This window comes from Amblyomma americanum, chromosome 1 (genome assembly GCF_052857255.1).
Source record: "Amblyomma americanum isolate KBUSLIRL-KWMA chromosome 1, ASM5285725v1, whole genome shotgun sequence".
Lineage (NCBI taxonomy): Eukaryota > Metazoa > Arthropoda > Arachnida > Ixodida > Ixodidae > Amblyomma > Amblyomma americanum.
Window position 1 is genome coordinate 227,096,427 of NC_135497.1, and position 288,358 is coordinate 227,384,784.

General features: G+C 46.5%; 9 protein-coding genes and 1 pseudogene across 15 annotated transcripts in view; 5 read left to right on the plus strand and 5 right to left on the minus strand.

Annotated features, from left to right (window-relative positions):
• The first annotated feature begins 8,815 nt into the window (after nucleotides 1-8,815).
• Nucleotides 8,816-15,158, plus strand: LOC144114705 (uncharacterized). The gene is made up of 2 exons (XM_077648605.1): nucleotides 8,816-9,289; nucleotides 13,224-15,158. Exons 1-2 carry the CDS (start codon nucleotides 9,129-9,131, stop codon nucleotides 13,558-13,560), a joined length of 498 nt encoding a protein of 165 aa, XP_077504731.1. The 5' UTR covers nucleotides 8,816-9,128; the 3' UTR covers nucleotides 13,561-15,158.
• Nucleotides 15,159-24,891: 9,733 nt separating this feature from the next.
• Nucleotides 24,892-60,755, minus strand: LOC144114702 (palmitoyltransferase ZDHHC6-like). The gene is made up of 8 exons (XM_077648602.1): nucleotides 60,178-60,755; nucleotides 59,206-59,297; nucleotides 48,345-48,501; nucleotides 45,736-45,867; nucleotides 40,767-40,970; nucleotides 33,309-33,496; nucleotides 28,293-28,342; nucleotides 24,892-25,201 (listed from the first exon to the last, which is right to left on the minus strand). Exons 1-8 carry the CDS (start codon nucleotides 60,439-60,441, stop codon nucleotides 25,083-25,085), a joined length of 1,206 nt encoding a protein of 401 aa, XP_077504728.1. The 5' UTR covers nucleotides 60,442-60,755; the 3' UTR covers nucleotides 24,892-25,082.
• Nucleotides 60,756-60,813: 58 nt separating this feature from the next.
• LOC144114704 (sentrin-specific protease 8-like) lies at nucleotides 60,814-67,072 on the plus strand. Its single transcript, XM_077648604.1, has 2 exons — nucleotides 60,814-60,982; nucleotides 61,465-67,072. Exon 2 carries the CDS (start codon nucleotides 61,514-61,516, stop codon nucleotides 62,165-62,167), a length of 654 nt encoding a protein of 217 aa, XP_077504730.1. The 5' UTR covers nucleotides 60,814-60,982; nucleotides 61,465-61,513; the 3' UTR covers nucleotides 62,168-67,072.
• A 1,869-nt stretch (nucleotides 67,073-68,941) lies between these two features.
• On the plus strand, nucleotides 68,942-92,448 carry LOC144114703 (cyclin-dependent kinase 1-like). The gene is made up of 7 exons (XM_077648603.1): nucleotides 68,942-69,135; nucleotides 69,412-69,465; nucleotides 72,425-72,581; nucleotides 76,676-76,802; nucleotides 76,996-77,330; nucleotides 81,270-81,411; nucleotides 88,995-92,448. The coding sequence occupies exons 2-7, from the start codon at nucleotides 69,429-69,431 to the stop codon at nucleotides 89,064-89,066; spliced, it is 870 nt and encodes a 289-aa protein (XP_077504729.1). The 5' UTR covers nucleotides 68,942-69,135; nucleotides 69,412-69,428; the 3' UTR covers nucleotides 89,067-92,448.
• Nucleotides 91,792-136,540, minus strand: LOC144114701 (carboxypeptidase E-like). Of its 2 annotated transcripts, none has more exons than XM_077648600.1 (9): nucleotides 136,083-136,540; nucleotides 105,705-105,898; nucleotides 105,066-105,215; nucleotides 103,838-104,001; nucleotides 101,825-101,949; nucleotides 99,007-99,146; nucleotides 97,075-97,201; nucleotides 96,197-96,363; nucleotides 91,792-92,597 (listed from the first exon to the last, which is right to left on the minus strand). In XM_077648600.1, exons 1-9 carry the CDS (start codon nucleotides 136,405-136,407, stop codon nucleotides 92,502-92,504), a joined length of 1,488 nt encoding a protein of 495 aa, XP_077504726.1. In that variant the 5' UTR covers nucleotides 136,408-136,540; the 3' UTR covers nucleotides 91,792-92,501. The 2 variants fall into 2 exon arrangements, with proteins under 2 accessions (XP_077504726.1, XP_077504727.1); XM_077648601.1 differs by lacking the exon at nucleotides 136,083-136,540 and adding an exon at nucleotides 108,128-108,263.
• A 29,775-nt stretch (nucleotides 136,541-166,315) lies between these two features.
• LOC144095470 (uncharacterized) lies at nucleotides 166,316-179,688 on the minus strand. Of its 3 annotated transcripts, none has more exons than XM_077629205.1 (10): nucleotides 179,590-179,688; nucleotides 176,978-177,168; nucleotides 175,011-175,066; nucleotides 172,366-172,517; nucleotides 171,683-171,910; nucleotides 170,316-170,540; nucleotides 169,657-169,981; nucleotides 168,643-168,676; nucleotides 168,020-168,132; nucleotides 166,316-166,441 (listed from the first exon to the last, which is right to left on the minus strand). In XM_077629205.1, the coding sequence occupies exons 2-10, from the start codon at nucleotides 177,125-177,127 to the stop codon at nucleotides 166,381-166,383; spliced, it is 1,344 nt and encodes a 447-aa protein (XP_077485331.1). In that variant the 5' UTR covers nucleotides 177,128-177,168; nucleotides 179,590-179,688; the 3' UTR covers nucleotides 166,316-166,380. The 3 variants fall into 3 exon arrangements, with proteins under 3 accessions (XP_077485331.1, XP_077485334.1, XP_077485327.1); XM_077629208.1 differs by having other exon boundaries at nucleotides 172,366-172,487; nucleotides 176,978-177,208; XM_077629201.1 differs by having other exon boundaries at nucleotides 176,978-177,208.
• A 38,351-nt stretch (nucleotides 179,689-218,039) lies between these two features.
• Nucleotides 218,040-265,516, minus strand: Tsp26A (Tetraspanin 26A). 2 transcript variants are annotated; one of them, XM_077648609.1, is made up of 9 exons: nucleotides 265,322-265,516; nucleotides 258,896-259,090; nucleotides 251,456-251,530; nucleotides 243,506-243,604; nucleotides 237,642-237,770; nucleotides 236,876-236,926; nucleotides 225,662-225,778; nucleotides 224,334-224,453; nucleotides 218,040-222,072 (listed from the first exon to the last, which is right to left on the minus strand). In XM_077648609.1, exons 1-9 carry the CDS (start codon nucleotides 265,499-265,501, stop codon nucleotides 222,004-222,006), a joined length of 1,035 nt encoding a protein of 344 aa, XP_077504735.1. In that variant the 5' UTR covers nucleotides 265,502-265,516; the 3' UTR covers nucleotides 218,040-222,003. The 2 variants fall into 2 exon arrangements, with proteins under 2 accessions (XP_077504735.1, XP_077504736.1); XM_077648610.1 differs by lacking the exon at nucleotides 224,334-224,453 and having other exon boundaries at nucleotides 265,322-265,512.
• Nucleotides 261,107-261,866, plus strand: LOC144116419 (uncharacterized; annotated as a pseudogene).
• On the plus strand, nucleotides 265,499-270,022 carry LOC144114710 (nudC domain-containing protein 2-like). 2 transcript variants are annotated; one of them, XM_077648612.1, is made up of 3 exons: nucleotides 265,499-265,576; nucleotides 265,683-265,738; nucleotides 269,034-270,022. In XM_077648612.1, exon 3 carries the CDS (start codon nucleotides 269,063-269,065, stop codon nucleotides 269,624-269,626), a length of 564 nt encoding a protein of 187 aa, XP_077504738.1. In that variant the 5' UTR covers nucleotides 265,499-265,576; nucleotides 265,683-265,738; nucleotides 269,034-269,062; the 3' UTR covers nucleotides 269,627-270,022. The 2 variants fall into 2 exon arrangements, with proteins under 2 accessions (XP_077504738.1, XP_077504737.1); XM_077648611.1 differs by lacking the exon at nucleotides 265,499-265,576 and having other exon boundaries at nucleotides 265,738-265,875; nucleotides 269,034-269,766.
• A 2,685-nt stretch (nucleotides 270,023-272,707) lies between these two features.
• Nucleotides 272,708-288,358, minus strand: part of LOC144114707 (Ig-like and fibronectin type-III domain-containing protein 2) — a 181,472-nt gene continuing 165,821 nt past the window's right edge. For both annotated transcript variants that reach the window (XM_077648606.1, XM_077648607.1), the window contains 9 exons: nucleotides 288,314-288,358; nucleotides 285,383-285,728; nucleotides 283,577-283,909; nucleotides 282,706-282,834; nucleotides 280,771-280,917; nucleotides 280,042-280,193; nucleotides 278,956-279,085; nucleotides 277,838-278,031; nucleotides 272,708-275,128 (listed from right to left, as the gene is read on the minus strand). The exon at nucleotides 288,314-288,358 is cut by the window's right edge and continues 173 nt beyond it. In XM_077648606.1, coding sequence (XP_077504732.1) covers nucleotides 275,000-275,128; nucleotides 277,838-278,031; nucleotides 278,956-279,085; nucleotides 280,042-280,193; nucleotides 280,771-280,917; nucleotides 282,706-282,834; nucleotides 283,577-283,909; nucleotides 285,383-285,728; nucleotides 288,314-288,358 — 1,605 coding nt within the window. In that variant the 3' untranslated portion in view covers nucleotides 272,708-274,999. The remainder of the gene's footprint in view (nucleotides 275,129-277,837; nucleotides 278,032-278,955; nucleotides 279,086-280,041; nucleotides 280,194-280,770; nucleotides 280,918-282,705; nucleotides 282,835-283,576; nucleotides 283,910-285,382; nucleotides 285,729-288,313) is intronic.

Sequence of the window (288,358 nt, forward strand, 5' to 3'; positions counted from 1 at the left end):
AGAGTCGAACAAAATAGCGTCAGGCGCGAGACAGTCAATAAGAACACACTAGGATCCCAAAAAACCCGTTAATATAAGGAAAGAAACACAAGGGTAATAACAATGCTACACAATTGAAGAAATGCTATACAAAAGATTAGGGCTAGAAACAGAGCGAGCGACGAGACAAAGAAAAAGAGCGATTGAGTGGGGAAACGATGGCTTAGCTGTGTCGTTCGTGGCAAGGTCCGGTCGCAGGCTGCGGATGCTCGTTGCGGGCCTGACAGGGTGTCGCGGAAACGGGTGATCTTGGGCCACGCGTATTCGGGGCCGCCGTCATCGCGCTCTACGTGTCACAAGGCTCGCTTGTCTGGCTGCAGCCTCACGCACGTCCGCACGCACCGATTTCTGCAAACCAACTGCTCGGCTCGCGTTTTTCCCGCCGCCGCGTCATCATGGCAAAAAAAAAAAAAAACTCTTCAGGCGTTGCTCACAAACGAGACGCAGATATCGAAAGGAAAAAAAAACACAAAGAGAAATGGTGAAGGAACGCGAGAGAAAGCCCCGACGCGAAGGGTGCCGTGGCACTCAACCCAAACTGCCCCCCCCCCCCCCCCTGCCTCCCCCGTTCTTCGAAGCGGCTGTCGCCGCCGAGCCGCATGCGTGATTACTTCCGACCGCGTGACGCTGCACAAATGCTCGCGACAAGGGGACAATACGGGGAGGGGGCGGAATGGCCTTGAGTGACCTTTCGCTCACACCGTCGACGCGGGAGGTCGAAATCGTCGCTGCCGCGCCCCGGCGTGCTGCAGAAGAACAGACGCGCTTCAGCTACCTCGGCCGCAAAAGTGAACGGAACTTAGGGCAGACGTCACAAAATTCGTGCCTGCCCTCATAGCCTCAGTCGCTTTGGGACGTTAGGACCCATAAACCAAACCAACCCAGAAATGAAACACCTGACTCATAGGATAGGCATCAAAACTGCACAGGCGCCACAGTGGCCGCCATATCTGAGACAACGGCGAAAGTCTGCGCATTTTTCTGGTCCGCTTACCGCCACCTGCTCCGACTCGCACCGTGAAAGCTGTACCTGGTGCTGCATTACGTAATAAACTTTATATTATTTTTTTTCACTTCGGAGCTTATTTTTGAGAGGGGTGCAAGACTTCGATCTTACTTTATTTATTTAATGCTCATTTACATAATAAATTTTATATTATTGTTATTTTTTATTTTCTAATGTTCAAAGGCGCATGCAAACTGTCACGCTGTGGTGACGACACTCCAACAGACAGGAAGACAACGAAAAGGCTTCCAAAAGAAACTGCTTAAGGCGGTGACTCGCGCCCACTAAGAACTGAATGACTCGGCTGCGGCGATAGCCACAAGCGTGCTCAGCGATCATCGGACTGAATGCCTGCAGTTCTTGGCCGCGCTCAATATAAAGCTGGTAAGGAACCTTCGAGATAAAAGAACTAAAAAGCAGCTACAACAGTCTAGAAAAAATGTGGAAGCATTTGCACGTGGCCACGATCAATGGAGATAAGTCTGGTCGCATCTGGCATTACAAAACAAAATGATCAAGCCGTGTGGCGGTGGTTTTGAATGCGAACGATCAAACGGTGCAGAGATTCACGGCAATGTAAAACGAACTGAAATGGGCAGCTTTATAGATGCGCGCACGAGGAGTGATCAATTGATTAAAAAGTTTATGCATAGTTTGTTTAAATTCTGGTAATCACGGTCCTGTACACGGGTCAAACAGTCGACTTCTGTTGGGGACATGACTGGTTTAGGTTACGCATATACGAAATGCTTCACAACTGGCTACGAAGCGAAGTAACTCAGCCCCACTGTGCTTTGCATTGAAAGAGTCCTAGAACTGAAGTGTTTCAATATTGTCAGAAATCTGACCCAAGTGCAAGCAATTGCAGACTGTGGATGGGGGGGGGGGGGCTGGTCTTCCTGGAAAATGTTGGGAAACGACCCCCCCCCCCCCCCCCCCGTTCTGAGGTCACCGCTATGACGTCATGTGAAACCCGTCTATACATGCGCCAAACCTGTAAGTTTATAACAATATAACAACGACTTGTGCAAGCTATGGTTACAAGGCATACCAGCTTGGAAAAGTGTCGATGTGTGTTTTTCTTTGACAGACCTGAAGTGGTTTCCAAAAGGAGTGACCAATTCGTCTACCAAACACATCGATGGGGGCAAATTTCGTGCATGAAATGTGCTGCTTTTGTGTTCTATCACATCTTTCGAAATAATAATAATAAAAACCTGAGTTGGGGAGAGGGTCACTGGCTTCTTCCGCAGGGACAAGCGCTAGCGCAATGGGGACGTATTCGTTCCCGGGACTCCCACTAGCCCAGTCGTTATCTGACTTCAGTTGCGTGCACATTCCACCCGAAATGCGGAGCCATTTAGGGAAGACTAAGTGCCCAGCGCGTCCACCACCGCCAAACTCGCTGTCTATACACAGTCGAGCCTCGTTTTAACGAAACGGTTTACAACGAAGCAATGGATAAAACAAAGTAATGATGATTCCCCTTCGAATCTTGGTCAACACGCGCTATAACAAAGCTACGGCTGTAACGAAGTAATCACCGGGCCCATTCAGCTTTGTTATAACGAGGTTCGACTGTACTGGGTTGGCATATTCTATGCAAACCTAGTATTTTTTTTTACTGTACTCTTCGTTACACGCTACATGACAGGTACAACCTTTGTCACAAGTTTAGAAGTCTGGCGGTTTGCTTCTGAGCCGCACGTTGCGACTCGTAATGCATTCCCAGCATTCAAAATCTCCCGAAGGTGAGAGGGTCTCGGGACCTGCCCCCCTCCACTGGTTAGGACTTCCACAGATGCTACAGAAGCCGCATTGCACAGCTTAGAAGCAAACTCCCTGGGCTCTAAACTTTCGACAAAGGCTTTCGACGTCATCGCGCCGGCCGGTCATCCAACCATAGTCAAGATGCTATGCTTACGAAGAGCACAGCCCTGGTCGAAATGTTGATGAAAACGCCTCGCCCGCATATTTTTCACTTTAGTTTTCAGAGTGTTTAGCTGGAGACAGTCCGCCGCCTCCGCTCTTTGATCTGAAACTGGAGGTAAGGTAGCCCAAGTTGGCTTTGTTACAAGCACTGGAGCGATGCAGAGAAAGACACTTGGCAGAGAGAAAAACCGGTGGGCAAACCAGAGCGAGTCATATAGGGCTCTAAGACAACGTGGGTGAAGTTGAAAGTAACAAAATTAAAAAGAATAAGAACAGGCACGGAGGAAAGTTGCCAACTTGAAGCTGTGTGAACAGGACGTCAGGAACTTGTGCTTTTTGCTCGAACTATCCTAAAACATTGTAATCAAGCACGCTCAAAAAACACACACAAAAAAAAGTTCCGGAGTCCCTGCCTGTAGGTCACGCACAATCTACGCACAGGTACGGAAGCCTTGAACAGAGAGTGCAAATGAAGGTCCTCCTTCGAAACACGGCCTGCCGTTTTCTTTTTCCTTCAGCAGCATGCTTGTCGTTGTTCTTCGAGTCCTTAATGCTCTGCCGGACGCTGGCAGCCTAAACTTTGCGCACTGAAACATCTCGCCGCGGAAACATAACAGAGCGACAAAAACAGAAATTAAGGACTTCTCGCCCTCGCCCGGGACAAAGAAGTGGTAGGGACAGCTGTGCAGTAAGTTCGCAGCAGCCCGGCCCATGACTAAAAAAGAAAATGAAAGGAGGGGGCACTGATGGGGAAAAATAAAGGGCGTTGGTCAAATGTATAGGAGGAATCCCCCAAGGTGGAGTAAATTTGTAATAAGGGAGTAATTACTCATTAGCATCCACCCAAGCGCAGTCATACGGCTACAAAGGAAAGCTATACAGCTTTCTCAGAAGCTTGGCGTTAGGGTGGATGCCAATGATCAACTACTGCCTTATTAAAAACGAAGGGTGCGTAAATCGACGTAACTGCGATGCACACACCTCGACCTGCGCGCGCTGTTGGCGATCGAAGAGGAACGGAATTCCGCGCCTCAGCCGCGCGTCCTTTCGCAGGCGTGCAGAGCGAAAGGTGTATCGAGTGTGCATGCACACCCGATCGGATGCACGATGAGGTCGGTGCACGTGGGACGAGGCCTGGCCAGCTTCCTCTCCCGCTCCACTCCGAGCCTCGTTCGAGAGACCCCCTCGGCGAAACACCTGCTCGCGGCGTTTCATGCGCGCGTGCGTGCCAGTCGTGACCGGCCGACACCCTGTCCCCACCCGCTGGCCACCGCTTACCTTGCCCGGCTGTTGGCGTGTGCTCCGAGGCGGCCAGCGCCACGTCCTCCAGGAAGAGACGACGTCGAGGACGCACCACACTTCGCTATAGCTACGCATTGCTTGCACGCGCAAAATCTCATTCAAGTCCGAGGACCACACTCGCGCCTCACCACACGCGTGCGAACGCTCCGTGCAGGTGTGCGCGCTCCATACGCGGTGCTAAGTGGACGGCCGCACTTTCTCGCGTTGGCTGCCACGTACGAGGCAGATGCGTGCGGACCGAAGGGCCGTAAGTGTTCGCCATCGACTTCTGGCAACTTTTCAAGTCAACTGATTGCTGTGCTGGTTTCCATACACTTCTGCCGTCAAGTCAAGCGTCAAGTGACGCCGCTATACGAAACCAGTCGATACAAATTCGGTCGCTAATTGTCAAAATATCGCACGAAAGGTTTTTTTTTTAATGGTCGTACCTGATTAAGCGCCATGCCAGCACGGGACAACTGAACTGTGCTCGTCTGCCTACAGCGCCAGCTGCATTGTGCGTACTCATTCTCCACGGTAGCACGCACAGGCCACTGCACCGGTGGTGGATATCGGAAAACGATGAGCTCCTGGGAAACGTCCTCTTGATTGCAATGCTTTAATTTCCATCGCTTGAAGGGACCGAACACTGGCCAAAACGTGTCATGAGATTATGGCGGAAATTAAAAGATCACGCCTCAAACTGTAAGAATTCAGCACTGCACTATCAAAGAAACGAGGATTTATAATTTTAATTTGGCATTGAAAATCGCATAAAAAGCCATTTTGCGGTGAAACCCGCCATTATCACTGTAGGCCACCACGTCACCACATCTCGGTAAAACATCGCTTGTTTTAAGCGTGCACGTTGTTATTTCTTTCAGGAGGTTCGTCATGTTTCGCCGACACTGATATTCTGCCGCAAAACCTCGAAAACCGTCTTCATAACCCAAAAAACCTATTTTTAAAAATAAGCGGCCGGCTTCCCTGAAACACCCGGTATATTGCAATTGGCAACGCCTGCCATCAAGGTGGCTTATGGGTGTTTAACGTCCCAAAGCGACTCAGGCTATAAAGGGACGCCGCAGTGAAGAGCTCCGGAAATTTCCCCTACCTGGGGTTCTTTAGCGTGCACTGAAATCGCATAGTAAAATGGTCTCTAGAATTTCGCCTCCATTGAAATTCGACCGCCTTGGTCGGGATCGAACCCGCGTCTTTCGGGTCAGCAGCCGAGCGCCATAACCACAAAGCCACCGCGGCGGCCACATGCCATCAAGAAGTTTTTTTTTTTCTATCACAAGTGGGAGGTCCAATTGTCCGGACAGTAGTGGTGCCAAAAAGTCGCTCATCGCAGCCGGAATGACAGATTGTGAAGTTGTCGGACAGGCGGACCAGCGGTCGTAATTTCGGATCCATTTCCTTTCCTTCCCTTCTACTCACACCCCTGAATGCTCCCTCTGTGGGGCCCCGAAAGCCACATTCGACCATGTCATGTTCATCTGCCGACAACCGTAACCACGTGGCCCAAACGGGCCCTCGCGTACACTCGGACGGGTGGGAGGTCGCGGTCTCTAGCTCCGACCCGGCCTCGCAATTGAGGCTGGTGCAGTGGGCGGAGACCACCGCCAGACACGAGATGCAGGCCACCACCCACGACCAGGAGTCGGCCCACCTCTGAAATTTTGAACTATAAGGGCGCCGCCAATAATAGAGTTTTTCACCCCCACTTTTTCATTTCGTGTGATGCCCTGCGGTTGGTGGCTACTCTCAGCGACGCAGGTCCTGGATGAAGACGTCACGTTGGTCACACCCAGAAATTCTGTGCAAAAGCATTTTTCAGCAGGAAATCGTTTATGAACGCAATTTTTTCATATGATGTAAAATTTCACTCTAACGTCCGCAGGTCACCCGACGGCAGTCTTGTATTTTTTTTTCCTATTCTCGTTTTTGCTATCGTCAAAGTGTTCCCCTTGGTTTTCTATGGCAGTTTTAAGTGTTCGATGCGATCGCTGGAAACACTTTAAAAGAAAGAATTTGCTTCATATCAGAATAATGAACCTTTAATTTCAATTTTCCATAACAGTGTCTTACAATTTTCGCATTTTCAAAACTTTTTGCCCGAGAAAGCTGAGCATGGTCGCAGAAACGTGTCCATGACTCACTTCCATAAACGCGTCCCGCGCCCATGCCGCACGGGCGACCGGCGCTGACTCCAACGAATGATGGAGCATGACGAAGTGTTTGATACACCTGACGAGCTTTATCGGCGCTGGAACAGTTTCGGCAAGGAAGCTGGTGGCTCAGTGGTTATGGCGCTCGGCTGCTGACCCGAAAGACGCCGGTTCGATCCCGGCCGCGGCGGTCGCATTTCGACGGAGGCGAAATGCTAGAGGCCCGTGTATTGTGTGAGGTCAGTGCACGTTAAAGAACCCCAAGTGGTGGAAATTTCCGGAGCCTTTCACTACGGCGTCCCTCAAGGCTAAGTGGCTTTGCGATGTTAAACCAAACGTTAAACCCACATAAGCCATTAACCACCTCCCATCCCCTCCCCCCATTCCCGCTGGACGCTAAGAGTGATGCCACAAGATAGCCAACATAATTGGCGTCCAGTATTCCGGCGCCTGGAGCCGAATCGCGCCTGCGTCGCCATGTGTGTTTGTTTTCAACCAGTTTCCTGGTCAGTAGACGAATTTTCGCTCACTCCCTAGAGGGCCACATCTCGTGAAAAAGGCGGATTGGTCAGCGGAGTAGCACAGGATGCCGCGGACCATATGGTTCATTAGTTGTTACGAACTGATGTTTTTTTTTTAAGTTGCATCCTTTAAAGGAGATTTGTATTTTAAAAACTTCGAACGCAGTCATGGGGCCTAGTGGCCTGGGTGTCCACTTCGACTGCGGGAGGCGGTTGGTTCGAAACTCACCACCGGATCCCCACTGGTAAAAATGCGTACAAGCATCCCCAGGCCCGGCTTCCTTGTAGGGTGTACGCTCGAAGCGGTGGCCTTGTGGCAGAGCATCTGCTAGGGGACATCTGCCTCGCGAGGTACTAGGTCCTATCCCCAGTGCCGCGGGTACTTACTGCTTTTATAATGGGTACAAAATTTCCCCCAGCCTTGTGCTCTGCTTTTCTGGGGTAAAATATGCTTGGGAAAAGATAATTGGACCACAATCGTTGCATTGACGGGTCACTGATTCGTTCCGCCGTCAAACTGTACAACTCAAATCCGCCTTGTGCGGTAGAGCCACTTGTGCCCCCCCCCCCCCCCCCCTTTTTTTTTTTCCTGTTGACGCAATGACAAACTATTATCTGCTGAACTCTAGAGCAAACTCATTTAAACTTCATTGACCCTCTCAACTGAATCACGAACCTGATTGCGTTCGAAACTGGTTTTGCCCCGGTTTGCGGAGCCTCTTCCAAGAGCGCACCCCTGAGGAAGCCGCGCGGGCGGCCGGGCGCCGGGCCGTAGGACGCTTGTACCTGTTTTTGCCGGTGGGTGGCCGGCAGTGGGTTTCGAACCAACAACCTAGCTCATGAAAGCATGAAACTTCATCATGAGATTATCTAGCCAGAATTTTGTAAGGTTCTTATCTTTTTATGGTGTCTTCGGCTGACGGCAATAGCGGAGTTTTCCACGCACTCGTGCGGTGCCGTACGTTCGGCTGGGACGAGCACGACACGAGCTGACACGAGTGCGCGCCACCGCGCCACCGTGGAGACCGACGGCGGAGCCAATGAAGCGCGGTGCAATCCCGTCGTGCAGCGCGCGCTAGCAGACGACGCTGTTGGCGCAGACAATTTCACTGCACAGTGGCCGATAGAAAGCATCGAAGAAGAGGAAAAAACTGAAGAAGCATCACAAGTGGGCATATTTTAAAGAAATGTTGAATATTGTTGCGTCTGCAATGCATTTATTCGCGCTGCAATCACGCAGCCACCGGCCGGTGAGCTCTGTGCCTTCACCGTATGAAAAAAATTAAAGGTTTGACAATATTTTTAGTGCGGCGAAAGGCAAATGCGGTTCATCTGGCAAGCCTGCACTTTATGACATCGTACTTTTTGTCAACGTAAGCATAGGGTAAACGATATATCAATACAGTGACAGTGCGGGGAGCTGAGATTGGGTTGAGAATCGTCGGCAGATATTTTCGGAAGTTACTCTACCTGCTCTAAAGCGAATGCATCGAAACAGGCAAGCATAACGCCGAGGTGTTGTGTCTGACAAACCTGCACAAGCACAATCACAGTATTTCATGAGCATGGTCGTCGTTCCCGCATTGCCCACCGTCGCTATGAACGCCGATCCTGCACGCTGTTATTGAAGAGGTTGTTGCTAACTGTACAAATTGCTGACTGCAGTCGTTGGCGTTAGCAGCTCGTAAGAATGGCCTCTGAAAATACGAGGGTCTCGGAGGCCACGGTGAATAGAGGGCGGAAAGAGCAACGGCACTCGGCGAATGTTTCGCACGTTCGGCTGAGGTGCAAGTGGACGTGCCACTCGTGTAGTATTTGACGTCACTTCTTAAGCACCGGCACGGAGGCAGTGCGGCTCAGCCGAAGACACCATTAGCTTCTATAGCTAAGGGAGTATCTTTAATCACGTACTACTTCCACCTACGATTCCATCAATTCTATCCTTCTATTCAAAGTGTGGCAAGTTGGCAGCAGTGACCACCCCGCCACGAGGAAAAGTTAGTACCTTATCTGTCTACCCGAGAGACGAAAAGTCGCAGGCGTGCCACTTGGGCCCTTGGGCGTGCTGTGCCGTGCCGGACCTGGCTGGGGTGCAACTGTGGTATCTGCAGCTGTTGGTTTCACGTTGCCCGAAGTTTGGCCTTGCCTCATCAGAAACTGACGTGAAATCAGATCGGGATGGCGTCGCCAGACGAAAACACTCCGTCCTTCAGACAATGGTTAGCACGGCTGCCCCCGTTCACGGCAGACAACGTCTACAAAGTCTACCTGCCGATCGCCGGAGCAGTCAGTTACTGCACGTTTTCGGTCACCGTTTTCATACCGGAGCTGTTATCGAGGTACGTTGCAAATGTGCCCCGGCTAATCTCCTCATTGTGGTCCTATTCTTGCCACATCCAGGTGTGCTACCTGAAGTAACTGGCACTGCGGCGAGAAAATTGTATCGCGACAGTTTCTGCTTGTGACCTAGGAGGATATTTAGCGGTCATCGCTAAATGCAGACAACGTTGGTGACGTTAGACGACACACATCTCTGCCATACCAGCCTTTGTTGATGGTACTTGAAAGGTGGGGAGTTAACGCTTGCTTGACTGTAAAAACACGCTTAGTGGCCAGCTGTCGGAAAGGTTAGCAGATGTGTGTATCGATTGGCTACAGTGGCAAAGCAGCCTCGTCGTAGCTGGTCGCGGTGGTTACAACCAAAGCGCCGTGTGGTCTGATGCTGCAGCGAAGACTTTGCACAGTGTAGCTGTTGCCTTTAGCGTAGTTAGGATGCAAATAAAAGAAATCATTCGTCGAACATACAGCCCCAGAAATCGTCGGCACATGATCGAGTCTGGTGTAAATGTTTGTCCTGAGTCGATCATATACGCCCACACGAAAGTCAAACACACACATCAATAACTGGCATTCGGGCCCTTGTTGGACATGCGCACTTACATTTTTCGTTGTGCTTTTAGAAGCAAGACGGGACTTGTGCGTTGCGCCCAGCTGCCTTCTTTCACAGGTGTTAAAACTGTCTTGAAGAGCGCAGCTGTGAAATTGTTTCTACTTACATACTATAGGGCGCAGTTGTGACCCTGCGACTGAGCTGCGGCAGCTTCCTATTTCTGCAGTCTCTCGCTCTGGTGGATTTTCTTGCCTTGCTTGATGCTGTGCTGTGGCCAGGTGTGAGAATTGAATATGTTGAAATTATCATGGCATCTGTTATCTCTGTGATATTTGCATTACTTTGCTTCTAAGCTCACGTATGAGTGCTTTTAGACCTGAAAATCAGCCTCAGGCAGGCTTTCAAATCGGCATAGAAGGCAGCGTCATCAACTGGGGCTTTTTTGTTCACACTATGAACTGTTAACTTTCTTGAGCGTCTCTAGCAAATCGGAGCGGATCGGAGCACCTTCCGGGCCACCTGCCTACTTTCAACTTCCATTCACATCGACCCCCCAGAAGCCTCCATTAACCAGAAGCCCATGACGAAATCAGATTCAAAGACACAATGGGAAGGCGATCATTGTAAAAGCGAAATGCACACCACCCAATACTCCTAATGCAGATTTTTCACATCACATCGTATGATCACCTTTGCATTTTTTTGTTTACACTATGTGAAATGGGCTTTGCAGTGGACTCTTTGCAGAACTCCAGAAATCAGCTTCTCTGCATAGCAAAAACCCCTTCACCATGGCAGCCAAACCGGTTTTGGTGGCAGAAATAGGGTGCAGTGCTGGAAACATTATTGTTAGAGTAATGCTGCACACCACACTCCTCTCGTGCATGCTTCTGCCCTTTGTTGCTGTTGTGATAGCGGAATTAAGTTCCCATAAATTGCTTGGCAGATGCAGTTCTCCCTCCCCACTGCAGTCACAAAGGAAGGGTGAAAGGCAGTTGTGTCAAGAGTTGTACTGCTCCTCAGTGCATGCACAGCATAAGGCGTGGAACAGAAGTCCTTAGCACAGCACTCAACTTCTCCCCCTAGAACGGTCTGTGTTGCCATGGTAAAGGGGATTTTGCTGTGCAGGAAAGGTGACTTATGGAGTTTTGCAAAGGGTCTCTTGCTGACATATTCAATGTAAGGCTCCCCCGCTTACCCCTTAATTCCACCACCACGAGATGCTGGGTTTAAATTTATGCAGCAGTAGGGCACTGAGGTGGCCTTCCACTAGTTTTGTGAATGCAGTCCTCTTTTCTGCCATTGTTCTGCACAGTTGTAATCTTTTTTTTTTAATCAGTGTGCTTTGGATGTGTTTTCACACGTCCATGCTCATGGATTTGCAGCCCTATTCTGTCAAACACATTTATGCCCAGTTAACTATTTTCCCTATCATCCACCTATTTCCTTATTATCCAGCTGTTTCCACAATGAAAACCCAGCTATAGTGTTCTTTAGCAAAACGTTCCACCGTGTGAGAAAAGAAAAAAGTTACAGCATCAGGCAGCACTTTCCGGATGCACTGTAAAACTTCACTGCGTCCATATTTATTTCTTGGTTTTTGGAAGACGATCCTTTTTTATAAGCACAAAGTGGCCCTACCACTCTGTCCAGCAGGGATTGTAAATGCACCCGCCATCACTGACTTTGTTAAAATATGCCTAGATGCTTAGAACAAAAGACTGAAAAGTCGCATGTGCAATCCTAGATGCCGTGTCACAAGGGGTTAACTGTCCCTGAATGTCTGCTAAGTTTGTCATGAAATCTTTTATGGTCAAATTTTCATGAAATGTAGGCGCAATGTGCCTAGCTTTATTAAAGGGGTGGTTTTCTTTAGTGTCTCACGATCACGTGCAGTGACAATCTTCTGAGAGAATTTGATAGTTCATCCGTTCATCATTGGAAACGCAAGTATTGATGCGACAACACTGGGGTCCTGACGTGATGATGCCATATTTTTAATTTATTTCTGTTCCTGAAGGTGACTTTACAGAGTGCCACAATGGTCTTTAATGTGTTTTATGCTGTAATGAAAACAGGCGGTGGTACTTATTGTGGAGTGGCTACATGATACAGATCACTCATACACTGCAACATGAACAACTAATTGGTTTTGCATACACCAGTACACAGTGCACCAGTTTTTTTTCTGTCACTGGCTGCCCCTGTAATCCATCCTGTCAACAAAATCAATTTGCGAGTGTTTTTTTATTCACCTATCAAAATATCAGTCACACATGCACTTTTTGTGCTAGAACCAAAATGTTCGTAGTAACCTTGCATTTGGGCAAAATGCAGGATTGCTGCCCTCATTACAATGTTGATGGTGCGTGGACAGTGCACTGCTACTGTGGCATCAGGTCTTGTGAGTTTATAAAGGGATAGTCTATTGCTGGAGAGGCAGGTCTAAAATTATTGGCATATGATTGTAGATCTTTCCCTATGATGATGATGGCAAGGGCAGAACTCGGCTTTAACAGGAATTTACATTTTAAGTTTGCAAAGAAAGTTGGGCCAGAGTCAGAGGTGTTGCGCCGTACTGTGTTAAAACTTTGCGGATCTCCGTGTAGTCAAGCAACGTTGCCTGAAGTTGATACACTGCTCTGTATGAGTAGGGCTGAGCTCGATACACAGTGTTATTTTTGCTGGAAGAAACTTCAGATGCCTTAATTTTTGCACTTGCAACTAGTCACTGTTTTTTTTTTCACAGTTTAACCATGCTTTCTCATCATCTTTTCCGATATTTCGAAAAGGCAGAATGTCATCATGCTAACGCTACTGGCAAAAGCGGTTGTTGGTTTCTGTGGTAGATATCACTAGTCTTAGTTTATTCATAGTAGTTTTAAAACCTCCTTAGTGGTCTCAACTGCAGTTTTAATAAAACCTATGCATCTCAGTTAAAATCATGCTCAGTATTGTCGCTGTATGCTGTCTAGGAGGCACAGAAGTTGTGTACCCGACAGCTGTGTTTGGAGACAGCAACTACCACGAGAAATTGAGACTATTATGTGGAAAAATTTGGTTTTAAATTGTTCTGCTGTGTTTATGAGCACCACAGCTATCTCTATTTGTTTATTTTGGCAAGGAGTTTTCGATTGCCGCTAAAAAATATAGTCAACAAAAGTCAGTAGGCTGTTCCTTTAACTACACTAGTAGTTTGTTATGGGGCATCTCTTGCAATCTGTCCATGCTGTGTCACTCGATGCATCAACATGTGCATGCATAAATTAGCCATGCTTTATTCTTATTTGCGCAGTATATGTGGGCAAAAAACGCGGCTCTTAAAAATGTTGCGTTGTATATGTGCTCTTTATATCAGTGCCCAAATTTGCTTTATTGTGCAGGCTGTACCCGGACCAGAGTGTGACGGTGGCCAACTGCCTTCTCTTCAACTCGCACCTGGGCACAGGGCTGTATGTCTACTTTCGGCCACACATGGCACGGGCACCACCGTACCACCGCATCATGTACAGTGCCTACCAAGCGGTGCTCTTCAATTTTGGCTCTGTTCTCCTCTGGGCTGTCACCAAGTCACTCCTGCCAAACTCTAACCTTGTGCGCTCGTTGTTTGCTGCATCTACCTCGGCCTGCTTCCTCGCCATCGGCATGGAGTACCTAGAATTTCTTGACACTCCTGGGGAGGAGGATTTCTCAGCGTCGGCCACCTCACCGCGCTGCTAGGAGAATGTTTTGCCATCTTTCTGTTGTAAACCGTGCACCTTTGTCAGCTCAAGCTTTGTTTTTCCTGTCCTGGTGCCTGTCAATGCTGGCAATAGTGGGCTCCAATACTGGTAGGATGTGTTGCCCTAGTGAGGCATACGTGCGGGGTCCATTTCCCAAAACTTCTTTCCCTTGTGCTTGAGACTCCCCGTTGTCTTCAGTGTGTACATGTTGCAAGTATGAGGACCCATGTAGGGCTTTATGACGGCATTTGAATACCTTGTCATGGTTGCACCAGTGTCTCACCCTATACCGCTGTGAGGGCGGTTACTACTGCTTTTGGAAAAGGCAGCACAAATCACTGGTGACAAGGCGTAACTTAGTCATTTTTTATAAATTGCTGATAGTAATGTGCAGGTGTTTTGTTTGCTTTATTGCATAGTGTGATTAACTGTAAAGAGTACATCGCCAATTTTCTATGCCTCAGCATGTGGTTTTTATTTGTGACACGAAGTGTAGGTTGGAAGACATGCTCACGTTTATCTTCTGATGGCACACATCTGCAGAAGTAAAGGTCAGCAAGAGCTTTATAGCACTCTTGTTGGAGGCAAAGTGGAGCTTCTCTGGTTTACTTTTGTGCAGTGATTAAACAGGCCTTGTCCCCTAGCCTTACATGAGTTCGGTGAAGTGTTTTTTGCCGGCAAATTTTGTGGACATCGAACAATGCAATTGTACTTAATGTGATAAGGCTCACACACTGATGTAAGATTTTGGTCAGAGCCAGCCTGCTCTGAGCACAAGGCAGATCCAGGTCTTGCATTTTATGGCACGCTGAATATAGTATTGCCTTCCTTACTGTATTAATTTTTTTCTCCCCATTTCTTACGATTTTTCACAATGCTTTGTCGTGGTGGTGCTGCTCTTGGCTCTCAGCATAACTGTATTTCTTCCCATGTTTTGATCACTGCCAGCGTTGATGGGCACTACTGACTTCAAAGTGTAAAGTGCAAGCATATGCTTGTTTGATATCAGCTCACAGTTTGATGCACTGAGTTTGTAGAAATGTTGAACATATTGCCTGTTTACTGCACAAGTATTGCAAGCTGTTTTATGTATCTAAGCTGGTTGAGGTGTGATGTATTGACACACATCTGCCTGATCTCTTGCAATTACTATCCTTTTATTAGGCTCAAAAAATTGCTACCAGCAGTTAAAGATGCAATAATGCAGGTATGTGTTCAAACATGTGAGCAAAACTAATTTGTCACTTCCCAACAAACCAGAGCACAGTAGATCTTGAAAGGAATAACTTCATAATTGTATTTCTTGTGCATACGAACACTGCAATGACCGAAACTAAATCGAGTTGGCCTTCAGGTGTTAATTAAAGTAGCTTTTAAAAAAATGGTGTAGACTACAAGCAGGGATTGAAAAAGAAATTGTAGTAGTTTTGTATGTTTTGAAAAATATCAGTTTAGTAGCGTGATTTAGTAGCGTAGTTTAGTAGTGTGATTTATCTCAATGTACTTCTGTCAGCCTTGCAAATGATATTTCTAGTGGCTTCTGGTTTTGAGTACAAGATACTGTGTGGTGGCATAAATAAAGAGTTCTACTAGGGAGTACTGGCAACCTCTTGCTCGATTCAGTCAGCAGGCATACGTAGTATGGGCAGTATTGCCTTTTGCTACCCGTGCATGCTTGGGCCACCCCCAAAGAATGATAAATAAAATTAAGTAGAGCATTTCATGCGAGACTGCAAGCTCTTGACAATTACTGCATGCCAATATGGCCCATGTTTTTTTTTTTTACCATCTAATAGAAATCTACAGTTTAACACGTGTAAGCATGTGCCTGCAATCTTGTGCAGTGTGTTCACATGCTTTCACTAATCTTTTCTGCATGTGACCTTAGTCTAATCTAGCAGTATGATTTGGCTGTATTGCTGGCATGCCAAAGATAGTGGGCCAACGTTAAAAGGAAGACATTTAAGTGCAGCTAGTGTTCTGAGAAACGTTACATGCATGTATTTTAAGCATGCATGAATATGTATGTATGCTCACATACACGTCCGTAAGTTCCAGCATTTCTGGCACCACTAAGTGCCTATTTGTGTGGAGGGTGCTTGATCTATAATATCGCGGTGCTAATGAAGTGCATTTATTTTCATACTCAACACTGTGAGGCCCGACTGTACAATATGCGCAGTATGACTAATTTTTTTCCCAGTATGCAAAAGAATAAATTCTCACGATATTGTGCAAATCACATCTCCAAAAACATTCCTTATAACATAGTTACAGTATCCGCCGCAATGTACAGAGGTATCCTGCTAGACAGCTGGCTGCCAAAGGCCCATCGAGACGACGAACGAAATGTCATATTCCGGGTCAAATGAAGATTGATTCCTCTCATACTGCTCAATTAAAAATGAATTCCACTGTTTGATATTCATGTGCAGTGTACCAGAGTTAGTTTTATTGCTTTAAGTTACCAACAGAGCAGCTTTTGCTGCAAGACTGATGTGATTTTTAATACTTTTAATCACTTTTAATATTTTTGCAAGTAAGAAACCACAAATGGCAAAATTTTAGGATTTTCACTTATCATTGTTGGGCATCACAGAATCAATGCTAAGACATGCAAGTTTGCATGTATTACGGTTTCCAACAAGTTCACACATTTTACTTGAAATATCAAGTCTGCTGGATATGGATTACATGGGGGGGCGTAGAATCACAAATTAACCTTGGAACTTACTAAGCACGCCTGTAAGGCTAAGTAAAAGGTGTGCACACGGCGCAATTTACAACATAAACCTGCACCAGGAGATGAGACGTAGTAGAATGCGTTCATCCCATCTACTTCTGTCTCTCACCTCCAGGCACAGGTTGGTTTTAAATTCTTCATTTAGGCCTCTGGGAAAAATATACTAGCAAGTGCTAAAGGGAGGAGTTTTTTAACAGTGTGGTCGTTTCTATCGGTCAGGCAGTTTTAAAATGCCATTAAGAAAAAGCAAGCTGCACTCTGGCCATTTATGTACACTTGGGTGCGACAAGCTTGTTTTGCTTGGATGTGACAAGCTTATTTTTCACTACATTCAAGTGGGCAGTTCATTCACAGGCAAAAAACTAGCAACAAGTTTCAAATTTCTCCCACTGCTCAAAGAGTGCAGGCATTGCTACTAATCAGCTTCGAGCACTGCACATTTCCCTAGGTGTGCACAGCTTTAGTAAACCCAAGTTAAGATTTGTAGCCCAAAGAGCATATAACCAGTCTTGGAGATGCAATATAAAGAAAAATACATAATGCACATGCTGCCCCAAATGCTCCACAGCAACCACAAACTGACCAGCAAAGCACTGGCATGTAGTCATGCCAGTGCTTTCATGCCAGTTTTCCAGCACTTATGCACTGCTTGTGAAGTGCTTAGTAAGGAATTCAATGACAAAACCAATTTGCCCAACAATAAGCTTTTTTTATTGACAATGGTACCACAGCACTGGCAAATTTTTGTTTTTAGCATAGATGATCTCACGTGAAAGTGAATAACTGAAATGTGCTCAAACTAAAGCTCGTTGTGTACATATGATACAGGCACAAAATATGAGCAAGTGGATATGATCAACAGAAATGACAGCTCACCAGCCTGCACAGATGTGCAGAAATTATCAACTGCACTGTGTATGCACGCAAACAAAAGAAGACAATGTCATCACTCTCATGTTCCCAAAATTACAGCCAAAGGGCTTGGTGGAACTAGTATACAAACTGGGCAACAGCCGGTCATAAAGTACCCTGCCAAAAAATATCCACCTCTCTTTTTCCATAAGTCTTGTTCAGCAAAAATACATCTGAGTATTGTGGCATCTTAAGATTACACACTTCAGTGTTCACAGGTAATTGCGGATGCATGCACATAAGACGAGCAAATGCCTCAAGGCTTGTAAAGGCAGCTAAACACCATGCAGCATAAGCACCACATTCATTGCACTGAACATCACAGTGGGACCAATGAACATCTTGAGAACAATTCTGTGAAGTTTTTTTTATAGTCAGAGGCCATGTCATTTTTATCATGTAGCATTGTTTTATTTTCACACATCATGCACTGGCAGTGTTATCAAAATGAAAAATGCAGCAGCTGTGGCATAAGGCTTTATTTTAGCCCTTATTCGGGGCTGTGAGACATCACAGGCCATGTTTCAAGTCACGCCCCTTCTGTTCTACTACACATGCTGCTAGAAACCAACTTGCCATGATGGTTCCTGGGATGCTGTATGAATATGTAAATGTAATGAATGCAAGTTGAAGAATCCTCACAGCCTGATGCAAACCATAATCCCAGGCAAACTATGTACAACCCTGCTGTAGTGCAGTACGGTTAGCATGCCAAAACGCAAGAATTCTTAACATATTTGCTCAAACAGCAGCTTTAGGAAAGGACCAACTTATCTTTTCAGCAAAACATTCTTTTACAAGCAATTTCTACAGAGAGCAGTTATCTCAAGAAATGTAGGTTTACACATTGGAAAAGTGCATAACCACTTGTACATGCAGTGCAAACTATACATGCAGAAAATTTTGGAAGAGATACACATTTTCGCCAAGCTTAACATCCAGCGAGAAACCAGAACTACCTATCTGTCATGTCTTTACATTCTGTGCAGCGTCTGCGCATCTAAAGTTCCACCTAACGAACATTCTGCTTCAGAACCTGATTCTGTCATCCATAGCTGCACCTTTATACTATCTGAACACTGCATCAGGGGCTCATATTTTCAGATGCACGCATTTTAAATACAGTCTGGAAACTGAGCACGACCCGAGCTGCCGGCAGGGTTTTCCTGCCATGCTCCTGCCGAGCTACTTGTGCTACATGGTTGTAGGAACAGGTTTCTTTGTTATTTAACCCTTCAGAGCTCAAATTACAAAATAATCAAGAAAAAATTTACTACATTATGCATATAACATGCCCACACAAAAAATTATGTGATGAATTAGGTAGCGTGCCTGTAATTCTAGAAGTCAGTAAGCTGTGAATTCACCATACAAGTTTCAAAGGCCAGGTTGAGAGCCATAGTCAATGAAAACTGTCCAACCAGTTGGTGTGGTTCCGCACACAGAGGTACAAAAATCTATTTGACTATTGCAGTTCAGTAACTTGCGCCGCGTTACAGTGGCAAACGTTGCATTTTTACAGTACTCTTCTCGTCTACGTACTCTTCAACAACTTTGCAATGCCAAATCTCAGCCAGTCATTGGCTTTCATCACTGCACTTCTCATCTTCACTGCCACTGCCCATATTTAATAACTGAACCCCTTATGAGGCACACATGAAGTCTGGGCAACCGTTGTTCTCGCACTATTTTTAGCAAAATATGCACACTCAGACAACTTGCGTAACTCAGAAGAAATGCAAAAATTCAACACAATCAGTTTAGTATCCCCTGCGGGTGCAGCATCCAAATTTATGGATGCAACCTGAACACTGTCAAATTCTTGTATACCAGGCACAATGTCCTCTAGTGGATGCAATAAAACTTGTCGAGACCTGAAGAGTCTTGTATAGAAACACATCAAGCATAGCATGTGAAATGAACGGAAAAAAATGTTTCTAAAATGGACGCCTTCGTGCTTCGTCAGCTTGTTTTGCAATCATATATGCTTTAAGGTACCTAAAATGTCCCAATATGACACGAGTCAGTCAAAGACGTATAACTGAGACACTGAAAGTATAGTTTTGAGTCAATGTTGAGATATAAGGACATGGCAGAATTTGCACAATGATTGAAACAGGTGGGAATTTTTCCTGTGCATTCTTCGCCCTAAACAAAACCTAAAGATTGGAAAAATTTTCCTAAATCAGATAATAATTGCAGCCTGAAGGAGATATAATTTTTCTACCAGACACTAAGCAGACCACATAGACATTCTTGCAACTTTATGAATAACCAGAAACCAATAAGCTATTCACCAAAACATGTTTCAAGTGCCTGGTAACCTAACACAATTTTCACAGAAGTAGCAAGTGAAAGTATGCTCCAAATCTCGTCATTTTTCTTGACAAAAATTTTCGAAAGACAAGGAATGACAAGTCACTGTGTACCAGCTGGCAGTTTCATATGCATGCTACTTTCTGCTTCATGCAACTGTGTCTCAGTGCAACTGAAAGCAAAAGGAAGGGTATTAGCCTGGGCTAGTCGGTACACTTCGCAGGAAAAGGTACAGTGCAAAAAGACGGGACTAAAGGAGTGGACAGAGGAGCGGAACGGAAAGCTCTGCTTTCTCAAATTATGTTGACACTGAAATCTGCACCAAAGCTCCATATGCAAATGTGGGTGCAGTACATATTTAGTATGTAGTGAATTTTCAACAATGGGCTTTTTTAAAAGGGTTAGGGTTCAAAGAGGCAACACCATCAGACTAGTACCACAGCAAGGCCTGGAGACTGGTTCGGCAATCCACGAAGTGGTCTGAAAATTTGACAAATGTTGTACTGTGTCCCATCACTCTAAGAAGCCAAGGCCAGCAATGTCTCCTGTGAACTTGGAAAAAGCATAACCAGCTAGTGAACGAATGAGTACACCATCCCTGAAGCAACAAATAAACTTAATTTACAGCTCAAGAATCAGTCACCAGCTATGCACCCTTCCTACTGTAAAGCTTTCTGCATTTAATGCACTAAACGTCCAATAATGTCAGTTTCATGCTCAGCTTTCTCTTCTAAGTAACTACCTGTGAGCTATACACCTGTGTAAAATATACAGAGCTTTAGTGGAATTTTAGCAAGTTAAAACCCATAGCAGTGGTGTTTCATCCATGTATTTTAGAGAAATGGCTGTGCATGGTACTTAAAAACATGAATACACTTCTGTGGTAATACTTATTCTTGTGCATTGCACAAAGACTGCAGTATAGCACCAGCTATACTAAATATTCACAAAAAAGAAAATAATGCTAAAACTGCAGGACAGAAGCAGACAGAAAAGAATGTGTGAATATTGTCGTGTTTTGACACGCATTTCGTCTTGTCCACTTCTTGTTGCTACCTTGGGTTTTTCCTCTTTGGCTTGTAAACATGTTGCCTAACACATGTAACCAACTAGTTTGACTTTCTCCTTCAGGGCATACAACTTGTATGGCACATGAACTCGATCCAGCATTGAGACATCAGTGAACCTCACAAATACAAAAGACATTTTTAAGAGTAAGACACTACTGAAAGATAACGTGCCAGGAAAAGTCACCATAAATGCCAACACCCTGTCTCTGAGTATTAAACAGCATCTCCACGAGGCAACACAAAAGTAATAGACAGACAGGCCAGTGCTGCTGAAGTATGCATACAAAATGTGCCTGCACATGCATTTCGTTTGTTTCTTCAAAGGAACTATGAAAAGAAAGTGCTCATCTCTGCAAAAGTGCTTGCAGTCTGACTGAAACAAAACTAGAAGCAATCACCACCACCACTTTTCAGCCATGATACAACCATCAGCTCTGCTGTTTTTCAGTAACTGCTTTTGTTCACAAACAGACACCAGAAAATACCAGCTGTAAACATACCACTGTCAGCACACTTTACTTTTTCACAAATAATCCTGCCTAAATAATTTTCTATCAAATAAATTCAGTTTTCAATTGCAAAAAGCTGCAAGGAAATGATTTACAAAGGTAAGCAAAAACAAAGCCATCATTTTGCATAAAATTTCCCAGGGTGACACAATTTAAAGAGCAAAAAAATGGCTTCCCAATAAATATTACGGGACTGGCCGCAGTATAAGTGTTCACTAAAAGGCACAAAAAATCTTAAACAAGCACACACGCATTCTTTCACAAAACATATGCATCACAGACAGCTTTGTCACAGACTTTCTTCAGTTCTTAAACTGCTATTGATCTCGGCAATGTGGTCCGACACAAGCAATGATACAGCATTTAAAATCTGAAGTATGATGACCTAACATCAACCTCACTGGATCCACACAGAAAATCAAACACACAGATTCATACTTAAACCAAAATTACCGTGCCTAATATCAAACAAATACATTTATGTTAGTCATTTACACAGTGGGATTGTCATTCACTCATGTCAATCATATCACATGGTATTTACTGCTACCTATCATTCCAAACTAGAGTTTTATTTAACAAATAAAATGTGCACCTAAAAATGTAACTTACTTTTTGAAACCCATGATAAAATTTTTCAGAGTGCGATTTTACGACAGCACAGACACCATACACTGATAGCCTAAATTTAAATTCTGTCTTTATTTAGCACGCAAGGCAAATATCTCCTTACAACCTTGACTCCACAAGGCAAAGCTAAGACACCTGAACTGCAATTTAACCAATACAAGTAAAGTGTCTGAAGAAAAAAAAGAAAAAGAAAAAGGCAAAGCTAAAATACAACTTCGTACATGAGCACAATATTGCAGTTGCAAACCCTCTGATATACAAGTATGTTTCTGATTTTTTGATGTCAGGCATATAAAGAAAGCATAGTACTAGCAACTTTATTTCAGCCCCATGAAAGTGATTACACTAAGCCAGCACCGAAATTTCAATTCGGTATATGCAGTGCCTCAACCTCCCATTATCAATGTCACCAAGAAGTGCTGCTACATGAGGCGAAGAGAAGGTGCTCGAATTTACTATAATGTGTTAATAATAGTGCTAATAACAAGGAAAATAGTGAAATAAACCCATATTCACAAGATGCACAGCAGCTGTGCTTACAATCACTATATATCTATGTATTAAACTGCAAAAATCTATGCTCTTCAGCCAACTGAGGTAATAACCCAGACTCAATTACCAGAAAACAGCCTCTTGACAAAGTGGTCACTACAAAACTATTAATAAATAATATCTTGAATAAGAAATGAACAGACGCTCTCACGTCATACAGGTTACAAAAAGACAAGTGCTTGATTGAAGAAAAAACAACTGATAGTTATATTTCATGCCTATTTCCTAACACCAATAACAATAAAAGAACATTCCACACAGCGGCATGATAATTAAGTACTCTGTAGTACAATGTAATGTCCTCAACACAGCAATCTAATTAAAATAACCACTTCTCATTCAAAAAGGCAAAGAAGTGGTAGTGATAAATCATAGTACATATGCGCATTGGCAGCAGATGCCAATATAGGTCACAACCCAAACATATTTCAAAGCTGACTGTATTGCTTCACAAAGCTGCTCATTCTATGAAAACGAATTTAGCACAGGACTTGAGACAAATACAGTGTGCAAAAATATAAAGCATATCAGCCATCATGAGATACTAATCCCTCCTACATTGCTCAGATTTGGAGAATCAACTTCTGGTTAAAACTGTTAGTAAGCTATACCTACACATAATGTCATGCTAGAAAATTTGGTTTATGGTTTAGCGACAAGCAGTGCAGGCCACCTCCAAGATTTAACACTAAACCCTGATGGCAATGTTTTCAGCACACTTTTCTTAGCTCACCTTTACACAGGCAAATGCACAAAGTTACAGTACTTTCATACTGCCTACCTAGATTCCAGTCACAAAGCTTTCTTTAAAGCCCAAGGTGCTATAACTGACACCCTTGACTTTGAGCAATGGCTGAAGGAGTTGCACTTCCTGCTGTGCCATTCACAAGCAACTGCCAAAGGCACATCAATACAGACATCTGTCAACGTCCTGCAGTAGTGGAAGTTCACAGAAATTTCATCACTGACTGACACACAACATACAAAGTTGCAAACTTGGCCTCCCAAAGCACCACGTCTCTCTCTAAAAACCATGGTGCCTAATATGGCTAACAATTCTGCAGTTGTGTCCACATTGCCCCTTGATGTTCTTCCCCTTTTAGAAGATGCTTGCACCAACTATGCTGTGCCTGTGCAGCAACTTGTGCAACCTGAACTGAGATGACACTGCACCTTTTACCCAAAGGCCTGTTCTGAAGCATTCTGCTCACACCCTGATCCGAGTTTTCGCAGCCCAATGACCACAGACGATGTGATTTTTTGTGGTATGAAGGTTGTGGAAGAGCAATAATTGGAAGTATGAGACCAAAAAAAAAAAAAAATGACATCAGCTAAGCTGTTGCTTAATGCAAACAATTCAGCGAAAAGCTGTCCCCACACCAGCGGTCTTGTTGCTGTTCGACTTTACGAGCAAGGTGTTCACCAGCATACGTTCATCAAGCGGAGTCTCCATCAAAGGTCCGGGCAGGGCTAAGAGAAAAGCGTAGTCATTCGCCCTTGCATCTCACAACCACATCCTTTTGGGCGTCTTTGAAGCCAGCCGGTAGTGGCGTCGGCGAGTCTACTGCAAACGCGCCAGTAGCAGCCGCAGAGCAATGAAGGGTGTTTTCTCCTGCTTGCCGAGACTGACTTTTGCTGTAGAATTCGCCCTTCAGGGGAGACACGAAAACATGCGAGCTTCCCACAGAGAGGGGGTGGGTGGGCGAAATATGCTCAAAATGCAGACACAAAGTCACTCTTTTAAATGATTTAATTCATTCTCCATTTAGTACTAAATGCTTCGATGACATAGACTGCTGTTTTACATAACTTGGTTTATTACAAGAGACAAGAAACAATCTAACTGTCCGTTAGGAGGGAAACACAAGCTCGAAAACACATGCTCTTCGTTGGGGCCTCCTGCATATTCTGCCATTTCCCATTGCACCTCCAAACAGGAGCTCTCTGCTTGCTTCGACCTTTCACCCCCCCCCCCCCCACACACGCACGCGCGCACACACACGCACACGAACGCACACGCGCACACGCACACACGCACACACACACACACACACACACACACACACACACACACACACACCTCCGGGCTCCCAGAGTCCCATCGCCCGAGAAGGGAGCCACCGCTGCCGCTAGCCATAAAAAAACGGGAGGTGACTGGGTTAGGCCTCGCTAAGCAGGCTTCAACATATAGCATACAAAAGAACATAAAGGCTAAACATGCCAAGAAACCAAACTTTCATCAGACATGCCACCTACACCGATGCCATGACTGCTGCTAATTTATGACGACAGGCTGTCCCCCCTCATTCCCACTTGGCTGTTCAGCACCTGGGAGGCACGCAGGGGCAGGGCCAGCTGCGTCTATGATGGGACTGAACTTCCAGCCTGGGTGAGATCTTTACAACAGCTTTTCACTGTAAAAGTTGATTTCTAGAAAGGCACCACCGATTTACTCTCAAAATGCCAGCACAAAAAGACATACTGACTCACTTGGCCATCCAGCCACCTGACAAAACAAGGCGATGCTTCGAGACATGACAATATCAACTCCTTTAACCACAGAGATTTCAATAACAGAACAACGAGAGACAACTCAATAGGCTCCTTCAGTAAAAACAGGTGACAAATATTTCTCTTTTAAAACAATCTTTACAACTAATATGGGCAGCAGCTGAGTCTGTGAGAAGGCTTCAGGAAGAACTGCTCATGGAAAGGAGCAATTTGACCAGTGTAGCATCTAACAGCTGGGCTTGGCAGAAAAATGAAAGCTGCCGTGCTGTGTTGCACTTCACTTGTACTTCTTGTGGTCTGCGTAGCTTGACGATGCCTCAGTGCAGCTGCGGCTGCCCTTGCTGCCAGCCACCTCAACTGCACACTGACGTGGGAACCAGCCCTTCAGCCTGCACGCTGAAACAAGTGCTGCTGGTGAGGAGCGACAAAGGCAAAGACACAATGCAAGACCAGTGCACGAAATCGAGATCATACAAAATCAGTCCTGTGCAGGACCAGCTACAGTAGAATCTCGATGATACGATTATGGTGTATCCGAATTTCGGGATTATACAAATTTCGAAAGTGTCTTGGATGGTCTACATTGTACAAAATGCGTTAAGATTTGGGTTTATACGAACAATTTTGCAAGCCGGCGCCGATGATACGAACGCGCGACCAGCCACCCGTGCACGCTGCCGCCGCTGGCCTTCTCTACCCCCGCCTCCCTTTCACCGGTCTCGACAGGCACGAGCTACAACGCGTTGCCTGTAGCAATCCGACGAGTCAAGGTGAGTCGCGTGCCTAACAGGGCTACATCACCAACTTTCTGGCAGCTCATTGGCCTACCGAAAAAGCTGCCTCACAGCTGCTGGGAGCTGGCCGGGAGGCCGCTGCCGCTGGCTGCGCCCATCCATTTCCCTCGTTCGTCGCTGCTCTGTGCGTTTCGCCGAGTGCAACATGGTCTGCCCAAACGTAACAAAGACGCAAGCTGTGCAAGCGTTCGCTGTTGACATGTTGCAGAAGCGGGAGGCACTTTCTTCTAAGGAGAAGCTTGATATACTCAAGAAGGTCGATGAAAACCTACCAAAGAAACGTGTCGACTTGGCAAAAGAGTTATGGCTGGCACTGTCGACACACTGCACCATTGTTGGGCAGCGAGATGTTATCTTGAAGAACGCTCAGAACTTCGGTGTCAACATCAAGCAGGTGATGACGGCGATGCATGTTAAGCTAGAAGAGGTCCTGCTGACATGGCTTCGGGAAGTCCCAGCGGCTGGCATCAACATGGATGGCAAGGTACTGCGAGAAAAATTCTCTTGGAATCGAAGGTTTCCAGGTTTCTGAAGGATGGCTGCACCGATTTAAAGACAGGCACGGACTTGTGTCGTCTCTGGTGAAGGACCGAAAGTGGACGAGTCAGCTGTCGGCTACTGGCTGAACATGCTGCCAGCTCTGATTTCGGAGTATACGCCGCGCGACATATTTAATGCCGACGAGGCGGGCCTCTTCTTCAACATGCAACCGGAGAGGAGTTTGTGTGTGAAAGGCCAGGCCTGCCAGGGCGGCCAGAAAAGCAAGGAAAGAGTGACAGTGCTTTTTTGCTACAATGCTGATGGCTTGGAGAAGCTACAGCTTACAGTCATCGGGAAGACCAAGCAGCAGAGGTGTTTCCAATCGGCAGGGCGTTTGCCTGTTTTGTACAGAGGGAACCGAAAGGCCTGGATGATTGCAGATTCATTTCAGGAGTTCCTCACAAACCTGGACCGTAAAATGGAATAAAAAATCGAAGGATTTTACTTTTTGCCTACCAGTGTTCTGCCCACCTAAAGCAAATGACTTTCAACAACATCATAGTTTCCTGCCAGCGAACACTACCAGCCATCTGCAGCCACTAGACACTGGAATGATTAGCAACGTTAAGCATCACTTCAAAGGACGTTCAGTGAGGCATCTTTTGTCGAAAATTGAGCACAAAGACGTGCATTTGAGGATATGTCTGAAAGACGCAGTACACTTCTTAGCCATGTTTTGGGACAATGTGACTGCAGGCACAATCTCGAATTGTTTTCGAAAATGTGGATTCAACATGGGACCTGATCTGGCTCCGACAGGAGATAATCAAGAGGCCGGTGAGGATTTCACGATTGAAGGCTGGGACAGTCTCGCAAATAAAGTTTTCGGCTCATGACTTCTTAACCATGGATGACGACGCTGCTACATGCGGGTTAAGAACCAACCATGGAAGAGTTAATCAATGAAGCAGACAGAGATGAACTTGAGGAGCCTGACAGTGATAGTGAAGATGCCGATGCGTCAGACCAACCGCCATCAGTGGCAGAAACCTTTCACGCTCTTGACGCCCTGTGCCGCACCGTCGGTGCCGGCAATGTGAGCGACGGAACTGCTGCACGGTTTTACGCGTTTCAGACAGGGCTGGTCAGCGACATCGAGGGCAGGAAAGTGCAGAAGTGCATTACAGACTTTTTTGGATGGAAGTAGTTAAGCATAATAAAGTTTTTGTGCACTTTCGTGTTGAAGTTGGCTTGTTTTGGATCATACGAATTTAGGATGATATGAATATTTTGCGAGCTTCCGAGGAATATGTATCATCGAGATTTTACTGTAGTATGACAAGACCACACAGTCTCAGGCAGCCATTGTATCAACTATCAGCACAGCACCTCTGGTGCAGCAGAAGCCTTGCACAACATAAGAATTTAAACAGCTGATATCAAACCACCAGGCTTTTTGCATACAAATGTCACACTAAGAGTATGTTTTATAATGCGCTTTTGTAGCTAATGCATCTCCACTCCACTGTGAACAGAGTAAAGACGACTAAACTAAAGTGCTTGATTCTTAAAGTTCAAAAATAAGCACAGCAGCAAAACAGTGTGGCCACAGAATGCAGGTGACTAGACGGCAAGGTAATATACCAACCACCAATTTAGAAAACCAACCAATAAAATTCTTTGGGCCATTTCTGCTGTGCGGATGTGCCCCTTCGTTACCAGAGTGAACAAGGAGATTGTCTATGTTGACAGGATACAGGAGCAGACTCTGGTTTGTAGTCTTGTTGAATAGCACTCACTATTTTTCAGAGACAATGGACACTTTTCATAATTTGTTAGGTTGGCTTTCCCGCATTGCATGCTGCCCTAACGATGGCATCACTGGCCATCTGTAAAACGAGGATGAGGTCCTAAACTTGCATGTTACCACTTCACAGGTGCGCTTATTCCGCTAAATAAAATGCACGAACAATGTCCATTGATATTCTGTTTTAAAAATTTGCCGCTCGACCATTAATAGGGCATGTAGCATTGAGGTGAAACTGACTTCATTAAAAAAAAAAAGGGTCCACTGTAACTACCTGACCTAGGCACTGCGCTCGCTTATTTCAAAAGTCCAAACCTAGTCAAGAGGACTTTCGTGGCACCACAGCAAGTCATGCATGTCTGCACCCAACCAGTAGTGGCGTTTAGTTTCCTGACATTGTACTTACTTGCTTTTGTAGAAAACTTTGCATTTTCTAACTCTCCATAAAGCCAGTGCCTGTAAAGAAAAAAATAGTAATTTCACAGATTTCCACGAGAAATAAGACTTTGGCATACATCCTAAACTTTGTTACAAAAACGTCACTAGGTTTTCAAGCATAATCGGGGCTTAGATACAAAATGGATGAAGTAGTTTTATGAACCAAAGCTACAAACAGTCTATGGGGGGGAGGTGTCACACTTAAGGGCTTTAGATTAATCTTGACCACCATACCAATATTAACAGAGAGCTCAGCACACACATTCCTGCATTTTAGCTGCAATGAAATGCAGCTGCCAAGGCTGGGAACTGAACCTGCAAATTTCCTAGCCTGTCCAGCCTGCCCTGCATCAGAATGCCATACGCTAAGCAATTATGGTGAAAACAGTGGCTAAGGTGCACCCAAGTTAAACCTTATTACCAAAAAGCAATTGGTCTGTTTTCTGCAGATGACTGTATACACAGCAATTATGGTGCCTGAGCCAAAAAAAAAAAGCATTATAGTTGATTTTTGTCCAAATAATGATCGCACACACTATAAAAATTTTCAAATAATGCATGGGCTTAGCCAGAACAAAAACAGCAAAAATTGTCTGCCATGTCCTTTATGTTGGGTACAAAAATTTAAAAACTTCATGCATAACCCTAGCATTTGACAAGGCCACCTAGTCATGTGCCTGAAATTACATGCAAACACATTAACAAGGTTTATGTTTCTTGTACATTTCAAGAACTTGGCCAGATGAACTTGGCCATTGATAACAGTGAAATAGGTTTGGACATTCCAAACAAAAACATGTGAAACATAGGCTGCATGGTGAATTAAGCCAAATAGTTTTGCTGTAGGCAAACAAAAGACTGCATGTGCAGTGACAGCAATCGTCTTGTCAGATACTAGAAACACCGCTCGTGATGCTATTAAAACCTGCAATGGTTCTGAGTGGCAGTGTGAAAATAGCGAAATCTTTTAATATGAACTGAATACGAACATATAAGAAAAAATGCCTTTGACTAATGAATAATATCTGCTAGCATGAAAAATTTTTTCAAAAGAACATAAATAGGTAAGTGTTGCTGCTATTTTTTAAAATAGTGTATGGTTTTCACAACTGCAATAAACAAACCTAGACTGACTCAGCACCATACAGAAAAACTCATGGCATGCACAGAAATGTGTACTGCTTGATCAGACAGCACAACAAACAACTTGCAACCTGTTCTGCGTCATGCAAGATGAGTAACAAAATGAAATCCATGAATAATCCATGACTGGCATTATTCGAAGGTCATGCTATTAAATTCCGACAACCTCTTTCCCCCATTTAATTGAAAAAAAAAAAAAACCCGAAAAATCGAAAATGCAATGGACTTGTGAGGAGGCTCAATCGCACAAACAGCAAAAAGCCTGTGGCGAGCATGCAGTTTTGGCATGCTGGAGGTACAACGCGTTCATAAGCGAGGGGACCGCACATTAGCATCAAGACGGCGAGACTGCGTCTGAAATGTAAAAGAAATGGCTAGCGATGCACCAGGTGGTGTCTGAAATCGGCAGCTGGGTTCCGACAGCTGTCGAATGCATGGCCCATAGCCGCCGCCGCGGGCCGGGCTATTTTTTGCCTAACAACGAGGGCCTTACCATCGCCATCATGCCTGCCAATACGCATGATACGAGGTGCGCTAACTCAAGTTACAATGCACCATGCAGTAAGTGACTTTAAACCTCCTCATCCCTCCCCGCCCAGAATTTGGTGTCCAGGTGAAGTGGAGTTTTGTGCACCTTGCCTACGAGATGGAGATAAAGCACAAAGCTAGGAGCGAGACAGTGATAACAACACTTAACAGTAGGAGGAAAAAAGCAGGTGTGAGCAGGAGCAATTCACACCTGGGGGTGCTTGTGTTTCTATCTATCAAAGTATGAAAAATATTTAACGACTAAAGCTAGTAGGAATGCAGCTGTCATGGAAAATTTCACACTGTGGAATTACAGTAGGTACAAAGTGGTGAGAGAGATTTGGAGAGTGGTGATGGTTCTTAGTCTGACTTTAGGCAATACGCTCCTGTGCATGAGATCAGAGGTTCAAGCAAGGCTAGAAATTTAGCAATGTGGGGTAGGTAGGCTTGCTTTGGGAGCACAAGGAAGTACTACACCAAATCACGGAGTACAAGGCGAGATGGGATGGCTACCATTCGAGGACAGGGAAGCTAGCAACAAGATAGAATTTGAAGAGCGATTGAGAAAGGGGGAAACACAGTAGGCTAGGAAAGTTTTCAGTAACTTGTAAATAAGAAATGTTGACATAAAACGGAGAAGGAGAAGTAGAAAATTGTCAAGCAAATATTTGGACAGCAGTGGGAGTGGGGGCGGGGGGGGAATTATCCGTTAAGAGTGTCGCAACAGAGGGACCTGTGGAAAACAGGGATGCAGATGAGATCAGTAGTGGAAACATACAGAATATTCAATGAGGAAATTGCCAAAGAAAATATCTACCATTTTCGAGGGGAAGCTCTTTGTTGCTCGAAGTAAGGACAGGAGTATTGCCGACTAAGATGTACCAAGTCAAGTACCAAGAGGTAGACACGTACTGCAGTGCGTGCGGGGGGGGGGGGGGGGGGGGGGGAACAGCTGAACACTTGATAATTTTCTGTGAAGGGCTTCACCCTACAGCTCAAAGCAACAGGGCTGATTCATTCACAGCATTAATTTTTAAAGACAATGGAGGAAAAATAGACTTTAAACGTGTAGAAATAACTAAGTGGAGGCTATCTAATTGGTGGCTGAAATCAAGGCAAGAGTGAAACTTCATCAGCACTCTGAAGGAGGTCGTGGAATGACTCCTGCTAAAGGTAAAGAGGAGTGTTCTCCGTCTCCAGTTTAAGTAGAAAATATATTACAAGTCATGGCTAGCTGGTGCGAGAGCCACCTGATTTAGAGGATCATGCATATATCCCATCCATTCATTCGTTCATCCAACATCAATCGTGAGGCATGGCTAATGTTCTTGCACTGAAGACCCTCTGCCACTTGCACTCTAAGGAACTTGCTTGCTTGTAGAAGTGTACTTCTTTGCTCCTGAGAACAATTATGCATCTGAGCACTTGGCCTGTCCCTGTTTAGCGTGCTGCCAGCTCTTTTTATGAGATATTGCCCCATTTGTCACATTCGCATATTTAGTACAGCGTATGCAAATGGAGACGCAACAATAAGCTAAGCCTAGTGGTGCCACCTGCTTATCGCTCATACATTTTGTTATAGGTGAGATGAGATGAAGCGAAAGTTCGGTGCCCCATTTATAGACAGTAAACATACTGAAAACGGCAGTAACAATGATGAGTCCAGTCCGAAGCGAGGCGCCCCGTTTCGACAGCCAGCAAAGATGCAACGCAAGCGAGAAGCATATAATGCAGCGAAGAAATGCCAGCAAGAGGATGAAGCATGCCACCAAGCAGAAGCGCCTAGAACTTTACCAACAAGTTCAGGCATTCCGATGCAGCAAAATTTGAAAACCACCAGAAGCAAAAGTGTCATTTTGAAAATGTTTCATCATAAAAGCATCCAGGAAAAATCACAACTGCTTAAGCACGTTGCTTGCTTCAGAATGTCTGATCGTCCGCCCAATGTTTTTTTTTTACAATCACCTGTCCTGCCAATCACATCTCGACCAGGATGTCAAAGTGCAATTTTTTCGGTATCGATTCGGGTTCATGCTTTTCGGGTTCAGTTGCAGAGCAACATAATGTTTGGTTAGAAACGAATCAAATGGGTACAGGGCCAAAAGAATTTTAACCATAGATGTATTTTCAAGCACAACTTTTTGCAGGGCTAGTTGGCCCATTCTGACATTAGTGTAAATCAGCGCGCATGGGCACCTTCATTCACGCTGCTTTACTCATGTTTTTTTTAGTCAACCTTGCTATTCTGTTTATTGTTTACTTTTCTGTGCGACACTGTCATACAAAATAAAAAAAAATGAAAAACCATCCAGCTTCAGCAGTTTCGGAGAATGTCGCGCAAGTAATAGGTCACCCCTGAGACTTGTGTCAGTTGGGAATTTTTCCTACGCAGAGTACATGAGTGGGCACCGTCAGGATCGCCGCATGTGCCCTTTACCTTATTACACACTACTGAGAGAGGAAGCTGTCCTGTATCGGCAGCTACAGACAGCATCTTTCCGCCACCCCAAAACCGACTTGCCAGTAACCTCACCAGTACATATCCAAAATGTATCTTTTGTGCAGACCCCCCTTACCCTCGACCACATGTATGAGAATGTGCAAGCACCCCCTCAACCGCCCGTCCCCCACCCAACAAGAGCCTCGTGGGAACACTGGCTCTCCTTAATGACCAACAGCTTACCAAACACAGATTCCTTAAATCACCTCTTCGACATTGCCTTTGTAATTCTGTTTATATATCTTGACCCTTTATAGCTCAGTACGTTAAAAAACAGCAAATCGTGGCTTCTCGTTAGTACATTGTAGTACATGGTGAAATTCAGATTTTGGCCTATGCCGATGACGTCGGCCTCTTTTGTTCTGACTTTTTTAAGAGAGCATGTTAAAAAAAAAAAAAAAACAGGCCTGTGTGGGTCGGGAACACTATGTGTCTGCCTGGGCGCAAATCTACCACATGTTCGTTGCGACACTGTTGCAAGTGCTGCATTCTGCGAGGAAAAAGGTACATGAGCTGCATAAAATTTTTGTTACTTTTCTGAGGTGCGCACATGAGTGCGTGCGCCGCATGTCCCAGGCATGTCCAATAGGACGTGCTATGGATGCCCCAGTGGCACTGTGCACATGTTGTAGAATTTTTCCTAGGCTTTCATGAATTTTCCACTGTGCACTTCAAATATCTGAGGGATATCTTGGGGACATATGCTTTCGGTCGCAAGAATGAAGTCTCAATTCATTAAAAAGTGCACAGAAAGAAAGCCCAAAGAAAGAACAAAGAGAACAGTGGCACTGCACGTCAAGATCACAAGCTTACTTTTTCCAGCGTGTGACAAGGACACGGTCACCAGGGCTGACAGCAATGCGAGGCTCATCGGTGAGTGGTGTTGTCATGCAGACAGTGCAGCCATGTGAGATCGGGAAAAAGGAGCCCCGGTATGGTTGCACCACAGTGTAGAGGCGCGTCCGCAGTCGCTTGTCGTGCTTTTGAAGAATTTGCTCCACCTGCATAGGCGCAAAAAGAAAAAGAACAAAAGACATTTATACATTAATGCCCTTACACTGAGTCTCACAGTACCGTACGAGTTGTGGGCGGTGGCAGGAAGTATGCCAGTTATTTACTGACTTTCAAAACTCTAAACCTATAGACTACAAAAATTCATGCAATGCTGGTCGGAGCCAGCAAACAAACACTGTCTTTATCTGGAATAAGGTGCTGAAAGCCACAAAAGGCATTTTAGATTAGTGACAGACACACTTCAGAGCAGGACATAACTGTAAATATGACACAAATTTGCAGCACCAAAACGTTCACGCCATGAGCTGTTCACTGTCTACCCTTACATGCATGGACTTTTATAGGGCATAAAAACTATGCTAGTATTAGCCAGCACTCAGTCACTGTTCAAAACGCTTCAACTCAGCATGTCAGCATAAATGAGGGCGTGCATAACCTCAGGCACAGAGCTAAACTGGAGCACCAACTCGGCTGAAAACACCACACTGCTACTTCTGCCACAAGGGCAGTTTCACAAATTGCAGCTGGAGTACTGCATAGTAACTGCATGGAAAAAGTTTTTTTGCTAATATGTCTCCAGTGCTAACTACACACTTGTACCCAGATGCTGACATGTTGACTCGTTATCTCGCCCCAGTAGCATGGCAAGTAGGATGACAGGTGGCAACACTCGTCAGTGCTGCTAATCAGCAGGAGCAAAAGAGGAGACAGCAAGAGTGAAAGGCCACACAGAAGACTGACGCCAGCAAAGGCAGAGAACATGGTGGCATGCTGTCCATGTAGCAGGTGCTCAGCATTGCTCTAATGCTAAGGGAACACAGCAAATGAGTTGATGCTCCTGTCTATTTCACTCTGTGACTGAAGACATAAACAGATGGCCAGCTCAAATGGTTTGTACCCAATTTCACACCACAGTAGCCTCCTGTTTACTGCTTGATTATATTTCCGGTGTAATGACAGAACTGTAGAATTTTTAATGCAATACTGAAGGGCTTTTCAAGAATTTCAAGGGCATCAGAAAACAAAATAAAAAGTACACTGAAAGAAAATGTGTTCATGGCAGGACAATGAGCTCCTTTTTAACACAATTTTCTTGTTCTACAATAGCCACAGCTGCTCCACTTTCTTTCATTATCCAGCACAATCATGATGAAAAGCACGTCATCCGTTTGCTCTGTGTTTAAAAAAAAATTATCAACTCGAGCAGTGACTTCACGGTATTTTGGAGTTTTAACTTCTCCTGCATTTCCTTTAACTCAACACTCAGCCTAACCTAACCCCAGTGGCTCATTCTGATGTATTTTGTCCAATGCCAAAGAAAAAAACCTGCTCACTTTATCACTTCAAAATGCATTCTGCAAGTCATTCAATTCAAATCGGCCCACAAAGCAGCCAAGTGATGAAGACCCTACAGTGCAAAATATTTCAGAGTTTCCACCTTCCTTTGGGAAAAACAAGTCACATTGACAGCAAAGCAGGCTGGGACCTCAACTTGCCACCCACCATTTTATCAACTTCAGCATCTCACGCCTGCCAACACACCACACTTGGCAGAAAGCAAGAATGATGACATGAGCTGGCTAGCCCAGCAAATATTGCAAAGCAACAGGACCACATTTACGAAGGCAATGACACATTAGAAAACCAAACTATGGGATACAACCTGAGCCCCGCAACAATTAAGACGTATAGGTACCTTTAACCCACAGAGCAAGTGCATTTAAGGAACAAGTTTTTCTTGGCAAAGAGATATGATGCATGCACTTGCTACCAGTAACATGCTAACATAATGCTAATGATAACACTCTAAACACAGCCATTGTCATGTGGTCTCTTAAACTATCCTAATGTTTCCATGCCCCTATACTCAAGAGTTATGAATCACCATGTGGTATTTGCCTATGACCAGTAAATAACTTCTAATTTAATTTTTTCTTTCATACCATTTTGGTTTCAACAGCTGAAAGATGGTTGTCACATCAAAGCTCAGTAAGAGTCATGTGGAAAAAAAACAAACATTATTACTGTTGTTTAAAACATTTCCATTCTGGCTCTCGAGACAGGCTGGCTTAAGCACTGTAGTAAATTAAAAATTATATTCCAGTTTTTTTCATGCAAGTCATATGACACTGGAACCCAAAACAGTATAAGAGAAAAAAAGTTCAATCATAATTATTTATCAATTGTTGGAAAATAACGTGACAATAATTATGTACATGATAAGTACTTAGGCATCATTACAAACAAGAAAACATACAACCAAAATTTGGCATCAGTACTCCTGTGAGGGTCTTTGAAAAGCTTTCATAGAAATTCCCAGTATTCAAGGGGCTCCAAAACCCTGTTATGAACTAGATACAGATGCCAAGTCACAACTGGTTCACTGCACTATGAGTTGTGCCAAAATGATCTCAGCGATGTGGATAAGTGATGTTACCTGCCAGCCTATACCTAAATACAGTGGACTCAAATTAATTTGAAAATTGCCAGTTTATTCGAACTGACATGTTGGTCCTGTCAACATCATAAGCATTAAAAACGACTCCTTCATGAGAACTCCACGTAACTAGAACAAAGTTTTGGGCCCTTTAATTCGAATTATCAAAAGCTGGCTGCAAATGCACATAATGAACACTTTTTGGAAAGATACACAGCACAAAGGAGGACAAAGGATGAAGAAAAGCACACAACATGAGTGCTGTCTCACAAGTAAATTTTTATTCTGAAAGGAACAATATATGAGAACTGGGAATAGGCACTTGACCAAACAAGACAAAGAGGAAAAATAAAAAAACAAGATAACCAGAAAACACAACAATCAAGTCTTTGGTTGTGTCCTCAAGCAATCTTGATTGTTGTGATTTCTGGTTGTTGTCGTGCTTTTTTTTGCTTGATTGCAGCATGCGCCTATTACACAATACGCTGGATTCTGAGTTCTTATACATTGTTCACTTCAGAATAAAAATTTAGTTGCAAGACAGTGCTAGTGCTGCGTGCTTTTCTTTGTACTTTGCCCTCCTCTGTGCTGTGTGTATCCTTACAGAAAAATTAATGTAAGCCAACCAACCCACTTTTAACCCTAATACATAATGAGCTGCATTCACAACTTTCCCCTTCCCGTGCAGTCTTTAATAAAATGCAAGCTCAGACAGAGCTTAAATGTTGTGTGAGATTGCTTCGTTGTGACACGACCTAAAAATGCTGAATGCTGTAGCTACATCTAAGTTCATTAATGCGACACATAAGCTAACAGCAATAAAATCAACTGGAGGTAGTGCCATGAATTGAAAACCAACATAAAAAAGGGACAGAGAAAGATAAAAAATTGACATACACAGCGCTGAACTAACAATTGTCAAGAGAGTGCATAACAATTAAGAATAAGTAATTACAAGCATGAAAATTTGAAAAAGGAAAATAAAAAGACAGTTATCACAAAGATAAGCCCCCCTGTTTTTGTGCAGTAACACAGAAGGTCCGCTAACAAGCTTTCTTCTTGGTGCATGATGAAAGCTTCAAAGATCATCACTTCCGCTTTTGCCCCTGGGTGCCTACTAGAAATATGCAGAGTATCAATGATTCAAACTTCAAGCGACCAGAGATTTTGTTTAAATTATCAGACGTGCATCTTAATATGATCCGAAACTAAATGCGCTTTGTTTTATAAATATCATAATCTGAATCTATTTATTTATATACATATATTGCAGATGTAGCTAAAAGCTTTAGTACAACATAAAATATTAGTGAAAGGTGGTGATATGTTTACCCAAGGGTGATTGAAAAAATTTATAAATAATGCGCTGGTTTCCCAATAGAGTAAAACTACATTAAGACCTCAAGGCACTGGAAACAAAAAGGTCTGAATTATCCAAAGGTCAAATACTAGTCGAATGCAATGTCGAATACTAGTCGAATGTAGTCGAATACTAGTCGAATGCAATACTAGTCGAATGCAAAAAAAAAGATTCAAAACAATTTTGCAACCCTCAGCAAATTTAATTGGTGAAAAAATAGGCAACGGTCGTCTGCTTTTAAGAGAAAATCGCGCAGCAATGATGATTTTTCGCAATTCCATCAAGGCATACTCTAAGCCCACTGGTAGGATTGCCAAAGCAGAACTGCTCCAAAATAGTAAGGCCCTCCGCAGTCTCCTTCACAGATGCAACGCAGTAGCGGTGCAGCCTCCTTGCAAGTGATGGTGCCCATGTAAGGAGGCTTCACCACACAACGAGCAACTCGTGATAAGTGCACATTGTCAACACACAGGACCACGCACGCGGATGGAAGCAAGAGGAGCGCAAATTTGCGCCAGAATGGCGTGACGCCTTCTAAAAGGGGGAGAGAAAAAAAAAACAGTGACACGCCAATTAGCACGTGAACCAGCGTGCAGCTGGGCGCTGCAATCGTTGCAGGCTGACAGCGAAGTTCAGCATACGAAACTACAAGGCAATGGGGTGACTTTGATAAACAGGGCCCCCCTTTGGACTGTGAGTTAGCCAGACGGTTAGAGAGGCCGAATTTTCAGATCACGCAGCTCCAGAAACCCAATGTGCCTGACCTCGGTCGCCACTGTTTTGCACGCCGGAAGCGTAGGAGCAAGACAAAAAGTTTGAATTAACCGAATTTAAGCGGCTCTAAAATACATTGAAAATAAAGCCAACTCACCAAAATTGCGAAATTTGTTTGAGTTAACCAAAAGTACAAATTATCAGAATGTGAGTTATCACAAGTTACTGTAATGCATTGATAAAAATGTGCATCGCACATGCATCTCATAGAGTTGGCATGCTTTATTAATTTGTCATTGACAGCTCTGCCCAGCTGCTTTACAAAGCAGTATACACAGGACGAAGAAATTTTTTACACTTCTTTCCTGCATGCTCTTTTTCATTGATTTTCATGTTATCATCATGGCATAGCCCAGCCAAATTATTTGGGAGTGCAAAACAAGCCTACGCCAGCCTTCTGGATAATCCTTTCAAGAGTGTGCGAGATCTTATGCACACAGGGAATAACAATGGTGACATTCTCAGCAGCTTGCAAACACTGAACAGCTGCATGCGACTGAATAGCACACTTGCACATTGCAACAACACTATTGTGAGAACCATTACGTGTAAACGAATCCCACCCCTGGCCTCGCCCCAGGGCCCAAAAGAAGACTATCTTAATAGCAGCTGCTAGTTTCATGCTTTAACTTGCTTCATGTAACACTCTAAAATTAAAGTGCACACTGCTTTTAGTGACACCAACTTTTGTAGACTGTTTACTACAGTTACAGACAACTGCATGGTTCCATGCCGAAATGTTAATTCTTGGAGAAGCACTAAAGAGAATATTGTCACGTGGTGGCGACAGCAGTCGGCCAGCAAGAAGACAGCTTAACGTTCCAAATAAACTGTTTATTAGTTAAACCTGTGCCCTCGAATGAACTAACTCAAGAGCAGCGACAGAAGCAAGTGCACTGCCAAGTCGTTGCAAATCAGACTGGCTACCAATCTTGGCCACGCTGAATTTAATGGGTGACAACGAACCTTTGAGATAAGGTGTCTACAACAGCCACGATAACATCGAACATCATGGAAAGTTGCGCGAGGTTACCATCATTCCAGAGGAATCAGGTTGCCTCTGGCGTGACAAAAAAAAAATAGCAAGGTGCGTGCCGGCAGCTTTGAGCAAAGAACATGAAAAACAAGCATTACAAAGGTTCACAGCAATATCATACATTGTCCATTTGCTTCCATAAAAAGGAGTTTGGGAGTGTCTAGACCACACACATTTTGCATCACACACATTTTGCATCACACACATTCAGAGATTTTTTAATGAGAAAAGCACATTCAATGAAGCCATTCGTATTTTCTGTGCTCTTAGATTCACTGCTGACATCATCTATGGCACCAATAATAAAAAAAAAGCCTAATAGGTAAGTGTATAGGGCAGCATTAATATCACAGAACCTACCTGTTTGTCGTGCCTTCAACAAGTGTGTTTAGCTAACAGCATGTGCTGCTAAGCAAACATACCCAAGCAAAAACAAAAATTCGGCAGAGACTGCTTACATGTAAGAATGCGAAAGTATTAAAGTGCTGAGTCATGCTACACTGCAGAAGTAAAGTGCTGAGCCATGCATCATGCCTTCACTACTTGTAAAGTGTTGAGTCATGCTACATTGCAGAATTATTATGAGTCATGACTATGACTACACATAATAACTATGCATACTTCATGCAAACACTCCATACACCTTACATTATATCACTTGTAAAGTGCCAAGTAATGACATGTTGCAGACTGACTAACACTACAGTCATCACTTCACAGGTCATAGTATGTTACGTGCGTGTGACATCTACACCGACGTACAGCATCATACGAATTTCATGCCATGGACGGCGGTGGACAGCTTTTGTGGTAATGAGACATATATTGCTTTCGCATTTCATTGTTACGTCATGTGATCAGTGCATGCTAGTAGTGCCAGCATCACCAGGGGCTATCACTATTTTTGCGCACCATAGGTGAACAGAAGCTCTGGAGCCTGGCTGCATGTCCTCATAGTGTATATAGTCAGATACAACTTAAGTCTGCAGTGAAGCTCCGCCCACAGTTAGGACCGGCACACAGAATTCCTCCATGACAAAAAAGTAGTCTATTGTTAAAACTTCTCTTGTAACCTAAACAAGAAGCTATTCACGAGAAAGTTTATAAGGTCTAGAATTTTGATACCTGACTATTGGCTTTTAACGGAGCGGAAATGCTGCTTATGGCAGTGTTACATGAAATCATTTGGCTTGCTTCCAGCCAGTCTGAATTAAAAAAAAAACAGATGGCGGTAAACACAAGCCCCATGGAACAAGCTGAATATATTTGCTGTCAGTTTCAACATAAATTCACTACATGAATAGCATTGCCTGAGCTCTAGTTGCTCAATACTGGGCATAAGTAGTGGCATGCAAGAGTGACCATAGTGACAATTAGTACCAGGTTTCACCTATGCATTGTTTGTGACCGAAACTGTGCTGTATGTGAAAAAAAAAAATATTTACACTAACGCTCACTTTGGGCAGGGTTCATAAAAACGGCAACAGAGTATCCAAAGAAACACAATTCATGTTTCATGCAGTCTACAGTACCGCTCTATAACAAGAGGGCACTTCAGATTACTTTCTGGAAAATTTTTCAGAGTGTAAAAGCGTGAAAGGGACAACGATAAGCACAGATACAAATATGGCAGAAAAGATTATGACTCACAGTGAGTGTGTACTGGTTGCATCCGGGCACCACAGGCCAGGTAATGCCATCGCCAAGTGGGGTGAAGAACACCTGCTTGAGATTCTCGGCCACACCCAGGTTGTAGGGATAGATAAAGTCCTCCTCATTCTCACGTTCCCGCATCTGAGCCTTGGCCACGATCCAGTTCTCAATGGTTGTCTCATTGCGCACAATTATCTTGAGCTGCACAGATGAAACGCAATTAAGGCCATATCTCCCAAAGTTATGACAGTGAATGGTACAAACTGTATGCAGAAAGTGTGACTAATCACATCCCCACAAAGTGTTGTGCCATGCACATCTCTCATTTTGAGTACATTCTTTATTGCTTTCCTTACAGCACCTATCCAAACTGTTCACATTGAAAGATGGCGTGAAATAGCCCATTCTACGCGATCCAGGTTGCTTCTGGGTAAGTAATCCCATCCAGTATATTGAAAAAGAACTGTATTTCAGTTTCAGATTAATTTTTTTTTGTGAGCCGTATGAGGGAGTATGCTCAAACTTCCTGTGACATCTGCCACTGCAGAGCGATCACGATGATGTCCTTGTCTCGCATCGACCCTGATCAGTTATGGCAGTGTTCTCGCGATTCTGTAGTATCGACACGACTTTGCAAATGGAAGTGACAACTGTGTGTGAAAAGATGACCGTTCATCTTATTTTGATTCAGATAGAGATGACTGCTCCGCCCAGCCTCAACTATCAAAAGGCCACCCTCTGTAGCTTTTGTCTTCGCTGTTGCTGAGGAAATTACCTGCTTTCCGAGCCTTTCTGAAGGTAGCAGGCATGTTCTGAACAATTTCCGTGCCACCAACAGTGTAGCGGCTAGTTTCTTCCAAGATGGCCTGGGGTCATTTTTGCGACTGTACTGCCAAAAGTGTTTCACGCGAGCGGTTATTATTATTATTTTACTAATTGAAAAGTTTAGTGTGAAGTTGGTTTATGATTTATGAGGTTTAATGTCCCAAGGAGTTTAAGGCTATGAGGGATGCCACAGTAAAAAATTGAAACTGAAAATTGGTTTTTGAGGAAAGGAAATGGCACAGTAACTGTCTCATCTCCATGGGCACTCCAGCCACACCTTAAGGGAAGGGAGGAAGTGAAAGAAGAAAGAGAGAAAGAGGTGCCATAGTGGAGGGCCCTGGAATAATTTCGACCACCTCGGGATCTTTAATGTGCACAGACATCATACAGCACATGGGCGCCTTTGTGTTTCGCCTCCATCGAAACATGGCCGCTGCAGCCAGGTTCGAACCCAGGAACTCCGCCACAGTGGAGGGCTCCAGATAATTTCAACTACCTGGAGTTCTTTAACGCACACTGACATCACACAGCACACAGGCCTCTAAAATTTTGCCTCCATTGAAATGCGACCGCTGCGGCTGGGATTGAACCCGCGTCTTTCGGGTCAGCAGCTGAGCACCACAACTAACTGCCAAGCCATTGCGGTGACATTTTAGTGTGAAGAGTTCTGTAACTTTGAATACACATTTCTGGCATACTAACATATAAAACGTACATTCTATATTTCTTATACTATTTTCTGGCTGAATATATTATCTGTGACTTTCAGTGTGAGTGCAGTGCAGTAGAACTCCGCTATAGTAAACTTGGATACAGTGAAAACTCAGACATAGTAAAGTGAAACCTCAGTCCCATTTCACCTTATGTCTTTACTACATCAGTTGTTGGTGATGGCATGGCCGATGATGCTGCCTGGCAATTAATTGGCTCCTTGCTAAACAGTGTTTGTTTATAAAATAAATATTTAAAAATATCTTCAACTTTGCTCCGATTGCCCCTTTATGTGATGATTATTTATTTTCAGTTACCACATTTTATTACATGTTTTCAATTTCATTGAATAACCGCATCTGCACAAATATACTATGAATGTAAAGAGAGTTTGATTTTATGTGAATATCAAAGATTTGCGTGAACACAGAGTCATCTTCCACAGCCTCAGTGTTAAGAGGCAATAGTTAAGAAATGCGCGACACAGTCACGTGCGGCAAAACCTCCCATGCAGAGTCGCCGCTGTCGCACGCTTCGCATTTCCCTGTGCTGCAAATGTTTGCCCTTTTCTTCCCTTCCGTACTCTTCACTGCACTTTTACTATCTCTTCTTTCTCAGCAAGCTATGCGGCCTTTTTTCTACGTCCATGGCCAACTTTACCTTTATTCCACTGTGTGCGCCGCACGCTCTACCTCATGGCCTCAAGGATTTTTGAAAAGTTGGCTTCTTCTCGCAGCTCATGAGCTTGGTGATAAGGCCATTTCAAAGGGCACCATTGTATTATCTTTGGTATCCGCCGCAATGTCATAATTCTGCGGAAAGTACGTCACCACGGCCAGATTCCCTTCACTATAACCAGACTTTTATTAAAGATGTCTTTACTACACATAAACAAAAAAAATTGGTGGCGGTTTAGCAATGCTATGTGCGAAAGCACTGTTCTTTTAGGTTTACACCCCCGCCATGTACCTGAAAGCATAACAGGTGTCCACTGACCCAGGGAGCCAGTTATGTGCCTTTCCTTTCCTCAAAATCAACAGCCTAAACCTTCTGCTGGTCTTAAGAAAGGGGAAGGCACATAGCTGCCTCCTATAAGTGGGTGCCACTGCCTACTCGCAGCGCGACTGAAGTGGCCACTGCTGGCGTTCTTCACTGGTTTCTGCAGCGCGTCTCACACGCTTTCGTTCTCTGTTGTTGGCGGTGCTGATGTTCTTCCTCGGTTTCACTTGATCGGGCTTCATGAAAATTGGCTCCTGAAACCCGGGGAGTGCGGCCAGAAGTGTTTACGCACTAAGCTCAGCTAAGCGTGGTTTAGAGAAATTGTCCCGACGACGCAGATGGCTCTGGCTGGCCTGCTCTGTTCACAGCGAGAACTGCAACGCAAATGCCGCGAAAGCGGCACCGGCTCCTTTTTCTAGTAAACGGCGAGTCATGTGGTTCACGTGGTTAGTCACGTGGCCACAGCTGTCAAGGCAGCGGTCAGCACAGTGGCGACGAGTGACGTGTGGTATGTCACATGGCTGCCACACCTCCACTGCTCCTCCACTTCAAGGTCAATTTGTGGCACCGATGACCTTGGATAGACTAGGCCAGTAAAGCTTTCGCTTTAAAAACAACGTACAGTCGATTATGGAAGGCGAAATAGAACTGAAGTTTCAATTCACTATATGTTCGAGTTTACTATAGAGGGGTTCTACTAAACTAAGAAAACAAGCACTGGAAAGTCCAACACCATGAATATTTGATGCCACTACTTAAAAACCATAGTACTTTTTAAAACAAACACTTTAGCTCTCATGAGAAACAAAAGATCAGGAAAGCATTTTTTTTTTTTCACAAAGCCCCATTTTCTTTCGCTGTTTCAGAAAAGAATAAGTACCAGAAGCTTGGTAAAATATTCCAATGCTCATGCACAAAAGATCACAATACAAGCTGTTTGCTCTATCTAGACAGAAAATGTCAGCAAAAAGAAGGTTCTGATGATGATGATGATGATAGATTTTTATGGTGCAAGAGCATCTTCGGCCAAAGAGCGCCATGGCACAAGGTATTTTCCATTTCTCAAGGTTGGGTTGAAGACCCATTTTCCAAGCATTTCACCCCTTACTAGCCGAGCACCAGGCCAGGGGAAAGCTTGTACCCATTGTATCACCGGTGGGTACCTGTCGGCACTGGGGATCGAACCCCGCACTTCCCGCATGCGAGAAAAAGAAGGTCCTCTTAACAGTACTGAATGGCCACAACGCTCACTTTTTGCAGTATCAGCAGACATTTATAAGTGTTATTTGTCCTACTTGTACAACTCGCTGTGGCCAGGACACTGGCTGGACATACAGAGGAAGGAAGTGCCACTGTGAAAAAACGGCATAAGCTACAAAATCACAGTTCCTGTTTACAATATTAATACAAAATAATTTGAGCTAGAGGGCACTTTTACAACAGGTAGCTCACAGCAGTAAATTTTGTTCAGAAAATGAATGCAGCCTATAAACTAGGCTTACTCTGCAAAGGGCCCTTACCCTTAATGCAGAAAAATAGCAAAAAAACTTGAGCATGCATAAATCCCACCAAAAGTTTATTAAGCACAGTTCCAAAATCAAAGCTTGATATGCATGGCTCCAAAATAAGGTGCTCTCGGTAAGTGCCAGGTCAAATGTCCTGATAAACACTCTCATTTATGAGAGCATTTGATAACACTAAAGGATGGTACAGGCTGCCACTTGGCCACATACTGCAAGAAATCGATACCAGCATTGTTTTTTCTTTCCTCTTCCTTCTGTTAATCTTTCCTTCTTTCTGGTGTTTTCTCGATGCTAATGCAGCGCATTTTTTAAGAAGCTTGCATTAGCAGCTTCGAAAGCATTCAGTTCTTAGTGTGCATGCATGTTTGTCTTCCCTCCATGTCCAGTTTTCGTGTTGTTACCAAGTTCACAGCATCATGCGCCAACTGGCCCAAATTGTCACACTTTTCCCATACTAGTATGTCCTCATGCCTCTGTCTTGCGCAGTGCAGCAGCATGTCGCACTTTTTACTCCCTCTTTAGATGATGAGCATATTTTCTGCAGCTGCCCACAGTGAGCTCCAATCACACAGCTGCCAGTTCTTTCCCACCAACTCTCCGACTACCAGTTGTGCCAAGCAATGCTGGATATGCCAGCTGGTCTGATGTTCTGGTGCACTCGTTCAATTGGTGACATACACATGTGGACCCTTGACAGTATGGCATCAACAAGTCTTTTCTTACAAACCAAAAAGCACAGTGACTAATCCAAATGTATGGCTATCACTATGAAATCCCATAAAGCATTTCTTGTGTCTAACAATCTAAACCCATGCAAGTTGTTAGCTCTTGGCGGAGCGTATGCAATGCAAGGGAAGACCTTCAGATTTAAACACCCTTCTACCAATACATCAGTACACTGTAATCACCTGTATAAAAAAGAGGCTCCCAACAGCGATGATGACACCGATGGCCAAGCCCAGGCTCAGTACAGTGGCCAGGAAAGGGATGAAGCCTAAGTAGACTAGATTGTCCTCCTGACCTTGGCGCATGTAGTATTTCTGCAAACAGGGATGCAAAGTAAGAAGCACTTTCATGCAAGGTGGAGCTGCTGGAGGTTTAGTAACAATGAATGATCAGTAATAAACCACAAAGCAAGATAATATGGATCTCTTTTTAACTTCTTTTTTTCTGCTTTATCGACTGTATTTGCACTAATTCCCTCTATGTGCACTAATATGCACGAACAGAGATGTTGGCTGCTTTACAAAAACAAAAATTTATTATCACAATACCAACACAAGCTCACACTGTTCCCAGCAACCACAGCCAAAGTCTATATGTGAAGGTAACATCATCTTCAGCGTGCGTCATTAATGCTATCCCAGAGGCAACAATTTAGAAATGTGGGCGACACAACCAAGCATGGCAAAGGCTCCCATGCATTAACGCATCCAGCCTCTGTGCAGTGGCAGCCGCCACCGTCACCACTGTGCTGTCACCGTTTCTTGTTTTGTCCTGCCTCCCTACTTCACACAGCATTTTCACTGCTTGACCATTTCAACAGTCTGCGCCACCTTATAAGGGTGGAACTTTCTTTTTAACATTTATAGTCACTTCCTGTTTTTCCCATGTGCACTGTGCGCTTTGCCTCTGAAGTCCCGAAATTGTCAAAAAGTTTGCTTAACACAGCTCACAACCCTGGTGGCTGATGTTGTCTTTCTATATTGAAGAGGTGTAGGAAAAAAAGAATAAATAAAAATTTGCGCTCCATTTGCACCTTGTTTCTGAATATGAAGAGAGAAGAGTTCTGAAGCAGCTGATTTGAGAAAAATAACAAAAGAACTCATGTTCTATTCGTGCAAAAATTCCTAACTGGAGTCACATTACATCTGTTGTTAGTGGCTATTTATTAATAAAATAACAATAAAGGAAAAGATGATGTTAGCGGCAGCATCTGCAATCCGGAACCTGAGCACCTGAGCTGCGACTAGCGGGAATACAAGGACAGGGAGAGGGAAAGAAAGGGGGGAGCGTTAGTAAGAAAGGATAGGGGTAGGTGGCAATATACACTATGTACAAATAAATAACATGGAAATAAATGCATCTGCCTGCTTGGTTCTATGAATAAATTTGTTACAAAATACCCTTTTTCACTCCTATTAAATCTTTTAGAACTCCTATTAAATCGAGACAATTCTGAGACCCAGAAAGGTTTAAAAAAAACTGTTGGTTTTACTGCACAAACCAAGAGCTCATATACTTGACAGTGAGTGAGGTCCACGAATTCGAATTATTTCCTGTAGCGCATTCAAAACCTCACTCTCAGTTAAACACTGGACCAAAGAATGCACAGTAATGCGGTGCAAATTACTGATAAATCTAGAAAGACCGCAATTAAGCACTTAAAAGCAGTTTTTTTCTTTGCACATACATTCGTTTTGGACAGTGATGGCAGCGCCATCAAGGCAGGTGCGCAAAACGCATGCATACCGAGTACTAACAGTAGGTGGCAAATGGCTAGAAAGTGAAATGGGGCATGGTTGCATTCCGTCAATTATCTTTCTCGTCACGCATCGAAAGAAGAAAGCAAGGTCATGCCTGTGTACATTAGGCAGTAGCATTCTCACATATTCACTATTTATTTGTAGCACCATGTAGCAGGTTTAATGCAATGGTGCAGGTTGGCACAACTGGTGCAGCATTCCTACCATTGCACTTACTACCACTACCCTTTCCTTGTGGGTCATTTTTAGAATTTGAAAAATGAGCTTCACCAATTTTCGCTAACAATTTGGCAAAGCTCTCTTTCAGGAGGTGCTGTGAGGTAGCTAAAGAAAGCCCTTCATTTTTTAAAAGGAATTAAGTAGTCAAAAGCTGAGCATGTTGTATGCCTGCCTTATCTTACTGCAGTCCATAGGGCATGCGTTTTCAGCCTCAAACTCAATAAAAAGTGCCGATGCATCATACAAGCAATCAATAAACGGTCACTGACACTGAGCGCAACAAAGGGGTATCAAAAAATAAACCAAACAAGTTCAATGTTGAGAATCAATGCACAGATTTATACCGTAAGAAAAAGAGTGAGGCACTACAAAATTTTGTAATTGAGTACAGAAATTAAGTTGCCAGTCTGCATACTGTGAGGTGGTTTTGGGCTGAAAATCTCAACAGTAATCCCTTATTAACAATGAAGCTACTCTATTTGAAATATTTCTCTCATATTATTGTACCAGCCACTGACTGAACAGACTGCACAGAATAGCTGCAACTAATGCACCTGACTGTAAGTAAGGTCATCAGAATACAACTATGTTATCTGCATTAAAGTAGCAAGGTACTTTATCTAGAGTTATTAGCAGTAAACTAAGAAAACTGCACTTACACTAACTTTTCTTATACAACTCAAAATATGGAGCACTTCAAATCCATTCATATAGTAATGAGCCTGAGTTTCCATTAACTCTCTTACTCAGCCATTTAGCCTTACACCACAGCAGCAGAGTATGAATTTTGGGAAAAGCAGACAGTCCCTCACCCTGTGGTAGGCTTTGGACAGGCCCATAACCAACAGCACTGTGGCATGTAAGCTGCCGCAGACAGCAAAGAATAAGAAAAGCGTGAAGTTGGCATGGTTACGGTGCCCGCAACATGTGTTGATCCAAGGACAGTGATGGTCCATCTTGAGCACGCACCTGAAAACCAGACCAAGTCATGCAAACCTCAATGCACTGAGCAACAAAGCAAAAGTGGAAAACTAAACCTTTGTCAACAAGCTGCATCTGAACAAAAATGCATTGTTAGGTCAGTTGGTACATGTTACTACTATAAAACCTAACAGCCAAGCAGAAGGCACGCCACACTATGCACAGTTGACAGCGCCCATCCCACCTACTGTGTACTTTGCAATAGGTCATCAGCATATGCCATTATATTCCATAGCAGCTGCAAATCAAAAACAATGATGATGGCTTTTTTATCTCCAACATCCACTTGAATGACAATTAACCTCATTCAGTAATCAAAACCATAAACATGGCCAAGAGGTACCCCTTAATACCACTGTCCTTCAGTACTACATAACAGAAGAAGACAGCCTTTTCAGTGGTCACTAAGCTACCATAGGTATCTGAAGCACGAGCGACAACCATAATCTGTTTCACATAATGCTCACTGAAACATTATCAGCCAACTGGTGCAATAACTACATTTGTTTTGAGTGGGAAATGGGACAACTCAGATAGAGTAAAACAAGCAAAATTACTGCACGACATTTTTGCAACCTATAAAAATCCTCAGGAAGCATCGTCTCGATGGTAACAAAAGGAAGTAGATCAAGATCGGTCCGAGTAGTGTGGCTTCATACGTACAACATGGACGACGACGACTTGTTGCTGGCGTCGGTAGGATGTCGATAATCCGTCTGGCACCACCTGATGCATTACGTCGGTTAAACGTCTCAGCACAACATGGGGCCCGAAGTATCGCCGTAATAGTTTTTCGGAGAGTGCACGGCGGCGAATAGGCGGCCAGACCCGCACTTTGTCACCAGGTTCACACATACCATGTCTGTGGCGAAGATGGTAGCATCGTGCATCATACTCCTGCTGAGTTCCGATGCGCACACGCGCTAGTTGGCGAGCTTCTTTTGAGCGCTGTGCGAATTCCTCGACGTCCTGACCGACATCGTCGCCATCGGCACTCGGCAGCAACATGGCATCCAGCATAGTTGTCACTGGTCGCCCATGAAGAAGGCTGAAAGGCATCATGCGAGTGGTGTCTTGTCGTGCCGTATTGTAGGCGAACGTGACGTAGGGAAGAATTTTGTTGAAATTCTTGCGACTGACTGAAAAAGTTTATTTTAAAAATATGTACAGGGAGCGAGTGGAGCGGTCCTTAAGGGGCCGTTCCTTACAAACACTAGGTGGGCTGCTCATTACAGGAGCCAATTGGCTGTAGCTGCTGCTCGGGCATGCCCGACCAGGGCCTTTTGGCTCGCCAGGTCAGAGCAGCCGAGCAGGGCCGCCTCCCAGTCCTCCCGAGTAGGGTTGGGGATAGGTGGAAGGTGCGGGGTTGATTGGCATGCCCACACCATGCACTAAATGTCCGAAGACTTTTCCCTACAGTGCGGGCACTCCCGTGCACACAGGGTCGAAATGTTTGATGACCGCTGGGCACAGCAGTGTTTTAGTACAAAGGCGAAGGAGTAAGCGTTCCTCCGCCTTCGTGAGACCCTTGCAGGGCTTAGGAAAGATTGCATGGCTGAATTGGTAATATTGGATTTCTTTGAAGGTAAAAGCCAATTCTTGTGGTCCACGTCTAAACTAAAGCATGCCTGCGATGGTCTTATTGCGGCGTCCCGTCAAACCATTGGTTTGAGGGGATAGGCCGTCGTTTTACGATGACTGGTACTGCTGAGGCGGAGAACGGTTTCCAAAAGCTCGGCCGTAAATGCAGTTCCTCGATCAGTTATAATGAGTGCTGGAGCATCACGCCTGAGGACAATGTTCTCAACAAAGAACTAGCTGCTTCGGCAGCGGTACCCCTGGGCAGAGCCTTTGTCCCCGCGTAGTGAGTTAGATAATCGGTGGTGACAATTGTCGATTTATTCCCGGCAGTAGACGTCAGAAATGGTCCCAGGAGGTCAATGCCAATTTGCTTGAAAGGTGTCTTTGGCACTTGAGGAAGGTGGAGTAGGCCGGCTGGTTTTTCAGGGGGTGACTTACGGCATTGGCAGTCTACACACATCGATACATAGTGCTTCACTGTCACCGGCAGTTTCGGCCAGTAGTATCTGCGCTGTACTCTAGCCAACGTGCGGGTGTAGCCTAGGTGGCCGGCAGTTGGCTCGTCGTGGCACACTTGCAAGACTTCCGTGCGGAGAGCTGTTGTGACGATGAATAGATGACTGTTCCCCCCAGGATGGAAGTTCTTGTAAATTACGTCGTTGCGAGAAAGACTGAAGAGAGGCTGCGTGCGAAAATCTTAGGCCCAACCGTATTCGCTTCTCCAAGAAATCAATAAGAGGGAGCAATTCCTGGTCCTCTCTCTGCCGCTGGGAAAGAGTTGCGTCATCTATGACTCCTAAAAAGGCAGTGTCTTCATCGGTCATGGTGGAAGGTTCGACCAGTGCTCGCGAAAGGCAGTCAGCATCCATATGCTTCTTTCCAGATTCGTAAATAACCGTCATGTCGAACTCTTGTAACCGAAGGCTCCAACACGCGAGTCTCCCTGAACGGTCCTCTTTAAGTTCGTCAGCCAACAGAGAGAGTGATGGTCGCTAACGGCTTGAAAGGGGCGAGCGCACAAGTAAGGGCGGAACTTCATAACCACCCATACATAACCACCCATACCACTGCAAGGCATTCTTTTTCTGTTGTCGAGTGGTTCGCTTCTGCTTTAGACAGAGTCCTGCTGACATAAACAATTACATTTACCACACCATACTGGTGCTGCACCAATACAGCACCTAAACCCACATTGCTCGCATCAGTATGAAGCAGGGTAGGGGCGTCGTCATCAAAGTGCGCCAGGACAGGTGGCATCTGTAGATGTCTCCGGAGCTCATTAAAAGCTTGGTGCTCTCGTTCACCCCAGCGAAAGACAGCGTCGTCGTGTGTCAGTGAAATTAATGGCCAGGCAATTCGTGAGAAGCCAGCAATAAATCGACGATAATAGGCGCAAAGCCCCAGGAAGCGCCGCAACGTCTTTTTGTCCGTAGGCGTTGGGAACTTGCCGACTGCGGAGAGCTTTTTGGAATCAGGCCGGACACTTTCTTGGCTAACGACGTGTCCTAAGAATTGCAGCTCCTCGTAACCGAAGTGGCACTTCTCGGGTTTTAGTGTGAGGGCCGCAGATCGTATGGCCTGAAACACAGCTAGCAAATGGCATAGATGCATTTCGTAGCCGATCAAGGGAATCATCGATGCGAGGGAGAGGGTACACGTCTTTTTTGGCCACTTGGTTGACCTTGCAGTAGTCAATGCAAAATAGTAAGCTGCTGTCCTTTTATTTACCAAGTACCACGGGGGACACCCCAGGGACTCTGTGAAGGCTGGATAACGTTGTCTCTAAGCATTTCGGCCACCTGGTGCTAAAAGGCTTCACGTTCTTTCAGAGCCACACGGTAAGGATTTTGTAAAATCGGGTGAATCGCGTCATCCATGACAATTCGATGTTTGGTCAAAGGCATTTGGCCGATCCGCGATTCTGAAGCAAAACAGTCTCAAAAGTGATTTATGAGATCCAAAAGGCGTTCCTGTTCTGAAGACAATTTTGGGCTCACATCGACGATGGCTGCGGGTGCCTTGCTCACTGATCCTTCCTGTTGCAGCACAAAACAGTCCTACCCACTTGGGAGGCTGTCGAAAAAGGCCACAGTTGTGCCTTTCGGAATTTGCCGACGCTCGTTGCTGAAGTTTATCAGCAGCGCTTCGGTGTGCCCATTGGTTAAATTGACTAGCCCTCAAGGTATAGAAACACCTCAGCTGAATATCAGGGTGACTGCCCGTTCGGCGACACCATCGCCGGTATGCGTTACGTCGCACTTCACTTCAACAAGAGAGCATTATCGCGGAGGTAACGTCACCGTCTCAGTGGTGATGCATAAGGGCATCAGTGGCAGTTCCGCATAACTAAGTTCTCCATGATTTTTGGTGAAGGCAACGACGTTGTCCCGAAAGCCATTACAGCCCCATGAAGGTGCAGAAAGTCCATGCCCAAGATGAGGTCTTTGCAGCAGTCAGAGAGAATAACGAAGCTGCCAACGAACACTGAGTTTCCTATTCCTATTGGGGCAGTGCACTTCCCACTCGGTGCCAGTAGCTGACCCCCCTGCACTTCTTATTACTGGCCCAATCCATTTGGTTTTTACTTTGCTCAGCGTGTCAGCCAGTTTATGGCTAATAATCGAAAAATCAGCCCCGGTATCCACCAGAGCTTGTACTTCCAGCCCGTCAATGCAAACGGCGAGGTCAGCGCTAACAACGTCGTCTGGATTGCTTGTCTCTTTCAATATTTGCGGCGGAAGTGCGGCAAGGTCGGCGCTATCAGTTTCGCCGTCGGGGCTGCTCATCTGGTGCGGCATTTTCGGTGGTAATATAGGCGGTATTTTTGGTGTTAGTGCGGCAATGTCAATGGGAACAGCGGTGTGAGAATCACAGGTTGCGGTCAGCAATTGCGGCGAAAGTGAGGGCTTTGAAACTTTTCGACTGGTTGCAACCTCCCCTCACGAGGTTGCGGCTGTTGGTTTCCCCGGCGAGGGCTTGGGGTCCGCCGCCCGCTAACGTCAGCATCGCTACGACGCGTCAGCGAAGAATAACGCTGTAGAGATAGGGAGCAGCGGCGGAAGCCCAGTGAGTCGGCTTCCCTGCTGAGCGGAGGAGGGTCCTCGATTTGGGCAGGGCCAGCATCGAAATGCCGGCGAGCAGAAGCAGGCAGAAAGGCCTGCCCCTTTTAGTGGTAGCAACAGTACCGATATACATGGCCAGGTTGTCCGCAGTAGAAGCAGAGTGGTTGGCTGTCATAAGAGCGCCACATGTCAGTTCGGCGTGGTTGAGAGTGGCCGGGAGGTGCCCACTGAGGCCCCTGGAAGAATCGAGTCTGCTGATGGCTCAGTGGGCTCAGTAGGTCGTGGTCTGGCGGCGGGTGACGAAGAACTGCTGCATAGCTCGCGGGTTGCGGCTCGTAGTAAAGTGCAGGAATGACGGCAACGTTGCTGTCGGGTTGTGGCGCGTGGTACGGTTCAGACCAGGCTGCCGCGTTGTCAACTGGGTGAGACTTGTGGTATGGCGTAGACGGTGACAGGGCGTACCGGAGTTCTTTCCTCACAGCTGCTGCGATGGCCTCTAGCAATAATTCGCTGCAGCTCCTCAAGGACAATTTCTCGATTGAGTTCTCGAAGAGTGGTCCTATCGGTTGCAGTGAACGCCGCCGCAGTCGTCGGAAAACCGTTGAAGGGTCAGCTGCACTGGCGGCACCGTTTTTGGAGGGCTCGCTCTATAGCTGTAGCGTCCTTCACGAACTCACTCGCGGCTTGAGGTGGGTTGCGCACCAAGCGGCAAACATCTGCTCTTTGACACCACGCATGAGATGCCACAGCTTCCTTTGCTCACTCATATCAGGGTCGGCACGGCGAAAAAGGCGAGCCATGTCTTCTGCAAACATAGCTACGCTTTCATTCGGCTTCTGGACGCGCACTTCAAGCAAGTGCAACGCATTCTCTTTTCGATCAGTACTCGCAAAAGTGTCCACCAGCTGGCGGTGGAAGTCATTCCATGTGAACAACCTGACCTCGTGGCTTCCAAGCCAAGTTCTAGCATTATGCCGAATGGCAAAATAAACGTTGCAAAGCTTCTAGTCCGTTCTCCACTGGTTGAACATGGCCACTCGTTCAGACTGGTCGAGCCAGTCTTTCACACCTTCAAACGCGTTCCCGCGGAAGCACCCTGGCACCTTGGTGTTATGAAGAGTCACCGGCGTAGGGGTGGAAGGTGCCATGGCTTGGGAGACCTGGCAAACTGACGTTTGAAGAGTCGCCCGGCAGACGGTTGTACTCCGGGGCAAGGCCTAGAGGGCGGCGGCTAGGCTAGCGCGATGGACAGGCATATCGATGTCCGGGACCTGTTGTGAACTGCCGGAAGGAGTCCTATGCATACCCAGCACCTCCACCAGTGTCACAACTCGGTAGAACCCCAAGGAGGGCTTAAAGATAAAAATGGTTTACTGGTCAACCAGAAAGAGTCCTGCGTTTCAGCTTCTTTCTCTTCCAGCCTCGCACTCGTAGACCCAGTCGTCATCTTTGGCGTCTTCTTGTATGCGGTAATATGGTATGTAAACAATCTCTGCTTTACTTCATTATCTCTCTACTTCCTGTCATTTCTTCCCCAGTTTATCACTTTACACTATTCATTTTTTATTTTATTCACCACTTGCTCTTCAGGCGCCCAACTTGAATGAGGCAGTTTCTGAAACCAAGCCCATCATCCTCTTTTTCCTTCTTTTTCAGGTAAAACCACCACCACCTACAGAAATAGGCCAAGAGCACAGAAAATATACTGTTTCTTTGTATTCTGCTGCACGTTCCTCAGCTAATGGCCATAGCTTTCAACCTCTAGTCTGGTACTAGCTTTGCAGCTATTTAAAACCTAAACCTACGGAGGAAATGGAGAGGTTCAACAAAGGCCTTGCTTCACAGGATTGGCTCTCATCAAAAATAAGACAGTTTGCTGTGATTTCCCAAAAGCACGGGGTTACCTAGAAATGACAAGGCATTGGTAGCCTTTCCTAACAATGGCTTACACGAATTCAGATAATGGAAACTTTTAACTCAAAAACTTTGGCTCATTGGTAAGACTTAACTGTAACAGAATGAGGGAAAATTCACACTCGAGCAAACGAATGAACAGATGACTACAAATTTGCAATAATGCTTTACTGAGACGTAAAAAGGTATGAATATTGTATTTACTAGCATAATGAACCTGAAGGCACGGGGGGGGCATTCATTACATGGGGCAAAATATTTTTAAAATCTGGAGCAGTAAAAATGGAACAAAAAGTAGTCTGGTGGAATAAATACTTCATAGCACAATGCACTTTCAGAATAAAACAACACTTGCGCTTCTGCACAGTTTCCGTGCTCCAGAAAATAGCCAACCACTCAGCTCTTTTCTTTGTATAACAGTCAGTTCTGTATATAACGATATATACGACGTCTGTTTCCTTTGCTGCATACAAGCAGCATTTTGGGTGCATGGGCCTCGTCAGGCCGAGCATATCTGCCTCTTGCCCCTGTATCATAGACCTTGTCATCTGAATAAGTGGATATCTATCTATCTATTTTGACCGACAAGTATAACTCACGTAGTTGCCCATAATGCTGTCCAAAGAGAGCCAACTAAAGTTTGTTCTAGAACAACTCTCAGCATTGAGCGCGAAGCCCAAAAGCAAGAAGCTGCTACAATCCTTAATGTGGCAGATAAACCAGAGAAATCCTTCATGACCAGGTGTGGTTTCTATTGGTCCTCAGATTCTTCGCAGACATTTTTATCAGCTATTCGTACTGTAAAATGAAGTACAGCAGTGTTGACATTCGACGGATGGTGATTTATAATATTAAGTAGTTCTTTCAGAATTCAGTAAAGGGTGCCTGCTAGCATTCACTATAATCGGCAGGAGACAGAGTCAAAATAATAGAGTGCATGCATTACACGAGGAAAAAAATTGTACTTTGTGACAGCCAAAGTTGGTGCTATATTACATGAGCACATTCATCATGTGAGTAAACATGGCAGTTTCGCTCTTGTGCTGAGCCATTTTCTCTACCACATTTGCACTTTACTGAAATAACAATATTTTCAAGAAAACAGCAAAGTGGACAAAAAAATTTGGTTGGATGCTCTTGATGAAGCCGTGATGAAGTCAAGATCTGATAAAACTGAATATAGCTACCATGCTCTTGATACATTTTATGGGACTACCTACAATCAGAAAACATCATGGACAAAATTAGCAATAGGAAGCCTCTCTCTCTTTGAACCTTTGAGGCTGGCTTGAGCCACAACTTCAGCAAGCCAGTTAATTTTAGTCCAATGCATAAAACAAGTACTGCAACAACTATAAAAACTAAAAGTACAGAACAAAGGCCCTGAACACAGGATCTACCGCAATGCCTATATTTTTCAACCACATTTTTTATGCCTCCTCCGGCATCAAGAGCACTAATGCCACACTCATACAGTTTCACTTCCTCCAACTGTTGGCACTTCTAGAACCTCTCGTTGCAGCTTTCCTGAGTGCTTGCAAATAATTGGCATGTTACACAGCAAGGGGTAACACCTAGATGATGTTCCCTGTTAGTTATTAACAAAGGAACTGGCATGCTCTCTTAATCTGTCATTAAAACTGACCCGCTTGTTCAATACAGGCCTTCACACAACTGTGTGCAATTTTGTAGACCATGACTTTGCCACACCAACTCCTCATTGCCTCCACCTCCTTTCAAGACAGTGGTATGAGAGGGTTATAGGTGGACCTGCAACTTGGTGTGGAATCGCTCCTGGAGGCACGAGTTCAGAAAAAAGTGGAAGGGAGAAATCAAGTGCAGGGAAACAGCAAAAGATAAATATTGTTTTTTTTTTATTATTGTTATTTCCACTGTTGTGCATTTATGTAATATTCTTTCGGGAGAGAAGATCGCTTTTGGACCGCTTGTAGGATGCCCTAATATGCAGTATTTCCTGAAATCGAAACAGTGTTTTAGGGTCACTTAAAAATTCTAGCTATATTATGGCTGACCCTGGCAGACTTGGCATTATAGGCATTCTGGTCACCTTGTTAAGCTCACAGAAAAACATGGGGCATGTGCAGTATGCAGCATCGCTGGCTTGTTATGGGAGTCTGCACTGAAAACAATGTCAGTACTGACTCAATAAGAGCAGAGAAGTGGGGTAGTGGGAAGTGGTTCGCAGTCTAATGAACTTCAAGGAGGTTGGAAAGTGAAGGGGCAAGCTATACATCAGTGCAATTGCAATCTCTCTTCAGACGCATAAGCAATCCTTTTTCTCCCCCAACCTTACTGAAAGCAAAGAATTTTTTTTACCTTGCACAGCACAGGAACTTAATGCTCCTGAGAAGCAGAGCATGCAAATATGCTCTATGCATACTCTTACCCACTGACCTTCCCCTCACTTCCAGAATGTGATTTTCTGATACTAAACTGTTAAAGAAGTATGGACACCAAACATACGCTTGCTTGTTTTCTTCTTTGTAATGATGAGTTAAACATTAGTTAGTACATATGAAACACCTTGTGGTATTCCCCTATGGCTGATAAAACATTTATACCTGAATTTCTTTTCTGATGCTGTTTCAGTTTCAACAATCAAATGATGGCTGTGACGTCAAAGGTGGCTTTAGGTGACGTGAGGAATGAAAAAACATCAATATAATCACTGACACATCGTTATGATTCGTAACGCTTAAGCCAGCCTGCTTCAAAAGCCGGAATGATAACAAACTCGGTATCACCAATCATACTGAAGTTTTTTTCATGCCACATGTGACCAAACGACACTTTTGACGTCACAGCCATCATCTGGCAGATGGAACCTAAACAGCATGAGAGAAGAAATTAAATTATAAATTAGCTTGCAGACAAATACCACATGGTGATCCTTGTATTGTAATGTCTTATGAAACATTAGAGAGAACATCCAATTAAAATTAGGTATGTATACTTCATTAACACTTGACAATAAGAACTTTTATAGCCTCATCACTTTTTTATGTACCAATACCTACAAAGAAAGTTAATGTAGGTAAATGAACTTTGCACCTGAAGTAGATAGTAACACATTCAGACAGTATGGCTCGCAGCATTAAATACAAAGGCCCCATTCAATGACAATGAAGGTTGGCAAACAGATGTGGCAACTCCTCTTTGATGGGAACTCCTCCAGAGATATTTCAAATCCCTCACCATTATTTCACACCCTCACTTCTGCAAAAACTAATTACTTGTTGATAAGTGTGAATTAAAACAATGGATACGTACGAGCAGAAGGCTACATATAGTGGACCTAATTATCCCTGGTACATGTTATTAACAACTATGACACACAGGCACAGGTGGCATAACGTTTTCTTAAGAGCCGAGTTCATTAATTCATTTCACACACTGCAGAAACACGGACAGAACACACAGCTGCATCGGAAGAATTAGAAAGGACAAAGAAGTGTCTTTCAGAGTACCAGTCATAATAGCTACTTTCTTAGCTACTCCATCAATGGTTTAGATTCTTTCTGGAGTCTTGGGATATTTTACGTCCTCCACAGCGTTTCCACTTGGTAACAATGCTTCCACAGCCATGGAGAAGGCTAATGATGACACGAGGATGAATAGCATGAGAATCTATGAATCTCATGCATGATGAAAGACCGCAGCTCAGATCATCAGGGTCATGTACAAATGCCTATTCTGTGTACAATGTCTACTCTTATCTGTTAAACTACTGCCCTAAAAAATTCTTTCAAAACCATTTGAACAATTTACAAGCCAGGCTTTTCTATTAGAATGTAAGGCTCTGTCTGGTGCACATAAACACTTTGCAATTTTAAAATACTAATGTCTATACTGCTGCGCTGCAACCACACCAAACTCCCGATCTTCCCAAATACACTACATTTTACATGGAAGGACATTCCTGTCCACAACACATACGATTTGGTGCCAGTAGATGCTTTAGATAAGCTCCTTCTAACAGAAGCTGAAACAAACTACAATACAATGGTTCATAGTCCTATCTGTGTGCCTAATCCCCATGACAAAATATAAGTGGGGCCATAAACTTTACCAGATAATTAACTGATGCAACTAAAACCACATTGAAAATGCCAACCTTTCACATTTACGGCAGTGATGTGACCGCGGTGTCTTGAATCCATCACAGTTGGCGCAATACTGCAGGAACTGCTCATCATCTGGCTGCTCCTGCAAGCAAGTGCAAAGAAACCAACTTTTTATTTTGTGAATGTGTGATGACATGGCATGCACCTTCATTGGTACAGAATCATTAACATGTCAAGGGACATCCCCTTAATATGGCACAAGACACATGAGAAGGTAGGCCAGCCAGCATCAGGCATACCAACATGCCAAGCAACTTTCTAAGGTTCGACACTCTCTAGCCTTATGCATTTGTCGTGAGCGGCCTCTGCAGCTCCTGCTTAACACTCCAAAAAGCGCACCATGCTAATTACACAGCAGCCAAAGCAATTCCAAGGCTACCTCTAGGCTATGTAGTACAGCGGTTGTCAATATTCTAGAGCCGAATTGGGGTTTGCTTCAGTGGGGCTCTTGCGATATCCGTGGACGGCCGGATTTTCGGAGGAGTGAGGGCGAGAGTTCCTCTCGCCTTCACAAGATATGGAACGCTGGCGATGCTTAACGAGCCACATGGCATGGCCCAGAGGCAATGCCCTTTTGGCGAAGGCTGTACCATACAGTTTCTATCACACACCACGAACTCGCCACTTAATATATCCAGGTTCGTGCCACTAACTAGGTTCCCAAAGAAATGCGAGGAACCAGCAGCTCAACATGAGTTACTAATAAAGGGTCCAGTACTTAAAAGTCGCACGAATCGACCGCGAGGCACTGTTGAGGGGATTAAGGGAGCTGTAACTGCATATAAGCGAGCCAAACTAATGTAAAAACTACTGAACAGCTGGCACTGCTGTAACCAACAGATCACAATCATGAATTACTGGCGCGCTGACACACCCGCCGTCACTCAAGTGTCCTATTCCTGCCATGAAAGGAATGTGAAACTAAACGGAGAAGGCATGCTTATGTCACATTCGCTACTCACCGGCCTCCACTTGAGAGGCACGAAGCCCGGTCCCATTGCAACGGCCATGAAGAAATTGTACAGTAGAACTCCCACCCAGCCGATGAAAACCGCGTGGTTGATGGTTCCTAATGTAGAGCCATACGGCGAGAGCCACATCGATGTCACGTACAGGCTGGTTAAAAAAATGAATTTTATGATGAGAAGCGCAGTCACTGGACCCCAGTGCACCAGGCGCTGGCAAAACTGAGCCAGGATGTCCAGCACCCCCGGCTGTGGCTCCATTTCGGCTTCTTGTAGAGGATCCAGCTTGAATGACACCCAAATGCCGAGCCGAGGAGAAAAACAGACGCGCAAGGACCGCAAGACTACATGCAGCCGGTGTTAAGAAAATGCGGGCCTAAGCAGTGTCCCTTGCGTCCGTTACCTGCCACGGCGGTCAGTGTGCGTGCAGGACGACTTGGAACCCTGCATAGTCTGATTTTGTTCACTGTCTGGACATTAAAAACGTTACCAATCACCTCTCACAAGCGCCGATTTGCACAGTCGCTGCAAAGGGTTCGACCACGGATGGACAGGTGGTTCGACGCAAAATAGCGATCGCGGCGACGCCTGGGTGGCCTGCCAGAAAGCAGCGGCTTTCTGCCTTGGCCGTTTTCGTCGCGACGGTCAGTGCTGAGAGTAAACAAACAAGCACGGCGTGCAACTATGCCATACCAAAGCTAGGGAGACAAGAGTCGCGCTGACCGTCGAACTTGACAGGTTGTTGCAACACCACTTGAAGCGCACTGAGGGGTCATATCAGCAACTCATTCGTTAATTACAGGTAACACGAAATTCTAATTTCCGAAACTGCTGATTTGCTTTGCCGTGGTAGTAGCTTCGTTATCATGCCGTCGCAGCAATTGTTTTGCTATCGTGCACCGCTGTTTTCCGCTCAAAAATCATGGTCTGCTTGTATGTCACATTACGTACTACGTATTTACAACCGCAAAAAAGCTTAGTACAAATGGTGGACAAAATAGTAACCCGACTAGCACAACCTTTGGCAGACGTTCACTATGTGAACTGTTTCTGCATGATTACTAATGCAGAACCAGTTCGCCTAACAAATTATCTCTTAGTTGCCGTTTTGTCAGGAAAGAAAATCTTGTATTGAATAGTTCGAATTGTTAAGTTGAGACGAGCTGCTGCGTACGGACTACAATTAAGTGATGCTCCGGGTGCAACAAGTTGCTTGTTGTCATCTAGCAATGCTGAAATATATTAGTTGCGTGTGTTGAGCTGGACTTTCTTTTCTTTTTTTAGATGACAACGCGACTTGTGCCATTTTACAAGGGTACAAAAACAGAACCTGATGGCTTCGCATGGCCGAATAGTGTTGAGCTACCACGACACGCTTTTGCGAGAGTCCGATGTGGAGCTCCTGGAAGAAGCGCACTGGGTGAATGACAACGTCATCTGGTTTTGGATGCAGTATATTGAAAATGAACTGTTTGCTTCGCGCTGCGGTGCCTTCGCGTTCGTGGGACCTGACGTCGTACAACTTGTCAAGCTAGGGGCAGCACTCAACGTTGATCAGGTGCTAAAATCGCTTGACCTGAATCAAAAAGCCTTGATCTTGCTCCCTGTCAACGACTGTCAAGATTTCGACCTACCGGGTGGTTGCCACTGGAGCTTTTTAGTTTACAATCAGGCCAGAAAGATATTCGAACATTACGACTCTTCCAAAGGACATAACCACTCGCATGCTAAGGCTATTGCACGGGCCTTGGCGCCACTTTTATCACTACGTAAAGTGAGAGTCACCGAGGCAGACTGCTTGCAGCAGCACAATTCTTTCGACTGCGGTCTTTACGTTATGTACAATCTGCAACAAGTTTGTGCCGAACATATTTCCCGTGCAGAGGATGACGGCAGTCCCAGAACTTTGCTTACCAGCTGGATGCGACATAACAGGAAGACACTGAAAGAACTCATTTTGACCCTGAGTAAGCGTGAAACTAAGTGAGCCGTGCAGGCCGTTCCGACGCAAAAGACGCCCGTGTGCTGTGAGGTGCGAGTGCATGTTTAAGTATTCATGTTGTCGAAGTAAATCTGGAGCGTACCACTACGGCGACCGTTTCACTTTTCCACCTATCACCCCACCGTCTCTTCCCTCATGGCGACGTGCGGGTGTTCGAGGAGGCATGTACACCTGCTACCCATTCTACAGCAAAGGAGTCATGTTTCAACTGTCGTAACACTGGTCATCGCACTGATGTCTGCCCGAAAGCAAAGACGAATCTCTGTCACCGATGCGGGGAGAAGCACCCTCCGAAAGAAGACCCGGACTGCATGCCAAACTGCATCATCTGCAGCAGCTCCCACCTCACGGGGAACAAGAAATGCAAGTAACGCTTCATACGTCCTAAGCCCAGCAAGGGAAAGAGTCAAGACCAAGATGAGCTGTTCCGTAAGGACGGCCAAGGATCCTCGTCGGGTGGACACCGCTCCCGGAGAAGATCAAGGTACAACTCCAGCCACCGGAACCAGACTCCGGACAGTGGCTATCGAAGGAGCCAGAGCCGATCCACGTCCTTCCAACCACTTTAAGAAGGACGAGGGGGACAGGGAGGACCAGCTGCCGGCAGGTCGAGAGACAAGAAGGTGAGCTGGGCACACGTGGCCTCCCAATCTAAACAAAGTACATCTCTGGATTCAGAGCTGCAGGTCTTAAGAGATGAGAACAGGCAGCTTAAGGCTAGCTTAGATGCAGTATACGCGCATGATTAGGGGGAACCCCTCGAGTTCTCCCCAGGATGTGGGATGCTCCAGTGCAGTTCCAATATCAACAGAGGCACCTTCTTCAGCCTCGGAAGTGTCGTCTTCCCCTGCATCATCTCCCCAACGCAGCCCTCCTGCGAATAAGAGGGCACTCTCAGCAGCTAAGGAAACGGAAACCGACTCCCTTGAGGAGAGACTAGCTCCCCTCTTCCAAGCCTTCGCTAAGGAACGCCTCACAGTGTTCACGGATCAAGTCAATTCCCGCATGGTTGAGTGTTTTAACGCTTTCTCAACCCAGATTAATGGCCACATGAATACTATAGAAACGCGTATCAGTAATATTGAGGCCACACAGGCCACCACTATTAACGAGGTAAAAACTCTGAAGGAAAGAGTGGATGCCCTCCCTGCTTTGGGACCATCCGCTCCCTTGCCGAATGGTAGCTCCCAGCCCCAGAGATCCGATCCCATTAACCAAGCCAGACTCCACTATGGCGGTAACCACAAAGTAATAAGAGTATGGCAGTGGAATTGCAGGGGCTTTCGCGCTAAGCGGGACAATCTGCAATTTTGTATCAAGAACCTAGGAACAGAAGCTCCGGATGTGATAGCTCTGCAAGAGGCCCATTGCAAGGTGAAACTGTCGGGTTATAAGTCATTTTCCCCTCCAGATATAGTTAAACCATACACGGCTGTCCTCGTTCAGAGGAATCTGACCGCAATAACACACCCGCTCGACGGCATCGACTTGGACTGCCTCTTGATTGAGCTCCTCCCGCAAAAGAGAGGCCTCTGTTTCTTATACATCCTTAACGTGTACAGTAATCCAAAAGCTGACCACCTTCCAATCATTGCTGCCCTAAATAAGGCGGTCATGCAGGCTGGATCCTGTCCACTCCTGGTGGTGGGGGATTTCAACGCACATAACCCAGCTTGGGGATACAAGAGGAATAATAAGAAGGGTACACATTTATGGAACCACATACAGGACGCAGGTTTCACCCTGTACACAGACCCCGCAATGGCCACACAGATAGGAAACAGTGTAGGAGCGAACACTTGCCCGGATCTCACTCTAGGTAAGAATATCTCGAACGTAGAGTGGATCAACACTTTGGAAAATCTCGGGAGTGACCACTACATTGTCATGTCCATCGTTACGCAGGGTTCTCTGAAGGGAAAGAACAAGAGACCGGCTCGCATCTCGAACTGGGATAGGTTCAGAACCTTAAGAGAGCAAACTGCTTCTGACACTATCAACAACCTGGAGGATTAGGCATCGAGTCTCATACAGGATGTGGAGGTTGCCACCCACGAGATTCCCTCTCCGGAGGAGATCTCGTCGGTGGATAGTCGTCTCTTCCTTATATGGCAAGCGTACCAGAGCCTTCAGAGGAGATGACTCACTCAAAAACACAATCGTAAGCTACGCCTCAGAATAGGTCGACTAGCTAAGGACATCGAGAGCCATGCACAGAACTTGGCCAAGCAGCAGTGGGGCCAGGTTTGCGATCAAATGATCAGTAAACTGGGACTGAAGGACACGTGGCATTTGCTGTTCTATCTTTTAGACCCACAGTCCGTCCACAGGAAGGACATAATATGTATCCTTCACGAGAACCCCCTTCCAGATGACGATCTTCTGGAGGAGATGAGAAACAGATACTTAGACATGTCCCCTCAAGAACCCCTCCCGAGCTATGAGGGTATCACCAATCCTGGACTGGACAAGGAAATTGCAGAGTCAGAAGCGCGAGCAGCCCTCACTCCAGCCTTCACTTCAGTAGCCCTCCGTACTACTTCCGCTCCTGGCAAGAATGGAGTCGCAAATTGCACCCTGCACAACCTTGACGGGAAGTCAGTGAGGGCACTCACCGACTTCATGAACAAGTGCTGGCGGTAAGGGGAACTCCCTCAATCCTGGAAGCACACGAAGGTTGTCTTCATTCCGAAATCCGACAAGAAGCTAGCATTACAGAATCTCAGACCCATCTCGCTTACATCTTGCATGGGTAAGCTGATGGAGCATGTGGTCCTCAACCGCCTCCAGAATCACATGGACGCAAACAGTCTCTTCCCAGACACTATGTTAGGCTTTATACCTCATCTCTCGACCCAGGACACTATGCTTCGCATTTTGGAAAAAGTGCTAAGCCCAATCCATAAGAAGAGAACTAGGACCATCCTGGCTCTTGATCTCACCAAGGCATTCGACAATGTCGACCACGTGGCAGTACTAACCTCTCTCTCCGGACTCATTGTAGGTGAACGAGTCCATAGCTATATCAAAGCCTTCCTGTCTGGCAGGACGGCGGAGATACAGATAGGGTCTTTGGAATCTGACACTTCCCCCCTAGGTAGTAGAGGAACCCCGCAAGGGTCGGTACTCTCGCCTTTCCTCTTTAACATCACCCTAATCCCGATGGCTAGAGCTCTCTCGGCCATCCCCAACCTCTCACACTCTCTTCATGCCGACAATGTAACTCTGTGGGACACGACGGGTAGGGAAGGAGAAATGGAGGAGACGTTGCAGGCAGCGGCTGACACTGTCGTCCGCTATGCCGGCAGCATTGGTCTTTCATGTTCCCGTCAGAAATCGGAGCTCTTGGTGATCAGGGGTCGCTTTTTGCCCAAAAGTACTCCCCCACCTTTTTTAGTGCATGCAGACAGGGTCCCGGTTCCCAAGGTAGCTACCCTCTGCGTTCTAGGCATGCACATTCAAAACAACGGTAGGAATACCGTCACTGTAAACAAACTCATTGGCTGCGTCAGCCAGACAAACAGATTAATCAGGCATATTGTGAACAAGCACAAGGGTATGAAGGAGGCGGACCTCAGGACGTTGGTTCAAGCCTTCGTTCTGAGTCGTGTTGTCTACTCTATACCTTACTTACATCTCCATCAATCAGGAAAGGACAAAGTGGAGTGCCTCATCAGGCAAACCTACAAATCCGCCCTTCACCTCCCAAAGTGTACACCCACTGAGAGACTTCTACAGCTAGGGATACACACTATGATGATGGAACTGGTGGAAGCGCATTGTGTGGCTCAGTATGAGCGTCTATCAAGAACCCCAGCGGGAAGAAGTATACTGTGTGAATTGCAGATTGGATACGAATCCACACACAGTCCCATAGGCCAGCTCTCCACCGATATACACAAACAGCTCGATATTAATCCCATCCCCGAAAACATGCACCCTGGACACCACGCCGCACGGCGGAAAGCGCGGGCAAAAGCACTGCACAAGAACTATTCTCAGCTCCAGGAGACAGTCTACGTCGATGTCGCGGAGTATCCTGACCAGGAAGCGGCTTTCGCGATAGTCGGCAACTCGGGCAACCCCCTTGCAGCGGCCACTGTTAAGGTGAAGCACGCGGAGGAGGCCGAGGAGGCGGCTATCGCCCTGGCCATCGCCTCAACGGAAGCTGAATATATTTTCAGCGATTCCAAGACAGCCGTGCGAAATTTTGCGAAAGGCAAAGTCCACGCTGCCACCATACATGTCTATTCTTGAGAGACACTCCAATCTAGCACCTAGCCGCCAGATTCAAATTATCTGGGTGCCTGCGCACTCGTCCCACCCGGGGAACGAAGCAGCCCACGATTTTGCCCGAGGATTCGTCAACCAGGCTGTGGCCTGCCCAAACCTGAGGTCGGCCAGGGAGCGCATGCTCACGTATCACGACATAACTATGCACTATCGTAATAATGGACTTAAATACCCTCCCCCCCCCCCCCCCCCCACACACACACATAAGGTTTTGACCAAACTTCAGCAGGCGGCCTGGAGACAACTCCAGACAAACACTTTTCCCAACCCTTATAAAAACTCCATTATGTATCCGGGAGTATTCTCGCTAGGGCCGACTTAGCTCATATACTGCGTGAATGTCCACGGGACACATCGCCGATGGACCTGCAGCTCTCGAACCGTAAAGAGTGGGAGGTTGCGGTGCTCAGCTCCAACCCGAGAACCCAATTCCGGGCCGTGAGCCGAGCTTTGGAAGTCGCCGAGCGCCAAGGGCTCCTGGCCACATCACGCGACCAGCAGGGAAAGAAAAAAAGCGCATTGGAGACCCCACTCGATCTACAAAAGAGCACCTTTCAATGAATTTTGATGAAAATAAAGTTTTTACCACCACCACTACCCCTCAGAGTGACCGTTACCGTGCCTTTCCTTTCCTTTTCGGAGCTAAGTTTGTGGTGCAACATTTCATCGTGTGTTGATTCGCATATATGTACCAGCAGTGTAGTAGTCTTCGCAAATTTTATGCTTTATTTCCGGCGGGCGGTGGCATGCTCTCGCGCGCACTCGTAACCGCCATAGTCGGCACCTTGCCCGGGCGAGTAGAAATCAAACGTGGCGAGTTTATTCGTTTAATCCATGGTTTAATCACATTCAGAGACACGGTGACAAGCAACGTTTACAGAAGTTGCAAGGTAGATGTACTTGGAAGCAACGTCTACTTGCCGCTGTTCCCTACGCCCCTGGAATCGGCGAGGCGTTGGCATGCATTCTGCGCACCTTCAATGTTGACATTGCCCACGTTCCGACCAGAAAACTGCGACATGCTTTGGTCAACGTAAAGGACGTTCTTCCAAAAGAAAAAAAATATCGCGGCGTGGTTTACAGCATTTGCTCCGACTGCGTCTACATTGGCGAAACTGGTAACTTCGAAAGGCACAGGAAAGTGGATTCCAGTGCTATCGCCTAACACTGCATATCGAAACAGCACATTATCGACTGAGGCAAGGCACAAGTTCTTGCAACAGAAATGACGAAATTCCCTCGCCTTCACTTGGAATCTTTGATTGTACAAACGACCTGTCACACCTTGAACCAAAACTGCGGAAATCTGACAACTGCTTACGCACACTCTCTGCGCCCCCTTTTCAAGCATACGTAAGCTCGCGCACCCGCTTCTCGGTTTTTACTGTGAACAAGGGTCCCGTACGGGAGCCGAAACCTTTTTTGTGTGTTCTTTTCTTTGTTGCGGTCGGCGTCTTCAATGTCACGTTTTATAATTCACCCCACCAGACATGTTTTCGTCCAACTCATGATTTCATTACTTAGAAGCATAGCCTCCTTCAGAAAGATGCCTGCCGTGTGCGCCAAAAATCTGCTGCCCTTACCTTTTCCTTTTTCCTCCTTTCCATTTGAGGTGTTCGCTAGCGATCCTTGTGGCGACCGCTTGCAACACATGCGCGCTGTAGCCGTAGCAGACGTCTCAGTGGCAGACGGCGCCTTCCGCGCGTTTTCGACTGTTTAATAAGCAAACTGAAACATAAGCACGCAGAACTGAAAGCAAAAAGACGCAAATATTTGCAAGTGGCTACAACACAACGACTTCGCTCAAATACAATTGAACAGACGGGTCGCCGCGCTTGTCGAGCAGCGCCGCCGATGCCGCCACTGGCTTGCTACCGCCGCGACAACACACCACCCTGACCGCCCCTCAGTCCAATGAGGGGCTTTAATATAGGCAAGTAGCTGGCGCCATCTCTTAACAAACGTCCGCAACTCAAGGCACGACTAGGGTGTCTAGACGACTACAAGGGGTGAACGAGCGACGCCGCAGGCATCGTTCTAGAGGAGGCATTACTTGGAAGCATAGAGTTTCATACTATTAACTAGAGGGAAAGCTGGCGCCCCGCCTATGGGAGTTTGCATGGAGCTTCCTCGAGACCACCTGTACCACCAACGTTGGTAACGTTGACCTGTACCACCATGGGCGCTCTAAGCATCATGGGGCGGAGCACTAATCTCCACTAGGTGGCTGCATAGAAGTGACAAGCACACGAGAAACTTTGCACAGAGAACGCGACAAGTAATATCTCAAAATTGAAATGTTTGCGTCATCTGTTTTAGGTACTGAGTACTGTAAAGTTAATATTCATTACGTTTTGTGTTGCAATAAAAGAGAGTAGACTTATTTTTTATTAAAAAATGTTTTGCAGTTATTTTAATTTTGGATTGGATTGGATTAGATGTCGCTGGCTATTGGCCGTGTGTCACCATTTGAATCGAGCCAGGCGCGGGCTACTCTCGTGACTCTCGTGCCTCGCGCCTCGCGCTGCAGCTGCTGGTGCGGTCGTTGAGCGATTTCGAACACTGGCAGTTGCAGCTACTAGCCTTCGGTCGGTCTCCATGCTGCGAATTGCTTGAAAACGGTTCTAGTTTTGCCCATCTTTGTGGCGATATTTTGAAATGTGAGTAGTTTTCGTTGCCTCTTTGTGTTGCGCATTTCAAGCACATGCTGCATGGCTGTTGTGCTGTCTTCGCGGTAACGGCCCCGATTCGAATTCTTTTGACACGTATTGCAGTAACGACTTGTGGAACGCGTCTGTCGTGTTTCTGATAGGGCTGATTGGAGAGCCTGCTGTTCTAGTAGGTTTAGTTAATTCAGTGGCCTCTGCTTTTCGTTTCTTTGTTTGCTTTGATTTCAGCTCGTGTAACGGTTTTTTTTTTTCTGTATTCATCCGCAGCAAACGTGCGCGACAGAATGGACAACTACGTGAAAGTGGAGAAAATTGGCGAAGGTATTTGCACATTTTCCGTCTTTCTACCTGCCATTTACAAATGGTTTTTGTGCATTTGAGCTTGATGTTCATGTGCAAGCATAGCAGCGAGCGTGGCTCGGCTTGAGCCAGCAGGCAGGCCCGTGCTTTTTCCTTTTCCTACTTCCTCGCAGCAACATCAGTCATAGTAATGCCACTATTTCTCTTCCACGTTAATTAGTAACATTGGTACTGCAGACTTGCTGTTTGAAGCGTGTAATCGTGCCCCCGAACATATTCGTTATGCCAAGGATGATCCCCTTCACGAAACATTTTTTCACACCACCGCTCCTGGGCCATCACAATAGTTTTTAGTGCTGCTTACCGTTTGTTTTTGTTTACACGACCGGGAACGTTTGAAATGTGTTGTGCCTTGTCGTGGGCAAATGGCATTCCAAACGTGACCAAAAGGAGTGTACGTTTCAAATTAATTGCTTTCGTAAGTCAGAAATATTAACTGCAGTCGTTGGAATTGGTTGGCCGCGCTTAGTTATTGAAGGACGAACATGGCCCTTTGCCTGGAGCAGCATTTATTTCACCATTCTCACACAACGCAGAAAATAGCACGCTTCTATTTTTATGTTGTAATGCATAAGCAGCAGCTTGGAGTCAGTCTAGCTTCTTTACAGATGCATCTTCAGACTCTTTTGATGCTTGCAAAACAGGTGTATTACTTCCATGATTGTAGAATTGCTTCGTTTGTTCTAGCATTTAACGGCTTTACAGAAACCACGTACTGTTTGGCTAGTTGTTCTGACATCATATTCATCCTATTTAGTGCAAAAGACTGGACGAAGACAAACACGGGCGCTTCATGTTCGTCTCCATTTCCTTTGTCCTGTCTTTTGCTCTAAATAAGATTAAAGTTACCCATGCTTGCTACAATCAAAATGACAAAAAGGTAAAGTGGAACGCACCATGTTTGATCAGGCAGTGTGTTGTTGCTCTTTGATTATTTCATTTCCTTTTTTTTCCTCAACTGTTAGCTACCAAAGGTGTGACCTATCATTAATGTGGGGGATATCATTTCTTTTGTGCTATTCCTGCAAAATGTAAATTCTGACCACTTTGCAGCATTAGGCAATACCTATGAGGGACGTTCAACATGGTCTGCCTCCTCAGTAAATTATTTTTAATAGGTGATGGAATTGAAACATGATGCATTCACATTAAGGGGAGATTCGAGTGAAAAAACCGCGATTTTTTTTGAAAAAGTCGATCTTGTGTTTTCTTGCATTTTGCCTCTTCTCTTATGTATAAAAAAAATCAACGCCGATAATCAATGGCAAGTTAATAAAAAATGCAATTAAAGCACTCGTGGTGGCTCGCGAAAGAGCGAATTTGACTGAATTTCGGAATGCGGCAATTCGCTCCACGGCATCGCCCACTCTTGAATTTTCGCGGGAAGTAAGCCCAGCCCACTTCTACCAGAAGCCACTTCGGCAGCGGTGTATTCTTGATAAAAATACGAAAAAAAAAGATCGTTTCCCGCATGAGTCGAGCGTCTCGACCAAGTAATAAAGCCGGTCGTGGTCTCGACTGGCCCTTTAAATCACGTGGCATGATCGGAGCCCTTCCATTGGCTACGAGCATTCCAACGCACGGTCGGACGCAGACCGACGCTGAACCAACGCTTCTGCCCGGGTTTTTATCCGCCATGGATGTGACCGAGAAACGAGATTTTATTTCACGCAAGTTCCTAGCGAGGCATCAGTGTAAAGAAAGACGCCCCTAGCGCAAGCGGAGAGCTCCGGTGATGGGAGGTTAATGTACAGCCTTGGTGGCAAAACTGCAGCATTGAGCACTCGTGGTTCTGCCTTTTCTGAAACATTTATGGCATGTTTGGCAGCTTCTTGCACTGCAGTCCATGCAGTTTATATGCCATATCATCAATTGGCTGTTTTGCTTTGAAACATTTTGCATGAAGCACCTGGCTCACTTTTTTGTAGTAGGATTCAAGTCAAGAATGAAGAGGCAGATGCACCTGGGCCGCACTAGAGGAGAACGCGCTCCGCCGCGCCGCCGCCGTAGATCGACCGCAGAGGCACATGCTTCTTTCCGCATGTTCTCTCTCTCCTAGTCTTCCCCTCACTGTTGCCCCAGTAAATGGAATCCTCACCTTGCATCTCCGGCGCTCTCCGCCGTCCAGCTCCCGGCAGCGATGGCCGCATACTGCGTGTCGTTTCTTTTTTTTTTTTTCTATGCCCTATTATTTCTCGCTGCTTTTGAGCATGAACTGGTGTAATGCCACGTGGTACGACATTCCAAGAGAAAGTGCCGGAGATGCGCCGACGGCGCTGGAGCGCGGCGTGTTGTGTCAACTGAGGTCTCTCGTGTCAGTTCGTGCTTTATCGTCACGAAACTTTCGCGTTGTTCTGCCACATTTCGAGTAACTCAGCACTAGCTAACAGATAGATGGTGTAGCCAGTTCGTTATATCAAGGTCAACCGCCGCAACACCTTCGTTACATGGAGGTCTCAAATACACACGCTTAAATGGGGGCGGCGTTGGGGAATTGAGAAACTTCATAATATAGAGGAATTCGCTATATCGATGTTCGTTACATCTAGGTTTAACTGTATTGTAGTGAGTTAAAACTTCATATCGGTGTTCATATTGCAGGTATTTATTGTGCCTTACGGGACTTAAAGGTCAACTGCATGTCATAACCATCAGTTGGTTGATGAAACAGAAAACCGAAACAGCATGAGAGAAGAAATTCAATTATGAACTGTCTAGCAGCTGTAGGTGAATACCGCAAGCTGATCATGTATTTTAATGTCTAATGTAAGATTTGAAACAAGAAAACACTAATTTAAAGTTGGGTGTCTGTAGTCCTTAACAGTTTGTAACAAAGCGTTCATAAACGCTGTCGTAATATTGTGTGTCAGCAACTTTTATTGTTGTCCTTTACAAGCTGGGAATTGTGACATGGGTGCAGGTACGTATGGAATTGTTTACAAGGGGAAGGATAAGCGTGATGGAAAAATTGTGGCGCTGAAGAAGATTCGCCTTGAGAGCGAGGACGAAGGCGTGCCATCAACTGCGATTCGAGAGATTGCTCTGCTGAAGGAATTGAAGCACAAGTATATTGTTCGGTAATCATTTTTTTCTTTCTTTGATTATTTTATTCATGTTGAAGGAAAGTTGGCACAGTTTTTAATGAGCTTCTTCTTCTTTGTTATGTTGGCTCTAGACAAGAAAAATGCAAGTACAAAATAAATAACTCTACGTTAATACTATACCAGCAAAAATTTTATCACACTACTGGCGTCCACCTCTGTGGTACATAACTGACTCAGTAGAAACTGCTTTGCTCTATGGCAGTTATTTATGGCGCAGCGTTTTTAATAATAAAGTTAAGGTGACTAGCATGCATTTAATGTGACCAGCTTTGAGTGTTATTTGCTGGTTATGCTACCCTCATTGCTGCACGGTGACATTTTGGAGCCACACTCAGCTAGGTTTGGTTTTTTGTTTTATGGGGGTTTAACGTCCCAAAGCGACTCGGGCTATGAGAAACGCCGTAGTGAAGGGCTCCGGAAATTTCGACCACCTGGGGTTCTTTAATGTGCACTGACATCGCACAGTACACGGGCCTCTAGGATTTCGCCTCCATCAAAATTCGACTGCCGTGGCCGGGATCGAACCCGCGTCTATCGGGTCGGCAGCCGAGCGCCGTAACCACTTGGCCACCACGGCGGCTACTGGGACATCCAGGTTGGAAGGCTTCAAGAACAGGTTGCATTATGCAGCGAACCTTAGACATTTTAAGAAAGGGCATTGCTTTGCTAAAGCTGCTATGTAGCAAGGCTCTCTGGTTTAGCTCAGGAGGATATAGGGAAAGGTACAAATGACTGGCATTCCTTTACGTGCAATTGTTTCACATGGTCGTGCTTCTTCAGCAAAGACTGCACGTCAGCTGATTGGGGCCTGAGCACGAGCACTGCGTCTGGCTGTGCTCTGGCCCATTTTATTTGCAGGTTCGGGCCTTGCTTGTAATGAAGGACAAGAAAAGGCCAATACAAATTGAACAAGTCTCATGGATAAGCTTCCTGCAGTGATGAAACAGATCAGGCAGCTGGAGGCTTCTGGTCTAGCTCCTTCCCAGCAGCTTGTGACTGCTGGCTTGTATTGTGTACAGCAATAGAAACACACCTGTTTTGCATTGGAAAAAAACCTAATGCATATACAGTTGTGCCTCGTTAATACGACCCTCGTCAATATGGACAGCTCGAATTATGGACAGTTTTTCTGGGGACCAAACTTTTTCAATGTATCTCCGCCTCGTGGAAACTCGCTGTCTGGACAGTGGACAGGGGGAATATGCATAGTGCCCAATAGGGCCCATATATTTTTGTCTGGATAATATGGACGGAGATGAGAACAAATTTCTACTGCCCCGACGAGGTGTTTCGATTTCTGCATTTTGGGCACAGGACACGAGAGGAACGCAATGAAAAAGTGTGAATCGCTGAGTGATGGCCCTTTTCATTGGTGGTTTCATACTTTACAGTTCAAGGTTGCCCAATTGACACGCCTCACTATTTTTCATATTGCATGAATGTCTGCGATGAAAACTCCCTCTCCAGCTTGTGCCACGTTGGCTGTCTGCATACTGATATGTAGTAGTGGTTCGTGAGATGTGTGCAGTCGTAATAGTAGTTAGTTTGGTCATTTAGCCACGAGACGCCTTCAAGCAGAGACCACTAGGCGTGTAAAGCTGCCTGTCATTATTTCAAGCCCAATGGCGACCAGGATAATGGGTCTGTAGCTCCGAAAATCATGTCTAAGTTCAACTTTGCTGGACACCGAAGCAGACCTTAAACACAACACGTTTTTTTTTTCTTTGTGATTCGTTATTATGGATGACTCGCTTTATGGGTAGTTTAGCTTGGGAACCAAAGTGTTTATATTAACGAGGCATGACTTTCTTCTGCTGAATTGTAGCCTTAAAATTTCAACCCTGTGAAGGACATGTGAAAGTGGCCTTAGGCCCTCATTTTTGCTTTCTGTCCTTCACCTTTAAAACTGGCTCGATTCGTGAACCTCACTTTATTTTTTTCTGCCCTCCCTCACATGGTAAAAAACATCTGTCACTTTCAGCAGCTTTTAACATTCGCTGACTTGAATGAAGCTTAAACATATTTAGAATAGGGGCAAACACAACCATATCACTTGGCTCTTATGTACCTTGAAATACTGCTCTGCATGTTTAGGCATCAGGGTAATTCTAGAACTTAAAAGTGGCCAGTGCGCCTGCTCTGTTTCTTGTTGTGGAAATCAGCCTACTTATGCCGCTATGCAAACCTGAGAGGAGAAATAGTTCTGCTGCCATTGGAAGTTTTTCTAGCAGAAAACTGAACACAAGAAAGAATAAAGACATGGGGTTCATACTGCACTCCGTGTGCAATGGCCGTGGGCGTCCTCATGCGATACTATGCTGGACACCTGGTTTGAGTGGTTGGGGCAGTTTGCAAGGAGCTGCCGAAACTTTGTTCCATGTCAATACCTAGAGGTATTCCATACACTGGTACATGATCCTGAATAATTCTCATAACTGCTGCTGAACAGCAGAAGTTTTCAGCAGATTTTAGACTTGCTTTTGAAGGCGGATAGGGGGAGTGGAGAAGTGTGACGTTTCATGTCCTGTAATTTGGTTTGAAAAATTCTACATCCCAACAAAAATGTTTCACGCTGTCAAAGCTTAGGTTCCCCATAATAGGAAGGTCAGTCCTTGTCAGGCCAGTCCCTGTCAATTGCACAGCAGGTTTGAAAGTTTCACCTCAGAGGGATTAGGTTACCACATTTAAACTGCAGAAGATTGAAGCATTTTCTGGCAAGGACATGATGCAGGTTACCATAAAGGACTGATTCAGGACTTCCTGGCGCCCCTCGCCCCATGCATGTTGCCTTGCTTCACTAACTTCTGCCCCTTCCTCTACCTCACTGATGTTTCTATGCCTATCCTCGCACCTTTATCTCACTGCGTGAAGCTCTTTTGAGGACAAGGGTGCCTATGTCTGGGCCCAAGGAAATGACAGGAGAAGCTTAAAGCGCTGCTCTTTTCTGGATTTTGGTACAAAGCGTTAATTTTGGCTTGAGGGGGGATTCCTGCCACTAACTTCCTAATGGATCAACTGCAGCGGTGGCCAAGTGGTTAGACACCCGCCTCGTATGCGGGAGGTGCTGGGTTCGATCCCCAGTGCCGCTGGGTACCCACCGGTGATACAGTGGGTACAAGCTTTCCCCTGCCTGGTGCTCGGCTTCTTTAGGGTGAAATGCTTGGGAAATGGGTCTTTGACCCCACCTTGAGTAATCGAAAACACCTTGTGCCATGGCGCTCTTTGGCCACAGTTGCCCTTGCACCATAAAAATCGATCATCATCATCATCAACTACCTAACGGAGGTAACTGATGTTGCGCAGAAAATGATGTCATGTAGTGACGGAGTGTACTATGATGACCAAATTATGTATGCAATTTTGGCTTTTCAGGTGCAAGTAAACAGCTAGATGCTGGTTGATGGTTGTAAAAACACTCATTGTGTGTTAGGAGTGAAAAGCAGTTTCTGTGTTCCATATTAGCAAAGATCTTGTTTTGCTGCTTGTGTTTGTACTTTCATTATTTGATAACCCACAATATCGGATGGTGCATAGTACACTGCGCCTGGCTTTAAAGCTTGAAGGTGTGATAGTAAAAAGGTTAATATTCAGAGTTGTGCACCTCACCTTCCAAGAATTATCTTGTGAAATTGGTAGCGTAGCAAGATTCATCGTATGCTGCTTTTGACATTAGTCAGTATAATTGGTAGAGCACCTTAGCTGCCACGATTAATTCTGTGTTTGGCCATGGCCCTTGTAGAACAAAAATTGCTGTTTGTATTTCAGGAACAATTGAAATGTAACAAAGTTCTGGATTGGGGGTATAGGTTGTTAATTTGTGTACTGTGTGCATGGCACAAGCTGGAAATCTTTAAATGTGTTGCTTGTTAATCTAATGTGGTTTAATGGGAGAACCAGAAAAATGGTGGAGATACGTTACCTGCATTGTGCTTTGCCACTGAATACAAAATCTGGTTGTAGCCGAGCATTGTTGAATTAGCACAAACTTAAATTTTATGAACAGTAGTACATTGAAGCTGAGTAATAGTGGTTTCTTTTGCCTTATGTTTGTCATCAACTACTGTCAGCCTCGAAGATGTGCTTATGGAAGGGTCTGACAAGATTTACTTGGTGTTTGAGTACCTTTCTATGGATCTCAAGAAGTACCTCGATGGATTCGACAAGAACGAGCGGCTTGACAAAGGTCTCGTTAAGGTGAGCGAGTTCACTGAGTTGCCTTGTATAAGTTGGAGAGGGTGCAATGCGTAGTGCAGCTGACAAGAAGGGGAGCAAACCTTACTGTTCGTTGGCGCACATGCTTCTGCCCCTTTTACTGATTTCCTTGGTATTAGCGCCCATTAATTATGTTGACGCGGGGGGGGGTGGGGTGTTGTTGAAAATGTTCCAGAGCTACATGAGCCAGATCCTTGAGGCCATCTTATTTTGTCACCAACGTCGTGTACTTCATCGGGACCTGAAGCCTCAAAACCTTCTCATTGACAATCATGGCACCATCAAAGTGGCTGACTTTGGCTTGGCACGGGCCTTTGGCATTCCTCTCCGCGTCTTCACCCACGAAGTGGTCACTCTTTGGTACAGGGCACCAGAAGTGCTCCTCGGCTCGCTCCGTTACTCTACGCCCATTGACATCTGGAGCATTGGCTGCATCTTTGTCGAAATGGTCACCCGCAGGCCTCTGTTCCATGGAGACTCTGAGATTGACCAGCTTTTCCGCATTTTCAGGTCAGTGCCTCTCCCTTTTTTATTTCACTGTAGATTGAGGTAGCTAACTGCACTCTAAGTGTACTGGTTTGTTACCTTAGCATAGTAAACAGTGTGCTTTGGTCATAAGCTAATGCTGAGGTTTCGGCATGTGCACCTGAAGTGCTAACAAGTTGCTTTTGCGCCATGTTGTGGAGAGTGGCTTTCTCTATTGTGCTTCACATCTTGTAAAAATTCTTTAGATGATATTTTTAATATTATTGACTTCAAGAGGGGAGGGAGTAGGCAAAACTGCTGTGAGGAATCTGTCTAAACTTAGAATTTTTTTAAACAAGGGTAAGCAAATATATACAGTGTATTAGCTTTCCTGTCGCTGTTTTTAAGGCCCATGTTGCAATAGCTATTTCGAAGAGGGGCACTCTGGCAGGCTACGCAATTTTAAAGATGCCAGCCATTCTGGATATGAACTGCAGCAGTGGCCTAGTGGTTGAGCATCCGCCTCGCATGCGGGAGTTGCAGGGCTTGATCCCCAGTGCTGCCGGGTACCCACCGGTGATACAATGGGTGCAAGCTTTCCCCTGCTCTGGTGCTCGGCTTATTTAAGGTGAAATGCTTGGGAAATGGGTCTTTGACCCCACCTCGAGCATACAAAAAATACCTTGTGCCATGGCACTCTTTGGCCGCAGATGCCCTTACGCCATAAAAATTCACTATCGTCATCATTTTGGATATGCCTGCAGTTTCCTGCTTTTCTCTGCTTAGATTTCAAAATCAGGAGCAGAATTTGCTCATCAATTCTCATGCGAGGTGCCATGCTGCCCTACCGTGGTGTCAGAATTGTGCATTCCAAGATAGTCATTTTGGATCGTTTGCTCCCTGGGCTGGACTAGTCTCGTAGGCCATGTAAAAACGTCGTAGGTTAGGTGCTATGCGAGTTGAGCTATGTTCACATGGTCACGATGGGCTGCTTTTTGTGAAAATCTTTCTGTACTTGACCCATGGCAATGCTGCTGTCAAAAGAGGCATTTCAGTAAACAAAAGCTGCCTTATTGAAAGTCTGAAAGAAGAATATCTGAGTAGTGAAGGAGAAGAATGGCAGAACGAGTAGCGTATGACATTGCATTTAAAGCTGGTTAGATAGCCAAGGTTTTCGGCAAGAATGGTCCAGCTGGTTCATAATGCTTACAGGATCTTGGGAGAGAAGTCACAGAAAAAGCAGGAAAGGCTGGAAATTAGGGCTGTGCAAGTTGAAAATTTCTAATAATTTTCTACTCTATTTGCACTGTGCTTTTGCCATTCAAGCTCTTGAAGTATTGAATGAGTTTTCGAAAGTAATTAATATTTCTGGGTGACTCATGGTCAGACATCACAATTTTTCTGAATGGCATTCGCTAGTTTGGTATACGTGAGCTTGCACTGCCACATATATGAACTGGTGCTTTCCTCCTTGTAGAGTTGAATGCCTACACACAGCAAAAGTGCATGCAAAGAATTGGTAGACTTGGGATCAGCATGTTGCTATATGTGTGCTAATCAGCTTGATTGAATCAAGCCACGAAAATAAATGCATTGGCGGCCATCGAGAGTCTCTGAGGCACACTCGCTAGTTGGGAAAGAAAGCGATTGTAGCATCACAACGAACATCATTTTGTTGTGCCGTAGTGCTGCGGACAACTGGCTGTGAATGCACTGGTGAAGAAAGTGGGTGCCAATGCTGCCATTATTTTCAATCAATATGGTAAGAGATCCGATGTGCACAGAAACAGGATTTGCAGAGGATAAAGGAGTTGGAGAAGCTGCGGCACAGATGCATGCACTCCTGTCGACTTTTCTTTCCGGTTACTTCTATCCTGTGCAATTTTCATCTATTCAAATCTAAGCACTTCATATTCTAGCCCATAACGGCTAAGAAGAAAAAGTGGATGAAAGACTCAAAAGCCTCAGAGCCAGCCCGCTCACTAGCATCTCGTACAGCGCTGCCTACACCCTGTAGTTTCGTTCCAGTCCTTCACTTGTGCGCTAGCTTCTTTGTCGCAACGAAATTCACGCCACCTCTAGAAGCATGCGAAGTGTCATTTGGAAAATTTCCTTAAAGTTTCTTTAATTGAAGCTGTTAGTTGCTCTTGTGAAAGCACGCCTACCACTTTTGTCATAACATAAGCAGAACACTCTTGTGAACAATTAAAACAGCATGAAAGTTTAGGCATGATTATATCTAGGCGTAAGACTTCATTTTATATTTGTTGATAATTTGGCAGACTTTCTGGTGTTTATTGCAAAACGGTCTTTTTTTTTTTGGAAAATGTTATTATCTGCTGATTAATTTTTTTGTGTGTGATATGTGGTTTTCATATGCATTAAAAGAATAGCGTGGTTTTTCTTGGACTTTTTTTGTCAGCACGAACAGCTTATTTATTAGTAAGTAACCACAAACGGTCGTGCGTAGAGATGTGCTTGTAGAAAAAAATGCTATTGTCATTAAGAAGTAAAGAAAGTTGGATAGAGCCATGGATAAAAATCCAAGTGGAAGTTTGCTTCTGAAAACTGGGTTGTCATGTTATCATTGGCTTGTAGTGCTGTCTTTAATTAAGCAAGGGTGTGGGGCATCATGTAGCTTGAGTTTTGACAGCAGTGATTGAACTGCGCTGCACCATCTTGGTTATCGGACCACAATAATTTTCGGGACACTTATGCATGGTTTCGAGTCAGTGTCCTTACCTAAGCATGCCACAGCCACTTTGAAATTGAGCAGCCATGACACTGTGGTACTGTGCTCAATCCAACAGTACCACGGCCTCACAACGCCCCTAGTGTCTATTTTCTAAATTTTCTCCTTCAGTTGCATGGCAGCTGTGGAGTGCATGTCAAGAATACTGAGACCTTTTTAGGTTAAAACCGAATATCGCAAATGGAATTTGGCATGCTGTTTTCGGCATTTTTTTGGTTTAAACTGAAAAGTCTAACCTCTAATTATAAGAAATTACCAAAGCTAGGAGCTCAGATTAGTTGGGCACTGCTGGTGGGCTGAAATGCCGAAGCATTTATGGGCCGATTGTGACTAGGGCTTACAGTGCAAGGAAACCAGTATGAGAGGGCTAGATAGGCTACGTCCTATCGAGAATGTCTCGTCGGGCACCATTCATCAGTCTGAGTAGTTTTTTTAGGTGTGGAAGGCAGTGTGTCACTACAGATCTTGGTCTCCTTGTGGCCCAAGCTGCTGCTCTGTCTGTTTTGTGGTCATATTGTTGCATTTCTCTAGCAGTGGGTCGTGCCAGGGATAGCAAATTTTATGTCACTCTGGGAGGTGTCTCTCTTGTCACATGTGCCTCAGAAAGCAACCCTTTTCTGTGCCTCAAGTGTGGCAAGAAAAGCAGTTCTACTTGCGAAACATGTTGGGCAGTTTGCCATGTTTTATGACTTCAAGTGGCTCCCTTGTCAGCTTCAGTCATAAAAAAGTATTGCATTAACAGATGCTTGAAGCTGCATTAGTTAAGGGACGCTGGGGGCTAAGTTTGCCTATATCGATAGATCACTCCATTGTTACGACAGACACTTTTCACTGAAAATGAAGCTTTTGTAATCTAGAAGAGGTCAGAAAATGAAATACAGCTGTCAGCACCACTAGTTGTATTCACAAGCTAATTGCCATCTGCCAAGACAGCTTTTGCATGAAGATCCCTCAAAGGTAGGCTACAGCACCATTCACTTCCAAACATCAACCACGGGAGCCTTCTCAGTCTCGATGTCACGAGCTTGAATCGAGGGGAGGGAAAAAAAAGTTCCATTTTTAAACCTCCTAATTTTCTCGGCCGTGAATGGATCTTTTGCTGCTGGATGAATATCGACATATCCAGGAAAAGCCGGAGAATCTATTTTTATTATTGAACAGAAATATAATGGAGTTGTCCTCGGTGTTCTGTTTGTGGTTTAAACTGCATTGCTGCATGTGTGTGTGTGCAGGACCCTGGGAACACCAACGGAGCAGTCATGGCCAGATGTAAGCAAGCTCCCAGACTATAAGCCAAGCTTCCCCAGCTGGAAGGAAAACATTCTGGCTAGCCTGCTGCCAGAAATGGATAGCGATGCTTTGGACCTTCTGAACGTAAGCATGAGGGCTTGAAGATTATCCCTAGCCCCTGTGTGGAGCTAGCACGTCCATGGGTTTTCTTGGTGTGTGTGCATGCCTTATTTGCTATTACTTGAACCTGTTGAACCTGTTTTCTATGTAGTGGTGGCAAGATTTGTCAGCATAAGGTGCTTTGCAGCGTTTGCTGTAGACTCCTCTTAAACAAAACCTGGAGAACCTAGAAATTGTATTTTTAAGCTACAGGCGACAGGGAAAATGCAAATGACAGAAACATACCTCGGAGCCGATCCACGCAACTGCATCTTCCGCCCGTGTGGCGTTTGCCGCGGCATAGTTTCGTTTTCACGCCTTTGGGTATTTGTGCTCGCGCCTCAGTGGTGATGGAACTGCATCCACAGCCACAACAACATTCGTGCTAACCGTAAGTGTGCTTGGCATTGGCGTAGGTGCAACATACTTGGCTGCCACCGAACACGGTGGAGGCCAGGCGCCAATGGTATCTAGAGTTCGCTTTGGCTCCATCGCCATTCCACGCACTCCAAAAGTTGGCTGTCAGAATGCCGGCATAGGGCTATTGTGAAGTAAAATTCATGACATAACATGCGGGAAAGCTGCCACAGTTTCGACGCAACAGCCGAGCTTCTATCGTGTGGGTTTTTGTAGAAGCTTGGACAGGACGGGCTTATGAAAGCATAGCAGTCTGGAAAATGCAGCATCCGGGAACGTAACAGCGGGGTTCTGCTTTATACTGACAGCATGTTGCAGAGATGAGTGTTGTCTTCTAAAAGCGATAGCTATAACAGCATAATAGCGGCATACCGCAATGTCGCTGCTAGAGCTTCAGTGTTCTGCATGATTGCTTGTTGAATATTCGCACCAGTAACTTATGCTCAGTGCGAATATTCATGAAAATATTCTATTCTACTATTCGATTCGGTTCTTTCTGTTCGATTCGGTATCAAAGCTACACTATTCACATTTGATTCGGTTTGGAAAAACCGCTATTCATGCACCTCTAATCCGAACAATTTTAATGCTTCGTAGATCAAAGAACCAACTCAAATAAGCCTATTTAAGTCTGTTTAATCATGATATTTATTTAACCATGTTTTATTTATTGGGTGCCCACCTTACCAAAGGTACTGTCGTTTGCAAAAAAAGCTCACTGCCTACAGCATAATTGAACCTTAATCGATGGCAAGTGCTCACTTGTTCATACTTTTATGCTGAGCCAACAGCTTTCCTGTGGGACTAATGCATGTTTCTGACTAACTTTTCAAAAGCAGTGAAGTCCCAAAGTTTGGCTTTCAAAATAAACTGTGTTTTTGGTGCTAATCCCAGAGTGCGGAAGTAGCCACGTTGAATTTTTTGTTGATTTAGTTAAGGTGTAGTGCATTTATATGGGTTTCTATGAGCCATTTTCCCCACAATCATTAACATGTGTTGTGAGAAATTGAAAGGCAGCTGGGAAGGGCTCGACTGTGACGACATGGTGGCCAGCCAAAGCCATATATTAGATTAGGAATGGCGCAGTGCATGGCCCACGATTTCATCAACGCTGCTGAAGGTAAACATCGTTGAAAAACGGCAAAGTTATGCGCATGCACTCTGCAAGTGAAGCGTCCATTTTTGTGCCCTGTTTATTTTGGGAATGGCGAGGCACATAGTTCTTTCACTGAACTTAGAACACTGAGCAAGGACAGCAGCTCTGAAGGGTGGCCTGCATGTGGGCGCATCGTCAGTGACAGTATGGAAGAACTCTTGGAAGCAGTCTGTCTTTCAGAAATGGTCCGCTGTGAGTTTTCATAGTAACCTGCGAATCTTGCGGACAAATTATCTTTAGACATTTGCATCAGTTTCTACCTTGCACGACACGATGTGCAGTGGGGAAGAAAAATGCAAAACAGGCACCAGAGGCCGCTAGAGTAAATCTCAACACTCTAAAGCTTCTGTTGGTGAAGCGCCACTAATTTTAAGGATGTCTTCAGAAAATCTATTGTGGAAAATTTCTGATGTGAGCAGTCTTGGAGCACAATGACTGGATGGAGTTGTCCTCAGTGTACCATTCAGAGTGACGTCACTCTGAATGGCGCACCGAGGACAACTTCATCCAGTCATTTTTCTGAGTAAAAATTAATTCTGTCTCTTTCTTGCTATGTATTGATGAGAGGGTGGCAGTTATCGTGATTAAGCTTAATAAGAGGTACAAACTGAAGGTGGTACAGGGCTACGCGCCTACCACCTGACCATGAGCACCAGATTGTCGAAAGCTTCTGTGAAGATGTCGAATCAACAATGAGAAGTCAAAACGCAGTACACTGAACTGATGGGCAAGTAAACTTCAATGCCAAGGTAGGCAAGAAGCAGGCTGTAGACCAGGTAGTGGGTGACTATGGCAAAAGCTTTTAGTAGGGGGGAGGTATTGGTGGAGCTTGCCGAGAGAAATAATTTACAGATCATGAACACCTTTTTCCGCAAACGGATCAGCAGGAAGTGGACTTGGGGGAGCCCCATAGCGAGACTAAAAATGAAAGACTTCATACTGTGTACTCAACCTGGCATCATGCAGGATGTGGAGGTCCTAACAAAGGTGCGATATAGGGAGAATAGGATGGTAAGGTCTCGGAATTAGCCTTAGACTTGAAGAGGTAACGGAACAAACTAGTGAGGCAGGAGCCCTTCAGCGAGTTAGCGGTAAGTAGAATTGAGGATCTTGCTGCAGAACAGATATTCGGGTTTAACTGAGGACGACGACTGTAGTGTTCAAGCATTGGATGATAATCTCACAGCTATCATTATGGATTGCGGCGTAGAAATAGGCAGTAGGATGGTTAGGCAAGATGCCTGCAAGCTCTCTCAGTAGATGAAATATATGATTAAAAACGCCAACAAAGCATGAAAGCCTCAAACCCGGCAGACAGGAAAGGCAGAGCGATCAAAAGTAATTGGTAAGCGCAAGGTAACTGATATAAAGAAGTATAATATGGAGAGAATCAATAAAGTTCTAAAGAATGGCGATTGCCTAGAAGCAGTCAAGTGGAAACTAGGCATAGGCAAAAATCAAACGTATGCGCTAAGAGACAAGGAGAGAAATGTCATTAGCAATGTGGATAAGCTAGTTAAAGTAGCCAAATAGTTCTACGCAAACCTATACAGCAGCCAATGTAATGAGACATTAATCAGATAGGCAGTTGTGCGCAGAAATTTGACATCCTGCAAGTATCAAAAGAGGAAATAGAGAGCCTTAGGAGCAACACAAAGGGGGAAATCAGCTGGTGAGGATCAGATAGCAGCAGATCTGTTGAAGAGAGTGGGGAGATTGTGCTAGAAAAACTAACCACCCTGTATACACAATGCCTTATGACCTTGAACTTACCCAAATCTTGGAAGCACGCTAACATGATCTTAATTTGTAAGAAAGGAAACTTCAAGGACTTGAAAAATTAGAGCGATCAGCTTCTGTCCGTTGCCTACAAGGTATTTGCTGAGGTAATCGTTAATATAATTGGGACAACCTTACACTTCAGTCAAACCAGTGACCAGGCAGGCTTTTGTAAAGGCTACTCAACGATAGACCATATTCACACTATCAGTCGGGTGATGGAGAAATGCGCAGAATATAACCAATGCTTGTATATATCCTTCATACATTACGGGAAAGCATTTGACTGAGTCGAAACCCCAGCTTTCTTGCAGGCATTACGGAATCGCAGTGTAGAAGAGCCTTATGTAAAAGTATTGGAAGGTATCTGTTAAGGCTGCACAGCCACCATAGTCCTCCATAAAGACAGCAATAAAATTCCAATAAGGAAGAGCATCAGGCAGGGAGACACAATCTTTCCTATGCTATTCACTGAGGTATTCAGAGACCTGGATTGGGAGCTGTTGGGGATGAGAATACCGTATAAACGCGTGTAATGGCCACACCCCGTTTTCCAGAAGGCAATATTAGAAAAAAATATCCCTGTAAGGGCCGCACCCAAACTTTCCATAAGACCCACGCGGGCATAGCCTTCGAAATGCACGCACCGTGGCCTCCGAGATCGGCTCCGGCTGCGAGCAACGGTGCTCTTGATCGTGGAGGCGATGCATGCGCACAGGAGCTTCCAGGTGCCGCCCACGGATGGCGCCAGAGGCCGCGGCTCATTATCATCATCGTCAACTTTTTCCTCCGCCGCCAGCTCCCGCTATCCATATTGGCATCAGCTCCAGCTTTTTGTGGCTGTCAAAGGCACGGCAGTTGTGGTTCATTATAGTTGTGGCTTTCGCTTGCTGCTGCCGAGCGTTATAGTTTTTAGCAGTTTTAGCACGATGGGCAAGCACCTTAATAGCTACATGGCTTGGAGTTTGCTGTCTAACACAGCAAGCGTGCGGCTGGCAGGAAATTTGACGTGGCCGAGAAGTGCATCCGACGATGATGGTACCAAAAGGATGCATTGAGGAACACAGGCTGCAAAAAGTGCTTTTCGAGGCAAGCCATGCAAGTTTCCCGAACTGGAAGAAGAGCTGCTCAATGGCTACGCATTGACAGTGGACGTGCTGCGCGACTTCTTGTAGGATGAGCGTTCACCAGAGAAACCAGAAAGCACAGCTAGGGTGGCTAGAACTTAAAAAGCACAGCACCAGCTCAGAGTCTGAATACACCGCGAGTGGCGATTGAACGTAGAATTAATGCCACTAATTTCCTGATTGGTGTGTTTGTACTTTATAAAATTTTTTTTTTTTCGAAAATGCGTGTATGGGCCACACCCCTAATATTGACCCTGAAATCTGGAAAAAAAAGTGCGCCCCTTACACGCGTTTATACGGTATTGTCATGGTAGTCTGCGATCTGCTGGTGACATTGCCTTTCTAAGTCATTGAGGGTTTTCAAAGCATGATCAATGACTTAGACATTCAAAGCAGAACGGCGGGTCTAAAAATTAATATGCAGAAAACTAGTGTTCAACAGTCTGAAAAGAACAGGAGTTTACAATTGGTAGCAAAGCGATAGAAGTGGAAGGCAGTGGAAGCACATTTGGCAGGTACTCTCAGATCATGAATGGCAGTTAACCAATATCCCTCAAGAGAAAAGTATATAACAACTGTATCTTAGTGGTGCTCATCTATGGGACAGAAACATGGAGGATAATGAAAAGGGATCAACTGCAATTGAGGAAAATGCACTGAGCTATGCACTGATGTGTTGCTGGGCAAGTTGGTTAAGAAACACAGTGCTGGCAGACAACAGATGAGAACAAGGAGGACACAGCGCATTTGTGCGTTTCTTTGTTCCCGTCCATTGTCTGCCAGCATTGTTTCTCGCTATTCAAAGGAAAATGGTTGGTGTAGCTTTAAGAGACAGGAAGAGCGCAAAGTTGGTCAGGGAACAGATGCGGGTTGACATCCTAGTCGAAATCAAGAAGAAATGGGCTTGGGCAGGGCATGTAATGCGAAGTCAAGAAAACCGATAGTTAAATGTAATGGACTAGATTCCAAGAGGAGGCAAGTGGTGGCAGAAAGTTGGGTGGGCGGATGAGATTAAGAAGTTTGCGGAGGGGTAAGGTGGCCGCGGCTGGCACAGGACAAGGTTAACTGGAAAGATATGGGAGAGGCCTTTGTCCTGCGGTGGACATAGTCTGGCCGGTGATTACAGCATAGACCGCTTATAATGCATACCGTGGTAATCAGGAAAATCTGCATTATAAACAGTGCCACACTGTAACCAAAATGTATATTTTCCATGCATTCACGTTTTCAGAACGGCCAGCCTACCTTTCAGAGTGCACCTGACAATGCATCAGGAGCACAACACTGTAATCACAGGCAACAAAAAAGTTCATTTGACCTTTTTGTCGAAGTGTTGTAATGAATGAAAGAACATTATTTTAGTCTGGCGCTGAGACTGAACTGCGTTGGTAATGGCTTTGTCTTCAAAAACAGTGAGGCACTTGAGCACTTGCTCGCTGAGGTTTCTCTGAGCGTAGGGAAGGCACAGTTTGTTGCAACCATCGAGCGCGTCTTTGCACGAAACTTATGCTGCACTTTCAAATACTTCGTCAGACTCATCCTCAAGTAGAGCCTCATTGCGACCGCGCAGCACTGCCACGATGTCTTCATCTGTGGCAGCTACTTCACACACAACGCCGTCGGGGTGGGCGATGACGACGAGCTTATCTCGTGCCGGTCCTTGAAATGCTGAATACAACCATTCAGTGGGTTGAAACCATCATGCCCCAAAATGTTCGCAAGGCACCTGGCCTTGGCTTGCAATATCGAGCCACTCACAGGAACGCTGTGGGCCCAGACCTCACGAAACCATGCAAACAAAGCGGCAACATCTTTCTACTCCGACGCACGAATCCGCTTCCTTTCAAGCAAAGCAGAGTCTTCCTGCAGCTGTTGCAACTTGTCGCTGTTTTTCCAAATGGCGGACACAGTAGCGTCGGCGACACCATACTTTTTTGCCACCGTAGCCTTTTTCAAACCGCTCTCGACGTGCCTCACAATAGTCTGCTTGGTTTCGAGAGTTTGTCGTTTCCTGGCTTTCGGAGGCGCAGACGCCATCGGAACTGAAGGCAGCCGCGGCTGATAGACTTACCTACGTTGTCAACTTTTCGCTACATGCGACGACACATATCGCACTCATAGGCTCAGGCATGACAAGATGCTGCCGCACGCATGCGTGGTACGAGCAGCGCTTGCAGTGTTATGCCATGCAGCTGCGGCCACCGCTCCAGCATGCTCGTGCCATCATGGCCGTGCATGGCCGTGTCATCATGTGCTTCCCAGCATTGTCCATTCAGTGTCAGTGTGCCCGATGGAGGCGCATCGGAGAGTGAGAGGAAGAACGCCTGCTTTGGGACTTTTTTTTTTTCTGTCCTCTCCTGCCTTCAGCCTTGCATTGAACCACGCTGACAATGCTCCTCCGCTTCGCCTGTTGCCCCCTTCTTGCACAATCTGGGGAGCATGCTCCTCGCGTCTGCCAGTGCCCACTGGCCCGCGCCGGTACGCGGGCTGCCAGGCTTTCAAGAAACCGCACTATATGCGGTTGCGGTTATGCGCTGCCGCTTATTAACCAGTACGCCAATACATTTAACTCTAAGGGAAGCTAGGCGGTTTTCACAAAAAGCCACATACAATGTGGTCCCACATTATAAGCGGTTACATTATAAATGGTCTGAGCTGTATTATGAATGTCGCAGGCATTTTACTTGCTGAATCAGCTTTTGGTGGCGACACCTCTTTTCTACCTTATAAATGCTCTGCTTTCGATTAGAGTGGTCAGCTTTGTTAGAATGCAGTATCCTATTGATACAGGCTAACTTCTGTTTGTCCTCGGTGTCCCTTTGAAGTAGCCAAGTACAAGACAGTACTTAAAGCCCACCCCTCAAGACCTCCCGAATTTTGACATTGCCTGGTATGCCATCACTGTCTACTGAAAACAGTATGCAATTGAAATGCTGTTGAGGTCAACTGGACTGCACGCATGCAGTGATTGAGAGGTAGTCAGAGCCTACTTCATTTGCATTTACACATTGTAGAATTGAACATTTTTCTGGCATTCATGTAATATTTGTGGTTTTGTGTATCTTTAATGTTAACTTCATGTTTTACAGGAAATGCTCATCTACAACCCTGCCAAGCGGATCACAGCCCGGGCTGCCCTCAAGCACAAGTACTTTGATTGAAGTGCCATGCTGTGTCCCATGGAGAGTCGGTGACCATGGACCCCCCCTTTTTTTTTTCCCAGTGTTGGTGTGACAGAAGGCTGTCGATTAAAAAAGTGTGTTCCTAGGACATGAGATGGCATTATATTTTCAACTCTGTATGCATGTGTCAATTCCGTGAAAGATTATGTGCACATGTTTGTATGTAGTTTGTATGTACAGCCAATTTTAAATAAGGCATCAAAAATTGGAAAAATTCACATTGTATACTTTGCAAGCACTTTGATGCCATCCTTTGTGTGAATTATGCTTGAAATGGCCGCTGTCTGGTTTGAAAAGAGGATAAAATAAAGGTTACTGAAAAGTGGCATTTGCAGTAGGAGCTGCGAGCTATGAGGTGTCGGTAGCAAAAGTTCCTGGGCTAAGTGCTCTAGTACTGTACTGTACTTAGTGCAGCAACATTGCTTAGAGCCCACAGGTGGACCCCTTTGCTTTCTTGTTTCCTTTACCTCCACTTTGTGTACCATTGTTTGGCACAAAAGGCATGGTACCTCAAAGCAGACAAAGGGGCAGTGAGGAGAACCTTATCAATTTTTTTTTGTTTGCAAAATCTGATAGTTCGGCATTTCATGGCTTTGTTGTCGCTTGTCCGGGAGCGAAAGATTCATTTATTTAAAAAAATTGCAGGAAGGGACTTCTGTTGTGACTTGTAACGTTAGAAAAATGGCACTTTCACACAGTTATGCTGTGGCAAATTACCGTAGATAGCTAGCGATTGTTGGACTTCGGTTTTTTACAAGGATATGTTCTGCCCTCAGTAGCCACCTGAAACAAGTAGCAGCGCAAAAATGGACAGCTCTGCTGCATTGCCAATGTGGACGTATTTGTAAGAAACATTTTGTGCCTTATTCAGCAAGAGTAAAGGATTGAGTGGCAGCAGTTGCACAAAAAATGAAGGTTGGGAAAGGAAAAACTGGGGTGTTATATTCAACTTTAGTGCACCAATGACTTTTTGCGTTTAATTCCAATGGAGGTGGTTTGTTGTGACATACTTTGCACAACTTGGGAAGCCTGCTAATAATTGAGTAAAATCCCAAAACATATTGAATGTTCATTTCTAATATCTTTCATTTGCCACCTACTCAAGTTTACTTGGATGTTTTGGCAAAAGGTTTGTAGCTGTTAAGCCTGTCAGTGGGGTTCTGGCGGCTTCCGTTTTTTTTTTTTGCATACCTGTAGTTGCTGCTCCTTGAACTCAAATAACCAGCAGTAAGCAGAGGCACGAGTGCTACATCTGTTTGTACTCGAGCCAGCCCCTCTTGTATTTTTTGGTGAAATAACATTTTTGCAGAAAATTGTAGCGAGGTGCATCAAACTCGACTTTGGCAAAAAACTTACGCCCTGCTTCCCACTGCATGCTTGTGATGCACCAATATGTGTGTTCCATACGTACATAGTATCAGTGGGAAAAATTGAGCATGCCTATACTTCAGGCACCAGTAGGTTGAAATGTGCATATACTGCATGACAATTCTCATTCTAAATGTTCAACTTCATTTCATTTCTTGGTGCTTTCTTTTTTGTAACCACATGAGATGTGTGGACGTATATGTGCCATAATGGCCTGTGGTTCCTCCAAAACTTTAAACATGGTTTCTTCAATGTGCTATAGTTATGGGCAAGACCGGGTGCCATTTGTTTTTCTTCTGGTTCGCGTTTTCTACAGACTGAGACCAGGCTTCTTTTTGTAGTTTTTTCCCTGCTGTACAGTTGTGGCTGTAATAATATCGAGCATGATTCAGCAGTCGAAACTCCTCTCAAGCCTTATCTGGCAAAGATTACATGGCACTTTGTGCATATGGTGGCAATAGGTGCTGGTGTGCTCTTGCATTAATGTAAGAAACTATCTCCTCCGAGAAATCTTATAATCTCGTTAATTCATATTTAGTGGGACTGGAGGAATGTTTGAATGTGAAAGAACCGAAACAAAGTGTCCTACATGGTTATACTTATTTTGAAAAATTGTGTAATTGTTGATTGCTTCGTACAAAAAGTTTGCATGGAAGTAACTGTTTTCACATTTCCACCAAATGGTGTAAGTGTGCGCAGGCTGTCCAATGAACAAACAATATGTCCTGGAGGACTATTCCCCCACATCCTATCAGACACCTTACCTGCATGCATAACCCAGTGTTAGATTAGATACGATTAGAGGCTCGAAGATAACTTAGATGAGAAAGCTGACAGCCTGGTCTGCAATGTGCATGCAGTGCAAAGAAAAAAGGGCAAAGCACAGCACGCAACAGTGAAGAGTACAGTCTTATCTTCTAGACTGATTGTAGTGATGAGTGAGGCCTTAACATTTTGGTTTCGACTTCAGTGCTATTTGTGCCACAGTGGCCAGACTTCCAAGTCGACCACTCGCCATCATTGTCAACGCATCTCTGGTGCCCTGTGCGCACGCGAGCTCTGTCGTCTGTCCAGATTACCAGAGTTGCGGTCAGATTCCTTCAAATTAATGAGAGGGTACTACATACGTTTGACAGGACTGGATGGAGTGTTGAAATTATGCAAATTAACAAGGTTTTTCTCAAGTTTGAGCATTATGTGCTCCATTTTATGCCAGCTTGGTGCAACTAGACACCTCCTAGAAGGGGAAATGACAGCATGGGGTGCGTCCAATGTGTGGCTGTTATTTTATGGCTAGCATGAGATATGTGAATGGACATTTCACACAGAAACTGTATTGATGCAATGTTTTCTTGTTTATTGATATTTCAACCATATCTGATAGGAACATCTGGTTTTGTTCTGATACAGGAATGTTACATTTGTGTTTGTGCATATCACGAGGCTTGCCAAGTCTGTGTGCTCACACTGCGGGATGTTGAGCCTTCATGCTGCAGTGAGAGGTTGCAAAGAGTATGTACATATCCCTGATGGAAAAACTTAAGTGGTATGCCTGAAGCATATTTGTGGCCTCTTTGAGAGATGCAGAAGTCCTTTGACAAACTTTGCTACTCAAATGCAGTAAAGAATTTTCTCTTGTCTTTTTCCATGAATGTTGCAAGCCACTTCTAAGAATACTGCTTCACCTGCTTAGCTTTTTTTCTAAATGGTCAATTATGCAAGTTTGCAATTTTACAAGTGGTGATGTTCCTGTCCTTCGCTCTCTCTCCCCCTTATCATTTTTGTCTGCCAATTCTGTTATTCTTTTCTTTTTATTCCCCCCACGACTCATCAACTGAAGCTTTCATAGAAGCATCAGTCTTTCCTGTCATTATTTCACTGAAAGCTAGTGAGATATGTATTAAGAACTTTTCAGTATTTCCACTATCTTCTGTTCACTATGATCTGACAAGTGGATGCCGTTCACTGCCAAATAAAAATTTGTTCCCTCAAATGCATGTCTCAGCACAATGTTTCTGTGTTTTGTTGTCATAAAGGACACATCGTTCACATAGGTTGCATTTGCTTCAGTGGCTGGGGTGGCGGTAGCAGCCTGTGTTCTTGGCTGCCATCCATGTAGGCTTCAGACTCGAGCAGCATTTCCTGGCAGAGAATGACAAAAACCATGCTTATTGAGTTGCAATGACGCAAAACATTTTACAGTGGCCTTGAAACATATTTTGATCACTGGGGGTACTTTGGAATAGGTAGGGAACTTTACAAGGAATGTCATACATACAGAGTTAACCATACAGTTGTGATGGAGAACTCGGGGTACAATATTTAGGTTTTGCAGTTCTCCATAACTTCTTTTTTTCTTTACTTCCACCACCTGGAGTGGTGGCCCCACCTGCTATGAATGCATCCAGTGGCCATTGCCTGTGATAACCCTGCTTTTACTGTTATCTTGAGTAACTGCACAGGCAATGACATGGTGGATTTATGACCAACTCTTGGAGGGTGCAGTTGCAGGCACTGGTTTCAGGCACCACCATAGCGGCGTACAGAACAGTAGAGGTGGGGCCAAGAGAATGGCGACTTAAGCGTTGCAGAAGGAGTAACCTGTAATGCCTGTTCACAAGCAAGTGAAAACGCTTGCGAATCCTGCTGCTGCGGCAAAAAAACAAAACTGTCGTGGCTGTGAACGGTGAGGTTCCAACAAGTTGGAAATTTTCGCTGTGACACGCCGCTCATTCGCTCGGGTGCTTGTGAACCAGCCTTAATAACTCTCCAAGGACAGGTGTGCGCAGGTGCTTGGGAGCTCAGAAGTTCGGGGTCATCGGGGTTGATCTTGCTAGTGATTTCCCTATGCCCCCTTTTGTTTTTCCGAATGTAGCCCATCAATTTGTAAGCTTTTTTTTTACACACGACTGGGAATTTTTGTGATTTTTGTCATGAGTGTTGGAGTTGTAAACGTTGGTAGTCCTACGCAATGAATCAAACCAACGCAATGCAATGAAAACACCATCTTGTTGCGTGTTATGGTTGTCTGCACAGGCGCGACAAGACTGGTAACATCGTGGTTAGGTTTCTTCATGGCCACATGAGTGAAACAATCTGAAAATAGCCAGTTTTAGTGCAGCCGGACAGCCGTCCAGTAAATATGCCAATGCTTTGCCGTTGCTACCGTTGCCAAGCTTGCCTAGCCACATTAGCCGTGCAGTAGCAGTTGCCGTGTTTACTGTACGGTGGGGCTAAAACTCTCTAATGACCCCAACATCAGGGCGTGGTGCAAGGGGACTTTTGTCGGCGCCCTTCGGCACACCTATTAGCGGTGTGCTGCGGATTTTGCGGCGGTACAAGGTACCCTCTTGAAGGACGAACCGGCGCACCAAAGGATCAGATAGAGTGGATGTAAGGCAGTCGATAATCTTGTCCAAGGTGAAGAAAGGCAGAGATTGAGAATAAACCGCCGTCAGTGTTGCAACGAAGAATGTCCGACAGCCAAAGGGTGATGTGAAAGCCGGTCTGCACTTTGTGTAAATGACTGGACTTATAGACAACTTTGTAATTGTACAAAGGGCATGGTGATCAGACGCAACTGTTAGAGGATGGCTATATAAATATGGGCGTACTTTCCCAACCGCCCATACCAGGGCTAAAACTATCGCTCAGTGATGGAATAATTACGCCCGGGTACCATGACCACTGGAGCAAGTGCACTAGAGTCAGTAAGGACTTCTGTGAGGGCTCTCACATCGAAGTGTGCCCACTGCCAAGACTGGCGTGGATGTGCGCTTTGAGATCACTGCAGCAAAGGCTCTTTCTTGGGTAGATCCTCAGAAGAAACTAGCCTCTTTGAGAAGAACGGGGCGTGGACAGGCGATATCGGGGAAGCCTTCCCAAAGTGACTAAAGCACAGGATGCACAACTTTTTGGACACAGCTGGTTGTGGGAACATTTTTTGGTTGTGTTCGGGGAAAATGAGCACCTCCTGGGGAAATTCCAAATGTCCTCATGGGTTAATTTTGGTACATAATCCCAGATAGTACCGAACATTAAAATAATGAGATTGACTCCACGGTATCCGTTCGGAGGTGAGTGTATACAAGTTGCATGTTGTATAATGGAGCTCAATTAAGGGTTGCCGTCGTTTTTGGTTCTTGCAAAGCATTGTAAATTGTGTACCATCACAACTGACGGGTCTGCAACCCTGCACAAGCATGCTTAATTGTGCCCCTAGGGTTGCTTTACCATTCTCGAGAATGTTATACATATGTTGTTAAATGTTTAATTAATGTTATGGAAAAGCTATACTAACATTTATTTGTAGCATTACAAAAAGGTTAGACAAAAAAGACATTAAGAACATTGTATTAATGTTTGGACGAAACAGAAACGTAACATTGTTGTAATGTGTAGGTGCTAGCTGGGTTGAGGTTTTGTGTTTGTTGGGGAGTGTAACATTTCGGGTCAAACGGACGTTAGTGTTGGGCGCCACGAGATAATCGCCATCGTAAACGGACGTGGAAGTTCTTACAACGGCAAACGAGTGTGGGCGGCCCCAGGAGGGACGCGTGAAGCCTTGGTGGAGTAGCGGTGGCTGCAGGGAATGCTGTAGACACGAAGGCGGACCAAACGCCAGAATAGCTTTGTTGGCGTCGTTCACCCTTCCTTTTCAGAGTTTGAGAGCGCAGCTCTTTAAGCGCCCGTTCGTGGGTTAAGCCGCGTCGCTGTCGGTGTAACCAAGTGCGAGGGGGGGAGAGCGAGTGCGCTACCCTCGAGACCGGCTGTGCCAAGCGAACGAAATTACCGCCGCTCGCTCACAGATGGTGCCAAAGTGGTGCGCGCCGTCGTCCAGCACCACTGCATGGGCGGAGATAGATATGGCTAGGGGAGGGGAGGTTTGTCTGCAGCTGCACGCGCACCCACGCGCTGCCTCCTCGCAGTCGCGCCACGCTCCGCTCCGCGGCGGGCGGTGCTGTGAAATGTGCTGCACGCGTTAGATTGTACGCTCCTGCCACGCCATTATGCTGTATTCTTAGTACAAACCGTCTGCTTATGAGCCATGCATTGGTGCAGCAGGATGAACATATCCATCAATTTCTCCAACCACAACGCCGCCTTCATGACGATCAAAGACTGGGAGAGGCGTGTTACTTGAAGAACGAGTGTCCTTGGAAAATAGAGAGTGCTTTATAACTGTACATACATGCACATATCTCTTAAATTCTTTACCTCAATATATTGCAAAATCAAAACACGTCTAGAGCTGAGCTCAAATTTTGCATTAGGGAGCATCGTAATCGTCCTTAGAATTTTTTTTAACCGAAGTCTGCGCCTCGATCGCCCCGGCTGTGATTCGCGTATTTGGGCGACCACCTAGTTTAGAGACCGTAATACGCACGGTAGATGGCGACGACTGTCCTTTTTCTTGCGCCGAGGTACAGTGGCTGGAATAGGGGCCGAGGCACCGACATCACTGACACGTACTGCCATCGCGCGTGGAGTGCTACTGTCATCTAGAGCACAGTTAGCACTTGCAGGGGTTTATCTTTTGTTGTTCTGCAGTGCCCTCAACTCTCCCGGTCACTTATAATCAATTATCCTGGAGCCAAATATGTTACGCGTCTTTCCATGTGAAGCACTAGCACGCATGTCGTTCCCTCGTTGCCCCGTCTTCGTATGCAGTTAGACAGTTTTCGGCGTTAAAGTCGGAGGGCTAAGCAAGAAATGCACGTAATGCTAGGTCGTCGACTTACCATGGCCCTGGCAGCAACCGGCTTCAGCTGGAAGTCCACGCGCTGGGCCTCTGTGCGGGGCCGGTACTCGACTGTGACCTGCTTCTGGGCGGGAACGTAGCCCTCCCGGTAGACCCGGACCATGTACGTGCCGGGGATCAATAGCCGCCAGTATTCGCCGTTCTCGCCTGCGAAGACGCCAACATGCTCGTCTGTGGCACTTTTCTCCTCTTTGCCAGCGATGCAGCCATTCCAGTGTATCGAAGCCCTTGGGCCAGCGCCATCACCTAGGCTGTGTGGCGAAGCCAGATAATTTTCTTTTACCCCCTCGGGACAGGTGAATTGGACTGCGCGCGCTTCGGTGGGGCCAACGAAATAGCGGAGGGAAGGTGCTGTTTCACCTGCCTGGTAACCTATATGTCTGGCTACACGCATGCACTTCCTATCTGCGCAGCCCAGCCAGAAATCGAACCCGCCACTTCGAGCTCTGTGTTCCGTGCTGTTTATAGTGTTGTAGAAAACTAACTGATTTAGCTTTCGTTTCTAATGACAGTAGACTGTTATCGTTTATGTAACTTCGTTTATTGCAAGAAACAAGAAACAATCAAACTGTTCGTTAGGAGGGGAGCAAGAGCTCGAAAAATTGCATGCTCATCGCTGGGGCTCCCCGCTCGTTCTGCCCTTTTCCCTTGCCCCTCCAGAGCTCTCTGCTGGTCTCAACCTTTGGCCCTCTCCCTCGGGTTCCCAGAGTCCCGTCGCCCGAGGGGAGCCGCCGCCGGCCATAAACAAGCGAGAGGTGTCTGGGTTTCGTCTCATGAAGCGTATTTAAGGAAATCACATACAAAGGACACACAGGTTAAACACGAAAAGAAAACGAAGTTTCAACATATAGTACTCACTGGTGAGGACGTTGTGACGGATAAGCGTGGGCTCTCCGCCGGTGACGTTGGTCACCTCCACGTCCGCGTCGGCGATTGGCTCGCCTGACAGGCTGTCGGTGACGAGGCCCTTGATCCCGATGTGCGCCTGGAAGCGATTGTGGAGCGCTTTTTGACTTGTCAGCTCTCGTGCAGCACGCTTAACTTCACCGTCACCTCGATGGCCTGATTATGATGACCTGTCCAGATGTGGTGCATTATTTCATCGAACTGATTTTATTTTCCATACAGGTCGAACTGAGTCAGTCGTGACGCTGCTTCATGAATCAAGTCATATTAACGATTTTCACGAGAGGGTGCTTCAGTTTCTCCGACATGGCGGCGCAAGGAGGACTACTTCTGGGCGCAGCTTAGGTAGAATCGTGCCTGTTTTGAAATTTCACGACAAACTTGCGCTTGTCTGCGGTTGGTGGCGACCTGGTGTGAGCCGATCTTTCGTTACCCGACGGTGTAAAAAGGACTAAACAAGCGACAAGGAATTTAAAATCAACAACATTGAAGTTATAGACTTGCACAACGCGTGAATGACAGAACGAGAAGTGCATTTTTTTAAACTTAGCAGTACAGGTAAACAGGACTCGGTGACTGTCATGGAGCTTGCACAGAAAACAAACTGGAAACGTCCTCGCTGTCTCACGAGTTTTAACTGCTAAATGTGCCCCCTCTGCGCGGTTTTCCGTGCTCATAAATTTTAATGACCATGAGCTACCTTAGGTATACAAATAGAGATTTTTAATCGTGCTTACACGTGCAAAGCGAGAACACACGAGATCGCCTTCCCCGCGCGCAATTTCCTCGGAGCAACCGCGCCTTGCGCTCCCTGTTTCTGCGCAAGCAGTGAATGGAAGGCATGTAATGAATGTAAGGCCTCTATGATACAATCGTTTTCTCTGATTCTGTTCGGTTCTTACCAACCGCCTGAGTGCATGTTTCCAGTCACATCGAATGCAAGGGCAGTTACGAAGTGCAAAAAGAATTACTATATGATCCCCAACTTTTAGTGGGTAATAAATCACCAAAAACGCACGCCCCGTAATGAGGCCTGCCATTACAGGGGCATTCGCTAAACTCCTCGCTATTCCGTTAGTCATGTGTGCTCAGCGATGGTTGTTAACAAATGGCGGCTGGTATTTACATAGGTCCACGCGTCACCTTTTTACAAATCGATGCTGGGTGTCTGATAAGAACTGTGCTGTCACGGTACTGCAAGCGCTCCACTACACTGCGTGCAAGCCTCCTGTTCACTTATTTTTCCGGCCAACCTCTCTGCCTTTCCTGTCAATAAGCACTCTCTCTCTCTCCTGTTCACAGATTCTCTGTATATCTGGTATCAGAAAACTCGCCCAGTGGCACTTACTGCCTCTTCTATCTCGTCAGCATGCAAACATTCACGTAAAAAGGGTTCTAAGATATATTTTTACCGCAAAACTCTCACAATAATGTCTGAGTGCGCCGGCGGACCACTCACGCAACGGACCAAACAGCGTGGTTCCGCGCGCAGATCTTTAGACTATAGCTCGCCGCGCCGCCGCAAGGCGTTGATTTCGTGAAAATCGCCAATAATATACCCAAAAATCAGTACTTTCTGAGGCTGTAGCTTGAGTTGTAGATCAAAGCCGATGCCCAACACCTCAGAACGCTGTCGGTGTAAAGTCCATTTTATCACTCAGCCAGAGCACTGACTGAGTGAAAACGTTGTAAGTACGCAACCACGACGTGTACGCATATAATGCTTCGGCGCCAAGTTGTCAACAAAAAGCTAGTACAGAAAACACTGAGTGCGGACACTGGTCCATTTTGGTGGAACGTGTAGGAGGAAGTGTTCACGAGTACAGCTGTGCCCGTTGGCATCAGCACAGGTCTAGAGAAGTACACTTGCGCGCCTTCGCGTACCTGCCACAGGAAGTTGAGGAGCGCCTGCTTGTTGTCCTCCCACTCCTTTCGCAGCTCAGACTCCGGCGGGAACTTGCGGCAGCCCAGCTCGACCGTGATCTCAAAGTCGTTCGAGCCGAGGTAGTTGAAATCCTGCATGCCTGCGAGGGATACCGAACTCACGATAAAGATCTAGCTCGATGCGCCAGGGGGTTTCTATATGGCAGGCTGACTATACAGTATTGTGCATTTTTATCGTGAAGACTTTCAAAAGTTTCCCCGCCTCAACCGCTGGCTCATTTGCGATGAAACTGCACACAGAGCTTGCGTATTATGGTAACTTTTGTATCGTAGCAAGTTTGACAACGGCACTTACTTATTTGATCCGTGCATGATGCGAAAACGTAATCGTCTACGTAGAGATCGGCAAACCAAAACCCTCAGACGACGTTTTTTCGCTGAATGGCGGCAGTGGCGCCATCTGTTTTCGGCAGTCGAAAGCGTAACGGCAAGTCCGCCGAGGCGAGCGTTGCAAGAAGCGCGGGCCCTCTGAATATGCCGTTCCGGCCGTTTCGTCTGCTTCAACTGAAGCGCTTACAACATTTTCGGCTAATTGAGCGGAAAAAATATCAGAACAACTGATTTAACGAGGCTTTACCTTTCAAAGAATATTGTTTGCAACGCTCGTCTCGGCTGTCGTGACGTTTTTCACTGCCGTAAACAGATGGCGCCACTGCCACCCTTCAGCAAAAAAACGTCGTCTGCGCGTTTTGGTTCACCGATCTCTACGTAGTCGATTCCGTTTTCGCATCATGCACGGCTCAACTAAGTAAGTACCGTCGTCAAACTTAATACGATACAAAAGTTACCATAATACGCAAGCTCTGTGTGCAGTTTCACCGCAAATGAGCCAGCGGTTGAGGCGGGGAAATTTTTTAAAGTCTTCACGATAAAAACGCACAATACTGTATATGCCGCTTCACAGCGTCACGCTTAGATCACTCGATGAAGACAGAGAGGATCACGATTCGTTTGTGATCAGCGACTGTACGACCGTGAACATGACTCATGCGGACTATGAAAACTAATTTGAAAATATTGCTAATATCGTATGCGCCCATATGTACATGAGGACATTTAGTTAGAGGTCGGCCAAGTTCGAGCATATTTTGCGAAGTTGCAACAATAAAAACAAAGGAAGGCTCGAGACTTCTATTCTTGAACGTACAGTCTCGGTCAAAAGTCTCAAGGTCAGAGGCTTTTCGCTTCAGCCGCATAACAGAGCCATTGCGGCACTGTTAAGGACCGAATGACCTTGAAATGCTAGCAGCAGGTTTCTTCTTACAGTAGAGAAGCTTCCTGTGTTTTGAATGATGCGCTACATGTAGCATTCTATAGGAACATTCATTTCGCTGCAGCTGAACGCTGTGTGGCCTTAATACTTTTGACCAAGACTGTACGTCTGCATCAGAATCTTTATCTACTAAATGGTGAGTAAATATTTCATTTGAATGATAATTTTCTAACCTCCGCCAGAAATCGTTTTGAAATGTGCTGCGGGGTGCTTAACAAAACCCAAGTTAAGCCGTCCGCAGCATTAAAATCCGATCTTAACGTCACGTGCTAGGGTTAGCGTATCTGTACAAACGCGCGACCAATCGCAACTTCACAGACATCGATACCATTTTACAGCGCGGAAGAAACTATCTATTTACTCATTAGCATACCAAAATTTATAGCTAAAATAGTAACCCACATCGAGTGGTGAAATGCTTATTAGTAATAAAAAAAAATGGGGACGTGTATATTTTGCGGATGCGCGCAAACGCAGCCTGCGAAAAAGTTGATCACTACCACACAGAGGTGCAAGCAGCACGCACGAGTGGTGCGTCGGCGACCAAATCATTGCCCAGCTAAGCTCTAATTCATACCATAGCGTCAGCACTAAATATTACCTCTTTCGCACGTGAAACTGCATGAGTATGCGAGGGTTTTCACTCCTTCTTTTAACTTTCTATCTCCTGCATTCCTTCCCCTTTCTCAACTTATGCCTCATGGCACACTTCTCGGCAAAAAAAAAAAGGCGCTTAAAGCCCAATTATTATGTGGCAACCCATTTCAGCTAAAGCAGCTATACGACAAAAAAGAAAGTAGCTTTCGTGTTGCAAACTGCGCTTTATACGATCTTTGATGCAGGTAAAAAAAGAAAATATGCCCTGTCAAATTATTCGCCGGAAGCCTCCAACGAGAGCGGCCCGTTTCGCATGCATGCGATTTTCGCCTGCGACGCTGCGAATTCTGTCGGTCTGCGACTGGGGAGAGCCGTCGGTCTAGTCGCAGACGGCTTGCGATCGAGTTCCGTCCGGTTGGTATTCAGTCGCAGCGTCGGTGCGTTCGCTCTGCGACTGACCATTGGGGAGCGCCGAGACGGCGTGCGACGTGTGGTCACGTGGGAGCTGTTACTGCGGTGGAAGCAAAACTGTTTATTCTAATCAAAACATACGGAATAATGCCTTGCATCTAAAAATACGCTGGTCATAAAATCATCGACACATTCTGTGTGATGTTTCTGTCGCGTTTAATAATGGGTTGCCTATGCAAATATCAAGAAACCTTGCCTGTTCCTCCGACCGAAATCGTTGTGTCGGTGTTGCATGTGAAAGCACTGACCGAAGATCGCACTGCGGCCTCACCGACTACACCGAATGTTTTCGATCCAGTCGCAGCATGTGAAACGGGCCAGCGGAGTGCGTGACATAAATAGTAGCGCGCGTATTTTTCTTTTCTTCTGTCTCTTTCCTTGCAGACCGCGCTGTGCAATGGAGACTGGGCGACCCACCTCCGGCGACGGCGTACCAGGCGGCCCCGTTGGTGATGCCGCCGGTGTCTCGGAAGGCGTCCCCGCCGCACATCTCGCCCTGCTTCATACGCGGGTGGCTGGACGCGTACGTGTGTGCCAGGTGCCTGCACGCACAGGCGACCACAGCACATGACTTCACCACACTGCAAGTTTTACAACAGTGATGCGCGGCTGTACACATGTGCACTCCGTCCCTGTATCCATCGGATGAGGAAATTTCGCATTTGGCGAATGTGACTGTGATGTGATCGCGTCAAAGCCCCAACTCGATAGACACATCCTAGGCGTACGGGCGGAGCGCCTGCGCGCACGGGCGTACGCTGGAGCCTGTCTGCGCATGCGCGACGCGCCTGCGCTCAGGCACTTGCGCGCGCGCCGGAAGCGGGGTCCGGTTTACAACAATCGGAGGACCGCGGGGCTCTCGAGGACATTTTTTTTTCATGGCTTGGAGATCTTTCAGCCCCCCCTCCCGGTTTTCTTCGCGGTTAAGTCGTCCTTTCAGCACCCCCTTGTCGGCTCGAGAGGGGGAACGAGCCAGCACCAGGAGCATGGAGGTGCATGCCCCGTTTCGACGCCCGTCGCGGCGCGGCGCTGGGCGCGCGGGCGCTCCGCACATACGCGAGGAAGTGTCCATGGGGTTGCCGCTTTAGGCGCACTGTGCATCTTTCCACATCTGCTGTCCTTACATCGCGTGGCGTTGTTCGTGATCGTGTATGTTTTTCTGTATTAGTGAGTGTAGATATTTTCGTATGTCTTTCAGTTTTAGAAATGAATTAGATTAAAAGTTGGCGCTTATGATGTCTTGTTTGTCAAGCGCTATAGAAGACAGTCGGAAGGCACAGCTCGCGCCGTCGCTTCTTCGTGCCGGCGAGGGCGAAAAAACCGAGTTCGTTTTTATTATAGTTAAGGGAGTAAATTGCTCATTAGCACCCACCTGACCGCAGCCACACAGGCTACGAAGGAAAGGTAGTCCACAGCTTTCTCAGAAACTTCGCAGTTGAAGAAAAAACCGCCCTGGTCCGGATGGTTCTGGGTTTGAACCCCGGACGAGAAAGAATTTTTCTTGAACCTCGAAGTTTCTGACAAAGCTGTTCAGCCTTCGTAGCCCACATGCTGCGATCAGGTGGGTGATAGTGAGTAACTTACACCCTTAATTGCAACCTACTCCGCATTGGAGTATTCCTCTACATGCGTTGCACTCTTTAACGTCACGAATTTGACACAGCCGTATATCTTTCCTTTGTATCATATACTGAGCTCACGTAGATGTTAACTGCATTTATTCACGTGTAAACATTTTCCTCTACTGTCGGGTCTTCCTCGTATTAAGCGGCCGGGGCGCGGTACACGCTTCTGTGCCGGTCCGAGCGTGTATCGCCTGCATGATGTGGACACGAAATCGCTGTACCCAACGTAACGCGCAGCTGTTATTATAAACAAATGCTGTTTCCCTCGAGCTACTGGTGACTAGCGAGGTAAGAACAACCGGAGTTAGCTATACACTACGAAAGAATAGAAACAAAACACGTTTCTGCGTATACATACGAGCACACATGTATTTTTCACATATGATCCAATGTGATCATGCGATCACATTGCATCACCGATGATCCTCCGGCATTTTGTTGTGCGCCGTGCAGGACAACCTGGATCGGCTGGTGCGACTTGCCGCTCCAATCCAACGAGAAATGAATTCATTCTTCCGCCTGAGCTCTAAGGGAAGTAAGGCTTTCGACCATAGCGTGCCAGCTTTCCCAGCGTAGCGTAGCACTTCGTGACGCGAGCGAAGGGTGTTTGCTGTGCATCAATAGATGGACAGCCTCTGGAGACAAAAAGTGCACCGAGGAGTCCTGGCTATGGCTCGCCATTCACCAGCGCACTCGGTTTTCCGTTCGTATACATAGCATGAAAAAACTCTGCAGGACTACAGCTCTAGAGCACGGCCCTGCTGGCGGGGCGCAGTGGTGCCTTTGGGACGGCACCTGCACGTACCTAAATGTGGCGTCATCTGGTGCCGACGTGTACTTCTTCTGGGAGCCGTCGAGCGTGTCGTCGAAAGGGTAGTTCGCCACCAAAGCTCCACCGTGGAAATTTGCCGACAGCACGAACGGCAGCGACAGGATCCACTCCATCACAGCCTTCGTCTCTGGCTGGACCTGCGGACGCGTGTGAGCGCATGGTGTACTTCAACGGCGTTTTTGGTTCAGCCACTGAACGACACATAAAAATATCATCTTAAAGTGCACAGAGTCAAAATTAAAAACCTGCCACGAATGTACTTTACGTTTTTTAAAGGCTGGTACGTGTACACCCAAGTCATTCCAGATGGACAGGCGCACGTGTGTAATGCAAGTCGATTTTCAGTAAACGTACATATAGTCGCTGTTATCTCTATACAAGGTTCTTTCCTGCATGCAGTCTCGCGCCTGACTACAAAGTGCCCTCGCTCTCTTCACAAGCATCAGCTCTCGGAGCAAAGCAGAGTTTAGAAGAGTCCATGATGTTCATCTTCCCTTCGCGGCGCAATGGCGAGGTTGATGCAAGGATGTGAGCAGTTTGTTTCTGGTCTCTATACCGTCCAGGAAATGATCATGCACGCGGCGGGCTCCCGCTATTCGACAGCGAGGTATGTAGGCGAGAGCGTTCCCACCAGCAGGCCCCGTGGTCGTACAGCGTCATCCCTGCTCCAGCATGCATGGGCGAGTATTAACTTATACCCTTTGGTGGCGAGTCGAACGCCGTGTATTCCCCAGTTTATAATCCCTTTGGTTTGCATGTCATTTACAAGCGTAATAGCTGTTACTTTCTTTTCGCAGTGGTCGGTTTGGGCACGGTGCAGTGTTTTCAAAGGATGGGGAGGCGCCTCGCTAGGTAGCCACACAGTAGACAAGACGAAGATGTACGTCTCGTTATGCTACTTCTCATAATCTCACGGCGGTCAGACAAGCGCTATGCTCACGTATACTACAGATGCTGGTGGCCCCGCGGTCAGCCAGTTGAATTTCTGCCAAGCATCTGGGTTCCATGACAACATACCACCACTATCAACACACTTGAAGCAGTTCGCGATTTTGAGTTAACCGCACTGCCATGTTCGCCCCATTCGCGACCATCAGGACTCCTTGAACATCTTCCTTATGCAAACCGCAAACCTTAACGCTCCCATCCTCTTGCCAGCAATGCAGCCAATAGACGTAAACGCAGCACCTGTAGTACGTACCGGATGTGTGAGCTCCCCCTTGAAGAGGTGGTCTGGCTTGATCCTTCGGAGGCCCTTCTCCCGCAGGATGCGCTCCAAATCGGGGAAGTCCCGGTTCAGGTCCACGCCCATGGCGTTTGCGCGGCCGCTCACCCAGTCTTCGCGAGCAGACTGCGTCGGCAACGGGGCACGGCAACCGTGAGATCTTTGCTTACGCTACGCTTCCTTCTTATAGCGCACTCTGCCAGCTCCGGTTATATCGCTTAGTAATGGCATACTTTCCCGAAAATGCCTGTCGTTGAGGTTCAGTCTATAGACTGACAGGCGTGGTGGCCACGCTGGGACCAGTGACGAGCGTCGCTGTACCGACGCACATTCCGGTCCTCGGGAATAGAACAAATACTATTGCCTTGAGACAATGCACGCAAGGTACTTGGTTGACGCAGTTTTGGTCTAGCCTTCGGCAACTTGCAAGGGTTTTGTAGATAGATGCACGGGAGTATTGACATGCTCGTGACCAGAATTAAACCACATGGAAAGTGCTGTTTAACATCTGCGTCATTTGAAGACAGCGGAGAATCGCTGCTGTGTCTGGCCGCGGGAGGCGGAGCCTAAGACGGACTGCATGATAGGCGTCTTATACTATAATGAACAGCTCACCCTGGCCGCGGTGTCCCACCCGTCAGGGTTCATGCTGGGCATGATGTGGATGCGCGTTGAGTTCAGCAACGCGGACACCTCTTGGTCTCCTTCTCGGTATTGGCGGCAAAGGTACCAGGCCAGCGCCAGCATCAGCTCACGGCCCAACACCTCGTTGCCGTGCATGTTGGCCACGTACTTGGTCTCGGGCTCCACTGCGCAAGGACACGCATATGGCAAGTGGTCAGCCCGAGCTACTCGCGGCGACCAGCCACGCGCACAACGGAGCCAAAGTCAGCCTCGTAGGAGCGAAATTCTTGTGGATTTTCCCACACATTCTGTTTGTATACGGCCACATTGTTGTTCAATCAGCAAGTAATCGACAGTGCTCTAGAAGAGCGGCCATATTTTTTTTACAGAGCGTGTAATAATTTGTCACTCTGCAGAGGATAGGACTCAGAAAATAACAACACTTCGATCCACTTAGACCTTGAAGAAAACGCGAGCACGAAGTTTGCATGGGACGGAAAAAAGAATGTCCCCAAGACAACTCCCAGAACAGCATTGTGACCATCGTAATATTCAGCGAAACATTCGCAAAGCCATCGAAATTTTGCGAAGATTAGCTATAGTGAGCGCATTTCCTTTTTGAAAAGCATGTAAAGAGAGTAGAAAGAAAAAGGGAACAAAGACAAAGGCAGCCATCTCGATCCTCCACAGCCGATCCTCGAGTTACGATATATGCCATTTCACGTCTCGACAACAGAAACAAGAACTTTATACCTCGCCCCGTGTAGTCAGTCATATGCTTTGGCACTGTATCTTTTTGCGCCTGTCGACGTGACCATGAAATTTGAAAACATTCGAACAGTGTTACGCAGCACATTCACTTCTTTACTATTGTCGTTGGGGAAGCATTTGACTCGTCTTGGTCCGTTTCGTTGCTTATGTTTATGCGACGGTCAAGCGATTTAGTGCTTTGCAAGATTACAAGTGACAGCTGCTGCAATACAGATGTACTGGCAGCGCCAAATGAAACGCGAACGCAGCTGCGACGGGACCAGCAAGACAATGAATGTATTAGCTGATGGAGACTTAGCATTACCGCACATGGCTCACACTTCGATGGTGCAAAGACCGCGGCGTCAAAATGTTAATGGACCTTGTCTGTATCCCCTCTCCAGCAACTATTATTCTGTCCCTTCGTCTTTGCGTTTCAGTTACTTTATTCGTGTCTCATTTGGCGCTGATGGCACATAAACCGATCCCGTCTTTCCTTAGTGTATGGTGGCTAGGGAAACGTACGTTGTGCGACGTAACTCGCACCTGTCCAACTATGGGCTGTCGGCCATATATATAGCCATGTCGCGTTAAAACCTTGACTCATATGGTACTCTTCAGAATCTTCATATATTACGATTCACTCTCTTCCTTCAACTCTGACAGTGAACATGACAAACCCGGATGATGATGAAGCGGTAAACACATGAAACGATGTTTCCTTGAGACGCCAATGGCGATGGTCTTCGCTTGTCGCTGCCTCTGGTACATACACCCGCACGAAGCGACGAGACTTGGAGGCAGAGCGGTTCGTTTCATCAGTGTTGCTCAGTTGCGGCAGTTGCGACCGCTTGCGTTATCAGAAAAGTAGAACTGCGACACCAGTGTTTGTGTCGTCGCAATGTTGTCCCAAGTCATTTCAAAAGAGCACTTTATGTGTGACTGCGCTAGTACCCAGATTTTAAGAGTTTGCTTAGCATGAAGTACAATAAAAGCGATGCTGAAATCCTTCTTTGGTAATACACTGTATCTTAAATAAAATATATGGATCTGAGAAGCAGTGCGCAGTGGCGCCTATCTGAAATTACTGAGGTGCTGAGGTTTGTAATGAGTGAGAGGCACCTTACAACACCCTTTCCTGTTGCACTGCTACTGCCAGGCTTTCATGAACGGTCTCGATGCATGGCTGATGATAAAACAAGCGTCGGAATATTCGCTGATACCGCGCAAGGAAATGAACTTCGCTCTTAAAATGGATCGGAAGTTACGTACCCGCAAAGCCTCCTGCTATAGTGTCGCGAGCCGCTTCCGAGCGATGGACGAAGTTTTCGGAAACCCAGGTCCTGACCGACTCGATGAGCGACAGCAGCTTAGTGGCTCCCAGCCGAGCGAGAGCTTCGCTCGGTGCGTCGCCGCGACCTACCGCCTCATGCGGTTTACAAGCAGCAATACGGTTGACTTTTGTGCCGGTAAATGTATTTCGTTCATCAGCGAAGCGTTCAGATGTTCGTACTATGCTATGCTACTATGCTACTATCCTACTGTGCTTGTCGCTCGAACCAAATTTCCCAAGAGAGTTTGCAAACAAATGAGCTTGCACCTCATTTGTTCGCAAACTTTCGCCACTGAAAAAGCCCGCCAATTCCATATCGAGGTCCTGTCACCTCATTGTGCAAAGCTCCCTGGCCGCCGCCGCTCCCTCGACGCCGGTACGAACAAGTTTCCGTGACGCTCGTGCAATAATTCGCATCGCGGACTTCTGACCGAACTGCCGTCCCCGGCGCTATGGCAACGCTGTCCACAGTCCTTTCTCCCAGCGGGGAACGCCTCGTCGGCCGCCGCCGGTCTCCGTTTCGCGCGCCGGCGAAGACAATGGCTGCCACCGAAGACGGACGGAACAAGGAACGCGCTCTATTTCGGGGGACGCTTTCTATTCCTTCCCTGTTCGCCCCCAGCCAACAGTTCGCGAGATGGTGCAGTAACGCTGCAGCAGCTGCTGCTGAGTGGGCAGGGCGAGGCTCGGACGCGTCGCGAAGCCGCTGTAAATACACAAGCCTGCAGCGCGGACACGGACACAAGACAAGAACTACGGCCGGGTTGACTTGTAGCTAAAATTAATTTTGTCTTTACGCATCGGTTTTATGTCACAGCAGCTCGTTTATTTCCTGTCCGCCTGCTGGTTATGTGTTCTTTGCCATGAAAAATGAAAAAAAAAAGTTGAAAGTCAGTGCTGCGTCCTGCCGTCTTGACCGTTGTCCTGGTATGTGCTGAAAACTATCCCGAAACAGTATATTTCATCGCTAAACACGCATACCGCGAAAGCAGTCGCTGCCGCATCAGAAAGTTCAGTTCAGCTGCGATCAAAAATGGCGAGAAAGATTGCGCTTCATTAAGCAGCTTATTTACGTCATAAAAACGTGTTGCGCCATTTCAGCTGCCGACGATATGTCTGTAGCCCACTGCTGCTGCTTAACCGTCGCAAAACCGAGGCCTTGCGACAATCGAGCTCAGCACCAGCAGGCATGTAGCGAACGGCGCTCCGTCGCGTTAAATAAAGAGTGTATACAGCTAAAATAAGCAAGAAAAAAAAGACACCGACGATCGCTGCACTGCCACCTGTTTTCTAGATGCGGGCCCATAGACCACAAGCCTGAATCACGTGACGACAAATGGCACATTGCCATTGGTCACACGATCTTGGGGTGGTGTTGCCTACAAACAATGTATACAAACAGACGCCGTAAACTTTGCAAAATTTAGTCAGTACAACTGTGTATCACTGTGAAGAACACGAAATATGCTCTGCAAGCGAGCTCACCGAATGCACGTGCACGGGGTGTTTGTTGCGCGAAATCAGTTCGTCGCCCTCACTGCAACAGTGGGAGCCAATGGGGCTGACGGAGGCTGGGCACATCACGGCGTGCCCTTGCGCACGGATAGCTTTGCGATGAGCCCCAGCCTTGATTGACTGACTCGAGCCCCAAGTTCCGCAGCGTTGCGCGGTTATGATGAAGTTGGGTGCAAACAATTCTGTCCATCATACTCGAACAATAGTTCGAGGTCTGTTTTGTTTCTCGGCGACAGTGATTGCCCAGGTCGTGCGCAAAGAACAATCATTTTACTTTGGCTTCGACAGTGATCCATCTCTGGCCTTTGGGACACACATTCCGACACGACGTCGTGTGTTATCTGCACAGACAAATTGTACAAGCAAAAATTATTTATTTGATCAAAACGACATTGAAATAAACGTGCGAAGCCCGCGGTAGATAATTTTAATCAACGAGCCACAGCAACGTGCGTTTTTAACAACGCGAAAGAAGTGTAGGCAGCGCATTTTGAGAACTATAGGTAAGTGGGCCGAACAATCGCCACCAACGAGGCTGAATCTCCAGGATGAACAGCCAGGATGAACAGCCTGCGGAAGCACTTTTCGCAAGTGGGCTGTGCGTCCAGGCAGACACAAGGTGTGAGGATAATGGTACTCATCATCATCATCATCATCATCGTCTTAATTACCTACATTTTACCTGCTGAAATTACAGCGCATGTTTATATGGGAAAGATAGAAGAGGTGGTGCTTCCAGACTACTTCATTTGGCAGATTTGTCCTACCACGCACGTGTTCCGAGATATTCAACTTGTAATTTTCAACTCTTTCCACTTAACTGAGCATTCAAGGCGATATCGACTGACGCGAATGTCCTCCCCACTGTAATGCAGCTGCTGCGCATGGCGTTTCTTCAATTTCGCTAGTCAATAGTGAAAGAGAAACAGTTATCAGCCTCACCTGTTCCTCCACGCCATTATCAGATGGAACGCTAAGTGCAACAGCTGCGTCACGCCGGGAGGAATTTCGCTCCTACAGTCACTGCCTTGCATGCGCAACTACGCGGATTGTGTGGAATACTTGAAGGCGAATATTTCGCCACACGCGCATGCTAGGAGAGCTCTACCAGCGATGTCCTTAAAGTTTTCAATACAAGCGTAAACGTGAACTCCAATGTCCAAAAAATTTATCTTGATTTTAGCAAATATTAGGCGATTGACGATGACAATTATCCGCTCACTTTGTGTCCGCCTGGCCGCATAACTTTCGCGCGAAAACTGCTGTCGTGTACTGCCGATTGTGCGTTATAAAAAATCCAGAAAGTCTCAATTTTAACACAGGCCTGCACAGACGTCACCTTGAGTAGGGTAACTGCGGTGCGCATGCATACGCTTGGATCAGTCACTTAAATAAACTCCTTTCGGCACAGGTATAGTGAATGCTCATCACGAACAGCTATTAGGGGACGGAAATGAAAGAGCAGCTTTTTAATGTCCGCTTTAAGAACGATGCAATGCATGATCGTATAAAACAAACTGGCTTTACACGCTGGGCCATAAACAAGACGAACGCAGCTAGCACGTACGCGCGCTAAGGTGTAGTAAATCGCTTGGCCAGCTGTGGCTAAGAGATTGCTGCATTTGCCTCCTCGAGGAAAGACACAAAACGTGTCTGAAACCAGAATGCCTGAAACTCCTTGTCCTTGAAACTGATACGCGAGTGTTGACTAACGCGACTCTCCCCTTACGCTGAAAATGCATCAGGTTTTTACTTCCGCTTTCACAAACGTTGTTTCGCTGAATTCCAGCTCCTGGAGACACATTTTTATCGTATCCAGTAGCTCTCTTGAGCCCGTATTCTGTGATAGACTTCATAATAATTGGCTGGCCACGCCGAAGGCGCGAGGAAAAACAAGCCTTTTGCGAAAATATGCAGTTGAGTAAGGAGGAAGTTTGGGGGCGCTGGCATTCCATATTGAAGACAGGATGTAGCGCAACACAGAAGGGGCGGATGAAGGAGGGAGGAGACATAGACAAGCGCTTGTCTGTGTCTCCTTCCTTTCGTCCATCGTCGTTTCTGTGTTGCGCTACATCCTGTCTTCAATAAAAAAAAAACACACACACACACAAGCCCAACGGGTTTGCTTCACAGCTTTGTATAGTAGGGCGCTTGTAACACATGCATGCAAAAGGAGCCACGCTACGTGGTGGAGAAACAAGTCCGGTGGGCTGTATATTTTTGACGAAAGCTGCATACCTCCGTACTTTGATGCTGCGGCGACAGAAGTGCACCCGTAATGAGTCGAGTTACTTCACATCGTTGGCCTGCTCACGGCGAGACTTAGCGGAACGAGCGTACCGGGGATTAAGACGAGATTCCAAGCGCCACAAGCGGCTTCGTTATCAGCTACGTACGCGACGCATATAACATTGGGAGCCCCCCTCCCCCGAAATAAAGTCGTCAATATGGCGCCCCATCATGGTATACTCAGAGTAATTCGCCAGTAGGCTAGCGTAGCTGCTGGACCAAAGAGAGAGGAAACGAAGTAGCAATGAAAAGGCGGGGCTCCTACTTCTGAAAACCGGCGGGTGCACGGGCCATAGGCGGGGCGGGCGGGGGAAGCAGAAAATAACCGATAGTCGGATACAATCTCAAGAATGCAACGGCGATTGCCCCTCATAGGATGCCCTTCTGTTAATGGCTTGGTTTATGGCTTATGAGGGTTTAACGTCCCTAAGCGACTCAGGCTATGAGAGACGCCGTAGTGAAAGGCTCCGGAAATTTCGACCACGTGGGGTTCTCTAACGTGCACTGACATCGCACAGCACACGGGCCTCTAGAATTCCGCCTCCATAGAAATTCTACCGCCGCGGCCGGGGTCGAACCCGCGTCTTTCGGGCCAGCAGCCGAGTGCCATAACCACTCAACCACCGCGGCGGCTTTCTTCTGTTAATGGCATACACATGTCCACGTGACGTCAGTTAATCCCCCAGAGCGAAATCCCTGGTTGCTGGCAGGTGCCTCTGCGAAATGGGATTAACCCCGACGTCATCACAACTGGTCGATGCCATTGATTTAAGAGCCTCCATAGAGCTATACTTGCCGCTGCTGATCTTGAGTTGTATCCAGCTATAGTGGAATGGTCTGACAGAACTCAAGAATGAAGTGGCGAATGCCGCTCAAAGGAGGCCGTCTAGCCAATGGCGTCGACCGGTTTTCGTGACGTCACTCTTAGTCCACTTAAGCCGTGGTTATTCCCCTCGCACCTGGAAGTTCCCGCGGTGTCACGCTAGCGGGTGCAAGGGGAATAACCACGACGTCATAACTGTCGGTGGACGACATTGGTTGGAGGGCCTCCTTTGAGGGGCACTCGCTGCTTCCTTCTTGAGTTGTATCCGACAATGGAAGCATGAAGGAAAATGTGTTGTGTTGTGTTCAGTGGTGCATAAGCCATACAGGAAATTGACTGACATAGGAAAGAAACGGTGCAGTAACCACAACCGTTGCCACGCACAAGAAAACCCTATGCTGCCCGTGTCTTCATGGCTCCCTTTAACCAAATTGAACACCACGGACACGGTCGGACAAGACCTCCCTTTAAACAAGTCGGACGAGCGGGCCTCGGTGGCCTACGGCCAGCGTGTTTGACTCGGCATCCAAGATGCACGCTTTCACGTTGAAAATAAGAGAAGAAAAAATCAGTATTTCGGAGTTCAAGCGGAATTTCTAAATCGCCAGTTTCATTTGTGGCGTAGAGCGCCGGCAGCGAACGTTGCTCTCTTTCCCTGTGGACATGTTGCTACCCCTCCCCCTCCACTTATTTTGCGTGGGAACCTCTAAGGTCGCTGATACAGAAAACGCTGTGGGGGCTTTACCCACAAGCTGCGCGCGGCTATTCACCGAGCGTGTGAAAGGGATTGCCAAGCAGCTCTCGCATGTAAGTACGTAGAAAGCATGGTATTCAACTAACCCGCAAGCCATGCATTTGAGCCCTCGGACATTCACTCTCTCGAATACGAATCAAAGGCGAATGAGTGGTTCATCAACAGCGGTGCACTGAGTGGCCCTGCATCGGCGAGAAGAAAAGCTACCCTGAAAGACTTCGACAACGCAAAAATGATGACCTAAAATGCGAAGCTGTACGCAGCGTCGGACGACATTGCGAAAAACACGGACTTTTTTTTAGACCTCTGCTTCCCCCCCCCCTTCCCCCCAACTAGCTTTCTTGAAACGTGTTTTGTAACGCCGATTTCGTGGCCCGACTTTCGCACTATGAAAGCTCCGCCCCTTTAGTAATTTTCCAGTGAGGATAACTTTCAGCCAATCCTTTTACCGTGTGCCAATCATAGCTTTCATTGGTGAGTTTCACGCTTTTCTTATTAAACACATCCACAGGGAAGTTGAAAAAACTTTTTGCAACTCTCGCTTGCTCCCGCTTTCTTTTCTTCGTTCCTATCTTAAAGTTGCGCTTTGTTTTTTAGATGTCATGAATTACCAACTAACCCGATCAGCCACGGTTTCAGAGTTTCGGCTCGCCCACGAAGCCCACAGACGTCACATTGTTTGTAAACAGCGCGAGGCCGCTATACACTATTTATTCGTTAGGTGCGATGCATCTTCGCTCGGTTCCTTCCTTTCTCGCCCTCTTTTGCCGCCCTTTCGCACCTGCGCCCCGGGAATACCAGCCGAAGGGTAGAGAGGGGAGAACACCACGTTCCCAAGGGTAAAATGAAAAGTGATAGTCTCCGCTGTGCGCCTCAAAGGCGGCTATGTTTTGAGTCACGCAGTTGCATGCATATTGCCTGGCAGGAATAGCACTTCCAAAGCTGTGCCATCTAGCTGTGCACATGCCATCGCGCACCCAGTAAGCCGGATCTCTGATTTTCCCTCAAAGGCACAAAAGTGACGCTTGAATGCCTTCCAAGTTCCTGCGTACTCTCCTTGCGACCAGAGAGACTTCTTACTACTTTTTACTACTATTTTCTTTTTAAATTTCCTTTCTTCATTTTCGGTAATGACAAGCCTCCCCAACTCGTTGTCATTTGTTTCCAGCCCCTCCTGAAAAGACTTTCTGCTATGCAAGTGCGTCTCTGCGCCCACGCGCACAGAACTTTCGACACACGCCTGCAGGCGCCGCACTGTACTTCAATCTGCAACCTTTGTCCGTAAAGTTCCTAGACTGAGTCCATTTAAAAAGATGCGTTTAACATTGAAATCATTTGTGCAGCACCTCTTCGAAATAGTCTCCCTTGCAGTCTATGTACAGCTTCCAACGCTTCTTGAGGTCTCGGAAGCAGTTGGAAAACTTTTCTTTTGGCAGGGCTGTCAGCTACTTTGTCATGGCGCCTTGAATGGCCTCCGCGCTCCCCAGCCAGTGACCTTTTAGGGCTCTCTTCATAAGAGGAAACATGAAAAAGTCACATAGGGAGAGGTCAGGCGAGTATGGCGGATGGGAAAGTACAGTAATGCTGTGCTTGGCGAGAAATTTTGTCACGCTGAGAGCAGTGTGCGGCCTTGCGTTATCGTGGAGAAGGCTCCATTTTACAGATGCCCATAAGTCAGTGCAACGGCATCGCAGTGTATCACGCATGGGTTGGAGCACGTGGATATAAAACTCCTGATTCACCGTCTGCCATTGTGGGACGAACTCGTGGTGTAAGACACCTTTGGCATCGAAAAAAAACTATCAGCATCGTCTTTGTTCTGGTCTTCTGTCGCCGCACCTTTCTCAACGCCGGAGATCTTGTGGACCACCATTCGGCGCTCTGCCCCTTTGTTTGAGGATCGTATTGAAAACACCATGTTTCGTCTTCAGCAATGATGCTGTCGACGAATGCAGCATCCTTCTCTGCCTCGGAGAGCAAATCAGCGCTCACTGATGCCCGCGTGTCCTCCTGGTCCTGTGTGAGGGAGGGCGGCACAAGTCTTGCATTCAGTTTTCGTTTCCCCAAGTTCTCACGCAAAATTTGGTGGCATGCTGTCTCACTAATGTTGAGAGCATCTGATAGCATGCGGACTGTAATGGTGCGGTCTTGCTGTACGATTTCCCTGATCCGAGCCAGGTTGTTTTCATTCAGTGAGGTTGAAGGGCGCCCCTGCCTTGTGTCGTCTTCCACCGGCGTTCTCTCCTAAACGAACCTCTTGTGCCACTCGAAAACTCGCGGCCGCGATAATATCTCGTTGCCGTAAGTGTCACGAAGGAGCTCATACGTCTGTGCGACTGTCTTGCCAAACTTCACACAGAATTTTATTTTTTACACGCTCTTAGAGGTGGACTTCCATCTCTCCACACTCGCAGTAGAATGCGCAGACGACTAGTGACAACGCATTTTTCTACATGTAGTGCCATCTAGCGGCTGCCACAGCAATTAACATAAATAGCTCAGATTAGTCCGAAAAGATAGCGCTCCACATACGCACCAACATTTGTTTTTGGGAAATCGTTTCTAGAGAAGAAAATAAATCAGTCTCGAAACTTTACGGACAAAGGTTGTATGTATATTGTGTACAGTGCAACCCTGCCCCTGTCCTTTCTTTCTATCGCTCCCCTCTTCCCCTCCCTGTCCTCCCCCTGTCCCTTTTATTTCCTCTATAGGCGCAGCTCACGTGGTTCAGGCTTCGATGGCAGATGCCGCCGCTAGCAACATCTTTTCCTTCCGTTTTTGTTTTATGATGAATAAAACCACTAATATCACGCCATCGTCACCGCCTGCCCACTGTCGCTGCCGCCACGGAAAGCGGGGAGCAAGAGAGTTCCCAAAAGTTCTTGCAACTTCATTGCGGATTTGTCATTAATAAGACGTGAATCTAACTAATGAAAGCTTTGATTGGTATACGGTGAAAGGATTGACTGAAAGGACCTCCTATACTACTTTCAATAAGTTATCCTCACTGGGAAATCACTGAAGGAGCGGCGCTTCGATAGTGCGAAAGTCGGGTCACGAAATCGGCTTTACAAAAAACGCTTCAAGAAAACCGGTCGGTGGGGGGAGCAGAGTTTTCATAATAAGGCTTCATATACAGAAGATAGTTCAGATAGCATATCTGTAGGTGAATGAGAACACACATATCGTGGAGCCCTACGTCAAGTACAGCAACCTTGAATTTGTGTTCTGGGATTGAAGTTCTGTACTCTCACAGCTGGCGGACCTGATTTTGCAGGGTTGCTTTACTGTTGTACTGAACGTTGCAAATATGGTGATTAAATGTTTAATTAAAGTCAGGCAAATATTATTCCTACGTTTATTTGGAACGTATCAGAAAAGTTTCAGAAAAAGAAGAAAATGAATTACTACTTGACTGAAACAAAAAAGTACCATTCTTTTAAGTTTTCGGTGCTACGTGACGACCTTGATGTGACCGATGAAATTCAATGAGGAAGTTCTTCAGCAACTATGCTCGTCGATCTTGTTTAGCAAGCGCCGCATTTTTTTTTCTTAGTTTTGCAAGAAAGCTTGGCACGCGATCAATGCGTGAAATGTGAGCCGAAGAGCGTCTTCGCGCTTCTGCTGATGCAGGCAACTTCTCTGGAACTCGCACTGCTTGCATGACGCGATGGCACAACGACGATTCGGGTCAGGTTTGCTGTTTGCTTTTCGCTATTATCGAACGTTTAATACCTTCGAGCAGAAGCAGACTACACTCAGTGCTGCACTCTCTTCCTATTCGATACGAAGCTTTGTGTTCTTAACTGCTATGCTATATCCTTCCAAGCAAACTAAATTCAACAGCGAGGGGTAAACTTCGGTTTGCAAGAGGCACAAACTGAGTCGATATTAAAGTTAATTCAGCGCCCACAATTTCAGTTTAACTACGCGAAGATTTTGATCTCTTGGATCATAAAACGTGTTCATACCTTTTTTCGATTCATTTACTGCAAAGACACGAATAAAAAGTTTGTTTTAAAAGTTATGGCGAAAACTCGCTTCATTCGTGTTAACCACCTCTTATTCTTTTGTACCTTTTGTATTAAGAAAAGATGCGTTGGAAAATAGGACTAATTTTTAAAATGCGGTTGTTTTTACTCGGGAACAACGCACGTTCTTGCCTCGTATATAACATCGGACGGTGAACGTGAATATTTTAAAACACCGAAATTTCGAAAGAAGAGGTGGAAAGCGTAGCTAGAAGGCTCCCTCCCTGGACGTGGGGAGACCACACGCAATAACGTGGAGGACTTTGAGGCGTCCCTTTTGTGCCTTTCGGAGAAAATTAGGCGTCCGGCTTACTGCATGGGTGCGCGATGGAACGTGTTCGGCCCGCAGACACGGCTGTGCAAGTGTTGTTCCTGCCAGCATGTATTGATTCAGCCGCGTGTCTCAAAACATAGCCGCATTTGAGGAGCACAGCAGCGACTGTCACTTTTCATTCTACCCTTGGGACTCTGGTATTCTCCCCTTGGGAATCAGGTATATACTCCCGGGGCGCAGGTGCGAAAGGGTGGGGAAAGAGGGCGAGAAAAGAAGGAACAGAGCGAAGATGCATCGCTAATAAACAGCGCATAACGACCTCGCTCTGTTTACAAACAGTGGCAAGTCTGGGGGCTCGGTGGGCGAGCCGAAAATCTGGTTGGCCAGCGGGCTTTCCAGTCGGACCTCTCAGCGGAGCGGAACAGCATCGCGCTCTGCGATGATGATGATTTGTGCGCACCACTGATGCGCAATTTGAGGTATCCCAATCCGAGAGTGTTGTACTAAGTTAACGTTAATGAACGCACAGCGCTTCCTGGCTGCCACTTTGCTCTTTGCATGGTTTGCAAACACACTTTTCACACATATTCGTCGTTCTAAGAGCAGTCGAAACTGGGGTCACTGATTTCCTGAGCGCGAACAGCGCATTTCACGGCGTAGCAACTCAACAGCATCGATAAAACTGCTGCTAGCTTTCGCTAACAACTAAACCATAGCACCACGCAGCGAGCAGCCGAATTTATCGCCATACTGTAGGAGGTATTCACTGAGGCCGCGCTACCAGACGGCGCGAGCGTCGTCGTGGCAAGCGCGCCATGTTGGCGGTCGTTTCACACCAGCTCGCGCAGTGTCACGGTACGCCGTGAAGTACCCGGCCTGAATTGTTAGTGATCCGTAGCATTTTTGCATGTTGTTAATTGCGTCAGCGTCCACTTTTCTTTGTGGAGCGCATATTGTGCATGAAGTTTGCAGCAGAATTATCCGTGATATAACCGAGCTGCCTGCCGCAACTCGGCAGGAAAACTCACCGGCTGCACTGCACACAAGAATGTACACGACTTGCAGCTTTTAATATCAGTTCATAACTGTCAGCTACTCGTGCAGGACACATCGTGAATAAACAGCACATGATTAATTACCCAAATTCCGAAACTGGCGCCGCAGAAACTCATATTTCCAGCGGCATGTAGTCCGCGAACTGCTGATGCTTCACAGACGGTGTTCCAGCAGAAAGGCAAAGAGTCATATCTGCCCTATTTACGCGAAAGAACGGTCGAGCAAATACGGTCATGCGCTGGCAACACGAACGGCAGACCCAGCGAGAATGTTTTTCAGTTTTGACTGTAGCAACGTAGCGCTTCTTGGAATGCACAAGACCTGGAATCTAGGTCGGTTTGCAGCGACGCGATGTGCAGCGATTCCGCTACATTCAGTAGTAACACGTCTCTTTCAGCAGATAGAGATGACAAGATAAGCTAGCTAGACGAACAGACTCGTTTAATTGCTCACCTCTCCAAAAACAGCACTTCGGCCGTCGGCACCCTGAGCACGGGTCTTGGGCTCACCTGCTTGTCAAGCACTTGCACACTCTCACAGATTTTCTGGGTCTGTCGGCAAAATTAAGCTGTGCATAAGTGGGCGTCGGTATCGGTGAATTCAACGCGCGGTAGCAATCCTGTACGTCGCACACCACGCCGGCGCCTCCGCATTCCTATACGTGTCGACGTTTTCACAAAGTGGAACCTTTTCAACGTTCCCGCTCTTTTCTGTTTCGCGCATTTCACGGCGTACCCACTCAGTCACACGGTGTTACGGGTCGTACAGAAACTACCTGCGACGAGACTCAAAATACGCTCACATTTCACACATCACCAGCGAGTTAAATGCTGCGACGACCGCACGCGGGACCACCAACATGGCGAATGCCGCACCGGCCGCTAGCGCCCCTTGCGGATGACGTCATGTGGAAACAATAAAAAGGCCGTCGTCTGGAGGCGATCACAGGCCGAAAATTTTGCAAACCCCGTCTGGTTGTTTCGCACCCAGGAAAGACGATAGGAAAGGCGATAAATGTGAGACCTGTGGTGCGAGGGGGACCCTCGATCACAGATTCTGGTAATGCCCCGGATCTAAGCCCGGGAGGCCCTGCTGCGGAGCGAGGTCCCCGCCGATCAGCAACGAGCTGTCCGCCAGGCGGCTGAAGCCGCGCAGAACTAATGTATCTTCGCCAGTCTTTAGTCACGGAGGTCCCGGCCCCCATCCCCTAGGCTTGCGTGCCAGGGGTGGGGAGTAGGGGGCCTTCTACATCGGTGGAAATAAAGCTTTAATCATCATCATCCTATACGCCAGTTGGATAGGCCGGGAGAGATCATCGAGGTTTGTCGGTCCATTGTTGCGCTCGGCCATATGGCATAGGTGTACGCGTTTGGCAGATCAGGATGGTCTCACCTGTTTGTACTACGCGCCTCTATCTAATAAAAGAAGTTAGTGTTTTTTGCGGTGTCTGTCGCGCTATGTTCAGCTTCGTATTTTTGGACCTTGTTTTTGTGTTGTCCAAGTCTTTCCGGGAAGCTTTTCTTCTCGCTGATGCAGGGACACTCAGTGCACCACTGTTGATGAACCACTCCTACGCCTTTCATTCGGGTGTGCGAATGTTCGAGGGTTGAAAATGGCTTGTGGGTAGTTGAATACTCTCCTTTCTAAGTGCACTCGAGAACTGCTTGATAATCCCTTTCACACACACTACGAATAGCCATGCGCAGCTTACGGGCAGACGAGTTCGGTTTCTATGCAAATTGAGTAGTGAAAGGAAGAGGGGAACCGGCTCATGGGGAAAAGGAGCAACCCTGCCGGCGCTCTACCCCACAAATAAATGATGGTTTTCTCTTCTCTTTTTTGGTCATCTTCTGCAGTGCGGATGGGCTTGCCACGAACAGGGGCTTAAAAACCATCTGGGCTTTGAAAGACATCAAATAGTGTCGCTGTGGCTGCGTTTTACCTGGCACCGTTTCTCTGCTCACCTCTCTACCTCAGTTTCATCTATGCTCACATCCCTCTACAGGGGTGGCCCCCAGCATGGCGGCGCGACGGTGGACGAGAGAAGGACAGTCGGTAAAGCGCCAGTGCAACGATGGGGTGACGTGGCAGAGACAGTGGAGGAAAGGCGCCGGCGCCGAAAAGGAGCTATTCCCCATAGGCTTCCCATTCACTGCCTGAGCCTACATGCGCGTGATAAAATGTTGAGGCTTCGTAGCCCCATGCACACACTTCTGGGCATTGTGATGACAGCTAGCGGGTCATTTTTCTTGCGCTTTTCGTTACCTGGCGTTCGTTCCCGTTCTTTGGACCCTGCTGTACTTCGGAGTTGCCCTTAGGTATACAGGGGGCCCAGCGCAGCATCATTCGTCGATTATTCCGCGCGTTGACGCTATTCGAAGAAATATATTTTTTAGCCCCTTAACGGTCTCAAAAACAACGCGTGTGGCTTTGCTCAGCGAGAGACTTGAGGCTCGGATCTGGTGAAGGCCACCCGTACGCACCTTTCAAAACAAGCAAATAACTTTTAAACTGAGCACATACACGCTCACGTGATGTTTAAAAAAACATGAGAGAAAAGCTAATGAAACAACGGGTGTTCTGGAGACACACACTGCATCACAAGATCTAATGGCACACCCCGCATGCCTCTTCCTCTTTGGTCCCAACTGTGGAATGCAACAATCTCCAGCGTGACAATGGCCGATAATTCTTTTATGGCCAGACGGCACTGCTTCTCGTGGGCAGCACGGCAGAAGACTAAGTCCGGACGCACGGAATCGTCAGAGCTCAGCTGCTGACACTCGATGCGACAGAGGGGGCACGTGTACCGCTACCAAATGTCACCCGCAGGCAAGGGTTGCGTTTTATAAGCGAATTAAGGGCGCCGACAGTTGAAATGGTGCGCCGAGCGGTACAGGGTGAAGCGCATTACGTAACCTAATGGTTTGAGTCGCTCGCTAGCTCCGATACATGCAGCGTGAGGCTTACCCGTGCACAACAAAACAGGGTCCTGGCGGAGAACTAGATTTAGTGAGCACCCCAACAACTGTCGAATGAGAGCAAATGCTAGCATCGCACGTTGTCTAGTTTCTTTTGGGAATCCGACGTCCATTTGTGTCTTTAGTTCATTCCTTTATGCAGAGCGGCATACTGTCGCAATAAAGAAAAAAAAATACCACGAATCACATGCACAGCGTTTGGAAGCAAAATAGTGTAGAGAAAAATAATCGAATCAGAGACACGCCGTTTTGGGATCAGGACAGCAAAAACTTGTTTCATTCTCTCCGGCCGTCGAAGAAATAAGGGCGTCAAAATCGCCAGTCTCGATCTCTGTAGTGTAGATCAGTACTATAAGTCATATCCATAGCACGAGCTGGGCGTCGTTTCAAGCAAGGATGAACAAATATAATGAAACATTAAACCATTCAAGGACTATCTCGTAGTCGAGAGTAGATATAAGCGTGCAATGCACAACAGGAAAGGCGTACCGTAATCTGGGGCGGCTGACAGATACTGATAGCCGCGCACGACTCTTGGGGATTGGTGGAGAAAGTCAAGAGAGTATAGTTTAGAAATGGGCAAGAAAATTTGCAGTTAATCCGAAGATATTGAGCACGCTATAGGAATTAATGGATAGCCGACACTTGCCACCACCCTGATACAAAGGGAAGGCTAATGATTGCCTGCCTGTCTGTCTGTATGGGCCGGGTTCACGTGCACTTCGTAATGACGGCAACGCACGCTGCGCTGTCGCCTAGCTTATCAGGTGCCACCAGGACTGCGCTTGCGCCTCTCGGGCCTTAGGCTCCTTCGCGGCGTGGGATAGCTTCGCCCACCACAGGACCACGAAGACGCTGTTGTTGACGCATGCGCTGTTCCGGCGGCAGTGCAGCTCGTAGCACCAGGCGGACTGAAAGCTTCGCCAAAGTTTAGGTTCGCCTACGTGTTCCCCTCCGTTCTGGCGCCAAGGTCACCCGCGGCGCCGACAACGGGAGCTAAAAGCTTTTTATGCTTAAAAGACACAAAAATACGTGGCGCTTTACGACGGGAAAACGTGAGGTATGCTAAACACAGAAACGGGCCGAGTCAAAATAAGTAAAGGGACCCCTTTAGTCTGAGCGGCATACTGAGCAAAAAAGACGCAGAAAGAAGTGTAAAGAAGAGGAAAAAAATGTTCTGACAAAAAAAAAACGAGCAAATAAGACTTCTACGCGTCGGAAACTGAGTCTGAACGCTCTCTCAGTCTTAAGGAAGATAAAATACAGCAAGCCGTGTGTTTGATCACAGGAGACAATGACTGGGAGAGAGAGAGCTCGAGGCTCAGCCAGACGAGAATAGGATGGAGAACCCCACACGCAAACACAAGCCGACGGTGTGAAGGCGGTAAGGTGCGCTCGCACTTTTAAAGCCGCACAGTCAGAGGCGGACATGGACGTGCACCGACAATGCGAGGGAGAATGGTCGGCAGGGACTGTTAGGGCCAGCACATGCGATGCGTCTACTGACGGGACGCGTGACCCATCCTCATTCTGCTGCCCACAACAACGCTTATGCCATAAAATTTGCCAACTGTGTGCAGACAACACTTACTGCTTGAAGCAACATGTGAAAGTTGCAATGTATTCTTTGTAACCATATGGCTGCGCCTGGGTGGAGGCTAATGAGCAATTACTCCCTTACTTCAAATCTACTCCACCTTGGGGGATTCCCCTAAGTGCGTCGGACTAAGGGCCGTTGTACGATCGTTTCGGAGCGCCTTCCGCCTCGTCCGCTTCGCGAGCGGAGCTGGCGGATCCGCCTCGTTCGGCGAACGGATGGAAAGTTGGTGAACTTCAACTTTCTGGCGGACGAGCGCATCCGGCCGGGGACCGGATTGCAGCTATTGGCTGCTTTTCCCGTGACGTCAGTGACGTCCGAGCCCCTCCTCCCTCCGCCTCGGTTCTGCTCTGCCCCGGCAAGATGGCCATCCGTCGACTGAACTGGGGAGCGCGGCCTGGGCAGTGGCAGCGATGTCGCGAAGCGTGTTATATTGGCCACATCTTCATATTACCAGTGTTCAGAGCGACTGCAAACTTCGCCGCGTTCAGCAGTGGCGAGCGATAGTTCCACTAGTTGAATTCTGTAATCATCTACGTTGACGGAGTTGACAGAGCGCCTCTTCAAACCGATGCAAACCTGTGCAGTGGCGGTGTCACGAAGTGTTTATTTCGAGCTGTTTTTGGTTTTTGCATGCGTTTGTAATTCCTGCTGCGGCTCTGCAAACCGACGCAAGACCTGTGCAATGGCGGTGTCACGAAGTGTTTATTTCGAGCTGTTTGTGGTTGTGGCAAGCGTTTTGAATTTCTGCTGCGAGTTATTTTCCTGTGCGTGCGCAAGTTTCACAGCATAGCGACAAGTGTCCGCGTAGTGAAAGTGATTATGGTCGGTAGGTAGGAAGTAGGTGGGAAAGGGGGGGGGGTGGAAGCGCAGTGTGCAGGGATATCGGGGTTTGGAGAGGGGGGCAGGAAAGGAGGCAAGGGAGAAGGTAGTCGGGCGCATACCGATCTGCCCCTTGGGATGCGGGAGCCCGTTTCGGCGCGTGGAGCGATGCTGGCGGTGCGCTCGCGCCGGCTAGGTTGCCGCCAGCCGGAGAAGGCTATTGGACAGACGGATATGCCCGGCGCGCCAATCGGCATGCTGGGACCATCCGCCTCGCTCGCAAGCGCCAAAGTGATCGTACAACACCTTTCCGCCTCACGTCCGCCTGGCGGCCGAAAACTGGCGGACCGCTCCCGAAGCGGACGAGGCGGAAGGCGCTCCGAAACGATCGTACAACGGCCCTAAGCGACGGGTGCAGCAGGAAATGACAACATGCAATTCGAGGCGCATTACTCTATATCTACGCGCATTTATTATTTTGTGTTGCGCGCACAGGTGCAACTGTTCCGGTATAGGGAAAACAAAGGCACGAAAAGAACGAAACGCTGCTGAAAAGTCACAGAGAAACACCGGCAAGGAGATTATATGCGGGGACGCCGCCAAGCAGGCTTTCGCTCGCCCACATAACGCTCGCGGTAAGCTCGCCCTGTCAGTGCTTGTTAGAGTGATGGCAATTAGTACCTGCCGGCAGCTGCCGCTCCCTCGGCGGCGGAAGTTTGTCTTCTGCTCCGCTGCGCTGCCACATGTTCCGCGCTGATTGCGTCCGCGCAGCGGTGACGGCAAAGTCAGCGTAACGTCCCCTTCTCCGCTTCTTCTCCTTTCCTCTCCACAAAAAGTGCGCTTTACCGCAGCGCATGCCTGCCGCGAACAGAGCTGTCTTGCCGGTAATCATAGGCTTATGACTTTCCCCGAGGCTTCTCTGGTTTTATAATTAAACAGCGACCCACCGCGCTGTCGCGTTATGTCACGACGGCATAAATTACCTACGCGCCGACGGGGGACACGCTTATGGTGCCGCTATCTCAAGACTGTCCGAGTTGGGAGCGTGTAGACAGCCCGGGAGGACAGCGACTGTTACGCTGCCGATGATTCAGTTATGTACCGGCTCCTTTTCTTTCCTCGCTGCTCGGTGCATTACGCGGGCACTGCACACATAAGGCCGCGTAAATAAACAGCGAGCAAGAAAGTTCGCTGACAGAAAGCGAAGGCGCAGTCTTGCTTACAAACTTCTGATGAGACTGCTTCTCAATTTAGGAAAAGAGGGGGAGGGGAATCGGGCAAACTCGAAGAAAGAAAGAAAGAAAGAAAGAAAGAAAGAAAGAAAGAAAGAAAGAAAGAAAGAAAGAAAGAAAGAAAGAAAGAAAGAAAGAAAGAAAAGGCGTTTGAAGACGTTACGTTAGGCCCTTGCTCGTGGAGTAAGGGGGGGGGGGGTGTCTAACTGACTCACTGCCTTGGCAATCTGCCGATCTCTCATCAAGATTTACTCCATAACTCCGAGAGGAAGGGCCTCGCAAAAATGAGAGGCAGGTGAGGAAGAAAGAACGCGAGACTAACAGTGAGCACCGTAAAAGTAGCTTTTTGACAAAATGCGCTCTTTAAAAACAGGAAGAAAGGAAACAAACAGGTTAGCGCTCGGCAGAGCGAGAGAAAGAGAGGGAGCTTCGTGCAAAGCGGCGTTGGCGCAACAGCAGCTTTTCAAGGCGCGACATCGCGACCGCCGACTTGCAGGCGCTAACATGGCCATCTTCCCCTTTTCGACGTATGTACTACGTAACGCGATTACAACACGAGCATCCCAAACTGTTCGCGCCTCTCAAAGGGGTGACGCAAACACCGAGCTCCAGATTACCTGGCGCCATGCGCGGTCGCTACCCGCTATCCCGCGTCAGAGCCCAGCAGCCGGCGGCTGTCCACCGCTCAGGGGAGCCACTGACCAGGCACGCATCGGCAGGACGCAATTATGGCAGCTGGTCAGGCTGGGGGGGTTAAATGACTGGCGCGCGAAGCGAACAAACAGACGCGACAGAGCGTCGGCGCTCTTAATCCGTAGCGCGGCTTGCTTGCTTACTTGGCGCGTGGGCGGCCTGGGAGAGAAAACAAAAATACGCGCGTAGGAGAAGCGTCAGTGCGGCGAGGAAGCGATTTACGACGCGCGCCGCTGACGCGAGGCGCCCACGCGAGCCTCTCGGGGGATGAAAGAGAAGAAAAAAAGAGAGAGGTGCGCGTGTGCCATCCTATTCGCGCAGGCCGGCCAATTGAGCGCCGCTTATCCCCGGGAGCAGCCGCCGCTAGCACGACCAGCTGCTCGCTGCCGTGCCGGGAACGCCGTCTAAGCTGGCTGAGAGCGTCATTCTACTATATGCGGGGGACTCGAGGAAAGCCCCGGCGCAGCGAACGGCCACAGCACTGCGGATTACTCGCTCGAGGGTGCTGAAGGCTGGGGCTGGTCTCGCTTATTTCACTCTGCGCACTTGTATAGTGGCGGAGGCTTGGTCAGAGCCGGCGATTGCTCGAGAAGAAAAGAAAAAAAAATGCGAATACGCGTGATGTGCGCGGTGTGTTTCCTTCCTTCCTTCGAGGCCTGGATCTAACGAAAGGAAAGAAGCTATATGGCCAAGTGAGAAGAAGGAATACTCCGAATTATCTCCGTGCTAGAGTGTGCCGTCCGGCAGTAACCTTCATTTAATCAAGAAGGCATGCGCGCATCAGACGGCCTCCCGGTGGAGGAGAGGCCATGCTGTCTTAGCTCTATTAAAGCGTTTCTCATTTGTGAGACAAGGAGCGCTGTTCCGCCACAGCATCACGACAGCTGGGCCACCAAATCAGTCCCTTCCGCGCCTTTTACACGATGTTGTAACTTGAGCCATGAGTCTATGAAAAACACATAAATGTTGCGAGAATGCTACGGAAGCAGAATATCTGCCTGTCGGATGGCACGGTGAGTAGTTTTGTTTATACAAGTGACATATAATATTTACTTTTTCATCGAGGAAGATCAGGGGGGGGGGGGGGGGGGTTCAGTTTTAGCTGGAAGATTGTATTATGTCAGAAGGGGATCGCCCGTGGCACAATTTGCGTATAGCTGAAGGCTGACTGAGGAAGCACGCACCGTCTTCTTGCCATCTTCGTGCGTTGCACGATATCGGCTGAGACGCGAAGCATCGCTGAAGACTGTTAAGCGGCGAGGTGGAAGCACGTTCTGCGCTGTGAACAAAGCGCCCGAAATCCGAAATGTTCGCAGCTGAAGCGCGCTTTTGCGACTGCGCGCGCTTCGTGGCTATCGCGCACAGCGCGTCCAAGTCGGTACAGCTGCTGTCGATATCAGTGTGTGCGCGGGTGACCGCGGTCTTGTGCTCCTTGCGCAGCTTCGCGTTCGTTCTTGGGGCGTCCAGGCGAAGTAGTAGCAGTACGGAAGTTTATTCCGGCACAACACTTAGGCGCCTGAGGCGTCAATGGCCTGCTGCATGAGCTGGCGCTGTTCGTCTTCGCCTTCAGCTCCAAGCCAGTCCAGCCAAGTCCCGACAATGTGGGAGGGGGTGGGAAAGAATCCCGATTGCAGAGCAACCGGGCAGGAGAATAAACAGTGGAAGAGGCAGGCATAAGGAAGAGGGCAGTTGGGATATGAAGGATCGTGACGGAATTTATACAGATAAAGCCGTGTAGGTGTGACAACTGTGTTGGTTGGTTTGGCTTAGGGGGGTTTAACGTCCCAAAGCAACTCAGGCTATGAGGGACGCCGTAGTGAAGGGCTCCGAAAATTTCTACCACCTGGGGGTTCTTTAACGTGCACTGACATCGCACAGTACACGGGCCTCTAGAATTTCGCCTCCATCGAAATTCGTCCGCCGCGGCCGGGATCGAACCCGCGTCTTTCGGGCCAGCAGCCGAGCTCCATAACCACTCAGGCACCGCGGCGGCGACAACTGTGTTCAGTTGTATCTGTCGAAGGACGTGAGCCTCCCGCACAGAAAGACTAGGATGAGGGTCGGAGTAGAGTTTGCGGTCGAGGCGGAGAGCTCTGTGACACTCTTTGATGGTGGCGCGAAGGGACAGTCTCGACCCGCCCTCCGAGGGCCTGGCCCAGGGGATCAACGGTGCCCGGATAAGAGTTTCGCGGGCGAGCTGGCTACCCAACTCATTGGCGTCAATCCCCGAGTGCCCAGAGATCCTTCGTAGGAAGGCGGGGCAAGGCTGCAGAGACGCAAGTGTGCTCTCGAGTTCCGTGGACAGATGCGGCGGGAGTGTTTTGATTGAACGGCACGAATGGCTGCCTGGGAGTCAGTGTAGATGGTATAGTCAGGCACAGGTGGGAGCGAATGAAAATCTAAGTGGACGCGAATGATTGAGAGGACCTCGAGCGAGAGAATGTCCGAGGGGTGTAGAAAAGGGCCGCTAGCGTGAGTGACAGGGGTATAGAGATGAGGACGAAACAGGACCTCGCTAATGTGGCTCCAGACAAAGGTATCCAAAATAAGGCCGCCTATCGGAATAGTTGTTATTCAGTTTCTCAGGACGTTTTACAGATACCCGACTGAACATTTTCACGGATGATTGCGTAGTGTATAAGGCAAACCACCTCCGGAGGTCGCGGGTTCGGATCCCGCCGGCAGCATGGTTGTTTTTTTCTGCTGCTAAATGATTTTTTATCATCCATTCTAACTCGGTGCATTAATATATGAATGAAACTTAACGCCTTCAAAACAAATAGCGTAGTTTTTACAAACAAGAAAACGCCACAGGATTTTTCATACGCTAAAAATAACGTCCCAGTCGCAAAAACCAATTATGTTAAATACCTATAGGGGTGACCATATCAAGTAAACTGAGATGGGAACAACATGTAAGTAACTTGTTTATTGTTTATGTTAATGTTAGTTTAACGTCCCAAAACGACTTAGGCTATGAGGGACGCCGCAGTGACGGGCTCCGGAAATTTCGACCCCCTGGGGTTCTTTAACGTACACTGACATCGCACAGCACACGGGCCTCTAAAATTTCGCCTCCATCGAAATTCGACCGCCGCGGCAGGGGTTGAACCCGCGTATTTCGGGTCAGCAGCAGAGTGGCATAACCACTGAGCCACCGCGGCGGCAACACCTAAGTACCACATGCCAGAAGGCCTAAGGCAAGTTGTATTTCCTCAGAAGATTACGCAATCCTCCTGCTGTAAAACATAATGCATATAAAACGCTCGTCAGACTGTCCTTAGAGTACGCTGATATTATTTGGAGTCCTCACCAGAAATATTTAACAAACAGATTAGAACGAATTCAGAACCCAGCAGTATGCTTTGCATGCTCAAACTATTCCAGCCATTTTAGCATATCTAACCTACTCAAGAAAGCAGATCTAGCTCAGCGTAGAGTAACATCAATACTTAAGCTTGTGTACCTACTTTATCACTCACATTGCAACATAACAAATAAAGCACACCTTCATGACCCATTCCGCCACTCCTCGAGAACTAACAATGTGAGAGCACTTTACCAATCCATAGGCAATATTAATGTTCACAAATATTATTTTTCTTCACCTATCTGTTACTGCAATAAACTGCCATCTACTGTTGTTAACTGCAACTCAGTCGAATCATTCTTAGAACATGCTAATCGTCTTGACCTAACATCATTACCACCGTGATGGCTCTGTGATGATGAATTGTTATTTTGTGTTTATTTGTGCCTATACTTGTTTCCCTTGTTCTATCCGCTATTGTCATTTTTTCTACGTTGTGTCCACTCCTGCACGGGCCTGAGAAGGGCCTGCAGTATTTCTAAATAATTAATAAATAAACGTATATCCGATGCATATTTCAGCAGTTCATTACTTCTTTAAGGCGCTTTAATCAGACTAAATGTTTCGGCTTGCACAATGTTACAACGCGTACAATGCTTCAGTTTCGTTCTCATAAAGAGTACCAGTTTAGTTTGCTTTCTTTTTTTTAGATCCTTGGTTGAACATAATTATGAAGGATGGAGAGTTGGGCGAGTTGGTAGCAACTTGACACTGTTGCTACAGCGCGAGTGACGACGGACAGAGAAAAGGCAAGACAACAACGCGCCACAAGCTCAATTATTTATTCGGGAAGCACGCAAATAAGGGAATGCTAGAAATGGCGAAATGAGGGAAAACAGCCAAAACTAAAGGGCACGCGAACTTAGGTGGAAAGTAAAAGTACGTGAATTTACGTGGAACACCTGTGCATTGATTGCTAGTTACCGCTTTGTAACCCCCGAAATCAGGAAGAGTGCATATATAGGAGTGCATACAGAGGACGAAAAGCTCTGGCGTTCCAATGCTGCAAAATAAACGAACGCGTCGAACATTCGCTGTCAAACCGTGCTGTGGGCTGACCCGTGCTGATCGGGAACGGTGCGAAGCGCTCTCCGCCAGTTCCCTATACGGCGCGGCCGTAGGCGTTCGCTCAGCTGTTTTCGCCAGAGTTCCGAGCGGAGAGAATGCATCTCGAATTTCTTCATGATGTGACTGAGCTGCGTGAGTGTAGAAAGAAGGAAGTAAAGTATAATATCTAATGACCTATTTTGAGTGTCATGGAGAGTTTTGCAAACTAGCGGTTGTCAATAGGTCTATTTCCAGCAGCGCGTCCAGTCGAAGCTATATATTTGCCCCGCTTAAAAGGGATGTGCTGGTTTCATCCAGCCACAGCCGATCCGTGGACCCGCCTGCCGCGCTGTACTTTTTCAGGGCTGCACTTGATCCCCTACTCAAGGACGCTTGAGAACGAGACCGCACGTTCTCGATTGAGGTCGGTGCATGTGGAGATCGAACACGTGCCCATCTGCGTGGGCGAACGAAATGCTAGCACCGCACTTAATTACTGTCCCGCAGTCGTTTGCGTCGGTGGTCGAAAAAAAAAAAACGCCGTTCGTGGAAGGACACATTCTCAGCGAACTCGTAAGCAATTTTGCACAGCATGCGAAAACGGTGGTGAGGAGGCTTTGCGCATGCGCAGCACGTTACTGAAAAAAGCCCTGTTTTTAAATGACGGAAGCACGACAACAGTTTAACTTGACCGAATTTGTATTTTCATGATAAATGCGCGAACATAAAAGATGGACATTAATAAATTAATTAATTCGGCTATGCTGCAGTCGCAACCGACAGCTGAGTGAAGTGACCCTTGACCAGCAAATTTTATAAATAGATGTGACCTTTCTGCGAATGCTGGCTTCTGAAAATGTGACATCGGAAGTCATATGATCCAAGTACCTGCCTCGGGGTAAAGGGAAAGACTCATCTTTCTCGTCTCTCCCTCATAATTTTGTGAGGGTGAAAAGTGTGGAAGCAACTTTCATTAATCAATTTTATTCACCTTTTGACCAACACGGCCTCTTTTTGAGCAGGCGCGCAGATTTGGAACCGGTTAGATTCCCCCCACCACCCCCTTGCTTCTTTGCTGAAATCTACAAGATGCACATATATACCCACCACAACCACCGGTCATCTGGTTCCCTCTCAAAGTGCTCCACCTCATTAACAAAAAATTAAAACTTCAATCTAAACTAACTGAGAATGGTAACGTTGGTGTTCTACAGCGTATTCCATTCCTGAACTTTTTCACGCGAAATATCCCCCTGCCACGGATACTTCTGTTCTAAGAACAGCGACTGCAGGCAAGTTAATACAAAGAACCTGGTTTTTGAGGGGATAAATGCATGTCGAAGCTAAAATTATAGAGTGTAGAGCAGCACAGTTTGACAAGCAAGAGGCCGAGGTTTTCTCCCGTGTGTCATTAATTTCAGAGCTGTTGGCAGTATTCTCGAACACAACACTAACAAAGTATGGTTGCCAAAGGCACAACGTTGCCAAAGACACAGCGTTGGCTACCAAGGCACAACATAATAAAAGCCGAAACATACGGTGGAGGAGGAAGAGGAACAAACATTTATTTGTCATATGATGAAGAGAGTAGAGGACAGGGATAAGGCTTAGACAGTTGCGTGGGCTCTCTCGACGGCGCTAGGTGGCTTGAAGCGCATGCTTCTTGGCGACCTCCAGGGCCCAGCCTACTATCCGGAGTTGTACCTCCGGGTGAGAGCTGAGCAACACAGTCTCCCGCTGTCTTTGGTTTGATATTTGGATGCTCAGAGGTGGTGGGTCCTCTGGGCACTCGAATAAGATGCGACTAAGATTTGCTTTAGAATGATTGCAGAGTGTGCAGCGGGAATTGTATTCCACGGGATATGTCAGGGAGTAGATATAAGGATTTGGGAATGTCCCCATCTGAAGTTTGCCTCCAGGAAACCTGCTCTGCTTTGGTGGGGGATTTGTGCGGGGGTGGATATTTGAGTCGATCGTTTCGATAGTGGAGGGTGATTTCATGCTAGGTCACCAGGCGCTCCCTCCTGAACCAGGGTCGCTCTGTGCCCGGTTGACGAATCCTCGGGTACATTCACGAGCTGCCGTGTTTCCTGGGTGGGAGGTATGTGCTGGCACCCATATATGAGCTGGAGCCGTTCGGTGTATAATTTGGCTCTTGTCAGGATGGAGAGAGCTGGGACATGAAGCCTTCTCTTAGCGAAGTTTCTGATTGCTGACTTCGAATCACTGAGGATGTATCCGGCCCTGGTGCCAGCTATGGCGAGCGCTATGGCCGCCTTCTCAGCCTCTATCGATAGTCGGGTGTTGCGGGAGGTGGCCGTCACTACGGGTTGCCCGTGGTTGTCTACGGCCGCGAATGCAGATGCTTCTTTGTCGGGGTATTCTGCCGCATCCACGTGAATCGTTTCCGGCAAGTGGGAGTAGGTTTTATGCAGTGCCCTGGCTCTGGCGCACGTAGGCACTAGGTGCATGTTTCTGGGAAGGGGAGGAATGAATATACGTTTGGCAATTTCATTAGGGAGCGATAGTTCGGGGGTAGCCGTGGTGGTGTACCCAATTTTAAGTTTTCTAAGGACAGCGCTTCCTGTGGTCGTGTGGGAGAGGCGTTCGTAGTGAGCTGCAAGATGCGCCTCAGACAGTTCATCGACCGTATTATGTGCCCCTAGCGGGAGCAGTTTTTCGGTGGGAGTATGCTTTTTTTTACAGCACTCCACCTACCCATAAACGTACGGGGGGTGGCAGCGAATCGGGAGTTGTGATGAGGCTAATAGATTCGTGTAGATACGTCGACGGAGGTGGCTGGCGATCACAGGAAAGAAGTGGTTGGAGGTGTTTCGAAAAGGCGCACGATTCTGTAGTGCGTCCGAGCGGCGTCCTGTCCTGACACGCACAGGCGTTTTTTTCTGCAAACTGGGCTCATGATGATGAATGCAAATTGGAAACCCTCTTAAAAGTTCCGTACCATGCTTTATACATACGGTGAGAGAATTATTTTACCATACAACACCAAGACCGGCGCGTTGTCGCATTCGCAAATTAAACTGCGAATGTTAGTTCAGAGCGCGAACGCGAATGAAGCGCGGTGTCAACGACACACAGCTGTAAAGCGCGAGTTCATAGCCTGTTGTAGCGCTTCGCGGCTGCGTCTGTTCGGCAGCGATGCGGAACACACAAGACACATGTGATTTCATGCACAACTGTGTATTAGAGCATTCACGGCAAAGCTGCCAACCTGTATGTGGAGTATTTTGAGAGGAGCAAGTTTAGCCTTTACTGATGCTCAAACCGGGGAAGCCGCTGTCTCGATCGTATCGTTCATTTCGAGACGAAAGGAATGACACAATCACATATTCCACACGGCTAGGTCAGACAGCTGCTCTGGCGCACCTATGTCATCGCCTTCAGCCGACAATAAGCGCCTCCAGTTAAACTGATGCTCCGGTGGCCGGGCACTAAACTGGGTGCATGCCCAACAATTTTGTACAAAAGCAGTTTTGAACGGAAAGGAGTTCACGAGCGCAATTTTTTTCATATATTGTAAGATTTCACTATAACAGTCAAGATATCCTCAGATCTCCCGTTGGTAGGCTTGCATTGTTTTGCTATTAACGTTTCTTGCTATCGACAAAAGCGTTCCCCATTGGTTTTCTATGGCAGCCTTAGCTGCTCGGTGCGAGCGATGGAAACGCTATAAGAGAAAGCGTCTTCTACATATCGGAAGAATAGACCATTACCTTCGATATTTCTACACCAGTACCTTACATTTTTCCAATATTCTAAATTTTTGACCAAGAATGTTGGACATGAAATCTATACTTTCCGATGTTTCACTAAGACAGTTGTCTCAAAAACGGCGATCGCGCTTTAACTGTTGGTTTTTAAACATTTTTGAGAGGGTAATGGAAGGCAGATCAATCAGCGCTGGGGAGGCGAAAGCTCTGCGTAAGAAATTTTGGGCGTTCGTTGCAAAGGTGAAGGGGGACGCTACGATCGAACGGTATACACAGTGAAGCTTACTCGAGCGTGGCCATATATGGCTTGTGCGCTGCTCTCTTACGGTGCGCCGATAAAAGGCTTCATTAATGATGTACACCCGGTGGTTAAGCGTGACCCGTCGTTTCTGCCGTATATATGTGCCTGTCTGTAGAAATCTGAATGAAGTTTGCGCTCTGCTTCTCATCGGTTATCGCGCGCTCGAACGCCTTCCTTTGTTTCGATTTTAGTGTTTTGAACGCGGTGACCTGCCCGAGCTTTGAGTGTGTCGAGGTAGCCTCGCGAGGGGCTCAGATGAATGCGGGCTTGACCCCGTGTACGTCATGGCTCGCACGCGCCGCCCACGCGTCTGTGACCGTCGAGTAGCGCGCAATGTGAGAGGGCATCGATCGATGTTTGGGTGCGTCGCGGACAGCGCGCGCGCGCAGGCGGGTAGCGGAGTCCCTACGGCTACGCTGAAAGCCACAGCGCAGTCACCGCATGCATAGGTGGTAATTACAAGCTGCGAGTTGGGGTAACGAGTGCGTCAAGTAGCGCTCGAAGCACAATTGCCGCTGACGACCGCTTTCCCATGGAGCGCTCGCAAATTGTCAGATTACGGTGGCATTCGCGCGACACTTACGCATCATTCCGCGCGTTTCATCATTTGCAGACAGAATCGATGAATCGGGTCGCCGTTTCAGCTGAGACTTGACGGAGTGCACGCAAATAAAAAGCCTTGCTTCCCCCTGAAAAGTGAGCCTCATATATGCCGCACACACTGGCCAACGTTTCTTCAGGAAACAATGATAACGTTACTCAAGCCTGTCAAAGTGATTCGCATTTTCGACGTCTATGTGGTGGCCTGCATTGAGCGGGCACAACATAGACGGCAAAGTTGCTGTGTTGCTGTATCGTTCCCAGCTGGCATGTGTCCGTCTGTGACAAGCGAATGACTGGCAATAAAATCGATAGGCGAATAAAGGTGGAGTCAAATGTTACGTGCAGCGAAACTCGAAGAAATAACGAGGCTTTTCATGAAAAGCCCAGGTGACATGTGCGGCTTGGTTTCCCTCTGTCAGAAATATCTGATGAACGACCCCCACGTACGGTTAACGGAGGTGAAAATGTTGAGAGGTCGGGAGTGATCGCATCAATGGCTATTTATAGCAGTTTTCGCCTCCGAATGGCACTGCTATGGTAGCTGCTTGGAGAATCTGTATTGATCGCCCCATGTTTCTTTCTTCCTCGAAGAAAAGCTTTGTATGAAGATTTCCGAACATGTACCCATCATTGTTATAAAGAAGTGCGTGTCTGGCAAGAAGGAAAAGACTGAAATGAGAGACCAGAAGAGGGACGCAGTCTTTTTTTGAAATTGAAACACTGGGCTCACAACATATGCTGTGCAGTGAAGCCCACGCTTTGTGTTCGCGGTTTCTTTTCATCTCACCGGAAATGAGCAGTAGTATGAAGTGAGGAAACAGACAAATAGCGTGAAAGCAAAACACAATGAATACATTTTCCACGGCAACGTTACCGCAAATCAGACGCGAATGCAAGATGGAGCTGGTTGGCAAGAGCACTTCTCTATGCTTGCAAAGAGAGCGCAGCTATTGCCACTCCGATCTTCTTAATTTTCCTTCGACAGCAGTGATACTCGGTTGCACATGGACCAGTGCTCCAACTCCTCTACAGTTCTTTGCGCTCCACGGTAATCGCGCGCCTGGCTCGCGGGGCCCGCGCGAAGTGTCAGTCTCTTCGGGAGAGACGGGCGCCGCGCGGGGCCGGTCGAGAACCGTGAGGTGGGCGCTCAAAAACGCGACTACTCACACTGTTCGTGGACGCCCGGCCGGTCGGTGATCTCGAGTACCCACAACGGCTGTCCCAGAACGCTACGGTGGCCCAGCTCGTAGAGGTTGGTGATGTCCGGACAGGCCCGCGACACGCGACGCAGCTGTTCGGCCACCTCGGCGTTGTCGTGGTGCTTGAACTGGAAGCCCCCGTGAGCATTCGAGCGCTGTTCTTCGCCGTCCCGTCGCATCACGCCGTCGGCGGGAGAAATCAGAGCGAGCACGAGCACCGCCAGAAGGGGCCAGGGAACGTGCGGCGCCGGCCAGCGCCGGCGGTGCTGCCCCGGCTCTGCGAGGCCAGCCATGCGCGCAGCAGCGGCTCGCGACACTGCTCTAGTTGCGGCAGCAGCAGACGGCGCGGCACACGCAGCGACGGCCAGCCCTAGCCCAGCCTCCGAACCCAGCGCCCGCTCGCTCAGCCTTCGCTAACCACCGAGCTTCGGACTCCCTACGGCCTCTCCGTTCCCCTCCTCCCCCTCCAAGCCCCGTTTCTACGGCAGCGGCGGAAGCGTCACGCGTGACGTCGTATTGACTCTCGTGACGTCACACGCAACGATCGGCGGCCTGCACGCGCCATCTTTGAAGCAAAAGAAGGGATGCGTGGGGTCGTCGCGGCTGGCCTCGCAGCCGCTTGATTGCGTCTTCTTCCTCTTCGTTATCGCATAGCGCGGACCTCGCCGCGCGCACCGGGGTAGCCGCGCCGAGGGCAGTGCACGGCGGGTGAGCACGACAGGGGATGTGCGCATGCGCACGTTCATGGTACTCTTCCCTGAGTGACGGGCTTTCGGGAAAGCGCTTTCCCTGTCGGAGAGAACGATTCTCAGCTGTACGAAAGTTCGCTGAGCTATAGGGCCACTGTATGGCTAATACCATAAACTTCGCCTCCATCACCACCACTACCCAGCTGAGGGGCTCCGGCTTTCCAGAAATCTTGAACCAGTCTCCACAGAGGGAGAAGAAACTACGCTCAATAAGTGAGCAAAGTAGCCGTTTGGAAACTTTTCTTGTTTTCTTGTTTTATGCGCTCAACAAACTAAGACGTAATTTTGTGAAGTGACTTCACATAAAAAAGAACGTGATCTGCGATACATTTGGGATGTGATTATGGAATCATGCATGCTTAACTGCCGCCCTTCAAAAGGAGCGGCATATAAGTGATAGGCGCGTGTTATGATGCTGTAACGCTGGCCCCTTTACGTTTTACGTTATAAAAACACATGGTACAGGCCAGTCGACTGAATAACTTTTTTTTTGTTAAGATGCACACTTATGCGTCAGGCGCTGTGGTCAAGGCGCAGGAAGTTGCAGTAACTCACCTGTTGTTGCAGCGTTTCATAATTTTTTGTTAACAAAGCTATGCATGTTTGCCGACCAGGCGCCATGGTCGAGACGTAGGAAATTGCAGTAACGCACGTGTTGTTCCGGCGTTTCATAAATGTTAGCACAGATACATGTGGTGAAGGCGCAGGAAGTTGCAAAAACCACTTGTTTTGCAACGTCTCTTAAAAATCGTGTCCAAACGCTTCAGTTAACCAACAATAAAACGGCAAAGTGCGAGCTTTTCATACAGTACAGGTATACATGTTTGTCCCACGTAACGTGATCCAGGGGGTTAAAAATATGTTCAGCGTTCTCAGGAAGAAACTTTCGCACGCACATTCAGCTTCAGTCAAACCTGCATGAAGCAAACTTGTAGCTACAAGGGCGACAATAGAGGACTAGAACACAACTATAAAACATGCCACAAAGCTTTGATTAATATAGTCTCCGAAAAGAGTTTTGGCAATATGTATCGATCTATGGTCGGCACGAGACAAGAGATTTAGCTGCGAAGTTCTGTTGGGTTTGTCATCATTGCAGGGACGATTTAATAGAGCTCTGCGACAGTGCTTGAAGTAATGCTGAAAGTAAATGTGTTTGTTTGTTTGTCTGGAACAATTTTTAATGTTTTATTAATGTTTTATGAATGTTAGAAACTTTTCCGATACACAATTCCTGTAACATCAATGAGGAGTTTTTGTCGTGACTGTTACATTACAGTTCGTTGGCACAGAACGTTGAGCATTTTTTTTTTGTAACAGAAAAACATTGTATTACGTTTGTATAGGCTACATCTATGCTTGTTTCAGATGTTAATTTTCAGTTCTCTCTGGAACGTTACATGAATGTTTAGAACATGAGAAATATACGTTATACGCTGAGTTAGTGTACACCGGTGTTATATTCCTGTTTTTTTTTTAGTTTTGTAGCACAAGTTTGCAGCCGCGCGCCCTCTGACGGACTCTGGCGGCGCTTATTTGGACGCGATGTAATAGGACCGACCAGCAGGAGTTGAAGCAGCGCAGCGAAGAGGTAGACAAGGTAGACGAATTGGAGCTGAGATTTCGAGTGACGCCTGTGTGTGTGTTTGTCGTGTCGCCGCTCGACCAACGCCAACCGACCTGCGCTTCGAATAAACACCTTTACAGCGACATTTCAGCGGTCAGCACAAGAGGCGACGCCGGACGCAGAAGACTCAAAGCACGCGTTCCCGCTGCTCAAAGCTTGCGCTCTGCGCGCTCTATTCAGAGCTATAGAGCACTGCACACGTTAGGGCCTAATTGAAAGCCGGAACCTGTCCAGGAAATTCGACCTTACTCCAAGCGTGGGCCGAGTTTTTGGTCTAGCAACTGGCCTGCATGGACACGGACTCGGAGCCGCGGGCCCAGGCCAGACTCGGAGTTGAGTTGAGTTGAGGCGTTGAAAGCTACAGGTGGGGTTAGCCTTGCTTTATCTACCGGCAATTGCTCCACCGTAGCGTCCCGTCTATATTAACAATGCCGCATCTACCCCGCTATGCGCACAGTCTCTTATAATAGCACACATTCTCTCCCGCAGTCACCATCTAAGCACACAATCAATCCACACAGTCCACATCACAGTCCACTCCAGAAGTCACCATCCATGCACATATTCAGTCACAGTAGAACATAGGCCATTGTAGTGCCACAATCCATACACACATTCGCTCACAGTATAACGTAGTCCACTCCGGAAGACACCATCTACGCACACATTCAATCACAGTAGACCATAGTCCATAGTCCATAGGCCGGACTCGGGACGCTACACAGACAGTCCTGTGTTGTGCTTCTGGTGCCTCATTTTAGCGTCATGTAAACTTTGGGCATTCCAGAGACAGAGCTTGAGTTTCCTAGCCTGTCGCTCAAAACGAACTGCTAAGTACTAGAATCTAGGCGCAAAAAAAAAAAAACGGTCACGGAAGTACTTCGCCGAATTAAAAGAAAGAGAGAGAGCTTTCATTCAACATTTGGGAACTGAATGTACGAAGAACCGCCGCGGTGGCTCAGTGGTTATGGCGCTCGGCTGCTGGCCTGAAAGGCGCGGGTTCGATCCCGGCCGCCGCAGGCGAACTTCGATGGAGGCGAAATTCCAGAGGCCCGTGTACTGTGCGATGTCAGTGCACGTTAAAGAACCCCAGGTGGTCGAAATTATTCCGGAGCCCTCCACTATGGCTTCCCTCATAGCCTGGGTCGCTTTGGGACATTAAACCCCCATAAACCATAAACCATGTACGAAGCGTCACTGAGTGCAAAAAGCCGAAATAATCTGCAATTCTCAACCTCAACTACGTTACACGCTGAAAGAAAACAAGCGGCTGACAGCAGAAGCGAAAAAAAAATTGGCAGTGGCTTAGCTCAGCTATGCCAGGATATACGTAGCTAGAGCTGCCGTTCCCCCCTGGTCTAACAGCATGGTCAGCTATACGACGAGCCTTTATATCCTCCTCTTCAGTTCTTGTTGCTGATGATGCTGTTGCCATTGCTTCATCTTGATTTTCTTGCGAAGGAACCATGCGAGCTGCTATGCGCCGCTTGTTACGCCCCGCCTCTTGGCGTCTCCGCTTGGCAAGACGTTCTTCTCTTTGCTCAGGCGTCTCCGCCGCTCGGGGCGGGGTGGGGTTAGCCTTTTGATGTTCATTATTTCTCTGCAGAGCGGCCAAGTGCCAGGCGACGACTTCTGGGTCCGAAGAATTGATCTCCTGACGATACCGCCTCATAATGGCGGCTTGAGTCTCCTTTTCGTCACCCATACGAAGCGATTGTGATACACCGAGTCGTATCAGCTCAGCTTTTATACACGCAGCCGCACATACGGTTTATCCACTCGACTCCACACGCGGCCGCGGCGGCGGCCCAGCTCTGACGTCATGCGCCGCGCACCTGCTGCCATTCTCCCGTTGCCGCGCATGCGCATGCACGCGCTGCGTCGGCGGGCGTAGTCGGGCCGGTTCGGCTCATCGCGCGGCGGCGAACTCTGACGTCATGCGCCGCGCACCTGCTGCTCCTCTCTCGTTTCGCTCATGCGCACTATCGGACTATCAGGCTGACGGCGAAATGCTCGACTGGGTAGAGTAGTGTAGCTCTCGCTACAAAAAGCGGCGTCGCAGCTCCTAGAGAGCGAAATTGGGCATTCCGGCCGCTTAAGTAGGCGGCCGACCGAACTTGTCTCTTCTTTTCATTTTTGTGTTTTCCAGACCGATTTCTTCAACGTTTACGATTTGAGGCTCTTTCTAGTTAACCTTGTCGGCCGGCCATTACGTGTAGTGTGCGTCCATAGGCATACACAGTGAGCAAATTCTCCATTTGCGCTGCTGTCGGTACTGGGCTCAAGCTGGGCCGGGATGAGTGCAGAGATAATTTGTACCTAGCCAGGCCTCTGATTGAAACTCACGGCGCGAATGAGTTTTCACAATAAATCTGCTGTTAACAAAAAATATTCTGTTCGTGGTTTCTTTTGACTTTATATTGAAACTTTAAAATCAAAACATTTCGCGCATCTTTAATGAAAGTGTCATAATGAACATTGACTGATCACTAGTCATCACTAATTCAATACTTGCTTTAAGTGATTGTGAAAAGTTCTCGCTAATTTTCTCGTTTAAATTTACGCTAGTGGCGTCACTGCGTGATAATCTCAGCCTTCCCGTGCTCCCCGCCCCTCGAAACCTCGAAGTTCGCTGCTCCAGCGTGGAGGGGGGGGGGGGGGCAGAATTTACCGCGTACTACACGTGCGTCACGGAGTGACGCGGTTTGATTGACGTCGCTTTGCGCTCCCCGCAGGCGCGCGGTTTTGAACGGCGCGAGAAATAGCCCAAACTAGCTGAGCCATAGCGTCAAAGGTAAGCGCTTTTCCGAAATTATAAAAACTGATACGGCTATTAATAATGGCCGGCTACACATTTCTAATTTCAATCTCGCGCCTATCGGTAATAGTTGAAAGGGCAACTAGTAGCATTTGGTTAATCACTTTATACTAGTTAACATGATTCGCCTGTTTTTTTTTTACACGCGCCAACACTGCTATTACTGTGCCGAAAAAAGCGTCTCTTTACCTCGAAAACTCTATTTTTAAAATTTAGTGTCAGGCATCCCTGAAACACTTGCTGTATGTGCATAAAACAATTTAACAGGTGATTTCTGAAGGTTCTCTACAACTTTGCGTATCACACTTGGGGTCTGCAGCCAATAATTAAAAAGTTTGGTAATTAAACGTAGTAAATTAGTCTTGCGGAAAATAAAAATAGCCTTAATTACTCTAGGCTAGTGCCAACAGTATCTGCTCAGTTGAATTCGCGTCCGAAGTGTGTTTCAATATTTGAAGCCTCGGTTCAAGCTACTTGGGAAAACCGTAGCGTTCCCCGTAAGACTGTAAGCAACTTGAATAGTCTTTTTGTGTTTGAAGAGTGCTTTTTTTTTCGGCATATAATTGTCAGCAGTGTAGTGCATCAGAATACAAGACGTGCGTTCGTATCGGACGTGGCTAGCGTTCATTCTGGCCGCGCACTTCCGCTTTCGCCCGCGTGCGCCCCGAAATTCTGGCGACGAGAATGGCATTTTCGAAAACCTAAAAACTGATATGGATACTACTTAGGCGCGCTAGCCTCTCAATAAATAAGGAGCCTAACAGTAGTAGTTAAAATTTAACTATGCAACATCAGTTAATCACCCTGGCAGTTAGCTCGTCTTAGCTGTATTCTGATGCAATACACAACTGACAATACTATGCAGGAAAAAAATTAATATGGATTAGCCCAGGTAACCCAGGATGTACAAAGCGAAAAGCGAGATTGAGGTCTCCACTGACCCACGGAGACGGTTTTGCGCCTTTCATTTCGTGAAAATGAACGGAGTTTGCAAAGTTGTCAACGCCAATGAACTCTATGAAAGCCGTCGGCTCACTTGTTTTGTTTGGTTTTTGATCCTTTTGCCGCCGTTTAGCAAGGCGTGCCTCTCGTGATTCTGGCGTTTCAGCCGCTTGTCTAGCCTTGCACTTTTCATCTCTTGGCTGCTTTTGAGCCAACTCCCACGCTACCACTTCTGGGTCTTCTCCTTCAATGGCGAAAGGTCAGACGACGGAGGCAGCGCGCGGCGGCGACGACGGCTGCGGCAGCAGTGACCACCTGCGCTCCGCGTGACGTCACTCGGTTTCGCGCATGCGCAGCTGTGGCAAATCTCTAGTGTGGCTCACGCGAAGCCCGGTGTTGACGAGCCTAGTGAAGCTTTTCTCTTCAATATGACGCGATGACCATTGCGTTGTTAAGCTGCGGAGCACGTCCATGCTATCTGCAATGCTTTGCTAGTTCGCTGCTGATGGCGCCCTTTCAGGGATCTTTTCTGCTCTTGAAGCCGTTCATTTAAACAGCGCCCAGTTTTACCAATGTAGGTGCGTCCGCATGACAGAGGTATTTCATACACAACGCTTTTCACACAAATCACATGTTTTGTCGGGTGCTTTTTCTTGCTTTGATTTTTTCTTTGCTCACTGTTGACTTTGGCGCGCAGGCTTCTTAACTTGTTGGCTGCTGACAAGAGCACTTTAATGCCAGCTCTTGCGCTTTCTTTTTTGAGGTTGTGGGAAATGTCATGAATGTAAGGAATGACCGCGTACGGCTCCCTTTCTTCTCATGTGGTTGTGATGTATTTTTTGCCTCTGAGTGCTTGCAGAATCCCTTCTGCGACACTGGATAGCAGTCTCGTCGGGTAACCTGCTGCTTTCAGCCGACAGTCCTGTGCGTCAAAATTGCCTTGAACTTCATGATGACAGGATCTTGTTAATGCGGCTCTCATTGCTGCTTTTGTTATTCCAATGAGCAGACTGTTAAGGCGCGTTTATACTCCAGCGAAACGCGCGCGCTGCACGGCGACGTCACATCGGCCAAAGCGAGACCCTCTATACTTCAACTGCCCTTGACCGCCGACGCGTTCGGAGGCTTCGGCGCACTCTGACCGCACTGGCGGAGACTTGGAGCATGTCTCTATTTAGCGCCGAGTGCGCCAGCCGCTGCCGGCCCGGCCAGACCGGTTCGGCGCCGCGGCGAGGCGAACGTTGTGACGCCATGTGCCTCCTCGGATTGCGGCCACGGCGAAATAGCAAGTTCGTGGCTAGTAAAGCTTTCGCTTTAAAACTGCTGGCGGTTTAGCTCTCATTAACCCTGCTCGAAAGTAAAAAGCTGCATCTCCCTGGCTACATTTGTGGTCGAGCTACTGGCGGTCTCCACGGCAGGCCTCGCATCGAACACACCTAGCTTCAAAGTTCACTGGCGTTTTATGCAGGACCCACTTTGATGCCATGCGATTCCAGCAGACGCTTTCCCGCTCCGCTCGGTCAAGGTGCGTGACGTCATAGAGGGAGCAGGCCTCCTTTATTCATCTCCGCAACGCGGTGAGGAAGCACACATCTGCAGCTGTCCACGGCAGGCGTCGCATCGATCACACCTAGCGTTCTTCTGAACGAATCGGAGTGCACTGTTGTTTTATGCGGAACCCACTTTCATGACCTGCGCATGCGATGCTGGCAGACGCTTTCCCGCTTGACCGAAAGGTCAAAGTTGAAGGTCAAAGTGGAAATAGTTGGTGATCAGCCGCTGGTGTCGCTGCTGTAGCTGACGTAATGTGTCGAACCTGACTACCACCAGTTTTCCTCATGGTTTATCTCTAGCTACATTCAAGGTCGAACTTGCGGTCCCGCTGACGGCTCGAAAAGCTGGAGTAGTGAAGCTTTGCGCAGCAAAAGAAAGACAGAGTTTCCGTAAAATTTCGACCACCTGGAGTTCTTTAACGCGCACTCGCATCACACAGCACACGGCCGCCTTTTGCATTTCACCCCTATCGAAATGCTGGTCTAGTCTAGAATAATAATAATAATACACTAATAACTATAATTATTATTAGTGCATGGTGGTTTGACGTCCCAAAGCGGCTAAGGCTATGAGGGACGCCGTAGTGAAGGGCTCCGGATTCGACCACCTGGGCGCCTTTAACGTGGACTGACATCGCACAGTAAACGGGCCTCTAGAATTTCGCCTCCATCGAAATTCGACCGCCGCGGCCGGGATCGAACCCGCGTCTTTAGTGACAGCAGCCGAGCGCCATAACCACTGAGCCACCGCGGCGGCGGAGAGCAGCTTGGAATCGGCGATTGTAGCATGCCACAAGACACTTTTTTTGTATTGCCGGGCTTTGACTGAGTACAACAAAAGCATACAAGGGTAGAAGCACAAACTACAAAAAGGCAGCCTAGCACCCCCTGATGGCAGTCGTTGTCAATTTAAAATTCCCTGTATTCCATCAAAGGTTCGAGCTTTGCCAGCCGCTCAGGGGAGAAGCTTGTGTTTTCAGCACCTCGATGAACTTGTGCATGGTCTCACGAAAATACAATCGCGCAGGCCGCGCATCCGGGTCACAATGAAAGCCTGCCATTCGGGAGCGCCATATGCTATGGAGGCCCGCGAGCATTACTAAATCAAACGGTATGCCATCTTCTTTTGCTATAGGCAGGAATCGGATTCCATATGGATGCAATGGTAATTCCTTTTTGATAGTCCTTTGAAGGACGTCCCAAAAATATACCCCTTCCCAACAATGCAAGAAAACGTGATCAGTTGTTTTCTTGTTGTTTGCAGATAAGGCCGTGGGATCCCCACGGTAGGTAAAACCCCTGTTTTTCTTTGAAAGATTTTACAGCCAGAGTGCCGGTGTGAAGCTTGAAGAAGAAATTTTTTGTTCCCGGTGGCACCTGCATTTTTCTTACCCTTTTCAGGACATCTCTGCGTGGGCCTCCGGAGCATATTGCCCTGTACATGGGTTCCGTAAATAAAACGTCACATACATCTTTGTACAGTGTTTTCCGCTGAACAACACTTAAATAATTTTTTCAAAATCTCGCCGCCAGAAACCTGACGCTAAACACAACCTCTTTAAGAAAACGAAAAGTACCTCCAGTCATAAGCTCCGTTCCAACAATGAAATCTGGTACAGCACGCCTGAGTCTGACTTGGCATACGGTGCGTAGGAAGGGATCCTTAACGTCCCGGAGAAACAAAAATCTGTTTACTATCTGCCGTACGAACAAGTGCACCAGACCAAGTCCCCCTACCTTGACACTCCTGAACAAGTTCGTCCGACTGCACCTCTCCCATTTCGAGGCCCGTATAAAGACGGCGAAAATGCGGTGCAACGTTTGCACACATACCCGTGAGCAGTGGAGTACTTGCATCACGTACCAGAGCTTGCTTATCAAAAACAAATTGCACACAGTTGCTCTTGCAAATACAGACAAATGAACGCTTCTACATTTGCCAGCTTTCTCAGGCGTTTCTTCAACCTGTGTTTGCCAAAAGGGCTCAGTGTGCCGGTAAAATTTGAGTCGAAACACCTAGGTATTTTACGGGTTTTGTCACCCAAGAAACGCTGGCGAAAACAGCTGTAGTTGACGGCCATTCTCCGTGCCGGAATTCCAGGCACTTGCTCCAGTTCACAAAACTTCCGGTGACCTCACTGAAACCCTTAACTGCTTCGATTGTCCTGCTTATGCTATCTTAACACAGAAAACAGCAATGTCATCTGCGTATGCTAAGAGCTTCACTTCCGATGCCTGTACCCGAAAACCATGAATAGCCTCATTTCCTATAATATTGGCTCGGCTTGAGCCAGTGAGCAGGCCTGTGCACTTTCCTTTCCTTTCTTCCTGGCAGTAACAGACAGACAGACTCGCGTCTTTACTATCCTGTCTTTCTATCCCATCTTTCAACTCTCCTTCTATCTGCACGTGGTAGCGATTGTGGCTCGGCTAGAGCCAGTGAGCAGGCCTGTGCACTTTCCTTTCCTTTCTTCCTGGCAGTAACAGACAGACAGACTCGCGTCTTTACTATCCTGTCTTTCTATCCCATCTTTCAACTCTCCTTCTATCTGCACGTGGTAGCGATTGTGGCTCGGCTAGAGCCAGTGAGCAGGCCTGTGCACTTTCCTTTCCTTTCTTCCTGGCAGTAACAGACAGACAGACTCGCGTCTTTACTATCCTGTCTTTCTATCCCATCTTTCAACTCTCCTTCTATCTGCACGTGGTAGCGATTGTGGCTCGGCTAGAGCCAGTGAGCAGGCCTGTGCACTTTCCTTTCCTTTCTTCCTGGCAGTAACAGACAGACAGACTCGCGTCTTTACTATCCTGTCTTTCTATCCCATCTTTCAACTCTCCTTCTATCTGCACGTGGTAGCGATTGTGGCTCGGCTAGAGCCAGTGAGCAGGCCTGTGCACTTTCCTTTCCTTTCTTCCTGGCAGTAACAGACAGACAGACTCGCGTCTTTACTATCCTGTCTTTCTATCCCATCTTTCAACTCTCCTTCTATCTGCACGTGGTAGCGATTGTGGCTCGGCTAGAGCCAGTGAGCAGGCCTGTGCACTTTCCTTTCCTTTCTTCCTGGCAGTAACAGACAGACAGACTCGCGTCTTTACTATCCTGTCTTTCTATCCCATCTTTCAACTCTCCTTCTATCTGCACGTGGTAGCGATTGTGGCTCGGCTAGAGCCAGTGAGCAGGCCTGTGCACTTTCCTTTCCTTTCTTCCTGGCAGTAACAGACAGACAGACTCGCGTCTTTACTATCCTGTCTTTCTATCCCATCTTTCAACTCTCCTTCTATCTGCACGTGGTAGCGATTGTGGCTCGGCTAGAGCCAGTGAGCAGGCCTGTGCACTTTCCTTTCCTTTCTTCCTGGCAGTAACAGACAGACAGACTCGCGTCTTTACTATCCTGTCTTTCTATCCCATCTTTCAACTCTCCTTCTATCTGCACGTGGTAGCGATTGTGGCTCGGCTAGAGCCAGTGAGCAGGCCTGTGCACTTTCCTTTCCTTTCTTCCTGGCAGTAACAGACAGACAGACTCGCGTCTTTACTATCCTGTCTTTCTATCCCATCTTTCAACTCTCCTTCTATCTGCACGTGGTAGCGATTGTGGCTCGGCTAGAGCCAGTGAGCAGGCCTGTGCACTTTCCTTTCCTTTCTTCCTGGCAGTAACAGACAGACAGACTCGCGTCTTTACTATCCTGTCTTTCTATCCCATCTTTCAACTCTCCTTCTATCTGCACGTGGTAGCGATTGTGGCTCGGCTAGAGCCAGTGAGCAGGCCTGTGCACTTTCCTTTCCTTTCTTCCTGGCAGTAACAGACAGACAGACTCGCGTCTTTACTATCCTGTCTTTCTATCCCATCTTTCAACTCTCCTTCTATCTGCACGTGGTAGCGATTGTGGCTCGGCTAGAGCCAGTGAGCAGGCCTGTGCACTTTCCTTTCCTTTCTTCCTGGCAGTAACAGACAGACAGACTCGCGTCTTTACTATCCTGTCTTTCTATCCCATCTTTCAACTCTCCTTCTATCTGCACGTGGTAGCGATTGTGGCTCGGCTAGAGCCAGTGAGCAGGCCTGTGCACTTTCCTTTCCTTTCTTCCTGGCAGTAACAGACAGACAGACTCGCGTCTTTACTATCCTGTCTTTCTATCCCATCTTTCAACTCTCCTTCTATCTGCACGTGGTAGCGATTGTGGCTCGGCTAGAGCCAGTGAGCAGGCCTGTGCACTTTCCTTTCCTTTCTTCCTGGCAGTAACAGACAGACAGACTCGCGTCTTTACTATCCTGTCTTTCTATCCCATCTTTCAACTCTCCTTCTATCTGCACGTGGTAGCGATTGTGGCTCGGCTTGAGCCAGTGAGCAGGCCTGTGCACTTTCCTTTCCTTTCTTCCTGGCAGTAACAGACAGACAGACTCGCGTCTTTACTATCCTGTCTTTCTATCCCATCTTTCAACTCTCCTTCTATCTGCACGTGGTAGCGATTGTGGCTCGGCTAGAGCCAGTGAGCAGGCCTGTGCACTTTCCTTTCCTTTCTTCCTGGCAGTAACAGACAGACAGACTCGCGTCTTTACTATCCTGTCTTTCTATCCCATCTTTCAACTCTCCTTCTATCTGCACGTGGTAGCGATTGTGGCTCGGCTTGAGCCAGTGAGCAGGCCTGTGCACTTTCCTTTCCTTTCTTCCTGGCAGTAACAGACAGACAGACTCGCGTCTTTACTATCCTGTCTTTCTATCCCATCTTTCAACTCTCCTTCTATCTGCACGTGGTAGCGATTGTGGCTCGGCTAGAGCCAGTGAGCAGGCCTGTGCACTTTCCTTTCCTTTCTTCCTGGCAGTAACAGACAGACAGACTCGCGTCTTTACTATCCTGTCTTTCTATCCCATCTTTCAACTCTCCTTCTATCTGCACGTGGTAGCGATTGTGGCTCGGCTTGAGCCAGTGAGCAGGCCTGTGCACTTTCCTTTCCTTTCTTCCTGGCAGTAACAGACAGACAGACTCGCGTCTTTACTATCCTGTCTTTCTATCCCATCTTTCAACTCTCCTTCTATCTGCACGTGGTAGCGATTGTGGCTCGGCTAGAGCCAGTGAGCAGGCCTGTGCACTTTCCTTTCCTTTCTTCCTGGCAGTAACAGACAGACAGACTCGCGTCTTTACTATCCTGTCTTTCTATCCCATCTTTCAACTCTCCTTCTATCTGCACGTGGTAGCGATTGTGGCTCGGCTTGAGCCAGTGAGCAGGCCTGTGCACTTTCCTTTCCTTTCTTCCTGGCAGTAACAGACAGACAGACTCGCGTCTTTACTATCCTGTCTTTCTATCCCATCTTTCAACTCTCCTTCTATCTGCACGTGGTAGCGATTGTGGCTCGGCTAGAGCCAGTGAGCAGGCCTGTGCACTTTCCTTTCCTTTCTTCCTGGCAGTAACAGACAGACAGACTCGCGTCTTTACTATCCTGTCTTTCTATCCCATCTTTCAACTCTCCTTCTATCTGCACGTGGTAGCGATTGTGGCTCGGCTTGAGCCAGTGAGCAGGCCTGTGCACTTTCCTTTCCTTTCTTCCTGGCAGTAACAGACAGACAGACTCGCGTCTTTACTATCCTGTCTTTCTATCCCATCTTTCAACTCTCCTTCTATCTGCACGTGGTAGCGATTGTGGCTCGGCTTGAGCCAGTGAGCAGGCCTGTGCACTTTCCTTTCCTTTCTTCCTGGCAGTAACAGACAGACAGACTCGCGTCTTTACTATCCTGTCTTTCTATCCCATCTTTCAACTCTCCTTCTATCTGCACGTGGTAGCGATTGTGGCTCGGCTTGAGCCAGTGAGCAGGCCTGTGCACTTTCCTTTCTTTTCTTCCTGGCAGCAACAGACAGACAGACTCGCGTCTTTACTATCCTGTCTTTCTATCCCATCTTTCAACTCTCCTTCTATCTGCACGTGGTAGCGATTGTGGCTCGGCTTGAGCCAGTGAGCAGGCCTGTGCACTTTCCTTTCCTTTCTTCCTGGCAGTAACAGACAGACAGACTCGCGTCTTTACTATCCTGTCTTTCTATCCCATCTTTCAACTCTCCTTCTATCTGCACGTGGTAGCGATTGTGGCTCGGCTAGAGCCAGTGAGCAGGCCTGTGCACTTTCCTTTCCTTTCTTCCTGGCAGTAACAGACAGACAGACTCGCGTCTTTACTATCCTGTCTTTCTATCCCATCTTTCAACTCTCCTTCTATCTGCACGTGGTAGCGATTGTGGCTCGGCTAGAGCCAGTGAGCAGGCCTGTGCACTTTCCTTTCCTTTCTTCCTGGCAGTAACAGACAGACAGACTCGCGTCTTTACTATCCTGTCTTTCTATCCCATCTTTCAACTCTCCTTCTATCTGCACGTGGTAGCGATTGTGGCTCGGCTAGAGCCAGTGAGCAGGCCTGTGCACTTTCCTTTCCTTTCTTCCTGGCAGTAACAGACAGACAGACTCGCGTCTTTACTATCCTGTCTTTCTATCCCATCTTTCAACTCTCCTTCTATCTGCACGTGGTAGCGATTGTGGCTCGGCTAGAGCCAGTGAGCAGGCCTGTGCACTTTCCTTTCCTTTCTTCCTGGCAGTAACAGACAGACAGACTCGCGTCTTTACTATCCTGTCTTTCTATCCCATCTTTCAACTCTCCTTCTATCTGCACGTGGTAGCGATTGTGGCTCGGCTAGAGCCAGTGAGCAGGCCTGTGCACTTTCCTTTCCTTTCTTCCTGGCAGTAACAGACAGACAGACTCGCGTCTTTACTATCCTGTCTTTCTATCCCATCTTTCAACTCTCCTTCTATCTGCACGTGGTAGCGATTGTGGCTCGGCTAGAGCCAGTGAGCAGGCCTGTGCACTTTCCTTTCCTTTCTTCCTGGCAGTAACAGACAGACAGACTCGCGTCTTTACTATCCTGTCTTTCTATCCCATCTTTCAACTCTCCTTCTATCTGCACGTGGTAGCGATTGTGGCTCGGCTTGAGCCAGTGAGCAGGCCTGTGCACTTTCCTTTCCTTTCTTCCTGGCAGTAACAGACAGACAGACTCGCGTCTTTACTATCCTGTCTTTCTATCCCATCTTTCAACTCTCCTTCTATCTGCACGTGGTAGCGATTGTGGCTCGGCTAGAGCCAGTGAGCAGGCCTGTGCACTTTCCTTTCCTTTCTTCCTGGCAGTAACAGACAGACAGACTCGCGTCTTTACTATCCTGTCTTTCTATCCCATCTTTCAACTCTCCTTCTATCTGCACGTGGTAGCGATTGTGGCTCGGCTAGAGCCAGTGAGCAGGCCTGTGCACTTTCCTTTCCTTTCTTCCTGGCAGTAACAGACAGACAGACTCGCGTCTTTACTATCCTGTCTTTCTATCCCATCTTTCAACTCTCCTTCTATCTGCACGTGGTAGCGATTGTGGCTCGGCTAGAGCCAGTGAGCAGGCCTGTGCACTTTCCTTTCCTTTCTTCCTGGCAGTAACAGACAGACAGACTCGCGTCTTTACTATCCTGTCTTTCTATCCCATCTTTCAACTCTCCTTCTATCTGCACGTGGTAGCGATTGTGGCTCGGCTAGAGCCAGTGAGCAGGCCTGTGCACTTTCCTTTCCTTTCTTCCTGGCAGTAACAGACAGACAGACTCGCGTCTTTACTATCCTGTCTTTCTATCCCATCTTTCAACTCTCCTTCTATCTGCACGTGGTAGCGATTGTGGCTCGGCTTGAGCCAGTGAGCAGGCCTGTGCACTTTCCTTTCCTTTCTTCCTGGCAGTAACAGACAGACAGACTCGCGTCTTTACTATCCTGTCTTTCTATCCCATCTTTCAACTCTCCTTCTATCTGCACGTGGTAGCGATTGTGGCTCGGCTAGAGCCAGTGAGCAGGCCTGTGCACTTTCCTTTCCTTTCTTCCTGGCAGTAACAGACAGACAGACTCGCGTCTTTACTATCCTGTCTTTCTATCCCATCTTTCAACTCTCCTTCTATCTGCACGTGGTAGCGATTGTGGCTCGGCTTGAGCCAGTGAGCAGGCCTGTGCACTTTCCTTTCCTTTCTTCCTGGCAGTAACAGACAGACAGACTCGCGTCTTTACTATCCTGTCTTTCTATCCCATCTTTCAACTCTCCTTCTATCTGCACGTGGTAGCGATTGTGGCTCGGCTAGAGCCAGTGAGCAGGCCTGTGCACTTTCCTTTCCTTTCTTCCTGGCAGTAACAGACAGACAGACTCGCGTCTTTACTATCCTGTCTTTCTATCCCATCTTTCAACTCTCCTTCTATCTGCACGTGGTAGCGATTGTGGCTCGGCTAGAGCCAGTGAGCAGGCCTGTGCACTTTCCTTTCTTTCTTCCTGGCAGTAACAGACAGACAGACAGACAGACAGACAGACAGACGGACGGACGGACGGACGGACGGACGGACAGACAGACAGACAGACAGACAGACAGACAGACAGACAGACAGACAGACAGACAGACAGACAGACGGACGGACGGACGGACGGACGGACGGACGGACGGACGGACGGACGGACGGACGGACAGACAGACAGACAGACAGACAGACAGACAGACAGACGGACGGACGGACGGACGGACGGACGGACAGACGGGCGGGCGGGCGGATGGACGGACAGACGGGCGGGCGGGCGGGCGGGCGGGCGGGCAGGCAGGCAGGCAGGCAGACAGAGGGGACAGCCCTGGTGTACCGATCGCTGCATACTAATGGGGGCCCCCAAGGACTTGTTTACTATTAGCCGCGTAATGCAGTTACGGTAAGCCAAAGCCACATCCTCTCTGACAACAGAACCGACGTTAATGTATTCTAGAATGCAAAGCAGTAATTCATGTGCCACACAGTCAAACGCCTTCTCAAGGTCAATCTGAAGAACTGCGACCCGAGCATATATTGAGTCACAGCACTCAAGCACTCACCTAGCCTTGTGGATATTTTCAACAATGGAACGCCATTTGAACCCACATGTTTGGTGAGGCCCGACTATTATATGCATTACGGTCTGTAGCCTGCCTGCAAGAATCTTCATATAAATTTTGTAGTCTACATTTGTGAGGGCTATGGGCCTGTAAGGTGTTACCTGTTTTTCATATGAGCTCAGTATGGGACCATGCATATGATGCAGGCAGAGCATGCAACTCATACGCTTCATTAAAGGGAAGCTGAAACGGTTTTCAAATCGCATGAAACACATTAGTTGGGAAGAAAAGACTTTGAAAATCATGTGTAAATTTTTTCCCGAATTTGTCCGCAAACAGAGCTGCAATCGCTCCTTAAAAACCCGCCGCCGGCACGCCCTCGTCGCTTCCGGAAGCGCCGGGTGGGGGGACGGCCGAGAGGGAGAACTGGCGGAAGTGACGCCATTCACGGAGAGTCGGCCGACCGTCCGGCTGCGCTTGCTTCGCTGCGGCCCGCGCTTTGGCGAACCACAGATCAACGTAATCTTCTGCCAGTGCCGTTTACTTTCTCTCGTTCGGGCGTTCCGTGTAATGCTTGAAGCCTGTATATAAAGCAGTTTGGCATGGTACTTCTTTCGAACAGCGCTCAGCCCACAGCTTGGTAGAATCCGTCGGTTGTTCTCCCCCCAGCCTCTTCCACGTCAACCAGACAATCTCGTGGTATGCAGCATGCCGAAATTGCATGCACAAAATATGTGCATCAATATTTCTCTTTTCGTTATATTAATTTCTTTCCTGTTTGTAAATTATTTGCCTTTTCCATCTGGTTCACATCCACGCTGAGCTAAGGCCACTTCCAGCACTGTCTTTAAGGCACACAGTCTTGAACTTTTTTGAGCTCGTTACGCACTGTGTGCCTTTTTGCTTTTTCCTGATTGCTTGCACCTCAAGGCAGCACAAGCAGTTCTCTTAATCTTTCATCAGCGCGAAGCAAACGCAGCTGCACCTAACTGAACAAAAGTGATTATATAATCCTAGTATACTCGAGCAAAGCAAACATTTGCATTCATGAGCGCTTGGTCATGGCTGACGATCGACAATGGCTCCAGAATTCATGTTAATTTGTCCTTCAGTCAGAACGGCAAAGTTGTCGAGCCGCGTTACACACACATGTATGTTATCCACAAGTAATTCTGCTGGTTATCTCGATACGCAACAGCAGCAACAATATCTCGTAGCACACTAGTTTTGATGACAAGCCCTGCGAGCTCCGAAACGCAGCCATAATTATTCTTCAAAAGCGTGTTCAGCATGCAAAAAAAAACACGCATGGGCGTAAGTGCAGAAGTTTCATGGTTGAACAGTAGCCCGAACATGCCAAAGAAGGAAAGCGCACACGGGAGCTTCCCCCCGGTCGCCTCGTCTTTTCGCGCTGCAGTACAGCAGTGAACCGACTCCAACTCATCCAGTTTGCCATTCTTTTGTAGTTCTAAAAGGTCTTCGGGAGTAATTAGGCAAGTAACTATAAAAAATGAACAAACAAATGCTTTACCTCGCACGACTCCTGTAAGCGCGCCGGTGATGTGATTTAGATCATGTTTACAGGCGTTACAAGAAGTTCGTCAAGAAAAAAACCAGCGAAAAAAGACGCAGGACCAGGAGAAGACACACACAGACTGTCGCCGGAAAGAAGTTGGTAGTCAGGCTTTTATGTAGCAGCGGTACACAATAAAGTTTCGACGCGATTTCCTTCTTTTTTAATTGCCACTTGCACATGCACCTACACAAAAGATATGCACACGCATGCACCTACGCAGAACATACGTATCAGTCGAGATTTGGTTTTCGTGTTACCCTGGTAGGACGTGAAAGGCCCATACTGGGTTAACGAAATTTTCGGCTTGCAGGCGCCGCAAGGCGGTCGCTTCTCTATTACTTAGCTTCTTATTCGGTGGTGGCGCAAGTTTTATGCTTAGTCTGTAGTTCTCAACAATATCGGAATAGGTTTGCGCGCGCTCGTCCAGGTTCCGGCAGTCCGGCGGTTCCACGGTTGCCCGGAAGCAAAGAACATGAGAATGCGCTGACTACCCCGGAGTCGACGAAGATATTGATAGCAGAGAAAGGACAGCCCAACAAGCCATGGAAAGGAAAATGATAGGTGTAACGTTACGAGACCGGAAGCGCGCAGAGTGGGTGAGGGAACAAACGCGAGTTAATGACATTCTAGTCGAAATCAAGAGGAAGAAATGGGCTTGGACAGAGCATGTGATGCGAAAGCAAGACAACCGCTGGTCCTTAAGGGTAACGGAGTGGATTCCAAGAGAAGGAAAGCGTAGCAGGGGGTGGCAGAAGGTTAGGTGGGCGGATGAGATTAAGAAGTTTGCAGGCAAAGGGTGGATGCAGCTGGAAAAGGACAGGGTTAATTGGAGAGACATGGGAAAGGCCTTTGCCCCGCAGTGGGTGTAGTCAGGCTGATGATGATGAGTGAATGCACCACTGTGAGGTGTGTCGTCTCTGCCTGGCGAGCTGCCTTGTCACACGCTGACGCACTCTTCTCAAATAAGCAGTGTGCTGAAGGCGTGGTAGAGAGAAGAAATGTACAATGCGACACCGCACTGCCTTAGCTTTTGTTAGTGTGGAGCGAGTGGAAGATGGTGGTACGTTTTGTGCAGCAGTGTCATCCTCCTGCTCACTATCCTCGCTGTCGCTGTTGTCATCACTGCTACATGAGCCATCAAAAGGATCACCTTCTTCAAGGCACAGGTTGTGGAGCGCTGCACATGCTGCAATAATGGTAGCTGAACGCTTGGGGCTGTAATGCAGAGTTTGATACCTTTGAAGGCACCGAAATCTGCTTTTCAGCACCCCAATGCAGCGCTCCACAGCTGTCCTCATTGAAGAGTGAGCATGACTGTAAGCCCCCTCTGGTGTCTGGAGGCTTGGATGGCCAGGCACAGGGGTCATCAGCCAGGGCTCAAGCGGGTAGCCACTGTCACCTGTGTAAAAATAAAAATAAAACCGTACTCAGTCTCTGCATTTGCCTGCTTCGGATAAGACAGCTCACCAAGCAGAAACTCCCCAGGGCGCAGTAGCCCTTGTTCGGCAATTCTCCTCCGCAGGAATGAATGCTTCCAGCAAAATGCATCGTGAGTGGATCCTGGTCGCTGCGGATCAATAGCCAGGATTCTCAGTTTTGAATCGGAGACCTGCAAATATACTAAGGTAGTATAAAGATTGACACATGCTGGAGACAAACTAATGGGTAGAAAAAAAAGCCATGGCTGTAATGCACTCTGAAATTTCCACAAAAGCAGCACACTGTTGGAACATGATATGAGCATAATTTTAATAACTATTCATGTTAAGTTTTTACAAAGAAAGTGAAGGTGACATTATTCTAATAACAAAGGATGCATTTTATACGTTGCCTTGCCGAGCATCCTGATATATATATATATATATATATATATATATATATATATATATATATATATATATATATATATATATATATATATCAATTTTAACTGTTTTCCATGTAGGGCCACAATAACCGTATTGCGACGCAGAATGCAATATATTAAGAAAATAATGCGGAAACCTCGGCAGAATTTGTTTCTCGTAAGTATCGTTAGTTAACATGTTACCCGACAATGTAAGTGACGTTTCCTCACTCTGATTTTGAGTGCATTCAAATTTAAGCATACAAATGCACGCAATCCACGCAGGCAGCTGAAATTCGCGAATTATGATTTTGTTTTAACGAGTGCACAGACTTGTAGTACTTACCAACATCGTGTTTAGGGCGTAGTAGCCCTTTCTGGTCATGAATGCCTGCGTTTCACCAGAGCTGAGGCCTTTGGGCTGACTGATGGCAGCGAGGGTTCCATCGATGCAGCCAACACCAGGAATTCGGCCGCGGTGCAAAAATTCTGCCACTGCCTGCTGCTTTTCCGCTGGCGTGGATGGAAAGGTCACCCACCCTTTTCGCTTGCCTACGCGAGTTATAGCTAGCGCTACTGCGCTGATGCAGCGGCTCATTGAGGATTGCGAGGGTTGAATGGTCACCTCACAGCCGACAGAAGTCTGAAAGCTATAATAATAATAATAATTGGTTTTTGAGGAAAGGAAATGGCGCAGTATCTGTCTCATATATCGTTGGACACCTGAACCGCGCCGTAAGGGAGGGGATAAAGGAGAGAGTGAAAGAAGAAAGGAAGAAGGAGGTGCCGTAGTGGAGGGCTCCTCAATAATTTCGACCACCTGGGGATCTTTAACGTGCACTGACATCGCACAGCACACGGGCGCCTTAGCGTTTTGCCTCCATAAAAACGCAGCCGCCGCGGTCGGGTTCGAACCCGGGAACTCCGGATCAGTAGTCGACCCGCCGCGGTGGCTCAGTGGTTAGGGCGCTCGACTACTGATCCGGAGTTCCCGGGTTCGAACCCGACCGCGGCGGCTGCGTTTTTATGGAGGAAAAACGCTAAGGCGCCCGTGTGCTGTGCGATGTCAGTGCACGTTAAAGATCCCCAGGTGGTCGAAATTATTCCGGAGCCCTCCACTACGGACCTATTTTGTTCTACTCTTCTTTCACTCCCTCCTTTATCCCTTCCCTTACGGCGCGGTTCAGGTGTCCAACGATATATGAGACAGATACTGCGCCATTTCCTTTCCACCAAAAACCAATTATTATTATTATTATTACGCCCTGACCACTGAGCCACCGCGGCGGGTAGAACCAAAATTTCAATATTGATTTTTGAGGAAAGGAAACGCAGCAACTGTCTCACATCTCGGTGGACATCCGAACAGCGCCCTAAGGGAAGAGATAAATGAGGGAGAGAAAAAAAATGGCAGTGGCTTAGCTCGGCTATGCCAGGATACACGTAGCGAAAGCTAAGCCTTGGTTAATCTTGATTGCAAGGCCAGGTTTGTCTGGTTGTCTAGCTATGTTGTCGTCACATTCAAGACGACACAACTGTGGTTGCGGCGCACGCGGGCTCTCCTTTTCACATAGAGTTTCTTACTATTAACTTACTATTAGTAAGAAACTCTATGCCTTTTCAGTCCTCCGACATGTTATCAGGCATGCGACGCAGCTCGCGAAGCGAGCGGAGGCGAGCGCAGCGACGAGGAACGCGGTTTGACGTCATACCAAACGGCGGCGGCAGCGAGCCGCGCGGTATGACGTCATGCCAGATGGCGCGGCGAGCGCGCAAAGCACAGTAACCGTGTTACATATCTCGGTGGACACCCGAACCGCGCCTTAACGGAAGAGATTAAGAAGGGAGGGAAAGAAGAAAGAGAAAACTGAAAATTGAAGATTGCATTTTGAGGAAAGGTGCGGCGTTGTGCAGCGGCGGAACACCTGTGGCTCGGTGCTACTAGTGGCGCATCCGCAGTTGTGAATAGGTAGCGGGAGAGAGAGAAATAAAATTGCTGATGGCCTAGCTCTGTTAGGCTAGGATGTACGTATCGAAAGCGCGGCGATTTTTACATCGGAACAGCGCATTCACTAGGTGTGCCTTTATTCACGGTTAAAGCTTCAGTCGTCGTGGCGGAGTGACAGCGTCTCGTGGCAGGAACAGGGCAGCACGAGACAAAAAAGGGACAGGCGGGACACGACGCTGACTAACAACCTGATTTTTAATGCACGTTCGTCGAATATATACATCTCGCTCGCGCAAGAAGGAAATTCGGAGAAAAACTGTAAGACGAACCCGTCCTCGAGGTTATAATCCCGTTGTTTTGAGCCGGAATACAAGTTTTCGCGCAGTTCTAAGAGTAAAAGTTTACACCTATCAATTTCGCTGTCACGAAGCGCTACCGAAGGTATGCTAACGCATACGCCGCTCTTTTTTTTTGATGTTGAAGGCTTCTTCAATCCCCGTGGTTCATTGATAAAAAATATATCGCTGAGGCTTAGCTAAAGTGTTAAGCCTGGAAATCTCGAAGCGAAAAGCGTTTAGCAAGACGTGCCTCTCGTGATTCTTGCGTTTCAGCCGCTTGTCTAGCCTTGCACTTTTCATCTCTTGGCTGCTTTTGAGCCAACTCCCACGCTACCACTTCTGGGTACAGTGAACTAGAATACTAGTTCACTATACTTCTGGGTCTTCTCCTCCTTCATGGCGAAAGGTCAGACGACGGAGGCAGCGCGCGGCGGCGACGACGGCTGCGGCAGCAGCGGCCACCTGCGCTCCGCGTGACGTCACTCGGTTTCGCGCATGCGCGGCTGTGACAAATCTGTAGTGTGACACGCGAAGCCCGGTGTTGACGAGCCTAGTGAAGCTTTTCGCTTCAAAAGACTTAGTGCTGTTCTAACTCAAGAAGCCTATCTTTAAATTTAAGTTACTGACAGCCTTAGGGGAAACACCCTCTATGCTACCGCCTCAGTATGCTGAGCATTGCGACTATGCGCTGATCTGGTTAACCTGGCTTTAACTATAACAAAATTGGGACCAGCTTGTGTACCCGCAAAGGCAGTATACTGTCACTGTCCTGATTTTCGACTTATCTAGGAAACTTGACTTTAGGCACATAGCGGGGGAAAAAAACGTGTCTGCGAACCTTCTCGCCCTCGTAACGAATATTTTTTGTCGCGTCTCTTTCTGGATTTGCACAGAACCCAAATACCAGGAGCTACCGGCACGCTGTAGAATAGAACAGAGTAGTTCCTACATATCCGCATGATATGTGGCAGAACATTCCAGTGACTTACCGCTTGCGTCTTAGGCTTGTAAAGGGCAAGCTATTCGCCGACGGCAAAGGATGTCGCTTTAGACCTGAACCGACAGTCACAAACAACACCGAGTATCACATCGTGCTCACGTGCTCATAGTCGCATAATAATAATAATAATAATAATAATAATAATAATAATAATAATAATAATAATAATAATAATAATAATAATAATAATAATAATAATTGGTTTTGGGGGAAAGGAAATGGCGCAGTATCTGTCTCATATATCGTTGGACACCTGAACCGCGCCGTAAGGGAAGGGTAAAGGAGGGAGTCAAAGAAAAAGGAAGAGAGAGGTGCCGTAGTGGAGGGCTCCTCAATAATTTCGACCACTTGGGGATCGTTAACGTGCACTGACATCGCACAGCACACGGGCGCCTTAGCGTTTTTCCTCCATAAAAACGCAGCCGCCGCGGTCGGGTTCGAACCCGGGAACTCCGGATCAGTAGTCGAGCGCCATAACCACTGAGCCACCGCGGCGGGGACACATACTTCCCTATTTATTTCAGAAATGATATACATGAGAAGGGAATGCAACTTTATACAGCATAAAGAAGTCCCACTGGGAAAAACTGTCAGGGGGACCTCCTAGTTAGCAAATAACGCATGTAAAGCAATACATGGCAGGTGGTAAAAAAGAATTGTGTAACAAAAGTAAAAACAGCGCTAATTTTTACAAACCACACAGAAAGACCAGACAGGACGGGCGCTTTTGTTACACAATGTTACACCAACTAGCTCAGCAGGAGGTACTGTTATATAAAAAAAGAAGTAAGGACGAATTAGTAGACCAAAAAGAAAAGCTAACAAAAAGGGAAACATCATATAAAATTGAGATGAATTGATATAAATTGAGAATTTTGGTCGATAATTATGACGAGAAGATGAGGACACATTTTTTTGGGACTGGAATGATCTTGCCTATTTTCCAGTCATGTGGTATAACTGCTGACGAAAGAGATTGATGGAAAATATGTGATAACATGAGGCTAGTTGTGTGCTTTGTGTTCATTAATACTTTGGTATTAATTTCGTCACTACCAGCCGATTAGCTTAATTTCTATTAGTCAGCTATCTTTATAATGTCATTTGTCTCGAAGGTGATATCCGGCATAGCGGGGAAGTTAAAAGGAGGAAAATCGGGAAGTTCACCATCTGAATATGGAGATAAATGTTACGTGGAAAACTTCCGCAACGTCACAATCCGCGATTATATTATTGTCGTCGTCGCGCAGTGCTGTATTTTTGAGCGGGTTATGATTAATGCATTTTCAGAACTGACGAGGGTTCGTGCGAAGCATAATCGGGTAGGGATAGATGAAAAAAAAAAAAGGGTGCTAACTTCATACACTTGTAAGTTATAGGATTTTTCGGCTTCGTAATAATTACTCCTCGTGTAGGGGTTTTCGGTTCTTTTGGCAGTTTTGGATAGTCTTTTCTTTGCGTTGTTCATGCGCTTTAACGCGGTAATAAATGAAGGTGATTCGAGGCGTTTGGTGATAGTAGGTATATATCTTTAAATTAGAGCGTGTATTTTGTTTTTAAACAATATCCTGTTAGTTTCAGGAGTGCGTTCGTGAAAGACGGTCACGAACCAAGTTCGGGATGCATCGGGTTCACTGTTAATGTTCTTGTAGTCTCCTTTGTCGTAAAGTGCGATTATTTTCATTACTTCTTTATTACTGTTTTGGGGTGTGGTAAGTAAATAGTTGAGAGACGTGGCGTGGATTATCGAATGTTCACTGATTCCGCGTAAATACACGAGCGATGTCAAGTTTTCTGCGTACGACGTTATAGTATCAGATCTAGTATACTAGATGACTGAACGTTCTGTCTTGTTGGGCTGGTGATGACTTGAGTCAGAGCAAAGGTTTAGCACGTGTTCAGGAGATCGCGCGGCGAAGAATTTCATGTGTCAGATTGATTACACCGATTTATTTCGGGGAAGTTAAAGTCACCTAGTATAAAAAGAGAAGCGTGCGGAAGTTTTGAAGTCGCCATGTGAAGGACGTTACGAAATGAAGGAATGAACGAAGTGTAACAAGCGCAGATTACTGTTGATGGAAATGAAGCCTTGAAACAAATAAATAATATTTCGAAGGAAGAGTAATCATTACACTGTGGAATTGCAGGCTACGGTGAGGGACTACTAAGACGCCACTGCCTAGTTTACCTATGCGGTCGCGGCGGAAGACATCACAATTGCAGAATATGGCCTGTACTTCGTTATCGATTATGTTCTCATTTAACCAAGTTTGTTAGTATGACTACGTTGCTGTCCGTAGCGTCGATTAGGCTAGTGAGTGCAACACCTTTTCGGCAGCAGGCTTTCAAATCGCTAAGCTCTAACAATACTTCGAACAATTTTATTTTGAAGTAGATGCAACCATTTGATATCAGTAAATGACGCTGTGTCCCAGACCAAGAAACGATAATTAACAACAGAAGAAAACAGTCTATTGTACAGCACCTGTTTGATACGCTTCGGTAAGAGGTATCGAATTCGGAACAAGATACCAACAAATCGACTATTTGTCCCTAACAATTTCAGCGCGTTCATTCCATGATAACTTTTTATTAAAAAAACACCCCTAGACTTTTTATCGCCGAAACTGTTTTAATGAGAGAAGAACCCTCTTTAGGCAAATTTGTGGGGTATAAAAAATCTTATTACGAGGTCTAAATAGTGCAGCTTTGCTTTTCCGCGTTTATGATTAGCGAGCTCGACTCAGGCCATACATGAAGTTGATGCAAGCAACCTGTAGCTTGCTGTTCAAGATCTTGCAGATGTGCGGCTCAGAGAAAGAGTGGTGCCAGCTGCGTAAATTACAAACCCTGTAAATTTACTTATGCGTACCATGTCGTTGACATAATAGAGAAAAGGCAGTTGATCCAACACACTGCCCTGCGGAACACCAGAAGAGAGGCGTTTAAAATGTGATAACTCGTTGCTAACCGTTAATTGCTGGACTCGGAAACTGAGGTAGAATCTAAATATTTTAAGAAATTTTACGCGAAAGCTCGAGATTGGCCAACATTGCTTTGTGATTGGTGCGATCGAACGCTTTCTAAAAGTCGATAAAAATAGTAAGAGTGAAAAGTTTTCGTTCAAAGGACTCTAAATTCTTTTTGTGTTAGAAGTGCAGTTTCTGTCGAGAAATTTTTCCTAAAACTATGCCGACTAGGCAGAAACTCAGCATTCGCCTGTGTAACACTTTTTTCAAAACACTTCGAGAAAAGGAGGAGAATAGAAATCGGGCGATAATTTGATAAATTGTTTTTGTCTACACGCTTATGAACAACGGTTAGTTTGCCAATCTGCATTGCTAAGAGACACACTGCATGTTCGAGGCAGCAATTAAAGATGAGTTCTAAAACTGGCTAATTACACCGGGTACATGTTTTGCTGGCAGAATTTTAAAATCGTCTATGCATGTATCGTGACCTGCTATTGTGGAGAGCCAAAAGGCAAGATTTGATTTCCCTGGCATTTGTTGGCATCAATAATGCAGTGAAAGGAATCCGCAAGTCAAGGAATTCCGCATTCTGGGAGCCATGATTGCTATCTAGCAGTCGCACGAAGAAATAATTACATTTTTATGAAAACCTTCTCAAACCACAGGTGCACTCAGTGGTTTGCTGTCAATTAAGACTCAAGCATGCCTCTGGCCTGTCCACCTCAATTTCAAATTTCATTTACTGTTTTCGACACGAGGTCATTCCTTTTTAATACACGTGGATTAAAAAGATTTTCCATATACTCGTGTTCGGATTGGCGAAGAAAAGACGCGACACTACGTCTTAAAAAGCACTACGTCATCCAGGGATCTACTTTTGATAAAGCAGTTGTAAAGATCCGTATTTAGTTTTATCACTTAAAGGCATTATATTGTTATCCAGGACTCGTGGGCCTTGCGAGGTTTTTAAAGGTCTCAAATGAAAAACTTTGCTTATAAATAGACTTAAATGTAATGAATGCAGTATAGGCGTCATCTGGATCAATTTCACTAAGCACAACATTCCATTCCACGCCTGCGAGTGCTGTCCGAAAGGAGTTCAATGTGGCCTGATTTATACGTTGATATTGTACCGCAGAAAACATGCGTTATATTGGGGAGTTAAAGAATGTACAGACATGATGGTATGGGCAGATGGTCAAATATCTGGGCATTAATGGGTCCTGAATGAACGCAGTCAACTGGACAGTTACTAATGAAGACATCAATTGCCGTCACTGCCTGCAGCCATGTGGCTTTATTTATGACATTAGTCATCAATTGCCGTCACTGCCTGCAGCCATGTGGCTTTATTTATGACATTAGTCATCAATTGCCGTCACTGCCTGCAGCCATGTGGCTTTATTTATGACATTAGTCATCAATTGCCGTCACTGCCTGCAGCCATGTGGCTTTATTTATGACATTAGTCATCAATTGCCGTCACTGCCTGCAGCCATGTGGCTTTATTTATGACATTAGTCATCAATTGCCGCCACTGACTGCAGCCATGTGGCTTTATTTATGACATTAGTCATCAATTGCCGCCACTGCCTGCAGCCATGTGGCTTTATTTATGACATTAGTCATCAATTGCCGTCACTGCCTGCAGCCATGTGGCTTTATTTATGACATTAGTCATCAATTGCCGTCACTGCCTGCAGCCATGTGGCTTTATTTATGACATTAGTCATCAATTGCCGTCACTGCCTGCAGCCATGTGGCTTTATTTATGACATTAGTCATCAATTGCCGTCACTGCCTGCAGCCATGTGGCTTTATTTATGACACTAGTCATCAATTGCCGTCACTGCCTGCAGCCATGTGGCTTTATTTATGACATTAGTCATCAATTGCCGCCACTGCCTGCAGCCATGTGGCTTTATTTATGACATTAGTCATCAATTGCCGTCACTGCCTGCAGCCATGTGGCTTTATTTATGACATTAGTCATCAATTGCCGTCACTGCCTGCAGCCATGTGGCTTTATTTATGACATTAGTCATCAATTGCCGTCACTGCCTGCAGCCATGTGGCTTTATTTATGACATTAGTCATCAATTGCCGTCACTGCCTGCAGCCATGTGGCTTTATTTATGACACTAGTCATCAATTGCCGTCACTGCCTGCAGCCATGTGGCTTTATTTATGACATTAGCCATCAATTGCCGTCACTGCCTGCAGCCATGTCGCTTTATTTATGACATTAGTCATCAATTGCCGTCACTGCCTGCAGCCATGTGGCTTTATTTATGACATTAGTAAATCCGTTGTTCTGCGAAATATGTAGTCGACCTCACGTTTACCCGCAGAATTAGATAAAAAGTATACGTTAACGCCACCGCCTAAAAGTAGATTGAGTTTGTTTTCTGTGGCCCTTTGCAGATATTCATCACGAACGCAAACAAACACTGCCATTATATGATGCCGGTATGTAACGGAGAAGACGTTCCTGCTGCTTTGTAACGGCAGTATTTCGTAGTACTCGTGGGTTATAATTAAGTCGGTAAGAATGCTGCGTTTGAAAGTTTTTTTTTCCCCGTTGCTATCATGAGAAAGAGACCTCGTACTACACATATGAGTTGTAGTCAGAGAGGTGCAAAACCTCGCTGCCCATTCTTTAGCAAGTGTGGTTTGTGCGTAGAATGCCGGGTAAATTCATTGCCACCACTGTTGAATGCATTAAAGAGTCACATGTGAAAAAAAAAGTGGTAAAGTAAGGCTGCGGCTTGGTTAAAACAATCAGCGAAAGCTGTGATGCCCCATTTTCTCCTTTTATTCTCTCTTCAACTGTTTTTTGATTCTTTTTCTTCCCTTGTTCTTTCTCATCTCTCATTTGGCTTCGCTTGTTTCCTAGAATCTTCGATTTTTTTTCGTTTTTCTTTCCCTTCTTTTGTCTCACCCTTTCTCTCCTTCCCCTCTTTTTCCTCTTCGCTTCTTGGCTTGCCTTGCGGATTTCTGCAACTACAAATGCTACGGACTTATGAGACAACCCTGTATGGGGTTCGTATAACGGCTCTCGCCGCAAAATTGCAATGGCTGAATGATCCGAGGCGTCAACCACACTATTAGCTCCGGCCAGCTTGGGTTTGAATCAAGCAGGTTAAGATCCTTGTCTAATACATGAAGAACGGAAGTTTTTAATTAAGTCAACAGTTTCAAGCCTAATTGCTTCAGATTAGGGATGATTTTAGACATTTTGCAGAGGATGCCATGCATCCTTAACAAAGAGTGCACAGATGTAGATCAGAGATATCGCTGCCATGTCTCCCTCTTATCAGGATTATTTTGACCAAGTATGTTTCAAAGAGAAGATTCGCCGATAATAACCTTGTCGCCACTTTATGTACCCGCTGAAAGCAGAGAAGTGCGTCGTTGCAGATTTCGCGATGCGCAGGAATATTAACAGCAAGGCCCTGCAGGGTCCGCGTAGTACCGGAAGTCAGCTGCAAATTCCTCCCTTAAATGAACCCGCAGCTTCTGCGCGATACCAGATGTCTTTGTATACGGTTTAGGCGCTTAAACAATCCGTGAGCTGTCCACTTCTTTCGAGACTGCATGCCGGCGAAAAATCGATAATATACGAGGGCGACAGGAAAGATATATGCTCTGCAGGATACTGTAGAGGACAGAAAAATCTCGCCACTTGCAGAGAAATACTACTACAGCTTAAGAAACACTACCCGCGAGGGCACTGAGCAAGGAACGAGTATGGAACAGTATTTAGACCCCACCCCACACACCACCCCAGGGGCTAAACATTGATTGTAGCAACCCGCGTCTGTATAAAACTCGTGGATAAAACTGTTGCATGACTAAAATCTGGAATCGCGTGAGAGATAGGAAAGCTATTAGTCATGCTGCATGCAAGTAATAAGCGGCACCATCCACACGAAGCAAGGTAAAAAGGCGAGAATTTTATTTGGGTAAAAAAAAGCAGTCAGGCGACCATATGGCGCAGTTCAAAGTCCAGCCGCGGAGATTGCGAAGCGCCCTTGCTTGCACATCTTAGGAATCAGGATCCTAGAAGAAGAGAAAGTCACTTGTCACGACCAGCGGATAAGGCTGAGGCTCCAACATACTTGACAGTAGACCGGGTACCGCGACGCTCAAGAGAACTGTACAGAGTGTGCGGTCTTCAGGCACACCGTAATACCTAGATGGCTTATAGAAAGCTGAGCATGTCAGAGCCTACCAACAGAGCGGTGCATTAAGGCATGGCTTCCACGCTAGCTCCGATCTTTTCGCGACATGCAGCAAGGAAGCCGCCGAACAACAATCCTTCCCACCGCGCGACTTTTGTAGGGCTTCACGTTGTAAGGCATTACGGCGCTCTTTATCGGGGAGATACGTGCACAGTGGAATGTTCGCCGGCTTGCACAAACATCCGACGTGGAAAAATTGGGCTGTAGATTTTTTTTTTTAGCTGCATGGCTGGCTAGCCACGTACAATAATTTGGTGGCTGTCGTTCTTGCAGCCAGAAGTATAAAGGCTGAGTACGGGTCGCTCAGCTTCAGCCGACAGAGGACGAAGCAAGCAAGAAGTATAAACGGCGACACCACACATTCAGGCCGTGCATCAGCGGTATGTGGGGTGAAATGAGACACCGCAATCGATCCTCCACGAGCTCTGTTACGCGCCGCGGAATTCGCCAGGAAGAGACACCGAGTGACAAGTTATCGCTCTCGCCTCGTGCCGACTGCAAAGGCCAGTCCAGTTTTCCGTGCAGTGTAGCAGGAACAATGGTATTCTTAAAGGTAAAGCTGTATAGCCGTTCTGTACATTGCTTCTCTGTGTGGTTGTCTTCCTTTAGCGCTGTACAGCTTTACCTTTAAGAATGAACCAATGGCCCAGCAACTTTTTACTGCTTTGCAAATCATGGAGCTGAAAAGTGCAGAGGCACACCTGCCAGCGCGCGTCGTTCGATCGCCCCAGTAGTTGAGGGACCCTGTACACCATGGTATGGGCACAGCGTTTAGCTGTGAAATTGCTCATAGAAATATCGCGTATTGCGTTCTGCAAAGTGCCTTTATGCGTTGGTCACGTGACCGTGCGTTGTTGGCTCGGGGCAGTTGAAGAGTATCGCGTTTAACTGGGGTTTAAGTGGGAATCAAAACCAGGACCTTCGGATTGCGGGACTGGCACAATAACCACAGGCCATGAAGGCTCGTTGGTGCAGGTTGAATAAAGGTGGACCTAGTGGGGCAGTTGTGGTCCGACAGTGTGTCTTAGAGACATGTACTGATGCCTACGTGAGTAATTAGCATACAAATTACGTAACTGAGCAGGCGATGAGAACGGGACCCACTAACGCTACGCGTTCTATAGAGTATACTCCTAAATGCGAAGCTTAAGCGACCCCAAATTTTCAAGATTCGCATAGCATTCCGAGGCGTGGCAATTAAACCGGGATCTAAATTGGAGTGTTGAAGTGGCGGCACAATTGGATCTTTCCCTTCACACTCAAAATAACACCAGAAAAAAGCAATGCGCGGTCTACGCGTTCTAGACAAAGTGAGATGTGCTTGACAGTGAGAATTGTTCTAGCACGATTTGAGCCTCACTACGAAATGCGCAGGGAGGGAAATTGCGACACTCACAGGCCCTTGCGAATTGCGCGATCCTCGCGCTTCTTCCAGATGTCCATGCGCCTGCGGATAGGAAGGTGGTCGAAATCCAGCGCGGAATCTTCGTCCTCGGACTCAGCCTCGACCTGCGCCATAGAAATTAGAGCAGAGATCGGTACAGACCACAGTGTCCCCAAGTCACGATTGGCGCTGCACAGGATGAAAGCATGATACTTGGGGTACACGTGATATTTACTAGTGCACCAAGCGGGACGACTAACGGAGTCTGCCTGCCTCGGCTGTGGCGACAGCGCTCGCGTGCTCTGCGCTCACACTTCACGCATATTGACATCAGTGGCCTTCACAGCTGCGAAAAGCTGTACAGGCTATTGACGCCGTACTAGGAGCGGTTGTATGAGCTTTTACGACTCGGTGAAAGGTGCAGTGCTGAAATGCAGTTATGCGAGAACCATCATATAGGCCCTTTTGCAGTCACTGAACGCTGCCACAGAAGTTTTACGCTTAGTGTCCGCTAATAATTAAACACTGTTCGCAAGTAACAAAGAAACTTGTTGCAGAACATAAATGCGAGCTCCAAAAAAAAAAAACCAGTGCGCAGGAAACGAGACTAAATGGAGAATGCAATGGAAACTCACCGCCGACTTCGCAATGAGATGTGCAGCGCAGGACCTGTAAGACAAAGTTAAGGGAGGGTGAGGCAGTTATGCGTGCTCACTCAACACTCGTGCAACCTGAAAAATTTTAGACACCTCTTATGACCAAGATCATCGTCGAAGGGCAGCAAGGTGTTGACAAGGTATGCCCGATTATCCTCATATACTGCTTATATAGAGTAAGTGCAATTTTTTTTTGTCATTACGAAATGTGCGCAGTGTTGACGCGCAAGACGGCTAAAGAAATTCCATCACGCTTAAACTCATGCTGGCATAAAAGCGCTTGAAGGAAACGAGACCCGCTTTATATTGCAGGACTTTCACGTAAGCGTGTAGAGAAGAAATTCTTGCTACGGCACGAATTTATTGGTGGTGGATGGGGGTTCAACGCGCTTAACTTTTCACAGAACGAGATGAAGACAAAAACACAGAACGCGAACTTACAACTGGTTTAAATGATATCCATGTGTTCGTTTCTTTGCGTGCCACTGATGACGATCACGTCTTGCGTATAAAAATACCAGTTTCCCCCTTAAAACCAGTTGTAAGTTCGTGCTCTGTGTAGTTGTGTCATCTCGTTCTGTGAACATTTAAGCGCGTTTAACGACCATGAACTGCCTACGAGTCCCAATTCTCGCCATTTTAGTACGAACTTATTCAGTAACCACTCGAAGTCAGCGTGCATGTCGAAAAATATTGTGGCACCACGAGACAGCGCTAGGAGCAACGTTACACAATCGCACCGCACTTTAGGAAAGGTTGCCTGACAAAAGCTCCGAGCCGCCAAAATGCTATTAAGATGCATATTCATGGTGTGGCGCACTCTGTTGCGGCGAAACTGTGTCGCCTTACAAAGTAGACTACATGTTGCTAGAGCGTAAACGTAGGTTCGTGCTCCCACGTCCAGACGCCGGCACTCCAAGGTTCAGTTGAAAAAATAATAAATTGGCCGCGGTGCCTGCATGCATCGCGTCGGCCCCCTGCGGCACCACTCACGGCCTTTTGGTGAAGAGCTCCCCGAACTCTTCCTTCTTGTACTTGTCGGTCTGCTTCTGGGCGCCCTCGATGCTCATGAGGTCCTCGGCGAGCGGGTAAGTGTCGTGGCCGCCCTCGGCCGCCACTGCGGAGCCGCGCAGCTGGCCGATCTTCTCCAGGAACTGGTTGGCCACGTATCCCTTGGCCACCACGGGCGGGATGACTTCATTCGCGCGCGGCGCTTCGGTGCACGCCGCCGTTGTCTTGCGCCGGGCTCCCAGGGTGTTTCGCTGAGACAGCGGCGGCGGGCGGCTGTCGGCCGGCGGTGGCGTCAGCTTCTCAGGGCCTACGAAGCACGAGATCGTCTTTCAAAGGAGCTGAGTGATAAGCGAATTCCTGCAAGTTTCGTTGCCTTCGAGCTGCATTTCTTCGCGGACTCCCGAACTGCTGTACTATGAAACACGCGGCTTGCAGGATCGAGTAGTCGCCAACAGAAACCCCTTTCATCCAGATTGTGCTGGAGGTAAGCGCTTGTTCGGGCCAGTTAATACGCAGTTTGGGAGCGCAAAAGCCAGAGCAAACCTTGCACGGGACGATAAAAGAGCAGAGGCTAACAACGCGCATCTAAAGCCGGCCAGCCAGCGCCGTTTCTTTTCAGTTGTTTCGCACAGAAGACTTACTCGAGGGGGAGACTGGCGTCTGTGCCGAGATCTGCGGTCTGTTGCGGGTCTGGTAAGGAGACTTCGGACGCACGGGCAGGTCTTCGATTATCAGGGCCGCCGCGGCGCTCGCCCTGCCCTGCACAGTGACGTCGCTCACTGTGTCCTCGGGTTGAACGGCAGCGGGTTCAGCCAGCGACTGCTCCGAGACCTTGAGGTGTGGCTCCGAAGGGTCGGGAACGACCTCTGCAGATAGTTTGGTGCAAATGTGATTATGGAAGTTATGGTAATAAAAGTTATAACAGCAAAAGAAAAAAAACTGGAGGGGACACTTAAGCTCCGCCTTATAAAAATATAGCGCGATATCGTTAATGGATTAATGCCCATATATGCAGCATTGGTCATTCTCTACTTCGCATTCATCACTTGGAGTCCCCATACCTCTCCTGGCGCAGTGGTGCAGCGGTTAAGCGATGCACCACTGTCCTGCGACGGCAGGTGCTGCCACCGGTGGGGCTTGTGCGCCCCAGGTTGCTATTCCCGAGCAACCTTTAGCCACCAATGATTAACAGCCGCGGTGGGATGTTTGCTCACAATCCGATGTGTAGGTTGCGATGACGCCACAAGGTCACGTGACCGCCCACCTGCCGCCTACGTGAGCCACCTATAGGTTGCTTCTCTGGGGATTTTTCATGGATTTTTCGCTCATGGTCAGCGACGCCGAAGCCAACATTCTGCTACACGGGCTCCTTAATGCCATCGCGCTAAAATGACTGCAATGGCCAAAGACACTTCCAACAAGAACAGGAACGATAATTCATGAACACGAAGCCACGGTGCCCGGAATTAGCTGCTACGCGCGTTATGCAGGGTCCTAATTACTGCATGCTCACATCTGGGGATTTGTGCCTGATGAACTGGCCTGCATAAGCCAGGTCCGGTATTTATGCTACGATCCTTTACATTACATATCTATTCAACTGGCAGATCACACAGATAACGGCCTCACGGCGGTACTTGAGGCAGAAAAAAAAGAAAGAAAACGAAGAAAACCAGCTACGAAAGCAACTGCTAAAACTGCAGACACACAGTCCGGTTACCGCCGGCTTCGGAGAAAGGCAACTCTCGTTACGTTGTGAATACACCGAGAAACTGAGCGATTTAGCGAAACTTAGTATGACTTTCCTAGAAAAAGACTGCACCACGGCACGATGGCGAAAACACCGCATATCGAAGGATTGAACTCTGCAGCGTGGCCATTCCCTCAAAAATCAGCTGCCGTCATGCGCTTGAATAGGCGAACTCAAGACGACAGATGTTTCCCCTGGCGAGCAGCAATGTTCAGCTTCCTTCGGGGCTCCAGTTACAGTGCACTGGAACTCACTCACCGTTTCCAGGCTCCGTGGACAGCTCCTGGTCCCGAAGCGGCAGCGCGTCGAGCTCCAGGGGCGCCGGCTCTTCCTCCATGTGGGTGCTCAGCTCTTCGGGGTTGCGCTCCTTGGCGTGCTCCAACTCCATCTGGGCCTCTAGCTCGGGCTCTTCCCGGATAGTTTCCAACCCCTTGGTCGAGGGCGCTTGCGGTGCCAACACGTCGTCGCCGTCAGACAGGCTTAGGTCTGCGAGAAAAGGCACGCTGCGCTCAACGGTGACCAGGCGAGGGACGCGTTCACTGCAGTCGGCGAAAGCTGGGAGTGGGCTTTCGTCAAGTTCCCTTGTACGCGTCACTGAGAAAGCAGTCATTCTAAACAAGTTAAGCGACGAGTCAGGTGTGTCCCGTCGTGTCTTATCCAGGTCTTTCGCGCTGTGCGCTCCCCGGCATTTCACTAAACAAACCGCAGGGAGTCGGTTTAGTGGAACATCGGGGATCGCAGCGACTACTCTCGAGATTGTGTCTGTCCTTGTGGTCAAGGTGGACGAGGGTGCAGCTCGGCTATGACAGGGAGTCCGAAACGAGGGTTCCTTTATGCGGACCAACCGCGGCATATGCGGCGCCAACGTATGTACTCTGGAAACTCGGCTTGGCGCGAATGGTGCGGTCAGCCGACGAAGTTTGTCCGCTCTGTCGACTCACCAAGCGGGTCAGCGGCAATGACGTGCTTGGGGGGTAGGGAGACGTCCGAGAGTCCGGGAATGAGCGCGCTGTCGCCGGGTGGGAACTCCTTGTCCACGTCACCATCCAAGATGCTGTCCTCGCTGCCAGGAAGCGTGTCGGAACAAAAACATCTGCTCATTATTATTATGATGACCATCATGATTATCATAGAGTCGTTTATAGGCGTATTAACGCAGGAGGTCTCCTCCACCAAATTGGAATATATTGGACAAAGGGAATCAACGAATAATATTTTTTTTTTAAACTCAGAACAATGCACTTGATTTGAAATGAATACTGCTATCGCTATCTCTTGGCAGTTAATGAGAATGCATATTAGGAACAATATTCGGCTGAGATTTGAAAATACGGTGGCTAGCTTAGGCTGTTAAGGAGTCAGTATGAACCCCACGTTTTGTATTAGATGATTGCGTAGAGCATTAAAGTGCTGGACCACGCGAGATGCCAAAAAATGCCGCAGTTGTGTTAGTTGGCATTAATACTGAACTAACCATACGTCTATCATCCAAAGCATGCTTAACATGACCTGTAAAGCACAGCAGTGCTAATAGGTTGAAGAGCCTGAAATACATCCATATTAATGCAGATAAAGCAAATTAAGCAGCCCATCAAAGGAGACAATACGCTTGTATTTGATTAAAGGAAAGGAAGTGTGCAAACAGGAAGGTAGTTTGAGACTTCATGTGGGTCGCTTTTTTCTCCAAATACCGGATTAATCTCGCCACACTTTAGGTGATCAGGAAACATGCCAAATTTAAATATGAAATTAACGTGTATTCATTCTATTTCCTCGTGCATACGTCGGCCATGCTTGTTAAAAATGCGCTCTCCGAACCCGGGGGTCGACCAATATTCAAGTCACGCGCATGGAACGCACAAATTTGGCTACAAAGGGAGAAAACGACGCCATCGGTGCTACTGTAGAACCTTCTGGCCAGCTTTCATGATGCAAGTACTGCAATTGCTACCACCGTTACTGCACAAATGTTTCATGAGCACCTTTTCAGGAAGCTGCCGCGCAAAAGATTCTCAGATAAGGCCGAAACGAAGATAAGCCCTCGGTCCCGCCATACTGTCACCGCGCCGACCGTGAATTCGTCGTAAAGAACAACGTTTCTCCCAGCCGCTCATCCCTGCGGCAAGTCATGCCTACTGACCGTCGGCGACCGTTTGCGGCAGTATGTAAGCGAGCCCTCGTCTCGCGCGCGAAGGCATCGAAAAATTACGCGGCAGCGCGCAGGTTAAAGTGTGCCAGATGCAAGAGATACAATAATAATAATTGGTGTTTGGGGAAAGGAAATGGCGCAGAATCTGTCTCATATCTTTACGATGTCAGTGCACGTTAAAGATCCCCAGGTGGTCGAAATTATTCCGGAGCCCTCCACTACGGCACCTCCAATTCTTCCTTTCTTCTTTCACTCCATCCTTTACCCCTTCCCTTACGGCGTGGTTCAGGTGTCCAACGATATATGAGACAGATACTGCGCCATTTCCTTTCCCCCAAAACCAATTATTATTATTATTATCTTTGGACACCTCAACCGCACTGTATGGGAAGGGATAAAGGAGGGAGTGAAAGAAGAAAGGAAGAATAGGTGCCGTAGTGGAGGGCTCCGGAATAATTTCGACCACCTGGGGATCTTTAACGTGCACTGACATCGCACAGCACACGGGCGCCTTAGCGTTTTGCCTCCATAAAAACGCAGCCGCCGCGGTCGGGTTCGAACCCGGGAACTCCGGATCAGTAGTCGAGCGCTCTAACCACTAAGCCACCGCGGCGGGGCTGATCTAACTTGCGAAGCTCAGAAGTTGTCAACGGCGCAAGTCGGCCACTACGGCTGCCGGTGCCAAATGATGCTCAAGGTGGGCGGTGCTGCACTTACATGTAGATCGTAGAGAACCTTACGATGGGTTAATGCAAGCCAGCAAAGCAGATTGGGGAGCGCCTCTGTGCCGATGGCTACGCGCGATGCGTCGTCGGCGCAAAGGCACGTAGAACGTGGCAAATCCGTCACAATAGCTGCGGAATTATACTCAAGGTGGGCGGTACTCCGTTTATGCGCAGACCGTATAGAGCGCCTTCTGGCGACTCAGCACTGCAAACCATCAGAGCAGATTAGGCTGAGCCGTTGTTCCGATGAGTATGCGTCGCCGTTCCAGAGGAATGAGGCACGCACAGGCGATGACTGCAGCCCCAGGCGACAGATATCACGCTGCTGTGGCTGGCAGTGGCACGTTGTGAAGCTTCACGTAGACTGTGAGAGACGCCGTAGTGGAGGTCTGCAGGTTAACTCCGACCGTCAAGTTACTTAACGTGCGCTAATACCGCACTGCACTGAAACTTTTTCCTCCACCGAAATGCGGCCGCCGCGGACGGGGTTCAATCCGACGACCTTGGACGCCCAAAGACAAAGCCACAGAGGCACAGTCGGGTCGGAAAAACACAGAAACGGCGCCAACGGCGCAAGTCGGATCGCCACAGCTGCCGCAGGCGTTGAGTTTGGCAAGGTAACACGTTTTAAGTTTCAGCAGCGCCTTCTCACACCGCACGTCAAAAAGGGTAACATAGGCTAGTTTACAGAAATGCGTATGTGATAACTTACTCCAGAGACAGCCCGGACTTATCGGACGTCAGGTCTACGAAAGGCCCCGTCCGCTTCTGCAAGAGAAAAGAATGAAATGCTTCGAAGGTGGAAATAGACGAGCAGAGCGCAAACTCGCCCGGCTAACGACTTTTGACACAGCACCACGGACAGCGCATCGCGGCCATGCATCCGAAAACAGACCAAAGCGTGCTCAGAGGCATGTGGCGCTATAATTGGCCACTCTGGTCGCGCGAAAACGCTCCGTACACCGCCTTCTCTAAGATTGCGCTTGATCATGCGCGCTTTGAACTGCCGCGTTCGGAGGACTCGGCCAGCTGTGAACGTGCACATTGACAATGCGTGGCGGCGTCTCAAGGGCCCGAAAACAGAAATCATGCGAATAGAGCAAAACTGCGCTCTTTGAGCGTCGAGTGATAGCACGGGCCTAGTCGAGCGAGTTAAAGGTAGAATACGTATGCGGAGAGTACTCACACGCAGTGGGTTGCGAAAGTTTACTGAACCCGGCAGCCGGAAAAAAACTTGCAGCTATATGAACCGCGCTTCCATGTGGTTCGCAAATGGAGCGGTAAGTTGTCTTAACCACATGATGCTCGTGGTGGACGAATCAATCAGCCCGCGAATGTTCTAATGCGGGACAGGTCTGTGAAACGCGGCTTTATTTCGACGCAGATTTAAAGCGAACCAGTTAACCGAACGTGGTGCGCACATTATCTTTTCCTCTTTGTGCGCGAATTCCCAACGCGATAGAGAAAGTGCCTTCGCTCTGGACGCAAAACACGCGTTCACGCTTGCAAAGCTGCGTAACATACCGCCGTGCTCGGACATTGTGATCAGCGATTGCCGCACCGCCCTGCACCTGGAATACCTCGTCTTTGAGCGCGTGCTCCTATGCAGCAGGTCGCGCCTGAACGTTGCTGCCTTTGCAAGCGCAGCGCACCCCGCTTTGGTGCGTGGCAAGCACGGCGCGTCATAATAATAATAATAATAATAATAATAATAATAATAATAATAATAATAATAATAATAATAATAATAATAATAATAATAATAATAATAATAATAATAATAATAATTGGTTTTTGGGGAAGGAAATGGCACAGTATCTGTGTCATATTGTTGGACACCCGAACCGCCCCGTAAGGGAAGGAATAAAGGAGGGAGTGAAAGAAGAAAGGAAGAGAGGTGCCGTAGTGGAGGGCTGCGGAATAATTCCGACCACCTGGGGATCTTTAACGTGCACTGACATCGCACAGCACACGGGCGCCTTGGCGTTTTTCCTCCATCGGAACGCGGCCGCCGCGGTCGCGTTCGAACCCGGTAACTCCGGATCAGTAGCCGAGCGCGTTACCCGCCGCGGTGGCTCAGTGGTTAGGGCGCTCGACTACTGATCCGGAGTTCCCGGGTTCGAACCGGACCGCGGCGGCTGCGTTTTTATGGAAGCAAAACACTAAGGCGCCCGTGTGCTGTGCGATGTCAGTGCACCTTAAAGATTCCCAGGTGGTCGAAATTATTCCGGAGCCCTCCACTAACTACGGTACCTCTCTCTTCCTTTCTTCTTTCACTCCCTCCTTCATCTCTTCCCTTACGGCGCGTTTCAGGTGTCCAACGATATATGAGACAGATACTGCGCCATTTCCTTTCCCAAAAAACCAATTATTACTATTATTAGCCGAGCGCCCTCACCACTGAGCCACCGCGGCGGGTCACGTCGCGTCACCGATTTCACTTCTAGTACTCGGCGCCAGCAAGGGTGGCTTCAAACTCTCCTGCAAGCGTTCGAGGCCGCCAGCTTTCGCCTCTGGCCCGTAGCCATACGGAGGGCCCGAGTAGTTCAGCTCAGCAAGTAACCGCATTTCACCTTTCGACGCAGCAGATCGAAAGGCACTAACGAGCAAGAAGCGTGGCGGCAGGCGGAGTACACTACGTATATGCGCACGCAGTTTGGCAGCCAAAGGGCAACGTACCGAGGCGGTCGTGTAGCTGGACCGCGCCAGCGTGACCGAAACGTCGATGTCGCACTCGAGGCTGGAATTTTGCGCGGCCACCTGTACCGACTCTGCAGCAGAGCCGATGTCCGCTTCGTTCTGCCAGTCGGCGTCGTTCCAGGTGGCCATGGTGCCTGGCTGCTTTTACGGCGATGCGAATCGGGTAGTGCCTGCACGGGTGCCAGGAACGAAGAAGGCACCGTGGTTGCACTGTTGTGGCGAGGAAAAGACACCGGTGAGGGCAACACCGATTCACGTTCACAGCAGTCACTCGACGGATGGGTTTTTATATGCCGTACACAGGGCACCGACTATCTCCTCATCGAAAATGCCGCCAAGTTCAGCCCCTGGCTTTCTTCAGTTCGCATTGATATATAGACACGGAATGCCGCCACGAATCTTCTTCCTCTCAAGTACGTGCAGTTCTGCCCTTCTAGCAGGAGCAAAGGCCGGGGCTTCCAACGGTGGGGATGGTGTAAACCCAGGTTGATCTTCCCGAGCAAACCTCTCGCGACCAATCATTAAGTGAAATGCCGCCTGCCAAGGTGCTCAGTTTGCTCCCAATTTCGTGGGCAGGCTGCGATGACGTCACAAGGTCGCGTGACCTTGTTGGCCCACCCGTCACCTAGGCGGCCCGTCTGGGTTGCTTCTCTAGGGATTTTTCGCTCACTCCACCGGCGACGGCGACGCTGGGTTTTCCGCTCAACGGGGCCACTAACGCTGTCGCGTTAAAAGAACGCTGGCAATTGACTCATGGAACGCACTTGACAGTGCACGGCCGTGCCACGCATCAATTCACAAGGAACTGTCCGGGCAACGGCACGCGACCTGTAGACAACGGTAAGGTGATGCTCCCGCCGCACCAAAAGCATGCCTCGTTTCCAACCCAAGCCTGCCGTGAAATAGATGCACGGGAGACTTGAGCTCCGCTACTTCTCCCTCACGTTACGTCTCCCTAGATCAGAGCATGCGCGCCACACTTGACTTTCTCTTGGAGGCACCGAAATAGTAAAGAAGTAAGACAGCTGAGAGAATAAAAGAGCGTATATCCATGGTCAGCACCCTCGGGAACATTTTAGTTGAATCCCCCCCCCCCCCCCCCCATCTGGACTGCGGGTCTCGTGGCCTATTATCTTAACCCAGTCAGTAAGGGGGCCCGGGCAGCTGTGTTTCCTAGGCTGCGCGGAGCTCCTCAACATTACTGCCTAAATCGCTGTCTTGATTATCGTTAACTGCAAGTGCCCCACTGTGCCACAGCAGCGCTTTAGCCGCGCTTTACTCCCTGTGCATTCAGTACCGCACTTAATTTGCGCCCAAAACGCTAATACACATTTTGCGAGCTATTAGCCAGCTATCACGGTACACCACGCTACACGGTACACCACGCACCAACACAGCTATTAAGCATTGAGCATATTATGTATGGTGTCGGTTACATGACCTATGCTTCTCTGACACTCAGTACGTAGCACTCAGAAGGTGGCCATCTTAAGCTGCTTCTAACTTAAGTGCTCGCTATAAAATCTGAGGCCCTGCAGATCCACATGCTAAAATAGGCATATAGCAGTAGAGCGTAGGCTCACCACGAACTTGTCTCACGATGGTCACGAAGAGGTCAGAAGGAAATTGCAGAATGGCCTCGCATGGCCGCCAGAAGCTGTGGGCTACCACGGTCGTGAGGGTCTTTAATCCTAACGGCCTCTAGCGATGTCCCGTATAATTGCTCGTCAAGTCGGGAGCCACACGGAAGGAAGTGGACGGCCCACGAAGCGGATCGCTTGTAAATTACCGCTCCCTGAACGATGCATCGTAGCATAACCGTTGCAAGACTAGCCCCAGGAAGACAGAGTTGAAAACAGAATCATCTTCGTGTTGATCGCGCGGCACGTACAAACGTATACAACGCCACCGTTACGCTAATGAGGGGCCGAACTCACGAGGCTGTTCCTATAGCAGCGGTTTCTGAGTGACCCGTACCTCAGCTGTTGTGAACCAGCAGAGTGACAACGGCCAGTCACGAAGCGTTCTCGCGTGCAAACGGCTTCATGGACTCGGCCAGGGACTCGAATGTGCCAAGGCTACTCTCCGCAACTTTGCGCTGATGCCTCTAGCGCATGATGTCTCTAGCGCACAAAGGCTGAGGCCTGTTTTCTCCTTCCATGCCAGGGACAAATCGGTGAGCGGACGCCTGAAAACGCAGTAAACTAACGGAAATAAGAGCAGGAATGGCCGTAAGCCCTACCCCTTTCGCTCCAGTGTGCGGGATAGGAGTAGCGTAAGAGGAGGAAAGCTGCAACTCCTGCCCCGGATGCGGAGGCTTTGCGACAAGTGGCTTCTAAGCCACGCGAGCACTAACTGGTAGCCCAGGCTGGCAATCAGAACCAATGACAGCGGCATGGCAGACAGCCACCCGCCCGGCAGGCGCCCACCTCGCTGTTCGAACGCGAGACCGCGAGCTAAACACGAAAAAACTCAATGGCTCTCTAGCTGGAGGCGGCACACCTGGCGTCACTACGCGTAGCTGGGCTCTGGACGAAACGCGGCACGCGAGAAGGAAAGCGTAGGCGGCGGAAGAACGCCGTTAGGCTTACCAATCGGGGTCTGCAGACGACCTCGCCGAGCGACTGTCTTCTGCGGATGCCCCACGCGACTGAGCCTTTCGAACGATGCGGCGCGCGAGCCACGCGAGCGGCGAGCACTTCTTTTGCTTCTCTACACGCGCCTTGGCGGACGACCACGCGAAATGCTAAAAAAGAAGAAAAGTAGCACTAATATGATACTTTATTCAGGCAACAAATTAAGCGCCCAGCAGGTCGCTGGCTTGACGGAGCAGGTCCAATTTATCCTCTGGTGTAGAACACTCCAGCCAAGCACGCCAAAAGACAGGAGTAGGGTGCGAATAATGGGCGGATTGAATAGCGACATGACAAAGAAAAAGACCATGCTTTAGGTTAGCATATAGCGATCGAATGGCTTACATTCGCTTCACATGTTAGCCGCCGCGGTTGCTCAGTTGTTATGGCGCTTGGCTGCTAATCCGAAAGACGCGGATTCGATACAGGGCCGCGGCAGTCGAATTTCAAGGGAGGCGAAATTCTAGAGGCCCGTGTACTGTACGATGTCAGTGCACGTTAAAGAACACCTGGTGGTCGAAATTTCCGAAGTGCCACATTTCTTGAGGATGTTACCAGGGGGAGGAAAACGCGAGCAACTTCCGTCCCGCCTAATTGGAGGAACCTCCGCTGAAGCCGTGACTGGTCTGCCTACTGCTTTGAACGTAACTGAAGGAGGAATTGGCGCTAGCGTCTGTAGCAATAATAATAATAATTGGTATTGGGGGAAAGGAAATGGCGCAGTATCTGTCTCATATATCGTTGGACACCTGAACCGCGCCGTAAGGGAAGGGATAAAGGAGAGAGTGAAAGAAGAAAGGAAGAAAGAGGTGCCGTAGTGGAGGGCTCCGGAATAATTTCGACCACCTGGGGATCTTTAACGTGCGCTGACATCGCACAACACACGGGCGCCTTAGCGTTTTTCCTCCATAAAAACGCAGCCGCCGCGGTCGGGTTCGAACCCGGGACTGTAGTAAAGAACATTATCTAACCGCAAGAAGGTTCTGAAAGGAGAAAAGATCTCTCTCCCTGTCTATCCCTTTTGAATTTCTGACCAACGCGGCCGCTGCGACCGTCGCGCGTACTTTGCGTGTTTCGGGAACTTCATCCTGCAGATGCGTTACCTCATGTGCTGTCGCCTACTTTGCGACGCCGGCCAGACACTTTGGCGTCGTGTTCCTTCATGTATTAGCGAGGTCGGTGCTGCGACAACTACGGTGGTGTTTGCTTTTGTGCTCGTGACCTTCGAAATTGTGAAGAGTGCAGCGAAACCCGCACGGATACGACGGGAACCGCTACCTGCGCTCGCTTTCTCAGGAGCCACCACTCATTTCGGTGCTGTGTATCATGAACTATCATTAACAACATTTGTCCGTAAAGTTTCGAGACTGATTTATTTTCTTCTCTAGAAATAATTCCCCAAGACAAGCGTTGGTTCGTATCTGTAGCGCCATCTTTTCGGGCTAACCTGAGCTATTTATGATAATTGCGGTGGCAGCCGCTAGATGGCACATGTAGAAAATACGTTGTCACTAGTCTCCGCATTCTACTGTGAGTGAAGGTGGAGCGATTGATGTCCACCTCGAACAGAGTGTAAACAAAATTCCGTGTGAAGCTTGGAAAGACAGCCACACAGGCGTATAAGCTCCTTCGTGACGCTTACGGCAACGAGACATTATCGCGGGCGCGAGTTTTCGAGTGGCACAAGAGGTTCGTTTCGGGTAGAACGTCGGTGAAGACGGCACAAGGCAGGGGCGCCCTTCAACCTCATGGAATGAAAACAACGTGGCTCAGATCAGGGAAATCGTACAGCGCAAGACCGCACCATTACAGTCCGCATGCTATCAGATGCTCTGGACATTAGTAAGACAACGTGCCACCAAATTTTGCGTGAGAACTTGGGGAAACAAAAGCTGAATGCCAGACTTGTGCCGCACTCCCTCACATAGGACCAGAAGGACACGCGGGCATCAGTGAGCGCTGATTTGCTCTCCGAGGCAGAGAAGGATGCTGCATTCGTCGACAGCATCATTGCTGAAGACGAAACATGGTGTTTTTAATACGATCCTCAAACAAAGGGGCAGAGCGCCTAATGGCGGTCCACAAGATCTCCGGCGTCGAGAAAGGTGCGGCGACAGAAGACAGAAACAAAGACGATGCTGATAGTTTTTTTTCGATGCCAGAGGTGTCATACACCACGAGTTCGTCCCACAAGGGCAGACGGTGAATCAGGAGTTTTATATCCACATGCTCCAACCCATGCGTGATGCACTGCGACGCCGTCGCCCTGACTTATGGGCATCTGGACAATGGAGCCTTCTCCACGATAACGCAAGGCCGCACGCTGCTCTCAGCTAGACAAAATTCCTCGCCGAACACAGCATTACTGTACTTCCCCATCCGCCATACTCGCCTGACCTCTCCCCATGCGATTTTTTCTTGTTTCCTCGTGTGAAGAGAGCCCTAAAAGGTCGCTGGATGGGGAGCGTGGAGGCCACTCAAGACGCCACGACAAAGGAGCAACAGCCCTGCCCAAAGAAGCGTTTTCCGACTGTTTCCAAGACCTCAAGAAGCTTTGGAGGCTGGTATAGACTACAAGGAAGACTATTTCGAGGGGGGGGGGGGGGGGGCTGCAGAAACGCTTTCAATTTTAAACGCATTTTTTTTTAATGGACTCAGTCTCGGAACTTTACGGCCAAAGGTTATAGTTATCGCTGTTCACGAAGCAGTCATCGTGTTTGGTCTGCAGAAGAGTTGGTACATCATGGGAACTGATTATTAAGTGAATTTTATTGGTGTCGCATAGATTAGCATGGACAGCGAAGGTCATTGCGTGATAGTTGCTTGCTTTCACGCGTTTACATAAGTGCTGTGAGATAGGACGGAGCGAGCTTTATTCACGCTCACAAGAATAGCGACACACCTCCGAAGACGAAGATGAGCGATGATGATGAATACATGTTTGTACAAATGAAGACGAAGGTCGCGCACTGTGCTTACGCTTTCTTCCCTCACGGGCGAAAGCGACCGTCCCGGGCGCAGGTTATAGCGAAATGTGGCGACGGGCGCAGGGCGTTAAGCACGAAACATGGCCGATCTCTGCACCGCGGCAACGACGCTCATTTACAGGACTGACAGGGGCAACGGGATAGTTCACTGGGGACGTTTGTTTGAGAACGGTGTCCGGACCAATATAGCGACTGGGGAATTTTTCACACAAGCCGGGAGTACGCACTGGAGCACACAGCAACACTTCATCGCCAGGGAAAAATGATACAGCATGGTGGGTAAAGTCATGGGCGCTTTTCCGGGAGGCTTGGCCGTCGTTAGTATCCAGGTGGGCAATGGTACTGCAGTAAGCAAGACGTGAAGTAAATTATTCGTGTGAGAGGGCAGAAGAGGTTTGGGGGGGGGGGCAGATAAGAAAAATGCTTCAAGGGTGAAAGTAGGTGCGCGTATAGTTCTTTGCCCTGCAGTGTTGTAAGCAAAGATAACGAAAGAGAGCATGGTGTCCCAGTAGGTGTGGTCTGGCTGGATATACGTGGACAGCGTATCTGACAGCGTGCGATGAAAGCGCTCTGTGCGCCCATTGGTCTGGAGGTGATAGGCGGAAGTGGTTTTGTGGACAGTTCTAAGAGCATGAAGAACTTCGGCAAGGACGTTGCAGAGGAATGACTTGCCGCGGTCACTGATAAGGACACGGGGGGCTCCATGGCGCAGAAGTATGGAATTCAGGAAGAAATTATCAATTTCAGAAGCAGAGCCGGAAGGAACGGGGGCCGTTTCAGCGTATATCTGGTTAAGTGGTCGATGGCGGTGCCTATCCAACGGTTGCCCGATGGAGTTAACGGAAAGGGACCGTAGAGGTCAATTCCAACGACTTCGAAGGGGGAGAAAGGACAGGTTAGAGGCTGTAGGAGGCCCGCAAGAGGAGACATGGTGCGTTTGCGGCGTTGGCAAGGGATGCAATAGGCAATATATTTTAAACAGAGGTTCAGTGGCCAGGCCAAAAAAAAGGTCATAAGTTTTCTAGAAGCCTAAGTGGCCGGCCATGGGGTCCTCGTGAAACTCCTGCAAAACTTCATGGCGAAGAGAACGGGGTACATGACAGGTACCCAGGAGTGACCGAGGGAACTATAACTGCGCCAAAGAAGGCTGTCGTCGACCAGCTTGAAACAGTTAGGTTGGCGACGTAGACGGGCATTGGGAGGGCACGTGGCGCCACTGAGACGATCCATGAGAGTCCGACAGTAAGGATCGGCCCGCTGTACTGAGGCGAAACCGCCGAGCCTGGGAGCGGGCATCAAATCGTTGGCTGCGGCTGTCCAGGTCGAGATAGCCGTTGAATGAGCAGATTGGAGGGATGGTGAATTAAGCTGAAGTCACGCAGGGAGGTGGTGGTGAGGCGAGTGGGCAGCGAGAGAGCGCTTCTGCGTCCTTGTGTTTTTTCCCCCGATTTGTAGGTGACGGTAAAGTCAAATTCCTGCAGGAGGAGAATCCAACGTCCGAGGCGCCCGGACAAAGACTTGTGTGACGACAACCAGCACAGGGCATGATGGTCAGTGACGGCAGTAAACTGGCGGCCGTGCAAATAGGGGCGAAATTTCCGAACGACCCAGACAACAGCGAGACACTCCTTCAGTGATCGTGTAGTTCCGTTCGGCTACAGCCATGGTATGACTTGCATAGGCAATCACTTGCTCGCTCGACGAGCGCGGGCGCTATAAAGAATGACACCAATGCCGTGTCCACTGCCGTCCGTGTGTAAAATTGTTGGGGCGTTGTCATCGAAGTGGGCCAGTATCGGATCAGATGTGAGAGCCTGCTTTAGGGTCGTAAAGACGGCCGCGCAGGCTTCAGACCAAACGAAAGGCGTGCTGCCACTAAGAAGTTGATGCATAGTGGTCGCGAAAAGGCAAAACTGTGGATGAAGAGACGGAAGTGTGGCGCTAGTCCAAGAAAACTGCTCAGGTCTTTAACACGCGTTGGGCGGGGAAAATGTAGAAGGCAGCAATTTTCTCAGGCTTAGGCTGTACGCCCTTCTTACTGACGATGTGACCGAGGTCTTAATAAAAGTGGAAGCAAAGCAACGTTTCTTCGTGTGTAACTGAAGGCCGGCCTCGGAAAGAGAACTTAGAACTTCATAGAGGCGAGAAAGGTACTCAGAAAAAGTCGAGGAGAAAATGACTACGTCGTCCGAATAGTAGAGAAGTTTTCCATTTCAAGCCGCGGAGAACGGTGTCAATCATGCGTTCGAACGTGGCTGGTACATTGCACGGGCTGAATGGCATAACGTTGAACTCGTATAAGCCATCGGGTGTGGCAAAAGCTGTCTTTTCTTTGTGGCCCTCATGCATGGGGATTTGCCAGTATCCTGATCTTAGGTCGAGACTAGAGAAAAATTGAGCGCACCTCCACCCCTCGTCCCAGCACCTGCACCCCTTGTGGGACAGGGCGGAGCGAGCTTGACTCACACTCGCAAGAATGGCGGACACTCCTCCGGATACGAAGATGAGCGATGATGACGAATACATGTACGTACAGATGAATACGAAGGTCCTGCACTGCGCTTACAATACTAAACATTTTTTTGCAATTACATATGATTGTAAGGTACATCGTACATGTATTAAATTGCGTGCACTCACTGTACACAGAATGATCCTTCTATACTGCGTGGACAGTATGCACGGAATGATCACACATGAAATGCGTGAATGATGCGCAAAATGATGTACTAAAAATGTAAGCTGCGCCGTTTGAGATAAACGTAACACATCTCTTGCGTCGACATACATTATTTGTATTGTACGGAATGCTGTAACATAGACATAGTGTATGCTGAGAAATCTCTCTTTTAGAGTGAAAGTAACGGGAAGTATATATATATGTCATTAAAACAATAAAAAATATGTTATTTGTTCTCTGTACATTGGGCCAGCGCTGTGATTACCATTGTTTACCATGCAGCAGCGCAACCAATTTTAGCATGCCGCAGCAGCAAAGAAATGGTGGTGTTCGAATTTCGATGAAGGCGAAATTCTTGAGGAGGCGAAACGCAAAAGGCGCCCGACTGCTGTGCGATGTCAGTGCGCGTTAAAGATCCCCAGGTGGTCGAAATTATTCCGGAGCCCTCCACTACTGCACCTCTTTCATCATTTCTTTCTCAGTCCCTCCTTTATCCCTTCCCTTACGGCGCGGTTCATGTGTCCGCCGAGATGTGAGACAGATGCTGCGCCATTTCCTCCCCCACCCCCTCAAAAAATAATAATAATTGGTTTTTTGGGGGGAAAGGAAATGGCGCAGTATCTTTCTCATATATCGTTGGACACCTGAACCGCGCCGTAAGGGAAGGGTAAAGGAGGGAGTGAAAGAAGAAAGGAAGAGAGAGGTGGCGTAGTGGAGGGCTCCGGAATAATTTCGACCACCTGGGGATCTTTAACGTGCACTGACATCGCACAGCACACGGGCGCCTTAGCGTTTTTCCTCCGTAAAAACGCAGCCGCCGCGGTCGGGTTCCGCGGCGGCTGCGTTTTTATGAAGGAAAAACGCAATTTTCATTTTTCATTCTAGAGGCCCGTGCACTGTGCGTTGTCAGAGCACGTTAAAGAAGCCCAGGTGGTCGAAATTTCTGGACCCTTCACAACGGCGTCCCTCATAGCATGAGTTGCTTGCTACTGAAATATGACCAGTGGCATACACATCGCCTTAAGGCCCCTCAGCAGAGAAGGCCCAAATAGAGACTGACCTGAAACCTTTTGCATTGATATTCACCGAAGTTCCAGGAAAGGTAAATATGCTGCAGAATCGAATCGGCACAGGTGATGACTGGCCCGTAAACCGAGGCTTCTGAGCGTTCACAAGCGAGCTCTGTTGGGCGGGGCCCTGAGCAGCAAGGCCTTCAAAAAGCCCTTGGGCTTTGCAGTTGTTTTGGCCCCCAATAAAGGCGACGCTGCCCACTTGCATGTAGACTAGTAGAAGTTAAATGCCATAACAAGACAGTCGTTACCTTTTTCCGTCTATTGATGCAGTTGTGTACTCAACGGGCGCTGCACAAGTTTTCACGACCATGTACTGCAGCAGAGGCTTCTTGCAGATTACGATATCTATAGCCAGGATCGACATCGATAAAACCGCATTTTCTTGCTCTTGAGGCCTCTTCCAGTTCGAGCGACCATACCTTTCGGTTTGTCGAGTTCTCCAGCTGCATTCCAAAAACCGATGAACGTAGCCCTCCGGAGCACCGAATTCACTTAAGCTATGGGTACACATATGGGCGATGTGGTGGTTTTTTCCAAATATAGAGGATCACCTCACGCATCTGCAGGTCATCTTGCAGAATGCGAGCTGACTATAAACTCGAGGAAAATTAAGCTAGCAGGCAGCAGGATTGAGCTTCTAGGCTTCATCATAGATAAAGACACTACTAGTAAAGTCAAACGAGGATAAGATTCCGGCCAACCTGCAGTACCCTCAACCGACAAACGGGAAATGTCTCCAGCGCTTTACGGGTATACGGTAGGCTTCTACAGGCAGATTTATCCACAGCTGAGCAGACCTCGCGCGTACTCTGCACCAGCTCTTGCCAATTGGAATGCCTGGGACCTGGGTTGCTCCGGAGGAATATGCATTTCATGCGCTGCCTAAAGCAATTGCCCATACAGCGAGCCTGTATATGCAGCTTCCAGGTATCAAGAGGCCATTTGTAGTAAAGACCAATGAAAGTGAGAATGGGACTCTTTAACAATAGTTTTTTCCCTCAAGAAGTTTGACTTGCACTTAACCGGGTTCACATTCAAATTAAACACCTGCCTCTGTCATTGCTCTGACGGCTGCAGAACAAAGCCGGTCGTCTGGCACGCTGCACGCTGGCTTTTTAAATGTATCATTACAGGGTGCAGTACTGAGAAGGAACCAACAACACGATAGCAGATGTCTCGTGCTCCTTTGCCATGACATGGTTAACCAACGCCACAAGTCCCGACGGTGACGATGCCAAGCATTCGTGTGGCACACTGGTCAGCAGGGCCGGATTAAGAAAAATTGGGGCCCTGGCCTAATGCGCATGCAGGCCCCCTTTCCCTATACTGACCCCCCCCCCCCCCCCCCCTGTCGTCTTCTACGCTACTGGAAATATGCCATGTTTCATTTTAATTCCACCAAATTAAAAAGAACGAAGTGCGATCAATGGGATTATTATTATTGTTATTATTATAAGGAAAACAACAAAACTTGCTTGAAACGCGTGCTGTTGTAAACACCTACACATATGTTCACTTTGTGATTAATCTGCATTCTGTTTTCAGCAAAAGCTAGGCTTAAAGGAAAAGTTTAGTGCACTCACGACGAACAAGAAAAAACAAACAACAACAAAAGACAAGACAGCTCAGATGTCGATCCTTCTGAAGCTGTAGGCTTTGTTTGCATCACTAAGTTTAATCCCGTGAGGAGGCGCATGGTTGTATCCAAAACATTCTTTATTAAAATTCAAGCATCATACTGCAGTAATCGTTATAGATGTTAATCTATAAATATGCAATAAATATATACAATAATTAAGGCAATACAAACACCATAAAAATGGACTAGAATATAGATGAAAATTACAAACTGTAAATACAAAACATTATTTGTAAATATTTTCGTTAAAGGTAAGACAAGCAAGGAAGACACCAAATAAACGTGGCACTATCAAAAACAATAAATATACAGTTCTTTACAAGCACGCTAAATATCAAAAGAAGAACAAACAAGAGACGGACAACGAAGATTTACATATCTTGAATTACACTGCTCAGCGTTTAATTGGCAACGTGGAGGCTGGGAGGCGACACAACGAACTTATTGGAACTCTTCATGTATAACGCAAAAAGTCCTCTTTTAAAATATGGCATCTTTCGCGCCTTCGATTTGGCGAAATCATATATAGTCTGTTCGAAGGATAGATCGCGGAGGAGGTCACTTTCAATGAACATGACAGCAAGCGAGTTCACCTTGCCGTCAAGCGGGCTCGAACGAAGGTGATTTTTTATCAGCGACAACTTGGAGAACGATCGATCGGTCTCACAGTTTGCCACGGGTATGCTTAAGTACAGTACTCACGGATTGAAATAGGACATTCGGAGCGCTAGCCTTGCAGTGCCACGCAGGCATGTGGTAAACCACAGGCCGGCTCATTGGCTACTGGAAGGAACAATTCTGCTTTGTAGATGTTCTCCCTCTCGCGCCATACCACAATGCACCACCTTGGTTCCATGAGCGTCTACGGGCGGCGCTCCATGAAGCGACGGCCACGCGCTCCGAATGTCCTATTTCAATCCGTGAGTACTGTACATTCGCAAAGCAATAGAAAGGTTCGGAAACATATCAATAAGCTTTCTATTGTGCAGCAACTTCTTATTATTCCCAGAGGACTCGTGTCCCGGCACACAGAGTTGCGCAAAAAGTCCGCATACTAAACGATTTCAGCGTAAAATGCAGGCTCCAAGTCATTTTTGTAGGTTTTCACCAACTCCTCAGCCTGCTGTGCCAGCGAGGCCTCGCTCCCAACTTCTGTCAGCAATTTTAAGAATCCGAACCTTTCGCAGAGTTCAGTGTAGACAAAGCCTAGACTGTCAAGTAAAACGTTGTAGGTTTCTACGATCAACCTTTTTCTACCTTGTAGCGCACTATCGCTTTTTTTCCGTCCGGATGCTACTCAAAACGATGCGTTTGCCCTCATCCTGATAACATTGATTGGTACTTAGCGTGCGTGCTCTCTCTTCGACGGTATCAAAGAGAGGTCGCAAAGAACTTATCATCTGTCGTACAGATTAGGCGGAAAGGTTGTTGAGCAACGACTACCGGGTTTAATGTATGCAGACGATATTGTACTGTTAGCAGATAGCCAGGAAGATTTGCAAATTTTGGTTAATTGCTGTGGAGACGAAGGAGACAGTCTGGGTTTCAGTTTTAGCGCAACTAAGTCAGGTGTGATGGTTTTCAACGGTACAACTGATCAGGAGCTTACAATACAAGGCCATGAAATACCCCGAGTGGCCGAATACAAATATCTAGGGGTATGTGTAAACGAAGGGCATATGTACACGGAAAAGCACGAACAGTCTCTCATAGCAAACGGGCGAAGATATGCCGGAATAATGAAACATAGGGCACTGTGGGGGCACAACAAATATGAAGTACTGAGAGGTATTTGGAAAGGAATAATGGTGCCGGGGCTTACTTTCAGAAATGCGGTTCTATGCTTAAGGGCTGAAGTTCAGTCGCGATTAGAAGTAAATCAGAGAGTTATTGAAAGATTAGCACTAGGTGCCCACGGGAAAACCACAAACGAGGAAGTACGGGGGTATATGGGCGGGGCAACGTTCGAAGCACGGGAAGCTCAGAGTAAAATACTATACGAAGAACGCCTGAGGAAATTGGGCGATAACAGGTGTGCAGCTAAGGTATTTCTATACAGAAAGAACGTTGACTCACAATGGCGGAAAAGAACTAGGAAGCTGACCAGTAAGTTTGCCAGACATGAGGAACGAGAAAGAAAGAGCATTAAACGACAGGTTAAACACGTCGAAGGTAAAAATTGGATAGATTCAATGGAAAAGAAGCATAGTGTAGAAGTATATCGATACTGGAAAAGGCAGCTCAGGAAGGAAGCGTTTTATCATAACTCAAGAGGCAGGGCCCTCCTCTTTAAAGCTAGGTCAGGGTGTCTGAGAACGAGCAGCTACAAAAAGAAATTTAACGAATAAGATGACACACGTCCGTCCGTCCGTCCGTCCGTCCGTCCGTCCGTCCGTCCGTCCGTCCGTCCGTCCGTCCGTCCGTCCGTCCATCCATCCATCCATCCATCCATCCATCCATCCATCCATCCCCCACTCCCCATTCTATGTCTCCTGTTGTCTTCTCGTTACATTTTTGGCTATGGCGTCTGTCGGGCGATGTTTTCTTCGCTGCCTTCTCGGTGTCGTCAATTTGAACAGCAGCGTTCGCTTCCACGATACTTTTAAGCCAAACGAAAATTGTCGCTTCTAGCTTTATTCCTATTCGCTTTCGTTCGCTTGTACTGCTTTTCTTTTTGTTAAGAACGAAGCAGACGGAGTGCAACCGTTTATTTCGACAACCATCTGACTAGAGACACAAAGGGAACATATAGTCAAGCGGCGATCACGGCTGCCGACACAGACACGCGGTCGACTCCCGCGCGTGCAGTAACATTAACATTTGTTAACTCCGGTGGTGGCCTCCCGAACATAGGGACCTAGGATGCACGGATCAGTTTTGTAGCGGGGGCTACACTGGGCTACCAGTCGAGCATTTCGCGGTACATGGGAGAGGAAAGTTGTGCGCATGCGCCGTTACCATGGAAACCAGAGAGGAGCAAGGTGCGGCGTGCGCTTCGCCGTCGCCGCGGCCGCGCGCCCGCTCGACCGTCGACGCCGAGCGTGACGTCACGCGGATGAGCAGTTGTGCGCATGCGCCGATACCATGGTAACCAGACAGACCCCACAGCCGCGCCGCGTTCTTCGTCGCCGCCTCGCCGCTCTATCACGCTAACCGCGCGTCGCATGCGGAACATTGCGTATAAAAGGCGGAGATGTAATGGGCGTCCGTATCACGTTTGGGATGCATGCAGAGGAGTGTCCGCCGCTCCTAAACGGCGGTATAGATAAGAGAAAATTAACGCTTGCGATCCTGAGGTTTGGCACTTTCACTCCCTCCTTTATCCCTTCCCTTACGGCGCGGTTCAGGTGTCCAACGATATATAGGGAGTTTGCACGAAAGCCGGCGGCGCTATGCATTCTGGGTAGTCCGCCATTTTGTCGTCCTTGGTAGCAGCCGACGCAGGAAGCGCACGTTGGTTTTTACGCTCGCGTAGTACGTGCGTGCAACAGTGCTGGCGTTATGGTGTACTGTGCTGTTGTGGGCTGCACCAGCAGAACCCAAAGCAAAGCGCAGAAACTGAAGACAGGACAGGCCGACTGCCGGTTCTTCAAGATTCAAAAAATACGCCTGCACGAGTGCGAGAAAGCAAAGCAGCTTTCATATCGACGCCGACGCGAGTGGCTGGCACGTATTAACAGGAGTGAGACTGACGCCAATCCAGACAAGTATAAAGTCTGTGCACTCCACTTCGTTTCAGGTGCGTACAACGATTTCTTGGCTTACTGCGCGTTTGTTTTTTACTTCTGCACCCGCGCTTTACGCTTTGCAAAACAGGCACCTCGCGACGCGTCTCTTCGTACACCAATCGTCTTGACGGTGGCCGGCAGCCAGGCGTTGGGGCCGTCTGTGCAGGATTGTTCTTGACGTGCGCGCACACCACACTCCACATAAAATGGCAGGGCAGCAACATGTGAGCAGGCCTCTCCGTTGCCGGCCATGCAGGTACAGTGAGCCGACACAATGTGACCGTCGCTTTCTGCGAGGACCCACACGTCCACGGGTGGCTTATTCAAACTTTGCGAGTGGTTCACCTGGGCGCAAATGACAGCGGCGACGAAAGGAATTAGTACTTCACGAAAAAAAAAAGGTTTTATGTCCTTACCTGTGTTTTGAGTATCACTGTGTCGGCTACGACCGATTTCATGCATGGCTCGCGTACCCATCCACTTGTGAGGAAGTTGTGCCCTTCCGAAGCTTTTCTGGCCTTAAGCTGCAGCCGAGTAACAAAACTAGTTCTCAGAACTAGAGATTCGTGAATATCGGCGATGTCGACGGGCGGCCACAAGTTGAAATCGACAGTGCAGTCATCCGCGCGTAGCGTGAATGGGTCCATGCCGCACTGTTTTGTTTTCTCCTCGTAGCGCGCCCGGTCTTTCGGGCGCAGAGTCGACACGTAGGTCTCTGACGAAACTGCCGACATCTTCAAAGCACGCCGGGGCGGCGAATATGCAACCCGTTGTTAGTTTTGATGACTGTAGAAGACGATACGGCACTCGGACAAAAACACTGCTGCCTGGCCTGGGTGCGTCGGCTGCTAACAAGGACGACAAAATGGCGGACTACCCAGAATGCATAGCGCCGCCGGCTATCGTGCAAACTCCCTATATGAGACAGATACTGCGCCATTTCCTTTCTCCAAAAACCAATCATTAATTAATTAATTGGCTACTTAACAAAGAGAGAATGAGCGTAAGAAGGCGAAGAGAGCAGCGGAGACGTCCGAACAGAGAGAGGAACGCCTTGCCAAACAGAGATGCCAGACTGCCGAGCGTAATAGACGGCGCATAGCCGCCCAGATGGAGCCTATGGAAGGCGTCAGTCAATGGGAACCAACCGAAGAGGATGTGAAGGCCCGTCGTGTGAATGATCACACCATTCGAGTTAACGAAAAACAAGCTCAGCCAGAGAAAGGTACCTGTCGCTACGTATTACTGGCATAGCCGAGCTAAGCCACTGCCAATTTTTCTTTCCTTGCCGCGTTGGCCGCGCTTGCCTCGCAACTTTTCTGAGTCATAATAGTGTGTATACAACTCTCCTCCCCAAACAAGAGGAGAGTCGGTCATACGTCAGCCGGTCTGGCGGCCGCCGAACTCGGTTGCTGCGCTGTGTCCCGGGCGATGCAGCTGTTTTGCGGTGACAAAGCACTCTGATCACTTAAAACATAACACTCGCATGCGTGCAGCAACTCATTGACATCGTCATGAAGTTCAGCAGGTTCATTACTCGCAAGCGATAGCTGAATTACGTCCTCATGCAACTCAGATTCGTCTTGCGTCAAAAAAGAACATTTCAGGCGATCGGCGGGCACGAAACGAGTTTGGTTGTGTCACGAGGTACGTTACAGGAGACTGCACTCGTACAACCCTCCCGGGGCGCCACTTGACACGTTCAGCACGCACCGTGAGCACGAGAACTCTATCTTGTCATGTTTTGCGCTCGATATCTTTTGCAGTTATCGGCATGTCCTTGGCAGTAGAGAAGTAAAATATTTCCTCAGCGGCGTCAGTAGGCTTAATACAGAAGCAGGCGTAACAAGCCATCAGCGCTGTTTGTCTTTGTGTCTGACTTGTGCGCTATTCGAAAACGGTAATTGGCAAGAAAAGTGCCCCATCGATGAATTCGAGCTGCAGCTACAGGGTTTGCACGCTTTATCGGCTCAAATGTCACTGCGAGTGGCTGATGGTCTGTTTCAATATTGAAACTACAGCCATACAGGTATTTGTGAAATTTTTTAACGGCGAACACGATGACTAGCGCTTCCTTTTCGATGTGCGTGTAGTTTCTGTCAGCCGCGGTGTCATTGACCTACACGCAAACGCAATCAGACGCTCCTCGCCGTCAACATCATGTGCTAACACCGTACCTAAGCCATCCCCAGAGGCATCGTAAGTCAGTTGGAATTGTTTGCTATGTCATACAGTTGCAAGACGCTATCTTGATTTAGTAGCTGCTTGCATTGTGCACAGTGTTGTCGGTAACGCGTTACTTTTTTCGGTAACTTAGTAACGTACTCGTTACCAATTCGGAAATGTAGCGGGTAACGTACTTACGTTAACATTTTTCGGTAACGTGAGATGTGACGTTACTAGTTACTTTTTGTACCAGTTGTGACCGACTCCGCCCCCTTTTTCAGAAATAAAAAGCGCAGAGCACCTAAAGCGATGTAAAGAAACAAAATGTACAGCTGCTCCCGACAACCCTTGTTGAGGCTCGCATGCATGCCAAAAAACAGCTGCCCTTGACAACGCAAACAACCAAAAAAAGAATATAGCCATAAAGTACGAAACACGTGCACGAACACGCATTCACACACTTGCCTTCACCTACCTCCCCTTCCCAAACCACTCACACACACAACTCTACCGAGTGGAAGCATGCCGAGCATTTTGGAACATCACATTTTTCAGAATTACTCTAAATTTGTTGAGAGTTCAGCGATGTTTTCTTTGTGAGGTTAGAATTGATGCTGGAGTGTCATTTTATGTTTAATGCCACATTCAGAAGACAGGCTTAACCATGTGCAACAGAGTTAGAATCCAACACTTGTAACTCTACAGGCAACTTTACGCCACTATAACATTGCTAAGCTCAACTCTACAGGCAACTTTACGCCACTATAACATTGCTAAGCTCCTGCACATTTGTGCAAACTATTCTCGTTAAATCAGGATATCGCGTAAAGTCGTTGTTTGGACTAGATGTTATAGGTGAAATGTGAGCTTTATGAATTTTTTATCGTAAGCTCTTAAGGTAACGAAAACTTAAAATTTATATCCATGAAGTAACGGCAAAGTAACGTGCGGTACTTTTTTCGGTAACGGTTACGATAACGCGTTACCTTTTTTGTAGGTAACGTAGGGCGGTAACGCGTTCCTGTTTTGTTAACGTAACGAGTAACGTATTTAGTTACTTTTTTTCGGTAACGCCTACAACACTGTGCAAAAGAGTCGCCACATTGACGCGACCATTTCTATTCTGAGCCCTTGCGAAGAAAGTGGTTTAGCGATTCTAGCAAGATTAGGTTGGGTAAAAATTTCGCATAGACATTGTGGGGATCTGCCCTGCAGTCCCCTGTGTAGACTTTTCCGCTATGCACCATGCAGCAGCAGCCTCGCCTCGAGGAGGAGCACATTCCCTTGTTAGTTACCTTAACTAACGAGAGAGGGCGCTAGCGTCGCAGCGCGAAAGCCTGCTCGCGCGCGGGAGAGGGCAGAAGGCTTCGGCTGGTATCGTCGGTGCGAGCGGACGTGTCGCTCGCGGCTCCGTGCTTCGCCAGCGGGGCGAGGAAGCGGCGGGAAGACTGGCTCCTGGATCTCTTCCCGCCCGGCCTCGGAGTATATCCCTTGCCCGAGCGCGGGTGAACATTCGCTCGGAACCTTGCTGGTGAGTAGGACGACCTCGATTCATTAGTATATCTTGTTGCTAGCCGGTGTCATTGTTGCTGTAGCAATAAATGCCTGCTTGTGTCAGCCAATGTGTCGTTCCTTTGTTCCGTCAGAACAAGGCCCGCCGTGGTTGGCGTGCGCTCGGTTGCGTACGTGATGATGGGGTGGGGTCTGGCGGCTTTGAACTGTATCAGCTGTGATTAAGTTGGGAGAACGTATTTATCTCCCCAAATCAGCCCCACAAAATTTACTAGACCCAAGGAGGCCTTCAGCTGAGTCACGTTCGTAGGTCTTGGTGCTTCACGAATCGCCTTTATTTTGTCTGCAGTTGGATTCAGACTAATTCGTACCTTAGGTACTGCATTTTTTTTTAAATTGCATCTTACTTCATTTGCTCGGATAGCATGCCTGCTTAATGCGCCCAGCATTTGCTCTGAACGGCTGTAGCACTCTGCTGGGCCTTTGCCAATAATAATAATAATTGGTTTTGGGGGGAAAGGAAATGGCGCAGTATCTGTCTCATATATCGTTGGACACCTGAACCGCACCGTAAGGGAAGGGATAAAGGAGGGAGTGAAAGAAGAAAGGAAGAAGAGGTGCCGTAGTGGAGGGCTCCGGAATAATTTCGACCACCTGGGAATCTTTAACATGCACTGACATCGCACAGCACACGGGCGCCTTAGCGTTTTTCCTCCATAAAAACGCAGCCGCCGCGGTCGGGTTCGAGCCCGGGAACTCCGGATCAGTAGTCGAGCGCCCTAACCACTGAGCGAGCCACCGCGGCAATCAGCACATCGTGTAAGTAACAGGCGGTACCATGGATGCTCTGAAACACAGGCTTATCCATTATGGCCTGGAATACGGCTAGTGCACTTGGCACATGATAACCGCCGTAACCTAAATAGTCCCATGTGCGTGCTCACTGTGAGCAGCACTTGAGCATGCTCGTCCAGCTCGAGCTGGAGGTATACGCTTTAGAAAGGCCCCGAACGGTGAACACGGTTCCGATTGATTGTTATAGGGAAATCTTACAAATAAAAAAATTGCTTTCATAAGCTGTTTCCCGTTAAAAATGGTTTTGTCCAGAATTGTTGGGCACGGTTGAGAACGAGATGCAGGTGGAGTGCAACCATTTATTTCGACAACTATACGACTACAGACACAAAGGGAACAAGGTTTTGTTTCATATATGCATTACAGTCACATGGCGATCGCGGCTGCCGACATAGACACGCTGTCGAGTCACGCGCATGCAGTAATAGCACAAACACTTGTCAACTCCTGTGGTGGCTTCACGAATACAGGGACCGTGGATGCGCGAATCAATTTTCTCTGCTTGCCGCGCCGCCCGTGCTTGCCTCGCAAAACTTCTGAGTAATACAATAGCGCGTATACAAAGCTTTTGTAGTTTTTTTTTTCTGGAGCAAAACCTAACATTACCAGAGTCGTTATACGTATAAGTTCGAACAGTGGGGTTGTTAGCACCAAGAACTTCTGTTGGGCCTAGTTGGTGCACGATAATACTTCAGATGATCGATGTGCGCAAAACATTAGACAATCCACGCACGCCTGTCTTTGTGTACGTGGATTGTCTAATGTTTTGCGCACATCGGTCATCCGTAGTACCAAGAAGTTTGTACGCTTGAATAAGAACATTTATTTTCACGCTTGCGTCCGCTGGTGTTTGGAGAAAATACCAAGCAGCTTACGTAGTCGTGACATACTTCCTGGGATCAGTTTCAGCCTAGTCTCCTCTAGTTACGTTCCCTTTCGAAGCGAAAGCTTCACTACGCTAATTAAAGCCGCTCTCCGCATGTCGCTAAATTTGACCTTCCCAGAGCCAGAGGTGATGCTCCCGCGGGGTTGAGGTGTGCACCGAGATCTGAGAGCTACTCCGCCCTTTTCTTTCCTCGAAACACATGCTTTCGCATTCACCCCCATAAGCAGACCTAAGTGCCTTCGATTGCGTTTTGCCTCCATTGAAACGCGGCCGCCGCGGTCGGGTTCGAAACCGCGGGTAGTCCGGCTCAGTAGACGAGCGCCTTAACCACTGAGCCACAGCGCGGGGTACTTATCCAGTGTGCGGAACGCACTCAACGTTAAAAACGCCAAGCCGCGTCTATTTGCCCGATACACCACAGCTTTCGCTGTCTAGCCAGGTTCAACACTATAGTTTAACCGCACCGATTTTTTTCTTAAGCGAAAAACTTCACTACGCTAGGTAAAGCAGTCATCGAGTAGGCCAGATGATTACCTTGGACGACCTTCAGCCCAACCGCATTTACCCCTTCCCTACGGCGCGGTTCGGATGTATACCGGTATATGTGAGACAGTTACTGCGCGGCTTCCTTTCCTCAAAACCAATTTTCAAAACCAATCAAATTTTCTTCGAAAGGAAAAAAATCAAAAGCAAAGAAAAGGCGCATAACTTGCCCCTTGGGACAGGGGACACCTCATTCGCGCTTTAACCAATTTTCTTCGGAAGCAAAAAACATTAGAGACCATTGAGCCAACCCGCATTGGAGGAATGCGAAAGCATTGACGCCTCTCTACACTCTTTGCCCCTCTTTGATTCTCTTTGCCCTTCTTTGCCTTAACTGTTTGATTAGTTATCGAATGGTTGATTGCGAGGTTCGACGTTAATTCATCAATTTCCCCAATTTCTGTAATCAGTTGTCTTAATTAATGACATTTACTCTGATTATACTCTTATCACTTAAATCGCCCATTCTGAGTTTTAAAATTTGGCGCCGCGATTCGTTCTGAAATTTGGCGCCATGGTTCGTTCCCACCCACCTACTTGTCTTCACAGCCATTCGCTACTTTCACACCCATTTTCTACATCTGTGACTAATCATCCGATTGACATCAAATTTTTTGCGCATCATCCTCACATCGTCCTCTATCGATTACAACCATTCGTTTGATGTTCTCTCTTCTGAGAACGCCATAACTGCTGCGGACACATTTTGTGACACGCTTTGGTGACACGACCCCGTCGACATAGCCTAGAAATGCGTTCGCATTAATAACTGGCTCCCTGGGACAGTGGACACCTCAGTCGCGCTTTAACCTACGTGGCGGTAGTGACAGATGGGTGCTGCACGCGTTGGCATTCACAACGTTGCAGCAGAAACGCGGAACTGAAGCTATAAACCGTTGGCGTTCATTGTGTTCATTGCCGTTGGCAACTTTCTAGACTCCGATGATATTGATAAACGGCAGGCGCATAACTGGCTCTCCGGGGCAGTGAACGCCTCAGTCGCGCTTTCAGGTACGTCGAGGTGGTGAGAGAGAGATATGGACTGCATGCATTAGCGCTGACGAAAAATACAGAATTGCCGCCGCGGTCGGGTTACTCCGGATCAGTAGCTGGTTCAGTAGCTCGTTAGGGCGCTCGGCTACTCATCAGGAGTACCCGAGTTCGAATCCGACCGCGGCAGCTGCGTTTCGATGGACGAGAAACGAAAAAATTGCTGGCGGTTTAGCTCTGGTTAACCCTGGTCGAAAGCGAAAATCTGCGTCTCCCTGGCTGCGTTTGTGGTCGAGCGACTGGCGGTTTCCATAGCCATACTGACACACACACAGTAGGAGGAATTTTTTCTTGCTTTCTTCGAAACGATATTGAAGGCGCTCTCACAAGACAGTAAATGATAATTGGTTTTTGAGGAAAGGAAATGGCTCATTATCTGTCTCACACATCGGAGGACACCTGAACCACACCTTAAAGGAAGGGATAAAGGAGGGAGTGAAAGGAAGAGGCGCCGTAGTGGAGGGCTCCGGAATAATTTCGACCACCTATGAGAGAGTCAACATTTAATAATAATAATAATTGGTTTTTGGGGAAAGGAAGTGGCGCAGTATCTGTATCATATATCGTTGGACACCTGAACCGCGCCGTAAGGGAAGGGATAAGGGAGGGAGTGAAAGAGGAAAGGAAGAAATGGGTGCCGTAGTGGAGGGCTCCGGAATAATTTCGACCACCTGGGGATCTTTAACGTGCACTGACATCGCACAGCACACGGGCGCCTTAGCGTTTTTCCTCCATAAAAACGGCGCCGCCGCGTTTCCCCTCCTTAAATTTTTCCTTCCCTTACGGCGGGATTCGGTTATCCACCGAGATAAGTGAAACAGGCTTAATTTTCTTTCCTTAGAACCAATTTTCATTTCATTTTTCTTCCCTTACGGGTGCGGTTACGGTGTCCACCGAGAGATGTGAGACAGGCATCATTTCTCAAGGTTTGACCTCTACCTACATTCAAGGTGAAACTTGCGGCCACACTGACCTCTAGCTGCATTCAAGGTCAAACTTGGGGCCCCGTTGATGACTCGAAAAGTTGCGTAGTGAAGCTTTTCGCTTCAAAAGGCTGTCGTGTGCTGTGCGGTGTCAGTGCACGTTAAAGATCCCCAGGTGGTCATAATTATTCCGCAGACCCCCACTACGGCGCCTCTCTCTTCCTTTCTTCTCTCAGTCCCTCCTTTATTCCTTCCCTTACGGTTCGGTTCAGGTGTCCGCCGAGATGTGAGACAGATAATGCGTCATTTCCTTTCCCCAAAAACCAATTTTCAAATGTGCTGTGCGATGTCAGTGCACGGTAATGATCCCCAGGTGGTCGAAATTATTCCGGAGCCCTCCACTAAGGCACCTCCTTCTTCCTTTCCTCTTTCACTCCCTCCCTTATCCCTTCCCTTACGGCGCGGTTCAGGTGTCCAACGATAAATGAGACAGATACTGCGCCATTTCCTTTCCCCAAAAAACCAATTATTAAGCTTTTGCAATTCAACTACGGTTAACCAGAGCTATACCTAAGCATTTTTTTAATTTTTGCTTTTTATTTCATTACATATTTGCTTAATCAACTTTTGCATTTACGTTTTTAACATACTACTTACGTTTGACAGTTCACGCGGACACCTCCTGTCTACAGCCGACGGAAGATTTCATCTATGGTAACTGCAGCAATAGGCCGCAACGCTCATTCATAGAGTAACATGGTGGTAGTGGTTTTATTAAAAATAATAGTAAAAAGGAAGGAAAAGATTTTTGCTAGCCCCGGCATCTGCCATCGATACTGAAGCACCTGAGCTGGGGCAGCGGAAATAAAGGACAGCAGGCAGAATGGAGAAATGAAATGAAAGAGGTGAGGGGACAGGAATAGAGGACAGGGGGAGAAGTAATATGTACAAACTATTTACACAATAAGTAATGTGTCCAGGTTGTGCGCGTGATTAGTTCAGTTTAGAGGAATTAAATCACACACGCGCACAGCACTGTGTAGGTTACAACTGGAATGGGGCGTCCAGTTATTAATCGTTCAAGGTAGAACTCGCGGAGCGTTCGGTCACTGCGTGTAACTACCTGACGGAGAACAGACGGGACGTCAAGCCCGTGTGTTCGAGGAATGCACAGAGGCTCACCAAAGTTCGCTCACGAGTGCGCGCACTGCCCTGCGGCCACAATAGCGTCTTGATGGAGTCTGGTAGTATGCCCTGCGCCCTATAGGCCGCGAGCATATCGCGACGAGCATCGGCGAACGCGGAGCAGCGAAGGAGCAGATGCTCTAGTGTTTCCACTGCACCGCATCCGTCACACACATCACTCATCGCGATTCCGTGCCGCACCCGTCGTTCCCCGGGCCACACGCAGCCAATGCGCGCGCGGAGGATCATTGCACGTTGCGACCGTGTAAGTGCGCGACAGCCGGTGACACTGTCGATGCGCTCACCTCCCGCGATGCGTGGGTCGGGGTGCTGCTTTCGGAGATGGTCGTGAATGGCCGCACGCACGTCCTCCAGCGCAAGGGGCAGATCGCTGGCAGGTAGTTGGAGAGTAACATCCCTACTGAAAAATCTATATAGGTTTGAATGGGTCAGCAAATAGGATTATGGCACATTTGGTTTGGCTTTATAGGATGGACGTCCTAAAGCGGCACAGTCTATGAGGGACGCCGTAGTGGAGGGCTCCGGATAATTTCGACCACCTGGGGTTCTTAACGAGCACTAACAATGCACAGTACACGGACCCTTCACATTTTTCTTCCATCGAAGTGCTACCGTAGCGGGCGGGTTTGAACCCACGACTTGCATGCACTGTGTGATGTAAGTGCACGGTAATTAACCACGGGTAATCGAAGTTATACGGAGCCCTCCACTAAGGAGTCACTCAAAGGCTGAATCGCTTTGGAAGCTTCATCCTCTAATGTTAAACGAAATGTGCCATAATCCTATTTGTCGACCTATTCAAACCTGTACACATTTTTCAATAGGGATACACTATGACTCATTAGTTGACGAGTACCTTATACAAACGCCGCCTGCCAGGGCGGGCGGACTTCCTATCGCGAGCGCGGAACGCACTCACCGCCAATATAAGCTACCTTTCTTTTCGCGGCGCCCCACTCATGGGCGGCGTACAGGACGCACATCGATTAATGCATAGTCGGACAATTCCACTTAAATGGAAGATAACTTTCTTTTGATTTTTGTGGTGCCCCACATAGGGGCGGTGTATACTACGCACATCGATTAATTCATAGTAGGACAATTCAAGCCTTCCGTGTTCGATCTCGCCGAAAAATATATATGTACATTTAATTCAAAATGTCCTCAAGACTAGGACATCGAAGAACTCAAACTGCAATAGCCAGCCGCGATTGCCAAGCTTTGCCTACGAAGTCAAGCACAAAAGACTAACAATATGCACAAGTTATTCTTAGCCATAATTCAAAACTTTCCAAGCCAATTCGGCAGAAAATTCTCATGAAACGGGGCATTTAAATAAAAGCCACACAAGTCACGATTCCTTAATGCAAGAGAGCGCAAGGATGGCGAAGCGCGCTAAAAATTCTTGGTAAATACCGAGAAAATTTGCGCTATTTGCTGAATGACGAAACTACGCCCTCCATTACGGCCCCTCTTTCTTCCTTTATTCTTTCACTCCCTCCTTTATCCCTTCCATTGCAGCGCGGTTCAGGTGTTCGCCGATATGTGAGGCAGATACTGCGCCATTTCCTTTCCACAAAAACCAATTTTCTAATGTGCTGTGCGATGTCACTGCGCGTCAAAGATCCCCAGGCGGTCGAAATTATTCCGGAGCCCTCCACTACGGCACCTCTTCCTTCCTTTTTTCTTTCACTCCCTCCTTTATCCCTTCCCTTACGGTGGTGGTGGTGTAAACTTTATTACATACAGGGGAGTTTAGGACGCACAGGTCCTTGGGCCCCCGCACGGCCCCACTGCACTCAAACGTTCATGTCCCGGAGGCTCATGACGCTGGCAGCCCGGCCTGTGGCGATGGCTTGCTTAGCCGGGTCCTCGGAGCGCAGTAGGGTCTCCCAAGCCTCCCAAGTGGTAAGGTGCTCCAGGCCCCGCGGGGGAGGATCCGCCGGGCAGAGGAAAAGGATATGATCGAGAGTGGCTTTGGGGTGGTGGCAGAGGGTACAGGAGGGGTTTGTGTGGACAGTGATAGCGCGAGCGTATATAAGGGGGCTAAGGTGCGTGTTTGGAGCCGCCTCCAAAGTGTCTGATATTAATTTTCGAGGGAGGGATGGGGTGGGGGGTACAGCCGACGCTCGGATTTGCAGGCCTGCGTCAGTTCACTGAAGGAATGCATGCGCTCCCGTGAGAACCCCAGATCGGAGGCCGCCGGTGCCCGGTTGAGAGAACCTCGGGCTAAAGAGTTGGCAGCCTCGTTTCCGGGATTCCCGGAGTGGGCAGGTACCCATATGAGCTCCATGTGGCGGGCCGGGTGTGCGGCGAGGGAGTTCAATATGTGAAATGCAGGGACGTGAACTCTCCCGCGGGCGAAATTCAGTATGGCAGTTTTAGAGTCCGATAGTATATACCGGACCTCCGTGCGCGTAATGGCTAGGGCAATAGCGGCCTCTTTGGCCTCCTCCGAAGTGGCAGTGGGGGATATGTGAAGGGTAGCAATCGGTTGTAGGGAGGGGTTCGTGATGGCTACTACCACGTCCTCGCCTGTGCATGCGGCACCCACCCACATAGCATCCGGTTCCATGCCATAGTTTTTGTGGAGCGCCTGTGCGCGAGCTCTGCGGCGGGGTTCGTGGTAGGTGAGGTGCATGTTTTTAGGGAGAGGTTTAATAAGTAGTTCGCGGTGAATGTGGTGGGGGACCGGGAGCTGTGTGGGATCCGTGGCTGGTATCCTGATGCCGAGGGTGTGTAGGATATGTCTGCCGGTAGTGGTTCTCGCAAGACGTATGTATTGTGTCTGTCGGTGGGCCTCGATAAGCTCACCTATCGTGTTGTGTAGGCCTAGCTGGAGGAGTTTTTCGGTTGAGGTATTTAGGGGTAGGTGTAGTGCTGTCTTAAATGCTGTTCGGATCATGGCATCCAGGGTGGAGATTTCTGTGGCCTGGAGTTTCAGGTAGGGGAGTGTGAAGAGAAAGCGGCTGAGGACGAAGGCATGAATGAGACGAGATAGGTCATGCTCCTTCATGCCCCGGTGGTGTCCAGAAACTCGGCGGATTAGGCGGGATATCGACACTGCCGTCTGCTTGAGTTTCTGGACGGTGAGAGTGTTTTTCTCATTCTTCTGGATGTGGAGGCCCAGTACCCGGAGAGTGTGTACCTCCGGGATGTACCGGTTTTCCAGTTTCATGGTTATGGGGGCTGTGGGGCAGTTTCGGGTTGTGGGGCGGAATATGAGGAGCTCCGACTTCTCCGGAGAGCATGAGAGTCCGATACTCCGCGCATGTGTTTGGGTGAGGGTAGCTGCCGACTGCAGAGTATTCTCTATGTCTCCATCACTGCCATGGGTGGTCCATAGAGTGATATCATCAGCATAGAGTGTATGCCGAAGGTGAGGGATGGTTTGTAGTTTGGGAGCAAGGGGGATGAGTGTGACATTGAAGAGGAAAGGGGAGAGGACAGATCCCTGGGGGGTGCCAACCCCACTAAGGGTTAGTAAGGAATGCTAACCGTGCGGTTAGTAAGGAATGCTTGAATATAGGTGTACATACGTTCACCTATGTTCAAGAGGGAGAGCGCCGCCATGATCGCTTTATGGTCTAGGCGATCAAAGGCCTTGGAGAGATCCAAGGCGAGGACAGCTTTTGTGCGGCCCGGTATGAGGGGTCAAAAATATCCTGTGTGAGCTGGAACATGGCGTCCTGGGCCGACAGGTGGGGACGGAAGCCCACCATGCTGTGCGGATAGAGGTCTTGCTCCGTCATGTGTTGGGTGAGTCGGGCGAGTGAGACATGCTCCAAAAGCTTGCCCAGACATGATGTTAGTGAGATGGGACGAAGATTTGCAGGTGTAAGGGGTTTGTGGGGCTTGGGTATGAATAAGATTTTGGCGTGACACCAGGATTGCGGAAGGGTGCCCTCCTGCCAGCATGTGTTGAAGTACCCCGTGAGCTGGCCAATCGACTGATCGTCCAAATTGCGGAGCATGCTATATGAGATACGGTCAACTCCTGGAGTGGAGTTAGAGCGGAGAGTGAGGAGGGCCGCTCTGACTTCTGCTTCCGTAATGCTCCGCGTCGAGATTGGCATTCGGGGTGCCGGCATAGGGCGGCAGGGGGATTGAGGTACCGGGAGTTGTATGTGTGTTCCTATGTATGTCGATGAGTGCGTCGGGAGAAAGGTCGGTCCTGTGTATAAGGCGTGTGACGTGGTGTTGTGTGGCTGTTTTGGATTGCGTGTGGTCAATTAAGTGACGGAGGAGTTGCCAACTGCGTTTGGAAGACAGATTGCCAGCCATACTGTCGCAAATCTGACCCCAGTTGGATCGGCAGAGCTCCTCAGAGTGCTCAGTAATTTGTGTTTGCAGTGCGGCTAGCCGCTTTTTCAGGGTCCGATTGAGCTTTTGCCCTTTCCAGCGCTCTAGGATGCTATGGCGGGCCTCCAATAGGTGGGCAAGGCGAGTGTTGAGGGTGGGCGTATCTGGTGTGGAGTCAAGCGTTCGAGTATATGCGGAGACATCGTTCATGAGTGATGCCACCCACTGGTCGATGTATGTAATGGGGGCGTCAGGAAGGGCCGCCCGTGCGGCGCGGACCGCATCCCAGTTGATGAGTTTGTGTGTTAGGTGAAGGGTCGTTCTTTGTTTGTACGGTACTGTAACGGAGAGGATGTAATGATCGCTCCCTAATGTGTGATGTGTTGTGTTCCACGTAATACCCGCAAGGTTGCGGCTCAGTGTCAAGTCCGGGCTGGTGTCCGCGCTGAAACAGTTGCCAATTCTCGTGGGAGTGTTAAAGTTGTGTATTGTGAGAGGGAGCTGTTGTACCAAGGACCAGAGTCACCTTCCTCGTCCCGTGGTGGTGCGGTTCAGGTGTCCAACGATGTATGAGACAGATAAAACGCCATTTCCTTCCCCAAAAACCAAGTATTATTATAAATATTTTTATTATTATTACTTAAGTCTCCTAATGAGCGCACGCACATTCGAAAGCCTTTCCGTGTCCTTAACAAAGCCTTCTAGAGAGCTCAGCAGGTCTAAAGCAGTTTAAATGTTTAGGCCAATGGTTTCTGAAGTGCTACGCTCGTTTTGTCAAAGCGGTCCAAGATTTCACTCCAGAAAATCGCCATGAATGCAGTCTCTAGTTTTGTCATTTTCTTGAAGAGAGAGTGCGCTTCGTTCCTAGTGTCACCGTTTCCATCCTCGTTCTTTGATATAGCTTCAAGGCAACACAAGACTGCATTGAAATTTTTCAGAATGGCCTTACATGATTCAGCGTGTCTTGACCACCTGGTCTCAGAGAGACTTTTCAAAACAAGCTGCTGGCCAGTTCCGCCCATGCTGTCCAAAAGATATCTCCATCGCTTAGGTGAGGCAGCAAAGAACACACACAGTCTCTGAATTACAGTGAAAAATTTGACTGCCTCAAGGCAACTGTAAACGCTACACGCGCCAACTAAGTTCAGTGAATGAGCAGCACACGGGACGTAGACTGCCAATTCGTTCAGGTGTTTGATTTGAGCTTGAATTTCTTTGTTTTCCTGGCGTATTACTCACATTATCATAAGCTTGGCCCCTACAATCATCATTTGAAATGCCATTGTTCGTCAAGAAAGACATCACGGTATCGAAAAGATACGAGCCGGTATGCGATTCGATTGAAACAAATCCAAGAAAGCGTTCGTGCACTTTCCCACTTAAATAGTATCGTAAAACAACTGACAGCTGATCAAAGTGAGTAAGGTCTGGAGTTGAGTCAACAATTCAAGAGAAGTATTTTGTGCGTTTCACATCGTCAACGAGACGTTCCTTGACAGCCTTTGCCGTATGCTCGATGAATTCATCACAAATGTTTTTTTGGGTGACGATGGGTGACCTTTTCCTTTGTTCCCGTAGCGTTTGATGTGCTCCTCTAGAAAGGGATCAAACTTGGCAATGGCCTCAAGCACTCCCATATAATTGCCATTTCTCGGTGAACCAAAAATCTCCTCACTGCCCCTAAACGCTAGGTTGCGCTCAGCTAGAAGCTTAACTACAACGACTACGCGCTTCAACACCTCTGTCCAGTAAGCGGTCTCAGTGACAAGAGACTTAACCAGCTCCTTGTCAATTGTGCTGCTCGAGTTGGAGCGGGCGACCCATGCTGTCACGCAGTACCGGTGCTCGGCGCTATTTTCATGTGCGCAAACCTTTTCTTCCGCTCTTTTCCAATCAGAAAATCGTGCGTGGTGAAAGCACTGGGGTTGCTTGAAATCGAAAATAGTTTGCACACAAACCAGCAAACGGAACCTTTTGACTCCGAGTACATTAAGTGTCACTCGTACGCCTCCCCATTTACAGCCTTTCGCACGAAAAGATGAGGTGCGACATACAGCGTTTCTGTGTTTTGTATTGACTTTCGGAAGACGGAAAATTTTCTGCCAGATTTTGAAAATACAATGGCCCTTTCTCAAGGCATACACTCCGAAAGCTGTCAGTAATAACGTCCGGCCACTTAGCAGGGTCACTTCGGAGAATCTCGCAACGTACCTCTTGCTGCGGGGGTGTCTACTTCTCTGTTGCCGCAACGAGTAGCCGTCTCATTCGTCCTCTCGAGGGGCACTTTGTGGCTGGTAACCTGATTATTTGAGGCCAAACTAACAGGAGACAAGCGAGTCGGTTCTTGGAGTGTTGTTTCCTGGCGCTCGTCAGTAGAAGAAGGCTCATCGGGGAGGTTTGGCTCCTGTTGGTCAGCAGTAGTAGAAATCGGGCGTGGCGGACCGGACACCTGGAGCTCTGTGGCAGGAGCCCGGCCGAGTAGACTAGACGTTGCTGACTCAGGAGCATGATGCTCGGTTAGCGCCGGTTGCTCAGAAATATGGACGACCGAGGTTGGCACCGTTTTCACAGGATCCAGACAACCAAAATGAGTCAAACCTTGCTTCTTGCCAGGAAACCGTGGTGATTGAGTTGGAAAGTCGCCCATAGAAGCACAGTGGGTACTATTGGGAGTTTGACACGGACTCTGGGTAGAGCGATCATACTGCTCTGTGGAACTGCATTCTACTACTGGAAGCTGCATTCAGAAGGTACTTCGCCGTCTTTGGTAGCTTCTTTTCACGCTCTTCTCTAACTTCGTCTTTCGTTTAGACGCACCACTTTGATGCTTCCGACCGAGCATTTTCGCATGAATGGATGCCAATTTTTCACCGCACCGCACCGGGCACTTCGTCAGTCTGACGCGACCGCATAGGTGTCCAACGGTGGCCGTCCTGATGACTGGCGCACGCTGCCTGAATGGTCCGTGGCTGGCCGAGAGTGGTGCGTCCCCCGGGAGCTTCTCAGCGGGCGGGCTTATGCAAGCTTAACTGGCGGCTCGGGGCTGAATCGCAGCCCGCGATCAACTTCCTTTCATTGACGCGCGCCGCGCTTGTCTGTTACTAGCGCCAAAGTAGGCGTTCACATACGCATAGAGTTCCTTGTACAACTTCCCTCCTCCTCAGTACAAACTCACTCCTTTATACCGTTCCGGTCTCGTCTTCCTATTGCCTAGGAACAATAGTCTGTTCTGGAAGGTTCTAGATCTTTCTTTCGCCCCGTCGATGCCGAGCGCGAGAAGGAAGGGAAGAGGGCGACTCCTAGCGCGGGCGAAGTTACGCGCCCTCCGTCGCCTCTGAGTCAACCTATACTACTTCATTCTGGAAAGTTCGGCGGCCAGTCTGACCTACTTTATCCGTCGAGCGCGCGCGAGGGTGCGCAGCCACTAGGCAGGAGTGGACCCTTGAGACAGGCCTTTGTGTGCAGCTCTCCAACTTCCTCCTTCACTCTTCTACAACCCTAGCCGGAATAATAATAATAATTGGTTTTTGGGGAAAGGAAATGGCGCAGTATCTGTCTCATATATCGTTGGACACCTGAACCGCGCCGCAAGGGAAGGGATAAAGGAGGGAGTGGAAGAAAGGAAGAACGAGGTGCCGTAGTGGAGGGCTCAGGAATAATTTCGACCACCTGGGAATCTTTAACGTGCACTGACATCGCACAGCACACGGGCGCCTTAGCGTTTTTCCTCCATAAAAACGCAGCCGCCGCGGTCGAGTTCGAACCCGGGTACTCCGGCTCAGTTGTGGAGCGCCCTAACCACTGAACCACCGCGGCGGGGCCCCTAGCCGGAACGGTGAACATTCCATGCCCCTAACCGGAACAGTGAACATTCCATGCCCCGCGGCACGCGGACAAAAGCACGTGTGACGTCTTCTTTCCTTTCCTGCCATCATATTCATCATCATCTGCTGTCGGACTCATCCTCCCCCGCCCAAATTACCGTCACGGTAAAGAAAAGTCGAATGGGAGGCACTGTTGGGTACTGCAGCACATCCTTTCTATGAGAAGGACAGCGGCGGAACTATTTGAGAGGGAGGGTGGCGTGGTGGTGACGAAGGGCAAGAGAGATTTAGGTCCTCATCCCACATTACATGTTTTAGCTGTTTCCCCCTTGCCCCCTCCTCTCCAGACAGCACTGGACAGACGGACTGACAGGAAACCACAAAAACTCTTCCATGCAAACGCACCTTGCTTCGTAGAAAGGGGGCCTCGCCGGGGTGGCGGGGGATTCCTGTTTTTGCAGCTCCACAAGCTCTCCCCAAATGATCAGGCTAAACGCATGCTGTTACATTAGGCGGGGGGCCCCGTCTGCTCGTTCTGGTTTTCTCGCTTCATACATGTCGCTCGAAGTTCCGTTGCCCATGGTTCCATATACTAAGCAGGTTAGAATAAATGACTCTTGCTATCCGAGGTGAGGTCCTAAGCTGCAGACCCCTTAGCACCCCCCCCCCCCCCTAACCCAGCTCTGCCGTGTATATATGACTACCTGCAGAGCACAGACGAGTTGCTCCTACGGTACATCGACGCAGCAGGCACGGATAACGGTGTCGTGATCCTTTTCGGGTTGTTGCCCCCACAAGCCTCAGGAACATCATTCATGGAGCATTTCCATGACAGCGCGCTGGCTGGCCATAGTGACGGCAAGAAAGCTTGCAGAAAAAATTGTCTTTGTCCTGCGCCCGCCTTTGGTTGTGGATCTGAGCGGCAATGTGAGCCTTGCAGTGCCCCGTAATGAGGAGGCCCCCATGGCCCCCATGGCAACACTTGACTGAAGGAAGGCAAACTGAAACTTTATACAGGAATTTACATATTTACAACAGAGTAGACAGCAAGCATGATTACACGGAACTGGCTAAGGGAAAATCTTCCCTCCTTGGCATCGCCGAAGATGCAAGGGATCTAAATCTAGCTCAGAACGCTTTTTCCAGGCTCCGGCGACCGTTTTAAAGACCTAGAAGCCTGGCCCATCCCTTGCATCTCCCAATGACAACAAACTAACACATGATTGGTTTACAAACTCTATGGCACGCCTTCCCGTTTCGGCAAGGTTCTAAACCCTCTCCCTAAAACACACAGCACGAAAGGAACATCAAAATAGCTATAAGAAAATGTGTTTGCGGGAATGGGCCCTTGAAATGATTGGCCCGCCAGGTTTATGTGCCACGCCCCATACGTCCACAGTATTACTCCAACTCTCTCCCCCAGAAGAAGAAAAGCAACAACCACCACACAACCGTGCCCGCACGTGCAATCGGTTTCGTCGAAGCTCGTCAACCCTGTCGCCGTCCCGCAATTAGAGCTGTCGTCGGACTCCGGCGGGTGCTTCCACCGTGTGCGACTGTCCGCTCGGTCCCGACTTTCCCAGGGGGATTAGCGTTCTCGGGAGCATACGCGGCTTAGCTTCAACACCGATACTCGCTCGTTGGGGTTGTTTCAAATCTGGCCGCCGCGGTCCATTCGTCATTCCCGCTGCTCCCCTCCTTGACATTTTCAAGATCTTCCCACGAGATGCCCTTCGCAAGGTCGCGTCGCGTCGCGTCCGGTGTTTGCCAAGACGAGTGGGCCTCCAGCGTGAAACAGTGCGAGGACAAAAGCGCGCGGCCGTCGCTGTCAGGGGTGCTTGACCACAAGACGGGAGCTCCTTTTCAGCGCGGCCCGCCGCCGCCCGTCACCGTAGGGGAAGGGGGGGGGGGGGCTGCCGCGGGGAGGCGCCGAGACCGGGCAACTGGCTCTAATGACCCCGCGAATCATCCGATCCCTTACAGAGGACTATAACCACTGTTTCACGTTTCCGAGTTGTAGCACGTGCACGCACGCACGCACGCACACGCACACACACACCGCTCGAGGCGGAAAAGATTGCCAGACTCTGAAGTGGTCATGTTAGCGTGCCATCTGTCAGTCAGTCTGTAAAAGAAAAGAATGCAACATAAAGTTGTTGGGAAATTAGCGCCGTGTGGGTCCATTTTGTTCACCGTTCCTTGTCTTTTCATGCGCTACAACTCGGAAATTTGGACCAGCAAGCCCAAGTTTCGACTTTACTGCTTGACATCCCAGCAAGTACCTCCCCATGTGCGCCCAAAGAGGATGTAATGTCCCAGTCCCAGTACAACATTCATCAAACATTTCCAGACCGTAGAGGCAGGACATAGAAACAGAATCAAAAGGGCAGTGCTCCCACTAAGGGTCTAGACGCGCGTTTTCGGGAGTATTAAGGAGCAATAAAAACGAATCATAGCAGTTTTGTCTCAGAAATGTTACTGGGTAAAATGTTTCGGGACCAATTAATGGTTTTCAACAATAAAAATCGACTAGTCGTTCGCTCTCTTTTCTCTCTCCCTCGCGCCACAAGCTGCGGGAGAGAGAAGGTTTTGCTCTTGCACTCGCCGTTTTGAGAGATCAAACGACAGTTTTGTTCGAACAGCCGCAGGAAGTGGTTAACCCCGCATCTCTATCGGCGCATGCGTTTCTCGCGCACGTGGGCCGTCGGCTCCCTGCTGCAGGCAGGCGACAGCGGTCTGCCTTTTCATCGCGCCGCCGGAAGCGGCGGTAACCAGAGTGCCCGTCTTCTGGACATTCCCCTGCTGCCGCCCAACTTCAACGTGGTGCGGCGGTCCCTGCAGGCATCTCCGACTATCGGCAGTCCTCGCTGCGCCGCTGTCTAGCAGAGGCGCAGTAATGGCCTCCCGTCGCTCTCCCGGCTTCCTCGCTGCACGGAAGCCACCTTGCGTACCCTTATTCGCGCAGCCCCCGGCCTTTCGCGCGCAAGCCCCAGCGCGCGGCAGCTTTTGCTCTCATCACTGGACTGTCGTGGACTTCGTAGCTACGGATTCACGGAAGCTTTCTCTCGCACCTCGGCATGCCCACACTACATAATCTTTTGGAACTGGTGCAGCGGCGGCGCATCGCAAGTCCTTTGCGTAGCCTCACGTACGGCCCATATACTGATGCAGCTCTTCGAGGCGGCGGGGTTCAAGGCAGTGGGCAACTCCTAGCACGCCCCCTGCGTTCCTCAGCGCCTCCGAAGACTGCCGCATGTTGTTGGTGGCCGCCGACTGCGGTCATAGGCAGGAGGGTCCCTTCGGAGGCACACCACCCCCTTGCTGCGATGTGCCCGTGGACTCAGCCATCCTGTCGCAGCGGTAGAGTTTGTGCCGTGTTCGCGCAGCTAGTGACCCCCCAACCGGATTACTTGCGCCTTGATCTCGCCTCGCACGCCGGACTGTGCTGCATGCGCGGTCTGCTGCACCATGGGTGCGGCGCGCCAGGGCTCATACCTCAAGACGCCCCCGTCTGGCTCTAAGCAGCATTTAGGTACACTGTACTTTAGGTGATGTTAACGACCGTTTTTAATTAAAGGCACTGTTTAATTTAGGAATGAAATAACTAAAACAGCAGCAGCTGCCATTTAAGTTTGAAGATATGTTACTTAACGATTCAGAAAGTTGTAAGGACAGAATTATTAAAGGATTAGCGACACCCAAATTTTAGGTGCGCGTTTTCTTGTTTTTAACGATGCGTAAGACTTTATTATACATGGATTACCACCTGATATTCTGCGGAAGGTGCTGACGCACTGTCAAACCGCTGCTAACAGCGGCGGCCGTTCAGCGGCGCTGTCACGTAGTATTTTTTTCATATTTCGCGGGCTTTCTTTACATGCCGGAAAAAGGACCGCGTGGGAGATACCATGCTACAATAAACTAGATAGGTTGTTTCTAAACCTGCTCTACAACCTAACGTACCGCTCTTGGCACTGAAATTAATATTTTAAAATGTGCACAAATAATCTTAGTTAATTAACTAATCAAGCGGAATATAAAAAAAAAGATTTTCCGAGGAGCGCCACATGATGGCAAACAATGTATCGTAGGTTTCAGCGGGCTGCGGTTCACCGCTTTTTAAAAATCCCTGGTTCAAGTTACATGAAACACCCTGTATATGCTTTTGTAGCCCTTAGAACAGTTGCTCAAGGTGCGTCAACTTTCAGTCTGCATTATGTTCTTCTTGCTTCATTTTTCAGATTCTTCAGAGCTAGAGAAAAAAGTGGCCATCATTATATGCTGATGCCGTAGTGCTACGTACATTGTGTACTAAATGGTGCATACATATGCATCTGCTGTTTGTATTCATTTAAATGTAAAGAGCACAGCTAGTACACAGACATGACTTCTGTATGCATGGCGCTGCTATTTGCATATGACGCCGCCACCTAGCATTTCGTGGCGCCGCAGTCACGCCGATGGTTCCTTGAAGCATCTGTCGATTGATGACTCCCCAGTCGCTTGAACATTCTTGGCATGTTGGCGTTCTCCGTCCGTAACAATGGGCAGAATCAGGTGACTTTTTCAATTCATATTTCCTCTGTGTGTAAAATGCTAGCACATTTCATGTAAACTGGTGAGTGCAGGACGGCCGAGCCAGCATGCATTCACACAATTAGATGTATTGCACCTATAACGTATGTGCCTGAAATTTGGCACATACGTGCGCTTAGATGTCTGAAGGCTGCATGAAAAAGGAGGAACAATTTTATAGAGCCGAGAAGTCGAGCATTAACCCCTTGGAGCTTTCCCTGGGACGCACAACGTTTTGGACACTGCTAATTGTGGGGACGTTTTTTGGATGTTTGGGAAAAATAAGCACCTCTTGGCGAGATACCAAATGTCCTGATGGGCTATTTTTGGGATATTTTGAGGAGGTTGAGTGTTTGTTGGGATATGCAAGCGTCCGCGGGCTAATGACCATCCCGTGCACATAGCCTGTGCCGCGCGATAAACTTCGCTTTGCGGAGGGCCATACTTTGCTGCACATATGCGGGATGCACGAGACCCATAACTAACTTGCAGCACTACCAAAGGCACTAAGTCTCTCTTCAGCCAATCAGGAGAGCGCGTTAAATGTGTTCCTCCGCGTCTTCTTGCTGCTACACAGATACGCTTGGAAAAGATTATAAATCGACGAGGATTATAAAGCCTAAACGCAAGCGTTTTGCAGGACGTTACGGAAATAGCGTAACGTCCTGCAAACGAAGACGCAGCAATAAGCTCAGCCTAATGGCACCATCTGGTTGTTAAAACGTGAAACATTTCTGTCAACAAACCGACGTTTCTTTTTACGACTAAGAATAGTCTCTAAATAAAAAACAAAGAAAATTTATCGCTCGTACGTTTTGTTATAGGCGAGATGAGGCTAAGCGAAAGCATGGTGCTCTATTTGTGGCCAGAGAACGTGCTGAAAACGGTAGTAACAACGACGAATTCAGTCCGAGGCGAGGGGTCCTGCTTCAAAGGGCACCGCCATTTTCAGAACAATGTCTTAGGGCGCGCAAGAGCCGCGTACGCTAAACTAGGGAAGTAGCGCATGTAACGCCAGCGTAGGTTAAGATGTTTGGCGCATGCGCACTATGCTTATTTTATACTGGCACTATATTCCGCAGCGTCAGAATGTTGTCTGTGCCCTCATCGCAGTTTTGGCAGTGCTGCGAGGAACTACTGAGTTAAGAATGCTTTTGGAGCACTGACCGAAAACGTGCTGCACAAGATACTCAAGTCCGTGCCGTCACATTTAACGCATTTGATTTAACCATCCCAAAACACACACAAAACACAATCTTCACATATTCCTGCATGGCAGCAGCATTCAAAGCAAATACAATAATTTCTAAAGCCCAATGTGGACTGATCATCCCAGTACCATAGGTGTAATCGCCATCATCAGTCTCTTCACAGGCAGAAACTCATCACCAGGCCGTGACTTATTTCGGAAAGAATATTGTTTTGCATTGTGTTGTGTTTAATGGCACATCGGCAGCTAAGGCCATCATGTGCCAAAGACAAGGTATCGGAGAAGTTTTCAGAATTTTATAAAAATGTGAAAACTAATCTGTGGTTTAGTGGTATAGAAGGTCTAAAACGATATACTAAATAGTGACAACAAAGGAAAGACATTTCAAAAATGGCCACTAGTGAAAGCTTGGAAGACGATCAGGTAACCTCAGTGAGCATCCTTGGCTCGGCAAGGATCTCGAGGCACCCGACGAACCAAATAAAGACATCAGCCTTCTTCTCAGGAGTGAGATAGTGGCTGAGGAGTATCAAAAATAAAGTAGAACAATAGGTCAGCATTCAGTTTTTGAAGAAAACCTACTTCCTTTAAGACCTAAAAACTTAAACTATGTCTACAATTGCATTATCACTTAAGAGCAGTGCTGGGTGAAAAGGGATGCATTCTTTATAAAATTGAGTAAAGCGCTTTTTCCTTCGCTTTTCGAGTTTTGAGCATGTCAATAAAATATGGCTAATAGTGAGTTCCTGTCCACATTTTTCACATAGGGGTTTATCTTGTTTTGTTAACAGAAAATCATGTGTTAGGAGACTGTCCAATGTGAAATCGACATTACTTCTATGAAACGTTTCTGGTGCCTGCATGATTTCCATTTTCCCAAGATGGGCTTTACGAAGTGTAGTTTGTTGTTTACTTCGTTTTCCCAAGGCGCTTGCCATTCATCTTTCAACTTAGTGCGCATTAACTTCATGCAGTCTCTATGGGGCATGTCGACTTTGATTTCACCGCTGTACGCTCATGTGTCTGCTCTCTCATTTCCCTCTATCCCTATAAGGGTCAGCACCCAGCAGAATCTTATCCTGTGACCTTGTGGTGTTATTTTTTCTGTTGTGAATTATGCTTCAGACTTGGGGCTCAGCTGCATTTCAACAATGGAGTGCATAGAGAAGATTCATGAATCGGTGTAAATTATGCTCGCTTCAATATTGCAATTCATTATTCTGCCCATAGCTACACACACTGCATAACATTCAGCTCTGAAAATTAATGCACAATTTGGCAGTCTATTTTTTCCCATTTTCCATGTACTGCAGCACTTGACATATTTTTCCGATTTTGAGCCATCTGTATAAAAATCTGTGCAGGTTGCATATTTTTCTTTAAGAGCCAGATATTCCTATAGTATGTGTTCATATGGTATTTCTTTTTTGCGAAGGTGTGTTAATGTGAGGTCACACACAGAGGCACTAACTTGGCGGCAGCGGATTGTCTTATGGTAATTTCAGACAGGGCATCCAGCAATCCTACCTAACTCTTGACATTTATCTTCAAAGTGTAATAACAGAGGTCTTATTGATTGGGGCTTATTATTGAAGAGTCTTGGAAGGACACTTTGCAACTATGGGATAACAGAGATCTTATTGACTAGGGCTTATTATTGAAGAGAGTCATGGAAGGACACTTTGAGACTATGGGATAACAGAGGTGTTTCATTAGGGACTTTATTTTTAGTGCGTATGCACGCATAAGCATTGTTCTCTTATCTGTGAAGGGCAGTTCATTTGCTTTGGCATAAAGACTACTCCCAGGGGATATTCAGTACGCACCAATTCAGAGACGCAATCCTAAGTTCTGTACCGGATCTAGTCGTTTAAGGTAGGATGGTCTCACTGACCCATTAACTATAAATCCATAATCTAAGGCAAACCGTGCTACAGAGTGGTAGATTTGTAAAATACATGCTTTATCGGATCCCCAGTATTTTCGCAAAAGTACTTAGAATATGCTCAGCGACTGTGAGGCCTTTTTGAGAGCGTTTATGCAAGGTAGAAATGTGAATTTTTTGTCAAATGTAACGCCAAATTTTTTACAGGCAATTCACTTTTGTTTAGGTGTAAGGTGGGGTCGGCTGGTAGGCCTCGTTTAAGCAAGAACAGAACAGCCACTGTTTTCTGTGTGGAAAACAAACTATTTCTATCTGCCCACGTCACTAGTTCGTTTACTGTCAATTGTATTTGCCTCTCGCATGTTGCTTCGTTTGAGGATGTACAGGCTATTTGAAGATTGTCAACACAGACTGAATACATAATAGACTTCGGGATTATTTTAGTTATGAAATTCATTTTTATAATAAATAGTGTCATGCTTAATATACACCCCTGAGGTACTCCATTTTCCTGAAGGAAGTTCGAGAGGGTTGAGCCTAGACGCACATGAAAAGAACAGTTAGAAAGGAAGTCATTCAGACAGTTCAACATCTTACCGCGGATGCCTAGGTCCCCCAGGTCGCGGAGCATCCCAAACCTCCAGGTTGTATTATATACCCTCTCCATATCGAAGACGGAAAGCTAGTGCTGTTTGTGTATAAAAGCTTCTCTGATTGTATTTTTGTGGTGCACTAGATGGTCAGTTGCTGAGCATGCCTTTTTAAAACCGCATTGATGGAGGTCAAGAAGTTTGCGGGATTCAAGGACAAAAGTTAATCTGATATTCAAGACACATTCAAAAGATTTGGCGAGACAGCGTGTAAGGGCTATTGGCCTATAGCTACTAGGGGAAGTTGGGGGTTTTCCGGGTTTAAGAAACGGAACTATAACAGCTCTTTTTCACTCCTTAGGTATTTTTCCTTAATTTTTTAAAGAAATTCAAGAGTGCCTCTACCGCAGGCTGGGAAAGACGGGCAAGCATCTCATAGTGTATCTGGTCGGGTCCTGGAGCAGTTTTTTTCCTGGCAGACATTACTTTATTTCTTGGAGGGTAATTAGATTATTGTATTTTTCATTAGCACCTCCACTTGTTGGAAGTCCGTTTTTTGGCCGTTTTTGTATTTTAAAAAGCCTGCATATAGTGTGATCGGAAAGAATAGGCAGATCAAATGGGCCTTGCCTTCAGCTACGGCCACTGCACTGCCATGCTGTAAACTGCCAGTGCATACACATTACAGATTAAAAAATTTCTCTGTAGAAGAGCTATTAGAATTCATTATTGCTTCGAATATCCCTTTCCATGCACAATCCAAAGGGCCAGACATCAAAATGCAAAAGGACAATGTTTAATGTTCGAAATCAAGTGTTTTATCTGAGGGTAGTATATATGATTCTACATGACTAGTGACAGTGCAGATGGCAGACATCCCTTGTCAACTTCTCATATAGAACTCTATTCACAAATAAATAGTGCAGGCATACAAACAGGACAAATTCACAATGTGTTCTATGTACACTGAGCACAGTTGCATGTGCAGAACAAAGGGTGTACATTTCTAATAGGTATAAACACTGCACAAGCAATCGCAAAACAATCGAAAATGGGGAGCTTCCACAAGACACAAGATTCCCACACATCAATCTACAGGCCATCTGCCATGCTTCAAAGGAGCAGTGCAACTCCATTTGCCTAATATATGTGACGAAGATAACATACAATTGAAATTTATGCACCTTGCACAAACAAAAAGAAAACGCTTCTAAAGAACCACATCCACAATAGACTACTACAGCTGAGACTTTACACTGTAAGCCAGTGTAAGTTCCTTGGAGCTGCATGGCTATAAAATGTGACCCACCGCAACTGGCTATAATTCACATTGCCATCTGCAAGCATTAAAGTCCTGCTGTATGCACCTCTCACACAGTGCTCTACAACAGAGAAACTACCTTGAACTAAGCAATATCAGATAAATGTTGACTGAGACAACAGCAAACCTGTACATTGAGACTCTCGCAAGTTGAAGTACACAGCGAGATTGCTGAAATTACAAAAACTTTATTACAAACAAGCTAGTTCGCACATCTAAATCTAAGAGTATAGGATAAATTTTCCTCTTTCACTAGCTAATATTGAGGGCTTAAATCCGGCAGTGATCACAATGCACTTGAAGACAACTTGTTCTGCACAAGAATTAGCTCTGTGAATATGAATATTCAAAAGCAGACTCAGTGGAGTCTGCTTTTTGAAATAATTAAGCTATTCTAAATGTACTTTGGAGTTATGACTACACGCTAAGCAAAGGAGAGGGGAGGCAACACAAGGAAAAGAAAGCTTTGGTGCTGCGTTGCCTTGGAGGACACAGTGACAATGCTGCCTCTCTACCACATAAAAACTTGCACCAAGTTGGACCCCAAAACAGATAGTAGAGCATTGCACAGATAGCTGGCTTGGCTTCAGAGCATCAGCCATAACTCCTTTAGTCATGCAAAACCTACAGCAATAATGGGGACTGATAACATGGGGCAAGACAATTTATCATGAAGGGCAAACTACTGGCCAAAGAAAGGAACAAGAAAACAGACAAAAGCCATTGGACAGCACTGGCAACGAAGGTGGAAGTGCATACAATGGTAAAGGTCTGCCCACTAAATTTTGTTTGCAGCTGACACAGTAAACTTGTCACCATATTAGCAAAAAATGCAACTTGAAAAGGCTGCCTCTGTAATCTTCATTACAATAATATAACTACACTCATGAAATCATCTTGTGAGATGAGACACAAAATGAACACCAGACAACGGTGAATATGACAAAGGCATATTGTATATAAGTTGCCTGTTCAGACATGCACCTCATTTATGGTCAGAAAAAACTCCGTTAATAAACTTTGCCTGTAAACAATAAGGATGTTCTTAAGAATAACTTTTACCAACTATCTGTGCAAACTCTAAATGTGAGAGAGCACATTTGTTCAAATGGACAACATGGAAGACACGAGCATCAAGTTCTTGTGATTAGTACTATTGTGGCAAAGGAAAAATTTGTCCTAACAAAATGACATTTTTGGATGAAAACCCCAACTGCAGCTCATTTGTGCAGTGTGTCACAAACATTTGGCAGTTATAATGCAACAAGAACTACAGTATTTGATGTATAACTAAAATAATATATATTTCATCCCATGCATATATGAACACAAGAATCAGCCATGATAATACCTTAGCCGAGTGCAAAAACCTTATTAGCAAAGCCTACACTTACACTAAACAAAGTGCACACTTCACACAAGCTCTGCCATCACCAACACCATGAACCAAGCTGATAGGCTGACTCCATATGATTGTGACATGCAAACCACCACATCCACAACAGCCCAGAACACCATGGGTATGAGTATTTCAAAGAAGCAAGCCTAGGCTGAAGCCCATGCTGGAGCATAAACTGCCTTGATCTTCACAAATGCCCTAAATATTCAAGGCATACCCTTGCTCTTAGTGCTACCTGGTCCTGTCTTGAACAAAAAGTGACTGTATAGCTTAACTTTCACTGCCAAGTCGTGATGTCTAAAATTTTAACATGACCTGCAAGCCTCATGCAAGCATGCTTCAGTGCCTAGAATTACACATAGCAGCTGAACAAGTAACACTTCCAGAAACAGTTTCTGGAGTCCAATGCCAGTGCAGAGAGAAGTGGGTATGCATAACTGAAGTTAATTAGCAAGCTACTGGTAGACACCTCATTACAAAAAAAAAAAAATTCTTTGTGCAATCGGAAAAACCTCACAAAGAATAAAAAGAAAGGAATGCGTGTTCAGATAAGGCTATCAATGACAAAAAATGTCTTGCATTTAAACAGCATGCTCACAATGGCAGTTTTCTTTAGCCAAATAAAAAACTGATGATGTAATATCTTTCAGGACTCCTATTCTAGAACTAGCAGCCTAACCTATCCTGACAAATTCAAAGAAGCTAACAAATAAACTTTACATACAGTACCAAACTAGCCAAACAGTTCCTTAGAATGGCAGAGAGCTATAGGATTACCAATGGCCACTGCTCTGTTCATGAATGGCACACAAAAGTAGCTACTAAGGGGCTACGGGAACAGCAAGGCATACAGACAGGATATGAATTAACATCAGGTAGTGAAATTCAGCATAACTCTCATGGTTGTATTCAATAAAAGAGTGAATACTGTACAAATGAGCTGCTCCAACTACCGTAACTTTTAAACAAGTCTGCTCTACACTGCTAAGTAGGAGATTAGATAAAGAATATAAAGCGCTGCTTTCACAAGAAACAAAACAGTCAAGGCCATCAATCCACCAAACAATCACAAAAAAGCTAGATGTGGCACATAAATACAAAAGTGCTGGAATGTGTGACAACGTTCTCAGCAACTCCCATGCCAGCCAGTGCTTTCACTGCACAAATGGTTGCAAGTGAAAATGCTTAATTAGGCAGCCACGCTGATGCTCCCATGCAATATAAAAGGCAAGATGCCAGCAAAAATGCCAACAATAGATTCTTCCATTATGCACAAGGAATCGTAAAGGAATGAGTGATTTAGCACAGCCCAATTGCCCACAGCCTTCAGGAAAACAAAACACACATACTCACATCAAGGTAAAGTACATAAGAAGCGAGACTTTCCTCTGTATTCCTCAAGTATTGCAGTCACCTGCAAGTAACTAGGTGGTGAAAGAGTGCATTTTCATGCTATTTTTCACAACATTGCTTTCTTTCGGACAATAAAAAATAGGACAGCAGTTCAGCAGTCCCAATCACTTGGAAAGATGCAAAATTGATGCATCTTGCAGCCTTCTCAGCATCACAAACTTTGTGAACTTGCACAATGCAACATGATTAATGTGCTTTTCATTTTGTTGAGGGGGGCTCCAATGTCTAAGCCTTTAGTTGCAGCTGTCCCAGGTTGAGAATGTGACTGGAGCTTGCCACTTTAGCAAGCTCACACCATCTGCGTCCCACAATACCATTTCCTACAATCTTTTGACATAATAAACAGCTGTCAAGTCGCAAGAAGAGATGGCACTGGCTAGCAGCAGATTTTGTTTTCTCTTCCTTCAAGCAGGCATGAAGTGCAGGCTCTCAGAAAAGGGTGATGAGAGCCACCTGGTGGTTACGGTTCTGATGCCGCTGCTCATGCTGGCTGCTCCGGACATTATCAGTGCTTGGAGAAGCTGTGGGTACGGGGCCAGTCAGTGGCGCCACTCTGGGCCCTGAAACCTTCGGCTGGCTATCTTGGCCCAGGTGTGCAGCGGATGTCAGTGCCACTTCGCCTTCTGGGCAAAGATGTCTGCCCGTAAATTTTGGGCAAAACAGATGCCAAGGATCTGCAGGCCAGGGGAGAAGAAATGGGCTCTTACTGAAGCTGTAGCCGTAGCATCGACTTCACCACACAATTATGAGCCTCATCAAAGGTCCGTTCTAGGTTGTCTACTGCTGCATTTAAACCTATCAGTACATGCATCTTGGTTTTATATTTCTTTAATTCTATGCATTTTCAAGGCTTTGTTCAAGTTGGAAGTAGCGCACTCAGGACAAAAAAGATAAGCAGAATACTCTAGATTAACTTTCACTGCCACAGGCTTTTTGCTCTAATATAGCATGTGAGCAGTACTTTGTGATTTTTCCTCCATCAAAACAAGACTGCAGCCCTTCTTTAAACACAATGCTACCTGCCTCCCTTTTAGTTTTTTTCACAAAAATATAACATGCCTTCGTTAACAACACAGGCTTCAATGGAACTTGCAGCTTCGCTCTGCAAAAGCATATAAAGACTTAATTTGCAAGCTGCAAACAAGCTGCAAAGGAATTGTACTAGAACATGTTCTTATTCAAAATGTGTCTGCAAGAGTCATGCCTATGTAATAGAAGCACTGAACTTAGCATAGAGGCTACTAATTCTCAAACATGACTGCATAGCTTATCTGAATTTTAATGCAACTCATAACCTCTGGTCAGAGGCATGAAATGCACATTCATGAGGTTTAGTAAACAAGTGACACAATAATAAAAATTTAAACACCAGGACCACAGTGTATAAACAGAGGCCTTCGTTTGGGGTAAAAACCAGATTTTTCCCACTTTGTGTGCACCAAACAAGTTTTATAGAAAATCAAGATAAACCCAATCTCCACCCTAAAACTGCCTTTCCAAAATGAGTTTTTCCATTGTAAATAAATGAATCAAGGCACCATAAGGAAATCAACTACTCTAAATCCACACTGAGAAATGCCTTGTCATTAATTATAGGCTAATCAAGCACTGTCACCATCGATTTAACTGTGGCTAAGCTCGTTTCCAAAATAGAGCCATTACTTGCAATGAATTTGAACAGTGCCTTTTAAAAGGCACTCAAAAACCCAGAACACAGGTAGACATTATTTTATGGAATGCTATTGATTGCCAATAATGCCGTTCAGTCATCGGCGTTCAAATTATGACGTAAAGATGTTTTCACAGAGTATACGCACATCACAGCAGGTTCAGAATGGACATGAAAAAATATTATGAACAAAAAGGAAGGAAATCCTGAGCAAGTGAACACTATTTTGCACAACCTAGCTTTCAGAGCTTTGTTTGTGTAACTGAAGTATTTTACATATACCATCACAAAATGAGTTCATGGTCAAATCTTTCCACTGCAGAAATAGCTTGGAAAAGCTAAAATTAGGGGAACAATTAAAGTAAAACCCAACTGCTACCTTATTTCTGACAACAAAACAGCACCTGATTTTCACTCCCTTAAAAAAAATAATAGCACACAAAATAAGATGGGGCAAACAAGACACACAAGCGCTAACCTCAGCATTGGCGGCTAGTGCAACGATAGCACAGGGATCAAAAGAACACACAGAAAAGCCCAATGTATAGTTGGGGACAAAAGTTTCTGGACCACACATTCCTCAAACGAAGCCAGTAACTCTGCTATTAGCAGGAGGCTGGAGACAATACTTGTGGAGGTGAAAGTCAGAATTTTGTTCTTTCACGTCAACAATTGTGGACTCCAGCCGCAGGCTAATAGAGCTACCGGCTGTACTAGTACATCAGGCTAAGTTTACTAAATAGTAGTTTATTTAGTAAATTTAGTTTATTTGTAATGTTTCGCTAAACGAAGACTTTACTCTTAAGTAATGTCTTACCTTCTAATTAATCTTAACTGCTTTCAAAGGAAGAACTGCTGTTTTAGACATACTGTAGTGGTCTTTGCAAACTTAGATTTTGAGACAGCCATTAAGTCAATAGGCTACCATACCAGCTCAAGGGCCTTCAACATGCTTGCGTGGCACAGGTATAAGTTGCATTCAATGTTTCCAAAAATAAGCGCCCTACCAATTTTTATTTCCTATGTACTTTCTTCAGTAGAGAGGCAGACCACATAAGAGTTTCTAGCATGCACCTGAATGCACTGCAACCATATTTATTAACTGCACAATCCCAAGAAAGTCACCTTCAATTAAAAGCAATCATAGCTATGAAAAAATATACACACAAGAAGACAGTATCTGCAGCATTAAAAATAAAAAAATTCCAATGTAAAGGTAAACAAGTGTAACAAATGATAAGATCAATGGAAGTCTGTTGTACTGACCTGAGCAAAGGCCACTATTAATAATGCTCCCGACAGGGGAACCAGGTTCACCTCTAACCACTCTTCCCCAACCTGGAGGCAACCTCGCTCGTAAATGAGCCTTGAACGTTGGGACTTGTCCTACAAGGATTGTGGCATTGCGAGGACTCATCAGACCCCTTACAGTGTTCGTTAAATGCTAGAGTTGCCGTAACCAGGATTACCTGCCACCAGTGTCAGCTGCAAGCATCCCAGCACACCTCCCATTCTTGCTCTGAGGAAGCCATCTTGTTAGAAACTGCAACCCTCATCATGTTTGCCAAACAACACCACCACCATCAAGGATTAAAATATACTAAAGTAGGGCACAGCTGCCACAGGGCAGTATGCTCTTGCATAGCCATGGAAATTTATTAAACCTTTCCAGTCTCCACCCTCCAACTTGTGACACTAAGTGGAATACATATTGGTATGGGGCTTTGAACAGGAACACTTTGGCTACTAACGAGCCATTAGTAGAGTTGCCAACAACTTCCAAGACTAATCTGAACGCCTGAAGGCTTGCCACATGTGCTAACGGGGGACTTGATTTGATCCCTCTTTCAAAGTTTGCATGCTATTCAAGTTACTGAAATATTCCAAGTTTAGCTGCTACCTCACTGCACCTTACCATTAGGTTCTTCTATGGAGGCAAGAAAGAAACCAGGCCACAGACTTGCAACACCAGCTCAGACTATTAGCAACACTGAAACATGACATGCCTCGAAATATAAAACAGAGCATTAGTGTGGTGCACTCATCTATTAGTAGGCGCACACTGAGGCCACTGAAATAAAACAGAGCATTGGTGTGGTGCACTGATCTATTAGCAGGTGCACACTGAGGCCACTGGAAATGCTAATTTAAAGTGAAAACCACAGACTCAAGCGTACTTCTGTAGTGTCACAAAGAAAGCAAACAGATGCCCTTGAGCTTTCTTCTTGTACAGACTGCTTCGAGCTATGAAAAAAGACAAAGCATTTGCCTTCAGTATCCTTTCGAGGTAATAAAAAAAAAATTATAGCCAAAGTAGTGTAGAGGCCATTAAAACGCGTCTGCCATCGCTGGTTTAGGTCTAACAGTTACTTTTTATGAAGCCAATTGCAGAGTACTGCCAAAAGAAAATTATTACAAGTAGTATATATGTGGGATCACCATGACCAATGTCAAAATATAAAACAAAAATTTGCAGGTGAGATTTTTTAAGAATAGGAAAGGGGGCAGTCAAAAAAAGAAAAAAAATAGAGACAAGTGCACTTTTCCCAATTGGCCCCAGGCTATAAATCATTAGAAAAGTATTTCAAGAGTACCTGTAGCACGGCCAATCCCACGGCTACCCCTGCCACTGGCACCAGGTTAGCTTCAATCCACTCTTCCCCAGCTCGCAGACAACCTTTCTCATAGATCACGTGAGACTTGTCCCGCTGCTGCCAACCAAGTGCACGCCACTGTTAGTTGCACCCTCCATCCACCATCATCATTGTTATTCACCCACAGTCTAACAAGGCCAAACATGCCACCTGAGTATATGCTTCCAAGTGAAAACATGCTGAAAGGCTCAGACTTAAACTCATTTGCACTACACTTGCTGAACAAAGTTGCTTCCAAAGGAATGTTGAAACCATGTTGACACCAAAATGCTGGTTCAGAGATTTGAAAACGAACAAGTTTTATGAGTTGCACTAAACACAAAAAAAAAATAAAGGGAAAAAAAATGCACCAAGAAACATTTGAACCCTTCCATACACTGCTTGCTGGTGGAATGAAGGACTCAATGTCACTTCTGTTTCTTAAAATAAGCTCTCACTGAGCTAGATTCTGTATTAATGAAAACTCCATGTTACCAACAAATAAGCACATGTGCCATGCAGAGTTAGCCCACACGTTACATGATCAAGCAGGTCTTGCACATTACCATGAAGCCCTGCTGTTGCATCCTGCAATAAACAGAAGCCAGCAATGCCAGCACTCCCCAGGGCACTCAGGCCTGTATTTACATAACGGGAGAGCCACCTGCTGGCTGGGAGCAGCACCTCATGTCCTGTGCTCAAGTTACAAATTCGAAAACTCAAGCCCTGCTTCACAGGCAAGATTCACTGTCTACCATCATGCATCCCACAGCTAGGCTTGCTCAACAAGCTAATTTCACAGTACACCACAACGAAGGCTTTGCTCAGCCCCAGCAGCAGCCGTCACAATAAACACCATCTAATCTTCGCTTGTCATTGTTGATACCGTGAGGCTGCAAACGATGTCATCGTCTGTTTTGAGAGTGCAATTCATACAACTTATCTCAACACACATTTTTGGACAAAAAAAAGTTCACTTATAGCATGTAAAATGCTTGGTTTGGTTTTATGGGGTTTAACAACCAACAACCACGGTGGCTCATTGGTTAAGGCACTAGTCTATTGAGCCGGCGTACCCAGCTTCGAGAGAGAGAAACAACTTAACTGCCATAGACTGTCGCGATTTAGGGAAAGTGGGCTTGATGTGGCCCCCGACCGCGGCAGCCGCATTTCGAGGGAGGCAAAACGCAAACGGCACCCGCGTGCTGTGGGATGTCAGTGCACGCTGTCAGATCCCCAAGTGATCGAAATTATTCCGGAAACCTCCACTACGGCACCGCTTTCTTCCTTCAATCCCCTCTTTATCCCTTCCCTTATGGTGTGGTTCGGGGATATATGATGAAACAGTTACTGCGTCATTTCCTTTCCTCAAAACCAATTTTCATTTTTTTTAACATCCCCAAGTGACTCTACCAACGAGGAACGCGGTAGTGGAGGGCTTTGGATAATTGTGCCCACCTGGGGTTCTTTAACATACACTGACACCGCACACTACATGGGCCTCTAGCGTTTTGCCTCCGTCAAAATGCAACCGCCACCCGTGGGATCGAATCCACGTCTTTCAGGTCAGCAGCCGAGCACCATAACCAATGAGGCATGTAAAATGCACTGAACGTGCTCCAAGAGATCGCTTCTGCCTCATTTTGCTTTGAAATGATGGCCAAACACTGAGGTTTGAACAAAGGCAACCCATGCGATGGTTTCAAAATAACTGCAGCATAAGTTTAAGAATTTGTTAAAGTGTTTGCCCTCTGCTACGTAACAAGCTAAACTCAGCAAAAGCTGTCGCCTATGACGGCTGTGACTGTCTATGCATAGACCATCAACATCCACTGGGAAAGGCTCCGTATAACAGTTTCCGCCATAAAACGCAGCCAACATTTGGCCCATTCCTTTTTCTTTCTCACAGCAAAATGACAAGTGAATGCCTGCTTTCACATGTTCACAGTGCAGAGTATATGTAGGGCACTTATCAGTTTAAACCTGAAAAAAGGCAAAAGTATGCCAAATTCAATCTTTTAAATTCGGTTTTAGGCAAAAAGGTAAAAAAGGTCAGTGTCTATTGCATGCACGCTACAGCTAGCTGGCACTGAACAAGAGCTACACTCAGCGAAGTCGTGCGCTTCGATGTATTGTGCTATGTTACATACTTCTGCAGACCAAGAGGCCTCATCTCCTTGCCAAACGGCATCTAAAGGCGCTGTGCTGTTCACTATCATCACCTGCCTGGGGTAGTTACTTGGTTAAGCAAGTTTCTTCACTTCATAACTGCATATAAGGACACTGATGCAAGATCATGCATAAATTGCATGAAAAAAAGACATGTTCTGGCTATCATGACGGTTCAGCGTCAGTTCCACCGTTGCAGTCAACACACAGACCATATGATGCCTCGACCTCACACTCAACCCAGTGCAACGGCTAACATGAGAGCCCACCTTTCAGAAGTCAACTTCCATTAGAGTTTTTGTCTGATCGTTGCATCATTTAACGTCCTACATTTTCATTACATTAATGAAGACAGCATTTCCTTCTATGAGCACAGCTCTAAATATGACGATTTATGCTTTAATTACCGTAAAAACCGGACTATAGGTCGGACCGGAATATAGGTCGACCCCCTAACTAACCAATTCTAAAAATGAAAAAGATTTTTTTCAATGAGAAAAGTACCGAAAGACATCCTTACTTTGAAACAAATGCGACTCGAGAGGTTGCACAATGGTGACAGTATTTAATTTCATTTAAATGCTGCTTGTATGTACACCCGGCAAATTTTTTAACAATATCGCGCACCAATCGGTCCGCGTGTTTGTTTCTGGCACAGGCAAGTACGGCGCCGTAGAGCAAAGCCCTCCTCTTCATGAATCGCCGCAACCAGGATGGCGAGCCTTTGAATTGCGCCCTCGTGAGTGTAGAGGCACGCGCGATCTCTGCCGCTTTCACGCGGATGTATTCGGCAGTCACAGGCAGCGATCGTGCTCGCAGCGCAACATTTCCTTCCTATTCTCGATACACTACGGTCTGCCCACAAAATGTTTTCTTCTGGTTGCTGCAAGTTGTAATACGCAGCTTCTGCCTCCGCCAGTACTGAATGCTCTTTTCGGATACTCTAAATTCGCGCTGTGCCGCCAGGTTCCCGTGAGCTTCCTCGTACTCAATCGTGTTTTTCTTGAAGGCAACGGTAAATTGCCGCTAGCTTCCGCTTTGCATCTACTGAAACGCAAAATGGCAGCACTGCTGCTGATGGCGATGGTGATGGAGGCTGCTGACTTCAGTCACCCATTGTTGCAAGACTTCCGTATTTTTTCCACCAATGACCGGTATATAAGACGGGGGTCGACTTTTCACCATCGTTTTTTGAAAAAAAGTTCGACCTATATTCCGGTTTTTACGGTACTTGTAAACTGAATGCTCCAGTTGAAAAACAGGCCTAGAATTTTGACCACAATGGAATACCACATTGTATCACTTAAAAAAAAAAACATTCATCCAAGGAAAATACTTTCACCAGAAGAAACGAAAATTCAGAAAAACGTCAGCAAAATTTTCAGTAAGTCCAACCTCCAAGTAATGATAAGACAAGGAAGGGACAACAAGAGTCAAATGCTTAGCTCAAGTGCCATGGTCGTTGCAGTCATCAAGCTTAACATAAATACTAAACACTTGTGGAGGTTTGGGCTATGTGCGGCCTGAGCCCAGCTAGCTAGAGTCTGAAATAGATACATGGCTACCCACTCTGGCATACAAAGTACACCATGGTGGGGTTGCGACTCACCAACATAACGCAAAGAATGCTCCAGGCATAGAGCTGACAAAATGGGTTAAATGTCCCACTATACAGGGCGATTTTTTAAAACATTTACAGATTTTTTTTTTTAAACTGGGAGATTCATCAGTGCAGTCTGTACAGGTGGACTGCACAGTAAGGCAGACATATGTACCTGATATGGATAAATAGACAATTAACAAAAATGCAATAATGAACTTTTTTATTAGAGATTGAAGGCCGTCAACATCGAAGGGGAGTCCTTTCTACAATTTTTCTTAATCACCAATTTGCTTCGAAATATCGAACGTCAAAAATACGCATTTGAAAGCTTACAGAGTTTGCTTTCCCATATTGCACGGCATCACTTTCATTTTTTATGCTCAAGCTACAAACTCCGCTTATATACTTGACTATGCAGAAGTAAACTTAATTTCAACGATAATACCACATGCAGCAACGCCATATTATAAATATGCAATGCGAGAAAGCCAGCACAATGAGCTTTCAAATGCGTATTTTTGACGTTCCGATATTTCAAATCACATTGCCAATTAAGAAAATTTAAAAACTGGACTCACCTTCGATGTTGACAGCCTTCAATTTTGCAATATAATCTTCCGCCCTAAAATCTAAAATGAAGGCTGATTAGTTAATTTTAAGTAATCAACTGTCTAATTACCGAGCTTTACCACACATCTATATATAGCCGCCGTGGCGGCTCAGTGGTTATGGCATTTGGCTGCTGACCCAAAAGACGCGGGTTCGATCCCAGCCGTGGCGGTCGCATTTCAATAGAGGCAAAATGCTAGAGGCCCGCGTATTGTACGGCGCGTGACGGCCAAGGGAGAGAGTGGGCGAGAGTCTATGCTCCCACACGCAGGCAATGGTCGCACGCGACGTTCGGCCTAGCGGGGGGCAACCCATCTGTGCCAGCGTAGAAGACATCGCGTGGGCCGCGACCGCCAGCCCCCCCCCCCCCCCCAAAGCAATTGCACACCCCTGGAACCGATTACTCCAATCATGCGCGGCGCAGCATCCCACATTTATTTCCATATTATTTATTTGTACATAGTGTATATTGCCACCTACCCCTATCCTTTCTCACTATCGCTCCCCCCCTTTCTTTCCCTCTCCGTGTCCTTTTATTCCCGCTAGTCCCAGCTCAGGTGCTTCAGGTTCCCATGGCAGATGCCACGGCTAACAACATCTTTTCCTTTATTGTTATTTTATTAATAAATAGCCACTAACAACTCACAACAAAGTGTACTGTACGATGTCAGTGCATGTTAAAGAACCGCAGGTGGTTAAAATTTCCAGAGGCCTTCACTACAGCGTCCCTCATAGCCCGAGTCGCTTTGGGACGCTAAATCCCCATGAAACCAAACCACATATATAATGTCCACCTTGGAGTACTATCAGCAACAAATGAAGCATGAAAAAGACAACCGAACCACGAACAGCAAAATGAGAATCTCCCAGCTGGGGGAACTTCAATACTAGCGGAGGGTAATTCCACTTTAAAGGCGCGAAGACTGTCCTTCAGAAGTGTTAACTGTTTTCTTACCATGCCCACTGAGCACCGTTACCGGAGTAACGATGATTTCGCACACCAATCTCGGAACCAACCAACTTAATCCGCCTCCTTTGTATGTGAGGACCACATCCTGAAGCCATGAGAGACACTTTAGTTAGAAGCTTTAGATTAATTTTGAGCACCTGGGGCTCTTTGCCCTACACTGGAAGCTCAAAGCAAATAGGAGTTTTTGTATTTCATCCACATCAAAACATGGCCAACCATGCCAGCAATTCAGTCCGGTGGCCTTTGGCTCTGTAGCTGCACGCCGTAGCCACTGAACAACCATGGCAAGTCGCAAGTCAGCTGAATTTCATGGGCTGGCCTAAGCGTTGAGTTTTCATGAGACTAGTGGCAATCGACAACACAACCACGTTCCGTACCAGGTTTTCTGGATGATGGAGCAACATCAAGCAGCACGTGCAATGGAACATTAGGGTATGGAGTGCCAGCTGTCGGCAGCACAACCACAACTTTTTTAGGCTGACTTTGCTGGCTAGGAAAGCAAGTGACACTGGGATCAAGGGCAAAAGCCGAGAATGCCTAGTTAATATGCTGCTTGATCAAGAGTACCCATGCATTGCGTTCTATGAGGCCTGGCAACGTTGCACACCACCTAGAACTATACATTTTGGGTGGTCTGCAACACAATGAACAGCAGCCACGACAAATTGTTTTGGGGCCGCAGCATATGTGCTTATATGTTGAACACATGTCCGCAAAAGCACAAAGAGTCACATGAGTAAACTGCATTGTTGACCGTGTCTGTGCCAAACAAAAGGATAACAGGAGTTCAAAATTATTTGTTCCAAAATAAACTACGCTCTACCATAACCCTAACAAACAAGACAAAGCATACTACAAAAAACTGAGGGAGCTGCATTCCACCAGCATGCAGACAATACTGCTTTTTCTAACCAAGTACAAGAGCTTGATAACAAGACAATAACAGCACAAGCATGAAAAACCATAGTAAGAAATGTGGCCACGAGTGGTTTCTTTCATTACATACGAGTAAATAAGAAAGCAACTAGGCATATATGCTTCCTTACCGCTGTTAGTTTCTTCAGTCACAAACCTAAAATGAATTTGTGTACATCTTTTTCAGACAGCTACACAATACAAATATATTAACCAAAACACATACAAAGACAATAAGTGCTGGCATGGAAAGTGTTCCAGACTTGTTCCTGAACACAGAAAATATCTCAACTAGAAAGGAACACACAACAATTCTCTAAGAAACAAGACAAAAATAAGCACGTTCCATACATTATTTAACAGCGCTACATACAACTATTGCTACTCAACAATATACCATATTTACTCGTGTAATGAACCCAATCGCATAATGAACCCATCCCTCGAATTTGTGCCACTGAGAATTTATTTTTTTTAAAAAGCGTTAGCTTTTCTTAGCGCGTTCCTCAGTTTCACACTGTCCGCAGCGCAGACCTTGGCTGCACGCAAAGATGCTGCGCGTCTATAGCGTCAACAGCACTGTGCCATGTTTATCTTTTGAAGAGAACTCCAGCAGAGGTAGCGCGCTTGGCAAACTTGGCAGAGCGCCAAGATGCTATGCGCCCTTCATGGGGACGTCAGTGGCAATGGCTAGCTCAGCGCGCTGTTGCGCGCCTGGCTGCACCAGTGTATGCTTAGAAAGTCGAAGCGATCAAGTGTGGAGAGAAGCGTAGGAGTTTGAACCAGAACCCTATAAAACATCCTCTACATTGAAATGCTATGGAGGAAGCAGACCTTCGGACCCTCATGCAATTTGGTGAGCTTGAGACTGGGAGCGAAAATGCCTAGCCTATCTCACACCACACCACAGCTAACGTTTAAACCTTCGCGCTCCACTCCTGCAACCGTCCTGCTGGTTTTTTAGTGCAAAAGCACTACTGGGCCCATAACTTGCAAAATGCCGGTGTGTGGAGAAGCTTCTGAAATTGGCCAAGGTCACTGTCCAAGAGTGACCTTGGCTAACCTGGAGAAATAAAATAAATATTGCTGCAACTGGGTTTTGAACCCACAGCAGCGCGAACAGATCAGCTTCGCTGGCCACTGCATGAGGGCACTATGCTATCGCCACAGCCGACCACGCCTTGTATTAAACTGCAGCACACTCTTGCACTGTGCATTGCAAGTCGCTGTCTTCAACAGCCTCCATCTGAGCGCAAGTCATGAACGGAAAGGAAATGCGGTTTCAATCGCGCTTTCAGGTACGTGCATTTGTGTCCATCTGCAAAGACCTGCTTTCGTACAATATTTCATGGTGAGCAATGCTAAAACACCAGCAATTATTTTAAAGGACTATAGACCCCTAATTTTAGTTGCATGTTTTCTTCCTTCAAATGATGCGTTAAAACATTAGAATACATGGTCCACCATGTTGTATTAGCCTATAACCACTAAATAATTTATAACTGAACTACTTCTTGCAGCTATTTCGGTTTCATCAACCAAATGATGCCTGTGACGTGTAGTTTGTATTTAGGTCACGTGAGGCATGAAAAAAAAACCCAATATACTATTTGCTGAGATGTAGTTTTAAGTCACCAAAACACTTTAGCCAACCTGCTTCAAGAGGTGACCTTGGCTAACCTGGAGAAATAAAATAAATATTGCTGCAACTGGGTTTTGAACCCACAGCAGCGCGAACAGATCAGCTTCGCTGGCCACTGCATGAGGGCACTATGCTATTGCCACAGCCGACCACGCCTTGTATTAAACTGCAGCACACTCTTGCACTGTGCATTGCAAATCGCTGTCTTCAACAGCCTCCATCTGAGCGCAAGTCATGAACGGAAAGGAAATGCGGTTTCAATCGCGCTTTCAGGTACGTGCATTTGTGTCCATCTGCAAAGACCTGCTTTCGTACAATATTTCATGGTGAGCAATGCTAAAACACCAGCAATTATTTTAAAGGACTATAGACACCTAATTTTTGTTGCATGTTTTCTTCCTTCAAATGATGCGTTAAAACATTAGAATACATGGTCCACCATGTTGTATTAGCCTATAACCACTAAATAATTTATAACTGAACTACTTCTTGCAGCTATTTCGGTTTCATCAACCAAATGATGCCTGTGACGTGTAGTTTGTATTTAGGTCACGTGAGGCATGAAAAAAAAACCCAATATACTATTTGCTGAGATGTAGTTTTAAGTCACCAAAACACTTTAGCCAACCTGCTTCAAGAGCTGGAATGACAACAAACAACATATCAGCTGTTATAGTGCCTTTTTTTTCATGCCTCACGTGACCTAAACACCAACAACACACCACAGCCATCACTTGGCTGAAGAAACTGAAACAGGATCAAGAAAGATTTCAATTATGAATTATTTAGCGGTCATAGGCAAATACAACGGTGTGATCCATGTGTACTAATGAATAATGCATCATTTGAAAGAAGAAAATAAAAGGAAATCTTTGGTGTCTATACTCCTTTAAAACTCACGTAAAAAATGTGCACCTGCCCTTCAAAGTCGGTGTTCAGCTAGCCGCAATTGTCCAGCACCCCTGACTATCAGAAAATCGTCCGATTACACTGTGACACAGCAAACAGCTCTTGAATTGAATGATGCTAAACACCGGTGACATGAACACGGCTGATCGCGTGCGTTCTCGATGATGGATGGACGGACAAGGACAAGCTGGCCAGTGGGCTAATGTATGATATGAAATTGCGACTTTTGCAAAAAAATCTGTTGAAATTTTTTCCCCCACTTAATGAACCCTCGCCCCAAAATGACGTCAACTTAAGTGAAAAATAAAAAGTGGGTTCATTACGCGAGTAAATGCAGTATTAAATTTCTTTCAGATCAACAGGTGCAGTGACTCAGTCAGATTCCCAGACAAAGTTACTGTGCCTTTCCATTTCTGAAACCTTTCTCTCATTCACAACTGAGTGACCATAAATATTACTGGTACTAAACTGAAGTAATATGAAAGCAAACACATAATGTGCCCAGACTCCTGAGAAGTTTGCAAATAAATCTAAGCAAGGCAACATATTTAGACTATTGTGCAGCCAATCTGTCAAAAACAATTAAATGGCACACACTAATGCATAAGATGGAACATTTTTACAGATGTATGTGGAACTTAAAGGGACAGTCTACTGAATTCGATCGACCGTATTTTCTTTGTGGCAATCAAAAGCTCCTTGCCCGAAAAACACTTATGCCCGACTGTGGGCTTCTCGAGAAACACAGCAGCACAATTTAAACGCAATTTTTCCAAATGAGAATATCATTCAGTTTCGTAGTCAGCACCTGCAAACCCTGGCATTACAGACATGATAGCTGCCCACTGCCAGCCACCTAGGTGATGAGGAGCATGACACTGACTGGATTTCTTACAACTTCGCACAAATTTCTAAGGTGGTTTTCAAAACGTATCAATGAAATAAGAGTGACGATGTCTATCACAGATATTCAGAACTGCATTTTGCCAGTAGCAGTCCTGCCAATGGCAGCACCACTGTTAGCATTAGTGGCAGTCTGCCTTATCAAAGCATTTTAAAAGATGACAGAACAGGGTTGAAGCATGCAAGGTGCGGCGACTAGTCGCAACTGAAAAAAAGACTCAGACTCCCCGAAGTTTCTCCCAACAAAAATACTAATCTTCTGTATTACACTCAGGCCTGTTAGTAAATTACTACTACAGTAAAAGCTCATTAATTCGGCCTTCAAGGAACCAGAAAAAATGTTTCAATTCATCCAAAAGTTAGAATTACCAAATGGCCCTCAAGAAACTGCCGAAAACCGTTTGCAACACAGTAATTTTATCTAACGAACATCTGGATGACGGTTGTCTACATTTGAGATAACAACCAAGCGACAACGACGATTTTTCAAGGTTTCGTCAAGTGCCTTGCTTTGAGCACACAGTTGGAAATGTTGAAGAATTGCTCCGAAATCGTAAAGGCCACCGCAGCCCTTTTCGCAGTGCAGTGCATTAGCAGTGGTGCTTCCTCACAAACGGCCCCTTTGCGTTTTGAGGATGCTTCACCCCATGTGTGAACAGAGTGCTAAAGCGTACTCAAATAACGGAAGAAGCACGAGGTTGCAAGAGAGGAAAATATGCACAGGCTTTTGAATGGTGCAACGCCATTCCAAAATAAAATACCAGTGACGAGCCAAGCAGAGTCTTAACGGTGTGACTGGCCGATACGCGCGCCTGGTGGCAGACGCGGGATGGTGTGAAGTTAAGAAAAATGCAACCGAAACTATGTGGCTGAGCTAAATTTCAGCAATGGGAGCCTTCCGATCGTCGTCGCACCTGGCAGACTACACACACCTGAAGTGCGCGAGCACCACTGTTTCATGCGATTCAGGTTCAGAGGTCTATTTTGATCGCTGGCTGCGTGCACCATACCTCGACGCAACGTCCCATCCGAATTAACCGATGCAAGCCTGCCCATGTACGAATTAACGCGCGTCCAATGCCATAGACTTACATGGGCGTCAGCAGAGACCACACTCGTAGTTCGGATTATCCTAATTACCGAATTAATGGGGGTCGAAAGAGATTTAACTGGATTAGTAAAGCATGGTATATCCACAAGAGGTGAGTGTGACAGAGTTCAAACATAGCACTAGCACACCACCACCACCCGGTCTGGCCTCACTTTATCCATTGATTTAAATATATAGATCACTGACAAAACCGATAGTACTGCATTTGTTTCTATCACCATATAGCAAGATCTACCAGAATACACCAATATTTTTTTACTCTTCTCTGAGAGTGGACTGTCCCTTTAAGGCATGAATTCAGAGAACGCTACTCTGACAAAAACCAAAAAGAAAGTTCTACTTACATATTCGGCCTTTCGTACATCATAGCCACACTGTTTGTTCTTTATAAGTTCCTGGAAATTAAGTAGTTTGCACTTTAATACATATCTGAGGAATAGGCAGAACGAATGGGTTAATTAAGTTAAAATACCACTGAAGCCAAAAAGAGTAATGTGAGAATGTGTTAACTGTAGCACAGACTATTGTTTTCAAACTGTATGTGGCACATCTGCCTCTGTCCGAGTTTCGCAGTTATGTTTATGCATATGATGCACATCAGCAGAGAGTACTGCACCGAATATTTCTGCTCACCACATGCTGAAGCCATGGCTTGTGTTCTGCCAACTATGGAACCTTGAAGTGTGCGAACAACCACCCACGCAATTCATGCCTTAAAATGTTACACTGAGACCGTTGTGCTCTGTGTGCACTACAGTGGTACTACCCCAGAGAAAGACTACATGACGTAACAACCAAAAGGGAGCACGATTGTTTCAAAGCCCTCTTGTCCATTCTTGCATATAATGCAGAAGTACCTGCACTGACGAGGACTCGGATGATTACTGCAATCACTTTCAATGTGTTCATATTGTACCTTTAATATATGCACACACTGCAGTCGACCTCTCATAATCAATAAAACCCCACTTATTGGCTTGCTTTTATGTAATCTGCCATTCTTCAGCACAGCGATGAGATAGCATCCTGCGACAGGCACAGCATGCTGCACTGGAGTCTCCACACTGCTCAACGTCAATGATGGTGAATGTACCAAAATAGTGCACTTACATTAGGTTGTCTCTTGCAGCAAGAAAAAGGGACACCGCAAGCCTCACGGCTACCCACTTCAACGCTTGAACAGTTGAAGTAGATATTCATGTCCCAGTCTTTGGGGCCCTCAATACCACAGCAGCCAAGCTGACAAAACAAAGAAAAAAAAACACAAATCAATGAAATATTTAGTACACACTTCTGAGCCCTCTGCATCGTATTATGACCTAGTACACTTGAAATGAATCACACAAAGACATAATGAAACTAAGCATGCTTGTAACCATGTCTACCCTAGGAGAGGACACTGAATTTGTGCTCTACAGTAGCCGATAGATTTTTTGGACTTCAAAAATTCGGACTTGCGCGATATTTCAGACATCCTTGAGGAAAAGTCACGCAACTCATAGAAACGTGTACACATTCATGAACGATATTCGTTGAGTCCAAAAGTTAGATTTTTCCAACTAAAATAGACGCCAGGAATAAAAACTTGAAAATTGGTTTTTGGGGAAACGAAATGGCGCAGTATCTCTCTCATATCTCAGCGCACACCTGAAGCGCACCATAAGGGAAGGGATAAAGGAGGGACTAAGAGAAGAAAGGAAGGAAGAGGTGCCGTAGTGGAGGGCTCCGGAATAATTTCGACCACCTGGGGATCTTTAATGTGCACCGGCATCACACAGCACATGACACAGCACCTTTGCGCTTTGCCTCCATCAAGATGCGGCCGCCGCAGTTAGGTTCGAACCCGGGTACTCCGGATCAGTAGCCGAGCGCCCTAGCCACTGAGCCATCGTGGCGGGTCCAGCAATAGTGCTGAGATTGTTTTTCGACCAAAAGATCATTTCTCTGGCCTAATATAGATGCAAGCAGGCGTTGCTGTCACAGCAAACAGGTTTTTTTGCCACCGTGAACGGCGTGCCATCTTGGATATAAACGAGCCACCCAGACGGACTGACTTGGATAGGCTTAGCTATTTATTCATCATTGCCATTCGAGATAATGGCACTCTCTTTGTTGGCATCAAGGCAGCCTACAAAAAAAGAGCAAGTGATCACATTGTAATGGAACAGCTGCAGCGTTCGTTGCAGCTTAATGACGCTGCATGCTGAGCCGGGCAGATGGGGTGGAGGGAGGTTCATTCAGAGGTGTTTGCTTCCACTTGCTTCTTCCCGTCAATTCCCTCTTTTCATGACCGCTGTTGCCCATGGAAAGAGATCGCTTTGCTTCATGTGGCACGGGCATTTGTTCGTAGCATGACCTTGCGGTCGGGTCGCAATGTCTGGTATTGTGACATGTGGTGGTGCGAACTTGATTAAAACACGACTCTGGCTCAGTTAGTCTAATATATTACAGTCAATTCCCGCTTCAACAAAATTCACGGGACCCACGAAAACATTTCGTTGAAGTGGAAGCTTCGTTGTCGTGAAATCGGGCCAGAACATTGACAGCTTGGAGCGGATAGTTCATGAACAACATGCATTTTACAAAAAATTTGTCAGTTTTGGTCTTTCGCCGTTTCGAGAAGGGCTTCGTGGCGATTTCCTTGCACTCCAAAAATCTCTGAATCGTGTAATAAATGCACCCACTACATTTGCTATCAAAAGTAATTTTACCGCACGCACTTCAAAACCGCCATTGCTTTCGTTGTGCAAGAACCCGTGTTTAGGCCGCGCTGCCTCACACATTTCAGCATGCACGCATGCATGCGACCACATCACTTCATGGTGAGTACCGGTCACATGCACTCCGAAATTAATCATTTATATGACGTACCACAATGTAGTTGCTTTGATTCTTCAAATACGTTTTACGTTTTGCGACACGCGGTATGAACATACTGGCGGAGTGTCGTTCTGTTGAGGCATCCGCCAAGAACCATTGACACTTGCAGTGGCTGTATTCGGTCAGTGCCGGAGAGCACGTACCAGACGGGGTGAAAAAAACAAAACAAAAAAAATGTTATCATGATGCTCCCCTGCGGCGCCAAAGCGAGACTAGAGTGCACCCTAGCCAGCGTCACACTTCTTGCAACGACGTGCCGCCCACCGGCGCGCCGGGTGACAGCGGATTGTTGCGCCCCACTTGCTTGGTATCGCTATGTGCCTAACGCCTAACGTGCTCCGGGAAGAGTGCCTCGGAAAGAGCGCTCTGGAACTAGCCACCAGTTATCATATAACTTAACATTTTCACCGATTTCCATTGACACGACTGCTTCACACTGAAATGAACGCTGCACAACTCATTTCCGATATGCCTTCGTCATCAAAGCGAGCGATAAAGCTGAAAGCCACCGTCGTGCGCCGCACTGCATTTTTATGCGCACATGACTGCACATTAATTCCGATTCTCCAGGGAATGTCAGCTACATTTTTAAATGTGCGAACTGTCTTCGGCAGCCGTTTTTGGTGAAAACCTAACGAGATACGGGCACATGTGGACATGCGAAAAAAAAAATTCGGCAGCTTACTCAGAAAAATTCGTTGAAGCGGAACCTTGCTCCGAAAATTGTTCATTGTGGAGGAAAATAATTGTATTCCCCAGTATGGCATGCTGACGGGGAATCGGAAATACTTCGTTGTGGCGGAAATTTTGCTGTTGCGGCGTTCATTGTAGCGGGGTTTAACTGTATCACTTGCAAGCTGAACGTGGGGAGTGACGAACTTTGCGATCTTTAAAGCCAGTGTTTCGCAGAAAATTATTTCGAAGTTGACGCATTTTCAGACAGATTATTTGGATCATTTGCCGGGTCCCTTCCAGTCCGAAAAATCAGTCAGCAACTGTATAACCAGTTCAAAAAACATTACTTTACCACAGTCTCTCAGATTTCCAAACTCAGCTGATTTAATAATAATGACTGATGTACTTGCGAGATTGAACACTGGTCAATTCAAAACTGAACTGAGCTGATTCAACTGGGCGTTACATTTAGCTTGAACCTGAAACTCAAATATTCATACCTGGTGCATCTTTTGTTCTCAACCCAGTGATGTAAAGCTCAAGTTCCATATACTAAAAGACAAGATCAAAAGCTGCAAACCAGCTTTTTATATAACGGTTTTATAACTTCTACAAAATGAGATTATGCATCTCACCAGCTACTCTGCATCTCACCAGCCGCAAACTGCAATGTGCTATACCCAAGATATGAGAAAGGAATTCTTAAATAAAATCCCAACACTGCAATGATCAAGTGAAATATTCTGTCCTTTTCCAGATTGTTTTTAAGCTGTCTTTTAGGACCACATGAAATTTTTGTATCATTAAATGCAATGACGAAATGCATTTTGCTGAAAAAAGTTGAAGGGCAGTTAGTGGTGTAAGCTGTCTTTGTTTCTGCAAAGTGCAAGTCTAAATATTAATATGTGATGCTTACTTTCCTTAACATTCAACTTTTAGTACAAAAATTAAAATTTGATCTTAACCAAAATTTTAACTCCAGTAAAACTTCGATAATTCATTATTACCTAATTCAAAAGCCCGAACAATTAATTGCATTTTTGCAGTCCCGTAATCTCTGATGTAAATTTCATCAGATAATACAAGCAACCAGCTTGCACCGGCTTGGTTAATTCAAAGATATGAGTGCTTGTAGGAATGCCCAGGGTTGACTGTTAACGCGGCGTCCTGCCAACTATAATTAGCATGTGAGCCTGCATTTAGCAGTGCAGTGCTTGATCGGCCTTTTTAATGCTTCTTGCACTGACACACAGAGCATGGTGACACTTAGTTGAAGTTGAGTTACAGGGTTTCAAAGTTGCCAATTTACAAACGGGACGAAAAACTTGTATTCCTGTCTCTGAAGTGACAAATTCAAAATGACATAACTCAACTTCTAAGACAGACAGGATGACAATTTTACACTTACTGCACAGCTTGATGTCAAGAGAAACCAATGGCGTGCCATCTAGCAAGTTCCCTGCAGCATAATTTCTTTAAAACTCTTGGCAAAATGTTACTTAAGATACTGCATAAGTCCACGAGGACTTGTACATAAAATTAAATGACATACAGTAAAATCTCGATAAACGGAAATTGGTAAAACGAAACAAACTCATCGGAGTTGGTTGGTTTTCTATGAAGGCAATGTAAAAAAATCTCATTAATCGGAACTCAAATTTTTCGATCATAGCGTAAACGGAACCGAAAACAAACTCGAAACCAAAACTAGTTGGGCAAGTGCAATGCCATCGCGGCAGAAAAACCCTTGCACACAGGATGAGCCTGATGTCTACAATGCAGCCGAGCAAGATCCGCAGTTGGAGAATTGTGCTGCGATGGGCATCCAATTTGACCAGTACGTTCTGATTGACAGCGACATGGACAATGCCCAAAAAATACTGTGGAGAGCGTTATAGCTGATGTCTCAGTCACCATATGCTTGTGAGCCAGGCCAGTCTTGATCAATATCTATGGTGGCTGAAGCATTGCCTGTGACAATTCTGCCAGGAGAGCACACAAAGTCTCCTCTAACCCTGGAAAATGTATAGCGCCTCATTTTTTCAAATCATTATTGGAGCGTTTGGGCCCCTATGCTGCACAACTGAAACTAATGGCGAAGTGCAAACAGAGCAACTCTATGCCACTGCACCTATTTTTAACGTACACTGGCTCAGTACACAAATGAAGTCAACGCGGCAGTTAAAGTACACATTACGACAATAACACTGGGTCTCGGACAGAGCGAACATCCCCAGATGCAGTGCTCATTCGCAACAAAATCGCAGGCATGCCAGAAGCTCACATGCGGGGACGCACTGCACGGCAGCAGTCTTCATCACAAACGTACATGAGCGCAAAACATTTTTCGCGCACAATATGACAATGGTGGGCGTTACATGTATGCGACAGAAAGCAGAAAAAAATCATACTACATGCGAGCCCAGTATTGCCCTGTCTCTCAGACACTTGGAACTCACTGCGAGGCTGCCTAAGTTAGGTATGAATATGGCGAGATGGATGCGAAGTGGAGCGAGGCACTAATGCATTAGCATTACTTCTTGTCCTAACCTATCCTAACATCACTTCTTGATTGACCTAACCTACGATGATGCAGATACAACACACTACAGTACATCTATGATATGATCACGACTGATACAAATTTTTCTATGATACCAATTTGTACAATTCCCTGGCTCAAGTGCACTGTGTACAAAGTGCAGAATTTGGGTGTTCCAAACACTCTCGCACCACTACAGATTATACGACTGCAGCAGCTGCCCCTATGACCACTTAGCGCTACCGTTGTGCAGTACACATCACGAGCACCAAGTGGTGGCACACGGCTGTAAATAAATCCCATCATTTGTAAACAGATTTGCATGAACACATTTCCCATGCTTCTGTACAAGGACTTCATTTTTTTTTACACGAATTTCAGGTGGAAAACATTTGTTGTTACCCTGCGAGTTTCATATATTTCAGATCCTATAGTATCATGGTCTCAAGTATTTCCAGGCATTACTCTTACTAACTGAACCATTCCCTGGCTGAAAAGAGATGCCAGAAGGACCTACTACGCAATGTCAGCCTAGTTTTCAAGTGTTTAATGCCAATGCATTCAAGTGTCTACACAGCTATGAAACCTTTGCACCATGATTACTGCCACTATCATGCCTGTTGTGTTCTATAGTTTAATTTCTGGAAATTTTTTATGTGTGCTTTTATGGCAATTTATTCCTGCAAACCAATATCCCCCTTATGTAATGCCTTCGGGCTCAAAGAAACAATAAATGAAATGAAATGGACAGTTAAGCTGAGCAATAATTGTTCTCATTTTTCTGCATTATACGGGGGTAAAAAAAAAAAAAGATGCCACCGAATAAGAAGGTTCATAGTAAAAGTAAGCACTACATGACTGAAATGATTTAACTCACCCACTGCTCTTGAATCCAGTCAATTAAGTTCTGACGATCAGGGTCATCTCTGTAGAATACAATGAAAGCTTGGAAGCCGTTGGTTGCCTGAGATTTGATCTGTAAGTTAAAAAGAAATCAGCATATGAACTTGGCTGTTAAAAGTATACACGTGAACAATGAAAATAGGATACTTTAGAATAATATTTTAAAGCAATAGAGAAAGTTAGGCCAGGGTTTACATTCTAAGACCACTCATAAGCTTGCACACAAGCACTACAGCAATAGAAACTGTTTTTCTCAGGACCTTGGAAGAAATATCAGCCAGAAAACATAGTAGAAAAAAACACAAAAATTAACCTGTACCAGGTATAGGGACTCGCCTTGCTCCATCCCCTTGGGCTCATTTCCCCAAAACGTCACATCCTCTCTAGTTACCGTAACTTTTAAGTGAAGGCGTATAGAGGCTAGAAAGGCCTTTCTAGTGTTGCATTTCGCCTCCATCAAAACATGATTTCAGTGCACGTTAAAGATCTCCAGGTGGTCGAAATTACTCAAGAGCGCTCCACTACGGCACCTCTTTTTTCCTTTCTTCTCCCACTTCCTCCTTTATCCCTTCCCTTACAGCACCCTTCAGGTGCGGTGGTCATGTGAAACAGATACTGCGCCATTTCCTTTCCTCAAAAAACAAATTTCTCTTTTTTTTTTTGTCTCGAATGACCACCCTCAGCAGCAGCCTCTGTGAAATCAGTTTGGATGTAGTGTTGTGTGCAGCTGGTGAGCTGTAGTTCTTACTAACTAAGTGGTGGTGTGGCCAGTGTGGCAGCTAAAGGCGAGAAATGTGCAGTGTTTTCCAAGTTCTGTTCAAGAGTGCTCTTCCGTCGTTATATGAAATTTGTGTGTGTGTGCACGCATGTGCGACACTGCTGTGTGATCATGAGGGACAAGGGGAGAACTTGCTTTGTGCTGCTGTGCAAGAGCGCCAACAAGTCGTGCAAGGAAAAGGCCTCCCTAATCAGGGCTCCCATGGAACCAAAACGCCTTGAAGAATAGGGCAGAAACAAAGAGAAACGACGCAGTATTGGATGAAATGTGTGTTGTGTGTTTTCATCACTTCGATGACCACTTCATTCTGGAGGCTTTCAAGCATGTCGCCAATGATGAGCTTGTTGAGATCAAGCGTGAACGACCAGCACTCAGTGAGGACGCAGTCCCCACAATATTTTTAAATGCCCTAGCGCACCTAAGGCCCTGCCAAAAAAATAAAAGTAAGAAGCATTGCTGAAAATGTGGCCCTGCCACCAAAGCACAAGACATTGAAAGGCTGCATGCACGGTGCAAATGCCCCAGAAATTGAGGATGAAAACATTCACATAGAAGAAACGTCGGAGGTGTCGCAGCACCCATGCAGTGGCATACGGATGTCTTTATCACTTTGTACAAGAATACACGGCACACATACATGGCACACATACACGCAGAAGGGCAACATGTGTGTATTGAAGCATGTGTTTTTCAGCTGGCGCTGAAGACAGTGACAGAGAATGAGCAACGCTGATGCGCGATATACTGCCGTAGCATCAAGATGACGAGTTCTATATAGATAGCAAAAGCTACGCCGAAGCGGCATTGAAAAGAGCCTACAAGATAATGTTGCGTTTTAGCTGTAAAACTGAGCCTGTGACAGCCAATGATTACTGATTATGTAGGACAGGTGGGCACAGTTTACCATTCCAAAAATTTTTTACTATTACGTCTGATGGTAAACCCTGCTTGCAGTGCAAGTACGCCAGAAAAGTTATTCAAAACCAGGTGAACAGACAAAGAGAAAAAGTGCAGAGACATACAAACAACTAAGTGCAAGGAAATTTCTGCAGTTGTTCAGAGCCAAAAAAAAAATGCTAGTGAAGGCTGAAAAAAATGTTGCTCAAATGCAGGCCATCAACGAAGGAATTGAAAAATCAGTACTACAGGATAAAATAACTGGCCTTCCGGAGGAGCAATGCCTTGCAGTGGGGACATGCTTTCAGGCTGCCTTAAGAAATTCAAGCCAGGGCATGCCATATGACAAGTTGAGGGTATTAGAGTGTATTCTAATGAGAATTAGGAGCTCACAGCTGTACAAAAATGTGTGAAGGCACAATATCATGGCGCTATCAAGCAACTTTTGCCTTGACAAGCATATGCAACGCTTTAAGAGCACGTTCGGGTTCAATACAGTTGGTTTTTCAGCACTGAAAAAGAAAATACAAGAAACAGATGCTTTCAATTGTCACAGTGGATTAGTGTTTGACGAGATTAAACTCAAAATATTGATGTTATAGCAATGGGGCGAACTAGTATGCGACTTTGTGAATTTGGGAACTTTCACTGATGACTCAAACGTTCTTGGATTTGATCTAGCGACGAATTTTATGGCACCAATAAATGATTCAAGACGCATTTTCACAAAACTACAGCTAGTGAGCATGGACTGGTCGTCATGATTCAGCGTTTTCAGGGTAAGCGTGCATCATATATGAACTTGATTGGAATGATAGCTACACGTCTATGTACAGTTAATTTTTTTCTCGCAGTACGAGACTGTTTTACTATGAGATATGAGATAATTTTACTATGAGATAATGTAGAATTGTCCATGCACTGCTTTTGCACGCAAGTTATAAATTTTGTGTTTTATACTTGTAGGAAAATGGACACATAATACTAGGTGTTTTGAATCAAAAGGCAATGTGAAACTCCCGTCTTATCAAAGATACTTCTCGAGGCAACAATTCCTGCCAAGAAATCTTGTCTATTTGTCTACTACTTGATAGGCAACGGTACTGCATGAAATCGACCTCACTGGAGGCTATTCGATATCAAAGGTATGTAGCCCAAACCTTACACTCTCAGAGTAAAATTCATGCACCTGTAGATTTATTCCTTTTAATGGACTTTTTTTTTTGTGCAGCTTCATCAAAGGAAATTAAATGCAAGGTTCCACACCCAGTCAACACAGCAAGAAATTTAGACCTTGTCGCAGACTTCCCCCACTTAGTGAGGTGCATTCGGAATGCATTCGTATCAAAAGGTCTACAGACGGCAGCCGGTCATGCTCGTGCCAACATAATCAAGGAGATCTGGAAGGATAACAATGACTATTGATACTGAAAGTTATGCCATACATAACACAAGCACACACACCACCAAATGCATTCGAGAAAATGAGAGTCAGCCTAGCCATTCATCTTTTCAACCAAGAAGTCTTGAAGGGGCTTTAGTTTCATAAGGAATCATTGAGAACGAAGTTCAAAACAATTCAGCCAACAGACGAGTTCATAAGGCAGACAGAAAGGCTCATTTTTGTGATGTCCAGAATCCACTCTGAAGGACAAAGAAAATTCCGGAAGAGCAGAGTTCTTGGATGCCTTCATTGTGTTTCTGACCGAGTGAGAATGGTACACTGCTCAGCACGAGTGTGGATTTTTAAGTGCGAGTACTGGTGCTGGGCTGCACACACTTTTTTGAGCTACATAACTACCTTGCTGAAATATAAATACTTGCTCACAGCAAATCTGAGCCAGGATAAACTGTAAAATGTTTTCAGAATTGTCAGACAGTCTTTTGGGCATAATGATTACCCTCCTGCTGAACAATTTTTGGGGACTGTAAGGAGCTTAGCATATCATAATCTTGCTAAGCCACCAAAGAGTGATAATTCATCATCTGAGCTTATATCTCCTCTTTTGGAGCCGTCAGATGCCTCAGAAAAAAAGGCTTCTTGTGTAACTGCACTTATTGATGGACTTTTGGATAGGAAACCTACTGGCTGTCAAAATGGTGCTGTCAGATGATAGGTGCTCGTTGGACCACCACGGTGTTGTAGAAAAGAAGTGACAGTCTGCTGCCCATTTTTTGAATAGCCGGTTATGTAGCCTGCAAATCACTTAAGTTTCCACGTCCTCATTATGCATCATGCTTTTATACTTTGCCCGTACAATGTGCAAACAATCTGAGTGCCTCACTGACTAGCAGATTTGCCCATGATGGCTCGCTCTACTTATCATAATCGCCAAGACCTCATAACCAAGCTTGAGAATGCATTCAGTGTTTTTCAGCGGGTCAAACTTCATGCTGACAGCATGATTAGTTTCTTGCACCTTCTTCATGGGCAAGAACAAGTTGGCTGCACTGAGCACGCACGTGATTAAATTTTGATGATGATGAATTTTTATGGCGTAATGGCATCTGTGGCCATAGAGCACCATGGAACAACGTTTTTTTTTTTTCTACTCAAGGTGAGGTCGAAGTCCTATTTCCCCAAGTATTTCACCCTAAAGAAGCCAAGCACCAGGCAGGGGGAAAGCTTGTACCCACTGTATCACCGGTGGGTACCTGGCAGCAGTGGGGATCAAACCCCCCACCTCCCACATATGAGGCGGATGTTGTGATTAAATTTTATGCTGTGACCAGGCTGTATTTTTTTTCATGAAAGCTGTCAACGAAAACATGAATGCAAAACACAAGAAGCAAAATTTATTGAATATGAAGCAGTGCAAGTGACACCTAAAAGCACATAGACGTATGATGGCACATCTAAGTACGCCCCCACATTTTTTATATTTGTCGTTATAAAAAAAGTACATTCCCTTTTTGTTGCTCTCATTTGGCTGCAGTGTGACCACCTGCGCAGTCATTTTCGGGTTCCTCCGTTTGGGCCGCATTAACTGCAGTGAAAGCAGTAAGTAAACTAAAGCGGAGATTTTACTCAGAACAGCCATAGAAGCATAGCCATAACGCCCTTGCTCATGGGTTACCACGAACAGGCAAACGCTTAGGTATAGCTGCGACAAAACTGCGAGCAATCTGGCCTGACCTAGCAATACTACTCGGGGGGTCACGCGGCCCGCACGGTAGATAGTAGTGGCATCCTCTGATGGCTATACCTCTGAGTATTGCCTCTCCGCCACTCCACTCCTGACACTGAAAGCGTTTCTAGTCTCAACAGCGCCTGTGTCGCAGCAGCACTAGCGCCACGAACAGCGTTGCTTTTGTGGGCACCAGAGGAACAGGTTTCTCCCTCTTCAGACTGCAGAACTCATCGCATTCGGACATTTCTGTGCCAGCAGGGCACGGTCTCGTGGGAACATATCACATGAGCGTATCTTGTATGACCTTGGAACATCTCCCCTATCCTAGTTTGGGCAAACTGTAGCCTGCGATCCTGTAGGTGAGTCGGACGCCCCTGATTCCTTATCGTATTTTGTTGCTAGCCGACATTATTGTTGTACAGCTCAGACCATTTATAACGTAACCGCTTATAATGCGGGACCGCACTGTATGCGGCTTTTTGTGACAACCGCTTCGCTTCCTATAGAGTTAAATGTATTGGCATACCACTTAATACGCGGCAGCGCGTAACCGAAGACCGCGTATAGTGCGGTTTCCTGAAAGCCTGGCGGCCCACGTACAAGTGCGGACCCATGGGTACCGGCGGGCGTGAGGAGCGTGCTTCCTAGATTGCGCAAGAAGGGGGCAACAGGCGGGGCGGGGGACCGTTGTCAGCGTGGTTCAACGCAAGGCTGAAGGCAGGAGAGGATAGAAAAAAAAAAAAGTCGCAAAGCAGGCATTTTTCCTCTCATTCTCCGATGCGCCTCCATTGGCTACAGTGACACTGATTGGACAAAGCTGGGAAGCACGTGATGGCACGATGCTGAAAGCGCTGCTCGTACTACGCGCGCGTATAACAGTGTCTCGTCACGCCTGAGCCCATGAGCGCGATATGTGTCATTGCGTGTAGCGAACAGTTGACAACGTAGGCAAGTCTACCAGCCTCGGCTGTCTTCAGTTCTGATGGCCTCTGCACCTCTGAAAGCCACGAAATGGCAAGCTCTCGAAAACAAGCAGAGCATTGTGAGGAATGTCGAGAGCGGCTTGAAAAAGGCTACGGTGGCAAAAAAGAATGGTGTCGCCGACGCTACTGTGACCGCCATTTGGAAGAACAGAGACAAGATGCAACGACAGCCGCAGGAAGACTACGCTTTGCTTGCAAGGAAGCGGATTCGTGCATCGAAGTAAGAAGATGTCGCTGCTTTGTTTGCACGATTTCGCAACGTCCAGGCCCACAGCGTTCCTGCGAGTGGCTCGATATTGCAAGCCAAGGCAAGGTGCCTCGCAAACATTCTGGGGCATGATGGTTTCAACTCATTGAACGGTTGTATTCAGCGTTTCAACGACCGGCACAAGATAAGTTCGCTGTCATCACCGACCTCGACGGCGTTGTGTGTGAAGTAGCCGCCACAGATGAAGACATCGTGGCAGCGGTGCATGGTCGCGGTGAACCTCTATTCGAGGATGAGCCTGACGAAGTGAGTGAAAGTGCAGCAGAAGTTTCTTGCAAAGACGCGCTTGACGATTGCAACAAACTGCACCTCTACTACGCTCAGAGAAACCTCAGCGAGCAAGCACTCAAGTGCCTCACTGTTTTTGAAGACAAAGCCATTACCAACGCAGTTCAGTCTCAGCGCCAGACTAAAATAATGTCGTTCTTTCATTCATTACAACACTTCGACAAAAAGGTCAAATGAACTTTTTTGTTGCCTGTGATTGCAGTGTTGTGCTCCTGATGCATTGTCAGGTGCACTCTGAAAGGTAGGCTGGCCGTTCTGAAAATGCGAATGCATGAAAAATCTACGTTTTGGTTACAGTGCGGTACCGTTTATAATACGGATTTTCCCGACTCCCACGGTATGCGTTATAAGCGGTCTATGCTGTAGCAGCAATAAATGCCATTTGTGTCAGCACGTTTTTCCTTTGCTTCCATGAGCACAGCCCACCGTGGCTGGCATGCGCTCTGTAGCGCTAGCGATAATGGGGTGTGGTTGGCGGTTTGGACTATCAGCCCTATTACGCCACACCTACACATAATGAATCAAATGCAAGTTGAGTTCAACCTCTGTGTGTGAAAAAGTGTTTATATTTTATTTTTTTCTCTTTACTGCCTGTGAGCAGAACCCACTTCTATAAAGTTTGCAAAGAGTTGCTCTCTCATGATCGGCCATTGATGCGCAGCAAGTGGGAAATGTGATTATCTGCAGTCTGTCTGCAATGGGGTCCCAACAGGTTGGAATCCAGCTGTGTTATTGTTTTAAGCACTATGCAACTAGCAACAAGTTTTATTGAACAATACAAATATTGCGCGCAACCGAACGAGATAAACAGAAACAAACACAGAAAAAAAGCATGCGCAACTAGCTACTCATGTGAACCAAAAGACTCTGCATTCAGTGAGCATACATGCAGTTTTCCTGGGCATGCGACATAAAAGAGGATAAAAAATAACTAAAACAAGACACACATAGATATAGAAAATAAAAGTGAGGTGGACATATCTCAAGATGCAAGTGTGGTCATCCGCATTTCACTTTCTTTGAGGGCAATCAATGATGCAATTATGCACTTTCCTGATCCTATGGCTGATGTAAGAAACACTACCATATTTTCCTGTTCACATCAGTCTGGTGCACACCCAACAATATTTCTTTCGAAACAAGGCATATGCTCACACTGGAAGCAATGTGATGCAAGGTGTCCAGGGTGGCTGATCTGCTAGCAGTCATGATGACATACCTTTAGCCTCGTATTTAAACACCGCTCTGAGTGCTCGACACGGTACCTTTCACACAACAGTGAGATCCAAAGCACATTTCTTTCTAGCGCTCAAGAAATGTTTTGGTATAAACTATTTCCTCTAGTTTTCTCTGGCATTAACCTTGTTGCACATGCCTATCAATTTTCTGGATGTTTTGCAAGCTGCTGTCATGTTGCTCTTGCTGGCTGAGCTTGAGGTACCCAGAGTTTTAGGTATACAGAGACCTTGTCGGCACAGAAGAAAAAAAATCATTAAGATTTCAGATAGGATCCACACCTCCTGACCATTGCCCAACAACAAGGTCTGTCATATGGTTTTAAACAACAAAATACACTTACCCAGTCCTTGAAGATGAATCCCAAAATGCCTGCCGTCATCTCCAACAGCAACAAGATCGCCAAAAATATGGCGTACTGAAAAAGAGCATACCCCTACAATAAGAATTACTTCGAGCTTTTCTGATACGAAATGCTTACCTCAGTGTCGCATAATATGCCACAAGCACTTGCACGAACGCGCATACGCATGCAGAGATGCAACGACACAAATTTCAACACGATGCATTCAAGCCAAAACGCAAACTATGCAACAGTTTAACGTCTTCTCAAACAAGGAGTGAACAGCTCATGAATCATAAAATACAAAACAAAATCAGATGATGCATAGCAAATGGCCAATAATAAAAAAATTCCATAAGCTAATTGAAAAAATTAGGGGACACTTAAGCTCCGCCTTTGAGGGTATGAAACGACAGCGGTTCCTCTTGCCCACACAGACACTTCCTTTTTACAGAATCACAATCATGTAAAAGACCACATGACATACATATAAAGCCCAACTTTAATCAAGGTTATGAATGTGTCGACGTGGCGTAGTGGTAGCGTGTCTGACTCACAACCTGAGGGTCCGAGGGTCAGGGGTTTCCGATGCGCCGGTGGTGTGACTGGCGTCATCTATGAGAGCCTCTTGTAATCAACTAGTCCTAACTTTTCAGTCACAACAACGGCAACACTGACACTGCCTTTCCTGCGACATGGGGCCTTCATGCTTTCGCGTAATATGTAGTTTCAGCAGAAAGAACATATCTGATACACAAAAAATAAAATTTCCAATTTGAAGGAAATGAAGAAAATCCATATGAACAGGACATAATTTAGCAGATATCAATTTGCTAACTTGCAATTCCACAACAGGTTAACGCTAGCTTTAAAAGATTATAAACAGACAGTCATGCCTGAGCTATACAAAGGCACTAGAAAAGCACAAACAATTCAAGTGATGGAACAAAATAGCAAACAACAGCCGTTACGCATTGTGCAGATCAGACCACATAGAACATGATATGATCTGCAAGGCATACAATTACACCTCCCCCCAAAGGAAGTATGCTAAGGGCCCATTCACACTTAAGAGTCACAGAGGTCGCGCGACCGTTTTGGTCGAAAAGCGACAGTCGCAAGCAGTCGCGTTGGTCGAAAGACGACTGTCGTGGGCCAGTCGCTTGCTGCTCGATGTTGCAGCCTCACGGCTGCAGGTCGCAAACCACTGAACCAATCAGCGAGCGAGCTGAGTCGGCAACGACGCTGCTCACGGGTGCGCCGAGCAACGAACTGCGCTATCTGCTCCTTGGCTGCCCTAGTCGTCGCTAAGCCTAGCCAGTTTCACATCGATGCCACAACTGAGGGAGTTTCGGAACTGACCAGTGCTGTAACCAAGATGCTGCTCTCATCACAGCTTTATTGTGAACCCCATCTCATGATCACATATAAATATATGCTCGATTTCCGCGAAGCCTTCAGCAGCGGAAAAAGCAGACGCCAGGCCCTTGAGCCGCATTGGGCAACAGCAGCAAGGCGGCTAAGAGAAGAAATTCGCTTGTATCCAGCAGCTCAGTATTGGACAATGACCCTCAAAATTGATTCATTTTTTAATTTCTACTTCCCAGAGCATGGTATGAACACGAACAAACAACATACTAGCGCATTTTTCTGACGCTAGCGGCCGGCATCTAGGCTGGCTGGCTGGCTGGCTGGCTGGCTGGCAGGCTGCTTGAACGCCCGCGGTGCACATATTGCCGCTATATCCTCGTCTTCGCTCAGTTCGTCGCAGTACATAATATCGAGGGAGCAAAGCGCTTTCGACGGCCAAGCGTGAGCGCAGGAAACGTGGCCAAAGCAGACGAAACTCTCGAAAACGTGCAAACGGCGTCGTTCCCAACAGTTCTCACTTCAAAAGAGAATCGAATGAGAAGGCAACCCACAGGTCACCCTTGAAAGTGTGAGCATCGGTGTTGTCGAGCTGCGGTGTAGTCGCAGGCGACTACTGGTCGCACGACCTCTGCGACTCTCAAGTGTGAATCGGCTCCAAGTGATAGCTTAAAGCAAATACTTTAGTCCCGCATTTCTTAATGTCCCTTATGATTTTCTAGTTAAGATTTCAATCCCTAAATTAATGATAAATGCTAATTATTTACATAGAAAATAAAAACAGAAGTGTTGTGTCTTATAGACACAAGTGTTGAAAAATTTGACGCAGTCTTTACGCAGATCAAAGCTACCTTTGTTCAGTGCCTCCATCCCCACATGCTAACTACTGAAGTGCCAGAAAACAATGTCATCCGATTTTTAGATATCAAACTCAGATTAATGCACAGTCACACGTGTTGGTCTTACGAGCCATGAAGCAGCAAGTCATTGTTTCCTTTTACGTCATCTCATTCTAAGCTGGTTAAATGTGCCGTGGCGAAATCATGCTTTCACAACGCGCTTAACAAATCTTGCATGCACTCCATGCAAGATAGCTTCTTTCACCAAACTGATGGGCTCGTAAAGGCTGGTTGTCCCAAGCAGCTGCTAGTGTCACTGTCAGAATCTATTCTCAGTAGTATGAGCAAAAACAAAAAAGGGGAACGGGCAGATTCATTGACGCGAAAGGAAAAGGAAAAAACCACTGTTGTGCCTTACATTCATGATTTCTCCCACAGAATAAAAAAGATACCAAATAGAGCACGTGTCAAAGTAATTTTTTCGGCTCCGGATAAGCTTGAGAAGATGTGCAAAATCGTTAATACCGATTACGTTCCTAGAGAGTGTGAAATCAAACATGAAAATCAATTCGTCTCCTGTGAAGAAGGTGTAGTTTACGCCATTCCCTTATCATGTGGCAAGCTTTATGTGGGTCAGACGGGAAGATGCCTCAATGAACGCTTGAAAGAGCACAATAACAATGTGCATAACACGCAAAACATAAATACCCACGAGAGCAGCAGATTGGACAGCCATCGCCGTAGCTCAGTTGGTAAGAGCACCGGACGCGATATTCGGAGGTCGTGGGTTCGGATCCCACCGGCGGCATGGTTGTTTTTTCTGCTGCTTTATAAGTAATTTTATTTAAGCGATTTATTAATCTAAGTAGTATTATCCCACTGAAAAGCACAACAGATAAAAAAAAAAGAACGTTCCCCTATGCACCTAGGTTTCGGTGACTGTTGGCTCCCTTCATAAGTTTGTCAAACGGGCCCCTTATTTACTCTACCTTGTCTGCTAATATATATATATATATATATATATATATATATATATATATATATATATATATATATATATATATATATATATATATATATATATATATATATATATATACACACACACACACACACACACACACACACACACACACACACACACACACACACACACACACACACACACACACACACACACATTTTTTTTTATGACAACTAGCACTTGTACTAATTACAGCAACTGCTATAACCTGCACATTCCAATGTGCTGTACAGAGTACCCAAGCAGACATGCATCATGATTAAAAGAAAAAATTGTCAGGACGGTTACCACTGGTTAACATGAGATTCAGCGACAGCTGTTAAGGTATTTTTTACTTCACAATATGTTGCAGTAGAGAATATGAGGATGACCTCAGATCTGTATAAGACCTTTGTCTGTAAAGTTTCGAGACTGATTTATTTTCTTCTCTAGAAATTATTCCCCAAAACAAATGTTGGTGTGTATGTGTAGCGCCACCTTTTCGGGCTAACCTGACCTATTTATGTTAAATGTTGTGGCAGCTGCTAAATGGCCCTAAATGTAGAAAAATACGTTGTCACTAGTCTGTGCATTCTACTGCGAGTGAATGTTAAGAGATGGACATCCACCTCGAACAGCGTGTAAACGTAAAATTCTGTGTGAAGTTTGGCAAGACAGCCACACAAACGTGACAGCTTCTTCGTGACACTTATGGCAACGAGACATTATCGCGAGCGCGAGTTTTCGAGTGGCACAAGAGGTTCGTTTCAAGGAGAACATCGGTGGAAGATGACACAAGGCAGGGGCGCACTTCAACCTCACGGAATGAAAACAATGTGGCTTAGATCAGGAAAATCGAATAGCAAGACCGCACCATTACAGTCCGCATGCTATCAGATGCTCTCGACATTAGTAAGACAACATGCCACCAAATTTTGCATGAGAACTTGGGGAAACGAAAGCTGAATGCCAGACTTCTGCCACACACCCTCACACAGGACCAGAAGGACACGCGGGCATCAGTGAGCGCTGATTTGCTCTCCCAGGCATAGAAGGATGCTGCATTCGTCGACAGCACCATTGCTGAAGACAAAACATGGTGTTTTCAATACGATCCTCAAACAAAGAGGCAGAGAACCTAATGGCGACCCACAAGATCTCCGGCGTCGAGAAAGGTGCGGCGACAGAAGACCAAAACAAAGATGATGCTGATAAGTTTTTTTTGATGCCAAAGGTTTCATACACCACGAGTTCATCCCACAAGGGCAAACGGTGAATTAGGAGTTTTATATCCACGTGCTCCAACACATGCGTGAAGCACTGCGACGCCGTTGCCCTTACTTATGGGCATCTGGACAATGGAGCCTTCTCCACGATAACGCAAGGCCGCACACTGCTCTCAGCGTGACAAAATTTCTCGCCAAGCACAGCATTACTGCACTTCCCCATCTGACATACTCGCCTGACCTCTCCCCATGCGATTCTTTCCAGTTTCCTCGTGTGAAGAGAGCCCTAAAAGGTTGCTGGATGGGGAGCATGGAGGCCATTCAAGACGCCACGACAAAGGAGCTGACAGCCCTGCCAAAAGAAGCGTTTTCCAACTGTTTCCAAGACCTCAAGAAGCGTTGGAAGCTGTGTATATACTGCAAGGGAGACTATTTCGAAGAGGTGCTGCACAAATGATTTCAATGTTAAAAGCATTTTTTTTAATGGACTCAGTCTCGGAACTTTACGGACAAAGGTTGTAGTTCCAGAGTGCTCTTTTTAGTTTTCAGTCATTTTTCATCTAGGTCTCCTCTCCCGTCCGCCGCTCTAAATGCGCAGCGCCGCCGATGATCCTCTCCTCAGGAAGCGCATTTCGTAGCAGCTGCCGCAGATTGACCATGCTACAATTCTCTGCTCTCGCCGCACCCTTTTCCTCCTTCCACGGTAACCACGTTCCGGATGGTTATCGTGGTATGCCTTCCAACACTCTCAATGATGATGAAGACGGATTTTTATGGTGCAAGGGCATCTGTGGCCAAAGAGCGCCATGGGGTCAAAGACCCATTTCCCAAGCATTTCACCCTAAATAAGACGGGCACCAGATCAGGGGAAAGCTTGTATCCAATATATCACCGGTGGGTACCCGGCGGCACTTCCAACACTCTTGCCATACCTTCCTCCTTCCAAGGTAACCCTTCTCCTCCTCCTTCTAGGGTAACTACACTCCAATTGGTTCTCATAGCAACCATGTACTGGTTGCGCCTTCTCACACTTATGCCATACCCTCCTTTTTCCACAATAATAATCCTCCAGTTGGGGATTTCTCTGCTCCTGCCACACCCTCCTCCTTCAAAGAGTAACCACCCTCCAGACGGTTGATAACCACCCTCCAGATGGTTCTTGTGGTAACCGCCCACCGGTTACACATTTCTCCGCTTACATCATACCTTTCTCTCTGTACGGTAACCACCCTCCGAGTAGCTCCCAAGGCAACGCACGCACTGGTTAAGCCGGTAACTATGACATACTACAACATACTACTACTACTAAAACATACTACAACTTCTACTACTACTACTACTATTACTATTACTACTACTACTTCCACATGAAACCCAGGAACGGGCACTTAACAGCTATCACTATATAGTGCAAGCCTTCCTATGGAAGTTGAACTAATGAAGATTGCAAGGCATCATATGCTGCAGCCACTAGTATTTGTTTCACTCTGCCTACTTGGCTAATTGTATGAAATTAATTGATATTGCTTGAACACTTTGGCAACTCGCAAGTTCTTGGGCATTGCGAGTCTGAAGTGTTTCCCACTAGGTTTATCAGCACAAAAGCAAACCAGCAAAATTTATAAAGATGCCAAAAGACAGCATGCCTGATGTGGCTGAACGCACCCCAGTGATAGTGCTCAGAACCATAATTTGACAGAAAGAGGCCTGCTTCATGTCTGCTATGCACCTCAGGGAGTTAATGTGGCACCGAGGTCAGCACAAGCAGTTGCTGATTATGAGCAGAAAAAGTGTGCTCTCTCAAATCCTTCTTCTTCGCTAATAGAAAAAGTAGCCTTTAAATGACCATTTTTCATGTCGGAGGAGAAGAAAGGGAAGAAAATCATTGTAGGATTACTAACTTGTCTTGGGGTCAACACCAAGGTGAAGGCCTATTCTTGGCAGCACAGAAAAAGCAGTGCAGGCCTCTTATAAGAAATCATGGCTAACGACCCCTATCATCATGGTAAGCAGGGCATGTTGTTCTGTGGTTTCTTTTTGAACTTGCGGGCTTTCTTTAGCAAACTAGAAGGCACGTGCTAGGCTTACCTGGCAGGAAACTTCAGTTGGACATCGCATGTGCTCGGCAACTCACAGATCATCAAATTTGCATTAAAAATAAAAAGCTAAAAGGTTTCTCAATTACTCTGAAATAATTACGTAGGTACAGTGCAAAAGGATACTAGTAGCTACTACACACGATACCAAAGAGAATCACTTGGTTCCATTCCTACAGAATGCATTTTAAAAAAATCTTTATGTTAGCTCATACACACTGTAAATAATACAGCATGCTACCAATAAGCAAAAACCTGTGCACAGGTCACACACTACACACAATGCAGCATGCTACCAGTAAGCAAAAACCTGTGCATAGGCCACACACCACAAAATATGCAACACTGCCCATTTGCATTTTATTTTTATGCAAGCAGGTGCTCAAGCAAAATCAATTAGCAGCCCTTACTATGTAGGATACAACTTTAAAAAACAGTTGTTAACAATGGGCCTTGGTCCGCAGCGCACTGTATTACTCCGCTAGCCAGACACAAAAGTAAATGAAACCAGGTCTTTAACATTTGACTTTTAAACAAGATTGGTATCAAAATTCTAGAGCTTATAACTTTTTTCTTGTGGTTAGCTCCTTGTTTAGGTGACAAGAGAAGTCTTAACAACGGACTACTTTTTTGTTGTGGAGGAATTCTGTGTGCCGGTCCTGATGTGGGTGGAGCTTCACTGCAGACTTAAGTTGTATCCGACTAAAGATCAAGTTACTAGTAGTTTAGCACGGTTCTGTACAAGCTCAAAGATGACTTGAAGCCACAGTCATAAAGCTTCAAGATACATGAAAGATGTACAGGTATGCTGATGAGTACATACATGCACAAAAATAACTGTACTACTCTAGCATGTCAAAAAAAGAAACCATCACATTAATAGGTGAATTAAAGCAGAGGTTCCTTACAGCAGCGAGCAGGCAGGTATTTTCTCTCAGGGCGCCGACACAGCCAGTGAAGCCAATAATGAAGGTGATGCCTCCAATGACGATGAGTACAAAGGCTGGGTCCAGAGCAATGTTTGTGAGCCGGCTTAGGTTGTTGAAGATATCCTTCTCAGTCCAGGCCCATACACCAACCACCATTATACTCAAGCCCATCAACTGCAACAAGCACATAAGAAGCACATGAAACAAGTGTTAGATATGGGCAACAGAGTAAGTGAAAATATGTTGCATGTTTATTATGCTTCAGCTACATAGTACAGACCACTGCATACAAGAAAAATAACTTTCATTAGTGCATTACAGCTACGTTGTTCAGTGCATGACAAATATTTGGGGCTAAGGACCCACAACAAAGTAGAAGCACTTGGTGGGCCCCTATGGGCCTATGCTGGAACACAAAATCTCGAACTTCTATACGAGAGTGAGACATGGTGAAAAGAAGGAAAATATTTTCACCGACCACGGCATCTGCTATTGAATACTGAAGCGCATGAGCTGTGGCCAGCGAAAATAAAGGGACAGTGAGCAGACAGGAGGATGGAATAAGAGAGGGGCGATAGGGTGAAAGGATAGGGGATAGAGAGTGATCCCTAAACTCAATTTGGCATATGCACTGAAACAGCATACAATTCAAAAATACACAAGAATAATGCAAGCATTACAGAATTTCACTGTTTCTATAACTACAATTTTGATTACTTCATTAAAAAACTTCCACATTTCCTCCCCCTAAAACTTAGCCTAATTCCTGCCATTACCAGCGAACCGCTGCATTGATGCCCCATGACGCAGATAATGTTTCACGGACAGGTATGCACTCTAGCTCTCCATGAAAAATCTTAACATAGCTGCTTTCCTAAGGGCAAGGTGCTTGTGCCTGCACAGTTTGTATGGCTATCTGGCTGCTCTCTAGTGCAAGTGTTTTCTCTGGAACTGAGTATCTGCTCTAAAATTTTTATTCTTTTCCCTTTCCTCCATACAGCACCATTCAAGTGCTCTGGAGAAGTGTTTTGTTTGGTTTTATGGTACATAGGCAACTGATGCCATCATGAACCAAACATGAGGTTAAAAAAGCCTGTTGCAATAAACTGACTATAGTTTATCGTCTATAGTTTAAGACACCTACTTTCTTTAAAAACCTAACATGTGGCAAATCAACAAGTGCATCTTCAACAAAGACCAAGTGGAAAGGAACGTGTTCAATGTAAAACAGTCAGTGTTTCAAATTTTGTGCATGAGAATAAGGCTTGGTTTACGGTAAGTTCATATCCACATTTTTCACACAGGGGGTTTGTCTTGTTTTATCAACAGAAAATTATGCGCCAGATGTGTATGTCCAATACGAGGACTGCATAAGTTACTTCCATCATAAAGTACCGAGAGAACACCCCCACCCGAAATATCAACCACCCGCCTTTTAGGGCAAAATATCAAATTTACTAGAAGACCCCAAACACTGTCCAGCCTCTAAATATCATGTTAGCTTCAGCAGCTTCGAAAACCCGGGAAGCTCCCTCCACAAATCCGCTGCGGTGGCTAAGTGGTTAGGGCGCTTGGCTACTGATTCAGAGTACCCGGGTTCGAACCCAACCGCGGCAACTGCGTTTTGGTGGAGGTGAAACGCTAAGGCGCCCGTGTGCTGTGGGATGTCAGTGCACGTTAAAGATCCCCAGGTGGTGGAAATTATACCGGAGCCATCCACTAGGGCACCTCTTTCTTCCTTTCTTCTCCAAGTCTCTCCTTTATATTCCTTCCCTTACAGTGCCCTTCAGGTGTCTGCCCATATGTGAGATAGATGCTGCACCATTTCCTTTCCCCAAAAACCAATTTTCAATTTTTCTCCCTCTGCAAAAAACCAACGCCAGTGACTCATTTCGGAGGAAAGAGATAATACCACCAGCCCTACTAGTTGCCTGATTTCATTGGTAAGATAGGGGGGATTGGTTTTCTTAGAAAGGAGAAGAAAGTTTACTGTGAATATAACTGCCCAGTAATCAATAACTGCCTAGAGTAAGGATAAAGGGGGAGGGGTATAGTAGATGAGAAGAACAGAATAGCGAAAAGAAAGGGAAAAATATGGGCGAAGTTGACATCCAGGTGCCAAAAAAACAAAAAAATCATTCCTCTGCCTGCCACACAACTGTTGATCTGTGCTTGCATTCACCGTCGACCATGAGAAAGGGCTACATTATTAAGAGGAAGGTGGAAGTTGCTCAGTGAACAAGAATGAAGACATCAGCAAAACTGCATAACATTTCCAGTTGGGCAGAAAATGTGATTGCGAATGGACCAATTACCAGTCCTTTTGCCAGGGAAAAAACACATAAAAGAGCCATGAACAACGGATTGCCTGTCTGCAGTAAACTCGACGAAGCTCTAATTAACTATATTTGGATTCTGAGCGAGCAGCGGGACGAGCTGCAAGCAACCACCTCCTCCATGAACAAGCATGCAAGCTGGCAGTCCAAATGAACCTAGGCCAGTTTGAGGCTTCAAATCATTACCTGGCCCAATGCAAAGCCCACTTCAACGTGTTGTTACGAGTAGGCACAAACAAAAGCCAGAAGTTCCATCCGACTAAGCTGAGACTATCCGTCTTCCAGAAGGCTGTGTGAAGCCTGCACCTGGAGCACGATTACTCCAACTTTAATAATGGTAACATGGACCAAACCATGGTACGCATGACTGCCCAGCGAACCGGACAAATAACGCTGCCGGTGAATACAGCATTCGCATCGTCAACACAGGCTGGGCTCATCGTGGACTGATGGTCGCCCTCTAAGCAACAGCTGCGGGCTGTGGGCATCAAACTGCCGGCTCTCGCTGTGCTCAAGGAACTGAAGGGCCGGGTTCCCCCAAGGGCCCTGTTCGCACCTCAAATTACTGGTATTCAATTTCCGCACGGTCTATGTGTTACTCCTGCTTTGCCTGATCCGAACAAAATTCATCATGAAAAGTTTGTAAATGCTTTTCCCGAAATATAATACAATAAATGCAGCTGGTAGAACAGCACTGCTTTATTGCTGCTATGGAAAACATCTGCCTATGATGGTGCGTTTCTAGAAGAGCGCGTCGCCATTTTTCTTTTACTAAGTGCTACGGAAACTCCAAATGCCTCGACGGCTCTAAAGAGGGAATTCAAACACCGCCTGGCCTCTGTAAGCAGCAAACTAATGATAGGACCTGAAGCTCGGGAAAATAAAGTGGACGAAGCACTACAGCTCCTTTTTTACACCGGCAGTGACGAGTCTTTCACTTGGTTCAGCAATGATGAGTGAGAAAACGGACTCTGATGTATCGCTGATGTGTCAGTCCAGCCACTTTTGGCACTTGACCATAAAGGCCGCCCAGACCATATTAAAGGGACACTGAGGAGAAATTGAAGTTGGCTTGTATCGATAGAATACCAGCTCCTGATCACAAAAACGCCACTCTTACTGAAAACAAAGCTCTTGTAAGGTAGAAAATAGCAAGAACCAAAATACAGGTATCGCCACCACAGGCCAATCTCGCAAGTACAAGCGTGGTGACGCCATAGGACAAGAGACGCCACCTTGGAGGAATTTTCCATCCTACTTGGGTTCGCGAATCTCTGAGGCTGACAAAGGTAGGTTGCACAGATCAATATTGAAGTAAGTTTTGTTTTAAAACCAATAGTGCACTTTTATCACACAAGGAAGGCAGGCAAAAGACAACCTGAATGCTGGAAGCAAAGAAAACGGATGCTTGGCGGCGCCACGGGAACGGGATCCATCGTAACGCTGGCAAGACGCCGGTGCAAACGTAAACGAAGCGACGGTGGCGACCCCGATAGATGCCTTCAACGTGCGGCGGCGGTAGCTTTCATTTCAGCAGCTGCTAGACCGCACCGCTAGCCGCCAGAAATCACGGAGTCTCCGTTTAAGTCACGTTTCACGTCACTCCGTTCTGTGTCGTCATAAGAGTGCTCCGTGTCACCATAAGAGTTCTCGAGTTTGAATCGGAGCGGCGGGAAAAAATTTTTCAACTTAGAATCCAAATTTCTTTGAAATAAATGCATCTTTCGCTACCGGACAAGCGTCAACAAAGCCATGAAATGCCGAACTATCAGATATTGCTAACAAAAAAATTTTGATACGGTTCTCCTCAGTGTCCCTTTAACGTGAAAGTGTTAAAGGCACCGCTCTCCAGAAAACCAATGTTGGAGTTGTGAGCGAAAAATCATAGGCAGATGGTCCCTAGAGAGCAACCTAGGAGGCAGGTGGGCCACCTAGGTCACGTGGCCTTGCGGCGTCACCGCAAACTGCCCACCGAGGCAGTTAAATTAACGATTGGTCCCTCGGGAAGAGCAACCTGGGCCGCACAAGGCCCACCGTTGGGAGCACCTGCCATTGCAGGGCAGAGGCGCATCGCTTAACCGCTGCACCACTGCGCCAGGAGGGGTATGAGGTCTCCCAGGGATCTATGAATGTAAAGTAGGGAATGACCGTCTGTATATATGGAAATCAACCCATTACGCTATCACGTTATACCTTTAAAGCAGAGCTCAAGTGTCCCCTCCAATCTTCTTTTCTGCATATTTTCGTACTTCGGGTAGTGTTCTCTCGGAATTTTAAGGCATGTAAACAATCCTGATGATTTCCGTTCTCCCAAGATGGGCTTCATGAAGTGCAGTTTGTTGTTTACTTCGCTGTCCCATGAAGCCTGTGATTTTGTTCTGTTCACTCTGTACAAACTTCATGCAATCTTTATGAGGCATGTTTACTCGTTTTATTTTACCATTATGGGTACGTGCAGCACATGTATCTATGCCTCGTTCTCGCCGATTCCCACGTGCCCAGGAACTCAGCAGAACTTATTGTACGTCCTTGTGTTTCAGCTACACTACTACACAATGTATTGTCTCCTATTATGGGTTGAACTACATTTATGTTGTGTAGTGCTGCGACTGTGCTGAGAGAGTCAGTGCGGATAACATTTTTTTCAGTGTTTTTCTTTACAGCTACAGCAATGGCATAACATTCTGCAGTGAAAACTGAAGTGCACTAAGGCAGCGTGACTATTTACTCATTTCCCTTGTATTAATGGGCTTCAAACAGAGTGCTGTTTTAAAACCATTATGTAAACATCTATTTCTCGTATTTTTCACTTACTGCAGAAAACTCTCATACAGTCCTGTGGGGTTTGCATTTTGTGAATGTGTGTCAATATAAAATTGCATACAGCAGGAAATGTGTACCAAGGAGGCTGTGGGTCGGGTCTCGGGACAATATCAGGCAGTGAGTCCAGTATAGTTATTTCTTGGCATTTGCTCACCTCTGTCTGCGGAGATACCCAGCTGCTTACAATATTTTGCTGCTACCGTCACCCGCATCCTATTGCACACTGCAAAGTTTGTCATCCATGCAGAATTTTTCAACTCGAAACAAGCATGCAGTTGAACTTGTAATAAAAACACCACCTTCAGATAAGCCCCTTCTCAATTTCCTAAATCGTTTGTTTGGCCTTGCGGGCGAAATACAGGCGCAGGACCAAGTAAACGGTACATATTTCACTTTACCTGTCTTCATGACTGCATCAGCAGAAATTGAGGAATCAAGCTATCTTTAGGCGCAACCGATTCAACAATAGGGTTCCGCAGGCCCAAACTACGCCCCCCCCCCCCCCCCCCTCCAATTTTCGCCAGCAATTAAAACGCCGTAGTGAGCTCCGTCTACACCTTGCGCTTGTGCAGAAACTACGCTCCACAGTCCATTTGCACATTGCGAAGATTCAGAAAAATACATCATAACCAAGCCAGTACAGTCCCTAGGTCGCTTTTGATCAGAGCAAAAGCGTGCCATGATATCAGAATCTATTATTACATGGCGCAGTGATGACGTTATCCCTACCCTCCCAAGCGCGTCACTGGCTTCAAAGGAAAGCGACGCTAGCGTGAATTTCCGGTACCCAAACATTTCATGAAGTTTCCGTTTTCCGAGCGGTAATATTCTCGATGGAATGAAGGCGTGGCTACCCGCTCACGAGCTTCAGCTGCCGAAACTCGCGTTCGCGTAAACACGACTGCAAGACGCGTCAGAAATGACGAGACCTGTTTGCTGCCCAGGAGAAGTGTCACAAGAATATGTAATCTAAGCCTGATAAGTTTTGTTTTATTGCATCCAGCAAGACAGCATGAACGAGAGCTGAACCCAGGGTACTAGGCCTACCAAAAAGCGCGGACGGCTAAACGATCCTAAACCGCAATTCCAACGATGTTCATGGACAACAGTTCACCTACACAAATGCTTCAAACAGCCAGCATCGGAGCCCGTGCCCCGAGCAATGCACAGGGTTGAAGTGCTCAACAATACTGACAGTGGCGCTTCGAGACCAAGACAACAAAAGCATGTTGTCACTGGGACTTACCCAGAAGATCACATTGAAGCCAAAAATGAGGTACTTGAGGCAACAACTAATTTCGCTTTTGTCGCGTCTGTGTTTCCGGACGGGCATTCTGTTTCCATACCGTTCAACTTCTTCTCCATACGGTGCCATCTTGCCAACTAACTTCTCTCCCGTGCTTTTTCCTGCCCTCTCTCTCGTCATCTGACCAAGACCAAACTGGCTGTGTTTGTTTACTTTCGTTACCGCCACTGAATGCGAACGTGTGTGACATTAAAGGTATTTCGGAATTAATGTTTTTATAGATAATAAATTTTAAGAAAATTATGGTTCAACTTGAATTCTAGCCTAATCGCCTCATTTTGCCATTTTACTATTGCATGAGGCGGTGCTGTGCGGCCGGTGCGGCTACTACTGCACGCTTGTCGCCTACATTCCTTGGTACGTATTCTACGTACTACGTATGCTGCTACTTGAATGATATTTTATTACAGCGGCGGCAGAAGTTTGGTTTTTAAAAGTGGCTAAGCGTCAAGTCGTGTGTGACGGGTTGTAGTTGTATATTCCTGGTGTCTATGGTAAGTAACAGTTACGGTTATTTGAGTTTCTAATTTTTTTTTTTTTTTTACTGAGGTGTGTAAGCGCTGCATGGGCAACCTAAAACAACGCGCACTAAGGCGCAAATACGGCGTGAAAGGCTGATCCACATTTCTCAATAAAAATCAATCGTTATGGTGCTCGGCTGCGGCGGTCGCATTTCGATGGAGGCGAAATGCTGGATGCTCGCTTCGGGACGTTAAACCCCGTAAAAACAAAGTATGTTTCATAACTTGTTAGTGATCATGCCTTTAGGCCGACATCTCTGCACTGAATAAACTGTGTATCATGCGAGGCGGTCTTCACTTGGTTTTCGTACTACATCTAGGCGCGCATTATACTTTCCGACGACATGCGCTTGCGTTAACTTTCATGTAAGTTGAAAGCCATAACTTCGCTTAACATACTACAGAAAGCAAAAAATCCCCTGCCTTCACCACAAGTTGGAGACTGCCTGCTTGTGTCGATTTTTCAGCTGCTATTTGTCATCCGTGGCAAGCAATCCGCACTTAAAATCACAGGCTCCTTATTAACCCTGGCCGTCATGCATGCGTAAGCAGCTACGTTTCGTTATTCATTACTCCAGTTCATTTTGCATGCTAGGGAAAAATTGGATGAGTTCATGACCTGTGGTTGTCAAACTGTGTGTAAACTTTTCAGGCGCTAACATCCTGCACTTTATGTGTGCAGTTAAAGCTGCGGACATTTTAACAAAGTGGTAAGGGCCATCTGGTTGGTTATAGTGCACACTTCGTATGCTGTTTTGATGTGCAAAATGGTTGCAAATTTGCACATTTACTTTTATCATTTCATGTTTTTGATACGCACGCAAACAATGACAGAAATTCGCTGAAACACGAATAAGTTTGCAAGCTTTACGTATTTCATCTACTGTCACACCAAGATCAGCTTGCATCCTTTTATTGATTTCTTGCGGTCAAATCTGTTATGTCGTGAGTTTTGGTTTGGTACAGCTGGAAAAAATCCTCTGTAGCTATATTCTGCTATTCTGCCTCACACATCATGATCTGAGCCGTGATGGATCAGTTGGCACACCTAGTTTTCGTTGGGAACTGGCTGGGGTTTACTGTGTCACGGTAGCTTTAATTCTACCTTTGCTTTGTTTCTTTAACTGGTCGTAGAACACCTGCAACGGCCTCAGCATGTCGCATCTTTGCTTCCTGCATGTGATTGCTAAGTGTGCTGGACGTGTTGGGAATGGGGCTGAGAGAAGTGCTACATGAGATAAAAATAGATTAACAATAGTAGTCCTGTACACATGGTGTAGGTACTGACAACACATACTCAACAACAGTATACTCAGGACGTCCTGAGACTTTTTGAGGATGTCTTCCACTGATCCTCAACAAGTCCTCATCTGGTCCGGTCGTCCTGCCTTAGTACATCCTCAGAAAATCCTCAGAGTTGCCCAAGAGGACCTATTTAATCGGTTTTCAGAACATAAGATGATGATTTAGCAGAGAATGCACATTATCATTTGCTTGCTTATTGTGGGCATGTGCTTTCAGAGAATTTGAGAAACAGATCTATTTTTCCTTTTTTCTGCTGGATTCATACAAAAATTAATTTTGCATAAGTTTGCCCCCATGCTTAGCATGACTGACTGTTCTGATCACCACCTTTGTCAGTGCCCATGGGTTGTTGTTTGTGCAGTATATGCATAGTTCTCTCGAGTTTATTTTGCTGCCTCAATGGCAGTCATATTGAGACAAGTACAACTACTGTGGGCTGAAAATCTAAGACCAACCTCACCAGAAATATGAAGTGGATAAGCCCTGGTTTAAACATCAAATGAATTATAATTACTTCCTGATGACATACCATATCTTGGGTCAGAATTATTCTCTTTATTATGTCACTGCTGCACTCAAAATTCTTTTAATTAAACGACGTTTTATGTAATCAGAGTTGCATGTGCGAGATAAAGCAGGCGTGATTTAAATTCAGTACAATTCCTCAGTATTGTCCTGCGAGAGGACGTTTCTGAGACATTTTTAAAATTTTCACCCGCTCATCGTCGAGCAGCTACAAACTGAGGACATCCTATTTAGGGCGTTTGGCTAATGCACTCAAAAGGCCCTGAGGACGTCCTGTGAGGGATGAGGACGTTTCTACCATTTGAGGACATCTTCAGAAGGTTTGGTGTTGTCTGGATAAGTTTTCATGAGAGGCTCCCAAGAAGGCCATAATAGGCAGCTAGAGGCTAAAACAATGCCTGATTTAAAATCTAGACAACAGCGTATGTTCAAAACCATATGATGGTAAAGAAAGGAAAAAAGGCCAGAAGCAGACCAAATACAGAACTACAGCAGTGACGATTTGGTAAGGTGGCTCAAAATAAGTGGCAGTTTTAATTAGTATGGCCAGACCATCAATGAAAATCAGGTTTGCAAAAAAAAAAAAAGAGGAGAGATGTCCTAATAGCTTTCTTTGCACTCCGAAAAAGCAGTTTTTTTTCCTTCACGCTTAAATGTTCCTTTAGATGTTCAACTTTGGAACAAAAGAGGTTCAGCACACAGATGAGTGCAGTGGAAAGCTAGAAGGAAAAGCTTTCATTGCACTTCATTTTGCAAATGCTACACACTACATAGGACTGTGTAGCTTGGACAAGGTGTTCATGGTCACATACTGTGTGCACTGAATGTGTTCATTTGCCATGCTTGAGGTGTGGTTCAAGGTCACTTTAATTGCCTACTATTTGGCCATTATTTTATGTGTTTAGATTTAGTTCACAAATTATGAAGATGTGTCTAATGCTAACACAATGACAAAATGGGGTCCTAGTTTCACATTCTGAATTTTCCACTGTTCAGGCATCAATTACAAATACTGCTGTCACAGTAGTCACCTCAGTGTGGAAATGCTGCTTTTGTTCTATAATGGCAGTACATGTTGCCTGTGTACACAGTACTCACAACTATTTTCAAAACAGTGAATGCTTTCGCTGTATGGCGATGCTCTACAGTAACGGCAGAAATTTTCTGCGTAAGAAAATGTTGCTGGGATTTCAAGTGTGTAGCCATTGCTCATGAGTGTCAGTAATTTTAAATTTGAGAAATTTGCATTTTTGTACATTTATGTGAATTTTTCCTTTTTCATCTTTTTTTGTATATAACAGGTCTGACTTGTCAATGGAAGTCCTCTGAAATGCCACTTTCCCATTTCGACGAGCGAAGCGGTGCTGTCAGCTGCCCGACCCCTTGGGGTCGCTGGTGGCAGACCATCGGTGAGGTGTTTGTTGAGGTTGAGGTGCCTAAAGGCACACGTGGCAAAGATGTTCGAATCCAGATCACTCCCAGGCACATGTCTTGCACCGTGCATGGCAAGCAACTCTTTTCTGGGGATCTTCACCGCACTGTTGTTGCTGATGAATCAACATGGACCATTGAGGAGCAACAGCGAGTGTTGATTTTGCTTGTCAAGACAGAACCTGCCAGCTCAGAAAAAGTATGGGAATCTTTGCTTGATGGACAATACAAGCCTGACCCACTTGTCATGCACGAGATGATGAAGAAACTAGATTTGGAAAAGTTCCAGATTGAGAATCCAGGGTTTGACTTCAGCGGAGCTAAACTAGATAAAGCCTATGACCACATTCCAGGCCTTGGTGGCGGCACCTCAGAAAGTCAGCCAACAGGATTTCATGTGGAACAATCAGAAGGAGATGCTGCAGCCAGGCTTGCTTCCAAAGGAAGCGGCTTTTCGTTCTGAAACTATTTTATTTTTCTTTCTTCAAGAACATGTTCTCTCTTTTTAGCAATTCTTTATGTATATGAGGACTTACTGAAGTGTGCTGGCACTTTACTTGTGTGGTTGTGTGCACTGGTTATAGGTAAACCTTAGGGTTCTGAATGATGTATACATTGCACTGAAGCAGTCAAAAAAATTTCTGCTTCTGAGTTTTTTTGGCCTGCCTTCAAGTACTTCTTGCCATTCAAATTGTACTTATAATTCAAATTTAGTCCATCATGCTGCTTTGAACTTTATTCTAAGCTTGGCACTGTAAGTTGAAAGAAAATGTTCAGAGGATCACTGTCAAATTTCATGTTGCTTTTCGATGTGTGCTGTTCACAGTATTACATCTAATAAACATTTTTCAGTGTTTGAGTGCTGACTTTGTTCTCTTGATAGCAAACTATAAAGACATTAACCCTTATATGCCAAAATTTCGCACATTTGAAAAAATTACAATATTTTTTATATAAAATGTTTGTTTCACTTGACAATTCAGAATCATCCCTTTGTTGGTGGTAACATTTTTTATGAACGCTAACTTTCGAGCAGTCCTACAATGTAGGATACTAGGCAAATTAGCGACCTGTTAATGCTGTTAACTTCAAACATTTGACATCGACTTTAAAATCTCATTTCTCATCATGCCCAGTGGTTTTCATTGACAATGTGCAAAAATGATTTTTCTTGCTGAATTGCGATGTAGTTGATAGAGCCAAATTCCAAAAGTGGCGTCTAAAGAACACTGGCGGATCTTTCTGAATGCACACATCACTACCCTTGCACAGGAAAAATTTAAACTCTCTTGAACCTGTGCTAGCTGGAGCAAGCTTTTACACATTAAGCTTTTTTAGTTATTGCGTAAAAAAGGGGTGTCCTGCATGTAGGTCGCTAGGCATATGTGGATGAAAGACAGTGGCATAAGTGGCGAGTCTGCATGTGCACCCTTCAAGTCTTGGAAGTGTTATTGGACAGGACAGCAGAAATATTCAAATACACTTGCTTTTGCAAAATGTCGTTCCCAATTTGCAGCAGGCTGCAGTGAAATTCTAGCTGTTGCCTTTGATGGAGACCTGCATAGTAGAGGTTTCGACAATGCATAGGATACTGCCAGGAGAGCATGCATTATGGTACATGTGTGAGGTGAAGTTGTGAATAGTTGCTAGCTGATGACTACAGTATCAGTCATGCCCTGAAACTGGAACTATAAGGAACACTTGCTGAATAAAATGCACATTGCCATGCACAAGTTCTAATGCAGGAGGTGTAGCTTGGTTTATAGTACAATCTTTACTGTTGTGGGCACTCCATTTGCTCACCATTCTCAATGGCTTGCACTGTGACGAAGTCATATGGCACTGGTGTGCCTTTGGTAACCAGCAACCACAGTGATGCAGTCGTGTGCCGCATATTGGTCTCTGTTTTAATTAATGAGATGTGTATTTCAAGTTCATGGCTACGCTAGCATTGGCATGATCTTGTGCAGTTCTCAGCTTGTGCAAGGTGCTGTTCTCTAAATATCCCTCCTGTCAGAGCCACCTCGGTTAAGCAGAGAGAATTTGGAATTTGATTAAAATGGTGTTATGCTTTTTCCTTCTCTGAAATGTTTGTTTGTAAAACTGCCGTGGAACTTGCACTGCAGCACATACTATGGCACTGGTGCTGTTGTCGTGTTTAGCTGGAAACGAGAGTAAACTGAGCAGGCATATATTTTGTAACTATGATCGCACCAGGCCAAGGCCTGTCAAAGGTACGGTCCCAGTTTTTGCTAGGTGGGTGGAGTAGTAATGTCGTATTGTGCAGTGTTTACTTCTCTCCGCACCTATAGTCTCTGAAATTGGCATGTAATTGCCTTCAGTTTTAACAAAAGAAAAGAAGAAATTCTGCTTGACATTTCCAGACTGTATGTCCAGAAGTTTGTCTGATAAATGTTTCTTGGCCATGCAGTGAGGCTCGTTTGGCATAGTTGGCATTGAAAATCTCTCTAAGGGGTGAGAAACTCACATTTCCACTGCACAGCTTAGAAGCAAAGCTGCTGGGCTGTATACTTTGACAAAGGCATTTACCATGTTTTGTTCGGTTATTGTACAGTTGAGAGAAAGAACGCATGAAAATTTTGCATACAATTCTTTCATCCTAGTAGTCTGTATTCATTCTTGAAAGAATGATTGAAATACCAGCAATCTGAAACCTGCAGGTTGTTGAAATGCTAAGGCTGGTCTGATTTTTATGTTTTCTGCAAGCCTCAATGAACAAGGATCCTTTGCAGTTCAGTATTTTGTGAAGAGCTGAGTTCTGTAATGCAACTAAATGCATGAAGTAGGCATTAATGTTCAGAGCAGTTGGCCAGCGAAAATTCATTGCCACTTGTGAATAAAAGTGTCCAATCCTGCAACAAAATAATTATCAGCCTGACTACGCCCACTGCAGAGCAACGGCCTGCCCCATATCTCTCCAATTAACTGGTCCTGCGCTAGCTGCGGCCACCTTATTTCCGAAAACTTCCTAATCTCATCCGTCCACCTAACTTTTGCTGCCCCCTCCTAAGCTTGCTTTCTCTTGGAATCCTGCCCGTTACCATTAACAGCCACCGGCTATCTTGCGTTCACATTACATGCCCTGCCCGTCCCCATTTCTTCTTGATTTCAACTAGGATGTCATTAATTCACATTTCTTCCTTGACCCACTCTACAGTCTCCCTATCCCTTAACGTTACACCTATCATTTTGCTTTCTATAGCTCGCTGCATTGTCCTAAATTTAAGTTGAACCTTTTCGTTAGCCAGTGATGTCGTTGGGATGCAGCGATGACTTAGAGATAGAGCATCTGTTTCGCATGCAAGACGACCACGGTTCGAATCCTGGTGTCGCGCAATTCCCCACCAGATAAAAAAAAAATCAGCATTTTGATGGAATTGCATAACCAGGCATGAGGTGTGGCCTGATGGTGACCACAGCCGACAACACACTCCCTCACCAGAACAGGATTTGGCCACCCTGGTATAGTAGTTAGCCACCACCTTCTATATGAATACACTAAAAAAATGTAGTAAATAAAGAATTTGAAGAAACATGTCTTTATTTTAAAAAAAATTGCATTATTTACAGCTCTGCATTTCAATATAAATCATGTAAGCACAGCACCGGTATAACTGCTGCTTTCTTTGTTCACAGGCATTGTTTATGTACAAAATTCGTCCACTCACACAACGAATTGAACAGTGTGACAGGTAGTCCTGCTTCATTTTGTACACCTTTTCAGTGCAAGAGGGAAAATAGCACATATACCTCTCTGGAAAATAACATCTCTGAGCTTGACTGGAACAGGTCACTTTGTTGTGGGCATTGCACGTACCATCACGTGTTACTATTATTGTATGAACACTGGACTGTATGACTCTACAGGTCTGTAGTTAAAAAAAAAAAAAGCAGTAATTTTTTTAGAGGGTGTACGTCCACCATTGCAGTGAAAAAGGAATCGGATTCACTGACACACGTCAGCTCTAGTGGGTTCCCCGCTTTTTTCATTGTACTGCTGACAGCGGTCAGCTAAATCTCTGGTTCTGGCATCCATATCAAAAGCAGTGGTTAAGCTTGCAATCAAAATTCATGCACAGTGCAAATCAGAGTAGCGTATGTTATAAGAGTCATGAACAAGCAACGTTTATGTACGAGAATGGATGCTTCTGTCTGACCTGTAACCTTTACACACTGGTGCACTGCAGCTTTCTTTCAAGGTTTAAAACAAAAACAGACTATTAACTGGAATGTTCATTGCAGTGGTGGTAATGTATACCCTCCTTCAAGAATACCGTTGCATATCACAATGACTGCTGTGTTCTCCAAGAAAAACCTGTCTAATGCCATACAAAAATGCGCAAAATATCTGAACATAGCATATGTAAAAGCTAAAACACACAACTAAAATCACTCTGCGTGATATCACGGTCATGTTTGGTGAAATCACCTCATTAGGTTTTTCTATTCGTAAACTACACCAAGGCATAACAAAAGTCACACACAAAAAAAAATCCACGAGACGCACCATCAAAACATGTTGTAACAACGAAATGGAATGCCGTAACATGTACGTCATAAAAGCTTTCTTCACTATCACATATTATTTATGTACAAGTAGGTGTGATGACATCAAATATTGTCTGCTAGTGCCTGCACACAAAAAGCAACTGCATTTGCTTTCTTAAATTTGATCTTTTTAAGTACTCTGACTTCTTGCTGCCTTCCTTTTCAGAGCTTACATACAAACTGACACACACAGGCTAAGCATAACACCAGTCAGCTCAACAGCACAAATGCTCCACAAATAGAGCTATGCAACCTTTGTGCACATGTAGTAGGCTGGACCATTGCTTGATTAGTATTGCTTCAAAGCTACAACTACATACTTTCAACACTTGAAAAAAGCTTTTCAGCAAATAGCAATGCTGTTCAGGAAGTGAACTGTGTAAAGCGATGGGAAGCACCAAAAAAAAATAACAATGTGACATGTCCTATTATAAACTACCAAACAGTCACTGATGTGCCATTGCCACATTGTGTGTAGAGCCAATCTGTACTGCTCCCTTTGCGATTCCCAGGCTTTTGCACAGTAAATACTATGGGTTTGCACAAAACCAGCAAATTTCAAAGTGCTAGTAAGATTCACAGCATAAATTCTCATCTCCTTCCTCACCACTGCATGCAGGCACATTATGCAACACGTGAAGAATGAAGCATGTAGCACATACACTGGCCTGGCATGTTGAGACATATGCAATAAAACCATTCCAGATGTTACAAATGACAACTAGTTCTGCAAGATGTAAGGCACTAAATCAGTGCTTTTTATCATGGGCTGTGTAGTTGTTCTACAATTGCTATTCTCACAGAGGTTAGGAGATGGTGAAAACTTTGCGAGATGTAAAAATTTTGTCATGACACTGTACTCCATTTTTACAGTAATGTGCATGAAGATAACCAAAAGTCGGCTTTCATGCAAGACTGTCGTCAGAAAATTAAACACATGGTAAATATTTTCCACAAACACTGACAAAGTGTCATGGTAACAACCTTCTTCATGCCATTTTCAGAGAAAAATTGGCCTCATCAAAGCTACAATACAGCATTTGGCGAGGCGCACACAACATGGCAGATTCTTTGAAACCACCGTGTTATCATAATCACTAGACGATGAACTGTCCTGTCATCATGTTCCACTATATGATGTGAGCATCAAGGCTCTCATGATGGTTTATCCAGCCAGCATAGCAGCAGGACAAAATGAAGCGTTCTCTCAAAGAAAGAGAGAGAGAGTGGAAGGCCTGAATGTCGGACACGTAGTCTGTCCAGGTGATCACGAAGAAAGCCTGACTGCACGGATGTCCTCATAGCAGTTCTCGACAGCCCTTGGCCGGCCATTGCGGTGGCCACCGTTTTCAACGGTTGTTTCACCAGGCTTGGCTGTGCCTTCACCAGATGTATTCTGCAAAAAGTGTATTTGCAAAGAGATGCATGTCAGAAATTGGGCTCAGGTGAAATGCACATGAGCAACTTATTGCTTTTCATTTGGTTTGGAAGCATGAAGGTAAAACAAGGAAACAAAAAAAGTAGCTGCGGTTCAACTACTGCTGAACCTAGTTAGAGAGCGAAAGCTGTCGTGTATTGTGTAAGCAGACGCGTCTTGGCCTCTACGTTGAGTTCATTCTGCACACTGGATATAGGCAACGCACCCACCCTGCCAGGTGGCGGTTAAATTAATGGTTGATTGTGAGAGGTTGGTCACACTATGTACGCTCCAGCTTACTGCTGCAGTGGCACATGTCTGCCACAACGTTGTCAGCGCTAATGCATGCAGCCCGCATCTCTCTCCCTACTGCCCTATACCTAAAAGCGCGATTTAGGCATCCATTACCCCAGGGAGCCAGTTATACGCCTTCCTTTCCTCAAAAAGCTTTGTCAACGCTAATGCCAATGAACACAAAGAACGCCGACAGTCTGTAGATTCAGTGCCACGTTTCTGCTACAACATTGTGAATGCCAACGCATGCAGTGCACATTTGTCACTACCGCCACCCCACAGAGCTTAAAGCTTGACTGAGGTGTCCACCGTCTCAGGGGGCCAGTTATGCGCCTTTTCTTTGCTTTGAAGAAAGCTGAAGATTGGTTTTAAAACTGGTTTTGAAGAAAAGAAATGGCGCAGTAACTGTCTCACATATATCGGTGTACACCCGAACCGGTTTTGAGAAAAGTTTTGTTTTATTGGGGTTTAACGTCCCAAAGCGACTCAGGCTATGAGGGACACCGTAGTGAAGGGCTCCGGAAATTTCGACCACCTGGAGTTCTTTAGCGTGCACTGACATTGCACAGTACACGGGCCTCGAGAATTTCGCCTTCATCGAAATTCGACCGCCACGGCCGGGATCGAACCCGCGTCTTTTGGGTCAGCAGCCGAGCGCCATAACCACTGAGCCACTGCGACGGCCTAGGTTTTGAGGAAAGGAAATGGCGTAGTAACTGTCTCACATATATCGGTGGACACCCGAACCACACCATAAGGGGTTTGACCTCTGGCTCACTTGAAGGTCAAAACCGCAAGCACGGCGAAATCGTTATGAGGTAGTGTAGTAAAGCCTTCGCTTCAAAAAGGGAAAGGAAAGCACGGAAAATCAAGGTGCACAAAGCATGGCAAGCTGAATCTACTAGTGGGAAAATGTGAAAAAATAAGGACGAACACATAACAGCATGACTTGCAAGACTTCATGACATTAGGGACAATAATGTAAAAACAGCCATCACAACTTAGGCAGGGACTGGGGAGCAATTTCATCTATTACAGTGATGCTCCATGCAGTAACAAAAATTCCCTTAATTAGACCCAAAAATCTCAATTTCAGACCATTTTTTTCTGCAAAATTCCAGGATTTTGAAAAAAGTGAGAAAATTTTAGTTTTGAAACTCCGTAAATTCGCTTTTCACTGAATTTTAGTCCTGAAATTCACTCAAAAAGCAGAAATTCCCCAAACGGAACATCACTGATGTAATATACAACACATGCATACAAACGCATTGTCGCATGTAAGCATGATCAAGCTTTAAATAATTCATGCTTACTGCACATGAAGTTTATGAGGCATAACTAGCTGCTCTATTATGCAGACAAGAACATTCAACAAACTTATGAGGGAAAAGCTCAAATAGGATGTTGTATGTTGGCAACTTGATGACATTGTTTAAAAAACAGTTACAAAACCCATTGTTGGGGTTTTGTGTCTTTTTGAAGAACTAAAAAAGGCACAATATTCAACTTTCAACCATTCTATACTGAAAGTGGCTCATCTGAACACCTGCAAGTGCCAATGAATGGCTACTGCCATGGTGCACTGGAGCCTCTGCAGTCACAGCTGGTAGCTATACAATAGCATATGGGACACGCATATGGCTTTCTTATTCAGCAGTTTTTTGTACCCTTTGCTCAGAGGATGAGAAATTATCTTCAGAATAAAGGCATCTTTTTGAAATCTGTAATTACCACTAGGTGTTCAATGAGAGGATTAACTTTCACCTTCCAAGTTAAAAAATAATAAAAACTGTATCAGCATTATAATCACAATGTGAGTTGATACATAGCTCTAGCCTGCCCTTTTTTGCTATCGCTCCCCTCTGTTATTCTCGCTATCCTCTCCGTGTCCTTTTTTTTTTCCACTGGTTGCACTACTACTATACTACTACGTAGCAAGTACAGTATGCTCCACTGTTAAAAGGAACATACGATCATGTGGCCTCCATGCTTTGCGAAGCGCAGCCACTGAGAGCCGGCAAAAAAAAACGGCTCCAGGCACATGCACGGAAAGAGCAGCCGGTCCCGCTTACGGTGCATGCGCTTTGTCCCGTCAATCCTCGCTGGCTCTCGCGGCAGTGCTCTGGGAAGCGCAGTGGCCATGTCAGGTTCCCTTAAACAGTGGACCGTGCTGTACATCTGTTACTTCAAGTTTATTGAGGTCTAAAGTGGTATTACTTAAGTCTTCACAGTGATACTAGTGCACGAGCATTTTTATGTTGTCGTTATTAAAACTACAGGTTGCCTACCCATGGTCGGGAATTGAACCTGTGACACATGGAAAGTCAGTAAGATGCCAAAGCCACTGACTGCCCCACATACTAGCTGCACACATGACTGAGAGACCATCACTACCTGAAGCACAACGCCATCCTTGAGGTAGGTTGGATTCTCAAATGAGACGCCAGGGGGCCTCGCCTTGGCCTTCCAGCGTTTCCAGTAGAAAATTCCCAGCACAGCCGCAATCACCAGCACCAACGCCGTCATCACCAGCACAATTGCAATCTTGCCACCCAAGCTCAGGCCATGTCCAGCCAGAGCTGCAGAGCCTGGAGTTGCATGGCGGCAAGTGCGTTATGTACTGGCTGGACTCACTACAGCGCAGCTGAGATTCAACACAATAGGCCTCTTACGAGGCACTGAAAATTGCCACTTGTTGGCTGAGATATAAAGAGCTTAGCAAGTCAAGAACTTTTTAAAGCATGTTTTTATCAGCAATAGGCGGCACCACTGACAGACTTGTTTGAGGGTTCAAATTAATAGAGGTTTTCACCCATTCAAATACAGGTGACTTTGACAAGACCTTCGTGTCAGTTTGAATTATCTGTCAATCTGAATTATTGAGGCTCTACTGCATTATCCAAGCGTTAATAGTCAGGCTGGTTGGTTACTCAACTTCGTGGTAACATATAGCGCAATAAAAGACGAGGACAGAGAAAGGACAGGATGACACATAATTCGATCAGCAACTACACTTTATATTTCTGTGCATGCAGTAAATAAGTACTTTCCCTAGCATACTGCCACAAAAAACAACAGTAAAACACTAATAAAAGAAATAGTATGCATGTCACCATTTACAACTGAGGTTATAAATCGGAATGTGCTGCACCATGTGTGGCACATCAAAAAAGTTACCGGGCATCACTAGCAGTTACTTGGGTTGCATGGTTTAAGCTGCTAGATAGTAATAAAAATATTTACAGTGTTAAAGCTGCGAACTGGGCGAGTTGGTACAGATTCATATTAGAACAGCACAATAAAACGGAACACAACGAGAACAGCGCTTGTGGTGTCCATTCTTCGTCGTGTTCCGTTGCTTTATTGCGATGTTCTAATATGTATTTACAGTGTGCTTAGGTGCCTTGCAACTTCTAGCAAGTGAACAAACACCTTTATAAGGTGAAAAAAGAAAAACAAACCATATATACTTCCAGTACTGTTTGCATAAGCGACACATGTGACATGCTTACCTGGTGGATGAATGACGACCGGCAGAGTACTGGCACTCATGCCATAGTGGTTGCCTGCTTTGACCAGGAATTCATAGATAAGACCTTGGTCCATGTCCCGGAATCGGAATGGTGGTTTTAGTGTCTCATTCTGGAGGGGGAAAAAAGAACAAACAAAAATAAACAAAGACACATCAATTACTGCAACTTTCAAGCAAATTTAAAACTTCACTGCAAAGAAGTAACTATAAATCTTGCCTGCCGTGTTGTATCATATGGTATGTGTTAATTATCATGTGACGTGAGCTGTGTTCTTATGAAGAGGGTGTGGCATAGCCTTTAGCAGTGACAACGCACTGTAACCAGTATCCGTGTGGTGCCAACTACACAGCATTGCATTTCCTGAAATGATTCTTGACAGTGGTGCCAGCTACACTTTTGCCATTAGCAACTTACAAGAGTGCTCATAAAAAGTGAAGCTAGTGCCATTTCCCACAAGCTCCTTCAAAGTAGATATTAAAAGCAGTCAATGAGGAACACAAGCAAGTAGGATAATAATTTAATGGACATTATATCACTTCAGCAAACTGTTTCTCATTTTAAATTACACTTACAGGAGTTTTTCCAATGAGAAACTAACCGAAAAGTTCCACTACGAATTTTAACCACTGAGATTTTAGTACCCACTATCTGGAAGTGGAGTTACCGTGTCTGCTGTCCCCAGACATGACCTCCAGCTGAATCTCGTTAAATTAGTCATAACAGTCCGGCATACGACATCACGACCACCGGATAACTGTGTGCAACACACGTTCTAATTTGGCCTCTTGATTTGCTGGTACTAGCAGCCACTTCCAGGCCAGTGCAAAAAAATTATGAAACAGAGTAGCTCTCAGCACACCACATATGGGCAGAGGTGAGGGGGACAGAAGCTAGGATATTTAATTGACATTAAGCACCAACAAATTTGTGTTGTGCAATTACTGGCTCACCCTACCTTACAAAGGAAGCTTGGGGAAAATCAAATTATCAGGCCAAACAACCATGAGCTTCTATAATTTCTTCTCCAGTACCCAAAAATGCTGCACAGCACAGCACATTACTCACCCTGTTGATGCTCTGAGAGCCAACACTCCTCCAGAGAACACGGTACCATTGAACCACATCAGGGTTCTTGAGTGGAGGATCCCAGTAGATGTCCACTGATCCTGGAGCCACTTGTGTGGCCCTGACATTCTGTGGTGGCCCTGGCAGCATTGCTTTAAGAGAAACGAAGTTATGAGAAAGATTAATAGCAGTGCATACACTCCCAGAGGGATAACTACTGAACAATTGGTTTCTTTTCAAGATTGCTACCGACAGTCATTACTAGTAAACCTAATGTCACCTAGTGCTTGCAACCAATTTCTGTCAGTGTGCTTGTGATGTTGGCACTCGGGAGTTAGGATACTTCTGGAATTATTCCATTCCCTGATACATGAAGCGTGACTATGAACAAAGCAAAAATGACAAGGAATAAAAGAAACAATTATGCATTTGCATGTAATTTGTCAATTATGTGACTGCAAGATGCACCTGAGTGACCTCTAATGCATTGGTAGGATCAAATGTGACCAAAACCAGTTTGATATCAAGATCACGCCACGGTGGCACTCACATCTCAAATCTTTTTGAATATTTACTGTGTTTTTTCACACATATCATAATTAGCACCTAGTAACACAAAATACACTGACATAAATTTCCTTTTGCATTACCAACTAGAGATTAAACATATTCCTTACAGGAGACTAAGTCCAACCATTGCATTCAAGCATTTCCTCGACTCCTGCCTACCTTTCCCTTCTTCAAAGCAGGACACAATCTCTTTGGCGGCAGCAAGAGCACATTGGGTGGTCTGGAATACTGGCCTCCCCACACACCAGCGCAGGCAGCTAGAGGGTACACCCTTTGTCCTGCAGCATTGCCTATGATCGCTGCCATCTGTGTGTGAGAGAGAGAAAGTAATGAAAGAACAACAGATTATGGCATCATGCAAACCACTAGCTTGGAAACATAGGCTTGCTGTATTGGCTAGTATCAGCATATGGCTATAACTAAGGCTCCTAGTTTCCCATGAGTTTGCAAAAAATCGAAGATTTGAGCATTTTTCATGCAAGTGTGTATTAGCAGTCTCTTTTCTTAATATTATTGTTGCTACAAACATCAGTAAGTAGAAACAACATTGTGACAGAAAAAACGGCTAATTTGTTTGCCGCATTTTCATGAACGTAATGTGTGTGTGTGTGTGTGTGTGGGGGGGGGGGTTTAAGACCACAGGAAAATTTTAAAAGAAATATTATTAAGATTATAACATGATCTTACAGAGGTCAACCATATATCCAAAGCCCCCCACCGAAAAGAAACAGTAACACCATGCAAAAATACGGGAGTACGGGAGAAACAGATAAGTCAGTGTTATTTGGAAGGCAACGCTTCAGAAGCATGGAACAGAATCGAGCGCAGCAAAGCCTCCAATGTGTTAACGCGCGTAGCTTTCCATGCAGTGGTGGTGGCCGGCGCTGCTTAGCGGTTCGTGCTGACTAGTTCTGCGTCCACAGGCCGTTCTTATCTTTCCCTTCTCCATTCAACTCTTTCAGTGCCTTTTCTTTGTAAACAGTTTACACTAACTTCTTTTCATGTTTGTAGCCACCCTCTCCTTTGCTCTTGCGCGCCACGTGCTTGGCTCCAAGATAACTGAAAATCTGGCTTCTCTAGTGGCTCGCGAGCCTGGCAGCAAAGGTCACTTTAGCTATATTGAAAAGCCAGGAAAAAAAAAATGAATTCACTATGCATTCGTATTTTGGCCTCAATTATAACATGAGGTATGTTCTGAAGCAGATGTTCTGAGGAAAAAAGTTTGTGTTGTACTCGTGCAAATGCGATAGTCATTCTCTTGAAAGTAAGAACCTGGTAATGAAGTTCTGCTGACGCCTTGACATGTTTGCTTTCCTATTCGCTCGAGCAAGCTTGCATGTCAAGCTTGGCAGGTGAACGACAATGCGCAAACATTCTTCTATTGGAAACTGGCGCCTTGAGAAGTGGCGAAAATGTTTTAAGCTACGAGTAATGACCAACACCCATTCTGTAAGTTCTCTTTTCTTTCAGTACCGGACCATGTTGGAATGAAAGTAAGCATCCAGCAGGTGCCAAGCTTTTGTAGGGCTGTGTCCCCCTTGGGGATGTGGTCACCACAGCAGGTGCAGGATTGTGCACTGAGGCATCATCAGAGAAATCATTCAGTCACTACGGAGGCACTGTGTCAAACAAGCGCCACTCTTCATGTGAACAGAATACCAAGCATTACCCGACACTGAATTGCAACAGCCGCCTTAAATTTTAATTAGGATACATTTGGAGTACGCGAGGCATTTTTAAAAGACAACATGTAATTATTTGATGTTTCCCACGTAATATTGTGGATTCTTTTGTTCTCAGTTCACAAAATTTTCAATTTTCCACCGCAGAAAGTTGGGGGGCTAAGCTGTAAAATAAGCATATGAAAGTCAAGTTCTAATACTAATACATGCACTGCAATGGTCAAACAAAAACATTCTAAAAGTGTGCGCTCATTTTTCCATTGGCCAGACCTACATATTGGGCACTGGAGCCTCTAGCTGCCAGGAAGGTTGTCATATGTGTATACTTATATCCACTTTTGCATTTGTTGTTGCCCTTGTTTTGTATCATAACGCCTTTAAACATTCTTATTTGGCAATGATATTTACTCACCAGCAGCACAGTGCATCAGCTTGTCAAGGTCTTTAATGCACTGCGGTCTGTTCACAGCAAAATTTATGTCAATGTCAAAGGCACATGCACTCAAGCACTGTGCCGACACCCCAAGGGACGCACAACAATCTGCAAGAAAAAGCAACAAATTAAGGCACTCAACAGAGCTTTATTACTGACCTAAACTGAACAGGACTTCTGTGCGAGGGTATATAGTTTCATATGGAGTAGGTTGCCAGGCACATTACCAGGCAAACAACTCCAGCCACAGAAGAGTGCCTCTTCCTCATAAGTTCACATAATAGTACAGTATTTAAACATGCTCAACAAATGTAACTGTACATAGTGATAAAATACTCTAAAAAGCATGATTTCACATCTAATCCATATTAATTCTCTTTGCTCCACATAAGTATAAACAACACATATGAACTTGCTTCAGAAATGCCTGGTAAAATATCAATAAGATGTATTATGACAGGAAATTTAGACAAAAGCTCTCTCAACAAGCCTTTGACTCCAAACAAGTGTTTGGCTGTAAAACAAAAATATTTTAAAGCTTAATTGAATTCATTCTTTAAAATTGCATATGAAGGTTTGAACATATATTATCGTGCAGCATGCTCACAGTTTAAATATGTCGAACCTACCTTGCTGAAACTTCAAGGTAGTTTTTAAACATGTTCTACAGGACTGTAAAATGAAATCCACCATTGCCTTCTTATAGCCATTAAATTTTTCTCTCAACACAGTGTGGAACTTAGCCAATCGAAAAAGCAACCAGACTTGGCAGCTAATCCCAGGCAGAGCAGAGTGTGCATTGCCACAGTAACCCATGCAAGTTAATGAGCACCTTATATTGCATACTCACTGGTCGTATTTCGTGCGGAACGTGGCATGACACTGAGTGTGACTGTGCCAGCCATTGAGCCATGCTGGTTCTCAGCTGAGCAGAAGTAGGCACCTCCATCGTCCGCTGTGACGCCCTTAATGATAAGGTAGGATTGATAGTTGTGAGGCTTCAGTGGGTCTGGGCTCGACTGCAGGTCAATGTGGTCACTGCGTCCCAGCGGGTTACGCAGCTGTGAGTCGCGGTACCACAGGAAGCGGGGCTCAGGGTGGCCTGACACTTCACAAAGCAACCTCGCATTGGCCCCCATTTCTGAATATGCCTTTTTCAGAGGCACTGTGACCAGTGGACTTGCTGCAACAAAAAAGCATGTAAAAGAAAAATCAAGTCTCTGCACTTCACACAAACCATCATTTTAAGCAAACCGCAAGTGCCGCACAGCCAAGCAATCATGCAAAACATGATGAAAGGTCTCAAGACCCCATTTATACGGGCAAAGAGTGAAAGAGGTGACACTGCATGTCCATCAAGCTTCTCTTTCTGTCGGCTTTATGAACTCTTGTACATATTCAGGAGTGTGTCACACTCACTATCACTGTGAAAAAAATATATGTATTTGAATCCTAGACAAGGAAATAAACCCTCTGAACACACCAGGAGCTTTTTGCTTGACTCCAAATTATTGTTTTTACTCAAACACTTGCTCCACCAGCTGTTTATTCATTAAGAAAGCTGCAGAAATTGTGTAGTTGCTTTGTATTTACTGCCATGCTTATCACCAGCCATTACTATCTACAACATAATGATTGTGATTGTGTTTAATAGCACGTAAGTGACTAAGGCTATCATGTGCCAAACGCAGGTTTAGATGTGTCTGTTTTATGGAACAGAACGAAAGCAGGTTTAAAATATAACTTGTTCAGGAGCTCTGATTCTTTAAAGAACGTAGAAACCCAGGAGACATCAATAACTGCATTTTCTCCCATGAATAAGCTAGATGTGCATTAAGTGTTTCGCTTACTGTTTCACATTAAGTAACTCATTCACCAGTAGTCACAGTGTACTAAAGAAAAAATTATATTTTTCTTGTTGCCTTCACTACCGGCTTTATAATTCCATTTTGCTGGCAGCAATATTTTTTTAATGGGTTTTTGATGAAAAATATAGCTGGCGACAAAGTTCATTAAATGCCGGTCATAGGGTTTTAAGGTAATTTCATTCAGCTTTCACTACAAATTCATCTTTAAGCAGCGCAAAGATGAATTTGTAGTGAAACATTCGTGAATTTGTAGTGTAGTGATACATTCCAACTCGCCCAGTTTTCTGTTCTCGTTATTCACTACAAAACAAAACTAAAAAGTGGAATTTAATAGAAAATGTGCTTGAAACACAGCACCACTGCAAGTTCTAGTCCTTACTCAACAGTGAAATATTTGCACTGCCAGCAACGACCATGTGAAATGCACTGCAAAGTTGTTCACGAGCAATGACTTGCACATGCTTTTGTTGAGCCTATGAGGTGGCAACATAGCAAATGCATTTCACTATGATTTGATTACCAGAGAAATACATTTAAAAGCGTACCCACAAGTATCCACCCAAAAGAGCCCATTCACACTTGTTAAATATGTAATTGTAGATTTACTTTCAAAAATGCTGGGCATGAACTAGCTTGTACATTATTTTTAGAAGTAAAGGGACAGCATTTTAAAATTGCTTTGCTTTGCAAGAAGGGCAAAATGCATCAGCATAATGTGCAGCGCAACTGTCTGCAATGTGAGGCTGTCCCCACATCAGGTTAGAGATGAAAACAGATGCAACACTTACAGATTACATGAATGTCGACGGAGCTGTGGGCACCGTGGCCATAGCCATTGGTAGCAAAGCAGGACACCTTTGTTACATTGCGCGACACCCGAGGCACAGTGATGGCAACATGATGCTGAGGCAGCTGAATCTGCAGAATGCCATTGACGTACACCGATACAGTAGGGGTGGGCACACCAACACCAATGCACATGACAGTCATGTTGACTCCTTCCATGATAGGGCCTGATGGAATGACTAGTGGTAGGTTCACAAAGGCTGGGATGGCAGCATCAGTCCAGGCGTACACAGTCTCTGAGGGCACACTGGCCTTGCCACCCGACATAGCCATGATGGAGATAGCATACTGCAAACATGAAGAGTGGGAACTGAACATGTCATTGCAGTTACAGTAAAACATCAACAAAGTTTACTTGTTCTTCTTATTGTTGCAAAGACACACAGTAAAAATAATAAAAATGTGAGAAAGATGAGGTGCTCCTTCAATGCATATAGCTTTTAACCGATGAGACAGTTCACACCAAATACTACGTGCAGCTAAGTAAAATTCTAATAAGGAATAATTTGCCACCCATCCACATGAACAAGCAGGGAATCCACCCCACCTTTACTTAATATGTTTCGCCCTGAACCATGGTGTTAGAAACTCCGTTCCCTGCACACAACTTTATAATGCAGCTGTCTGCACAGAAAATTACGCTATTAGCTTCAGGCACTTCCAGTGGGTAATCTTGTAAAATCACACTTGTTTTGTCAAGCTGCATGCCTGTTCATATTTCTTTTCAAGGAAATGAAGTAGTGTAGGACTCTACTTTGTAGTGGCAAGTGCTGGTGAGCACTGTTTTCCTTTCCTGGCACAGCTCCCTGCACGCCAATGTAACACCTATATATTTGGCAGTGTGACTGAATTGAGGAAAAAAAAAAATGAGTCGACGCTGAGGCAGAGATCGAATTTGAGCGTTAACCCACCTAACATAGATTGCCGGTTTGAACCCCTGCCTCGAGCTAGACTCTAACTTAACTAGTAAGTTTATGCTGCACGAAACGCAAATTCGTATGCCACCACCCCGAACACTGTGCGACAAACGGTTAAGTTGCAATGTTCATATGAAGATTCGTAAAGGTGTGGGATTGGGGGGTACATAGGTCGCTGGTTCGAATCCCTGCCACAAGCTAGGCTCTAACTTAACTAGTAAGTTTATACTGCATGATACGCTGAATCGTATGACACCATCCAGAACATTATGCAGCAAATGGTTGGCCCACAAATTTTACACGAATGCCCAGACTAAGTGGCTTGACTTTGACACCTGCCAGACAGGGATATATATACCGGATCGACATAGTTTAGATTCATGTTTTGGTGCTCAGGCATAAAGCTGCCACTTGGTATTATTTTATTCCATTATGTAACCACCTCGGTTACCATGGCAACCACTGTGTTACGATTTGCGTTATAACGCATATGAGATCCGAAACACGAGAAGTAGAGCATAACGCTCTAATACAATGTCGTTGCTGTGGAGGCCACCGGCTTGGATTCTATCTGTGAAATCAGCATAACTTGGAGGCTCGAAATGCGACAAGTAGTGCTAATGACCTAAAATCCAGCTGTTAAGTGCAAGTGTCACTAATCAGAAACTCCTTTAGTCACAGTCACTGGCACAAGAAACAAAGTGGCCCTGACATAATTTTAAAAATTTGAGTGCTTGAGTGACAACTTAGCTGCAAACTCACACTGAGAAGGGAATGACATAGCGGCTCTCCTCTGCTGAATAATGTTTTGGTTCATACTTCTCCTTCCATTGCAATGTCTGACAGCAACAGAACATAGAGGATGGTTGTCTACTTGAAGCAAATAGGCCTCTCTCTGTATTGTAACCACTTTTCCTGCTTCTAATAATTTATGCGTATGGTTCTAACAAAAGGAACAGTGCCTTTCCATCTGCCTTCCATAGCACAAATACTGCTTTTTTGCTTAATAATCTCATTATCACCAGCTACTGCTGCACAGTGTCTGCGCCAAATGTGACACAGGCATTGACTCTGCGACAAGCAGTACCTTCCCAGAGCTAGCTGTGATGCCACGTGGCGCCGCATTGAGTATGTGGCGCCATATTGAGTACATTACTAACAAAGCTAACCACATGTTGGGCTATGTGTGCCGAAACTTTTCCAAAACCCCATATTCCTTGAAATTATTACTTTATAAAACACTATAATATGTTCTAATCTGCCGTCGCCATATGGGACGCCGCCGCCATATGGGATCCCCATCATGAAAAACTAGTTACTTTGCTTGAGCTGGTTCAAAATACCGCTGCTCATTTTATCTTGTCCAACTTTCCAACTTTAACCGTACCGCAAGTGTAACAAGCATTAAAGCTAATCTTTCTTTACCTCTTTTAGCATCCCGCCGGCAGACAATTCTTCTGAGCCTTTTTCATAAACTGTATCATCACCCCATGCGACGCGATGCCCTCATTTCGTCCCTCAGAAACATGTCAAACCGCATTGATCATCGTCACAAAGTTGGCATTGAAACATGTAACACTATAACGGCATTTCAGTCTTTCTTGCCTCGTACATCATGTGAATGGAACCGCCTTTCCACAGATATTGTCGACATTAGTGGTAACCAGCATTTTTGTTCTGCAATAGCTAACATTGTATAGCAGGAGGATGATAATACCTTGTTTTGTAATAGGCATTGCATCGTTTATTTATTTTTTTTCGTTTTGTAACCACTCCCCTCTTTAATGCCTTTGGCCCTGAGGGTTCAATAAATGAAATGAAATAATACCCTTAATGCAATGTGGAAGACGTTAACTGCACCAATAAATTACGAAGAAAAATTTTAGTTTCATTCATGATGTGACTGCTGGTAGGTCACAGAGCTTTCAAGACTCTTATACCCTTGAAGTGCATTACCTGTGTGTTAAAGGTGAGGTTGCCAATAATGAGAGAGGTATAGGG

Excerpts from the sequence above, each read along its gene's own strand:
- LOC144114710 (XM_077648612.1), top strand. The coding sequence starts at position 269,063 with ATGCCACTTTCCCATTTCGACGAGCGAAGCGGTGCTGTCAGCTGCCCG.
- LOC144114703 (XM_077648603.1), top strand. The coding sequence starts at position 69,429 with ATGGACAACTACGTGAAAGTGGAGAAAATTGGCGAAG. Across the intron at positions 69,466-72,424 it reads AGTGGAGAAAATTGGCGAAG|GTACGTATGGAATTGTTTAC; the intron begins GTATTTGCACAT and ends ACATGGGTGCAG. Across the intron at positions 72,582-76,675 it reads AAGCACAAGTATATTGTTCG|CCTCGAAGATGTGCTTATGG; the intron begins GTAATCATTTTT and ends AACTACTGTCAG.
- LOC144114705 (XM_077648605.1), top strand. The coding sequence starts at position 9,129 with ATGGCGTCGCCAGACGAAAACACTCCGTCCTTCAGACAATGGTTAGCA. Across the intron at positions 9,290-13,223 it reads ATACCGGAGCTGTTATCGAG|GCTGTACCCGGACCAGAGTG; the intron begins GTACGTTGCAAA and ends TTTATTGTGCAG.
- LOC144114702 (XM_077648602.1), bottom strand. The coding sequence starts at position 60,441 with ATGGAGCCACAGCCGGGGGTGCTGGACATCCTGGCTCAGTTTTGCCAG. Across the intron at positions 40,971-45,735 it reads GGAGCCTCTTTTTTATACAG|CTCAAGATAATTGTGCGCAA; the intron begins GTGATTACAGTG and ends TCATCTGTGCAG. Across the intron at positions 28,343-33,308 it reads CTTGTCACACGCTGGAAAAA|GCACTGGCTTTATGGAGAGT; the intron begins GTAAGCTTGTGA and ends TTTTCTTTACAG.
- LOC144114704 (XM_077648604.1), top strand. The coding sequence starts at position 61,514 with ATGGCTTCGCATGGCCGAATAGTGTTGAGCTACCACGACACGCTTTTG.
- LOC144114701 (XM_077648600.1), bottom strand. The coding sequence starts at position 136,407 with ATGGCTGGCCTCGCAGAGCCGGGGCAGCACCGCCGGCGCTGGCCGGCG. Across the intron at positions 97,202-99,006 it reads TCCTCAACTTCCTGTGGCAG|GCGCACATCGGGATCAAGGG; the intron begins GTACGCGAAGGC and ends AATCGCTTCCAG. Across the intron at positions 96,364-97,074 it reads CCGTCACAACGTCCTCACCA|GCGAGAACGGCGAATACTGG; the intron begins GTGAGTACTATA and ends GCGTCTTCGCAG.
- Tsp26A (XM_077648609.1), bottom strand. The coding sequence starts at position 265,501 with ATGACGAGAGAGAGGGCAGGAAAAAGCACGGGAGAGAAGTTAGTTGGC. Across the intron at positions 251,531-258,895 it reads ATACCTGCCTGCTCGCTGCT|TACGCCATATTTTTGGCGAT; the intron begins GTAAGGAACCTC and ends GCTCTTTTTCAG. Across the intron at positions 236,927-237,641 it reads GCTGCAAGAGACAACCTAAT|GAACTTATAAAGAACAAACA; the intron begins GTAAGTGCACTA and ends CTTAATTTCCAG.
- LOC144095470 (XM_077629205.1), bottom strand. The coding sequence starts at position 177,127 with ATGGCCACCTGGAACGACGCCGACTGGCAGAACGAAGCGGACATCGGC. Across the intron at positions 172,518-175,010 it reads AAGTCCGGGCTGTCTCTGGA|ATGTTTTTGTTCCGACACGC; the intron begins GTAAGTTATCAC and ends AATAATGAGCAG. Across the intron at positions 169,982-170,315 it reads GACGCCAGTCTCCCCCTCGA|GCCCTGAGAAGCTGACGCCA; the intron begins GTAAGTCTTCTG and ends CGTGCTTCGTAG.